Source organism: Podarcis raffonei, chromosome 12 (genome assembly GCF_027172205.1).
Source record: "Podarcis raffonei isolate rPodRaf1 chromosome 12, rPodRaf1.pri, whole genome shotgun sequence".
NCBI lineage: Eukaryota > Metazoa > Chordata > Lepidosauria > Squamata > Lacertidae > Podarcis > Podarcis raffonei.
In genome coordinates this window covers 24,967,594-25,231,285 of record NC_070613.1, presented here as the reverse complement: position 1 = coordinate 25,231,285, position 263,692 = coordinate 24,967,594, and the positions used below count along the sequence as shown (strand labels likewise).

The 263,692-nt window shown below is 43.6% G+C and overlaps 2 protein-coding genes across 4 annotated transcripts; both read right to left on the bottom strand.

Annotated features, from left to right (window-relative positions):
* Positions 1-67,078: 67,078 nt before the first annotated feature.
* On the bottom strand, positions 67,079-195,881 carry ITGA8 (integrin subunit alpha 8). 3 transcript variants are annotated; one of them, XM_053409512.1, is made up of 30 exons: positions 195,486-195,880; positions 191,810-191,934; positions 173,228-173,328; positions 168,437-168,560; positions 167,416-167,477; positions 165,816-165,861; positions 164,915-165,040; positions 163,594-163,638; positions 162,349-162,392; positions 159,834-159,890; positions 159,235-159,287; positions 153,741-153,946; positions 153,031-153,222; positions 143,382-143,427; positions 140,409-140,516; positions 132,077-132,132; positions 130,729-130,883; positions 129,662-129,799; positions 129,088-129,155; positions 127,601-127,748; positions 121,393-121,485; positions 118,109-118,188; positions 111,178-111,258; positions 107,564-107,669; positions 105,742-105,900; positions 103,094-103,216; positions 99,384-99,497; positions 90,347-90,448; positions 77,673-77,795; positions 67,079-67,354 (listed from the first exon to the last, which is right to left on the bottom strand). In XM_053409512.1, exons 1-30 carry the CDS (start codon positions 195,737-195,739, stop codon positions 67,268-67,270), a joined length of 3,222 nt encoding a protein of 1,073 aa, XP_053265487.1. In that variant the 5' UTR covers positions 195,740-195,880; the 3' UTR covers positions 67,079-67,267. The 3 variants fall into 3 exon arrangements, with proteins under 3 accessions (XP_053265487.1, XP_053265488.1, XP_053265489.1); XM_053409513.1 differs by lacking the exon at positions 77,673-77,795 and having other exon boundaries at positions 195,486-195,881; XM_053409514.1 differs by lacking the exon at positions 105,742-105,900.
* Positions 195,882-201,318: 5,437 nt separating this feature from the next.
* On the bottom strand, positions 201,319-235,026 carry MINDY3 (MINDY lysine 48 deubiquitinase 3). Its single transcript, XM_053409531.1, has 15 exons — positions 234,372-235,026; positions 227,888-227,967; positions 227,179-227,236; positions 226,112-226,285; positions 220,255-220,306; positions 219,001-219,115; positions 217,521-217,594; positions 217,065-217,144; positions 214,234-214,304; positions 212,655-212,735; positions 205,685-205,757; positions 204,934-205,006; positions 203,998-204,085; positions 203,591-203,662; positions 201,319-202,538 (listed from the first exon to the last, which is right to left on the bottom strand). Exons 1-15 carry the CDS (start codon positions 234,466-234,468, stop codon positions 202,389-202,391), a joined length of 1,338 nt encoding a protein of 445 aa, XP_053265506.1. The 5' UTR covers positions 234,469-235,026; the 3' UTR covers positions 201,319-202,388.
* Between the last annotated feature and the right edge of the window lie 28,666 nt (positions 235,027-263,692).

The following is a 263,692-nucleotide window of genomic DNA, read 5'->3' as shown; positions in this document are numbered from 1 at the left end:
AACCTGCGTGTGAATCGTTCAATGGATTCCTACTCTGAATGAACCCCCCCCACCTCACCCCAACACCTTTAACAGGTGAGGGAGGGGATTTTGACACACACACACCCGGTTACAGAAACAGCATTATTGGTTAAGGGACCAACATTAGCAATCATGTTAGGTTCCAGTTGAAAAAAAATAAATGTTCAGGCCTCTGAATGCATTTAAATTTTGAAGATCTTGCAGAAAAGTTCTCTTTTCGCAGTTGCTATCACAAGCCAGAGTTTATGCTACACTCAACTTTTGATGGGGGAATGCCATCCGAAAACCTCCCTCTTGTAAAAAATAAATAAAATCCGGAGCAGAGGTGGAAAAGCTCCGGCCCAAAAGCCCAATGCAGCCCTGCTGGTCGTTCCATTAATAATAATAATTTTATTATCTGTACCCCACCCATCTGACTGGGTTGCCATGGCATAATTGTTTCCCCTTCATTTTCCCTGGGCAGAGAAGACAAGCAGGCTTTGGGGCTCTTATTTAAGTCACCTTTTTAGTGGGTTGAGTTGGATCTGCCCTTTTATACATATGATTGTTGAGCATTTTAGGTTGTTTTTATTCTTGTTTTTAATATTTTTTGTAAGTAATTTTTTGTAAGTTTTTTGTAAGTAATTTTTGGTCACTTTCGTGAAAAAAGCAACTAAATAATTACAATAAATTAACACTGCATGTTGTTACCACGCAGCAGAAGCACCATTAAACAAACCTCTCCTCCAGTGCAGCCCTCTTCACCATCTAAAGATCCATTTGGATATTTGCTTTCTTCTTCCTCTTTGCAGTATCAGAACTGTAAGGAACAGGAAAAGTTCTGTGTCTGCACAAAGAGAAAAATGGATGACCTAAGAGCAAATGCCAACTGTGTTGCATCACAGAAAACAAAGCTGTTCAATGTGCTCATGAAATCGAAATTACAAATGTGTGTGCCAGCTCAAGCTCCCAACCCTTGTTAACACATTTTTTAAAAAACACACACAAACAACACCCACCATTAATACATTATCTGACTGTAAATGTGTCTGGTTGTTTTTGTCGAATTGGTGCAGAATGTCCTCGGTGTACCAAAAACGTATCGGATGTTTGAAGGGCAGGGTGAAATATCTTCTTTCAAAGCCTACTTTAAAACTACTGTTATTGTGCCCTGGGTCACATAAACAAGCTCAGCACTAATTGCAGTGAAACCTTCTCTCTCTCTCTCTCCCTTTGGCAAATATTTGTGGAAAAGCAGGTGCTTCTCTGGGAAGACTGCCCAGTATTTCAATTGCAGTGAGATGGCCACCACCACCACCATCATCATCATTATTTTATTATACTGCCCTTTATTAAAAGATCCCACCTAGATCTCTAGCACCTGGAGCAGGAGTATCCAACATGTTGCCCTCCAGATGTTAGATTACATATGGCAGCATCCATTATCATTGGCCCTGCTGGCCAGTGCTGATGGGAGTTGTAGTCTAAGAAAATATTGGAGGGCTCTATGTTAGTTATCTCTGATGCTCAGCTTCCTTCAGTTACAATGAGGTAAAGGGACTCCTAAGGGAGGATGTATCATAAAGAAAGAGCATTCTGTTCAGGAGAGTCATACTTTTTCATCAAGAGCACAGACAACCAACCAGAGTAGGCTTGCTCCATGGTTCTGTGAGCAAGAAATTTTATATAAAAAACTTAAAGACGCTTACATGAGAAAAGTCTATAGCCTGGTTCCGGCGTCCATATCACTGCTTACGAAGCAGGACCAACCCTATTATTAGGCAACGTGGGACAACTGATTTTGGGTGTCATGAAAAGTGATATTTAGCATCATTATATTTTTACTGTTAGGGATGGGAAGAAGCCCTTGTGGGATTTTCTTGCCTCAGGTGCCAAAATAATCGGCTAGCCTAGTGTACTACACATATTGACTTTTTAAAAAGAGGGTATATTCTGCTGCTCTGCCCTAGGCAGCAAAATGTCTTGGACTAGCCCCATTATTAAGCCAAGTTAACTCCATCTTCATGACATTCCCTCTTCCCTTCTTGGTGCATCATGAGTCAACAGATGCCATGATGATTAACCATAGTTTCCTGTTATGTCTTTTTCGTGCTTATTTCAAAAAGCCACAGATTAGTGCAGAAGTAAGGAAGAATGGACTTATGAAATGAACACACACAGAAGTGATATAAACAGGGAAAAGATGGATCTGCTCAACTGAACTTAAAGTAAGAATGTGGGATGTTGTCATCCGGCAAGTTCTGTCACTGCTGGCAAATAGAAAATATCCACCTTGGTATAGCATGATTAAATTTTAACGTAATTATAAGCTACTAGCCTGACCTTTGCATGTTCTCAGTAAGGGCGGCCTTTTTCTTATTTGATGTGCCAGCAAATCCCCTCAGCTGTTTTGGATGGTCATTGCAGAAACATCCTGTATGATCAAAGACATTGTATTTATGGCACATGTGTTGCGGAGGACCGCCATCATTATTTATTTCAACTTCTTATTTATAAAGTTGAGCAATCGACTGAGTTTTGTAAATAGAACATTGAGGGACATCCTGCATCTCACGCAAACACGATGTCTTTGATCTCACTTGATTTCCAAGGCTGCAGTCCTGTGCTAGACATACTGGGAGTGCGTTCCATTGAACTCAACAGGGCTTGTTTCTGAGTAGACATGCACTGAGCGATAACAGTGATTTCTGCCATTTCCACTTATAGTCTGATTTATCCCATTAATCTGGGCCCTGCTAGGCCTGCATACTCAGCAGTTACAGTAAGCTTAATGCACACAGTAGAGCAGCCATGATGGATTAAGATGGATGACACAAGGTCACACACCTGTGTCATTTTTGTGTAAAGTTACTTGGACCTTTGTGCAAACGTCTGCTTTGGGTGCTACCATCTGTGACATTGTTATCATGATAAAGCATCACAGCAAACGGCCATGAAGCCAAAACAAAAGTGGGAGTTTCATATGCAAGGTTGGCCCACGCTGTTGCTGCTTTCATGGTAGCAGGGATAGCTGCGGCACACTCCTTGGAGGCCACAACTGCCAGCTCCTCGGCAGCACCCCCACCAATGCCTCTTGGTGGCCTCTTGGCAAGTAGGAGACATTGCTGGTCGCCCACCCCCTAGGGAGGAAATGGTGGGGGCTGCCCTCTGCGGTTTCCTGGCCAACATGATTCAGAGTAGGCCTATTTTCCCCCATCCCACTTCTTTTTTTTTTCTTTTTTCCAACCATCTGGTAAGGTTGATTTCATTCCTACCCACCCAGATGTAGATCTTCATTCCACCCTTCTTCCTGATGTTCGTCTTCATAGAGAGCCAGTGTGGTGTAGTGGTTAAGAGCGGTAGTCTCATAATTTGGGGAATCGGGTTCGCGTTTCCGCTCCTCCATATGCAGCTGCTGGTGACCTTGGGCCAGTCACACTTCTCTGAAGTCTCTCCATCCCACTCACCTCACAGAGTGTTTGTTGTGGGGGAGGAAGGGAAAGGAGAATGTTAGCTGCTTTGAGACTCCTTCGGGTAGTGATAAAGCGGGATATCAAATCCAAACTCTTTTTCTTCTCTTCTTCATTCACCCCTTCTTTCCTGGTTGGGTGGGGGTGCCATTCTGTGCCAAAATGTTTTGGGCTGGCCTTGCTCACATGGAATGCAGGGGGCGCCATCTTGTCCTTCACCTCAGGCAGCAAAATGTCACTGTCTGGCCTTGACTTCAGTGCCAGTCCTGCCACACCCTGGCACAAGGCCCAGCTTCTCCCCCAGCCCAGCCTTTTCTCTTTCCAAACACTCCTTAGTTCCCACATCTCTGGTCTTATCTACAACATACATTTAAATCACATGTGTCAGAGCTGCCCGAGGTCCCAGCTCACAAAGGACCAACGCCACTTCGTTGTTAAGTATAAAAGTCTTTATTGAAGTTCAGTTTCACTTCCACAGCCGCAGCGTGCAGCCCTACGTCTCAAACTCTAGACCGCTGAAGCTCCGTCTGAATCTTCTCCCCCCAGACACCAGTTTAAGACTCTAGCCTTGCTCCACCTCTTCCTTTGTTCTTTCCTCCTCTGGGTCCGCCTGTCCGTTGGGGTCTCGCCCTTCCTAGACTCTTCTGACGCTGAGTCCCCTGAATCTTCCCCCTCCCTCCGGCGGGCTTTAGGACCTGGTTCCCAATCCGGGTTTCCTGCTGTCCCGCGCGCCTGTACATTTGAACTTGGCGCGCGGGCCCAGCCTGCCACCTTCCTTCTGACCGTTACACTGCTGCTGTCACTACTCCCTCCTTCGGGGAGGCTAGCTGGGACTGACCTCCCCTCCGTTTCCCCACTTTCTGATGGAGGCGTGGTCAGCCCTGACTCATCTTCTCTCCCCGCTGGAGGAGACGCTGGTCCTGACACATGTGACTCTTCCCCCCCACTACGCTCTGGTGGGGAAGCTGGTCCTGATCCCCCGCTGCTGCTTTGGGAGTCCCCGCTGGCCCCTTGCTTCTGGTGCGTCCTCCCTGGGACCCCCCTTGCCCTGACCATCGGCGCCCCCTTCTGGGAATCTTCTGATTCGCTGGAGAAGCTCATGGAATCTCTCGGGTCACTGTCATACTCCCCTACGCTGCCCTCGGATTCCTCCCCTTCGCTCTCCATTTCCTCTCTCCCCTGTGCTTCTGCTCCTGAGCCCCTGACAACATGACACTGTCCCCCAAAGAGTCCTGAGCTCTGTAGCTTAATCCTCACAAAGATATAATTCCTAGCACCTTTAACAAACTACAGTTCCCTGGATTCTTTGAGGGGAAGCTACCTGCTTTGAATGTATGGTGTGGATGTGATCTCTGTTTCTCTCTTTCCCTGCTGCATCCACTGACTCATCCATCCAGCTTCAGTTCACTTACCTGTTGGCCTTGTCCACCATCCAGTCCATTTCCCCCTGTCCTGGGTCTCCTTCCCCTGCCTCTGCCTCTAGACCCCACTTCTGGCCAACTATCTCAGCCCACAATATACTGTACAAGGATACTTTTGAATTCTTGACTTTCAAACCTACTACGAAGCCTACCAACTCAGGCAATCACTTAGTCTCATATAGGGTTGGGTACCGATGCAAGACTGTGGAACCCAGCTCCAGCCCTTGGAAGCTGTTTTGTTACCATTCTTCAAAGCATACACACCATACATTTAAAGCAGCCCCCGCAAATGAATCCTGAACACGGCTTTTACCTTTCAGTGAGCTGCAATTCCCAGCAGCCTTAACAAACGACAGCTCCCAGGACTCTTGGGAAAGACATGCTTTGAATGTGTTTTAAATGTAGAGTGTATGCAGCTGTAATTCCTAATCTTTTCAAAAGAGCAACTTTGAAAATATCAAGAACGTGGGCCAACAAACGAGCCCTTGCTCTCTCTTCTTTAATTCCCATTCTAAACCCCTTTTTCTAAGGACAAATCAGTGCAAGCAGCTGGTGGCTTGGATGAGCAAGAGATTATATAGACTCAACAATGTGTTTCTTCATAACCATCCCTTTTCTGAACAGCTGTTGACACTGTCTTGTGCAATACTTGTCTTTGATGATTTCAGACACATCAAGTGTGACATATTAGCACTAATCCCGAGACATAGTCTTCAGAATATTATGCACTCACTGATTCTGAATAATTAGTTTCCATCTGCATAGTTCACAAGGTTTTTGCTTTTTCTATATTAAATGTATTAATTAAAATCATGGGCTGGAAATGCTGAAGGACAAGGGGAAGGAAATTTCACCTGAAAAGTAGTCCACAGTATGGATTAGGGAATGGGAAATGGAGTTCACTAAATATCACCACTGCTTACCTTGACACCTGCTGGCTTTCACTAGTGATGGAGAACCCGTGGACTCCATATTGTTCGACTCCATCTTCCATCAGCCCAAGTCAGTATGAACAGCCACCAGGAATGATGTCAGCTGTAGCACAACAATATCTGGAAAGCCACAGACTTCCCACCTGTATTTTAGAACAAAGTCACAATGGAGAATGTCACATTTCAAATATGTTTATCCAAATTCTGAACACTTTTATGTGAAGTGGTACAAAAAAATGTTTTAAGGACATGCAACCACCCACTAAATATGCTGCTGCTTTTTTGGATATTGTAAAGTGTTCTTTCTCCCATTGTTTATATTGTGGATTTAATCTCTTTAAATAACCTTGTTGTCTATATTGTGAGCCAAAGGAAATACTTGGGGGGTGGGTTTCTTTTGCTTAAACTTTGGGCTGTATTCAACTAACTTTAACTCAGAGTGGACCCCTTGAAATGAATGGCCATGACTAACTTGCGTTCATTAATTTAAGTGGGTCTGATTTACTAAAAGTTGGCTGAAGATAACCCTTTTATATGCAAAAAGTTGGATACATACATACATACATACATACATACATACATATACTTTAAGCATATCTCCCATTAGTTTCAATTGGCATACTCTTCATTTACTTAACCCTTAAATACATATAGTTGATTCTCTGATGTGATGATGAGCAAAGTCTTAGTCCAACCTGGCACAAGGCAGCTTACTGTACTGTTGATTTCCACACTCCTTCTACCTATGCAATATTATTTATTGTTATTAAGAACCTTAATTACCCAACTCAGGCCACATCCTATTTTTTAATTAATGGGTTTAAATAATATGGTTATTTGATATTGGTTGTAGATGACCCCATAGTTTGAGGACTTCATTCACTTCTTGTCACAAATTTTTATGGAGTCTCCTGACACCAGACTACATAGGGACTTGCCTCTAGTATAATAGACTTTTGACTCAGCCGTGATACCCTGTGTTGGTCTTCCCATTTATTGCTTATCGTTATCTTCTCTTGCCAGTCCTTATTCAGGTTTGCTGGATTCTGTGACACCTGTAACCACTATGAATTGACACAAGGCACTTTCTCTTCAGTCCACAGATATGATGAATGGCAAGAACACAACGTCGAGATGTTCCTTTCCTGAAAAAACTTATTGTGATATTTAGGTAGTTAAAAGGTTGCGTACATCAGCTGAACTCCAACCCAACCTAAATTGGCTATTTAGACCCTACCAGTAGTTCAGCCAAGTGAGCAGTAGATGGTGATAGTGTACTTTCAACAGATTTTAAATGAAGCGGTGGTAATGATACCACTCTTTCAAATATGACTACTATCGGTCAATGCGTATGACATTATTATCATGAGAAGCAATAATTGTTGGGAAATATCAGGCATTATACTGTAGGTACTTATTACAGCAGGAGAAATCAGAAATGTATTTGCGTTGGCTGCCTTGGAAACATTTGTTTTCTGCTTCCCTTGTAAATGCTTTTTTTGAATGATCAGGAAATTTAAGTTCTTCCAAAAGTAAATGTAGCCTTTGAAACCAATGCATTACAGATGTATAGAAAAGGATGGATCAGCCTGTCGCCAGTTCATTTCAATTCACATGTGTTCATTCATAAGTTGGTTTTGTCCTGTTTCCATATTAATCCACAACTATTTATTTTTTAAGGAGCAAAAACTTTTAAAGCATCACATTGAGCATTTCATTGGTTGCCCTCAGTCTTTATGCACTGCTCTTTTTCGCAGAACATATGCATGATTACTCCAAAGTAAACCCCACTGTGCTCAGTGGGGTTTAATCCTAGTTAAGACTGCATACAATCCTATGTACACATACTTAGGTGTAAAACAGGCAAGCGAGATTATGTTTCACGTGTGTTTTTATTAATTATTATTTGAGGGCTTTATCTTTCCTTTTCAAACTAAGCATTTTATTTCATGCATTTTATTTTAAACACAGTATGGCTGCAATCCTTTATTCAATGACTTGGGAGTAAGTCTCATCAAGCTCAATAGGATTCACTTCTGGGCAGATGTGAAAAGGATTATACAGGAAGCCACTTTGATTTAATCTGAAATGATTCTGAATTTAAATCTTATAAGAGTCTGTCTTTTGAGGAAGAATTCTCATGACACACATTTTTTTATCTCTCCCCTACCTCAAAAGAGTTTTTTTGGAGGAATATTTAGCATGGTGTTATTTGTGTCAGTGCAGACTTCCACAGCCCCTTCCACGTAAGTGAGTGAGTGAGTAAATAAAATGTCACAAAATGCTGCTGTAAGGATACTACTTCTCCGGCAGATGTATTTGAGAATCAGAGCCATTTGTAACAATCTGTTACTGTACAGAGTCCTGTGTCATATCTCAGAAGCATTTCCTGAGATTAACAAATGCAAAATGTCTAGCAAACTTTTCTTTCTTTTGTCCAGATAGCGCATGCACTAACAAAGAGACTCAGCAGAAACAAGAGAACAGATCATTTTATCTCTGGGTCGGCATAAGGAATCAATTTTGTCCTATTAAGTCATGAATAAGGAAGCATTTTCATGGCTGAATAAAATTCAAGTCCTAAAGGTGGGAGTTTAAGACTCTAGGTAGAGAGTTCCTATGAAACAATGTACTTAGGTTTGTTGCATCGTCAGGGTAATACAGCCACAGCAATGTGGTTTTCTCTTAAATTAACAGGCAATCCTTTCATGAAGGTCAGTGCTTCAAGGCTGTGGTAAGGTTAGGAACATAGGAAGCTCCCTTACACTGAGTCATCCCATTGACCCATCTAGTTCAGTAGTGCCTACACTGATTTCTTTCTGAGGAGATGCCAGGGACTGAACCAGAAATCTCCTGTATGCAAAGCAGATGTTCTACTACTGAGCTACACCCCTTCCTAATGTGGGGTGTTTGAAGGATTATCTTATCTTACTATACTATATTTGTACTTGCCTGTCGTCATGCTGGCGACCCAGTTAATATGTACAGCCAAGTTTAAACAGTGTGAGGGGAGCCTGAGAAACCCCAGGTGAGTGGGACTTCTGGGTTAGCGCCATCGGCAATGGCGGAATTCCTCTGACTCAGAGGAACCCACTCCGTGAAAATTGGGTCTTGCCGCCGCGGCGAAGGCGGAGACCCCTTAAAAATCCCAGGCGGAGGAAGCCTGGGAACGTGGGATTCGGCTGACACCAGGAGCGCCTCCCCTACTCACAGGGAAACCCCTTTTTCGGGGATCTGAAGCGACGTGGGGTGAGCAGCGCGGTGTCTTGAATCGACCACTATTCTTACGGAGTGAAGCCGCACAGCCGTTGCCGGAGAGCGCTGACTTTTTCCTGTGGACAATTGGACTCTAAACAAGTACCCGTGAGTAGAACGGAAAATTGGATTAAGAAACACTTTAATTTGGTATTGAAGCGGGAAGGTCTAAACAGGAAGTCCGCCTTCCACTTTTTGTATCTAGATTGAAGCAAAAATTGTGCAAGCCAAAGTCTGGAGAGTTGTATATAAAGACCTAAATTTCCTTCATTTTTAACCATCAAAACCCCTCTTGGAAGCAGGGGAAAAGAGGGAAAATTTTTGATTGTTTAAGCCTGCGGAGAGAGAGTAAAGAAAGATAAATTTCCACCGTCTCAAACCTGGGAACGGGGTGTCAGAGACAGAAGCTTTTGGGGAAGCCCATCAACTGTGAATGGAATGTTTTTTGACAGATAGTTAAAGAAGAGAAACAAATTGATTCCAAAGTTACCTTTTGCACTTAAAAGAAACAAAATTTGAAAAATGAAAGTAACTTTCTTTTGCTGGACTTGCCTTTAAAAGATGGATACAAATGGAAATTGTTCCCTCTAGAGGGAGCTTGTTAAATTGTTGCTGGAGTCGATCTGGGGATTTCACAGCTGTGGAGATTAGGATCGTGAGACCAGACTCTGACCTTGAACAAAAATGGATATAGAAGAAGTTTTGGTGCTTGCTTTTTGCAAGACAAACGCTTTGCTGGAGCAGATGCATGAGAAGATGAATCTGATGACTGTTGCAGTTCAAAATTTTGGACAAACAGTGAATACTTATATAGAAACCACTCAGGACCCAACCCAGGAACCTGTGTTGACAGGGCAAGTGCAAATGCAGAAGACAATGGAGGAGGTTGCTGCTGAACCTCAAGTAACACAGATGGATAGAACTGAGGCCCTGCAGGAGCATAAGCCGCTATTTTTGAAGATTGAACCTGGAGTGGGCCGGGGGGGGGGTCTGGAGTTGTGGGGGTCCTTAATTTTGGAGGGACTTTGAAACATGCATTTAAATATTTTCCGGACTACCCGGTTGACTGTGGGGAATGGGACTGTGGGGAAAGGGCTGATCTGTTGAGGGGAGATGGAGATATTTTTGGGTTGGAGTTTCCCCGAGACCTACTCCTCAATGAGAAAGGAAAGAAATTAAGAAAGAGACTAACAAAAGACAAGGCAAAGTGCTGGTATAAACAAGAAGAAGAACTGCAGAAGGGACATGGGAAAGACTTAAGAGCCTCGGACATAAGGTTACCAGGTTGATGGACTAGATGGAAAGGACAGTAAGGCCTGACATAACCCGAGACCAGGAAGAAGGGACGTTGGATGAAGATTGGAAGAAAGCTTTAAAAATTTATTTTGGGAATTAGGGTAAAATTTATTTTGGGAATTAGGAAAAATGGTGGAATGAAATTATTTGGCCCTAGTAGAAATGATATTAGGAGATATGTATAAATAAGTATTAAGTTCTAGGATTTAACGTATTTTATCGTAAGATAAGGTTAAAATAAATTAAGGTAAATTGAATGACAGAATATTTTGAAAGATGAAAAGGATTTGCTGAGTTAATTGATAGGTTAGACTGTTAAGATAAATTATCCAATAAAAATTGAGAAAGATGGAAAGAATTTGCTGAAACAAATAATTAAATTAGAATACAAAAAAGGGAGGTGTGAGGAGGTCGATGAAACAAGTAAATGAAAGACAAAGAGATGGAATATTGGATGTGTGTTTTATTTTTTATTTTTTTATTGTTATTGCTGTAATTTTCTTTCTATTTTTTCTATTTTTTCTTTTTTCTATTTACTTTTTATATATTATAATGTATATGTTGTTAATTTTTTTTTGATGTTTGTTTTCTGTTTCTCTTTTTTTGTAATCTCTAAATTCTTAATAAATATTTTTTTTAAAAAAGAGAGAAACCCCAGGTGAGTGAACGAAATCAGTCCACTTGTTCTGGAAATGAAACCCAGCAACTTTTCCTGCCAGAATAGAGGATCTGGTGAGGAATGGCATCAGTGTTAAAAAAAAAAAAGGCAACTCCTGCATGCCTTCCTCACCCTGATTTCCAAAAGCCACAGGCACTGACCAAGGGTGGCCCATCCCATTTTGTCACCTGAGGTGAAATTACAATGTCCTGCCCCCTGGAAGAATGCTCTCAACAAGAGGGGCTGTTCCACCACTGGCAGAAGCACAAAAGCCAGAGTCAGCTTATGTGGACAACAACTCCTGTCATCCCTGACTGTTTGTCCATGCTGGTTTAGGCTGATGGAAGTCATAGTACAACACTGTCTGGAGGGTACCATATTGGCTATCCTAGATATAAGCATCATGACTAAGAAGGACTCTGTCAAATCCAAGATGGCTGTCATTTTGTGTTGAGAAGACACAGTAGATGTCTAGCTAGCCTATGAAGTATTTCGACTGAAGGACAGTGTAGACATTTCTACCCATAGCATCAATAACATTTCTCTCTCTTTGAGATGAGTGGGGGATTTGCTTGAATGGATTTCTGGACTTTCTTTGAAATAGTGCTAAAGTACTCAGACACTGGAAACTACTATGCAGCATTTAAAAAGTTTCTGCTTCTGACCCCCCAAAAAAACATGCCTGGAAGATTAGGGGCCCCTCCAAAACAATGTATGATGGGGCAGGGATGTATGGGTGGAGGAGAAGGTTGGGAAAATTTCTCCCCATGAACTTCCTTTACATATTTTACAATCCAAGTCCAACTCTGAGGGATTTCAGAGTCCCCTGTGCCCCAACACATTGTTCAGGAGGGCGACATGACACCACATAGATGCTTGGGGGTGGACATGGGTGGCTGCAGGGGAGAGGGAAGGTGGGGAATTTCTTTCCAAGAACTTCTTTCAATTAACTTACCTTAGTATCCAAGCCTTCATAAAGATTTATGATCTCAACGGCAAGTTATTTCTCGTGTAAACTATCTCATCTGCTGAAATACTTAGATGAATGGAAAATCTTGTGTTTGTTTGTCCCCCTCCATTCAAAGCCAGCAAACCTCAGCTTACAAAGAGTTCTAATTTCAAGGTGAAAAGTCTCTGTAATTAAAAAAAAAAGACCCTTAATTAAGTTTAGAAATTTTTACTAGACTTCCTTTCATGTGACCTTTCCAGCAGGCTTTTAGTTCATCTGGTGTGTATGTGTGTTTGTTTTGTATCGAGGAAAGGCATTAGTGATAATCCATAAAAGATTTCTCCAATGAATAGTAAACACACACAGACACACACACACACACACACACACACACACACACACACACTCCCCTCAGCACACCATAACAGGGCATGGCACAGCTGAGCCAATCTGAGGTACCATCATAATGGCTAGTACATAAAGTATTCATTCCAGAGACTGTGACCAATGGACAACTACAATGGTATGATGTAATTGGGATATGTTTTTGCATCAGATCCAAAGTTAAATGATAATTTGTGGCTGACAGCATCCAGCTCCTAATCTCTCTGCATTAGTTCCCCTGTTTTTGCATATGCAGCTGCATCGAGTTATGGGTCTGTATGTAAGGAAAAGCTGCTCTCAAAGCCCCTACTGGGGGCACAGTTGTGATTCTGGGAGTGCAGAAGTTCAACATGACAGCCCCATAGCCACATCCCCCAAGAACAGTCCAAAAATGCAGGTGGCTGCGGTGACACAACTAGCACGCTGAACAGCAGCAGCACATAGCAGAATAACCAGTTGATTAGGTTTTACATGAATTACCGTCCTGTGCATAGTTCCCCAGGAGTAAACGCCATGCAACTCAGTTGGGCTTACTTTTTACTGCACAGGGTCAACTTGTCAAACATACTGAGCTTCAACAAGTGATCTCCAGGCAGCTGAAGTGCAACTGCAATTTGGAAAGCAGACAGCATTGCAAAGAAGTAGGAACCCCATCAAAGAAAGGGGGGGGGGAGTATCTAGCCTCTGCTCAATTACTTTGCTCATTTTCTGACTTCCTCAGTGCTTACTTGCCACAAAGTTGAAAACCTTGTTATCACCCCATTCACTTGCCAGAGCAAGACATGTCAGAACCAGAGCTGCAGAGCAGTCCACATTTACTGAATAGAATACAGTTCGCCTTTGTGTCTTGGGTTGCTGTCTTGTTTGGAGGAGTGGAGACAGTAGGAAAACAGTGAGCCTGGACAAGGTAAGTTGCAACAGAAAAGCATCTGAGCACTTGAGAGATGGGACTTCACATGCTGAAAAATACATGCTGAAATTGGAATAAATCCACTAATTACATATTAAGAATGATAAAAGATTACAGCTATGGTGGATCACTGGGATTACAGGGTCAAACATTGTACAGAGATAGCCATCTGTCTCACTGTCTATCCATCCCTCCCGAACAAAAAGCAGCTGCTGGTGGCTGTTATGAGGAGTATGTTTGGGACAGAGTGCACAACCCTTTCCCTACCATCCATTTTCCCTCTAAAAAGTGCTCCCAGCTGCTTTTCCCTCCAGAGGGGGCGGCGGAATAGACCTTCTGTTGTACTGAATCATCTTTAAGTAAAGACTTGTCTTAATGGCTCCTGATATTAAGAGAGATTATGAGTGCTACTATTTGACTTACTATTAAACTTCAAAATCTTAGCCTAGGGTTTACCAGGTAGTACAGGGGTAGTCAATGTTGTCAGCTAAAACTCCCATCACCTGTAACCTTTGCCCATGGTGGCTGTGGCTGATGGGAATTGTAGTCCAAAACATCTAGAGGACATCACATTGGCTACTACTGGGATAGTGGCTCAATTTCTTGGTTATCCAAAGAATTTTTCAACAAAGTGAGGAAAGGGACAGGTATGTGTGTGTAAAAAAGCACAACAGTTAAGAGGGAATGAGATGCCTTATGCACCCTAGGTTATTGACTCATCTTATGCACAAAACAAAACACTATTCTGCATTGGGAGATTTGACATTTATTTCAACTGCTTATGCTTGTGCTTTTGGAGTGAACATCGGTATTTTATTTACAGAACAGGATATTGCTCAATTGTTCTGCTTTTTATATCTCCCAATCCTACCATCATGAGCAACCCTAAATTGTTGTTTCCAGAAGGGCATTCGGCTTGCTCCACTTAAGCCTTAGTTGGCTCAAACACTTCCATATTGGAACAGATCTGTGGTCCTCCTTTAGGGATGAGGAATAATGTGCTTCACAGAACTAGGATGTTTTGCCTTTTTTTGGCTATACTGACCCAAAGAAGTATCTAGCCAGCCTTAAAAACCAACAAATGCTTTTGAAATAAGAGTCAGAAGTAACTTTTCGAACTATCTATACATAGTTTTGTATGTTGATGAGCTTCACACAGAGTGTGTGAGGAACTTCATGCACGGATTTGCAAAAATGTTGCCTGTTCAGTTGCCCTACTTTCCTCAATACGTGAGAGTTATTACTTCAACTACTTTGCATGACCACCCAAAAGCTTACGATGTGTATTTATTATAGGCTTAACAAGGTCTCAAATGCAGAAAACATTTCCCCCTCCAGAATAAGGTTACCAGATTTTTTTCAACGAATCCAGGGACACTTTTCAACTTCCTATTAAATAGATGGATTTTCCAGGGGACTGATTTGTAAATCCAGGGACTGTCCCCGGGAAACGGGGACGTCTGGTAACCTTACTCCAGAACACTAGGGTGTGCAACTAGCAAGGCAATTTGCATCTGGAAGCCTTCATCTACCTGTGAACCATGCTTGATGAATAGGGTTTTGGAATCCGTATGAAAGTTTTAGGCATACATTTTATCTAGTTGCTTATTTAATTGCTTTTCCAGCCTGCCTTTCCTCAAAGAAAATTCATAGTATTCCCCTATTTTTATACTTTCAACAAACTGCTGGGAGAGATTGGGCTGAGAAATGGGTTGACTGGCCCAAGGTCATCCAGAGAGCTTTGTGGATGAGGAGGGAGTTGAACCTTGTAAGAAGAGCCTGGCTGGATCAGGCCCATGTCCCATCAAGTCCAGCCCCTTGTTCTTGTATTAAGAAGGATACTGCCTCCAACCATGGAGGCAGAGAGTAGCCATCCTGATTAGAAGCCATGGATAGCCTTCATGAATTTGTCTAACCCTCTTTCAAAGCTACCCAAGTTGGTGGCTATTGCTGCTTCCTGCATGAGTAGGTTTTGGGAGCTGTGTGAAGAAGTCCTTTCTTTCATCTGCCCTGAAACTTTCCACATTCAGCTTCATTGGGTATCTATGAGTGCTAGTGTTGTTGCTGTTATTCCTGCTCCTGGGATGTGGCTTTGACTGGCCAGCTAAACCAGGAGAGGTTAGCCGATGGATCTCAAATCCTTGGTGAGTTAGGGACTTCCCCCACATGCGAAGACAGGCTCTGGCAGATTGAGCAGATGAGACCAATAGTGGGTCCAATGGTCAAGAAGGCAGTTTCTGCACGTGCTGTAGAGTGAAGTGAGGGGCAGGTGGGGTTTGTCAACATTGGAAGGTAGCCCATCTAAGAGAAGGAAAACTCTGCTCCTAATAATAATAATAATAATAATAATAATAATAATTTGTATACCACCCTATATCCACAGATCCTAAATCTCCACTGCCTTGTGGGATATCTTCAGGAGAAGAAAAGGCTACAGTGCAAACCCTACTCAAATCTGGAGTAGAGTCTCTAAGATGGTTGGATGGTGCTTTGTATGCTTCCTTCTGGCAACTCCTGCAGCCAAGCTGGTGCCAAACGTATTGCTTTGCTTTGCTTTGGATCACATTAGTGAGTCCGAGAAGGCTGTCTTGTTGTCCGGGCAGCCTAGGACTTCTATACATACTGCTCAGGCTTGCACCCCAGGGAGGTCACTTTGGTGCTGCTAATGCAGACATTTGACTTCACCCTGGAGGCACACCCCATTGTCTCTTGAGACTGATGGATGCCATCACCGCCACCACCACCATTATTATATTTATATTCTGTCTTTTTCCCTGACAGAGACTCAAGGCAGCTTACAGGTAAAATGTCATAAGGGAGGGAGAGAAACTATTCTCTCTCTACTTTCTCCATGCCATACCCAATTTTATATAAACTTCTTACACACTTTTCCTCTAAATTAAAGAGTTCTACATGCTAGACTTGTATAAAATGGTTGGTTTTATGCTGAGTTCTGCACAGTTTCAGCTTTCAACCTGCCATCCATGCAGAAAAGGGGAATACTTTGCTTTGGTTGTAAATCACTTCAGAACTTTTTACTGCGAGAAGCAATGTATAAATTGAATGAACCTAACCTGCTGGCAGACAACTGAAGGAAGAGAGTGGAAGAGAATCCTATGAGCATATGGCCTAGAAAAGCCAGAAGGATACATAGGAACACAGAAATCTGCCTTATCTGTTGGTCCATTTAGCTTAGTGTTGTCCAGATGTATGGTCCATCTGGCAGTGGCTCTCAGGGTTTCACCTGGAACTTTTTGCAGGCAAAATACCATATTTTTCGCTCTACAAGATGCACCAGACCACAAGACGCACCTAATTTTTGAAGGAGGAAAACAAGAAAAAAAATATTCTGAATCTCAGAAGCCAGAACAGCAAGAGGGATTGCTGCACAGTGAAAGCAGCAATCCCTCTTGCTGTTCTGGCTTCTGTGATAGCTGCACAGCCTGCATTCGCTCCATAAGTCTTATAGGGCAAAAAATACGGTAGATGCTCTACCACTAAGCTATGGGCCTTCTTTTAAACATCCTTCTTTTGGGGAGAAGGATGCATGCTGGGGAGGAGATATTATTTCTATTGAGGCACTTGTCAGTAATAAAATATTATGTATTTGAGAGGAACCTCCATTATTAAGCCGGTTGGGTCCCATCATTTACATTATTTATCTAATTTATCCACAGAGAAAACACTTTAATTCTAATAAAAATCACAGACAACTCAAGATGGAAATAAATGGCTCAAGAAGATCAAGACTAAATACCTCGGAGAGAACAGTTAAGACAGTGGTTCTCAAACTGCCCTCCCATTTCCAGGAGACCACTTGAAAAAGGTGTCGTGCCTTCAGAGCTGGCATCATCATCTAACCAAAGACATTGGAACATAAAGGTAAAGGTAAAGGGACCCCTGACCATTAGGTCCAGTCGTGACCGACTCTAGGGTTGCGGTGCTCATCTCGCTTTATTGGCTGAGGGAGCCAGCATACAGGTTCCGGGTTATGTGGCCAGCATGACTAAGCTGCTTCTGGCGAACCAGAGCAGTGCACGGAAACGCCATTTACCTTCCTGCCAGAGCAGTACCTATTTATCTGCTTGCACTGGCGTGCTTTCGAACTGCTAGGTTGGCAGGAGCAGGGACCGAGCAACGGGAGCTCACCCCGTCACAGGGATTCAAACCGCTGACCTTCTGATCAGCAAGTCCTAGGCTCTGTGGTTTAACCCACAGCGCCACCCACGTCCCTATTGGAACATAGGAGGCTGCTTTATACAGAGACAGACCAATGGTCCATCTAGCTCAGTACTATCTACACTGACTTGCAGCAGCTCTCCATGGTTTCAGCATAGATGTCAATGTTTCCCTTTTTTAAATGCAAATTCCCTTATTCCAAATAGGATTCCTTGCAAGAAAAGGGAAAAGTTGACAGCTATGGGTTTCAGGCCCTACCTTGCAATGCCAAGGATTGAGCTTGGGACCTTCTACATGCAAAGCTGATGTTCTACCACTGAGCTGCAGCCCTCCTGTGTGGCATGTTAAGAAAACCATGGCTCCTAGGCCAGGTCACTGAGAAGGGTTCATTCATCTGGTCATGGAGAAAATTGTGGGCAAAACCTTGTTAGAATTGCTCTATAAATCCCTGGTAAAAACGGCCTTCATCCCCACTGTTAAAGAAAACAAGTCAAGTGCAGGGTCAAGGTTAATTGTCCCATGGCCTATTGGAAGAACACCTGAGCAGAACTCAAGGAGGACAGGACTCTCCCTTGTGTGTGCCTTTAAAAGCACAAGAAGAGTTCTGCTGGATCTGGCCAAAGGCTCATCTTGTCCAGCATCCTGTTGTCATAGCAGCCAACTAGGGACCAATGGGAAGCCTGAAAGCAGGACCAACACTCTTCTCACCTGTGATTCCCAGCAACTGGCCTTCAGATGTATCTTGCAAAACGTAAGATAAATACATGGTGGGGTTGTGTTCCCCCCCCTCCACATTTCTGAATTTAAGCCTGTTCACAGGCTTCCATTTCTATGGAGTTTGCACAGGAGAACTTCCCAGTGGATTGTGTCCAAACTAAGCTCTCTCTACTCAAAGACCATTCCTTACAGCCTTTGTTAGTAAAAGAAATGGAATGTAGCTACCTCTTGGTAGTACCAGCACACATACCTCTTTGTGTGATCTTGTGCTGTGCTGGAAAGAGGGAGAGGGAGGGAGGGAGGGAGGGAGGGAGGGAGAGAGAGAGAGAGAGAGAGAGAGAGAGAGAGAGAGAGAGAGCTACACATTTTGAAGCCAATCTTTTATGAAAAGTCAGTGTTAACAAAAAACCGTGCAGTAAAACTAAGTAGAAAACAAGACACCAGAAAAGGAAATAATGGTTTTGAGATTGAAATCTAATACAGAATGGAATAAATCCTGGCTTTCTTTGTGGATTCCAGGGCCTCGTGAATACACAATCATGCCAGCTTTGGCCAGAGGCTATTGTAAAGAGGTTTAAATCTCAGGAACCCAGATAGGGGGGAAAATGCAAAAATATAATCACAACTCTGATTTTAGCTTTCATCCATAGGTTGCATTTGAGAATGCAAAGAAGGAAATGATCTTTTAGGTTAGTCCTCCAAGCATTTAAAGTTTTCATGTTTATTTTGGGAGCCAGAGTCCTTTTCTGAGATCTTTATGCTCCAATAAACTAGGTGTAACTAATATAAAGAATGCAATAAACCGCATGATGCAAAGAATAAGGGTCTTGTATGTGCGCAGCAGAAATCTTCAAAAGAGCAAACCGAGAACTATTTTAAGGGACGTTGAGACAAAGTAAGTTTAACTGGGTGACATTCTCAAATTTGACACACGAGTATGTGGCTGTATCCCACGTTGTGCAGAATTACACCCCCACCCCCGATATACATACAGAGCTCCTGTGCCAGTGTTGGTCCCTTGGTCATTTCAATAGAAAGATCCAATTCTCATGCACACGAATACTCATATCCCGACAGCCGCCCCCTGTAATAAAATGGGGCAATGTGGGCTGAGGCTGTCCAGGATTCTACCCACTCCACTCCATTCCCCCTCCCTCCAAATTTTCCATTTCGCACCAATCGTAAGCCAGCATTCCATACCCACTGAACATGCTCAGTCCTCACTGAGCTGTTTCAAGTGGTGCCCATTCTCGGCAACATTCAATATCTTGGGATTTCTCCATTGGCAGAACTCACTTCCATCTCTGGGGACATTTAAAAATGGCTTCATAATGTGAATCAAGACATTAACCAGCCAGACGATGAGATGGTTCTCTACAATATGTACAGATCACGCAATGAGAACACTCTGCTCACTCCAGTTTTCATTTCCCCCATCTCACCCACACAGCAGCATTTTCTGTGGATTTTAAACTCCTTTTCCACATCTCAGGGTTTTTCTCTGAAGACTTCCTGTATGCCTGCAAACCTCTGGATTATCCAGATACCTTCTTGAGCATGGTGGACGGATGCAGGTTTGACTACAACTGATTTCACAGGTGAAGACTCGAACTGGACGCAGAGGGAACAAGTGGCGCCTGTAGTAAAAATGCTGCAGGATGGAGAACTCCTGTTAATGGCTAGCTGGCTGGAACCCTGGCCAGTTCCAGGACACTCCTTTCCATGGCACCTCTCCTCCCCTGGTTTTACGTTTTCTTTTTCTTTCCTCCAAAAGTCAGCCAGTGTCAGATATACAATGCATATGCTCTACCACTGAGCAGCAGGTAAAGGTAAAGGGATCCCTGACCATTAGGTCCAGTCGTGACTAACTCTGGGGTTGCTGCGCTCATCTCACTTTATTGGCCAAGGGAGCCGGTGTACAGCTTCCAGGTCATGTGGCCAGCATGACTAAGCCGCTTCTGGCGAACCAGAGCAGCGCACGGAAACGCCGTTTACCTTCCCGCCTGAGCGGTACCTATTTATCTACTTGCACTCTGACGTGCTTTCGAACTGCTAGGTTGGCAGGAGCAGGGACCGAGCAACGGGAGCTCACCCCATCACGGGGATTCGAACTGCCGACCTTCTGATCAGCAAGTCCTAGGCTCTGTGGTTTAACCTACAGTGCCACCCGCATTCCCAGAGGTGTAAAAAAATAATAATCATGGATGGGTCTAGAGAAAGTGAATAGGGAGACCATTTCTCCTTGCCTGATATTACTTGAACTTAGGGCCACCCAATGAAGCTGAATATGGGGGGAAAGTGGTGCTGAATGTTTTGTCAGAACAGACAAAATAAAGTGCTCTTCACACAGAGCATAGTTCCACTATAAACTCCCACAAGAGGTAATAATGGCTTTAAAAGCACATTAGTCAAATTCATGGATGCTAGGGCTACTAGCCACAATGGCTACATTCTACCCAAGGGTGGACCTTGGTAATATGGCACTCTGTGCAAGAGCAGAATTTGATGCCTCCCCCTGACCTTACGCTGCCTTCCCAAAGCCAAAGAAGAGGCCAGACTTTGGGAAGGAGGTGCAAGGGCTCTGGCATGGCCCTAGAGCACCCTCATCTCATTCCCAAAGCTGGGCAAGTGCTTATTAGGCTTTGAGAAGGAGGTGGGGTGGTGGCTCCTCGGCTCAGCACCCTGTGTGGGGGAACCAGTTATGCTGCACTAAATCTGCCTCTGTTCTACCTCCATGGTCAGAGACATTATCTCCCTGGATATCAAGTGCTGGGAATCGCAAGTGGGGAGAGTGTTGTTGTGTTCAAATGCTGCTTACGGGCTTCCCATAGGGATCTGGTCAGCCACCATGAGAACAGGAGGCCAGGCTAGCTGGGCTTCTGGGTTGATCCAACAAGGCTATTCTTATGATCTTACAATCACTCTCCAAAGTTGTCTTCTCTCAGTTAATCTTGAACCCTTGACCTAGGAGGGCTAAGTGTTCTCTTTGAAGGCCTCCTTCCATGAGAAATATTTAGATCTGGCATAGGCAAACTCGGCCCTCCAGATGTTTTGGAACTACAGCTTCCCTGATCCCTAGCTAACAGGACCAGTGGTCAGGGATGATGGGTCTGGAGTAAGATCTCAAGCTGTTCCTATTTGCCTTCCAAATAGGCAGCCCAGCCCACCATCATTTTTGAAAACCATGAATCCCACCATCATTTTAAAGGGAAAGTAATAGAATGAGGCCATCATCGTGAAATGCTTTTGGACTCACATATGTGTCGAAGCCTTAGTTTTAAGATCCCAGGATTCTTTTTAAAAGACTTCATGCACCATAATAAAGTCTGGTTTATGGCTGAGGCTCCTCTTTTCTTCACTGCTAGGCTTTGAAAATATGTCATGCCTCACTCAGTCTCCACTTCAGAGGTCAGAGGTGTGCTGTAAAATGAAATGTTAATTTTATAGATATCTGGCTTTGGAATATCCAGACCAGTCAGTTCCAATACATTTCTTTATTTCTTTGAATTTCTAGCCCACCGATTCATATATTAAAATGTTGGAGTCCTGTATGGAGGTTGGGAGCATAGGAGTGTGCCGTATAGTGAGTCCATTTAACTCAATACTGCTTACACTGACTTGCAGTAGCTCCCCAGGGTTTCAGCCAAGGGTCTCTCACAGCCTTAGCTGGAGATGGAAGCTTGTATAAGGCAGCTTCCCATGTTCCTATTGTTCCTAGATAAAGGTGGAAAGCGTAATGCTGGTGGTCAACAAAAGAGGTTTAAAGACTGTCTCAAGGCAAATCTAAAAAAATGCAGTATAAACACCAACAATTGGGAAACACTTGCCTGCGAGCGCTCCAGTTGGAGAACAGCCTTTACCAAAGGTGTCATGGACTTTGAAGACACTCGAACTCAGGACGCAAGGGAGAAACATCCTAAGAGGAAGGCGCGCTCAGCAAATCCACACCGTGATCAATTCCCACCCAGAAACCAATGTCCCCGCTGTGGAAGGACATGTGGATCCAGAATTGGCCTTCACAGTCACTTATGGACTCATTGTTAATAAGAATGTTTGTGGAAGACAATCTTACTCAGCTACAAATGATTGCCAAAGAAGAAGAAGAGATAAAGGTATTTGGAGCCTTAAGTAGTGCAGGATTTGTGTCCAGGATGGGGGAACGGGTAGCAAAAATTTCAAGAAAAACCAAGAGCCTTGTAGTTTATGCCATTATAAATATGTTAAGTCTTTAAGGTGGCCTTCCTCCAGAAATAATTTCAAGGGTGAGCTCCAAAACAATGAAAAATGCAAGTGCTTTTGATGAAAATGGGCATCTACTTGTGCTATTTAACTTTAGCAGCCAGAAGCATGAAGTTACACATATATACATGCCAAGTTCTTTGCACTGCACCTTATGCCTGCTGCTGAGCTGTAACTGAGGAGGAAGGCCATTTTTAGGTACCACATCGATAGAATGGTGGACCTGTGCTGAGGTCTTTAACAGCAGCCCACCCAGGCACAAATTAAGATTATGTGGAATCTGGTAGATGCAAACACAGCGGACACTGCGTCAATAGAGCACTGAAGTAATCTTTGAGAGCAAGATTCTCATATCTGCTGTATGCCTAAGAACTCTTAAATGAGGTCACCGCCACACTGTCAATATTTTGTGGGAGGGATTCAAACCTACACCAGAAAATAAAGTTTGTACAATTGCAGTTGGGAAAGTGATGGAGAAATGCATAGAAAAAGTGTGGCTGAACGAATGTTTAGTGGGAAATTGTATAAACACCACACAAGTACATGAGGATGAATGTTCATTCTGGCATAACCTCCCCATAAACAAATCAGAATGAATGCTTGCTGAACACCAGACATGGTCTAACCTCTGAGTTTGCAAACAAATCAGGATGGATTCTCAATAAACTGGTTGTCTGGAGGAGCCACGAGTGACACTGGTTGCTGCACAGAGACTGCATGGAATGAGTCTGCCATGTGCCAAGCACATCCAGATGCTCCAAATAACATATTTCTCTCCCCCCCAAATTTCTTCCAAAAATTTTTCTTCAAATTTTTGAACACTGGCCGACATTCTGAGTATTTGGATCTATTTTTTAATTTTATTTCTGGGATCATCTGGCTCATAATCACCAGGGAAACTCTCATAAATACATGCATATCAAAAGATGGGTAATATCACACAGATACAACTTGCTTAAAAACAGGACCACCACCACCACCATTTCATAGCAATTATAGGCAACAAGATATCGTGGTTCTTGCAGTCGTTCCTTCCTTTTCCTATAGATGGCACTAAAATGTTAAATGTTATAGCTTGCAGTTCTCAAGTACTTTCAGTTGTGGCTCCTATGTGGAGTATGAATATGTAACGAAATTGAAGTCCAACGGAAGAGGGGAAAATAGCTATGTAGAGATGGAGAGTCTTTACCTGCTTATTCCGCGAGAAAGATATTTACCCATCTAATGTTGCACATGGCTATTGTGGATGGAAGAACAATGCAATGTTCTCTATAAAGTTCAGGCGTGGAGTTAAGAATCGGCTACTCTACTTGAAAGCTATCTTTCAAATTCTGTGTTCCTTTTCTTTCTCAGCTTCCCAGAGAGATTAATTTTACAGTCTTTGGGAACAGAGACAAAGGAAATAATAGTGAAAGGTAGAGATTCATATCAGTGAACTTAGTTGTGTGTGATTTCTTTCATTAAGAACAAAGAACCTCCAAGAGAGATTTGGCGAGTCTAATATCCGCAGGCAACAAAGACTTCATAATGCGTCCTTCATTAATGCAAGGCTACGACCTCACTGCCACTTTCAGCTGACTGTCATCGAATGCTGAGAAAGAAGCAATGCAAATGCACGTGTGAACCAGCCGTTGCGTTCAAGGAATCCATTGATGCAGGTTTAATTTCTTTTTTTGGGGGGAGTACCTTTAATAGCTAGCTCTTGCCTAATATCCTATCACAGCACTGGAACACTTATCCCACACCAAAGGTGCAAAGCTGTGCCCTTGCCATGCATTGTTCCACCATTTGAGGTATTCCAAAGTTCCAGACTGACTGGTTACATTTGGACTTATATCAACATATCAGGCTTTGATGTAGCCCTTTGTTCACACACAGAACCCCTTTGCTCCCCCATTTGCTGGAGTGCACAACTAAACCAGGAAGCCTTTTTATCAACCATAGTCTCCTGTTTCATTTGAAACAAGAAACTATGGTTGCCAGTTTTAGAACAAGTCAGGATATTACAAATTGCTTGAAGTTGGTTTAATATTCTGGCTTGTTCCAATGATGATAGCCATAGTTTCTTAGTTAAGCAAAGAGGTTGCGCATGTGAGTAAGGGTTTTGTGCATATCTTGGCTTAGTAAGAGGAGATGTGATCACCTGGCTGTTGTGTGTTCTATCTGCCAGCTCTGATGTGTGCAACTGTTTAAGTACAGCCGTAAGTGGCCACAATGGCAATATTCCCACAGCCAGGCTGGTCATATTATCCATTATGTGGGGATGGGAAATTGTAGTAGAGAATTTGGTTAGTATTTTTTTATTTGAAATATTGATTGTCTGTCTATAAAAATCGACAGTTGCACAAATTAATGTACAAAAGCCGAGACCAGCAAGAAGACAAAAAATAGCAGCACTTAAAAAAACAACCCCCAAACCAAACCCAACTGCATCATTTCTGTGCTGCCCCATAAAAACCAGAGTTTTCTGAGTGGCTGACATCAAACATTAAACATCAATAAAAAAACAATAAAAGTACAGAAGCAAATGGCAGCAGGGGTACAAGTCCATAAGTAAGATGATCTAAAGAAACCCAAACAAACCTTAAAAGCATAGGATAATTTTAAACAATGCCATCAACATTCAAAATAGTGGCAGCAATAAAAGTGTACCATTACAAATTCTAAGAACTGGTAAAAGCCTCAGCGAACAAAATCACTTAAATTTGCCTCCTGATTAATTGTCAGGAAAGTGCATTCCTTAAATGGAGGTTCAGTTCCTGAGATGGCTGCCAATCACCTGATTTCATTTGCTGGGAGAATCCTGATAGGGCTTTGGAGACATTCATGCTGGGGAACGTGGTTCTTTCAAGTGTCCAGGGACCCGATGCATCTATCCGAGTGTGCTAGCGGAAGCCATCCCATTCTCCCCCTGCATGCCTCATGCCTCACCCAAATCCGGAGAGGTGAACCCCCAGAACAGTGCACTGGGGGGGGGGAGGCAGAAATGCTTGCGCTGATGGACCATCGTATGATGCTGAATTCCACCCCCAGTTCCAAGCTATTGAGGCTTTCAAAGGTTAAGGCCTTGAACTGATGCCAGAAAGACACTTGGAAAAATAAGTGCAGCTATTTGCAAAATCAATTTTGAAATAAATGTCATGGAAACATACCCTCCAACATGTTGAGTCCCAAAACTGGGACATGCGTTTTCCTGTCTGTGCTCCTGCACAAGTCATGTGACCTGTGTGAGACCACAGAGCCCAAAAGATGAATGGGGGGGGCATGCTCTCATGTCATCTAAAAATGTGTGTTTTGGGGAGCCACGTAAGATCACAACCCCAGAAAAAGCACTTGGGGGGGGGAGATATTTTGGCACAAAATCGGGCAAAAGGGCTGCCGTGTTCTTGGTGCGGGGTGGGGAATGGGATACCCTGGTTTTTCCAGGACACTTGTGGAGTATGTGAAAATACCCTGAAAGCTGTGAGTGTTCTGCATCATATGTGGCTGTCTATAACAGGAATGCAGAATCTTGGAGATCAAATGAGGCCTTCCAGGTCTGGGTGGGTGGGGCGGGGGGGGGGAGATAAGAAACTATCCTACTGAAGAAGGGAAAAATCTCATTTGCTGCTGTGTCTATGTTTGCCTCTCACCCTCCCCAGGATTTTCATGTGCCCCCCAGAACGTAATCCAGAAGGAAATGCAGCTTTCATGCTGAAAAAGGCCCTCCCCCTGCAAGTCTATAGCTGCCCCTAAATATTTGGACAATTCCTTTTACTCCATTAAAAGAGTCCTTCTGGAAATGCATTGCTGAACTAATGACAATGCAGCGATGTTTTAGTAATACTACTGTAAGTGTTTTACCAGTTTGGTTTCCGTCCTCCTGGGTAATATATTTCCATAAGAAAACGCTGTGTTTCATTCTTTCTTTGTTGGCGTCCAGCCTCCGGCATCCAGACTGGTGAAAGGCGAGAAGGATCCAGAACTCATATAGCGCTCTTTGCTCTTCCAACATGACATCCTTCAGAGACAGAGCTGCTGACTTCAGATGTTATCTGCAATGTACGGTCAGGGTCTGACCTCCCTTTGATCTTGCTCCTTTGCCCTATGGCATCCAGCCACCACCTGCTGGTGCTGAAGCCACAGGGCAGCCAGCCCTGGGCTGTGTTGGCAAAGAAGATGGAGTGAACAGCGTCAGGAGAGCCGGGGAGCCTTAATAAGGATCTGAGCAGGCTGGGGAGGGAGCCTGCGAGGATCAAGGGAGAGGAAAGCCCTGCAAGACTTAGGGGAAAATCTGAGTGAAACGGGATCTCTACCTAGACAGGCAGGAAATGTGGAGAAGAAGAAGAGAAGAAAAGTTTTTGATATCCAGCTTTATCACTACCCGAAGCGGCTAACATTCTCCTTTCCCTTCCTCCCCACAAAAAACACTCTGTGAGGTGAGTGGGGCTGAGAGACTTCAAAAAAGTGAGACTGGCCCAAGGTCACCCAGCAGCTGCATGTGGAGGAGCGGAGACGCGAACCCGGTTCACCAGATTACGAGTCTACTGCTATTAACCACTACACCACACTGGCAAATGGTGTTAGATGGAATTCACATAAATAAAAGCAAGGTACTTTGTGCCATAGAGCAATCCTCTGTTGGAAAGCCTCACAGGAGACAGGGTCCCCTGGAGTTGGCACCCCTGGGGGTGGATAGAAGTCCTTGCTCTGTCCTTCCTCAGTGATACCCCCCCCTCTCTCATGAGCCTTTCTCTATTGGTCTGAATCAGGTTTAAACAAACACAGCAGAAGGGAAAATTGTCTGTGGGTGTGCTGGCAGTGCCCTACTGCCTCTCCACGTTCAAGGCTGCCTGCTGTGGGAAGGTCCTCCTGCATTCATGGACACTCCAACCCATTTTTGAACCCTGATTCCTCAGGGTGACTACAAGAGGCTTCCCTGCTGCTAACATCACCCTTGAACCCACACTGCTGATAATGAGGTAGAGGTAGTGAGGCTGGGTACACTCTGCCCTGTTTGCCTGTTTTCTTGAGTCCCATTCAGAAGGCCTGAATACGACTAAGGAATTTGTATCATTGTGCTTGCCCTTGCTAATTTTGTTTGCCATTTCATAATCCCATAGCCTAAGGATTTCCCAATCCAATCTCAACATTCACCTTTCGCCACACATGAATACTTGTGTGTCTGCATGTGTGCGTATGCAAACCGTATTAAATCCATTGGGATATGTACCGGTATTTGTGCAGGATGTATTGATGCAAAATCTGTTCCAGAAGAAGGAATTCATAATGAATACATGCTCCTTCAGTGCTCTGTTCACTGACCAGTGAGTGAGTGTCCCAGGATTCATGTGAGCTACAGAGTACCTTTAGGCCTCATTTTTTCATACTGGATCTGCAGTCCCCTGTGTGTACAGATGGGAAGTACATTCACAAATAAACACTTCCCCTGTCACCATGGCGATGAAAACACATTTTGAACAGTTCAGCAAAGTGCACAAATTTGCATTGGGCAAAGCCTCTGCTTTCCACAATTAACTGTAGCATATCGGTATACTGTTAAGCTTTAAATGTCCAAGACAAGAATTTGCCCACAAGAGGAGAAACTTTTTTATTTTTAAAAAGAAAAACCCACAAGTTATATATATTAAACTGCTTACTCTCCAGGTGTTCTTCCTTCGGACAAACCACTTTAAATAGTTTCCAGGTTTCTTTGCAAACAATGTTACATTTGCTAGTTTATAGTTTCCTGCCTCGAGGCCCGTTAACATGTATTCGAATCAATCTTGCTGCTCTGTAATCTTTGGGACCTCTTCCCTCAAATCTAGTGCACTTTTAAAAATGCCATTAGAAGGTTCCTCACTGTCTAAGCCGTCACAGCTTCGTGGATGCACATTATCTGGGCCTCGGGCTTTGTCTACATAAACTCATTTTATGTTTTTATCGCCACTGCAGTTCTTATCTGGGTTGTCATCTGTGGGCGAGTGATCCCTGACGTACGCAGGCCACATATCCCTAGTCCTTTGTATGGACGGAGACAAATGAACTGTTTCACAGACATGCCGTTTCCTATCATGCTATATCCGCTCGTTGCTATCTTCCTGCAGTGCACCCAAAGATTATCCTTTGCCCATTGTGTATATGTCTGAAACGCAACATTTGTTATACTAATCACGCAGTGCTCGCAATGCCTGAGGAAACTCGCTGTGCTCTCCATTAAGAACGAACAACACCATTTATCTCTTGAGGCAGAAGGAATGGTGCTTTAGGGCTAGAACAGTTTCACCTGTAATCCAAGCAGATCCATTGGGCTGCTGGACTTTGATACCAGCCCAGTTCTACACTGGCTGCAGCCTCATGATCACAATGGATAAGTTTGATCTTCTTGCAGTCCATGGGACTCTCAAGAGTCTCCTCCAGCACCACAATTCAAAAGCATCAATTCTTCGGTGATCAGCCTTCTTTATGGTCTAGCTCTCACTTTCATACATCACTACTGGGAAAACCATGGCTTTAACTATACGGACCTTTGTTGGCAAGGTGATGTCTCTGCGTTTTAAGATGCTGTCTAGGTTTGCCATTGCTTTTCTCCCAAGAAAAACATTGCATGAGTAGAAGGCAAATAGCCCAACAGATCTTCCCCTTCCCCCTTCCCCCTTGCAGCCCCTGAAAAGGCTCTTTATAGGGTTAGAGGCACTCTGGGCTCTGCCACCCAGGGCTGCAATGGATGAAGTGGGGAGCACCCAAAATTTAGTGCAGGAAATTTGCACCGATATTAAATAGCCCTCCCAAACCCCTAGAGAGAGTTGTGACGTGGGGAGACTTCAAGAGAGGGGAAAACCCATTGTACAAGCTCAGCTTCTGAATCTGTAGTGTTTAATACAGCCCATCGGAACTCGCCTTATATCAAGCCAGGCCATTACTCCATCTATCTCAGTAGTGTTTACAGTAGTCTGCCCTCACTTAATGCCCTCCAGTTCCCAGCAGCCCCAGTCAGCCTGGACAGTGGTCAGGGATGATGGGAGTCGTAGTCCAATAACATATGGAGGGCGCTTGGTTAGGGAAACCTGGTCTATGCAGACTAGAGGCAGTTCCCTGGAGTTTCAGACCAGAGCCTTTCCCAGCCCTCCCAGGAGCTGCCGGGGATTAAACCTGAGATCTTTTGAATGCAAAGCATGTGCTCTCCCACTGAGCTATGGCTTTCCCCCAGTGTATACCAAAGCCACCAATGTCCTTGTTCAAAAGCAGCACAGCTGTGAGTACCAGATGATGGAAGAAACACCAGGAGGGCTGTTTTCTTGACACTCTGCTTGTCAGCATCCCAGAAGCATCTGATTGGCTACCAGTATACATACAGAATACAATATGAGATATGAAACTAAACCAGTGAGTTTCTTTTTATGGTTTTATGTAGATTAGATGTTCCTGAGAAATGTGGTGCATGAAAGAATCCATGTCTGCAAAGGAGCCTGTTTTCAATCCTCATTTTGGGTTGTTGTTTTTTTTGTTCTTTTTTGGGGGGAGGGGGGTGGACTGACCTTCCCTTGAAGAAATCTCCCTTTGATCACAATGATTTCATGTTTGACTCTTCCCTCATCCATACACATTAGTTCCGAGTCGCAGTCGTAACCCTCAGCCAAATCTGCTCAGACAGACCTGTCTCAGCTATTTGAGCCACAGAAATTATGTAGGCACCTCTAGTAGATGGCTGTCAGTAATGCTAAGCCTTTGCCGTTTTGATATAAAGGAATGGAGTACTTCAGGTTTCTTGATCATTTCCAGAGGTTCTCAAGATGAGGTGTCTGTACTGTGCAGACTGTGTGTTTATCAGCAGCTGCACTCCATTCATTTGGAATTGTATCTCAGCTGCTAAAGTAGGAACATAGGCGTCATATTATATTAAGTGTCTGCTTTGTGTCCTGTGGTACCAAGCATGGGAACTTGACATTGTCATGGTCCCAGAGAGAGGACCTTCAGGGTCAAGTCCAAGCAGAACGACAAATTCTAACCTTTGGAAGCTCCAGGAGCACTTTGGATTGTATCCAAAGCTAGTCCCACTTGAGGGAGATCCACTGAAATTAATGAACCTAAATTAGCTATATCTATAATTTCAACAGGTCTTCTCTGAGTAGGACCAGCATGGGATGCAACCCATAGCCTTAAGGGCATGCATTCTCTGTTGACTTACAGGTATCCAATATGAAAACAGGATCCATACTCAAGTTCAGTGTGTGTGTAGAAGACTATATGTAGAGGAAATCCTGATCATTTCCACTGAAGATCTCAGGGTTAACACAGTGGGTTGGATCCATAACAACAGTACAATCCTCTGCATGTTTGCCAGAAGCAATTTCCACTGTGTACAATGGGACTTCCCCCCCCCCCCGGTCTGTGTTCACAGATTGCAGCCTAAATTAAGACCTGCTTGGGTGTTTCTTTTTGTGAAGAGAGAGTAGGGTCATGGACTCTGGCCCCACCCCTGCCATTCCAGTCCCTTCTTGTCCCATCCCCATGCTGCTCCAAAGAATTATGGGAACTGTAGATTGTTAAGGGTGCTGAGAGTAATTAGTAAACTGCATGTGATAATCTTGCATTTCCATTTCTTTCCAACATATGGAAATATTTACTTTATTATTACAAGTGAGAGTTACTATTTCAGCACTACTGCGTAGCAATCTCCTCTTAACATGAAATTTAAAGAAAATCTATGCATCATGTACCATATAGTCTCCTAGATATCCATTGGGATAATTCTGCCTATATCTTGTGCATAGTTGTCCTTTATCTATTTCAGCCCTGAATCATATTCTAAAAGTGTTTTACAAATATTTGATAATAGACAGTCCCTAGTCTTTGTTATTAACCTGTCAGCTTGCTTAATCAGCACTTAATGTTTAAGTACCTGCTTAATGGTACCTAAACAATTCAAACCAAGAGGGATTTGTTTCATTTAATTCTTTCTAAATCTCAGAATACGTCGCTATCCTATCTTGATGTATTAAATTTTTATACCTATAAAAACTACACACACACCCAATATCTGAAAACAACTGGTCATATTTCTTTCCAGCTCATCACAAATAATGAAGTTAAGAGAGTTTAGCAAAAGATAGGAATTTCTGGCAGCTTGATCCTTGGAGGACTACTAAGAATTGTCTAGTTTCACAATCATTTCAGGTTCCTTTACAGGCAACGAAACTGTCCACAGATAAAATGGTTGCTAAACTGCTTAATATATTAAGTTAATGGCTTTCCCATTCTATCTTTACTTTGTGCCAGCCAATAAGATGACAGAGTAACTAGTGGTCACAGATATATTTAATTTTATATACTGGTGCAGTCTTTTAGGTTTGTGTCAAATAACTGGAATATGAAAAAGTGCTCTGTCGATTTACCAAAAATTAAAATAAACAAAATGAAAGTAATGCCACCTCTGCATTGCCTGTCACATTGATCTCAGATGCTTGGCTAGCATGTTTTTGAAAATAGAAGGTCTTGGGTCAATCCCTGGCGACTCCAAGTAGGCTTGGGAAATGCCCCAATCTAAACTAGGTTGACCAATGGTCTGTCTTAGCATGAGGCAGATCTTTAGTATGAGGCAGATTTAAACCTGGTAGACTATGGCCAGGATTGCAGTTTCCAGGTTAATATCTGAATCTTTAATGGGTAGGATAACATCTCCCACTCTTCACAGCCCAGTAAAAACATTTGGGATTTGTCCTTACCTCAGAGTTTGGTAATGTGTGCTGATTTTGTCATGCCAATTAAGCGTCTTTGAATTAGGCAAAAGACCTTTTCCTTGCAAAGGAGAATGCATATTCTTATTCTGGAGAAAAACGGGAAGCAGGCAGAGATTGTTTTGATAGCACCAACTCTTGTTTCACTTCAAAAGGTATTGAGCTATACTAGGCACCTCATCAGGCAAAAGCTTGTGCCAAACATCTAGAATTTTATTTATTTTAGGCATCTATCTATTAAAAAAATGTATAAATGGGCTTTCAGCTTGGTTTAGCTTATGAATATGTGAGGTAAAAATGTAGCTTCCTCTAGCTAATTCAAGGCATGTTAATTTACAGTGTATCCCACAACTCAGATGTCTACACAGAATGAACTTATTCCCAGCTAAGTGTGCCTAGCATGGCAGCTACAATGTTCAACAGGGTGTTTGGGGATCTGAATTAGAATAAACAATTACTTCCCGTAATGTCAAGCTTATGTACGGACATTACAGAATGAGTGGTGTAGTGGCAAATTTGGAAGTGCAGGAATTCATCCTGACAAGCCCCTCTCAGAGTAAAAAAAATGCAAGTGGCTGTGTTGATCTATAGTCACATACATCCCGCCCCACCCCCGCCCCAAGCAGCAATGCAGGACACAATTTCCAATTTATTAGGATCAAAGACTTTCACTGAATAGATGTTTACAGAATAAATTCACCGTGTAAAAGAGATTTAACAAAAGATCTCAAGCCAGCTGAAATGCAATCTTAAGCCTTTCAGTTGGTCTTTCTATGCAAGATTGTTAGCATTTCTAACAGTGAAGAGCGAAACAGTGAAGCAGGAACCCCATCTAAGAAACCGAAAGAGCTATCCAGTGTCTTCTTGTTTAATTTCCGTACTCTCCACATTCACCCAATGCTCATCTGCCACAAACTTGAAAGACTCATTATCACCTGATCCATTTACCACCAGAGCAAGGAGGTTCTGTCAATTGCCATGGTGCTCTGGCAGATGACATCACCATTTCTCTGTTCTAGAGACAGCCCTGGAGCTGAGCTCCCTGCTGTTCTCGCTTCGCTATGCCACAGTACAAAACACAGAAAGCAGAGGCTGCTCAGATTGCTTTCGGATAAGAGCATTTCAGCTCCTTTAATAGATTAAAAACGCTTTGGAAAAGCTCGAAACCCATTCGTCGCCATGTTATCTTTTTGCTCTGTAAATAACCTAGCAAAGAAAACACATCCTGTGGATTTCTTTTTTCTTATTTTAATTTAAGGAGGTGTCTTTGGGTAACATTCTCATGACTCCGCACCTCTCATCTTGACCTTCTGCCCCAAGTTCTGGTGACAGGAAGTCAGTTGGATTTTGGAGGGTGGGTTTCGATTTCAGGGATGCTGCTGCTATCCAAGAAAGCAGGCAATTGATTGAGGTCAGCAGGTCCCACACATACCTTCCTCTTTGTTTTCCTGTCCTCCGGGGCAACAGCTTTGAATAACAACTCTTCTCTTCTTGTAATTGAGGACATAAAAATCACTCTCAGAGGCTCAGATCCTGGACTTTACAAGCCATCTTCTCAGCGGGCCCTAGACTCCCAGCTATTGTGCCTGTTTCGCATTGTGCCTTTATATTCTTGACCCTGCTGCAGACTGTAATCAAGACCAAGTCCCATTGTGCTAAGAACCACGCAGAAACATAAGAAGCTGTGATCTTTGTCTCAAAGGGAATAGTGCTGAAGATAATCAGGCGGGAGAACAGGGACAAAAGGTAACCTAGAAAGCAACATTTGAGCTGCTTTTGCCGGGCCACCAGGTAGCAGCATACACATGGCTCTCACATTGTTTGTCCTGTGGTGAATCACAAGAGTTTATGCTTCAAGAGGTGCAGCCCGGGCAGCTGATGAGATAGGGCACAATCCAGCCAAATTCCCACCAGCCTCTCCTGTTTAAATCAGTGGGAGATGAAAGCTTCACTTTGGGTGAATTGCTGCAGTCAGGACTGATTGAGGGCCAAATAGAAGTTTGTAAAAATTATGCATGGCACAGAGAAAGTGTCCAGAGAAAAGTTTTTCTCCTTCCCTCATGAAACTGGATCTTGTGGACATTCACTCAGCACATAGTTCAGCTGTGGAACTCACTCCTGGAGGAAGCAGTGGCGGCCTACAAAATGGCCACTGCGCCCTTGCATGAGAAAACAGGATGTCCCATTCCCCCCCCCCCCAGGACATGTGTGGGGTATGCTCTTGTACTTGGGTCCTGTTTGCAGGTTTCCCACAGTCACTGTCAGAACAGGATGCTGGCCTAGATGGGCCACTGGCTCCTGGTTTCCATGAAGTCACTTGAAGGTTTGAATGAGTTGTATGCATGAGTACAAGTTGCCCATAAGAAGAAGAAGAAGAGAAGAGTTTGGATTTGATATCCCGCTTTATCACTCCCTTTAAGGAGTCTCAAAGCGGCTAACATTCTCCTTTCCCTTCCTCCCCCACAACAAACACTCTGTGAGGTGAGTGAGTCTCTGTGAGACTTCAGAGAAGTGTGACTGGCCCAAGGTCACCCAGCAGCTGCATGTGGAGGAGCGGAGACGCGAACCCGGTTCCCCAGATTACTAATCTACTGCTCTTAACCACCACACCACACTGGCTCTCCTAAAACTGGAAACAGGTTTTCTCTCTTCACTTGTCCCCACAGCGCTCTCCATTTGCATGCTGTTGTGCATGTGCAAGCTCTGTAAAACATCAGCTGAGCTCATGGAGGACAGGAGTGGGAGAAGCAGCAGCAACTACCCTGATTCCTCCCCCCACAAATTCACCCAACAGTGGGAGGAAAAAAGAGGCTTACATCCACTGCAAATTGAGTTTCTAGTTCACACTGGCAAATTTATCAAGACCTTTTTTCTTTTTATTTGCAAATACGTATTGGTTTCACTATGAGCGTTTCTTCCTCACTCATCTTTGAAACCAGGCATTTATGCTACAGTAAATGCAGCAACCTGATGCTCAGAAGATAAATGGGCCTGGTGAGGGCATGCCATATTTTATGAGCTATTTTTGTCCTTGGCTATGACCTAAGCTGAGGTTGTTTCAGAGCCAAAGACCACTAATAATCTGCACGGAACACATCAACATCCATCTCCTGTAAGCTCAATAGTGAGTTGTTTCTTGTGTCCCAAGTCAAAATGAAACATATATGGGTTTCTTTACACATTTATACATATTCCATATGGAAAGAGTCAACAATGCAAGCCTCAGAAATTCCTCTCTTTGTGTGTAAAGTGGACATATTTGCTGGAACTTGCAAGAGAATGTAAAACAGTTTTAATGGCATATTATATGCAACTCACATTTATATCACGAAGCTCCATCTCCCATCAAAAGGAGAATGAAGAGAATATTTCTTTTATTATTGCAATTATTTTGTTTACTAGAATTTTCCAAGGGAGAAAACATTTCTGAAAAGCTCTGAGAGGGTCTCTCTCTCTCTCTCTCAGTGTCCTTGAGTTCCCTCTAACATGTGGGAAATGTCTTTAACTCTTTATGAGTGGGTGGAAGAAAGATCAGCATTTGGGAACAATTTGGTTCAGAAACCCCATGTGGCTAAATCAATAGGTTTTGTGCTCCAGGGCTTACAATCAGTTCCCGCTTGATGTTCTCAAACATGCATCTAAGATATGCTTCCTGGAGGGCTTTGGGGGCCCCTCTGCCTTGTGAGGCAAAAGGAGCTGTTTTGCACAGCCAAATTCCTCAGTGCACTCTCATGCACATAGGTGGACAGAGGTAAGGAGGAAAGCTTGTGGGAACTCGGCTGTAAATGCAGGCGACCATCTCTGCAACTGCATCTGCAAGTTTAAGTAGGGCCACAGTGATAAAGTAGTTGCCAACTCGCCAAGGATGCAGCCTAGTGCAGCCTTCCCCCAACAACCCTGTGAGGTTGAGTGGCTGGCCCAAGGTGGAGTGGAGATTTGAACCCTGGTCTCCCAGGTCCTAGTCCACTATTCTAGCCACTACTGGCGAGTTCCACAAATCTACATTTTAAAAATACAATAAATTACAACACAATCCTATGTATAAGCTAAGTACAGTGGTACCTCAGGTTACATATGCTTTAGGTTACAGACGCTTCAGGTTACAGACTCCGCTAACCCAGAAATAGTACCTCGGGTTAAGAACTTTGCTTCAGGATGAGAACAGAAATCGTGCTCCGGCGGTGCGGCGGCAGTGGGAGGCCCCATTAGCTAAAGTGGTACCTCAGGCTAAGAACAGTTTCAGGTTAAGAACAGACCTCAGGAATGAATTAAGTTCTTAACCCGAGGTACCACTGTAAATTCAATTAGACAATAGCCAACATTAAGCAAGTGGTCTTCCGCTCATGTAATGGAACTTCCCTCTCCTCCCCACTGAAATCCATTTCCCTCAGTGGAATTGGGGTCTGGAAGCACTGGAATCCATTCCTGGAACACTAAACTACTTGAAATGAATTCAAATCTCTAGGCCTGATGAGCTGCGCCCAATTTAAGAAGGATATTGGCCAGCTGGAATGTGTGCAGTGGAGGGCGACCAAAATAATCAAGGGTGTGGAAACCAAACCTTATGAGGAACAGTTGAAGGAGCTGGGTATATTTAGCCTGGAAAGGAGGAGACTGAGAGGAGATATGATAGCCATCTTCTAATATCTAAAGGGCTGTCACACGGAGGATGGAGCAAGCTTGTTTTCTCCTGCTCCAGAGGCTAGAACCCAAACCAATGGATTCAAGTTACAATAAAAGAAATTCCAACTACAGTGGTACCTCTGGTTAAGAACATAATTCGTTCTGGAGGTCTGTTCTTAACCTGAAACTGTTCTTAACATGAAGCACCACTTTAGCTAATGGGGCCTCCCGCTGACACTGTGCCACTGCTGCGCGATTTCTGTTCTCATCCTGAAGCAAAGTTCTTAACCTGAGGTACTATTTCTGGGTTAGCGGAGTCTGTAACCTGAAGCGTATGTAATCTGAGGCGTATGTAACCTGAGGTACCACTGTAAACATCAGGAACAACTTTTTGACAGTAAGAACTGTTTGACCACAACAGACCCCCCCCCCCAGGAGAGGTGGTGGACTTTCCTTACTTGGAGGCTTTTAAGTAGAGGTTGGATGGCCATTTGTTACGAATGCTTTGAGATCCCTGCATTGCCGAGGATTGGATTAAATGACCCTCAGGGTCCCCTCCAACTCTGCAATTCTACGAGGGTATTTATAGAATGCATACAGGAAGTGCAGAAACATTTAATTGTTCATTTGCCTTTCATAATGTTAAAATGCACTTTATTTGGGTATGTGAAATTGTGTGTGATATTTTACTGTAAGCTGCTTCCAGTACAGATGCAGTCTTTTATGAAACATGTCCTAGAGAAGGAATGAATAAACATTAACCAGCAATTCTGACTTTCCTTAAGCCTTTTCTATACAGCTATCTTGCAATTTATGATTTGATTTTTGAAAAAAGAGGATTTCTTTATTAGGCAAATGTATGCATAAAAGAGTTCATCAGTCAAGAGTACCGTAAATGTTATATACATGCCTATCCTTCAACTGCCCCCCCCCAAAACACACATTTCTACTGCTATTATGACTAATCTGAGAAAACCTGCTCTGTTGGCATTTGAAGGACCTCTGCTATCTTTTCAAACTTAAATCTGCCAAGTGCTGACACAAAATCTAAGGTGGGATGAGACATCTAGATTTTTATGTCTTTCAGAGCATCTGGGATCTTTAAAACCAAGAAAGGCTTTATGATTTATTACCTTTAATTGTCTCACACGGATGTTAGACAGAATAGATTGTTGCAAGAAACCAACATAATGCAGATGTCTCACTGCTGACACTTTGCAGGAGGGAGTATTTCTCCCATCTTTTGGAAATAAATAATTAAAAAAAAAAATCTTATCTTCCCTCATTTTTCATGACACATTTTTTTCTTTTACTTTTGTCCAGGTTTGGAGAGACATTTATGGTCAAAACTAAAAGCAAAGCTGCAGAGCTAACTTCCTTGCAGGCACGTTCAGTGCCCCAACACCCTGCACAGACTATGAACTCAACAGGAAACCATCCTACAAAGTCACTCCATTCTGCTGTGAAAATAGATTCCTCCATGGGGGAGTCGGGGTCTTCCCTTGTGCATTGCTGCGGATACTAATCTGTATTGGATGTTTACTGTGCTCCTTCTAGAGATTTGCTGGCCTCACAGGAAATGAATAGGTACAAAACAAGGATGGTCAAATCAATCAATTAATGCTTTCTTGTCTTCTCATTTTTCCAACTTTTTCTTCAGATCACTCCGTTTCTGAATTAGTTTGATTTTTTTTTTAAAAAAAGCACCAGTGTACAAATATTAATATGTATTTTCAGGCACATTTATCCTAATATATGCCACTTTCATACACATTTTTTGCTTTAATATATGCATGTTGAAAGCACTTTTATTTAATGTAATGCATTTATTATTATTTATTTAATTTCTATACTGCCCTTCACCTGAGGATCACAGGGTGGTTCACAACATAAAAATGCAAAATGAGCACACAAAATACATAATAAAAAAGAACAAAAACAAACCAATACCCCCCAAGCCATTTGCATATCACATCATGATTTTTTTTATTTAAAAAGACCTCCTGAAAAATCATAAGCATTTTAGTGCACTGCTTTCCTAATACAGTGGTGCCTCGGGTTAAGTACTTAATTCATTCTGGAGATCCATTCTTAACCTGAAACTGTTCTTAACCTGAGGTACCACTTTAGCTGATGGGGCTTCCCGCTGCCACCGCACGATTTCTGTTCTCATCCTGAAGCAAAGTTCTTAACCTGAGGTACTATTTCTGGGTTAGCGGAGTCTGTAACCTGAAGCGTATGTGTCAGGGAACTGACATCGGAGCGAGAGGCGAAGGGGAGGCTCCCAGATGATGCTGGCGAAGGACCCAGCAGCAGGGGGAGAAACAGCTCATTAGAGGGGGAAGCAAATCAGCGCAACACCAGGGATAAAGGGGGGCAGATGGGGGAATCGGAGAGAGGGCTCCAGGACTCTTCACTGGACATCAGTGAGGAGAGCACAGGTCCTCCACTACCCACGCCCTCCCTGCGCAGAAGACTCCCGCGCAGTGAGAGGAGGAGGAGACTGGGTGTCAAACAGCTTTTATGTTGGAAGAGGTTTAAGAAACGCCCACTGACGGATTCTGCCAGCGACTGAGGCAGCCACGATGAGAGAGGGCTGTGCAGTCAGAAAGGTTTAACAAGGCAAATTAGCCTAGAAAGGCATCAGTTTACGCACGAGTAACTCATACCCATTACAGTATGTGACCTGAAGCGTATGTAACCCAAGGTACCACTGTATACACTTTTTTGCAAATAAATTGTCATCAGTATAATGCATATTGCATCTTATTTTCACTTACATATGCACTTATATGCATACTTTACCCCAGTACACATAGTTTTGCATATATTGGCTGGAGAACTGCATTGCAAAATTCAGATGGGTGAGTTTTGAAGGACAGCCCTCAGTGTGCATTTTTTTTCAGAAAGTGTGAGATAGGTTACGTTCTCCTTTAAATGTGACCTGGATCAAATTTCTCCCTATCCCTAAATCATACCCCATCTTGTTACCATCATACTAGTAGCAGGAATCACAGGTGGTAAGAAAAATAAATATCTGCACGTGTGTGTGTGTGTGTGTGCACGCACACACACACACACACACACAGTGCAACAATATATTCTCTGTAGCTATTCTCTTTTTACATCATCAAAGATGATTATGTATGAATTCCATCAGCGTCTACTGCCATGTTGTCATCATAGATGATATAAATAAAATGGTTAGAAAAAGCAGCTATCATACTGTCTTAAAATCATTCATTTCTCCTGCTGCGCTGTGTCCTGCTGAACTCGGAAACACTGAAGAGACAGGAGAGTTTAATTACCTGGATCACCATGCAAAGATAAAGCCAAACCCCATACAAGTTCTCCTTTCCAGACTGCTTCCTGTCTTTCCAGGCCAGGATGAATCTTTGGATATCCTAATGCAGCTTTCCAGCTACTTCAGGACATCAGTCAGGACCAGTGGCATAGCGTGGGTTGTCAGCACCCGGGGCAAGGCAAGTAATTTGTGCCCCCTAACCCGTGGATTTGCGCCCCCTAACCCTAACCCCCAGATGTTGCGCCCGGTGCGGCCGGCCCCCCCTGCACCCTCCACGCTACGCCACTGGCCAGGACCTATGGATGGTTCAGTTATGGAATAGGAATTCTGCTCAACTCTGGAAAAGGTGGATTTTGATGAACTGATGACGGAGCCAGCCTTTGCAGATTTGGGGAAGGACAATAGCCAGACTTCAACAGGCAATGGTTGAAGCCCAGTATGTTGACACAGGCGGATGAGGACTTTGGCAATCTATATCAGCATGCATGCCTTCAGGCTGAACCTGGAAAGGCACGTCTGTGCCACCCTGGTCTAGAACTCAAAGTATTGTTATTAAAAATAACTTATTTATTTATTTATTTATTTATTTATACCACACCTTTTAATGGCTGTTGGAGGAGAGCTGTTAACCCGAGACTCATCTACACTCCTCAATTATATCATTATAAAGACTCTCCTCCCTGGAAGAGAGGGGAGTGGTTGTGGGCGGGAGCCCGAGCTCCGCCCCTGGCCGGGGGCCTTAGCCTCACCTGGCTGGCGCCCTCCTCACCTGGCTGGCGCCCACGCCCACCGGAGGCAGCCAACCAGGTGTCTCCGGGGGGCGTGTTTAGCAGCTTAATGCTGCGGCTCCAGCTCTGCCTCCTCCTCAGTCGTCATCGTCCCGCAGCGAGTCATCAGCTAGGAGAGTCATCACAGAGAAGAGCCATGAGGTTTGGAGTCGGGGGGGGGTGTCTGGTTCCTTGCATGCCTTTTAACTTTAAGAGGCTTGCGTGCGCTCATTGCTTTACTGCTTTTAAAAACCCAGGCATCCAGGTTTGCCTTGCTGTGTTCTCTTTTCCGTGTAAAAACCTACATTTAACCTTCTATTTCCCCCCACTCCTGGTGCTTGATTTGTTTGTGCCCAGCACGTGCCCCCAGCGAGGTCTGAGTGTGAGTGTGGCGCCATCTTTCTTTCTCCCTCGTCTCCTCTCTTTCCTTCCATTTTGGCCAGGATGCTTGTATGTTTTCCCCTCTATTGCCCTTGCCTGTCCAATTGCATGGCTGGTCTGGGTGACTGAGTGGGTTTGCCTTACATTTAATTTGTTGGCCAGGGTGCTTATGTGTTTTCCCCCTCCATTGTCCTTGAGAGCCTGTATGGGACAGCTAAATATTTCTGCATTGCTTGGGTTGGACTAGATGATCCTCAGGGCTCCTCTCCAATTTTAAGTCGTGTGTGTGTGTTTGCAGCGTATGTTTGTGCCTGCCGTTTATTGATTATTACTCTTCTAGCGTGGGTTTAATTTACCCTGCCATCCCTTCCATTGGTACCACTTAAATCGGGAGCCCACTGTAAAATTTAAAGGCTGCTGGGGCTTGGAATACATTGTGCACTTAAACCTCACCCCTCTTGGTTTCTCTAAGCCACCCCCCCCTTCGCTTGATGTTTGGGGGAAGAAATAAGGCAGGGCTTGGGGTGGACAATTCAGGGTTTATGATCAGGGAACCATTCCTCAGCACTGCATGTTTATACGTTTAGAACCTTTGAAGGTGTGCCTTTGCCTGGTTCTTGTCATTGGCTGCATTTGCCAGTACAGGCTCCCTAAAGAAAACTGCTTTTAAACAACAACAACAAAAAAGGTTTTGGCTTATAGTACCTTACTAAAAAGTCCAGGTTAACTCACGGTTTATATTTCCACTTCATTTTGGCTCACTGTAAAGGACAGCTATTTTCCTTTTCTTCAAACTTTTTCCTTGCCCCGCATCTTCATTTTACTCCCTCCACCCCTCCTCCCTCCAAACTCCCCCCACGCTTTCCTTCTCCTCCCTCCACCCCTCCTCCCTCCCTACACCCCCCACCCTTTCAGGAAAGAGATACATCACATTAACCTAAATAAATAAATAAATAAATAAATAAGGCATCTTTGGATTTCCCTTTGCTTCTTGCCTGAGTCATCACAGTTACCAGACAGGTTTTTCAACTGCTGGGCAGGCTTGATTGCTCTTTGAGTGACCGGCAGATTGTGAGGCATTGTCTTTAAGCACCGGGCAGTTCAGCAGCTCTAGTTGCATTGTCAGTTTAACTAACCAGCAGTTTGACCAATTACAGTCTTTTGTCTATTTAAGCACCTTTATTTCCATCAACTGGTCTTGAGCCGACCTTGTGGGCAAAAAAATTACTTTCTTTGTTTGGCAAAGTTTCTTTTGTTTGGTGTAAGTTTCCCCAGATATTCCCCTTAAGAGCAACCTCACCCCTCCTTTTCAGAGGGCCGCTGGTGTGGGCCTGGAATCTTATTGATTTCCTTTTCTCTTAATTTGGCTGCAGCTTCTGAGCATCCCCTTGTAAGCAGTTATTTTCAATTCTGTTTGATTACTTGGCAATGCTTTGCACCTAGATTTGCCTATCATTTAAAAGTGGCAACTTTTTATTGTAGGCAATTATCTTCTAATTCTGTTTGACTGCAGTTGGGGTTGCTTTGTGTATGGGATTGTTCCTTGGAGCCAGGTGCTAATATGTAGCTGAGCACTGCTGCTTGAACTCTTGCTGGGTTGTGATTTAATAAATATAAATAAATACAAGCGGTGCAGTTAAGTGACGTATAGCTTGTTCATTTTGTCAGCAGTTACGTGGAGCAATTGATAATAGTAATTTCTACTCATAGCTATAAATACATTGGCTATTAATTAAGATACTATCGATTAATAATTAATTCATCAACCGTGCTCTGAACTTTATTGATGCACAAGAATTGTATACTGACATTTAATTACAGTCAAGTTATTAATTGATTGGTGATATTAATACTAATTAAAAATAACAACAACAATAATAAAATAAAATAATAAAATAAAATAAATTTGAAAAATAAATAATAATAAATAATAATAATAAATAATTATAATTATAAAAAATAAAAAAATTATAATAATAATTAATATTAAAAATATAGATAAATAAATAAATAAATGAAAATTAAATTTAAAATAAAATAAAATAAAATAATTAGTGACAAAATAAACAGTAGGCGCATTTTACTAGTGCACAGAGCAGCTCATGGTGCCCAAGAGGAAGCGCATGGGTGCAGTACCAGCACACACTGCAGATGGCAACCGTCGTAATAATAAACCCAAACCCATTTCGCAGTTCCTCAATGCCTTCAGATCATTCATTGTTGACTGTGAACAGCACTTTCTCCTAGCTATTCTTTAGTTCTATTTGCCTTGTGTTTCTTACTTCCTTGTTTTGCAAACCAGTGGCCAGCCTTTAAACTACCCAGGTGCAGGCCCAAGCCCTCAGACAGGAACGGCGGCTGTGCAAACTAGGTCTCAGGCTTGCTCGGCAACTTTCAGAAACGCATCGGGGCGCCTGCGTGGAGGCTGCCGGCCTGTATCAATAGCCTGGTTGCTTCCAGTTCTTCTAGTTCTTTGCAGAATAGGCAGCCCAGGATCCAGCTTCCAGAATCAGGCACCTCATCAGCCGGTGATGATGAGTCAGAATGGCTTACGCCCTTTCTGGGGAGGCCGCCGCTCTTAGCATCTGGCAGTTAGCCCGTATGTCGGGAAGAAGCCATCAGAGGTGTATCACACTGGTAAGCTGGACCTTAGAAAGGATTTAAAACGTAAAGTGTGCTGGTAATTCAATAAAGGGCAATACCAAAGGCAGTCTTGTAAGTACCCGCACGAGTGTGAGAGATGTGCAGGGGCTCACCCAGCCACGGCGTGTTACTAAGAGAAGCGGCCCTTTCAGGGAGGTCAGGGCTTCCACCACTCTAGTTCCAGATGAGCCCCCACAGCAGGGAACCATCGTTAAAGTCCTTCTGGGTCTAGCATTTTCTCCAATTCAGCTTTCTCCTCTCCTCAACCTCTTGTCTATCCATCCGGACAGAAGTGCAGCATCCTATCTTTGGAAGGGTTTCTCAGAGGGTTTCAGAATCCCGGTAGTGGCTCCTTAACCGCGAAGGACTCTCCTAATCAGAAGTCAGTAAGGGAAAGGATGCTTGCCTCACCCCATGGGTAGCTAGCCCCACCCCTGGGTGCACACCACGTGTGCCACTCCGGGTGCCAGAGCAGCTAGCTCTGCCTCTGGAGTCACACTATGGCATACAGCTAATTGGGATGAACCCAACAGGCCCCTGCTTGGTCTCCAGGACAGAGGCACCCCTTCCCAGACCCACCCCCCTTTGTGATAATTAGGCAACTAAATGTATCATTCCATAACACCTCATACAGGAATTATTTTTCCTGGGGAACCTGCCTTTTCCGCCCAGATCAACTACAAGAGCAAGACCACAGCTTTAACAAAATGACAGCCCAAGCAGGAAGACACATGGTAGCAATGGTACTGCTTTGAAGTGTTCCAGATCCATTTCCTGTTCTCCCAATGAGCAGGGCAGCTGTGGACAAAATTGCAAAGAAGTACAATAATGATTTAGTCCTTAGTCCTAGAATCTAGTAAGCCTTTAAGCCCAACAGTCGGAATCGCATAATTTCAATGCTTTAACCATATTAGGGAACATGTATAGTTAGTAAACAAATTGCTAGTTTTGTGAGAAATAACACTTCACTGAAGTGGATAATGCTTTGGCCAAGAGCTCATTTTTGGGAATCTTCTAGAACAGGTTGCATATGTAGCAGTTCTGTCTAGCTAGAGTGAAACTGAAACCTGACATTTACAGTATCAGATAGAATTGTTCTGGAATGTCCTGGCTGTGTCTGTTGTACAACAGTTTTGGAAATCTGTAGGAGAGTATCCCACCAATCTCTTGTCATACTAACAATCTTGTTATCAACTAACAATCAAAAATGCTAAAATTTTAGCTATATTGGCAACAGGATGTTGGCTAGAAGCAACTGGTTTTATGAAGCTAAAACGTACAATTTTGTTCTAGGAGTTACTTGATCACAATATAGAACTATTTGTTTATTCCTTATGAGTTTTACACATGATGAAAACGTATACTCAAGCAGATATTCTTATAATCACTGTACCATACTATGATACAGTGCATAATGAACATCCACATTCAGTTAGTCTGTGTGCCTCACGTACTTGGGCATAGAGCTGGACACAGTTGCCCAATCATCCCGCTTACCTAAGGAGAAGATTGACACCCTTAAGGAAATAATTCATACTACCCTTGCACTAACAAAAATCACCCTCAGACAGATACAATCCCTGTTAGGTCATTTCAATTTTGCCTGTAGAGTGGTTTCCCCCGCCTAGCCAGGCTTTCAGTGGGTCTCAAGCACCCACACCACAGGGTCCGTCTTCCAAAGACAGTTAAGGCCGACCTAGAGGTTTGGGTGACATTTTTGGAACACTACAATGGAGTATCCCTATGGCAGGATGTTCTTAACTTATCCTCAGATTTTCAGGTCCATTCAGATGCGGCAGGGTCCCTGGGCTTTGGCTTGTATTTCAGGGGCCGATGGGGCGTGCAACGTTGGCCAACGGGGTGGCAGGGCAAGGGCATCACGCGGGATCTCACTTTTCTCGAGTTTTTTCCAATAGTAGTGGCCGTGCATATCTGGATGGAGGAGTTTCAAAATCGCCGGGTGTGCTTCAAAACCGACAACCTGGCAGTGGTGAACATACTGGCGAGACAGTCATCCCGATCTGCGAGGGTCTCCTCCCTTCTGCGGTCGTTTGTTCTCCGGTGCCTTGAGTACAATATAGTTTGTTCAGCCAAATTCATACCGGGGGTCAATAATGATATAGCCGATGCCTTGTCTCGCTTTCAGATGTCTCGCTTCCGGTCGCTGGCACCTGGAGCACAGCTGTTGCCCAAACCCTTTCCGGAGCACTTGTGGAACGTTGGAGACGCAAAGTGATTAAGGGAGTATTAGCGTCTGTCGCACCCTCCACTCTCAGGTCTTACAAGAGGGCCTGGTGTGATTTCTTGGGCTTCAGGTCTGGGACATCTGGGCTTTCGCCTAACAGGCCGCGCACCACTGACTACGTTCTGCAATACCTTTCACACCTTGATGACTTAGGACGTGCGCCTAAAACCTTAAAATACATGCCATTAGCTGCCATTAGCTTCTTCGCTAGGGCCACGTTCTCCTCCGATCCATGCAGTGACTTCCTGATCCGCAGAGCTATCGAGGGCTGGGGCAGGTTACAACCCCCTAGGGCCGAGGGCCGTAAGCCAATTTCTTATGGGCTGCTCTCTCAGATACGCAAAAAGCTTAGGTCAACCTGTTGGTCCAAGTTTGAGGCCCGCCTCTTTTCCGCTGCATATGCTATCGCCTTTTTTTTGCCGCCCTGAGAGTGGGCGAGGTTGTAGTCGAAGGGGGCGCAAATGGCTTGATGCGTGGCCTCCTTATGGAAGACGTGCAGCTGTCCGAAACTAGTATGATGGTACGGATACGTCAATACAAAACTGATCAGGCCGGTAGGGGCGTTCTTCTTAAACTCACAGCGTCTGGGGAGCAGGGCCCATGCCCGGTCAAGGATACTAGGCTGTATCTTTGCCTCAGACTGCCTGGCCCAGGTCCGCTTCTGGTTCACGAAGATGGGTCACCCTTATTGAGACACCAATCCACAAGGGTACTCCGCAAAGCTATTGATGCTTGCGGTTTAGCTTCCCGGGATTATGCTGCAAACTCTTTTAGGATCGGCGCTGCCTCAACAGCCGCGCGCTTGGGCCTGCCCGTGGATAAGATTAAGGAAATGGGCCGATGGAAATCCAATGCTTATAAAGGTTATATCCATTAGTATACGCTCCGCTACGTTGCATCTACTTACCCGTTTTTCCTTTCCTTTCATTCTCAGCTGTTTTCAGGAGAAGTGTGTGGATTTGCGGCCACGGTATAGTCCATTGGGCCCGCGTTTGGGCGGCCAGCTGTGGCCTTACCCCTTATCTTCGATTGCCACCTGGGGTGCGAGTTTCCTGGTTTTCGAGACGCGGCATACGGTGGGAGGAGCTTATGCCATTGTTGATGGAGAGAGTAGCCACGTTTGGCCCTCCTGACATCCTTATCATTCACTTGGGAGAGAATGACCTTGCTAATAGGAGAAGCGTGGACTTGTTGTGGAACATAAAAAGAGACTTGGAGGCGATCGCAGCCTTGTGCCCCGGAACAATGGTGTTCTGGTCCTCCTCCTTGAAAAGAATTGTTTGGCGCGGTGCGCAGAGCTGTATGGCCATTGAAAAAACCAGGAAATGCTTGAACCAGGCGGTAGCCCGTTGGGTACGCTTTATGAATGGCCGAGTCATTTATCATGACGGTATCCGGATCGGCGACCAAGCCATGTACCAGAATGACGGAGTTCATCTAACAGACATTGGGAATGACATCTGGTTGGATAGCATCATTAGTAGCATTAGGGATTGGTTGCAGCTGTGAGGGTATTGGCGGCGAGCCCCTTTGCGGCTCGGGTGGCGGTTAGGCATTGGATTCATGTGTGTCAAGGGCTAGGTGTGGCCATCGCCTATGCTATCTACCGTGGGTTATTCCGTTAAAGGAATCTGGCGGTCGTGTATTCCGTCCGATGCCTACTTGGCGGGAGGCCATGGCACGACCCTCGGTGACATCAGGGGTGAGCCTATAGTTGGATTAGCATCAACAGGCTCCACCTACTGTTGAATAAACCCACCTCCTATAGTCATCCAATGCCTAAGCCAATACCTTTTCACTGCTGTAATCAATAAAGTTGTGGCCTTTTCTTGCCCATTAACCTTATATCACGTGTCCTTGTGTGTTTATTTCACATAGCGGGGGTCGGGCCCTCGATCCACAAAGACTCTCCTCCCTGGAAGAGAGGGGAGTGGTTGTGGGCGGGAGCCCGAGCTCCGCCCCTGGCCGGGGGCCTTAGCCCCCGCCCCTCCTCACCTGGCTGGCGCCCACGCCCACCGGAGGCAGCCAACCAGGTGTCTCCGGGGGGCGTGTTTAGCAGCTTAATGCTGCGGCTCCAGCTCTGCCTCCTCCTCAGTCGTCATCGTCCCGCAGCGAGTCACCCACCCTCCACTCCCATTTAGCTCAGGGTCTAGGTTTTTTGGCCTTGCTATGGACCTTAGGTTGGTCGCCCCGGTTGTCTGGGGGGGCCTGGTAGGAATGTTTCCATTTGGCATTAGGCTTTTTGGTTTTTTCACCTACCTCGTAGCAATCGTCACAACTTTTGTGGTATTGGTGGGTAGGTTAGGCATTGGATTCATGTGTGTCAAGGGCTAGGTGTGGCCATCGCCTATGCTATCTACCGTGGGTTATTCCGTTAAAGGAATCTGGCGGTCGTGTATTCCGTCCGATGCCTGCTTGGCGGGAGGCCATGGCACGACCCTCGGTGACATCAGGGGTGAGCCTATAGTTGGATTAGCATCAACAGGCTCCACCTACTGTTGAATAAACCCACCTCCTATAGTCATCCAATGCCTAAGCCAATACCTTTTCACTGCTGTAATCAATAAAGTTGTGGCCTTTTCTTGCCCATTAACCTTATATCACGTGTCCTTGTGTGTTTATTTCACATAGCGGGGGTCGGGCCCTCGATCCACAACTGCATTATAATCATGCGACGCCAGATGGCACTGTAGAGCCAATGGGATTTTCCATTAAGAGCTTTTATAGTGTTTTTTTCTGTAGCATTTTAAAAAAAAATCTGTATAGATCCAGCCCCAATAAAAAGTCTACATGAGACTGTGAGGCTAAAGCAGCTCCTCTTCTACCTGGTACTCCGATGGGTAATTGGTAGAAGCTGGGTCTTTCCCCCTCCTCCTGAGTAGAGCCTTCTTCCTGGGTACAGCTGTGTTCAGAGAGATGTACGGCAGACTAACAAAGAATCATAGAATTGTAGAGCTGCAAGGGAACCCTTCTCCTTGCAAGTGTTGGCTGCTTGTGTATATACTTCCGTTTCTTATACATGACTTTTTTTACATCTCAACTCGTCTGTAAGCTCCTTATGTAGCCACACGAGGGGTTTTAGGTGCTTCCCACTTTTCTTTCTTCCTGGGATTGCCTGTCTTTGTGCCTTCAATATTTCACCTTTAAGAAGCCTCCATCCCTTCTCTTTGAGTATTTCTGACCCAGTGGTTCCTTAAACTTTTTTTGAAACTGGCCTTCTTAAAGTCCAGAGAGCATGTCTGACTACACTCAGCTTCCCCTTGCCTCTGTATAACAAAATCCAGGAGAGCAAAATTCCTTCCTCCCAAGGTTCCCAGTATTTTCACTTCGTCAATCAGTTCCTCTCATTAGTGAGGACCATGTCCAAGAAAAATGACCCCCTTGTTGCATCTTCCAAATTCTGGGAAATGAAATAGTCAGCGAGGCAACTGAGGAATTTGTTGGACCTTACATTCTTGACAGAGTTTCAACAGATATCAGGGTAACAGCATCTTAAAAAGCAGAGACATCACCTTGCCGACAAAGGTCTGTATAGTTAAAGCTATGGTTTTCCCTATAGTGATGTATGGAAGTGAGAGTTGGACCATAAAGAAGGCTGATCGCCGAAGAATTGATGCTTGTGAATTATGGTTCTGGAAGAGACTCTTGAGAGTCCCATGGACTGCAAGAAGATCGAAGATCAAACTTATCCATTCTGAAGGAAATCAGCCCTGAGTGCTCACTGGAAGGACAGATCCTGAAGCTGAGGCTCCAATACTTTGGCCACCTCATGAGAAGAGAAGACTCCCTGGAAAAGACCCTGATGTTGGGAAAGATTGAGGGCACAAGGAGAAGGGGACGACAGAGGACGAGATGGTTGGACAGTGTTCTCGAAGCTACCAGCATGAGTTTGACCAAACTGCGGGAGGCAGTGGAAGACAGGAGTGCCTGGTGTGCTCTGGTCCATGGGGTCACGAAGAGTCAAACATGACTAAATGACTAAACAACAACAATCTGCTCTAGGAAGGCATCATTCAAGTTTTCAGTCTGGCTTGGGGGTCTATAGCAGACACCCACAGTCAGGTTACCGTTGTTTCCCTCTCCTATAATTTTTGCCCATATACTCTCAAACTGCCTCCCGTGCTCCAAGTCATGGATCTCTCCACAAGTGGGATTTTTGAAATTTACGAACACTGCCTCTGGGGAAAAAACAACGCACAAGGGTTTCCATCTTCCTATCTGCACCATCAGGGATAATGCCAGTAGAGCAGCAGGAAAATGCATTTCAGGCTATGGCCTTAGAGCAAGCAATCTTTTGCTTCTGGATGACGTGGCCTCCGTGGGAAGCTTCGTTTATCTCAGATAAACTCAGCTGTGCCCTGCATTGAGGATGAGGCCTCTCTGTTGACCTGCATGCACAGAATTCCACATGGAACCTGTATGCTTCTATTTCGAAAAACCTAAATAAATAAATAAATAAATTTGAGGTTCAAGGGTTTCCATATTCCCCTAGGGCAGGGATGGAGAGCTTTTTCTACAGCCCAATAGCCACATTCCCTAGTGAGCAACCTTCTGGGGGCTGCATTCCAGCAGTGGATGGGGAATGGAAGCCTAGCTTCTGAAAATTGTTTATACTTGTAGATCTGTCTCCCATCCAGACAAGCAAGAGGCTTTCTTAGAGTTCAGGGACACACCTCAGCCAGCCAAAGACCCGGGAGAGGAGACTGAGGAGAGCTGGTGAGCAGTATGGCCCAGGGGAGTCCTGAAGTCCAGACAGAGAGGCCTGGGGGGCAGCATTTGCTCCCCAGGCCTGAGGTTCCCCACTCCCACCCTATGGAATGTGGCTTGCCGGAGCCATTTGGGATTATTTAGCAAGCACAATCCCTTTCCTACAAGCATCTGGGAGGGTGAACTTTTGCCATCTTCTTGTCTCCTGATAAAATATCTGATTACCTTCTGGCCTGTTCCAACCCAACAATATTTATCCCCGAGGGCTGTTTCCCCCACTGCCTCCCTCTGGCCAAATAATATTTTCCTATGGAAATAATTGTGGGCCAGGATGTTCACATTTATTGAGCAGACCACTTAAAACACTTGCCAGGGCTTTAATGTTTTGCGAGTTTGTGTGTTCCTGAGACGATGGTTATCTCACAGGCGGCCTCTGTGCGTCCACTCTGTCTCCAAAATGTGAATTTCAATTTAGGTCACTTTTGGGGTTGCTTTTCTAGTTATTGCTAGTTTTGCTAGTTATTGATGTTTCCAGATTTCTGAGTGGTGGAGAGAGGATGGCGAGCCTGATCGAGATGCTCCTTGATGAAACAGATCAAGGGTTTATCTAGCCCATTGTCTTGTTTCCAACACCAGCCATCCAGATGTCTAAGGGTGCATATAAGCAGGGCATCACAGTTAGGAATGGAGAATACTGTCAGTTTCAGTTCTCTCAGTTTCTCATTTGCCTAATCTTTTTTTCCAGTTTTCTACATTTCTACAACTGTTTCATAAAAATCTACTAGCATTTTAGTGCAAATTTATCCTGATACACACATTTTGGTATGCAGCTTGCCCTATCCTAAGGCACTTTTGTTTGCCATTTTCACTAATATATGCATATGTGCACAAACTTGGCACTAGTATGTGCATTTCTGTACGTCCACAGTACTTTGCAGGAGAACTGCATTTGAAGAATGCTGAGAAGTGTGTATTTGTATTTCACTTTGTCTACTGCTTTGTATAGTGTGAATTAGCTACGTTTGCCTTTAAATGTGAACTTCCTCTCTCATTCCTAATCAAAGCAACCCCCTTCTCCCGTCACACATTTTCAGCATCTTATACTCAGAGATAAACATGGAAGTCCTTTTTTGTACAGGATGTTTTTGCCATTTGAGCCATGTAAAGACCCACACCCAGGGAACAAAACATTACAGTGTGGACTGTTCCCGTTCAAGGTTCTTGCCAGGCACACCCTTTTCTAGGATACTCCATTCAGTTTGCCCCATCTTTAGTTTTTTGCTCCTCTGGAACAGATGCTCAGCAGTCATTGCCCACTTTGCATGCTCAGTTCTCACTGGAACATTTTGGGATTTCCCCCTCCCCAGTTAAGATTTTTTCTCTTAGGTTTTTTTGTGTGGAGGGAGAGGAGGAGACAGTGTCATGCCTTTGACAGTGGTGCTGTGCTAATCTGAATGGGGCTGGGATATGGGGAGGCAGCAACAGTGAAGTTGGGGGAGCTTCAGGGTAGCAGCCCACAGGCATTTGCACTTATTGGGCTGCAAACACCCCACAGTCCCTCACACCATGCTGTTGCTTCATTTCCTTCCCAATGAGCACAGCACCACCACTGGCAAGACACCTCCACATGCATGTCCTCCATAGACAGCTGCTGTTCCTACGCAGTTCAGTGTAATGGTTGGACTGGTGCTTGCTTCTGCATTGCTCCTTTTTCGTAACACAGAGTTCAAAACCCCACATGAGGTGACTTTGGGCCAGTCATTGTATTTCAAAAACCTAATCTACCTCACAGGGTTGTTGTGAGGATAAAATGCAGAGAGGAGAACCCTGTATACCCTTGAGCTCCTTGGAGGAAAATGATCACACACACACACACACACACACACACACACACGATTATTGGGATTCCTTAGGTATGTAGGAAAGGTGATTGTTTTTTGGGGAGGGTAAGGAGACCATTCTAACATGGCTCCTTCAAGCAGGCTGAAGACAACTTTCTCCACGCAGCATGAGTGTATCCATCATTCTTGATTTGGAGGATGATAGTTTATTATTTCAGCCTAATTAAAATCAGTTGGATTGTTTAATTCCATATCTCCACCCCCACCTTCACATCTGTTCTTCATGGACAACGTAGCAGTGGCACGTGGCAGAACTGGAACTCAAAGAAGATGCACCGGGGGACCAAAGAAAGCAGATTTGTATTCTGCCACGCTCTCACATACTCGCCAATGGAATTTCCACGAGATCTGGCTTCACTGAAGTGAAGCAGCTCCTTTCTGCAATCTCCCCGAAGAAAACAACATCGCTGTATACAAGGAGCTTCCGTGTTGCCGGCATTCCAGCTGTCTCAAAGCCACAGCATTTAACTCTCTCCAGATGTAACCCTTCAGCCCCCCCACCCCCTTATTACAAGATCATTCTCCTTAAAAATAATAAAAGCATGGAAAAAGGTTTCGGCAGGTGCCGATCAACATCAGAGTAGAGAAGTAGATGGTTCCCCCCTTTTCTCCGCATGTATGATCCCTCCAAAAGAATGCTCCTCAAGCCATTGCCCTATTTTGCCCACAAGGCCTCCTATTTCTTGAATAGCTCCGTAATTCAGAGAGAGAGAGAGAGAGAGAGAGAGAGAGAGAGAGAGAGAGAGAGAGAAGGTCCCCTGTTTCCCATTGAAAGAAGTGTGCTGAAAAGGTTATAGCTGCAGCTGTCAATTTCCATTGATGGGAAGGAAGTAGCCATCTATCAAGAACATCACTCTTATGTAGAGAGTTCTTGTGGGTTCAGAGGCTTCCATGCACTTACATTCTTATATTAAGATGGGAACTGTGTTATTTTGTATGGACGCATTTCACTTTTTCCAACTTGGGTTCATTTATGATCCCTTTTGGTTCAGGTGTGTGTGTGTATTAGGGGGAAGCCACCATCAACAGGCTGCTACCATGTATTATGGAACTGAGTGGCCTTTTAGCAGCATTGTACTAAATCTTGTGCTTCCCACAGACATTTGGCTGGCCTCTATGAGAACAAGGATGCTGGACTAAATGAGCCGCTGGCCTGATCCAGCAGGCTCTTCTTGTGTTCTTAAAACAATTATTTGGGAGCTCCTTTTGAACAAATACCAGGAACATAAGAAGCTGCCTAGTACTGACCCAGATCATTGGTTCATCTAACTCAATGCCTGGCAGGCAGCAGATATCCAGTGTTTCATAGAGGGGTCTGTTTCAGTCCAACTTGGATGTCTTTCAAGGAGGATTAGACAAATTTGTGGAGGAGAAGCTTATCAGAGGCTACAAGCCATGAAGGCTGTGCTCTGCTCCCACGATCAGAGGAGGTATACTTCTGAAAACCAGTTGCTAGAAACTACAGGAGGGGAGGGTGTTATTGCTAACCGGCTTCTCAGGCATCTGGTTGGCCAATGTGAAAACAGGAAGCTTGGCTAAATGGGCCATTGACCTGGTCCACCAGAGTTTTCTTATATTCTCATGTACTGTAATGCCATTCACAGATCATGTAAGGTAAGCCAGAAGAGCCGCCTCCTTGCTTTACTTGCAATGTTTCATAGTCCTGATATTTACAGCAAAATACCCAAAGAAAGAAACAAAAGGTTTTCCAATGCTGATAAATAACAACATGCAAAAAAGCATGTTCAGTTTCACAGCTTTGGTGTCTGAACTACCAACCCACAGGGCTGTTGTGAAGACAAAATGGGGGAATCGAGATAACAATATACACAACCTTGAGCTCTGGGAGGAAAATCAAGAAACAAATATACAATGAGCTACGAATATGTGCAGTTTCACAACTCTCAGAAATATATATTTGAAACACTTTGTCAACCTTGATAAACAAAGAGAAATTATTGTGTTCAAACACAGTCAATAGTCATTTTAACTTGCAGCAGCTTTGAGATGTCCAGATATTTTGTGGCTGCATTTGTGGAAACATTTTGTATTTTATATTTTTGCTTTATGGTTACTGTATATTAACAAATAGCATCCCAGTTAAGAGAAACAGACCAGTAGTGGCTGGGTGGGGGACTGTAATATTCCATTTTTTTCTGAGGAAAACCCTCATTTATTTTCAAAGTGAGTTACTTTTCAGTAAAACCTACCAAACCCAGCCAGTTTCGTTTTATTCTTTAAAGGCAGCACATTGTGTAAATGAAATAATGGGGACACAAGCAAACTTACCGCCATGATCTCCTCCATTTAGCTTCTCCTGCTGCTTTGCAAAGGGCCTCTCCTGAGTCCCAGGTGGGGTGGTCAACATTCCTTCCTCTGATTGCTTAGCAACAGTGATTAAGTGACCTTAGCAACAGAGGCCTACCTAGGCTCCCTTGCACCCTTGGTATTGGTGTCCCTTGAGCCCTTGGCAAGGAGAGTGGGTGGGTGGGCTGGCTTCTAGACACCCCAAACCAGGGTCGAGAGGTGGTTGGGCAGACTCAACCAACTCCTAGGTATGTCCCTGCTTAGCAATGGTGCTGCCCACGGAGTGCCAAAGCCTTAGTGATATCTCACATATTGTTTTATAACTTTCATTAGATGTCTCTGATTCCCTTCCTTTTTAAAAATGCCAAGCGCCTGGAGCCCCTGCTAGCATTGGGCCTGGTACTTTTGAATTCCTTGTACCCCCCTCTGCCAGTGGCCCTGATGCAGTTACAACTATAGTATCCCTTGGAGATAGAAAGCTACCCAGTATGATGGCCTGGGATTCGGACTTGGATGCTGAACCTGAGGAATCCCAGCTGCACAGGATTCCCCGCCTCCAGAACCAGCTGAGCTGGGGCTGGGGCATGAGCCTGAAGGGTCCTCACCTGTGCTCAGGTGCAGGCACCAGCTGAGTCTGCTCCGGCTCCTGAAGTGATGGAGGACCCATTGCCTGCAGGTGCTCTACTCTCAGCCCCGTCAGAGGAAGCTGAGGTTGCCTCTGGGTCCAGTAACCCTCCAGCCTCTCCTGAGCTGCAGAGGCTCAGGGCAGAGAGGCGGAGGGAACTACCGGTAAGTTCCCGCAGGAGGAGTGCTCGCCTCCAGGCCAGGAGAGGCAAGTCACCAGAGGATCGGGGCTGCCCTATGCCTCGAGGCAGATAAAAGCCGGCCAGCCCCAGTCCCAAGTTGCGGGAGCAACATTGTTGGTTGCTAGTTCCTGCTGCCTGAACTCCTGACCTGGCTCCCTGCTTGCATGCCTGTTCCTGACTTCACCCGACTCCCTGCCCTGCACCCAGCTTCAGCTACTACGGACTGCCTCCATGTTGCACCTTTGACCACGGACTGGACTTGGACCTCGCCTCTCGGGTAACCCACAGGACCAGCACACCCAGCTTCGGCTTAAATACTTCCTGCCTAGCCCCCTGCCTTCATATCCAGATATTGGGCCACAACGCCTGATCTCTATTCTTCAGAAAAATGAGCAGCCGGAACTGGAACCTCTTAGAGAAGTCAGGGAGTCTTACTTGAGCCACTCTGGCCTATCAGTGCAAGGCTTGTACCTTGTAGATTTTCTCATTTGGGCAGTTGTTTAACATCCACAGCATCCAAACAACTATCAAGGCATGGTTCTTTCAATGGAGAGGACAAATCAGCATATGTAGATGAGTACACGCAGAGTATGTAGATGAGTACACACAGAGAGAACTTATACCTCAATTGATATGAATGGCGTAGACCTTGCAGCTGGCTGGGCTGATGACTGCTTGAGGACTGGGCAAATGATTCCTGCATTGCAGGGTGCTGGATTAGATGATCCTTTTTTTTTAAATTATGTTTATTAAAATTTTCAAAAAAGAATACAAAGAAAAACAGAAAAGAGAAAAAGAAAAAAGAAAAAAGAAGAGAAAAAGAAAAACAGCAGTTTAAAAAGTTTACCGTAATTACATTCCATACCCAATTTCCTTGACTTCCCCACACCTGCCCTTCTTGTATTCCAATTCCAATTTTTAGCTCAGCAGTTTTTATCCCCCCCACATTACCTTATTTCCTCTAATTCAATTATCTTAAACAAATTTTAACTTCTAAACCTCTATCTTTATATTTCAAAACTTATTCTTAACATACTTTCCCTAAATTCTTCCATCAATTTAATTAACCTATTTAAACTTAAAAATCCCAATCTTTATACACGAAACACTTATTTTTGATAATCTTTTGCTAAGGTCGGCCCCAAATCTCTCCCCAAATTCCCCATTTTCATGTTAGTGGCAAAAGCCAACTTAATTAAAACAGAATCATATTTTTACACCCTTTAAATTCCCGAAGCCCTCCCACCCCCTTTCCCGGTTTCAATCCCCAACCAAAGTCCATCAGTCCATCCAAAATCAGCCTGGCGATCTCACATCCGAGGCACTTAACCCTCTCTCAATTTCTCTCTGCCGGTTTTCTTGATAGTCCTTTATTTTAAATTCCGAATCTCGAAGAGGCTCTGTTCCAGTAAAATCCATATTTCTTCCAGCCAGACCTCCATATTTAACATTGGAGCCAAAATCTTGTTTCTTGCTTCTCATAAGTTCAAATGTCCCAAAGCCTCCAAACTCTGTACTGTCCATATTTAGAATCATAGAATCATAGAATCATAGAATCATAGAGTTGGAAGAGACCACAAGGGCCATCGAGTCCAACCCCCTGCCAAGCAGGAAACACCATCAGAGCACTCCTGACATATGGTTGTCAAGCCTCTGCTTAAAGACCTCCAAAGAAGGAGACTCCACCACACTCCTTGGCAGCAAATTCCACTGTCGAACAGCTCTTACTGTCAGAAAGTTCTTCCTAATGTTTAGGTGGAATCTTCTTTCTTGTAGTTTGGATCCATTGCTCCGTGTCCGCTTCTCTGGAGCAGCAGAAAACAACCTTTCTCCCTCCTCTATGTGACATCCTTTTATATATTTGAACATGGCTATCATATCACCCCTTAACCTCCTCTTCTCCAGGCTAAACATGCCCAGCTCCCTTAGCCGTTCCTCATAAGGCATCGTTCCCAGGCCTTTGACCATTTTGGTTGCCCTCCTCTGGACACGTTCCAGTTTGTCAATGTCCTTCTTGAACTGTGGTGCCCAGAACTGGACACAGTACTCCAGGTGAGGTCTGACCAGAGCAGAATACAGTGGCACTATTACTTCCCTTGATCTAGATGCTATACTCCTATTGATGCAGCCCAGAATTGCATTGGCTTTTTTAGCTGCCGCGTCACACTGTTGGCTCATGTCAAGTTTGTGGTCAACCAAGACTCCTAGATCCTTTTCACATGTAGTGCTCTCAAGCCATATGTCTTCAGATCCCCATAAGAGGAGATCTCTCCAGATTCCATTCTTCACTTCCAGCCAAACTTTCATTGTCATGTTCTTATTTTCAATTGTTTCCAACTTAACAGGCCTCTGGCTCTCTTTAGCCATCTGCAACATCCCAGCGCCTCCTTCTTTCTCATATTCTTTAAATGGCATCTCAAATGACTCAGACTCTTTCTCCTGTTTGGCTATAAGGATTTTTGTATCAGCAACAACACTTCCCTGTTCATCTGCAGGAGCTTGAATCATATCCTTTCCAGGTTCAGCAATTTTGTTTACTGTTCCCTTCATTGTTATTACACTCATAGTCAAAACATTTGTCTGCTTCTGTAGATTTCCCAAAAGACGGAAGGTCTTTTCCAGTTCAGCCAGTATTTTTCCACTTACAGCCATTTTTGTAATGTCCTGAACCCCCTCTAGAGGGATTCTAGTTACTTAATGACAAATTAACCTTTTCTTCTTTGTTTTTAACAATTTATTACCAAATTGTATCAGATGTAACCAGCAAAGACAGCAAAGACACAGTTCTCCTTTTTCCCCCCAACTTTGACAGCTAATTTGACAGCTGTCAAAATCTATAAACCTCTTCCACAGGCTCTCTCCCCGATCGCTCCCGGGTTTTGGGGGAGGGGTGAATTCCGTTCTCTTATCCTCCAGCACAGTCACTTAAATTGGCCCAATATAAAGTTAATTGCACTTTTCCACACACACAAAAAAAGACATTCACACAACCTTAGTAATAAAATCCTTGCTTTACGATGTTTACAAGGCGGGCAGGTTGACTTCCTTTTTAGCACCTTACCCGATCTTGCCGAATTCCCAGAAATAATTTTCCCTTTTAAGTCCAATTACCGTGTTACTCACGGGTCGTTACTTTTGATCCAAAAGTTCAAAAGAAGAAATTAGCGCTCTCCATCCATGGCATGCGGCTTCACTCAGCAGGGGAAGCAGTCGAACTCTCAGCACCACACCTCCCTCCGTCCCCCGTTCCGAAGCCTTTAAAAAGGCTTCTTTGCGGGTCGGGGGGATGCGCAAATGGTGCCCACCGAGTCACCAGGTCCACAGGCTTCAGCGCCTGTGGTTTCTAAGGGTCCCCGCGTTGCCGCCGCGGCAGAACCCGACCCCTGTTGAGCAGATTCCCTCCGGAGCTCGGAGGGAATCCGCCATTAGACGATGGCGCGAACCCGGAAGTCGGGATTAGATGATCCTTGTGGTCCCTTCCAACTCTACAATTCTATGATTCTATAGTGCCCCCCCCGCCCCCGGGGAATTGGTGGCGGCATGCCATATTGGTTGTGCAGTCTATTGCAGGACCTGATCCCACAGGTTTACTTGTATGAGGAATGGGGCACCTGTGGCCCTCTAGATAATATAAATATCAATAATAAAATTATTACTATTTTAGAAGATATCTGAAGGCAGCTCTATATAGGGAAGTTTTTTTTAAAAAAAAATGTTTGGTGTTTGATTGTGTTTTTATATTTTGCTGGAAGCCGTCCAGAGTGGCTGGGGCAACCCAGTCAATTTTATTATCTAAATAATAAAATCATTATTTAAAGTTGTTGGGTTTCCATTTCTCAAGATCCTTGACCCCTGGCTATGCTGGCAACGGTTGATGGGAGTTGTAGCCGAAAACATTATGGAGAGCCATTGGTTTCCCATTCATGACCTGTATAATGTCTGATTCTCTCCTCATGCATATACCTCCCTGTTCTTATTTGACCCCACTATATTTTCTCTAAGCCCTTTGCTGGAGCATTGCAGCCATTTATCCAACCGTAGGAAACAAGTATAACATACTGGCTAACCAAAAACAATTTCAAAAGTGCAGTTATTTCTGTTCCTGAAGAGGACTTCGTAGCGAAGCTGCATATGTGATACCAACTTCCTGAAAAAATAATGTCCTTTAATAGGAGTGCAGGGCAGGTCCCGATAGGACCCATGGATCTGAAGTGGAAAGGAGGTTTATTGAATATTAATGGCTCCCACCCACCTGGCAAGCTTTACACAACAGCTTGGAAAACAATTATCTGATGGCACTGAAATTTCTTAATGTTTGCATTGAAATATGAGTTTAGCTAGTTTCAGGCTGATGTTAATGGAATAAACAGACCTTCCAGAAGGAATGATTTCCAATTCCAGTCTTGATGCCTCTTAATAATACACCTAGTTCATTAAGTATGTTTGCTATATTACATCAGTAATAACAGTTGTTTTTTAGTGGGGCAAAAATGAACAGTTTAAAAACAAAAACAGCCACTTTTTAAATTACTTGTTACAACAGGCTGAGAAATCATCAGTAACGATCTTTTGGGGTAACAATGATGCATCCAGAAATTAAAAAGTCTGCCCCAGGCAAGTATTTGGTGCTTAAAAGTGGAAGTGATATGCAGTTACTTTGTTGTTGTTGTTGTTTGTTTAGTCGTTTAGTCGTGTCCGACTCTTCGTGACCCCATGGACCAGAGCACACCAGGCCCTTCTGTCTTCCACTGCCTCACGCAGTTTGGTCAGACTCATGCTGGTAGCTTTGAGAACACTATCCCTTCTCCTTGTGCCCTCCATCTTTCCCAACATCAGGGTCTTTTCCAGGGAGTCTTCTCATGCAGTTACTACCTTTATCTTCTTTCAGCTTCCCAGATCTTACTCTTCAAACACATCACTACCAAATATCTGTAACTCATGCCTGCCTTTTGTGCTGTTCTAAATCTTCTTTAACGTCAATGATGCCTCAGGTTCAGGGCTGCATTAAGACCTTTAGAGGCCATAAACTCTGAAAAAAGGTTATGGTGCCCTCCCCCCTGCATATATAAAATAAAAAAATAAAAAAATACTAAACAGTAAAAAAAGTTTTTCTTTAATGACACAAAACTTACACATATGCTGAAATTAAAATAGCAGCTTTCTAAATTTTTGGATTACAAAATTCTTTCAAAAACATGTTTCTTATTTTTCTGTGTGTGCCCCAACTTTGCTGGTGCCCTAAGCATGTGCTTACCTTGATTACTGGGTAAACCAGCATTGTTTAGGTTTAACTATAATTTCAATGGGGTGAAAGCTAATTAGTAAAAAAGGAAACGCTGAATTATTATAATAACCTCCAATGGATTTATCAGTTTTCTTGGTTTCGGGAGAAGAGTCTTTCTGGCTAAGAAATACTGCATTGATATATCCCTGTTTGAATGGGGGCTGGGAGACAGACTATGAGTGTGGCGCTCCCTACTCTGATAAGGTGTAGGGTAGTTATTTCCTGTGGAATACAGCGGGGTGAATTGAATGTTGAACTTGATCCCTACCTAAATTCTTTCTCTGAATCAGCTTCTCTTTTTTGCGCGCGCGCGCGCGCACACACACACACACACACACACAGAGTAGGGCAGCAACACAGAACAGCGATGTCTCTGCAATACAATATGAAGTCAGTCAAAACAAGCACCAGTCCTTAGATATTAAAAACATTCCTGCTGTGTCACATCATGGCGCCGGCATAAGCTAAAGTCAAGACTTTATATTGTCAAGAGGCACTAACTTCAGACTGCATTACAACATGGATGTTTGCCAGCAAGCATAAATAAAGAACTTGCTCATAAACAATATCTTGAGGCAGTATGTCAAGCAATTTTTCCTTTTTCTTTTTTGCAGAAAAGAAAGCTTGCTACGACCGTCTGTTTAGGACTCTCTGTTGTCCTGTTGATCGTTGAGTTTTAAGACAAGCTTTATAGCGGTTCCCAGATGCTGGTGTATCTGGCAACGGCAGTTGCAAGAAAATGAATGAGTAAACAGTTTGTAAAGCTTACGACTTGCTCGCTCTGGCGTTATACACCTTCATTTGTATGCATCCAGATCCCGAGGTGGGATAGCCTTCTCAGCAGATTCCAGTGGTGTTGGGGCACCATTTTTGTGAGAATTGGATTTGAACAAAACCTGAATCTTGAGCCTTGGAGGAATTTTTGGATTGACAGAGGTGAAACAGGATCTGTATAGGGCTGCATAAGTCAAAGAAGGGAGTCCCAAAGCGCTCTGTGGTGCCACTCAGATACAGCCTCCACTATCCTCTGACTTACACTGCTTTTAACCTTCCCCTGCTTACTCCCTTCTGCTGACCTTCACAACAGGATGAACCATGGTTGCTTCTGCTGAGAGTGGACCCATTAATTTGGCTGCTCATTTGTTTCTGTGTTCAGTTCAGGGAACCCACTTTCGTCCTAATAACTTAAGTGTCAGGGACTGGGTAGAGGAGAAATGGTGGAGAGCGCCTCCCCAGCTTGACCCTTCCAGTGAGGAGGAAGAGGAAGACGGTTTAGATTTACAACACGAGTTTGATGGAGGTCACAGCTCAGAGGCAGATGAGGGGAAAATTTGGGAAATAATGGGAGAGGAGGAGGAAGAGGAGGAGGAAGCACCAGGGGGGCAACAGCTGATGGATACAGTGTCTTTAGATAGCATTCCAGACCTTCCATCTCCCAGAACCCGGCAAGCCTTGAAAGCAGAAGAGCAAAGAGCACAAAGACAGAGGGCACTTAGCAGCATCCGTAGGAGAGACAATGAGATTGATGGATGAGAAAGTGGGGGAGACAGAGGTGGACATTCACTTGGGACAACGCCATTATCCAAGAGGCTGGATTCTATAGCCTCTCTCTGTAAATACTGAATAAAAAGTGGACAGTAAGAAACATTTCCTTGTCTTTGTCTACTCCTGGGCAACCAGCCAGGAGTCGCTGGCAGCAGCCTGACACTTTGGCCCTAACAGCTGAAAGACCAAGTCCTTCCTTACAGACCTTCCTGCAAGTTAAGATCAGCAGATGGGGCTCTCTTGGTAGGTCCACCTCTGTCAGACCTGAGGGTGGGGGTGCCTGAGATAACATTTTCTTTGGGTGCCCTTAAGTTGTGGAATACACACAGAAGTGCATTTGGCTTCTTCACCATACAGCTTTTAGCAAATGCTAAAGACACAATCCTTTACCTAGGCCTTTGATCCCCGAGATGTGTGTTTTCACCCTGTTCCAGTGATTGTAATCTGTTTTGACTGGTTTTAATTTTGTTGTAACTTGCCCTGGGACCTGATGGTGAAGGGTAGATAATAAATTTAATACTAATAATTTCAATGGGTCTGCTCTGAGTAGAACCTACTTGGTTATGACCCTTGGTAGTCACATGTGACAATGGAAACCTCAAACATGCGCAACCTCGTCAACTGATACACACGTTTCTAGGATTGCATTCTGGTATATTAACTTTGGTCTGAGAACCAACCTCAAATGAAGACCTGGTCCTACCCATACCTTCACATACACATAGCATTTCTAAGCTTTCAGTTTCTGATTTATATCAACAAATCTAAGGAAACTGCTAAAAAGCTGCAGCCCTTGACAGCAGAAAAGCTACAATGCTTCGGTGAGGGAGTGTAATATGCCAAGGACTAGGGATCTGAAAGTAAACAATGTCAGCTCATGCGCCTCTCACTTGCCTTCCTGTGACACTGTGCAGCTGCAGCCAATGGACTTCAGCCAAGCTAGTCGTGACTGATGTGCTTGTTTCCATTTCTGTAGCTTCCCATTACTGCTCTTCATTCAAATAAATGTTAATGGCTAAGAACTAGGGATGTGAGGGAAATTTTGCTTGGGTTTGCCTTTTAATGTGCATCTTCCTAACTGAGGTTTTCTAAAACACCGTTTGAACTGAAATGCAGCTCTCATTTCTGGAAATGCTCTGAATCTTGCATTGAGTTTGCCCAATTAAAAATGTCTACTACATTGCATATATCAGGGGAAAGTGTACACAAATTGGAAACAAAACTGCGTACATTTGTGAAAATAACATGGCACAATGCAATTGGGAATATTACTTGCAAAAATTTGCAACTGGGAATATCACTTGCAAAAATGTGTGAATTAGGAAAAAATGCATACTTAATCACTGACAAATATTTGTGACTCCCCCCCCCATGCAACTGATGCAGAAATGTGGTGATTTGAACTTAAGAAAAATGAGTTACTAATATATTGCTGATCCCTATTGAATCAAATACAAGTTCATTTCAATCCCAATTGCTCTGGGTGCTTCAATGAGCCCAGTTGCTTTCTTGCACTGTGTTGATTCCATTCATTTAAATAGAGGAGCAGATTTGTAAGATGTGCAAAGGACCTGCCTTCTCTGTTGAAATGAATGGGATCAGCCTATGTAAGAAATCCATAGGATAGCCCTTGTAAAATTCCCATGGTAATAGGGAAGCAATGAGCCAGGTCCATTGTGTTAGTACATCTTGTGGCATCAGAGGACCCATATTAAACTGAAAACATTTTAAACACATGCTAACAAAGCCTGAAAGTAAGGCAGGGAAGTTATTTTTTTATTTGGTTGTTAATCAATATATTCAAAAGTTTTCAGAGAATCACAAATGCCAGTGTAAACATGCGCCAGGTACATAGATAATATAAAGTATTGCACATAGAAAAAAATATATATCATCCACATTTCCTAATGATGTTTCATCCATCTGTAGTTGATGTGTAGGTGTTCAGTCAAGCCACCATTCTGGATAAACTATGGGTTTAAGTCAATAATTCAGCATTTAGAAAAGAGATACAACTCACTTCTTTTCCAAGGGTGGATATGTGAATAAGCTGGCAATGGTGCAGAAATCTGCAGCATGGTTTTGATACCTGAGGCAGTCATCCTCTGCATCTTATGAGTGCATATGAGAAGTAAAAATGGTTGTAGCAAGAGGAAGCCCCCATCTTCACTGTCCTGCCTTGTTTCAACCAAGAACTGATCCCTGCCCCTGAATGGTTCTCTGTAAAAAGATAGCTCAACAGTTAATTGGATGAGGGGTTCAGGAGCCAATTGTCCGTTTGTTCTTCCCAGTCTCTGGCAATAGTAGTTTGGGTTTTGGCAAGGCAACAATTAGGATAATGAGAATGATTGAATCTGGGTCATAGGGTGCTAAACATGAATTCAACAAGCCAGGCAGGGAGAAGGGAAGAAAGTGAGCAATGTTAGTACTTTCCAGCACATTTACATTGAACATTTTACTTGTGGATTCAAAGGATATGAGTATAGAAGGTACAGGAAGTTCAAAACCTCATGCAGATATTTTTTTAAAAAAACAATTTACCCCAATGCATTCAGTTTTAAGCAAGGTTCACCATATGAGTGGAAGCTAATCTGGTCCAGCCATTCCAAAGTCTATGGACTGGTGGCTATTAAGCTCATGTTTATAGGAACACCTTGGAAATCTTCCTGGATTAGGTCCAGTGTCTTGCTGAAATTAATGGGCCTAAACTAGTCTGAACAGGACTAATGCTAGATAAATTTGTAAGAGACAACACGAAAACAAAAGTCAACTGTGGATAATAATAATAAAAAAGATCATTGCAATTCAGAAACCAGGTGTGTACATGGTGCTCCTCCATGTCCCCATTACTCTCAGTGGCACCCTGCTAGTTTCCACACATGAAAAGGAATGCACACAGATTAGCCCTCTCCATTGAAATTAATGGGAAACCATTCCATGTGCAGGAGTTCCCTACACATGCACCGCAGCTCTCATGTTAAAAAAGAGACTTGCTGGATTGGGTTGTTAAAAGTCCAAGTGCCTGCAAATGGTTTGCTAAAAATCCAATAGTATGGAACTTCCTTAGGAAAGCTATGGGAGCAAAAAAGAAAGACATGACCCTTACGTTGGTTTCAAACTAGATCTGGATACATTTATAAAGGTAATTTTTAATCTGTTATACAGATGTGCCACACTAGGATTAGGGGAGGTTTTGTTTCACTTTACATCTTCTTCACTTTGAATCATCAGTGGTTGTTTCAATTGGAAGCAGATGCTGAATGTTGGAAGCTCACTTGCGCTAGTGAGCCCAAGCTGAACTTTCCTTAAGAAGGCTTGGTGAATGGGGTTTGTTTTGCAGCAAAGGCTTAACTGATTTTGTTTAATTTACATTGGATGTTTTCTCCCAAATCAGGTTGGCCGGCTGATTTTTCCCGCTTTGCCTCACCTTATTGTATGTGGTTTAGGATCACAGGAAGCTGCCCAGTCAGACAATTGGCCCATCGAGCCCAGTATCATCTACCGCGATAAACAGCAATTCTCCAGATTTTCAGACACGGGACACTTCCAGCCCTAACTGCAAATGTCAGGGATGAAACCTGGGACCTTCTGGGACTGCTCTGTCATTGAGCCATTGCCCTTCTTAGTTCACCTTACTAGCAGTAACTGAACTGTATTACTTGAGTATGCACAATTTACTACTGTCTTTTCTACAATTAGGCTGCAATCCTATATAGGTTTTGTTGGGAGTAAGTTCCAGACTTCCATGTGAGTAAGGACTGCACTCTGTGTGTCTAACATGGGACTCCAGACTTCTCTCTGCTTGGCAATCAGGATATAGTGGATAACCTTAATCTGCTATGTCCACAGTGTGGGGCGATTAAATAAATGGAAGATTCTATGTCATGTTCCTTAGGGTTCAGGTTGAACTATAATCTTCAGAGTCACTTCCCAGGCCTGTGATTCTGCAATTCTTTATCATACACTCCATCCTATAAAATAATATATACTTTTGCTTCCGTTCCGACTCTTATAACTGGTATATGGAATGTGCAGGATACATTCACTCTATTTACATGCAAAGTAATGTTATCATCAGTATAAAACTTCAGAGCCTATTTTGGTTAGGATGCCCAGCCTACAAAAAGATGGAAAAATAAATAATTGTGCCTCGCTTATGGAAAGTGTTTTAGAAGGCTACTTTTGCTTGTCAGAAGTACTTTCACAGTACCAACAATATTGCTTGTCTCCCTGAGCCAGAGTTTCATAGAAATTCCTATCCTTAGGGAGTCACCACAACATTATGCCATGATACAGTAGAGTTTGAACATTTTGTCTTTAAGCCATACAGCAACGCAGGCGATTCACCACCACATGGTCCAGACTACAGGAGTGCTTCTAATGCCATCCACGTGTGAATGACTCAAGTGATCCTTTGTTTAAATAAAACTCTCTCTCTCTCTGCTCATCAGCTGGTTATGTTTTTGAGGCAGTGATCATTGTTCTTGTCTTCCCTTCTAAGGTCATTTATGTAGTGAATGCGTAGAACTCTGCATAGTTTGGATTACGACCACATCTTGGCAAGGAAGTTCCTGGTAAGTGGAATCTGTTGTACTTTTCTGCTCTTGACCAGAACGACTCTCCTCTTCCTATGTGTCAGTAGTCTTGTCACTTGTCAGTTGCACCCTGTCAGCCATGTCATCTCGAGGGGGCCTTGCTCTGTCAAAGAAGCCGCACTGGAATAAAACAAAGAGTCATGTGTGGACAAGTTGGCAAAGCAACCATCTTTTCTCTCTTTTTCAGGTCCTGCCCTCAGACTCAGACATTATGGCTTGGTGTCATACACCTGTATAAACATGTAGAGGAAATACATATGCATTGGCAGTGCTTTTGCCTTAAATTTTAATCAACCATCTCTGTATTGAAAAAAAGAGCAGTTTGGTTACCTGGTTCTGAGAAGTTTTCAAGCCTTAAAAAGATCTCACAACCAAATATCCAGGGATTCCAAACATTAAACCCCTTGTTGTCCTACTGGCTGCATATAGAATTATACCATGCAGAAGCTGTTTTTAAATGCCTCCACAAATTTGTGTGATTGGCTGAGTGCAGCATGAGATTGAACAGGTCCCCAAAAAGCAGTCTGGACTGCCTGTAGGAGCAATCACTGAAACGAAATGTTTCAGGGGGGAAATCTGGTGTGGCATGAATTGCTCACAGCCACTGAGCTCAATCAAGCTATTCTGGACTAAAGACTATTGAGTTTGCACCTTGGCAACTCAATTAAAAAGCGAATTCATTTGAACAAACAGTCAAGGTGGTAACTGAAATGGAGAAGCCACTACAAGGTGATATTGTTTAAAAAAGCAGCAGCAAAGGGGCTGCTTGAATGTCCTGCAATGTCATAGTTATATGGACTCAGCCTGCTAAGTCATAAAAGGTAAAGGTAAAGGTACCCCTGCCCGTACGGGCCAGTCTTGACAGACTCTGGGGTTGTGCGCCCATCTCACTCAAGAGGCCGGGGGCCAGCGCTGTCCGCAGACACTTCCGGGTCACATGGCCAGCATGACAAGCTGCATCTGGCGAGCCAGCGCAGCACACGGAACGCCGTTTACCTTCCCGCTGGTAAGCGGTCCCTATTTATCTACTTGCACCCGGGAGTGCTTTCGAACTGCTAGGTTGGCAGGCGCTGGGACCGAGCAGCGGGAGCGCACCCTTCCGCGGGGATTCGAACCGCCAACCTTTCGATCGGCAAGCCCTAGGCGCTGAGGCTTTTACCCACAGCGCCCTGGAAATCTGCAATCTTATTCATTCTCACAGCTTGCTTTTGAGTGAAGACTGAGCTGTGTCTTTCACAACAATGAACAGCCTTCTGAGCAAAAATTAATTGATCCACCTTAGCATCATTTATAACCACCTTGGCATCATTTATAACTTCAGCTATTTATCTGAATACGCCCTAAGCCTCCCATGCTATTCCAGATGTTGCTGCAGTGATGCATTGACAATGCTGCTGGAAGATACCCTGGGACAAAGATACCCTGGGGAAATGGCAACTCTGTAGTTCTTCATCTTTGCAATGTGAACAACCTTTGGTTCTGTGATGGTGACCATGGAGCAAGTGTTGCTGGTGCTGGTGGAAACCAGGTGTTCAGCATCCGTGCTCTAGTCTGCAACCCTTCACAGCTGTGAGCCATGAATCATCTGGTGGGGTAGATCAGAACAGTTGGCAAGTGCTCTGCCGAGTCTTATCTGTGCACTTGCCATGTCATACAAACTTGCACTGTGGTTGACCTGTCCTGAAGTCGACCTCTTCTCAAACTATGGAGGCAAGATGTAAGTGTGGGGTAGATGACGAAATGACAAGAGTTAGGTGTTGGGCAAGAGCCTCTCACCTGCTTGACTTACTAGTCTAAGCGGCTGGATTTGATTATCTGCACCATCCGTTGGGGATCTTTTAAGTTCAAACAGAGATGATATAAAGGAATGGAATGCATTTTTGAAATATTAAATCTCTGCATGGCAGTCTTTGAAATTATCCTTTGGAAGGATTAATAGGAAGAAGAAGCACGCTTGCTCTGTTCTTCTGAGTTACTGTGCCAAGCTTGGTCAACTTGTGACCCTCCAAGAAGAAAACAAGCCCACCCAACATCTGTGCCAGGGGCTTGACAGAGCTCCTGTTTTTGCTATCTTCCTGCAAAAACAGAGGGGAAACCTAGCTTTGGCAGGATCTGGTCAGGTTTTATACAGGCCTATCTGCCACGTATGGAGGATTTCCTTGCTGAACTGCCAACCTGATACCTTGGAACTGACATGATTTATTTCAAAGCCAAAAGTCAATGTGAGAGTTCCTGAGCATTTTCTATATTCTTAATAGTCAAACTTAAAAAAAAAAGATGGAAGGGGGAAAAGAAGTTTGAAATGGACATGAAACAAGTGGTAAGGTGGATAAATATTTATTTTCTTTTAAATCAGATGTTTCAGATTGTTTATTTTAACTGTATTGTATCAGGGTTGTTGCTGCTTTTAAAAAACAGTTCAAAACTAAATGTATGACCCTCTGTCAAACAATTTCATTTCTGCATTAAACTTGCTATTCTATGTTAACGGGAAACCCTGGGGAACAAGATTTGACTTCTGAGGTCAAGCATTATAAATATGAGAAAATAAACCATGTACTGCATTTATTATTGTTGCAAGTTATGAATATGCACCACTCTTATCTACCAAGCAGCATGAATATTTACATTTCATCTCATTACTGTTTGACACAATACTTGTCAGCTTTGCTTCTAAAAAGTTCAGGGCACAGTCTAGCACACTTAACTCTACTGAATTATGGCCCATGTCTTCCATGAAATGATTTGCTTAGCGTCCTTGCACACGTACAAATAATAAAAAATATATCTATTAAATTCATGCTAAACAGACATCACTCTGTAGTACAAAAGGCATGTAGTGGGCTACATGACAGAAACTTTGGATTATGATCTTAGCAAGATAAAAGTCCTGTTTAGTTGTGTGATGGCTTTAGGGGTTGCTCGTGCGTAAGTTACCGCCGCTCTGGGCTTGGTTGCCTGGTTAAACCGTTTCTGTCTGGACAGCCATCCACTCCATGGCTGTTCAGTCGTTGGCAGAATCCGTCAGTGGGCGTTTCTTGAACCTCTTCCAGCAAAGAAGTTCTTTGACGCCAAGTCACCGCCTACTTTCCCTGCGCGGAAGTCTTCTGCGCAGGGTGGGTGTGGGCAGCGGAGGACCTGTGCTCTCCTCGCTGGTCTCCTGCGAAGAGTCCTGGAGCCTCCCCTCTGCTTCCCCCATCAACCCCCCTCTATCCCTGGTGTTGCGCTGATTTTCTTCCCCCGCCAGAGACCTGCCTCTCTCCCTGCTTGGCCCCTCTCCAGCATCGCTGTGGAGCCTCGCCTCCTCCTCTAGCTCCGATGGCAGTTCCCTGACATCCATCTCCCCCCCAGAACCCCCTCCACCCCCGGCCCGAACTTTCGATCCAACTTCGTCCCTGTCCTCGGCCGACGATGCAGGGAATCCCCGGAAGGAGCTGTCACCATCCTCAGAGGATTCAAAACCCACTTCCCACCCGCTCTGATCTCTCCCCGTGGGGTGGGCCTCCCAGTCTGAATCTTCCCTCTCCCACGCTTCTCCTCCCTCCTCTTCGGAGGCCGGAAACCCCTCAAAGTCCTCCTCGTCGTCTGTGGTGCCAAATTGCTCCTCCCAGAATCTCGCTGGTGGTTTTGGTTTGTGTGGGAACCGACTGTGGAACTCTTCCACTAGATACCCGTCATTGATCGCCTCCGCGGGAACCCACGTGTCTTCTGATCGGGGTTCTCCCTCCCAAGCTACCAAGTACTCCACCTTGCGCCCTCGCCATCTGGAATTGAGTATTTCTGTGGCTTGGTTGTGGTGTTCCCTCTCCTCTACCTGCGGGTGTGTGGTGACTTCTCCCTCCCGTCCCGGGAATTCCCGCCCCTCCCTGTACGGAGAGAGTAGGGACCTATGAAACACCGGGTGTAACTTCATGCTGTCAGGCAGCTTGAGCCTGAATGCCACCGGGTTCACTTGCTGTGTTACCTCAAAAGGTCCCAGCCGCCTCGGCTGCAACTTCTTGCACCCTCCCTTAAAGGGTAACCGTCGGGTTGACAACCACACCCGGTCTCCCACCCGTATGGTCTCCCCTTCCCGACGGTGCTTGTCTGCCTGCCTCTTGTAAATTTCCTTGGCCCGCTCCAAATTCATCTGGAGTTGCTGGTGCAAGGCCTCCATTTCTTCCACAAACTGCTCTGCTGCAGGTATGCTCCCCCCTTCCTCCCCCCTCCCCAGGAAGGCCCTGGGGTGACACCCATAATTGGCCATGAACGGGCTCATTCCCGTGGACACGTGTTCAGCGTTATTGTACGCAAATTCAGCCAGCGCTAGTTTCTCTACCCAATCATTCTGTCTCTCGCTGATGGAGCAGCATAGGTATTGCTGGAGTATACTGTTCGCTCGTTCCGCTTGCCCGTTGGTTTCCGGGTGTCTCGCCGTCGAGAAGCCCACCTCGACCTGCAGCAAGCTCATGAGCTTCCTCCAGAACCTCGAAGTAAATTGTTTCCCGCGATCTGAGATGACCCTCGAGGGAGCTCCATGCAACCTGAAGATGTGATCCACAAACAATCTGGCCGTTTCCTCTGCCGTCACCGCATGTGAGCAAGCTATGAAATGGCACATTTTTGTCAGTAGATCGACTACTACCATGACTGCTGTCTTCCCCCTTGATTTGGGCAAATCTGTCATAAAATCTATGGACACCACCTCCCAGGGTCTTCCCGGCGTGGGTAAAGGTTCCAGTAACCCTGCAGGGGCCGCCCTCTCCACCTTCGCCCTCTGGCAGCGGTCGCACCCCCATACGTACTCCTGTACATCTTCCCTTACCCTTGGCCACCAGAACTGCCTGGTGACAAGCAGCATGGTCTTGTGCTGACCAAAGTGCCCCGCTGTTGGGTTGTCGTGGAGTTGTTTGAGTACCCTTCCCCTCAGGGTCTCCCCCGGTACGTACAGCGCTCCCTTATAGTACAGTACCCCTTCCTTCTCCTCAAACTCTCCATGGTTTTCCCTTCCTTCCCGTAGTTCCCTGATTTTAGTTTGGGCGAACTCGTCGTCTCTGGTGAGACCGGCTAGTTCTCGTTTCCCAACCAAAACTCCCACACACACCCATCTGTCCTCGGGGAACACGTGTCGGACTTCCGGCGGTCCCTCTCCTTCCATGTACTCCGGCTTCCGGGAGAGCGCATCGGCTCTAACATTCTCCTCTCCCGGCACATACCGGATCTCGAAAGAAAACTTGGATAACTCTTGTGCCCATCGAATCTGTCTCTGGTTGAGTACTCGCGCAGTCCTCCAGTACTCCAAGTTCTTGTGATCCGTGCACACCTGGATCTTGTGCTGCGCCCCTATTAACAGATGTCTCCATCGGTGAAACGCTGCGTAGATAGCCAACAGTTCGCGGTCATACACCGTGTAGTTCTGCTCCGACTTGCTCAGCTTCCTCGAGAAAAAGGCGCACGGCCTCCAGTCTTGCTGGGTTCCTGGCTGCAAAAGTACGGCTCCTATGGCCCGGTCTGACGCGTCGGTCTCTAGCCTCATGGGCTTCTCCAGATCCACGTGCAGGAGCTGCTCTTCCGACGCGAACGCCTTCTTCAGGCTTTCAAAGGATTGCTGGGCCCCTTCTGTCCAGACGAACTTCTTTTTGCTACTGAGACAATCGGTGATGGGTGCTGTCAAATGGGCAAAGTTCTTGATGAACTTCCTGTAGAAGTTGCTGAACCCTAGGAACCTCTGCACGTCCTTCTGGGTCTTGGGGGCCTTCCATTCCAGTACCGCCTGCACCTTGCTGGGGTCCATAGCTAGGCCCTTGTCTGGCAACTTGTACCCCAGAAACTCGACCTCCCTTGCGTGAAATTGGCATTTTTCCAGCTTGACCCACAACTGGTGCTTCTGCAGTCTCTTTAGCACTTCCCTGATGTCCTTGACATGTTGCTTCTCATTGTCAGAATAGATTAAGACGTTGTCCAATAAGGCTACGCAGTTTTTGTACAGCAGGGACCCCAACACGTGGTGCATGAAAGCTTGAAAGCAGGCGGAGCCCGACTGTAATCCAAAGGGCATAACTAAGTACTCAAAGGCTCCCAGGGGGGTGAACATTGTGGTTTTCCATTCGTACCCCTCCCTCATCCTAATCAAATTGTATGCTCCCCTGAGGTCCAGCTTGGTAAAAATTTTCCCCTGCCTCACCCGTGTTAAAATGTCGTCAATCCTGGGCATTGGGAAGGTCACGGGTTCTGATACCAGGTTGACGCCCCGGTAGTCCACAACGAGCCTGGGCTTATCAGTATCCCTTTTGTCCACAAAGAACACCGGACTGCCTCCCACAGCCTTTGATTCTCTTATGAAACCTCTTTTCAGGTTCTTGTCAATAAATTCCCGCAACTCCTGCATCTCCCTGTCCAACATGGCATACAGTTTACCCACCGGCAGCTGAGCCCCTGGGAGTAAATTGATTTGGCAGTCAAAGGGCCTATGGGGGGGCAGTCTATCCACCTCCTTCTCACTGAAGACCTCCTGCAGGTCAGCATATTGGGGTGGCACCTTCCCTTTTGGCTCCACAGCCACTCCAGCCACCCTGGCCTCTGTCATCCTTGGGGTTTTCCCCCCATACAGTGTTCCAAGCAGTAAGCTGACCCAAAGGTGACTGACCGCTGATGCCATGCCACTACTGGATCATGCAGTGCCAGCCAGCTCATTCCCAGTATTATTGGGGGTCCTGACAGTGTGGCTACGTGAAAGGCAATGGTCTCTGTGTGCCTGGAAACCCTCATTCTCATTGGTGGGGTCTGGTGCGTCACCTCCCCTCCCAGAAGTTCCCTGCCGTTGATGGTTGTCACTTGCAAGGGAAAATCCAGAGGCAGCAGGTGGAGTTGGTGTTCTAGAGCAAAGTTCTTGCTGAAGAAATTGCAGGAACTGCCTGAATCCAGCAGCCCCTTCACCTTGACTGGGTGCCCATTTGGGAGTTCTAGCACCACTTCTATGGCTATAGCTGCCCTGGGAGGGTCTGGTTGGGGCACTTCTATTGGTTGTTGGCTTGGCTGCTGCCCCCGCTGATTGGCAGCCAAGCTTGTCCGTTTCCCTGGGCCTGATCCGTTTCCCCCTTCCCCTCACAGCCAGCAGTTCCCACCATCCCTTGCCAGGCCTTTCTTTGAGGGCAGACCCTGGCAAAATGTCCTGGCCGTTGGCAGAGGAAACACTTCTTGTTGGTTTTCCAATCCTTTCCCTCCCTCTTGCGCCCTTCAGCGGAGTTTGAAACCTCGCGCGTGCGCGCCATCTATTTCCATTGGCTCCGCCGGCTGGGAAGGCTGCCTCGGGATTTCAGGAATGCGGTAGTCATGGCAACGTTCCCCTCTCCCTTCGCTCTTCTCCTGAGCCCGCGCTTCCTGTCTTACGCCAATCGCAAGCACAGCCTTGGTCAGCTGATCCATCGACTGCAGGCGGGGCACGCGGGAAAGCTCGTCCTTGACCGTTGGGGACAACCCTTCCTCAAACAACATCTGAATGGGTCCAGCATCCAAATCCCACCCAAGCCGGTGTATTAACATCGCAAAGCGCGACCAGTAGTCTCTAACTGATTGGCTCCCCTGCTTGCACCCCATCAATTGCCGTCTAACCACATTTTGCTCCACTTCGCTGGAATACATTGCATTCATTGCCTGAAAAAATTTCCTGAGGTCTTTCAAGGCGGCATTTTGCGTTGCCATTAGGGGCCTGATCCATTCCCGTGCCCCATCCTCCAGATGCCCCACAATGTAGGCCACCCTCTCCCCATCATCCGCAAAGTCATCATGCTGCAGTTCCAAAGCGTACTCTATTTCCATTCGGAACGCGTTGTAGTCCTGGGGCTTCCCCCCAAACTTGTGCACCAGCCCCGGTACCTTCCTTGCGATGGGGGTGGGTCTGACCTTGGTATCCTGAGCCCTCCGTTTGTCCAGCCTCGCCATCAGCAGAGCCACATGCTGTTCTAAATCTCGGTTCCTCTCCACCAGATTTTGCACTCCAGCTGCTTGCTCTGTGGCGCCGGCTTCTCCAGTTTGACTCATGATGCTCCCCTGCCTGTCGCTGCGCACAAGCAACTTCAGGGACTGACGGATTGCTGTGATGGCTTTAGGGGCTGCTCGTGCGTAAGTTACCGCCGCTCTGGGCTTGGTTGCCTGGTTACACTGTTTCTGTCTGGACAGCCATCCACTCCGTGGCTGTTCAGTCGCTGGCAGAATCCGTCAGTGGGTGTTTCTTGAACCTCTTCCAGCAAAGAAGTTCTTTGACGCCAAGTCGCCGCCTACTCTCCCTGCGCGGAAGTCTTCTGCGCAGGGTGGGTGTGGGCAGCGGAGGACCGTGCTCTCCTCGCTGGTCTCCTGCAAAGAGTCCTGGAGCCTCTCCTCTGCTTCCTCCATCAACCCCCCTCTATCCCTGGTGTTGCGCTGATTTTCTTCCCCCGCCGGAGACCTGCCTCTCTCCCTGCTTGGCCCCTCTCCAGCATCGCTGTGGAGCCTCGCCTCCTCCTCTAGCTCCGATGGCAGTTCCCTGACAAGTTGCCAACCAATATATTTTAATATTCGTAGCATTCAATTAGCATGCACTCTTGCTCAAGAAATGCATTAGTAATAAAATGGGAAATGTGATTTTGAATCAATTACTAAGGTTTTCTTCTTCTTCTTGGGGATTTAAGTAACCATTTAAATGGCCTTGATTTAAATTACTGCACTTGATATACGGTGTTATCATAGTGTTAAAGTATGTCCAAACCAGATGGCTTTCTGGATTTTCTCACAGGATTGTTTTGGAGATAAAACAAGAAAGGGGAGAATTATGGGATCCTGCCTTGAGCGTGTTGGAGGAAAGGTGGGATATAAATGTAGCAAATAAAATGAATAAACATCTAAAGTTACTTTTAGTTACACGCAATTTTGGTATGTGGTATCTATGGTATTCTTAAAGGTAAAATAACCAAGCCTGTAGAAGAATAAGTCTTGCTAAGCAGAGCCAGCATGTATCTGCAAGGACAAGTCCTGTCTCATGAAACGATTAAGAGTTCTTTGAGAGTGTCAACAAGTATATAGATAGAGGTGATCTGGTTGACTGACACAACGTATCTGGACTTTCAAAAATCTTTAAATAAGGTAGCTCACCAAAGACTCCGGGAATAAGAGGTGAATCTTGACCCTATTGTGGATCAAGATCTGGTTAAGGAGCAGACAGCAGGAATAAATGGGCAGTTCTCTGAATGCAGAGATGTAGAAACCGGTGTCTACCATGAATTGGCACTGGGACCTGCACTTTTTAGCTAGTTCATAAAAAACGATCTAGAGTTAGGAGTGAGCAGTGAGGTGGCAAAGTTTGCTGATGATACTGAATGGTTCTAGGTTGTTTAAACAAAAACAAAAAAATGGCAAAGAGCTCCAAAAGGACCATTCGGAGAGTGAATGGGCAGTAAAATGGCAAATGCGATTCAATGTAAACAAGTGTAAAGCGATGCTCCTATGGGAGGCAGTGATGGATAGCTTCAAAAGAGGATGAGACAAATTCATGGAGGAAGAGGCTATCAATGGCTACTAGCCATGATGACTGTGTTCTACCTCCACTGTCAGAGGCAGTAAAGCATCTGAATATCAGTTGCTGGAAACCGCCGGTAGGCAGAGTGCTGTTGCAGGCTTCTTACAGGCATCTGATTGGCTACTGTGAGAACATGATGCTAGACTAGATGCGTCATCAGGCTCTTCTAAAGTTCTTACAGAGGCCTATTTCAGCAGTGCTTACCAAGGGGGAAAGACGGAAGGAAAGAGGAAGATGAAGTAACTGGGAAAACATTGGATGAGGATTCAGAACTCAACGTGGTCAGTAATAGGCATGATATAGACCACCGTGGGAAATGGCACCCATCAAGCTGGAATTAAAAACAACGTCTACACATCAGAGACATAGTTTTAAGTACTTTGAAGTCAATTGTTTCCAAGTCCCTGAAACAAAAACTTGTAAACTGCTAGTGACTCAGTGATTGCAAGACTTTAGCGATGTAGTAAAAACATCAAACAGAGCCTACCAATATTAAAATAAAATCACTTGCAGCCTTAAAAAGATAACATTTCTTTTCCTCTGAAGGGGGTGCCCGATCATGTTTCAAAAGATAATTCCTTGAGGTGCTTTGGGAGAAACAAACCTAGAGATGCTTCATTGTAGCATGCTGCCGAAATCTAAATTCCCCAGGCAAAAGAAGATCATAGGTCTTGGGAATCGCAGCCAATCTCTCACTGCTCACTTCTAACTAGCCTTCAATAATGCAAACAAGCCACCTCTTTTGAAAGGTCAGAAACACAAACATGTCAGCGATCCAAAATAAATAACACACCCATCTCGTATGTCCATGATTATTTTGCTCAGAAGATCACACATTCCACCCCCTCCCCACCTCCCCATTTTGTTTTGGTATCATCTTCTCTAGTTTAACACCAATACATTACCTACCTTCCACAATGCTAAGGTCAACATAGCCAAAACCAGCAGTCCAAGGAGTATGGCTAATATTATAACCCACAGCGGGATTATAAAGGAAATGTTTGGAGTAGCCCAAATAACAGATGTTTTGGTCTGAAATGGAAGATGAGAAGGGGGGAAAAAAGATGAAAGGGTAAATGAAGATGAGTTATAATACAACCTGAAAGTGATTATATATGCAGAATTAGAAACTAATGGTATATTCGTAAGGCCGCTGTTTTAAAAACTCAGCATACAGTATCTGCCAGAACTTCACAAAACTTAAGTTCTTGCAGTTCTAGTGAGTGGTATAGAACTAAGTTTCATATAACTAAGTAGACCCAATGAAATTAATGGACATGAGTTAGCCACGCCTATTGATTTTAATAGGCCCACTTTGAGAAAAACCTATACATTTAAAGTAGTATCATACCACTTTAAACAGTCATGGCTTCCCCCAAAGAATCCTTGGAACTGTAGTCTGTTAAGGCTCTTGAGAGTGGTTAGGAGACCTCGGTTCCCCTCACAAGCTTGCTGGAGACATCAGGTAGGATAAGAGTAAACAACCCTGTGGGGTAGGTTGAGAGATGGTGACTTGTCCGAGCCCTCCCACTAAGCTTTAATTGTTGCTAAGCAGCAGATCAACATTTTGACCACTACATCACACCGAGTCTCAATTTGGTTTTACTGCCATGGCTTCACCTCCAAACTGTAGTTTGTGTGGGGAACAGGAGCCTCAACTTATCAAGGATTGTCAGCATCATTCTGCACTTAAGGTTCTATGCTTGTATCAGCCTTTCCCAACCTACGACCATCCTGATGTTTTGATGGCCTGCATCTCCCATTATTCCTGGCCATTGGAAGCTGGGAGTCGAACAACACCTGGAAGGGGCCAGATTGGAGAGGCCTGGCTTGCCAAGCCACTTCGGAAGCAGACACATGTAGAAATACAGGTACATGTATTTTGTACTTGGGTATCTACCTGAATGCTATATGTCAGCTGAACTCAGAAAACCACAAGACCTAGGTTTGCTACAGTTAAATAGGTTTAAATTTATATTATAGCTTAAACCAAATAAATCTGAGCCTCCATAGGCAGTGGAGTAAGCAAGAATGAATGTCAACATTGCTATGATTTGTATTAGACATTGTGGTCTCTAGTCAGCTGACACAGCTACATACCTTGGGCAATATGCCACTGGACAAAACCCCTAAGACAAAAGCACTCAGTCTTCTCATTACAGGAATAACATGAAAAGGGTAACATTAGCTTTCCTCCCCCCACTTTGAAAAAGCAGTTGCTGTCATTTTTAAAGACCGTCTAGTACACTTTGTAAAATGGCAGGTAACAAGTCTTTTACAACACATCACATATAAAAATAACTTGAAGTTCAACAGAAATATAAAATGTATTAACACCATTCCCCTACATTCTGGCTTAGCCTTGACCACAAAAGCTGGACCAAATAAATAGATCTTACAAAGCTTTTGAAATATACTTAAGGTTTGGCTCTACTGGGTCTCCAGAGGAAAATTATGTGCTTTCCAGCAAAGTCAAATTATATATATTTCTAATCCTGCACATTTTCCAACATTCTAAAGCAATCTTTCGGTAGATGTATATATGAAATACCCAGTTTCCATCCATCTGAGGTTTATGGGTCTGCTGAACTCCGATGTTGCCCATTCAGATTAATGGTGTGTTAACTGGAATTTGAACACAGACTTCCTATTGTGTGTATACTATAGACGCAAGTGCCACTAGGGATTTTGAATGCATGCTTGCTATGTTGGCCTGTGGATCTTTCCTGCGGTCAGACTGGTGACCTACAATGGACTACGGAGCACGGAGCTCTGACTATAGGTGAGGTCTGCAAAGTCAGCAGTTTCTAAGCTGAGAAATCGCTTCCAAGTCAGTGCTACTCCTTGAGCTTTGTCCACTCTGTTTTCCTCATTTCCTGGTCTCCCCATTTGGAAAACCACCAACTCATCCTTTCTCTAAAGGAACCTGCATTTGCTCTTCATTAGTATGAGCCTTTTTGAATCAGCCACTTTCCCCCCATTGCCATACCTCAGCTTACCATATGGGGCAGTGGGTAGCAGTTCATGACAGTACTTAAAATCACCTATCAACAATGATTCATGCCCAAAACTCTCTACAATCTCTTGCTTCCAACAAAACAGTTCTCTGGGTTTTCCAGTACTAAAAATAAATAAAAAATAAATCTATTCTTCAGGTGTGACTAGAGGATTGAACACACTGAAGGCTGGGGGTGAATGGAAAGGCAAATGGTAGAAATCAGTGCCAGGGATCATTTAAGAGGAGCAGGTGGCATCAGAGCCTAGGACTTGCCAATCAGAAGGTTGTGGTTCAAATCCCCGCGATGGGGTGAGCTCCCGTTGCTTGGTCCCTGTTCCTGCCAACCTAGCAGTTCAAAAGCACATCAAGTGCATGTAGATAAATAGGTACTGCCCCAGCAGGAAGGTAAACGACGTTTCCGTGCGCTGCTCTGGTTCTCCAGAAGCGGCTTAGTCATGCTGGCCACATGACCCGGAAGCTGTACGCCGGCTCCCTCGGCCAATAAAGATGAGATGAGCGCAGCAACCCCAGAGTCGTCCACGACTGGACCTAATGGTCAGGGGTTCCTTTACCTTTACCTTATGAGAAAGGGGACATCAGTTTACTATTTTCCTGAGAGCAGAAGAATACTTGAGATCCACCACCCCATTACTCCTGATCAAAGACCTAGATACCGTAGGTTTAAATGCCAATACAGAGAGACACATAACTGACAGCCATTTCAAAGATTTACCCAATTGGGCCTGTTGCATTCTGATTACATAGAGACAAGAGCTTTTAAGTGCAGCCAGAAACTGTGATATGCACATTGTAAATATTGAAAATAAAGCACCCCAACTTACTGGTCAAAGGTAGTAAGCATTTCAGAGAAAGTCAAATACCCAACCCCCAAGACATCTAAATCTATAAGGGCTGACATAGGTCCGGGATTTGTCTGTTGAAAATGGTATCTGGGCAGAATTTTTGAAAAGCAGCTGAAATGCCCAGACGTATGTCAGCTCATAACAGGGGGAATAAAGCTCAACTTTTCTGTCCAGATTTTCACTTTTTGAAATATGGCAACCCTAAAATATATGGTGCAATGTGAATTTAAATAGCTCACTTTTCTAGTTGCTTTTGAGCACTGAATATTAACTACGGAGGCTTCCTAGGTCAGTAAGTTCAGTGGTCGTGGTAGAAGGGGCTCATTTTAATTAGCTAATAAATATTTTTCAATGACTTTCCTTGTGTTCCTCAATAATGCTCTCTAGCTGGCATGGAAACATAAGGGCAGGATGAGTGAGGGAAAAGGTCAATGGCTCTCATTTGCAGCAATCCTCTACACAGAACTCTCAGTCAAGGAGACAAATGAACTAGTGCGGAAGGTTGCAGGATGTGGACGCTACAGACATTACAACATCTGGGACCAACTTGGCCAGAGAACAGAAGCAAGGATTTTTCTCTCCTCCAGGACAGATCTCGTTCAGCAGATATTTATGTTCTTTGTTACAGTGCCAGACATCTTAGTAGTGCTCTTAAGCATGTAACCATTCCCCATTTCTCAAGTGGCAAGCAGTTTCAAGGGAGGCCCTAGTGGGTTTAGTTCCCGTTGGCTGAGAAAACAGTGGAGATGCAAGGATGAGGAACTGGGCTGGTGAGCCGGATCCTTATTTCTCCCAGTCTTTGTGGGTCAAGTAGGTGGGTCTGCTAACCTACCACAGTTTTGCCTGAAGCCGTAGCAACCAGGTGCAGCAAATCCCTTCTCAGCCCAGACTTAGCTGTACTGACTCCCCCCCATGTCATTTATGATGCCAGGTGCAGGACAGGCAGACATGGCTTAGCCAAAATGGTCTGTCAGGCCAAATGAGGAAGCCTGGTGGGCCTCATTTGCAATAATATAATAATAATTTATTATTTATACCCCCACCCATCTGGCTGGGTTTCCCCAGCCACTCTGAGTGGCTCCCAACAGATTAAAAACAGAATAAAACATCAAACATTAAAAACTTCCCTAAATAGGCCCCCCCTCCACTGACCTAAAAGGTCGTTGTCATGCTTGCTTTATTTACAAATACACAAGCAGAGCACAAATTGAGGTGAAGAGGCACCTTCTACAAGAGAGAATATAGTCACCATGCCTTGAAGCCATCAATAACTTCAGTTTCCATGACTTTATCCAATCCCCTTTTAAAACCACCTAGATTGGTGGCCATTACTGCATATTGTGATAGTGGCTTCCATAGTTTTAACTCTGTGCTATATGAAGAACCCTTTGTCTGTCCTGAATCTTCTCACAATCGACTCTCTGGATGACCTCAAGTTCTAGTATTCTAACAGAGAGAGAGAGAAACCTTCTATCAACTTTCTCTAAACCATTCAGGGAAATATGGTTGGCTCCAGATTTTAAAGAAAGCTTTTTTTTTTTTTAAAAAAAGCCATCTGTTTTCACTGGCTGTTAACGGAAATGTTTTATTGTATATATTGCTGTCGAAGCTTTTGTTGGTGACTCCATTGGGTTTATTTAAACTGATTGTTTTATTATAAACTTAATTGAATGTTTTCATTTTTTTGGAACTGATAAAACTGTATATTTGGTATGAAATGTAAGCCACCCTGGAAAGGCTATAGTTTAGAGATACAATGGATGCTCGGGTTGCGAACGTGATCCGTGCGGGATGCACGTTCACAACCCGCAGAGTTTGCAACCCGCGCCTGCAATTTTACCTAATATACACATTTGTGCAAATAATTCCCCCCAATACGATGCTTTTTTGTACATTATTCTCACTTATTCAGTATATGCATTTTTATGCACCCTTTACTGTAGTATAGGCATCTTCATACACGTTAAATGGCTGATGAGCTGCATTGCAAAATTCAGAGAAGTGTAAATCTCAAAGGATGCCTTTGTTTTGGTTCATATATTGTTTTGGAAAATGTGAATCAGGAAGATTTGGCTCTCAATGCAATCTGAATTGAATTTCTCCTGAGGGGATTAATGGTCATTTCATGTAACACCTAGAGTAGAATAATTATTTTTATTGTGATGGTCTGTGTGGCATTTCTACAGAATGTTGTGAGCCACAAGGCATTTTATTGTTCTGAACCAGAGCTCTGCAAGGTGGGTTAGGCCATTGTGTCTAAGGCCACCCATGCAGTGATCTTTATGAATGAGAAAAGATTTTTGCACCTGGACTTCCCATGCGTTTCTCTTGCGTAACTTGGGGCTTCCTGGCCTTCATGATTTTCTGCAGTTTTCTGCAGTTTTCAGAACATGCACATGTTCAGGTTTTTCTCCACTACCTTGAAGACTGGGAATACTTTCTTAGAGAGAGAAGCTGTTCTGATAAAATGACCTTATTTTGCATTAGAAAATCAGATTTCATCTTGTAAGGCAAGATGGCGGCCAGGCATATTTGGGTTTAAAATATGTATTAAAGAAAGGGGCAATTCCAACAGTTGTCCTCCTTGCTGCTGACTTCTTCTTTAGAAGAAGAAGAAGAAGAAGAGTTTGGACTTGATATCCCGCTTTATCACTACCCGAAGGAGTCTCAAAGCGGCTAACATTCTCCTTTCCCTTCCTCCCCCACAACAAACACTCTGTGAGGTGAGTGGGGCTGAGAGACTTCAGAGAAGTGTGACTGGCCCAAGGTCACCCAGCAGCTGCATGTGGAGGAGCGGAGACGCGAACCCGGTTCCCCAGATTACGAGTCCACCGCTCTTAACCACTACACCACACTGGCTCTCTAGTGTGGTGATAATGGAAGAAGTGATAATGGGAACCATGTCAACATAGACACTATGGAGACGCTTGAAGCCTTCTGCTATGTATAATGTTTTAATGTTGGTTTTAGATTTTCATGCTGTATTTTATGAGGTGCTGCACTTTATGGACTGTATAAACCACCCTGGGGTCTGGTTAGATAAAGGGCAATTAGAAAATAACCTATACCAGCTAAAATATTTTGTGCTTTGTCTAATAATCCTTGTCACAAGTAAACACAGGAAGTGAGGAGCCACGCCATATACCAGCAAAGTCACTGACCTGTGCACATTGCATGGAGTACGGCAGTAGAAACATAGGAAGCTGCCTTATCATAGAATCAAAGAATTGTAGAGTTAGAAAGGATCCCAAGGGTCATCTAGTCCAACCCCCTGCAATGCAGGAATCTCACCTAAAGCATCCATGGCAAATAGCCACACAACCTCTGCTTAAAAACCTTGAATGAAGGAGACTCTACAAACTCTCAAAGGAATCTGTTCCACTGTTAAACAGCTGTTACTGTCAACAAGTTCTTCCTGATGTTTAGTCGGAATCTCATTTCTTGTAGCTTGTGACAGCCCTTGAGATATTTGAAAATGCCTGTCATATCTCCTCTTTTCCAGGCTAACAAACCCAGCTCCTTCAACCGTTCCTCAAAAGGCTGGTTTCCAGTCCCTTGATCATCTTGGTTGCCCTCCTCTACACACACTCCAGCTTGCCTACATCCTTCTTAAATTGTGGTGCCCAGAACTGGACACCGTATTCCAGGTGTGTCTGACCAAGGCAGAATAGAGCAGTACTATTACTTCCCTTGATCGGGACACTATACTTCCGTTGATGCAGCCTAGAATAGCATTAGGGGTTGTTTTTTTTTGCTGCTGCATCACACTGTTGACTCATGTTAAGTTTTGGTCCACTAAGACCCCTAGATCCTTTTCACATGGCCATCCAGGTGTCCCCCATCTTATATTGGTGCAGCTGGTTCTTCCTGCTTAAGTGCAGAACTTTATACTGATGTCTTTAAACCGAGTCAGACCAGTGGTCACTCTAGTCCAGTCCTGTCAGCACTGACCTGCAGAGTCCCCCCAGGGTTTAAGACAGGAATCTTTCCCAGCCCTACCTACAGAAACTGGTGAGTGAACCTGGGTTCACCTGAATGCCAAGCATTTACTCTAGCACTGATCTATGGTCTTTCCCCACCTCTATTGGTGTTGTACACCAATCTGGAGAAATGTGTTAAAACCCCTTTTCACTTAGCACATATGTCTTTATGACTGGAAAACTACTGGCATTGGTAGAAAGATGGTTGCATTGAACTACGGGCAAAGAGACAGAAGCATCTGCCAACTGGCCAACCCGCTATTCCCAAAGAGCATTTTATTTATGACTTCATGTAGGTGTTCGTTCTTCAACTTGGATGGCTCCACTATTTTCTCATGTGGTTTTAGGTTTAAGACAAGGCTGTGAGCCTAATGCCAGTTCTGAAGTGCTTTATCTCTTTTAACAACTTTTTTTATTGCGGAGGGTGGGAGGCAATGCAAAGGACAGAGAAACTCTGAGAGATAGGAATGAAGTTGCTCAACTGATATTCCTTTGCCCATCCTTTTATCCAAGGTGGTCAGTGATGCAGCTGTGGAGCTTTTAATGCACATCATATGGTGTTTCTGGCAGAGCCCTTGTGACACAGACTGCCTGCCTCACATGGCCAAAGAGCTCCTTATGCTTAGGAGAACATTTCTCTATCGAGGCAAGAAGGGTTATTCTGAAGAGGGCACATGTTTTCCACAATATCAGTTGCATGGGAGCTAGAAGCTGCTTTGAAATGGATCAGACTATTGTCCAGCTCATCTAATATTGTCTACTCTGAACTGGTGGTGAAGGACTAGGAATGAGACTTTGGTGTCAATAGTAGATAGCTCAATGAAGACGTCACCCCAATGTGTGTACGGCTGTGAAAAAGGCAGATTCCATGTTAACGATCATTAGGAAAGGAATCAGAAACAAAACTGCCAATATCATAATGCCATTAGGTAAATCTGTGGTGCAACCACACTTGGAAGACTGTGTGTATATATTTCTGGCTGCAACCACACTGCTCCAGGTGATGCATAGATGAAGGCTAGTTTTAACAGCATTACAGTGGTACCTCTGGATGCGAACGGGATCCATTCTGGAGCCCCGTTCGCATCCTGAAATGAACGCAACCCGAGTCTGCGTGTCTGTGCATGCGCGGGTCGTGATTCACCGCTTCCGCGCATGTGCGTGACGTCATTTTGAGGGTCTGCGCATGTGCGAGTGGCAAAACCCGGAAGTAACACGCTCTTCAACTACTTCAACCTGAGGTATGACTGTACTTTTAGCAGCCTTCTGTCGCTTCCTGCAGGGGCTAAGCCAGGCACCCCCAAACTCGGCCCTCCAGCTGTTTTGGGACTACAACTCCCATCATCCCTGACCACTGGTCCTGTTAGCTAGGGATGATGGGAGTTGTAGTCCCCAAACAGCTGGAAAGCTGAGTTTGGGGATGCCTGGGCTACGTGCTATGCAGCTCAAATATATATACAGATAGCCATTGTAGAACAAACTTTGCAGCTTCAATACACTTCTCAAATCCTCACCAATTATCTTTTTTGGTAAATGGCATCTGAATGGCCAAACTTTGACTTATCTATCACAGAATTACAGTAGCTTTAGGCTTACAGTAAATGAGCTATTCTTGTAGTGCGACTGGTGCTTGTGTGTATAATAGCCCCTTTCTCTGATCTTTAATCATTTCTGCTTAGAGGGGTTGAAAGATAACAAATTACTATTTAATTGTTCTGCATGTTCCTCTCAGGCAAACATTTGCCATTTTTTTCTGTTTTGAAAAAGGGCCCAAAGTAGTAGATAAAAGCTCCCCTGAGTTTAGACTCAGAATTAATATTGACATGTGTGTTTGCATATTATAACTCCCTTGTAGAAGTATACTTTGCAGGGAGAGCAAGCATGTTTAAAAGAAATGTGCCTGAACACTGATTCTGAAGAAGCATCCCATCAGAGAGAGGGTAGAATAGAATTTAACTTTTACTTAGAGAAGACCTATTGAAATGAATGGATTTAACTTAGTCGTGTTCATCCATTTCAACGAGTCTGTTCTGAGGTAGGCCTGGTACTGAATTCTAACCAGAGGATTTAAACCTGGCTAGGGTTCAAGTGTTCACACACTATGCCAATAGCACACCAGGAGATACCAGTTACATGATTCAAGTACATTTCTCCCCCCTTTCTCCACTGTCTAAGAATTTGTTCAAGATAATATACGAAGGGCACAATCCATAGAAAGTTAACTGCGTTTTTAAAATCCTACTAAAAATCAGAGGAAATGAAATATTTTACTTTGGACTTTGCTTTTGGTTGACTATGATGATAGTATTTCAAGACCATCCTCTATCTTCTTCCCCAAATGGCAATTACTTACATCTAGTCTGATTATATTGAAAACTCTGCTTTGTATGCAGGAGGTCCCAAATTCAGTCTTTAGCATCTTCAGGTAGTGCTGGGAAAGACTTCCTACCTGAAACCCCAGAGAATCTCTGCCAGTCAGTGTGGACAATACTGAGCTAGATGGACCACTGGTCTGACTCAGTCTGAAGCAGCTCTCTATGTTCATTTGTACCAGCCACTGGGGAACAACAGTGGTAGAGGGCTATGGCCCTGATTTCCTGTTTGGATTTTTCCATAGACCATTGGTGGTGAACCTTGTCCCTCCAGAGTCCATGTCCAATGGTCAGGGATGATGGGAGATGCAGTTCAATGCCTGGAGGGCCAGAAGTTCCCTATTACTGTCACAGACAAGGGGCTGGCCACTAAGGGGAACAGGATGCAGGACTAGATTGGTCTGACAAAGCAGGTCTCTTCTGGCACATAACCGTGTGTAATCCATAATGCATGCAATGAACACATTCATGCATGAGACAGAAACATGCAGAGATATGGCAGCTAACTGAACTTCCAAGTCCACAGACAATATACCTTGGAATACCTTCCTGGAGACTACAGGGGAGGGAAATTGCCTTTCTGCCCTGTTTGGGAGCTTCCCAGAAACATCTGGAGGACCAGTGTTGGGGGGAAAATGTTGGACAAGTTGGGCCTCTGGTATGATTTAGGAAGAATCTTATTACACTTTTATCCTGGGACAACAGGCCCTGAATTAATTAATGTCAGCTTCTGATTTTATGTCGCAAGGGGTGGTCTAGGTTGAAGTGAGTTGAAAGGGAGTCAACAACCCCTGACAAGATCAGGAGTTCTCGGCTCCTGACTCATTTTCATTCATCAAGGGGTCATACAAACAATAGCAGGGCTGTTTTCTCTACAGTGTAGAATTTTTCTGCAGTAAGTGGTGCCTTGTGAATGACACAAGATAGCAAGGTTGGTTGACGGAAACACTGGAGCTTCTTGTTCGTGTATTTCAGCATAACAATCTTGTCATGGCCATCACCAGTACTCCATACACCAAAACAATAAAGCACAGCGTAAGTAGCAAATAAATAAATAAATAAATAAATAAATAAATAAATAATCAAGTATATACAGTCATCATTCTGGATGATGATAATGTTGAAGCTTTAATGAATTTCCAAAGTCAAGGCGAGTTCTTAACCATGATTCTGTAAGCACATTATAAGTAGCAAAACTTCAAACAAATATGATGATGATTATCATTCTGAATGACAATAATGTTGAAGCTTTAATGAATTGCCAAATTCAAGGCAATTTCTGAACCTTGATTCTGTAAAAACAGTGTAAGTAGCAAAACTTCACACTGATAGGTCACACTGATAGGATCATCATTCTGAATGATAACGTTGAAGTGTTAATGAATTTCCAAATTTTGTACTTACTTCGACTCTTGGCCTTCCAAATAAATCCTCCTAGACAAACACTGAATCCAGCACTCACTGACTTCAGGGGGGAAAGTATTGCTAAGAGAAACTTCAAAAGAACTTCTGCCTACAGCACATCAAGCTGCAGGGTTGGCAAACCTCCACTGCCAATGGCCAGATTTAGGAGGACATAAAAGTACTATCATTCTTCAAGAGTTTACAGTTGCTGTTTTGGGCATCTGGCAGTAAATCAGCTCTATGGAATAATAGGCTTCATTCTCAAGTAGTACTGTAAAAATGCTTATCTGATTATTCAGTATATCATCAGAGACCTGTTGAGAACAGCAGGCGATCACCTGTGGCAGAGCGCAATTGAACAGCTGGGAGACAGTACATAGCAGCCATTTTGAGTAACATGTGTTTCTGCTACAAAACACATGCAAGGTGGGTGGGTGCGGGGAAGCAGAAAGAGCCGGGATTTATCTTTGATTGTGGTATCTTTGAACCTCTTTGGATGAGCAATGAATATTAAGGATCAAAACGTTCTCCTTTTGAGCCTAAAGGTAAATCATCCCAGTACAGTAGGCATCAAAGAGAGAAGCCAGTCATGAGCTAGTCAAAAATTCCTGTCTATTGGCTGAACTCCTCCCCATCTGCATATACTTTTCTCATTATGGTGCTAATCCTGCTGTATGGGGGAAACCATTCTTGTTCAGTGTGCACAATCACTTTTATTTCTTCTTAATCGCTTTTCTTTTCTTATAGAAAAAAGACTTATACAGTAATATTTTTCTGTAACCGCTTAATAACTGAAGGAAAATGAAAATACAGTGGTACCTCAGGTTAAGTACTTAATTCGTTCCAGAGGTCCATTCTTAACCTGAAACTGCTCTTAACCTGAAACACCACTTTAGCTAATGGGGCCTCCTGCTGCTGCCGTGCCGCAGGAGCATGATTTCTGTTCTTATCCTGAAGCAAAGTTCTTAACCTGAAGCACTATTTCTGGGTTAGCGGAGTGTGTAACCTGAAGCATATGTAACCTGAAGCGTATGTAACCCGAGGTACCACTGTACCCTGAATATTTCACATAGGTCTAAGTCATATGTTTAATTTATGAATATATATGAAATATATATTATATGAAATATGTTTATTTGTGTGCGGTGCAAGAACTATATCAGAGTCCTGCGTCTTATATAGAAAGCACAAGAGAGCCCATGAGGAAACAATGCATAAAGTTAGCAGGTTGGGAGGCATGAAACTAGGAAGAGCTGAGGTTGGCTTCCTGCTCACCCCCCCACCCCCTGGCTGATTCCTTCTCCAATCAGACACAGGAAATGAGACCTCTACCTCATTATAACTGAGTAAAGATGGGTCAAACCGTATTTAGCTTGAACACATAAATCAATCATAGAAGACTAGAACTACAAGCACAACTCTGTCATTCTGGAGTAATCTTACCCTTTCCAAAGGGCCTAATCTTGTGGTAAATGGCAGCAGACAGCCACAGTTGCTTGGCCTCCCTGCTGTAGGGCTGACGGACCTGTGCCCCTTCACTTTCTGTTGGACTGCAGCTCCCATCAGGCCCAGCCACCATGGCCAATGGTCGGGGATGGTGGGAGTTGCAGTCCAGCGACATCTGGAGGGCTGCAGGTTCGCCATCCTTGCCCTAGCCCTACAGACAATCGCCGCAGGTTCCCATTCTCTAACTGCATGGACTGAGTTCTGTCTAAATTAACCCATTCTCCCTTCTGAGCATCAGTATTTCAGAAACTCAGCTGCATAGCAAACGTTACAGTTTATTTTAAACTCTCTCACACAAATAACCTTTAAATAGTTCTCAAAGGATGGACCTGTACAAGAAACACAGGAAGGACTTATCTTGGATTTCCCATCTATAAATATTTCATACAGCAGCAACCAGGATGACCAAACAATGCACGTGTTTTGCATCAGTGTGTTATTTGTTTTCTGTGCTACTCACTGCTATGCTTCCTTCAGGGAGTTTTGTTGGCTGAACTTTGTACGGCATCTTCTTCACTTCAAATGACACATTGACGGAAAGAGAGTAGTGGTCATTTTTCCTCTGGAACAAAAAAAGAAATACAGACAGAGGTTTTCAAATAATGTTTTGATTAGTCTGAGTTATCACTTGGATCTCCCTTCTCATGTTATAGAAATAGTATATACATGTGCTATACCATGTTCCCCATAACAGCTGCATTTGCACAAATTGTGGCTTCATAACAAGCCATGCTATGCATGAGTTCCATGTAAATCACGGTTTATCTCTAGGCTTGTTTGGAAGTCGTGAACAAGAGTTTCCTGGTGTCCACAGAGTGGGAAGCTATGGTTCACAGTGGCTTCCTGGTTTATTTCCTCACTTGAACTAATGTTTGCCTTATGAATCCTGGCTTGTTTGGATACCACTAACCATAGTTCTAAATTAGCACCTAACAAAAAGCTATGGTTAACTGCAGCTTCCTAGTTTGTTTTTCCGCCTTGTGCAAAGGGAGTTAGGAGAGAAGGAAATGTATGCCTGGATGATTAATCCAGCATTTGATCATGCAAACCAAGCCTATAGCCATCTTTCTTTCAATCAACACACATAGTGCACATCAGCCTTTGCCAGCCTGGAGCCAGATGTTGCTAGACTCCAACTCTCAGCAGCCCCACATGGCCAATGGTCAAGGTGGATGGGAGTTGTAGTCCAACTACATCTGGAGGGCCAGTTTCCTCAGCCCTGTTCTAAAGCGTCCAATGTTTCTTGAAACAAGATTCTTTTCAGGGATGTACTGTATGATATACTTCCCAATTTCATTCAGAAACTGAAACGAACATTTTGGTTATTTATTTAATTTATTTCCCACCCTTCCTCCTGAGCATCCAGGTAAATCCTTATGGCTTATAGAGGGAAAATCCGGAACCTCGTCCACCTGTGATGGAGACCCTGGAGTCCTCCAAATATTGTTGTACTACAACCCTCACAAACCCTGACCATTGGACATGCTGGCTGGGTCTAATGGGAGTGGGAGCCCAGCAATATCTGGACAGTAACACATCTCCCATCCCTCCTATACACACTTTCCTTGGAGTAAATTCCACTGAACTCAGTGGGGCCTATACATGCTCAGACATGTATAGGATTGGACTGCAAGGGTTTCATTCTCAAAAGCTGCTCCATAGTTTGGCAACAGCAGCTCACAGACTTGTTGAGTGGCCGAGGAATGAATTGGCACAGCATCTGAATTATCCTAACAATATCACCCAAACACAGTTTTTGGCTGAATCCACATGGAAATCTCGCTTTCATGACAATTAGAATCACAACAGGCTCATGATGAAGTTTAAGTTTACAGTGGTATCTCGGGTTACATACGCTTCAGGTTACGGACTCCGCTAACCAGAAATATTACCTCAGGTTAAGAACTTTGCTTCAGGATGAGAACAGAAATCGTGCTCCAGCGGTGCGGCAGCAGCAGCAAGCCCCATTAGCTAAAGTGGTGCTTCAGGTTAAGAACAGTTTCAGGTTAAGAACGGACCTCCGGAACGAATTAAGTACTTAACCCGAGGTACCACTGTACTTGGTAACTTTAAAAGTGGGTGGGAGAAGAAGAGAGCTCGGTTTTTAGTCTTCTGAAAGTACAGTGGTACCTCTAGTTAAGAATTTAATTCATTCTGGAGGTCCGTTCTTAACCTGAGGTACCACTTTAGCTAATGGGGCCTCCCACTGCTGCCGTGCCACTGCCGCACAATTTCTGTTCTCATCCTGAAGCAAAGTTCTTAACACGAGGTAACGAGGGTTAGCAGAGTCTGTAACCTGAAGCGTTTGTAACCCGAAGCTATGTAACCCGAGGTACCACCGTATACTTCTGATCAAAAATAAAAACACAATACTCTCTGCTTTTGGATGCATTTTAGACGATGAGAACGTAATTCAGAACACACAGCATTTCCTGTTTTGTTATCATATCATAGCTTGGTTTCAGCTTTGGCAAAACTCCAGTTCTGAGACTTCATTGCCCACCTTCCATCCCACACCTGGAAAACTCTCCTTTGTTTCGAAGGAGGATCTCCCTTCTCTGCTCCACAACCAACAGATTCAGGGGCTCGTTGTGTTATAACATTTTCAGTGAGGCCAGCATTCTCATCTCACCAGTGCAAAGTGTTTATATTCTTTGGAATTTCCGGCAGCATAAGCTTGCTCACCCCCACCCCATTATGTTAGGACTACTTTCTGCCATTGCAGCTGCTGTTCAGAGCAGGCCTCCTTAAGTTATGTTATCTCTCATCAGCGAAGAGGATTTATGAGTACACTAATCCCTGACCTTTGCACTGGAAGGCGGGCCTTACACAAACCACACTCTCATTTGAAGGGGCATGTGCTTTTGAGAAATGTGCCATTGTTCCCCAAAGCTGAGAGCTAATTCTTTGCTTTCATTTTAGTAACAAGAAGCCAGCTAAGCAACTTTCACTGAATTTAAGTGTCAGCAACTTCAGTGGTTTCCAAACATTTTGGGGCCAAAGAAATAACAAAGGGAAGCCATCTAGGCCTGGGGAAGGACAGGGTGATCCAGGAGGGGTGGCTGTGAAATACTCTGCTTCAGTGTAGCATCGTCTCCCATCCATACGACAGTATATGTCAGGAATGGACCGTAGGCAATGCTGAACCAAAACTGTCTTCTACATTGTTTTCCCTTTCACAATTGTCAAAAGGCCAAATTCCAGCTGCCTAGGTGGTGTGGCAATAGCTTCGTTGTTTGGGAGTGCACCTTGAATATCCCAGAGAGAGCTACAAAGGTCCAGTTTATATATATATATATTTCTAGGAATCAGTATATTTGGGGTTATGTATGTACCAAATTTCCAGGCTTTCTGATGGTTTGTCAGGAAGCAAAGAGCAATTTTGATAATCCCACCAGACCCCAGTGTTTTTACAAATATAATGTCAGCATTGTAACTTATAAATCAGAGACCATCCTGTGATTCCCAGGTTTGGTCCATTCTGTAACCACGAGATTTCAACCTAAAACAACAGTTCCCATTCCAATACATGACCTCCTACAATGTTTTTGTGTATCTCTTTCTTAGATCTTTCCCCTTCTCTGTTGTTTACAGCTACTGAATCCCCAGATGATCTCAAACATGTTTAATATGATTCCCCAAGTGTATGACCATAACATTTTTGCGCTGTTCAGTCTCATTCCATTTCTATTACTTGGGTTCAGGAGGTCATCCCATTTGCCCTGTATAATTTCTTGACCTCCATCTGTAGTAATAATACTGCCTCCCTACTTGGGGTTATCAGCAAATGTCATCAATGTACTCCTACTTCCCTTCTACTTCCATTCCCAAAAATAAAATGGGTCTCACACACTTGTCCTTAAGGAGCTCTATTAATTACTTGCCTTCAACTTAAACGTCTACTTTTTGGCCAAAAAGGAGAGGGTATTCCCCCCCACTTTAACAAACCCCTAATCATTTTATACACAAGTTTTCCATTCTGATTGATTACCCTCTACGTGCCATTGCATAAACAACTATATACAACTTTTAGAAGACATCTCAAGGCAGCCCTGTATCGGGAAGTTTTGACGTTTTATCATGTTTTTATATTTTGCTGGAAGCTGCACAGAGTGGCTGGGGAATATTATTATTATTAACAGAAATATAAATTTATTAGTTCTGCTGTATTTCCTTTGGGGAGCAATTTGGCTAAAACTCTTAAAACAGAAATTTTATTTGACCAAGAATTAGCTATTTGAAGAATGAAGAAAGGCTGCCTAATGAATGTATATGAATATGGCAGCCTTCAAAGAGTCTAGGGCAGCATTAAAATCTTGGCTATAAGATCCTATAAAGATTCTGCCTTTCCACTTTTTCCAAATTCTGCAGAGTGTTCATTCCAAAGCTTACATTAAGCAATTCAGCACCCCCAACCCCAGGGAGTATTATATGCTCATCTGCTCACTTCCAAACAAGCTACTAAACATACAGCACTGCATGCAATTTATAGAGAGATTTTGAACGAAGAACATATCCTGTCTTCCTCATTAATTTGACATTATCAGAACGTGAAGCGATACCCCACAGTGTCTAACTGATAGATGAGCAGTTAAGGGAATTAGCCATTTCCAAAGACCCTCTACAGTACATACGTCAACTTAAAAAATAAAAACTTTTTTCACTGGAGTGTATGTTCTCTTTCGATGATGAGTCTGCATTACTAGCAGCAACTCCACCACATGGTATTTCCTGGGGATTAACATCTGCCAGGACTTTTTTTTAAAAAAGTTGAACTGTGCCTTGGGCCACTGCATCCTCTCAGTTGCTTCTTAAGCTCCAAGACATACTCTGGAATTCAATTTCGATTACTGAATGGAATCTGAAAGTGGGAGGGGGTGGTGGTACAATGTCTCATTTCAATATCCAATTTCAGACCCTCCAAGTGTCCCTGTTTTCCAGGGACAGTCCTGGATTTACAGAAGCCGTCTCGGTTTCTGATTTGATCCCAGAATGCCCCTCTTTTCCTTAGGATGCCTTATTTTCATCGGAGAAATATTACTGGAGGGTATGGAGTGATGCGACCCCCCCAAGCCAGGGAGATAAGTAACTATACAACCTTTAGAAGACGTCTGAAGGCAGCCCTATTTAGGGAAGTTCTTTAATGTTTTTATATATGTTGGAAGTCCTCCCATCCGCTTCCCAAAGCCGGGCAAGTGCTAACTAGGCTTTGGGAAGAAGGAAGGAGGATTCTAGGACCTTGTCAGAGCCCTCATGCCTCCTCCCTGAAGTGCATACAGTGGTACCTCTGGTTAAGAACTTAATTCGTTCCGGAGGTCCGTTCTTAATCTGAAACTGTTCTTAACCTGAGGTACCACTTTAGCTAATGGGGCCTCCCGCTGCCACCGAGCGATTTCTGTACTCATCCTGAGGTAAAGTTCTTAACCCGAGGTACTACTTCCGGGTTAGTGGAGTCTGTAACCTGAAGCCTTTGTAACCTGAAGTGTTTGTAACCTCAGGTACCACTGTACTAGACTTTGGGAAGGAGGCAGCAAGGTGCCCTCTTGGCTCGGTGCCCTGTAAGGGGGGGAGGAACTGGTTGTGATGCCCTAAATCTACCTCTGTCTGTATGTATTCAGCTGAATGCAAGCAGATGCCTGATTGCAGATATTTGCACTAAATGCGCGGACATTGAGTAGGCAGGACCTAGTATCATAGAATAAAAGAATCATAGAGGTGGAATAGGCAGCTGTTCCTTACAGGAATCAAACCTGCAACCTTGGTGTTAATCAGCGTTATGCTGTAACCAACCCACCTGTAGCATAAACTGTGTTGAAGCAGGGGCAGTTGCCCTTACCCATGTATTAATGGGTAGCATGTTGCTAGAACAAATATAAAACGTGTTTCTTCCCACCCTCTTCGGCACTGTGATCACAGAGTTATGTTCCAGTGCTTCAGCGATCTAGAGAGCTTCATGGTCTCCGCTTACAGTTGCACTCGTATCTTTGTCACTCTCAGGAGGACCAACACCCTAACCTAGGTATGTTCAAACATATACCTTCTATTGAGGTGTTGAAAATTCTGACCCTTAGAGTTTTGGCAAATGAAAAACACATGGGTGCCTGGATTCAAAAGAGTTCAGCACTTTCAATGCATGCTGAGAACAGTAACTGCCTGCATACTGGCCAGACTCATGCAGAGGTAATTTGGAAAGCACATCAACCTCCTGGCCCACCTAAGTAGCGAAAAACAATTTAACGAGTTCTTGGTAGGCATGTTGATGGATGATGGTGCCTGCTTTGGTCCCAATGAGGCACAACAGCAGAAGTCAATAACCCACTCGAACAGATACAGGGGTGGAGGCCAAGCAAGGCATATAAGGACAAAAAAGAGAGAGAAAGCGAGAGAAACATGCATCTGGCTTGCAGGTGGGAATGTTGAAAGAGGAGGAAGAAAAGACGTTATTTTAGCCAGTTGGAACAGTTGACTGCATCAAGTAGGGTTCCTATTTTCCTCTCAAGAGGATCTGAATGATGTTCCAACGTTTGAAACTATATTGGCTCCTACACCAGAAGAGCCAGCCCCAGAGAACTTCATCTTGCTGAGTTATGTTTGAGGGAAAGCCGTCCCTTTCAGGAGGGAATACAAGTTGCTTAGCATTGCAAGTGGAGAGAGTGTTATTGCCCTTGGATCCTGCTTCCAAGAGGCTTCTGGTTTGGCCACAGTGAGAACAGGAAGGTGCACTAGATCCCTTGGCCTGATCCAGCAACACCATCAACCTTCTTATAAGGGACAAAAATCCATGTTCCTTAATTGAGGCCTTGTGGTAGTTTTGAACTTTGCTCCCCAAACTGAAGCACACTGTGAAACAACATTTTCTGGTCATGTTATTGTAATAATGTTAGTCCTGCTTCACTGAAAAGAGGGAGAGGTTACACCTCATTTCCTCTCATGTCTGGCATATTTAGGTGGAGGAAAGTGAGAAATGTGCTGTTGCCATTTAAACACACACTTTGGGAATTCATTAGCACTCCTTCCCAGCTTGAGATCCAACTAGTAGGAACCAAGAAAATGACCCTGAACAAATGCCATGTAATATAAGCAATACTTCACTCCAAGATTATTATTTCAAAAATTGCATTGTGAGAGATCATTGCACACAAATGTTGTTTGTAAAAGGTAGAACAGCGTCAGACAAGTTAGGGACAAACTACACCAATGATTTATGTTCAGAAAAGCAGTGTCTGGAGCTGCTCTTTTGAATGTTGAAGGAGTTGCCTTATCATGTCCTTCTCCATATCTTCTCAACTCCAAATCTCCCTGAAAGAAGCTCTGAAATGTAGGGGGTGGATAAAATATTAAATATCCCTCCTCCTGCTGCTTCCCTATTCAAAATCACAGCTTCCTCAAGTTGCTGTTCAGGGCATCGACCCATATGTTTGCATGCAAAGTACAGTTTGCCTCTTTGACTAGAGTTTATTTTATAAACACATCAGATATGTCATAAATTACATAAATGGAAAGCTAATAGAAGTCATAGTGGAAACACGATGTAGTCTTTCCAAATAAGGCTATTTCTTTTTTTGTATGAATTAGGCAATTGATGATTTGCTGGTTCAGCAAGGCTGACTACAAAATTTAACATATGTTCTTGTTTGCATTCAAGCTTTGAAGGAAAGCCAGAAACTATCCTGTCCTTTCTTGGCTCTGATTCAACTGCCTTCATTATCTTTGTTGGCTCATTGGGAGACCCTAGGCTGCTTGTTTACCCAAACATGTTTAATCATCTCGCTTCATATTACTGCAGTTTGTGATAACATTTTAGGCTTTAAGGCGGCAGACTACAACTTGCAGTGAGGCAGATGTCACTTTAATATTTCAGAAAGTTAGAAAGTTGTTCATTTTTTTAAAAAAAAATCTATATAATTTATTCACTCTTTGAAATGAAACATGTGTTCTTTATTCCAAAAAAATAAATCACAATGGATTAAATACTCGGCAGGATTACACTTTTGTATCTGGAAGGAGAAGCTGCTGTTCCATTATTTTGTTTAATGTCATACTGAACGACATAGGGTTGTTTGAAGAAGAATAAAAGTGCTTCTCTTTTTAAAATTCCACTATCAGACATTTTGCACAGATAGTTGGTTAGACAGGCAATTGTGTAAGGCAAATTTGGGGGAATCGGATATATTCATTCAAGTTAGGTGACCCCTGAAGCATTTCAGCTTATGCAGATGAGGGCAATTCCTCAAAAGGAATGTTGCTGCTGGATCTACCTGTATGACACAGGTCTCTACCAGTAGTGGATGCTGTGGTATGGCGGTACTCACCTGAACTCCCAACAGCTGAGTCACTGCTGCTTACTGAGAGGAGAAGGGGTGCACTGGTGAGATGAGCGCAGTGAAATGCACCAGCAAGGGTACCAGATTGGCACTGCTGGTGGTGTTTGCACCATGCTGACGTCCCTGCCCACTTCAGAGGCTTAGCTGTTGAGGGGGCAGGTGAGCACCACCAGACCACCACGGCATCTATTACTGGTCACTGAATCTTTCCTTAGGATCAATGAGATCCAGTGGATCACTGGAAATAAGGGTCACTTGCCTTTCCCCAATAATTTCAAGGCAGCGTCACACGTTACATTGAGTATGTCCTAGCATGCTGTTTAAGGGAAAACTCTAGTGGAGAATTCGTAAACATTTCTCTCAAAAGGTGGGGCTGAGATTGTATTCCCCAAACAGTTAAGTTGTGCCCACGCCATCTAGAAACTTCAAAGGTTTCTGAATGGTACAACCCAGAGCAGCTTGTTACTAGTTAGAAAGTTGAAATGTGGCACATACAAAAGAGGCATGCATTGTTTTACAGATAATGCTAAAAAACTGAGATAGGAAATTTAGCCCAAGCTTGAGACTTGGACCTCTGGCATGGAGCAAGCCAAGCTGCACACAGAAGGGAAGACCGGTGTTTTGAAGTTCACTTTCGCCTTTACACACTTGAATTGGGGTTTGATTGGAGGAGATGAGATTTCTAGTGTCTTTCAGGCCCAGGGCAAGGATGGGGAACCTATTGCTCTCCAGATGGTGTTGCACTACAGCTCCCATCAGCCTCAGCCATGTGGAGGGCTGCAGGTTTCCCTACTCTAATCTAGAAGCAGCCTGTAGCTATGATTTCAGAAGCCAGAAGAAGAAAAAGAGTTTGGATTTGATATCCTGCTTTATCACTACCCAAAGGAGTCTCAAAGCGGCTAACATTCTCCATTCCCTTCCTCCCCCACAACAAACACTCTGTGAGGTGAGTGGGGTTGAGAGACTTCAGAGAAGTGTGACTAGCCCAAGGTCACCCAGCAGCTGTATGTGGAGGAGCGGAGACGCGAACCTGGTTCCCCAGATTACGAGTCTACCGCTCTTAACCACTACACCACACTGGCTCTCAGGGGAAGCTTCATTTTGCAGTACATAATACACATACAATACACAAAACTGAAACATTTCCCAATATTTTAGCTTGCATTTTCTTACCTGTAGAAATGTTGAAGCCCACAAACGAGACCGTATTTTCAGTGCAGCACTTTTCCCTCTTTCTAAGAGTCCCACTGAACAAGTTATCATCAAGCACTCCACATTTGTGCAATTCTGTACAGGAAACAATACGGCATTCTAACTATCTTTTGGGATCTAGACAAAAGCATTAACAAACAGTGTGTCCTGCATGCCATGTGCATTCCCAGCAAGATGGATTTTCATTTTTGGAAAGGAAAAATAGACTGAATTTGTGTTTGTTGTTTTTTTAAAAAAAATGAATTACTTAAAATGCATATATAGTGATAAGAATTGAATCTATATTTCCTTGGAGACACTTGTGTAGAACCTAGGTTTCCACAATGGAAAATTAGCACATTTCATTCAACACAATACTCTCATGGTTTCACTTTTGTTATTTAACTAAAATCCCATGTAAACTGTAAAAATGAGGAAACAACATATTTGAATTTTACTTGGGGTTGAATTTTAGTGGGGTCTCCATTATGGTGGACTCTAATGCACCCATTGGGTGAAAACCTTGTGTGTGAAAATTATGAAACATACATGGATAGATCATCTAATTGGCTTAGTTAGGCTAAGACTACTGATGAGGTTTATGATAAGAATTATCAGTATCCAGGTTAGTTAGTGACACTGAGAGCTGATCAGCTGTAAGCGAGGATGAATTGAAGGGCACAAAGGAAGACACCTGCAACATACATACATATATTATGGCACAATAAACACCAAGTTGTAGAGCTTTTATGTTATCCCTGACTCCCCCAACACTGAAATTGACACTTTAATGTTAGAGCTCCTCCAAGCCTCTTTTTTATTGCACAGTCATGATGATTTGTGCTCATGATGCTGTAGGAGTGGTCATATGCGAATTAATTGTTTGCACATGCAAAGATTTTTTGGGGAGTCACACTGCTTCATTTCCAACCAGTGCATCTCCTGTAATGTCTTGCTGAAATCCCTTAACTTTTTATACCCCACAAATGTTCTGTTTTCGGTTTGGTCCTGCTTTATAGCCTGCCCAGACAGCAATAATGTGGTAGCACTGGAGAAGAACCGCAGAAGCAGAATAAACCCACCACTAACGCAGTATCGTTGCATCAAGAACATGTCACAGAATACACCCGCAATAAAACAACAATTTGGAGGGGCCCTGCATTTCTGTGTAATGATGCTCTTTCCGCACAACTGTATCTTAAGAGAGGAACTGGATGCTCTGGATTGTGAACTCCCTAAATGGCGGTGCGAAGTTAAATTTGTACAGAAAATTACGTGACGTTACATAAACGTTCAGTTCTCCATGAGAGCTGAATGAGAGATTGTGTTTTCTCAACTTGTGTTTTCTCAGCTCCCATCCACTTCCTCAGCAGGGCCTTGATTATACAGAATTTACCGAAAGGCAATGTTTTAGAGGACATGTTTGTTTAGTTTCTCTTATTTAATCACTCTTTAATCTAGCTTGATTTGTTTATCTCTCTGTCTTGTAGGAGCAAGCGAGGTATGTATTATTTTTTCAATTCATAATCGCACTAGATGAAAGAAAGAGTCACATAATGAAAGGCTTCAGCAGATATTCCAGGGGTTTTTTCAGATGTATGTAATTTGCATTCTAAGGGTGATTTTGTTGTTAATATTGCAGGAACTGGATGAACTTATAAGCCCAGGATCCAAAGAACCTTGCAATTACTTTTCTGCGCACACAGGGGTTTTAACACCCCCCCCCATAGAAACATAAGACCCTTCCTGCCCTCCACCTTCCATATGGTAACTCTGTTTTTGAAACTCCCCTCCATTCCAAACACTGTTTGGCACTGCGCTTGCTGTTAGAGGGGGAAATATGTCAAAAATTCTACTATGCTAAGGCAAACCCTGTGGCTTGCCAGAAGTAGATTTTCTGAATCCCAGCCATGGGCTGCAATCCATGGACTTTAATATTACACAAGATTTTGAGCAGTTCAATATGTTTGTTCTCCCTCCATGCTGGGGGATGTTCCATGATGTGCACAATGGAATTGTGTACGGGGGGCATTCCTTGCCCAAGAAACCAAAGCAGGCTGTCATGAGAGCCCCTGAGTGAGTACTGCAGGGGGATGCTGAGACCAGTGTAAGCAGCAGAGCACAAGGTAAATGGTGTGCTCTTCTCTCCCTTTAATCATCTCTCTTCTATACTATCCAAAAGATGACATGAGAAAGAGACACAGTACCAAATGCTGTCAGGCAAGCACAATAGTAGTTGGACCAAACTACTGAATAAAAGATCTGGTTCTGTTTTTTTTTACTATATAAAATGCAGATCCCACACACAGTTAACATTGGGGCTAAGCATTTGCAGTTGTTGAATCTGTACCGGCAAACAGGCAGGCCAGTCATTGTGGGAGATAACAGATAATGAGGCATTAAACAGTTTTTACGGCTGAGCGGTAATATTTTACAAAAGGTGGTCTCCATGGAATTTAGAATACATTTTAGTTTGTCTCTGGCAATTAGAATAAGAAACCAATATAACTGTAAGAAGATTTTCATACTGCCAAATTAAAACAATAACTGATTTCAGATTTTTCTCTTGAATTTCTTTCCTAAGGTTGCCATATTTCAAACAGTGAGAATCTGGATGGAAGAGTTGTTGAGCTCTCCCCCCGCCCCATGCATAATCTGAATTCTGCTCCAAATCATTCCCTCTATTTGCAAAATTCAGGGGTGAGTGACAAACTCTATGCAGCCAAAATGGCACAAGGGGGAAGGTACCAGTAGACTTGGTGCAATCTCAAGCTTTGCAGAATGAAAAAAACAAAACCTAAGGGGGAGAGAAAAAACACACCCACCCTAAAGTTTGAGGGGAGGACAACTCACTTGCCCTCCCCCACAGATGAAAGAAATTAAACTTAAAGAAAAAATAAAATGAAAACTTAAATATTAGTCTTTTTAAAAAAAATCTGGAAGAACTGGTAAACAAATAAGCAGTTTCTTGTTGGCAGCTGTCCTAGTGTTCAAAAAATAATACGTGACAGCTCAAACCGGGGAGGAGGATGGATGGATGTGCACTGGCCATGCCCATTTCACCCTGACCTTCCTGTTGCAAGTGGGAAGATCTGAAGAGGGTTCCTTAGTGTGGCCCCGTCTGCACTATACCTTTAATGCGGTATCGTACCACTTTAAACAGTCATGGCTTCCCCAAAGAATCCTGGAAGCTGTAGTTTGCTAAAGGTGCCAAGAATTCGCAGGACCCTCCTTCAAAATCCCTGAAAATGAGGGAAGCCTGGGCAATATGTGAAATTATTATATTTAGATTGTTTTGTTTTATTTAGATGATTTTGGGAAGCAACAGTATCTCTAACAGCGCATGGTGTCCACCACCTTTGGGTTACTGTCAGAAATTTCATATTCATTTGACCATTTGAAAATTGGTCATCAGGACTGCAGATCTGTGTGCTCAATTGCCAGACATTCTTTCAGACAAGCTGTAGTTATATGTGGTAGGCCATAAACTATTACATAAGTGTTTCTGCTTCTGGTTCTTTCTCCGTGTAGGAATAGGCAGTTAAAGCTCGCAGCATACTCCCCCAAACACGAAGGGAAGTGCAGTTGTCACTGGTCATACCAACACTAGAATAACAACAGCCCCCCACTCATCCTTAAGACTGCACCCAAAAGTCTTCAGTGTGCAGCACTGTAACTTTCATCCATCTCACCAGAACTTTTGCAGAGTTCTTTTGATGCTCCACCACTTTGGCTTCCCTCCGTCCAACATAGTGGGGAATGGAGGAGTTGCGTAAGAAAGCAGCGAGTTCCGGAGTGTCCTCTGGGACAGCAAACTGCAAAGGGAAAGAAGAAAGAGCTGTGAACATAACTCTGCAATTGCTCTCTAACAGAGATCTTGGGTTTGCTATTGACTTTTCTTCTTTTCGTTTAACAGCTCTACCCTGAGAGCTGATACTTTGCCCTCTTCAACTAGCAAGAGGATTAACTACAGCCAGGAAGGATACTGTAAAATATTTTGTTTTAAAGACTAGATAACAAGATTGGTTTGTTTCTTTTGCCATCTGATTAACTTTCATGATGGTATTTTGCTTTAATTAAACTCCTGAGCCTAGGGTTCCATTTATTTTCATCCAGGCGAAATTTCTGATTTCTAGAAATCTTCTGAGTAGTTGTTAGTATTTTTGGTACCAGTAAATACTTCTGGTATGATCAGGATCAGGTTGAGTGTGTGTGTGTGTGTGTGTTTACTTTCTGGGAAATGAATTATTCCAACTGAGGACTTCTGCACTGCAATGTGGGGTGGGGGACCTTTGGATGAATGGCTCCAAATATAACATTTGTAGATTAAATCTTAGAACTTACATTTGTTTTTGTTGATATGTCATTTTTTTTGTTCATAATTACAATAAAATTATTTTAGTTTCATTTTTTTTGCTTCTCTGCAACATAAGGAGGACGTCAACTTTGGAAGAAGCAGAGAGAAATCGTTTTCTGATGTGAGTCGTGCGACTAGAATAAATGTGCCATTTTTCACCAGGGCTGAACAAATTAAAGCAAAACATTATACAGCTCATATGACAATGCTGGCAATAAAAGTGATCCTGGTATTACTCCAGGAAACAAACAACTGGAAAGATCTCGTGGGAGAGCAATGAAGATAATAATACAGTTTAGAACACATCACACATGACAGAAAGAAGAAAAGCAGAAAGAAAAAGGCATAGTTGGGGGAAGTAAAGAGAGAGAGCCAAAGACCTGCTTCATGTGACAGGGAGGGGGGGCAGTTTCTCTTAGTTTCTCATTTTTTTGAATTTTAAATTCAGTTCTCCACATTTCCACATCACTTTGCAATTATTTTTGGAAGAAAAGTTCTCATGAGGCCGGAGGAACATTGCCTGGCTGTAAGGCGTGAAGGCCGCTCCCTGCAAGGCCTTTTCCACCTGGCCTAGGGAGCGGGGCCCACACTCACCCAGTCCTACTATGTTAAATATGTATTCTGTAGTTGAGCTCCTTTGTAATGTTTTATTATGAAATCTTTAAGATAATTTTTTTGTTTTCTGTTATGTTGCTTTGACTGTATACCGTATTTTTTGCCCCATAGGACGCACTTTTTCCACTCCAAAAATGAAGGGGAAATGTGTGTGCATCCTATGGGGCGAATGCAGGCTTTCGCTGAAGCCTGGAGAGTGAGAGGCATCGGTGCGCACCGACCCCTCTCGCTCTCCAGGCTTCAGGAAGCTATCTGCAAGCCTTGCAAGCCCGGCGGGAGTTCCCGCGGGCTCACAAGGCTTGCGGGCAGCAGCCTGCAGCCTGCAGCCCCTGCGAGTGTCCGCAAGCCTTGCGCGCCTGGCGGAAGGTCCCGCCGAGCGCGCGAGGCTTGGGGCGGCAGCCTGTTGCCCGAAGCACGGGGAGCCCTCCGGAGGGCTCCCCGTGCTTCGGGCAAGTGTCCACAAGCCTTGTGCGTCCGGTGGGAGGTCCCGCCGGGCGCGCGAGGCTTGGGGCAGCAGCCTGCAGCCCAAAGCACGCGGAGCCCTCCGGAGGGTGCCCCGTGCTTCGGGCAGGTGTGCACAAGGCTTCGGGCGGCAGCCGCGGCTGGGGGAGGAAATAAATTTTTTTTATTCATTTCCCCCCCCCAAAAAAAGAGGTGCGTCCTATGGACCGGTGTACCCTATAGGACGAAAAATATGGTACTCTATATTTGTCTTTCTTCAGATTGTTTTATTTATGTCTTATTGATTCAATATGCTGTAAACCGCTTTGGGATTTTTCTTGAAAATATAATGCGGTATAGAAATTAAATAAATTAAATAAACAAATAAATGAAACTTCATCAGCATTAAAGTGTGAAATTCTCCTAATATACAATTTTTTGTATGCAATTTTGCCTAATACACACATTTTTGTATGCACTTCCTCCCTAATACATTTGTGCATGTTATTTTCACCAATACATGCATTTTTATGCATATTGCTTGGCTTGAGAACTGTGTTGCAAAATTCAGAGAAGCTTTTGTATTTCAAACGATGGCTATGTTTCAGCTCACATATTGTTTTAGAAAGGCGGAATTAGGTGGATTATTTAATTAGTCAAAGGTCTGGAAAGAAGAGGAATGTTCTTGCCTGGCACCTAAAGATATGTAATGAAGGTGCCAAGTGAGCCTTCCTGGGGAGAGCATTTTACAACTGGGAGCCACTGCAGAAAAGGCCCATTCTCGTGTTGCCACCTTCCAGACCTCTTGTGGAGGAGGCACACAAAGAAGGGCCTCAGATGATGATTGCAGAGTCCTGGTTGGAAGTTTGAGAAAATAAACAGTTGCTCCATATAGGTGAACCAAGAAACTCCATGTAAGTCCCCTACCTTTATTTCCAAACTATTGATTGCAGAGCTTGTTTGACATTGCAGTGGTCCATGTGTCTGAATGTGAAGGATGTAAAGAAGGAATTCCTTTCTGCTCAGAACTGGCCATTCCACATACAAGACTGTATCATTGATGTCACTTGGCCCAATGTTCTGCAACTATGGAGTAGACACACACAAAGAGGAGAATAAATTGAACTGGAATCCTGCAGCCCAAGATACAGTTTGTTCATTCCCATCAATTCTGCCCCTTCCCTCCCAATGTTTTCTGCTGCTTGTTGCCAGGTTGTAATGGTGTGGCGACAGAAGCCAAAACCAGCTGAATTCTCTTGCCATGCACTTGATTCTACCTAGCAATCCTATGTCCTCACAGCTCTCTTCATGGCATGCCAACTTTCTCCTGGGTGCCGTATTTTTCGCACCATAGGGCGCACCTGACCATAGGGCGCACCTAGTTCTGGGAGGCGGAAAACAAGAAAAAATTATTCTGAACCCCAGAAGCCAGAACAGCAAGAGGGATCTGGCTTCTGGGATACCGTGTGGCTGTTCTGGCTTCTGGGGTAACCGCGCCAAGCCTCTTCAGGGCAGCGGGATGAAGGCTTCCCCTGCCCAAAGAGGCTGTGCAGTGCTAAAGCAGAAGCCAGGACAGATGCGTCGCTGAAGGGGCACTGCGCCTTCTCTCTCTCTGCGCAGCGCCCCTCCTTCACAGGAGAGGCGCTGCGCAGAGAGGGAGAAGGGGCAGCGCCCTTCAGCAAAGCTGGAGAAGGAACAGAAGAAGACCCTTCTGTTCCTCCTCCGGCTTCCAGCACAGGCGCATCGCTGCGAAGCGGGAGGAGGAACAGAAGGAGACCCTTCTGTTCCTCCTCTGGCTTCGCTGGACAGGCGCGTTGCTCAAGGGCTGCTGCTCCTTCTCTCTCTCTCTGCGCAGCACCTCTCCTTCACAGGAGAGGCACTGCGCAGAGAGGGAGAAGGTGCAGCGCCCTTCAGCGAAGCTGGAGAAGGAACAGAAGGAGACCCTTCTGTTCCTACTCCGGCTTCGCTGGACAGGCGCATCGCTGCGAAGCGGGAGGAGGAACAGGAGACCCTTCTGTTCCTCCTCTGGCTTCCAGGACAGGCGTGTCACGGCGAAGCCAAGGAGCCTGCATTCGCTCCATAGGACGCACACACATTTCCCCTTCATTTTTTGGAGGGGAAAAAGTGCGTCCTATAGAGCGAAAAATACGGTAATTGCTCACAGCCTATAAATTCTCTTGGCCTTTTGTGTAGCTTTTGCGCCAAACAACTTTCTTGCTGGCTCCTCCTTTCAACTCTGGCTGTGTAAACACAGCTGGGTCATTCTTTTCCCAATTGAGATCTAAGCTGGTGGTCAGGAATGATGGGAGTTGGAGTCTGGAAACATCTGAAGAGTCACAAGCTCTGTATTCCCATTCTGGAGCTCTCCTCCAGAATGGAGGTGTTCAAAGGCATGCTTTTCAAGCTTAAAAACAACCTTTATTCTAATATAATTTCCTGTTATTAGTATCGGATACCTCTTGACAAACATGTGTGTATCATCTGGTTCCACATACAGTTCTGTCAATTTCAATCTTGCCAAGGCAACTTCACTTTTTGTGGGTTTTGTGGTGGCTGTGCTTGAAACTGACAGAGGCATGTCTCACAAACATGTTCACTCAGCATTGCTGCATGCGAAGTGTTGCTGGCTGGCCAAAATCCCCATCTAGAACCCAAACACTGGCAAAGAATAATTTCATGGTTTGTCTGGGGAACATCATACCAACAAATCCTTTGGAAGTCAATGGTTCATTTGTATATGCATATTTACCTGGTATATGTGTTCCACCAAAGGTCCAATCTCATCTTCTTTAGTAGGTTCATCCTTTGGTTCCCAGTTATGAATTGGCAAAATGATTTGTGGAGGATGGGAGACTCTGAAATGGTACAAAAGCACAGCCCTATCCAATCAATTGTGTTATACAAATGAAAAACATTAAATTTGATTTAAGAAAACAATGGTTATGTATGATAGCAACTAGAAATTGACTGCAAGCATGTGGAAATTTTTCCATGAGCATATACCGACAGATGCCCATGTAGCTTTTTTAAAAGTGTGGGAGCATGGTATTGTGTTTATCGCATGGTTATTTTCCCCAAACCATGCCCGCCTGCCCCACCCTTGATGTCATATGTGATGTCAGGTGAGAGGCAAGCAAAGGCATGGCTGCCATCACTTAAAAGTCAGTTTGAAGCAGTTTGCATTGAAAACTATTTGAAACACACTTCAAAGTGATGCCTCTTAGTGCCCATTAGCTGATCAGTGAGACATTGCCTTTGAAAGTCCATTTGCAAGCAGTTTTATATTGAAATGGACTTCGAAAGGAGCCCCTTTCAAGTTGCCATATGAAGTCATAATGGTGTCAGATGAATGACAGGTGGTTGGCACTGCCCACCTCTCAAAGCTGACCCACAAGTGGTGAAGGAAGGAAGAATCTGGCCTGCTACCAGATCCAGTTCCCCACCTCAGGTTTAGGGTGTCGGCCTAGAACAGGAACGGTGAACACATATGACTAATTTTGTTAGACTGCAACTCTCATAACCCCTTGTTTTGCTGGTAGGGGCTGATGGGAGCTGTAGTCCAACAGCACCTGGAGAGCCACTGGTTCCTTATCCCTAATCTAGAACCAGGGGGACACACATTCAAATTCCTCTTGATCCTGGAAACTTGCTGGACACCCTTGTGCTGGTCACTGTCTCTCTTAGCCTGACCCTTTGTGCAGCATTGCTGTAAGGCTAAGAAGAGAGCTGTAGAGAACTACATACATTGGCAAGAGACATACTAGACTCAAAACTGATTGTAATTTGGCCTAGTAAACCAGGATTGAACAGTGGTAAACATGGTAACCTATGGTTTGCCACAAATCAGCAAGAGGGGGTGGTGGAGGAGTTTGCATAATGCAATAGGAGGAGAAAGAACCTGAAATCAAAGTTCCATTAGGTTCCATTCCTGTAGAACCAAAACCTTGGTTTGACAGTACGTCTGAATGTCAGATATGTTTATTATGGAATAATAAATAATACTGTGATTATTATGGAAAACACCTACATAACTGCAGCAAGCTCAATTGCTGTGAGAAGCAGCCTTATGCTTTGGTGGATGCTGACAGGGTTCAGCCTACCTCCTCCTCACTGCACCCCCCAAAATCCCCTTTCCTGTATGTGAGCTTCTCCACCACAGCCAAGCTTCAGCCCTAGTTACCCAGCATCCATGTTTGAGGGAATAAAGAAAGAGGGAAAGGGGTGAATGTATAGATACTGCCGAGTCGGGCTTCCTTGCGTTCTGCCTCCCCAAAATGATACAACAGCTTTCCAAGGCTCTTGGTATCGCAGAGAGGAATATTAGGAATGTTGGGTTTCGTCCTTCCAAAGAGACCACCATCTTCACACAAATGCCTGTTTGTTCAGCTTGAGGGGGGCACCTCTCAGTTTATAGAGAACATGCTTCAACAGTCTTTCTAAATAGTTAATAGGAGTGCAAAGAACCAGACTGCAAAAAATACAATATATCCATTTAAATATATCCATGAATAACGATAAGGTAACATTATGATTATTTTATTATGGTGATGTCTGTTGTTATGCTTTTCATTATGTTTTTATTATTGATGCTCTGCAATGTGTTCTTATTGTCGTATACTACCCGGGGCTCTTTTGATAAAGGGCAGTATATAAACAGAATAGATAACAGCAATAATTTTAGTAAACATTTAATTTTCAAGGGAAATTGCTTTGTAAGAAGCAAAGGAAGGAAGGAAAGTTTAAGATGTGTTTGTCTAGCCAAAGATGTATTATTTCATAAACAGCATCCATTTTAATGCACTTTGGAGATCATGAGACACTTCCATGTTATGTGATGTTCCCAAGCCCTGCAAAGGCAGGATGCACTTTTAGAAGCCGCAGAGTTATGGCTAAGACTGGCTATGTCCAGCCATAGGATTTTAACATCCTGTACAATTCTTTTTATTTCTTCTCCTGCCTCCTTCTTAGCAACAGATGTTTACATTTAGGCACTTGACTTGAAGTAGATGCATACCAATATGCACACGTTTGATAAAAGTATACTTAAGATTGCTGATATTTTATTAAGGAAACTGGCCATTCTCCAGTGAATTGCTCAATTAGTTCCATGTGCCGTGTGGACCTTTGGCCATATTTCCACGAAGAAGTGTTCTCCGTGCTGCAATGTGAACCGGTTTGGAAACTTGGAGAGGTTTCAAGAGCAATTTGTGAGACTGTGTGGGAATGTTGCTCCCAGGGAATACCGCCGAGTGCACAGAAGCCCTTGGGCAACCTGATGGAGCTCTCTGGGCTATGATCCACATCTAAACTCGATTAAGAAAACAAAGGCAGTGGGTCCGCCAGCTCCATTCTCTCTAACTTTTAAAAACATTTTCTAGAGTTCCTAGTTTAGGGATTCTGAATGCGAAGGAAGCACTAATGTCTGGTGCTAAACCAAATGTGCAGAAACAACCACAGTGGACAATGGAGAGGGGCACATTGTGCCATCTGTCATGTAGCTCAAAGTTAGACAGAGGGAAGGGGGACAAATATACAAAGCACAGCAAGTTTTTAATCCCCATAACAAAGTTAATACGCCTAGTCGCAAATATACAATCTGCCCATTTGTATGATGTGGTCGGTTCAGAACTTCAAGCTCCTGCGCATAGGACTTTTTTGTATGAGGAATTGTTCTGGCAGAATGAGAAATCAGTGGAAATTCTGAATGGCAACGTTCTATTGAGCAGGGCTAGCCTGAGACTTTTTGGTGCCTGAGGCAAAGGACAGGAGGGTGCACACGAACCCCACATTCCATGTACAGAAGATGACTAGACTGGACCAACACGAACAAAGTACGGTGGGGAGGGGCAGGTAAGCCCTGCCCTGCATAACTGATCACATGATGTGGTGCACGCACACCATTTGAATGGCAATGCTCATCAACTTGGGGGTGGGCGGGGGGCCCCCTCAAATATTTTATTGGGAGGGCCGAAGACCCCTCAGTCCCTATGAGTTGGCTCCTACGATCCACACTGGCAATGGGACAGTGTTCTTCAACACATCCCTTGGTGGCAGGTGAGCTTGAGGGGGCACAGAGCAGTCTAGGCACAGGTAGGACCAAGTGACACACACAGATCTGTCATCTAACAGATGAGAATAGCTCAGGAAGAATTGTAGGTTGTTGTCTTTCCACCTCACTCCAGCATTTGCAACTGATATATGACTCACTCTGCTTAATGGTAGGACCAGCTTGCTTTTGAGCCCAATCCCATTTTTTAACCAATCAACATTGTGCCTAACTATTGCCCACTCACAGAAAGCTAAGCAAACAGTTATGGTTAGGTTCTTTTTTTAATGTCCAGCCTGAATACAAAATGTACTTACCCTCTGACCTGTACTTGAGCTACTGCACTTATGTTGATCTGAAGGTCAACCAGATTACTGTTGGGATTAACCTTGTTGGAACTAAAAGAAATTTGTAAAAGGTTAATTATGTTTCACATATATAAACCTGAAAGCATTTTTTACTTAAGCCTATCGTGCTCGGGGCTATAGCACTTATCAAATTAACAATTCTCTATTTGAGAGTTGGAGCAGGGTAGTAGTGTCTGGGGCCATTGGAATAATAGATAAGGCCTGGATCTTCATGAATCAAGGAAACGTCACGTGTATATTGATAACTATGAAGGAATTGCTTCTTCCTCCACATCCTTCTCCCAATATCCTAATAATAACCTACCCAAAATAGGATATAGGTTATAAAACCTTCCTTCCAACATTATTGATCAATTGCTACCAGAGGTGACATGGATGAAGGGGTAGTGATTATCACTCCTCAGTGAAAAGGAAGAAATATTAGAAATAAGAAAGAAAGCATTTGTGCCATACTTTGAAGAGTATACAAATATTTCCAGAGGGTCTATGCACCACCGAGCTGGCAAACAGTATACCTGGAAAAATCACCTGTTGCATTAGCTGTTGCATTTGTAATATGCCACTGGCTTTGTAATTTTTGTAATCTACCAGTTTATTCCATAGTTTCTTTGTGTAGAGAGAAATCACAGCTCTAACCACATTACTGACTACTCACACAGGCTGATTTCACAAGTTTAAAAAATGCTAACTAAAGAGGCACACATTTAATTAAATGAAGAAATATGTCTCATTTCTACTTCATTTACCTATATATTATTATATCAACATGAAAATATATTTACTATGATAGTAATCAGATTACATGTTCCAATAATGCAACAAAACCCAGGACTTCTGAAGACTGATCTTGTGATGTGGTTAGGAAACATATCTAGAGTGATGATAGCTGCTCTTTGGAAAAGCCCCATGACATATGTCTCTTATCCAGTAATCTTTCCTTCTGTAGCAACTGCATCAAATTCATGGACATGTGGATTGAACTAGTGATAAACTGCCTTCTGCTTTGTAAACTTTGATTTGACCATTCCTTTGTTACTACTGAGAATGATGGAGTATCTCTGGAGGAAAGAAACTATCTTTTGGAGGCTTTCCTGCCCTTTCAAGGTAAGATATCTGTGATGGGATGGTGAGCTGCTTGTGCGTAAAATCCTAGTCCCTCAGAGTTTGGCTAAGTCCACAAACCTCTGTCTGTGACGGAGCTCCTTAAGCATGGCTCCATCAGTCGCTCGTTGAATCGGACAGTGGGCGTTTACGGAACTTCTTCCAGCATAAAAGCTCCTTAACGGAAACGCGTCTTCTGGACTCTCGGCGTGACAGTTTCCGGCGAGGAGTAGGTGTCCCTATGGGAGGTCCTGAAACCTCCCCACTATTTTCGCTGGAAGTGTCTCTGAGCCCTCCCTCCGACTCACTTTCCCTTGGAACTCCACCTCTCCCCCTGCTGGTTCCCTCCTCAGCTGAATACTCTCTCTCAGCCTCTGTGAGCCCTTTCACCTCCTGCGTCTCAGATGGCAGTTCCCTGACATCCACCTCCCCTCCAGGGCCCCCTTCACCCCCTTCCCTCCCCTCCTCTGCGGGAGGCGAGGGAGCAAAACCCCTGAAGGAACCTCCCTCATCTTCCGAAGTTTCGAACACTTCCCTCCACCTGTTGCTGTTTCCGGTTTCCAAGTACTCCTCCTCATCGGAGTCTGTTCCTTCTTCCAACTCCGATTCCCTGAATCCTTCCAGTTCCTCCTCATCGTCGGTGGTGCCAAAGTACTCCCTCCGGAACCTCGCTACTGGCTGAGGTTTCCTGGGGAACCTTTGGTGGAACGTTTCGATCAAGATCTCGTCACGGACCTCCTCTGCCGTCACCCAGGTGTTTTCCGACTCCGGTTCCCCTTCCCACGCGACCAAATACTCCACCTGATTACCCTTCCACCTGGAGTCGATGATTTCCGCCACATGGTTGCTGCTTTCCCTTTCTTCTATGGCTGGCCCCCGTGTGGATACCCCTTCACCTTCCCCCCTATATGGTGACAGTAATGACCTGTGGAATACTGGGTGCAGTTTCATGTGGTTCGGTAACCGGAGTCTGAAAGCCACTGGGTTGACCTGTTGGATGACCTCAAATGGTCCCAATCTTTTGGGTCTCAATTTCTTGCAACCCCCCTTGAACGGCAACCCTTGGGTTGATAGCCAGACCTGACTCCCCACCCTAATGGTTTCACCTTCCCTTCTGCTCTTGTCTGCCTGCCTCTTATATTCTTCTTTGGCCCTTTCTAAGTTGAGTTGGAGTTGACGATGGATCGCTTCCATTTCTTCTACAAAATGTTCAGCGGCCGGAACACTCCATCTCTCCCCTCCTCCCCCTGGAAACGCCCTGGGGTGGCACCCATAATTAGCCAAAAAGGGGCTCATCCCGGTGGACACATTCTCTGCATTATTGTAAGCAAATTCCGCTAGCGCCAACTTTTCGATCCAATCGTTCTCTCTGTCATTGACATAACACTTCAGGTATTGTTGGAGGATACCGTTTGCCCTCTCCGCCTGCCCATTGGTCTCAGGGTGCCTGGCAGTCGAAAAGTTGACCTCTACGTGCAACAAGCTCATAAGTTTCCTCCAGAATCTGGACGTGAACTGTTTCCCTCTGTCGGAGACCACCCTCAAGGGGGCGCCATGCAGCCTAAAAATATGTTCTACAAACAATTTCGCTGTCTCTTCCGCCGTGACTGCATGTGAGCAAGCTACAAAGTGACCCATCTTAGTTAACAGGTCTACTACGACTAGTATGGCGGTTTTCCCCTGGGATTTAGGCAGATCAGTCATAAAATCTATCGATATCGCCTCCCACGGTCGTTCTGGTGTGGGTAACGGTTCTAATAACCCCGCTGGCGCCCGCCTTTCTCCTTTGGCTCTCTGGCATTGGTCACACCTTCTCACATACTCCCGTACATCCTCCCTCACCTTGGGCCACCAAAACTCCCTGGTCACCAACCACATGGTCTTGTGTTGCCCAAAATGCCCCGCTGTGGGGTTGTCGTGCAGCTGTTTGAGTACTCTCCCCCTCAATTCCCCTTCGGGTATATATAGTGCCCCTTTGTAATACAATGCCCCGTTTCTTTCTTCAAAACCTCCGGGGTCTTCTCCCTCTCTCCTTAAACCTCTGAGCTTATCCTGGGCGTATTCATCATTTACCGTTCCCTCTACCAGTTCTCTTTGCCCCACCCAGGCCGCCCCACACACCCAGTGGTCCTCTGGGATAATATGTCTCTCTTCAGGCGCTCCCTCCCCCTCCAAATATTCAGGTTTGCGTGAGAGAGCGTCCGCTCTGATGTTTTCTGGACCTGGCACATAGCAGATTTCAAAATGGAATTTGGAGAACTCCTGGGCCCACCTCACTTGTCGTTGGTTGAGCACTCGTGCCGTTCTCCAATACTCCAAATTCTTGTGGTCCGTACACACTTGCACCTTATGCTGTGCGCCAATTAGTAAATGTCTCCATCTCCGGAACGCTTCGTGAATGGCGAGTAGTTCTCGGTCATATACGGTGTAGTTCTTCTCGGATTTGTTCAGCTTACGCGAAAAGAAGGCACACGGTCTCCATTCTGACTTATTGCTCCCTGGCTGAAGCAGCACCGCCCCCACCGCCCGGTCTGAGGCATCAGTTTCCACTCTCATGGGTTTTTGTAAATCCACATGCAGGAGCTGTTCTTCCGAAGCGAATGCCCTTTTCAATTCCTCAAATGCTTGCTCCGCCTCCGCCGTCCAAACGAATTTCTTCTTGCTGCTTAGACAGTCCGTGATGGGAGCTGTTAAGTGGGCAAAGTTCTTGATGAATTTACGGTAAAAGTTCCCAAACCCTAAGAACCTTTGCACATCCTTTTTCGTTTTCGGTGTCTTCCATTCCAGCACCGCCTGGACCTTGCCTGGATCCATGGCTAATCCCTTGTCTGATAAGCGGTACCCCAGGAATTCCACCTCCTTGGTGTGAAACTGACACTTCTCCAATTTCACCCACAGCTGGTTTGCTTGCAGCTGGCTCAGCACTTCCCTGACATCCTTTACATGCTGCTCCTCATTCTCTGAATATATCAGCACGTCATCGAGGAAGGCCACGCAATTCTTGTAGAGCAAAGGTCCCAGGACATGGTTCATGAGCGATTGAAAACAGGCGGAGCCTGATTGCAATCCGAATGGCATAACTAAATATTCAAAAGCCCCCAAAGGGGTGAACATGGTGGTTTTCCATTCATCCCCTTTCCTTATTCGTATCAGGTTGTATGCCCCTCTCAGGTCCAGTTTCGTGAATATCTTTCCCTTCCTCACCCTGGTCAAAATGTCATCAATCCTGGGCATGGGGAAAGTCACTGGTTCTGACACGGCATTTAGCCGCCGGTAGTCCACTACAAGCCTGGGTTTATCCGTGTTTTTTTTGTCCACAAAAAACACTGGGCTCCCCCCCACCGCTCTGGACTCTCTGATGAAGCCTCTCTTCAGGTTTTTATCAATAAACTCCCTTAACTCCTGCATTTCCCTGTCTGACATGGCGTACAGCTTGCCCACGGGGAGCTGGGCCCCAGGGACCAGGTTAATTTGGCAGTCAAAGTCTCTATGCGGTGGTAGTTTATCTGCTTCCCTTTCGCTGAAGACCTTGCTCAGGTCAGCGTATTGTTTGGGCACCTTCCCTTTGTCCATTACTTCCGTCCCTGCTAGAAAGGCTTTTGCCCCTTCTGGCACCTTTCCTTCTCTGCAGTGTTCCAGGCAATGTGCTGACCCAAAGGAGACCACTCTCTGATGCCAGCCCACTAGCGGGTCATGCAACGCTAGCCAGCTCATTCCCAAAATGACGGGAGCCCCTCCCAGGGTGGCCACATTGAACGCTATCCTTTCGGTGTGCCTGGCCACCCTCATAACCATTGGGACGGTCTGTAGGCTAACTTCTCCTCCCAACAGCTCCCTCCCATCAATCGTGGTCACCTGCAGGGGGTTGCTTAAAGGGAGTATCTGTATCTGGTGTTCAGCTGCAAACTCCTTACTCATAAAATTACAGGAGCTGCCTGAGTCCAACAGCGCCTTTGTCTTTAGTGGGTATCCGTTTGCCAGCTCTAGCAACACCTCTATTACTAGGGCTGGTCTTGGAGGTTCCGGAGTGGGCACTTTTACTGCTCCTTGGCCTGGCTGCAGTGCCCTGACGGTGGCAGCCAGGCGTTGGCTTTTACTGGCTCCTGGACTCCCTCCTCCTTCCCCCCAACAGCTCCCGCCATCCCTTGCCATTCCTTTCTTTGCGGGCAGACTCTGGCAAAGTGACCTGGCTGCTGGCAGAGATAACATTTCTTGGCGCTCTTTCCCTCCTTCTTCCTCCCTTCACTGGGATTTGAAACTGCGCGCGCGCGTGCTGTTCCAACTTCCATCGGCTCTCCTGGCGGGAAACTTGGCTCTGGAATCTCTGGAATGCGGAAATCCCTCCAACGCTCTCCTTTCCCCTCCCGCTTCTCCAAGGCTCTTGCCTCCTGGCGCGCTCCAATGGTCAGCGCTGATTTGGTCAGCTGGTCCATAGACTCCGCCCTGGGCGCCCGGGAAAGTTCGTCTTTCACCTCCGAAGAAAGCCCCTCTTCAAAGAGCATGTGAATGGGTTCCGCCGATAGGTCCCACCCCAATTTATGTATCAACATTGTAAACTCAGTCCAGTACTCACGAACCGATCGGCTACCCTGTTTGCAAGCCATCAATTGTCTGCGCACCAGTCCCTGTTCAATCTCGCTGGAAAACATCAAATCCATGGCGCGAAAAAACTTCCTCGTGTCCTTCAGCATTTCACTATTCCCTGCCATCAGGGGTCTAACCCAGTCTCTCGCCCCCCCTTCGAGATGGCCAATCACAAACGCCACTCGCGATGCCTCGTCGGGAAAGTCGTTAAACTGCAGTTCGAGAGCATACTGCATCTCTGTCCTAAAGGCTTGGTAGTTCCTGGGGTCCCCCCCAAACTTCTGCACCAATCCTGGCATCTTTCTTGCTAGTGTAGCGCCTTTTGCCTTTTCTGCATCCTGCGCCCTCCTTTCCTCTAGCCTCGCCGTTTGCAGTGCTAGCTGGACTTCCAACACCCTGTACCTTTCTTCCAGGCTTGGACCCTCTCCAGCTCCTCCTGCTCCCCCGGCTCCGGCTGGGTTGCTCATGATGCCTCTCTGCACAAGCTGCTTTCAGGGACTGTCCGATTGCTGTGATGGGATGGTGAGCTGCTTGTGCGTAAAATCCTAGTCCCTCAGAGTTTGGCTAAGTCCACAAACCTCTGTCTGTGACAGAGCTCCTTAAGCATGGCTCCATCAGTCGCTCGTTGAATCGGACAGTGGGCGTTTACGGAACTTCTTCCAGCATAAAAGCTCCTTAACGGAACCGCGTCTTCTGGACTCTCGGCGTGACAGTTTCCGGCGAGGAGTGGGTGTCCCTATAGGAGGTCCTGAAACCTCCCCACTGTTCTCGCTTGAAGTGTCTCTGAGCCCTCCCTCCGACTCACTTTCCCTTGGAACTCCACTTCTCCCCCTGCTGGTTCCCTCCTCAGCTGAATGGTCTCTCTCACCCTCCGTGAGCCCTTTCACCTCCTGCGTCTCAGATGGCAGTTCCCTGACAATATCCCTCTGCTAAATATACACTATAGAGCAGAAATTACCAACATGGCACCTCAACGGCTCACGGTCTTTTCTTGGTGCTCCTAAAGCCTTTAACATGTACACACACACACATCAACAACTTGGTCATGAGGTGGTGAATGCGATTACCCTTTTCTCCCTTGAAAACTATGTATGGCTAAAGGAGGAAGTCGGGAAAGTAGCACTCTTTCCTACTTCCTCTTTCAGCTCCATGTGCTTTTCAATACTCAGATTGAGTCTCCTGGATCACAGCTTACCTTCTCACTTGCAGTTCAAACTGGATGCTGAATTCAGCATTTTCAAAACGCTGAACGGTAAACCGGATGCCTGTAGAAAACTAGGAGTCAAAATTCACTAATTAGAACTGTGAGCATTTGATTGTGCTACATTTAAAGGTGATAGCTCTCAGTTGGTCGAAATTGGACACTAGGTAGTACCATTTGGAAATGCAAGGTATACCAAATGTACAGGGTTGCAAATAATTCTTCAAGCTGTGGTTGCCCACTCCCTGCTCATCTACTAACTTTCAAGAGCCAATAGGTCTTCTTTTCCATAAAGAAATAAGATTGCCAGACTTGCTGTATACGATTAGAAAATTGTCCTCATATCCTTAAAGGCTTCACTTAGGCATATGCTTGGCCACTATGAGAACAGGATACTGGACTAGACAGGCCTCTGGCCTGTTCTTCTTATATTTTTAATGCACCGGCCCCAAAGTCATAACTTAGGTAATAATAATAACTGGGCCTTGGACCAGTATACCTGAAGAAGCATCTCCACCCCCATCATCCAGCCCAGACACTTATGGTCCAGCTCTGAGGGTCTTCCAGCAGTTCCCTCAATGCGAGAAGTGTGGGAACCAGGCAGAGGGCCTTCTCAGTAGTGGTGCTTGCCCTGTGGAACGCTCTCCCATCAGATGTCAAGGAAATAAACAACTATCTGACTTTTAGAAGACTTCTGAAGGCAGCCCTGTTTAGGGAAGTTTTTAATGTTTGATGTTTTATCGTGTTTTTAATATTCTGTTGGGAGCACCCAGAGTGGCTGGGGAAACCCAGCCAGTTGGGCGACACACACACACACACACACACAATTATTTTATTTTTACTTTTTTATTTGTACCCTGCCCATCTGACTGAGTTGCCCCAGCCACTCTGGGCAGCTTCCAACATATATAAAAACACAATAAAACATTACATACTAAAAGGCTTCCCTATACAGGTAATATGCACTACAGTCCTGATGATCAACACATGAGCCTCACTTTGAGACTTTACATAGAACAAAACTACACTCCTGTTGTAAGTTACTAATGAGTAGCAGATGACACCTTTGCGTGGCGACAGTTTTTAAAGGTGGCTTTTGGTCCTTGATACTCCTGGTAATAAGAGGCAAATGAGGTTCACATATGCCACCAATAAAAGTCCACAGAGACTAACGCACAACGTTTTACTCAGTTTAGTAAGTGGGAACATAAAAAGAGCCCTTTGGGGTCAGATCAAAAGGCCCATTTAGTCCAGCATCCTGTTAACGCAGTAATCAACCGTATAATTATGGAAAGCCTGATATCAGGACCTGAGTACAACAGCACTCTCCCCCATTTAAATCTTCCTTTAAATTCCTAGGAGTTTATCTCAGTGAAGACCTAACTTGGTAAATAAATACAACCCAGGTGGTTAAGAAAGCCCAACAGAGACTCCATCTCCTCAGAGTATTGCGGAAGAAAGATGTCAATCAACAATTGATGATCTCCTTCTACCGGTCAACAATAGAAAGTGTCCTTTCATACTGCATCACGGTGTGGTACGCTGGTTTGACATATACTGATAGGAAGTGCCTAGATAGGGTGGTGAATACAGCACAAGATATTATGGGCTGTCCTGTGAATCTGCTGGATGAAATAGCGGAAGAACGTTGCCTCAGGATAGTGAGGAAAATTCTCAGGGATGATTCACACCCTGGCCGGCACTTTCTTGATCTCCTGCCCTCAGGCAGAAGATATAGAAGCATGATTAGTCGCACCAACAGGGTAAAGAACAGCTTCTATCTGTGGGCTCTTAGGCTGCTGAATGAAAAGTTAACAACAGAGCAACTGACTTTCGGGTTTGGTGGGTGTGCGTCAGTAAACGAGGGGAATTAAGACTAAGAGAGCTGAGTGGGGGGTGCTTGTGTAATCTCACTGTATACAAGTTGTACAAGTGACAATAAAGTATTTCAATTTGCAATTCCCAGCAAGCGGTATTCAGAGGCACACTGCCTACAACAGTGGATGTGGTAAACAGCCATCAGGACTAATGGCAATTAATAGCCTTTATCCTACATGAATTTTCATAATCCCCCTTTTAAAGCTGTCCAATTTGGTGGCTGTTGTTACAGCATCTGCAGTTAATTCAACAGTTTAGCTATGCCCTGTGCGGAGAAACACTTCTTTTGTCTGCCCTGAGTCTTCCAACATTCCACTTCGTAGGATAGCTGCAGGTTCCAGCACTATGAGAGAAGGCGTAAAAACATTCCACACTTCTCTCTTGTCCCCACCCCCCAGACACCTATTTTTTAATTGACAAAAACCCCATCCTCATAGGGGAGCTGTTCCAACCAACCCGATAATCACTTCTCTGGAACTTATCCATCAATACATTTTACCCCAATGCCATAAATGTAGGTAAACACACTTTCATTTTTTAACACATACAGTTAAGTTTGCTTGAATTATCTATATATTCCGTGGCATTTCAAGCAAAACAACAACAACAACAGTCATATATAATGATCTTAAAGTCCAACCCATCACAGAAAATACCAAGGGGGTACCAGCAATTGCTGCTTTTTCCACTCATATTTTTGTCTGCAAATAAATGCACTTCTAATGTTAGTTGTGATTCAAATGACTCTGACGTAAACAAAACCATGATAACAATCAAGAGTAACATATTTTAGTGTTTCCACCCATCACAAAACAAATAATATAATCAGACCGTGGAAATTCTCAAGTGAATTGTCCTTAGTGGAGACATTCCTTTCCTAATCAGATGTATGTACCTACATTCAGTAATTGTTCAGAAGTGATGTAAACCAGAGTATGTTGGAATAATCCTTGACAGTGCCATTTTTCACATGTCTTCTGAATAGACATGTAAAGGTTTGCATTGTCAAGGATTATAGAATGTATTAAGTGAGGCTTAGAGTTCAATGGGTTTATTATCAGGCAAATGGATAGGACTGGAGTCTAAATCTCAGTGAAAGCAATCAGACAAGTGTGCACTTAAGTACTCAGGTCCAATTAATTTGCCAGAATATGAGCTGATTACTTCAAATGGATTGTGGCCTGGTTCATAAATAAGTTAACCAATCAGTCTATTATCTTTTAAAAAATATAATGTAACGCTGTCTTCTATTATACGAACCATTTCCTGGCCAAATATATCTATTTTTAAAGCTGCCTCTTATTGACACAAATTCCCCTAATTGAGGCAGTTTTCCATTAACTCCCCCCCAAACAATTCAATTTGATAAAAATCAGCAAATGTTTCTGGTGTTGTCTTACATTTGTTCCAGCTGCCATGGGGTTCCCGAGGTCACAAATCACCATTCTAGTTTCATTTTCCATCTTGTAATCGCAGCTCAGCACGCGCAAGGCCTGTAACAAAAGAACACCAACAGGGAGGTCAAAGGTCAATCCAGAATGTATCCTGTTGGCAAAATGAATGGCTTTTAGATGGCAAGATTACTCCTGATCTCAAACACCTGCACAGAGGCCCAATCTTTCATTCATGCTTAAGGAAGGCTTGACACTTTGAAGAGAATTATATATCTGTCTTTTCTTTTTTTGGAAGGAAAAAATAAGATTTACATATTTATTTCTTGCATTATATCTGCTCTTTCACTACAGATACGAAGAGAAAATATCTACGGAGTGAAGCCAAGTTGCTAGCAAAGTTGCATTGTCTGTGTACAGCTATCGGAACGGAGTTGAGCTTTAGGACAAAAGAAATTGTTTGCCATGCCCAAGAGCTTTGCAGAAGTGGGCAAGAATAATTTACCTTTTCCAATGGCAGTAGGAAAAGTATCGTTTTCACTTCCATATTAATTTCAGTGGTGACATTTGTGCTTCTGATTGAAATGGAAGGTTCCCCCTTGGCGAGACTGTCAGAGCATTTTCTCCATGCAGTGGGCATAACAATTAAATAAAAGTTTCTTACCCCTGCTGAGTGCTGCTGTCTATACATGCCACACTTGCAAATCAACACAGCCACCATCCCCAGATGGTGGATACACAAGGCTAGATTGCAGAGTCTGCATGTCTCTGGGCCAGTGCAGGGAATAGGAATCTTTCAAATGTTATGTGTATCATGTGAAACAGTTAGTGGTCCCCATATTGGGGTTTTAATATTTCATAAGTCACATAGCTCAGTGGTAGAGAAACTGCTTTGCACTCAGAAGGTCACAGGTTCAACCCCTGACAATTCCATACTGTCCAACTTTTTCAAGCCCCAAATTGGGACATGTGTCTTACAGGACACGCTCTCAGGTGAGTCATGTGATCTGCGCATCGCTCTCGCCCCTCCCCCAAAAGCGCTTTTTCAGGGATGAGAGTGCAGTGTGAGAGCACGCAAGATTACAACACTCAAAATGGCTGCTAAGATCTCGCGTGAAAGAACGGGATGTCCCATTTTGAATGGGGCACTTGGAAGGTATACAATTCCAGACAAGGATCAGAAAGATGCCTGCCTCAAACCCTGGAGAGTTGCTGATAGTCAGCGTCAACAGTACTGAGTTAGATAAGACCAAACATCTGACTTGGCAGCTTCTCAGGTCCCTAGCAGCCCTCAAGAAGGGAAGATAGTGAATGGTGCCTTTCATTTAAGATGGACTTTCACAGATTCTGGTCCCACAGCCTCACTTGTTTACACACAGACAGGGAGAGTTGGGTGCTTTGAAAGTGTGAATTCAACTTGAATCTGTGTGTCGAAAAGGCATCCAAAAATGTCCCTTTTGTGGGTTTGTGTAGGTGCGCAATTGATGTGTGTGCAAATGGATGGATGGATCACGGCAGGTGTGAGAGTCAAAGAGTGTGCTGTAGTGATGATCTTAAGAGAGGAAGCATTTGTGGGGGACCAGCCCTGCCTACCATGGCTCTGCCCCCAGACAGTTCTCCTTTGAGGGTACGCAGCCCTCAGTAGCAAAAATGTCCCTCACTCCTGATGCGTACATCACCTTACAAAAGGTACTCACAAACATTTAAAGAGCAGTTGTCAAACAGTTCCTGGATTTGGAGGAGGAAAGGTATGTAACAGGTGTTAAGGAACCTCAGCCCAGGCCATCCCCCTAATCCCTGGCGCTGTTCTGTGCATTGGGCCTTGCTGTAATGTGCCCCTGAAATGTGGGAATGCTTTCTGCTTGCCTGGATGGGGGACAGAGATTTCTGTATGCATCTGGTATGTAGAAACCTCTGGCTTTTGCATGGCTATAGTGTCGCCTTCTGTGCAAAAGGCAACTGCCACATACCGTATTTTCTGAAGGCAGCCCTGTTTAGGGAAGCTTTTAATGTTTGATGTATTACAGTATTTTAATATTTTTTTTGGAAGCCGCCCAGAGTGGCTGAGGAAGCCCAGCCAGATGGGTGGGGTATAATATATTATTATTATTATTATTATTATTATTATTATTATTATTATTCCGTGCATAAGATTTTGGGGGGCTCAAATTTAAGAAAATAGGAGGAGGTGGCCGATGTTGTTGAGCTTTATTTGGGAGGGAATGCAGAAAATCACTAAGCCGTCAGATAAACACTGACAATCACTCGCGTCGTAAAAGCAAACAAGCGTCTGCCCGCTCATCACGTCCAATTGTCGCAGCAGCAGCCAATCCACAGCAGCCATTGCCACATCAACGAATCAACCACCCAATTACCGCAGCAGCAGCCAATCCAAAGCAGCCCTTCCCACAGCCACCAATCACCCACCAAATCACCGCTGACAAGCTGCAACTCATGGCTGCAACCAATCACCCGTCCCCCTATGCACTATCTATGTATAAGACAACCCCCATTTTTAAACATTAATCTAGAGTAAAAAATCCTCATCTATACATGGAAAAGTATGGTACACTGCACAGCCCAGTTCTGCCTCTGGTGATGCCCATGTTTGGCTTCAGCCCACAGGCATGCAACCCATGGAAGGCATCCTCCAACAGAATGCAACCCTTGGGCTGAAAAAAGGTTCCCAACCCCTGGCATGTGGTGACATCACAGGCACTAACCAATAGGCTACCTATAACCAACAGGTTATCCCCATTCAAATCGAAGCTCTCTGAAGATACACACAACTGTTTTAATTTTCTTACTGGAAGGGAAGCACCAATGTACCTCTTTGGCTGCTCTTAAATTGTCACATCTGTCTTCACTTTCTGAAAGGACTCAACTGATTTCTGCTCAAGAGAACAGAAGTAATTAGCACTCTACTAAAGAATTGTGTTTTTCTCAATCACCCAGAGAAATCTGCTGCTGATGGATGCTCCAAAAGTGTTGAGGGCACATCTAGCTGTAAAAATGCAATAATTTAAGTACTGTGAATGCATCCAAGGATTGTGAAGTTAGGGCCCTGCCACCCCTGTGTTCTGACTTTCGGCCCTGCATTCTATCCACCCCATAACACAGGCTACTTTTTGTTGCTTTGATGGTGCTCTTTTTACCTTTTTTCTTTTTTTAGACTAAAGACACTTCTGATCTTTCTGTGTATTATTATCTCTGGCCTCCTTTCTCTAGCCAGGTCATCTGTATAAACACAAGGGAACAGAGGGAGAAAGAACAGGGAGCTGCAAGATAGGAGAAGTTGCATAATAGGGGCTTGAACAAAAAAAAAAACCAGACTTATTTGTCTTTCTTTGCCTTAATTCGTTGGCATCGTTAGCTAGAGAAATAAAATCATATGAGGAATGTATACGGCAGAACTTCGGAAAAACATGAGGCACTGTGCATGCCCCAGTGATTGCACTTTTACATACAGTGGCTCAGAAATGTGAGGAATCCTGTGCTTTACATAACAGCCAGCTAATTTAACTTTATGTAGGAAACTAGTTCCTGGCAGGGGTCACCAATGTGGCTCCTGGGAGCACATATGTGCCCAGAGAGGCCATTCCTGGCACCCACAGGATCTCACCCACCACTGAAATTAGACTTGAAAGAAGCAGTCTGTTGTAGCCAACAGGTAGAATGGTGTACTTGGTTGTGGTCTGTGTGTGGTGCCCATGGCAGCTTCTCCAAAGTCCTTCAAGAGGGAGTAAGTTTCAAAGAACACTGGTGCCACAGCACACGAGGCCCTTTCCACCTGTGTTTTTTCTGATGTTGTTGGACTCCAATGCCCACCAGCCTCAGCCAGCATGGCCAATTGTCAGGGATGATGGGACCTGCAGTCCAGTAATATCTGGAGGACCAGAAATTGCCCATGTCAACCCTATTCATCACTCTCATTGACCATCCAAGGACCACTTACACAGAACTGACTAGGTGACCCTTATGCCTCATCCATGAATATGAAGTCTCTGTAAGACTTGGTAGCATGCATTAGTCTTTTGTGTGTTTTCTTCACAGTATTTTTCTGCTTGCCCTTTGTTCCTTACCTTTATTAATGAAAACAAAGCACACCCAAGAAGCTTCACACCACTGACCTAATGGATAAAGCTCAGTTCCTCCCCATATTTTAAACCCACTTAGCTCAAAGGACAGCAAGATTGCAGAAATTGTACTGTAGAAATTATTCTTGTATCGGAGAATAAAGACCTGGGTATTTGCAAAGGAGAACAACTGACACATGTTCTATTGGCAGTTCCCCATGTCACATTTACTAATCCATTAACACCTCCAAATATTTAGCCACACTAGCCTTTTACTACACACTAGGAATGACTTTATTTCCCCTTTTGTAGGAACACATGGCTTATTTTTACCGCTCTGAACAGTAGCAAAACCTGACCAATTAACATCAGCACCAGTGCAACCTGGATCTGGTTTCAAGTGGAAACGAGAGGAATGTGGACGAAAATGGGCAACCTAGCAGAACTCCCGGATGAATGAAGCTGTGTAGGCTTTAAAACTGGCAGAGCTGCCTGTGTGATGATGATTAATCACTGGCCACAAATGATTTCCCCAAAGGCCCGGATATTAATGGCCTGAGTGTTAGCTGTTGACATTCTAACACCCAGCTCTGGCACAGAAAGTTACATGGAATTAAGTACCGCTAGCATCAAGGACACCTGCTCTTGGTGTGAGTGTATTTAAGACATGGAATCTGGTATTTCTTTTTCTCCCCTCCCCTCCCGGGGTGGTGGCGGCAGCTCTAATTAAGCTGATTTCCGCTCCCCCCCCCCGCCAGCTAGCAGCTAAACGTTTATTCCTCAAATGAGCAAAAAAACAAAACCACACAAACAAATGAAAATCCTCTGCTGCACTGAGTTTCTGCTTTGACACACATTTGTCTAGCCGCAACAGTTGTTGTTGTTGTTACTATTTAAATATTTGTTAAATTTATAACCTGCCCTTCCTCTTAAAGATGCCCTGGGTGACAAACAACAAGTGATAAAACACTAGAAACATCTCTAAAACATCTTAAACACTTTTTGAGTGACGCCATAAAATTATGTCACCATCGGTCCTAAGAGCCATTTCTGTACTTCACGTTGTCTGGACAGTTTTATCCTAAAGTAACTCCTACTATGTTTCGTTAACTGTGTTGTGTTATGATCCATGTATACGATGTGCTTTTTCTATGCCAATAAAGGAGATTGATTGATTGATTGATTGATTGACATCTTAAACACATTTCCAATGCTGATTCTAACATACCTGCCTCAACAACTTACACCCTCATAATACAATAATAAAGCTTCATGCTGTGACCTTCACAACTGCACAAAAGACTGGACAGAACACCAAAACACATCTGGTAGCAAAAGGGTCAGGTTTTTAAATATTATTTTTAGAGATGAGTCTACAAATACAAGACAAGCTTTGTTTAATTTAAAAATATAGCCTCTAAGAATAGCACAGTTCCTTTCTTGTCAACTGTTACAGACAGATCTTTCTTACCCCCTTCAGTGAGTTTTGCATCAGTAGAACAGGCTAAAGAAGAGGAGCAGGAAGTTATTTTCAACACAAGAAAAATATTTGATTCTTGAAAGGAAATTAACTTGGCACACCTTGGTTTATTGGGGGGGGGGGCGTGTCATGCTTTGAACTATCCAAAATAAAGTTCATGTTGTATCAGCTTGCAGGCTTTGTAGTGAGATGAATTGATATATGCTGCCCTGTAGTGAGCACATGAATTGTCTGTGTATTTAGGGGATAGAATTTCATCTCGGCTCCTCCAAAAGTGCCTCTAAACTTTTCAACTAAGACAAACTACGGCCAGCTCAGTTCAAGCTCCACTGCTGAACAACAATACAATAACCAGTCTTCCCTTGCCTGGTGTCCTCCAGGTGATGTGGGACTACAATTCCTATCAGCCCCTGCCAGCATGGCCAGTGGTCAGGGTGATAGAGGGCACCATATTGGGGGAGGCTACTATACATCTTTGTGTGAATAATTAATTTAAAAATATTATTTTTCAGGGCCTGCTATCCCACTTGGTTCAAATAAATATAATTGATGTCAAATATCTATGACTGCCATTGCTTTCCTCCCGCAAAGTGCCTGTATAGGTTTCTGCTATGCAGCCTCTTGTTAGGGAAAAAGAAGATGGCAAGACAATACATGTTACCTTGCTGTTACGCTCGACACCGGTGTAATCTGCCTCTGGGGGTATCTTAATATGGAGCTCAGCCTCATAGGCACCTTCGCCTTCATTTCTTGAGTTGATCATAAGCGTGACACAGTTTTCCTCCCCAATTATGATCTGATCTCTATCCCTGTAAGAAATAAAGCTCATTTTCATAACAGGTTTTCAAAATACACAACAGTGCCAATTTTTCAGCAAACTGAGATCCCTTCAGCAGATGTGAGGAGTCATCCCTGTGTCATTATTGCCAAGCTGCACATTTCCTTTCACTTGTGACTTTCAATTAGGGTGGACATAATGACATAAGCAAAGCCTGCTGGGTCAGGCCTGTGGCCCATCTAGTCCAGTAACCTCTTCTCATAGTGGCCAACCAGATGCCTATGGGAAACCAGGGAGCAGGACATGAACACAACAGCACTCTCCCCTCCTGTGGTTCCAGCATCTGGTAATCGGAAGCATTATGGTGTCCAACTGTGGAGGTAGAGCCAAGGTAAAGGTAAAGGACCCCGGATGGTTAAGTCCAGCCAAAGGCGACTATGGGGTTGTGGCACTCATCTCGCTTTCAGGCCGAGGGAGCCAGCGTTTGTCCCCAGACAGCTTTCCGGGTCATGTGGCCAGCATGACTAAACTGCTTCTGGCACAACAGACGGAAACCAGAGCGCACGGAAATGCTGTTAACCTTCCTGCTGCAGCAGTACCTATTTATCTACTTGCACTGGTGTACTTTTGAACAGCTAGGTTGGCAGAAGCTGGGACAAAGCAACGGAAGCTCACCCCATCGCAGGGATTTGAACCACCGACCTTCTGATCAGCAAGCCCAAGAGGCTCAGTGGTTTAGACCACAGCGCCACCCACATCCCCTGGAGGTAGAGCATGGCCATCATGGCTAGTAGTCACTGATAGCCCTTTCCTCCATGAATTTGTCTAATCCTCTTTTAAAGCCGTCCAATATGCTGGCCTTTACTGCACTGCAGAGATGTACTTTGGGGGAAAAGGATGCACGATGTGAGACTAAAATTGCTTTCAAGGAATGCCCTGAGGATGCAGGGTTTTTTTCACTCCCATCCTCGATCCAGACATGCTTCTCTGTAACAGTACCCTTTCAGCACTGTTGCCAGAAGAGAAGGCTGCAGCCTTGAGCAAAACCAATTACCCATGGCTTTGCTCAGGAAGAATATCTAAAACATTTTTGCTGAAATAAGCAAAATCTGAGCAAGCAGAGCTGTTAAAGAAGTGGCTTTGTTTTGTTTTGTGTTTAGATGTGACAAACCTTTGAAGCTACACATTTGGCAGCTGTAAAAAAAAACCCCTTAAAAGCTCATATCAGCATTCAATAGATGAAATATCTGCTTCCTATCGGATGGGGCAATCTTGATGGGTTTCTCGTCCCCACCCCCTGCCCACATTTTTTTTAATGAACACCTTTATTCCATTAAGTGCAAAACACAAGTTTATTTGCTCAAACTTACGGCACAGCGGAAAGTTTCAAGTCAGGAATGCACACGTTGTCTTCTCCACAATCCACAAGAATGTAAGCCTGCATTGTTCAAAACATGCATCACTCATGTTAGGGGCTCTGCTTGAAAGGAATCCCAGCCATTTCCTTTCCCTTCCTTCATGCTTGTTTGATAGCCATTAAAAATAAGTCCCTGAAAAGGCTGGATGCTTCCAAACCCCTGATTCCAATGCAAAGAGCCAGTGGTGACTGGCTAGATATGTAAAGGCATGTTAACGTACTGCATATTAAAAGAGTGAGCACATCTTTCTTTCATTGCTGCGAGGAATATGATTTACAGGCTGTTGCAGTTAGCTAGGGCTAAGAGAATGAGAACATTCAGGGAAAAACACAGGCTGAAAGAGGTTCGAGAAATTTCAGATAGGTCTGGTTCAATTAGCTCACCATAATGAACAAATTAAGCTCTTGTTGCGCACACTGAAAGAATGCTGAAACCCTGAACAAAGCTGCTTATAAAAGATGCCACACAGCATGGAAGCTTTCGTTAGCTGTTCGGAGGCATAAGAAATACGCATGCAAGACCCTACCTGCTCCCCGATGTAGTTTTCTTGGTAATAGTTCAATATTGGGTCAACAGCTGAACCATCTGAAAAGGTGGATTCATCCAAGCTGTAGTTCAAACTAATGCTGATCGGAGACAACTTATCTCGGTATTCAGTTTCATCCTGCGGGAGAGAAATCACATAGAAACTCTTCACTTACGTTGCACTTCATTAATGCAGTGTGTGTGTGTGTGTGTGTGTGTGTGTGTGTGTGTGTAGTCTTTGTTTCAGCAATGAAGCAATTAATATCCTGATCCTATGGCTGTCTACTAAGAAGTGAGGACCACTGGATTTAGTTAAACTAGGTAAGTTTGCAGACGAATGCTGCTAAAGTCTCCAGAAAGGACAAAGAGCAAGTTACTTCACTTATAGCAAAGTTTCCAAAACACACTGCTTCTGCAACATCCGCACTTGAGAAGCAGGTTGGTAATCTGTGCAGAGCCAGAACTATTTCAAAGCAGTAGTCTGCCATGATGTTGTACTTCTAAAGAGCTCAGTTCCCACAAGTTCTTTGCTGCAATGGAAGCAGCACACATGTGACCTATGGAAGGAATAGTGTTGATGTGTTCCATAGGAAAGGAGTCACATGCATCAGCTTTGAAAAACCACCATTACCTATAACATTCCCTTGTATGTAACCCAAAGGTGCCACCCAAACCCACTTGAGCAGATTGCTTAATCATTTGAATTGTCAAAATAACTCCAACTTGTTCATAATCAATAGCGTCTCTTTTTGAGTCTTTCTGAAAAGCTGCTCTCAGAAAACCAGTGATAACCAATTGTTTCCCCAGAACAGAAAGACCAGTGAGATAAAAGCACATATATATATTTTTGGGAACTAACCTATAGAAAGCTCACAGTATAAGAGTTGCCACTGATATGGTAGTACAGCTCTTTCCACATCTGTAAAAACATCTGCCCATACAATATGGGGGTGTACTTATATTAGTTCTGTTGACAGTCCTAGTTTAATCATCCAGATAGTGACTATATTCTGAAAGAATTGCCCCCAAAGCAATAATTTTCTGGACACAGCAAAGAGCAAAACTTACTCTGAGATAAACCACAAAGTCCTTGCAAGTGAGCCGCTTCTGCCTGTCTATTGTGAAGAGGAAGACATGCTGGGACTGATGGTAATCAAACAAGAGGGCACGCTTAACAGCTCCTTTCACTTTTAACACATCTAGCTGGAGTTCAGCTCTCAGAGCTAAAGAGAACGTAAGCAAACCAAACATCATAAAAACAGTCAATTGGATGCTCCACTTCGAATTCTGATCTGCTTTTACAGAAAGCTTATTATTTTTCTTTTATCAACATCCATATTTCTGACAGAAGTTCACCATTTGTTCAGTTGAACAATGACTGTTTCCCAAAAGGAAATGGTTCAAATACTTCTTATGTCATTACAGCACAAACTGACCATTTCAAAATATTGTACAAAAATGCAAGCAATATTCTTTCAAGTAAAACGTTTTAATCAAGTACGGTAATAGCACTCAGCATGATGAGGTAAATGCCAGGGACCAGGCAACGCCCTTTCCCAAGGAACTCTGGGAATTGTAGTTCTGAGAGGGAAACAGAGGTCTCCCAACAATTCTCACCACCCTTAACAAACTACAGTTCCCTGAGTTCTTTAGGGAAAGCCGTGACTGCTTAAAGTGGTATGATACTGCTTCGATTGTATAATGCAGATGGTGCCTACATTTGTAAAACCAGGGCTTTTCTTCAAGGGGAACTCACAGTAACTCAATTCCGTCACCTCTCTGGTGGGTGCCATTGCCATTGTAAGAGAACAAGGAAGGTGTTCATGGTGAGTTCTGGCACCTCTTTTTTAAAGAAAAATAACACTGTGTAAAACCCAATCCATCTGGTTTCTTTCAGGTTCAAGAACTGTGATTAGTACAAGGAGGCCGAATGCCTAGATGGGCATTCCCAGTGACTTCTAGAACCCAACTGGGCATGAAGTTAACAATCCCAGTGTGGGCTCTGGGACTTCCCTTTAATGAAAATAGCACCTTTGGAGGGTCAATGTTTGTCAGGACTGTGGCAAGGAGAGGCAGAGTGAAATTCCCCCTTCCCACCCAGATGGTGCTCAGGCTTCCCCATGGCTGCTATTTACATAGAACTCCTATGTAACTCAGTTGGCAGGGCCGTGGGTTCAAGCCCTGCATTGGGCAAAAGATTCCCACATTTGAGGGGGTTGGGCCAGATGACCCTTATGGTCCCTCCCAACTCTGTAGTTCTATTATTCTTTGACCAACAATTGAGGTTGTGTCCAGTTCGGCCCTAACAGAGCCCTAATGGAGTTTAAAAGGGTAGCTATAGAAGGCAAGTTTAACTATGGCAACAGAAAGTCAGTTAATCTTAAACCACAATCTTACAGATGTTAAAAAGTCTTACCTATTTTTTCTGAAATGCCTGGACCTTCAAAAGCCACACAGACGGTTACAGTAAAACTACAAAGGAAATGGGAAGAATAACATTAGAACGTAAGGAGAGTATACTGGACCCTGTCAGTGTCCCATCTAGTCCAGTGTCCTGTTCTCCCAGTGGCCAAACAGATACCATGGCAGGCCCCAAAGCAGGACCTGAGCTCAAGAGCGCCCTCTCTCCCTGCAGTTTCCAGCAAATGTTCAGAAGCATACTGCCTCTGACAGTGGATGTGGAGCACAGTCATCAGGGTTAATAGCCATTGGTAGCCCAATCCTCCATGAATTTCATGGAATCTCTCTTTTAAAGCTGTCCATAATGTACTTGTTGAAACTTTGCCTAGGAATATAGCTGTATCTATATATTATGACTTTTGGGTTTTGTTTCTCTCTTTTCAAAACTGCCATAAGAAAGTAACCTGCTCAAGATCCATGACGTGGCCACCATCTTGAATTAATAACTATTCCATCTCCACAAGGATCTTAGGAGGGAACTCTAATTCTATAAAAATAACTTGGGTTTTTTGAACCTTTACTGAATGATCATGCTCATGAAACCAAATGAGTTTAAATGGAAGCCTTGGAAAAATAGAGGCCTCAAGACTTCAAGCAAGCCCTCTTGGACATAAATGCTATTGAAGAAAGTGGAAGTTTGCCCTCTCGTGCATTTCCTATGAGGAAAGAGCATTAAACTCCTTCTCTTTTACCTCACTTACAGAAGACAATGGAAGTCTTGCATGTGTAGGCCTTAGATTATTTTATTTATTACATTTATTTATCACATGGAGTTCAAAGTGGCATAAGTAGTTCTCATTACAGTTTATTCTCTTAATAACCCTGTTAGGGAGGTTGGGCTGAAAGACAGAGACTGGTCAAAGGTCACCCACTGAGCTTTAAGCCTGTTTACATGTGCTTAAATGAACTGATCTTCAGTCTATAAAGCTGGCATGAACCAGCTAAGATAAATATGGGCCTATCTTCTAAGTCCAATCACACCAGGATCATAATTTAAACTAAATATTTGATATAACACATTTCTTCTGACATACCAAGTCAGACTTTCAAACCAAGCAATTCTTTTTTTAGATAGAACATCCCAAATCATAAATTGAGAAGCAGTTGAGCTGCAAGACATTCCTCTGCATTATGAAAAGATAAATTTTTAATCAGGCTATGCTAAAAGGCAAACAACCACAGATGGATGTTAAATCATTATAACCAACTCTATCCTGCTAGAAAAATACAATTTCCTGCTAATCAGTGTTGCTGGAAATCCATCATTTGTGACTTGCTCCTGATGACAGGTCAATCTATGTGTTCAGAGGTGAAACTTGAAAAACAAAACCCCTTGTGAAAATTAAACAGGATAGCACGGGAACGTTCTCTATACAAAACCTGAAAAATCTTCTTTGGTGATTCCAATTATTTTATTTTTTTGGAAATGTTATAATTTTATCATTTTACAAAAACTACAGATTAAGTAGAAGACAGCTTCTTGGGCAAGACCTACTGTTCTTGCATTAGTCATTTTTATTTTCAGTTCCAAGTTACTAAATACATATCAACGGACACTAGAAGTTCAAAACCAGCAACATCACCTCTGGAACAACCTCTAATCTTATTAGAATTCTGTATCAGCTTCCTCTGACAGTCTTGCTGAAAAAGGACCACATCTGGGTTTCATATAACGTGCTTGACCTTATTCCACTTCTTCCTCCAGGGCAAACAATTTGCCACATATCATTAAGCAGGGCTTTCCCATAAACTCCAACGGTTGTTATGAAGGGTTATTTCAGAGCCTTGAAGAACCCCCAAATTCTAACCCATTTCTCTTGGAATTGCCAAGAGATGAATAACCTAACATTGCTTAATTTATGGAGCAGTGCAGAGTAGGAAATAAGGGGAGAACGATGGACATGGCATGCATATTGTCTAATGACTAAACCTGATCACAAATAAAAACTTTCTTATAGGGTAACAATGCAGGACGTGTTGAAAAATGATTCACCCGTATAGGTAGAATTTCCCTACTAAGAATGCTGAAGAAATCACAAGAGACACAATTTCTGTCTCTCAAGCTGTTTTACAGTTTGCTTGTTTTCCTCTTCCCTCCTCATCCATTTTACCTTTGTGTTGGGCCCTTTAAATTGTAAGCCTGTGGGCAGGGAGCAACTGCCTTATTTTTATTCTTATGAAAGCTGCTCTGGGAAAGTTTTTGTTTTAATGAAGCACCTTTACCCTTTCACCTCTATCTAGAACTCAGCTGCCAAAATCAATTACGTCTCATACTGCTCAGATCATGCAACACTCCTCTTCAAATTCCTAGAATGGCTCTCCATTCCTTCTGCACTGAGAACAAAGTTTTTGTCTTTAGTTTTAGAACACTTCATATCCTTGGCCCACTCTGGTTACTAACAATAAACTATGGTGTTTTTCAAAAAATATATGCGAAAGTACAGGAAAACCTCAGGCTTGCATACTCCTGCCCCACTCTCCTGGGATAGCAATAAGGAGATTGGAAGCTTTTGCTTCCATTTTCAATCAACTGCAATTTTGGGTTATGTTCAAACCCGGATAAACTGTTGTTAGGCTTAACTATGGTTGATGGAAAACAAGACAACCTCAAATCTTGGTTTATGGGACCTGACACCAGGGGTTACCAATTCCCTGAGGAAGACTCAGAGAATAAAGTATGCTTCATCCGGAAGATATTGCCCTACCATTGTTCTTGGACTTAGAAGATGAGTGCTCCAACTTCCTGACCAGGCAGAAGTCAACAGATACAAAATCAGGCACCACTGCTCTAAAAACCAAAGGGATGTGTGGCCAACTATAGCTTTTCTGCTCAGGCAGCAATATGAGGGAAGGCACAAACCAGAAGGACCCATTGGGAACTGTCCATGGTTCTGCCCTCCCTGCCCTTAAGACTTCTCGGAGTCTGTCTGACACAGCCTGCTCAGAAGTCACTCGGCATGACCACATCTACATCTGAAGGCAGCCCTGTTTAGGGAAGCTTTTAATGTTTGATGGATTGCTGTATTTTAATATTTTGTTGGAAGCCGCCAAGAGTGGCTGGGGGAGCCCAGCAAGATGGGCGGGCTATAAATAATAAATTTATTATTATTATTATTATTATTATTATTATTATTATTATTATTATTATTTTCCCTGCAAGCTTCAGCCCCAATAAAAGAGGATTCTGGGTTGTTTCAATAAGCCACCAGTTTAGGATATGGTTAACTGGAAAGAGACACGAGAGCTTCCAAGATGGGAGGAGGGAATGCCTTAGCCTGAGACTCATGAACATAATGATGAACCGTAGTTTATTATTATGCTTCAATGCAGCCACAAACTGTACATTTCTTTCCTTGCAAATAACCATTGTTCCTCCCACTCTGCCACCCTTGGCTACCCCTCCGGCTTCATTTCCCCATGCTGCTCTTATGCTTGGAAGTCCCATCTAGGACTCCTATGTGGTATCACTTCTTGCACTCCTTTCAAGTCCCTCTTCTTCTGTGAAGTCCTTCACTAAGTTCCCATCCCCCAGCCTAAAAAAAGTCTCTAAGTATTTGATACCACCTTTGACCATATTCATCCCTTGCTGTTTTTGACTCTCCCATTCCTCCGCTATGGAAAGGAAAATGCTGAAACTAAGATGCTGTACTTTAAGAAGCTGGCAGAGAAGTCAAACTGACTGCAGTGAACCGGGAGGGTTTATGACCATGGAGATTAATTTATAACTCTGCACAAAAACACATGCACATCCAGACCTATTCATAAATGCCAGTTTTAGAACAATTAACGGATGGAAAAAAACTCTTCCATGCAAAGTTTGCATTGTTTTGGTGGCAAAGGGTCTAACACTTCACCCTGACAGTAAGGGGCTGATAAAAGATCTGTACAATGGACAACTGTAGATGGAGACAGATCTTATAAACTAGAAATTTCCTTCCCTTGGCCTGGGGTTACTCAAGGAGGTCAGACTAAAACAACTCTTATTTCCCTTCAACCCTGCCAGTGAATTTTCACACATAGGAACATTTGCAATACATATTTGTAAGACAATATGTTTTCTCATTTGTGATCTGCCCCCAGATATTTCTGTTTTACAGTGTAATGCTGCAAATGTTTACTTGAAGCTAAGCCCTACTATATTCATTAGACCTCGCTGCCTAATAAGTGTGTGTAGGTAGGATTGCCTCTTTACGTACTGTTACAATATGCCTTCATGCCTTCAGGATGTTCAGACTGCAAAAATGTTTACAATTGCTCAGATCAATAAATGATTAAATTCCACTATGCTTTGAGTTTCTAATTCAGGATTGGGGAAACTCAGGTCTGAGGGCTAAATGGAGCTCTCCAGGCTTCTCTATCCGGTCCTTAGGACTCTCCCCAAACCACAGCCCTCCTTGAATGTTCTTGCCTCTTGGTTGTCTGGATGGAGGACAGAGAGGGGTGTGTGTGTGTAGAAACTAGCCTACTGCGCACAGATGACATCTGCATTCATTGCTCCACCCACGTTTGTCCCTGGCCCTGCCCACCAGTGTCATGTGACTCCCCAGACGGTTGCCCAGCTGAAAATGCACTCCTTGGGTCTGAAAAAGGTTCCTTGCCCTTGTCCTAATTCAATGCCTACAATGATCCCAAGAGAGAAATTGGTTGTCCGCATATCATAAAGCAGGGATGGGGAAGAAACCCAAGTGAGTTCACGTTTAGAATTGAATTAATCAGATTTGCATTTTCCGAAGCAACATGAGAAGCAAAACACAGCCACCCATCAAATTTCACAGTTGTCCAATATTTGCAATGCAGCTCTCCAACCAATGTTTTCAAAAATGCGTATGTTAGGGGGATATGTGTATATTAAAATGAATATATTAGTGAAAATGCACTAGAGAGCTTGCTTGCATAAATGTGTACCTTAGTCAAAAGTGCAGCGAAAAAATTGTTTATTAGGATGAATTTGTACAAAAAATTGCCTTTTTAAAATAAAAAGTACACATTGCTGGAGAAACCTGGGGAACTGAATTTAAAATTGGAAAAATGAGAAACGGAGAGAACCGAAATTGACTGATCCTCCCATCTCTTATCATGATGCCTGTTTGGGTATACTGCCCACATGTAAAGATTACATACAAGCGCAGCAGGGGTGAATGTGCTAAGCTCTGACTCCCTATTAGAGGGTGAAGTCTGAAGCAGGGAGCCTCATCTATGCATGGAGGTTCCTTTGTGATTTAGAACCTTACAGAAGTGGGGTTCTAAATCACACAGGGAGTTTTTGGGAATAGGAGAAGCTCCTTGCTTCAGGCTTTGCTCTCCAACTCATGGTGACTGATGGGAATAGTCACATGGGGGTGGAGCTTAGCAAGTTCATATCTGCTCACATGTAGCCTTTACCTGTGAACAGGATGTCCAGACAGGATGCTCCTGAAAATGGATGCGAAACCATCCCAAAAAATCAGTGTCTATTTGGATCCAAATCAGAGCCAGTCCTCTCAAAATCTTTTGCACTTCGGACATCTGAGTACAAAAATGGACTGAGGAAAAAAAAAGTTCAACTTGTAAGAAATCCTTAAGGTGCAATCACCTTTGCTCAGCTGTAATTTACAAGGGTGGGGGAACCCAGCTTCTCCCCCCTGTTTATAACTTCGCATTTGAACACATTTTAAGGCATGCTTGGTTTTAACTACATATTGCGGAGTTTTTCTGTCTCTGTAGGAAAACAAAGCATACACATTTTAATAACAATTTCCCACATGGTTAAAACAATATTTGCCTTATACTGGGATAGTGTACAGTAATCCAAATCTTTAGACTCCCTGAGCTTTTTCTGGTTAAGATGACCTCCTTTCATTCATTTTATTTTGAAATGTCAATCAACGGGCATTTTGCACAAGTTGCACAGCTGGCTAAGAGATACAGAAATCTATCCCATGGGGCAGAGGAAATATTTGTCTGTTGGAGTTTCCCTAATAATTGTTTGCATATGTACAACACGAGGTTATAACAACTACAGAGAAAAATTACAGCATAGAAAACTAACAGCTGCTCTTCCATCATTTCGAAGACAGGATTAAAAAGTTTTATAGCCGGAGTAAAAACCTTTAGGGAAGCATATTTTATAACAAAATGGTCAGGACCATAACCATCTATCTGTTGTGGCACCTATATAACATATACTATTATATATATCTATGAGAACATACACGTTTAAGCAGTTCCTTTCCCATGGAGTCAAGTTTCTACAGAGGTAGCAGAAATCAGAATATTATTCTGGTGCCTCCAGACCTTCAGAACAAATGCAGGTGAATAAGAGTCCTGATATGGCAGAACGGACTGTGCCATGTCAGAATTTGGCGAGGAATAAAAATTTGAATGCTCTCCCACATAATAATTCTCTGCAACGGGAAAGAACAACAATAGCACACCAGGGAAAAGAATTCTAGCCCACATCACTTCCTCTACACCAGTTTTCCTCTTGCATGGACAATTTTTGTCCCCCCCCCAATAGCGGAGCAATTAAAATTTTTTATTCCCTCATGATGGTCTGAAGTAGAACATTCCATTTTTTATGACTGCACCAGTGCTTCATGCACACCTCATTCTGATACATGTATAGATTAGGCATAAGTATAGTGTTACGATGGATCCATTTATTGATCCTAGCCAAGATTTCAGAAGACTCCAAAAGGAGGGGGTCTACTGTACTTGTAGACTTCAGTGCCTTCTGGGGATAAAAGAGGCAGGTAGCTTTGAAAAAAAATAATCTATGTCTTTCTATGGACCCAGATACAATAAAACTGTCCAATATTTGTTGTTTGCTTGAAACTTCAAGTGCTGGTGTCCATTACCACTGATGGTTCCGACAGACCCACAAATGTCAGTACCCTGGAGAATCCAATTTACATAGTTTACACCAAAGCTTGCATTTACATTCCTGCAGGGCAGACTTCCACTAACTTTGGACTGCCTATAGGTTTTCAGGAATGTTACAACTCTTTGTATATAAGAAGCTGAAAGAGCACTTCCTGGTTATGGCATTCCATGTGGTCAGTATTACACTTAAAAGCCTCTGACTTTGTGCTTCAGTCCAAGCACACACAACATCTCACTGTCAGTGACAAAAGTCACCCAGCATCTGCAGGTCTGGCAGGAACACATAGAGTCATGGTGTCTTGGACAAATGTGTAAACCAGGGGTCAGCAAATTTACCGTGCCTCGGGCCAGTGTCTCCAGCGCCAATCGCATGGCGGGCTGGAGGGCAGGGGAGCACGTGCCCATATGCGTGTGCACACGCTATTTCCGGTGCACTTCCGGGTCGGAGGAGCACTGGAAATAGCTTGTGCGCATGTGCACGGGCCTCCTCCGACCCGGATGTGCACCAGAAATAATGCTTGCGCATGTGCAAATAACGCTTGCACATGCGCACAAGCTATTTCCGGTGCTCCTCCGACCCGGAAGTGGGCAGCCTCGCAGCGCAGCACCGGTAGGAGCAGGCGGCGGCAGCGGGGGTTGCCGCAGGCCGGATAAACAAGTCCTTTGGGCCTTATCCGTCCCATGGGCCTTAGTTTGGGGATCCATGGTGTAAACTATGCCGTGACTTCATAATCCAATTCAAGATTCTGTATCATGGACAGGTGTGATTTGCTCCCCCTAAATGTTTTATCTATTTAACAGCTGCCATTGGGTTTTATTTATTGCGCAGGAACTATGGAGTTTCAAGATCATAAGGTTAAGAGGACAGTCATAAGAACATAAGAAGAGCCTGCTGGATCAGGCCAATGGCCCATCTAGTCTAGCATCCTGTTCTCATGGTGGTCAACCAGATGCCCTTGGGAAGCCTGCAAGCAGAGCCTGAATGCAACAGCTCTCTTTCCTGCTGTAGTTTCCAGCAACTGGAATTCAGAAGCTTAATGCCTCCAGCAGTGGAGCTGGAACACAGCCACCATGGCTGGTAGCCATTGTTAGCCTCATCTTCCATGGACTTGTCTAATCCTCTTTTGAAGCCAGCCAAGTTGGCGACCGTCACTGCCTCCTGTTGGAAGCGAATTCCGTAGTTTAACTATGCAGCAATAGAAAGCAGCTTAAAATGGGAGGGGAAATTCCATGGCCCTGATTTCTTGGGCTGCCAGTGCACAGATGCCCACCTGCAAGCCATCCTCACCCACTTCAGCGGAGGAGCTCTGTGAGCACACAGAGATGCACCTCTTCAAAGATACGCATACAAAGGGGCTCTGTGCACAGACTGCTGTGGATGCAAGACTCTGGTGTGAAAGACTCGTCTGTTGTTATTGCCAACTTACCAAGCCACCAAAGTCACTGAGCCGGGAAGCTGGCAGGTTTTATTTTCAGGATTTACAATCACCGGTGTAAGCAAGAGCTGTGCATCGACTGTCACCACCGGCCTCGCTCTGCAGGGGAGAAAAGCAAAAGCTGAGCATGTAGAAAAGGAACAAGAGACAAAAGAAAAGAGGAAGAAGAATATTCAGTTACTGTGGATGTTAATTACACGTGGGACCACAGAAAGCGTGAGTCACACTTCCTGTATTAGTGCATATTGTAAACAATCAAACTCCTGCTGGGAGGTGCACGCAAAGTGCCCACATGAGGAGCACACACATTTTTCCACAGGGACAGTGTGCAAGCCCACGCTTTGGAGGTTAATGACTCATTCATGTTCCCTGTGTTTGTATATCTGATTAAGATCTAGCCTAATTCTGTTAATAGTGATTTGCTAAATGCATCTATGCACAAAGAGGTAAACCCGTGCATGCGGACAAGGCTAATATTATTAGAGCAATATATACACCACTTCCCAGCCAAAGCTTTAAAGTGTTGTCTTATACAGCTCTAACATGATGCAATATAAAACAATTGTAAATCCAGTAAAATAAGCAGCACAGACATCAAAGGTACGTTGAAAATTGCTTACACACAAAGCAAGTGCACAGGAATTCTCTAAATATTTTCCTGAGCAGGATGGTCTCACATTACCTTTTGAAGGGCTGGAGGGTCAGGAAAAGGGAAGCTTCTTCTTTGGGAAATATATTCCACAAAGAATGAATTTCCACTGTTAAGACCTGTTTCAACCTGATTTCACTGTTATAGCAGAGAGGACTTTTAACAGTGGCCTTGAATTTACATTTTAATGACAGCTTTATTCACAAAACAAGAGATGGCGTTAGTGTTGATCATACTCTGAATAGGCTCACTGAAATCAATGATCTTAAGTGAATTTCAGTGCACCAACTGTGGGTATAACTTAGTTGAATGTCACCCAATGTTTATCTTAAAGCCCAGCATGTGAGTCTACCATTGACATTTCACTTGTGAATTCATGGGCTTCCTGTATGTAATGAAGTGTCCTGAATGTGTGTATAAGAGTCTGTGCATGCAGGATTAGTATGCATCAGCCTTGTAAATAAGTCCACAAAAGTTAGTAGCCTGGGGGAAAAAAAATCAACAAGCAAGCAAGCAAGCAAGCAAGCAAGAAAGCAAGCAAGCAAGCAAGCAAGCAAGCAAGCAAGCAAGCAAGCAAGCATAAATGAAGCCTTAACCTAGTCAAATTTGGTAAAGGAGGGATGGAGAGCTGTATTTCTGTGCTGGGTACAAAGGAGAGGATTGTTTCCTCCATCAGCCTGCTTGATTTCTGTGCTGGACACAGAGGACCCATGTCTGCTAGCCAGCTCAGCGACCTGCATGAAATCTTCACCACCCATGGCTACAAGACCAGCGCTTAAATTCAAGTCTGATGCCCACTAGATGTGGTTAACACTACAACTTCCATCAGTCTGAGCCAGGTCTGCCAGTGGTCAAGGATGATGAAGGCGGGAACCCAACAACATCTGGAGGGGACCACACTGCCACCCCCTGGTTCAATCAACGCATGGAGGTCATGAGTGGGGCCTATCATTGCAACCACGCTTCCCTTCCACATCTTGATCATACCAAGTTTTAGAACATCCACAAAGGACTGTTGTTGTCTCTCAACATTGTAACATTCTCCAGCGAAAAAAGAAATATTCTGTTTCAGTTCTGCCACATTTTGCATTTGTGACTCATATGATTTTTGGGAAGGAGAAAGGGAACTTTTTTTCAAACTGTTCTATGATACAAAGTAGCTGATAGATCTTAAGCCAAGTGGTCTACAAGCCAAGAAGGAGAAGAAGTCATAATAGAAAAAACAGCTGGAAACAGTCCTGGCTACAAAAATAATTACTTAGAATCTCTCCAAGTAACTTGCTTGTAATTAAATGCATAGCTTTAATTCAACTCCCTAGGAAAAAACTAAATGGGGAAAGGTGAGAAGCCAGGATAGGCTTCCTTTCAAAATCCACAGACTGCAATAGCTGCATAAATAGAGTATGAGGAAATATAGCAGAATATAGCAGAGATAAACAATGTAGTGCCCCTAGATCTTTTTGAACTACAACTCCCATCAGTCCTAGCAAACATTATGAATGATCAGGGCTAATGGGAGTTTTAGTCCAACAACATCTAGAGAGCACCACATTGGATACTCCAGGAGTCTATAATTTCTTTAGAGGGAGTACCGTGTGGATCATCTCTCAGATCAGTATATAAGAAATTAACTGTGTAAACCAAATGCATTTAGAAAATAAAATGCCAACACTACCACCATTACTTCTACTGCTCCTACAATTAATTTCTTCAGACAAACTGTATTCAGATTGTAATGGCAATTTCCCCAGCTCAGTTTTATATTATTATACTATAATCATTCTAAAATATTTATATTACTTTTTCAAAATTGATTTTTCTTTTTAATTGGGCTAAATGCTAAAATGCAGCATTTTATGCAAAAAGGAACATAAAAATGGAAGGATCTACCAACTTTGGGCCTCTTAGTTTTGTCATTTTCCCCATCTTAAATTCAATTCTCCCTCTTTCTGCAGCAAATTGTGAATTTTTTTAATGAATCCTCATAAGAAATTCCCAACATTTTAATGCAAGTTCCTCCTAATAAACACATTTTTGCATACATGTTTGAATAATGTGCACATTTTGGAAAACACTTTCTCCAAATAGAAGTGAATGTTACAATATAATGCATGTCTGAATGTTATTTGGAGAACTTCAGTTGCAAAGTTCAGTGCAAATTTCAAATGATGGCTCTGTTTTGGTTCTCATGTTGTTTCAGAGAGAGTGTATTTGGCAGATTCACATTTAAATGTAAACCGAATCAGTTTTCTCCCCTATCCCTACCTGTGAGTGACAATGGCAGAATCTTTATGTATGCATAAAGTAGTACATACCTGTAAACAACTACCTTGCCCGCTCCAAATGCACCTACAATCAAATCTGGAAAACAATGGTGAAAAGGAAACACTTAAATACAGGCAAAAATGAGAAAACATTTTCACTAGCTTAAAACTATGTGCACTGGAAAATTAATAAACTAACACATAGGCAACACTCACAGGAAAAAATGTCAATTTCATTAATTGACGTTAAATTCAGCCACCCTCCTCTTTACCCTGATATGAGTGGGCTGAGGTCCTCTGGCAAGGCAAGCAGATCTCTGTTCTTCAGTGACAGAAACACCCAGGACAAGCCCTCGACCAAGCCTTTCCTCTATAACTAGGATGGGAATCCTCTGGGACTAAATAAGCCCAGCACAGATCCCAATTTGGCCCATGAGGCTGTTTCTCCCAAACTACACCCATGTTCCCTGATACCCAACGTTATACATGACATCAGGTGTAAGGCAGGAAAAGATGCGGCTCAAGGATGGGGATGCTTAAAGTGAGCTCCCAATTATACATTTGCAATTGGCTGTCAGTGGAAACCAGGGATGGGAAACCAGCTAGGAGGGGAAATAGAATGCATCCCTACGGAGGACGACACGATGGACTGGATCCTCATCTGCATTATACAGCTAAAGCAGAATAACACTGTTCCCCTCACAAAGCTACAATTGTGTATCAAGGCCCCGAATCCATCCCCTTTGTTGGAATAAATCACTTGACACCAGTATTTTAGGTTAATGGGCTAAAAAAGGTCACAACTTTATTGGTTACAAAATGTGAGTGGCATTGGCTTAGGCATTGGAACCAAACCGACTATATCTGACTCCTGCCCACCTGCAGGAAGTCTCAGAAGGGTTAACCACCAGTAGGGGGAGCCCCGTTGATGCAAATCAACTCAAGCTCCCCCAGGGTCACTGATAGGGGTCGTGCCATGGCCCCAGCCCCCACCCGGGCTTCAGACAGGATCACACACCCCAGATTCCTTTAACGGAATAACCTTGGAATAGGAGGGGTAGGTGATGGCCTCTCCCTCCCCTCCCCTCCAATCTAATACTCCAATGCCTAACCGCATTAGAAGGGGTCTTCTAAGAACCCTCAGCCCCCTTAGCAGACTACAGCTGCCAGGAGACTTTGTGGGCAGCCATGACTGTTTAAAGTGACAAAATACTGCTTTAAATGTATGGTGCTGGTGGGGCTCAGAATAGTTACTGGAGCACTTCACACAGCAACATTTTGTCATAATTATTTCCATTGCATTCTTGTTTTACACGGTCCAGTTCAGCTCCGTGGAAAATCAATTGGAAGTTTCCCTTTCGCATCTCTAGAGAAGGGATAGCTTTTAACATTCGGAACGCCAAAATCATTAATGCGATTGATAAACATTTTTGATTCTGCAAAAGAAAACAATCAAAATCAAGCGTTTGAGCCGTCTATGTTATCTGAAGTCTGGCAGCACGGCTACCCTAAAAATAGAGAACACTTTAGTCATCTCAATCATATTTCTTCCCAGAAAATGCCACAGATAGTGTTTGCTAGCTGAAAGCAAAGTGTTTCACACAATGCAGAATATTTGCAGAAAAGAGAGGAGAGACAATAATCTTAAACTAAGTGTTCTGAATCCTTGTCAAATGAAATCTGAAGAAAACTTCATGAACTGGAAGATTAAATTATATACTGTTCCATTTACTGGGGATTTGACTTTCTTTCTTTCTTTCTTTCTTTCTTTCTTTCCTTTTTTTTATACAAAAGGGAGAACAAATCTCTGCAGCTTTGATCTCTGGAAAGAATTGCCTATAAATCATTACTAGGATATAGCCGACACTCCACAGTGTTTTTGGACTTGATATTCCAACTCTGAATTCTATGCAAGCATTTCCACTTCCTAAAGGGAGTCATCATCTGCTCTCCATATAGGTAATGAATAATGCCCAGTGGTGCCTGGGGAATATGACCGAGTACTTAGGAAGTAATGAAATAACCATGGACAACTTTTTTTAAAAAAAAAAGTTTCCATCAAACAAAATCCCAAGGTCTCTCGATTGCAGGCAAAGGAGACTTTCAGTCGTCCTCTGTGACCCCAGTTTGTTGACATAGGGCCACAGCAGACAACAGAACTACAAGGACATAGTGTACCCCAGTGTGCACTGTATTTGAGTATATTATCGATCAGGGGCGGCCTGAAGAGTTTCAGCACCTAAGGCAAAAACCCCCACTGCCACCCCCACGATGGGGACACAAACTCTATAAGGAGACTACCCCACCAGGTGGGGGGGGGGATAGATCCTCCTGCCTAGCAGTAGGGCTTTGCATTGACTCTTCCCTTCAGGAGAAGCCAGTGGAAAACTTCATCACTGCTGGGTGGGCTGGGGGAGATCTCCCCTCCCTGCCAGGTAGCAGAATGCTTGGGTGGCAGAATGCCTCCCCTCTCATTGACTCAGCAAGAGGGGAGGTGTTCCACAGAGCTTTACCACCAGTCCCTCTCCATCCCTAGAGGGTGGGGAGACCAGTGGCAAAGCTGGGTGGTGGAACGGGGTGACACCCCTTGCAGGGTGTTGCCTGAGATATTTGCTTTTGTCCTGTGACACCTTAATGACTAACAACTTCATCACAGCACAAACATACATGGACTACGGCCCACCTTATCAAATGCAAGAGGTGTTTTTATGAGTTGCAGTCACACAAACACACACACACACACACACACACACAAGTGTGGAGTAAGGTGGGTGGGAATTGTGAACAGTGAGGTCCAGAGGAAATAGCATGAAGAAAAGCACAGAGGTGACAAATGTGTTATTAACACTGGATTAATAGTCCATCATGAAGTACCAACAGTCTAAAGTTGACAGGCCGCTGAGTTGACCAAAACTAGGCATTGACTCCAAATGTCAACCTCTCTTTGGTGCTATTACTGACCACCTCCTATTGTTCTATTATAGGTTGAACCTCCTCACCCAGATCTCCAGTGTGGCTAATGGTACCTCTACCTTGTCTGGATTAAGGTTCAGATTTTCAACTCCCATCCTCTACTGAACTGACTCTAGACACTCGCTTCTCATGCCTGCCACCTCTCTGAAGTTGGCCAGTTGTTGCTATGTCATGTTCATTATACTCTCCCCAAAATGGAAGCATATCGTAATTCTATAAATCAGAGGAATAAGGCATTTGCAATGAAGTGGTGACAAGCCAATTGCCAGTTCTTGGCTTCTGTCCATTCACTTTGCAACCACAGTCATGATATGGCTCTGTATCAAAGCTGTTCCCTACTTAATTTTCTTTTTCCATTCTTTCCCTTCCAACCCACCCTTGTCTTGAATATCTCCTCTGAATAGATTCCATAATAAGATATATTCTAACTTGGATGGAAACGTGGTAGGTGGAGAATTGTTGGCACGTAGCTTACAACTCTCCAAATACTTTAAATCCTGCAAAAAATCCCTGCTACTAAGAAGCTGGAGGGTCTCTTCCTCCTGTAGAACCTGATGTGTTGAGCATATGAAATAATCATACAACAGCATTTTAGGAAGAATAAGCAAGGCAGTTCATTTTTTAGGAGTTGGTTTCCCCTTTACCACGGCTGTTACTTTCCTCAAACATTGCTTCAGCTGTTCTCGCAGCCTATAAACAACAACCTACAATTAAACCCAAACTCAAACCAAACCTAGACTATGAGCAGGCTGAGATTCAGTGCCTGCTCCAAGATTATCTGCATTGAATGCATAAGGTAGCATATTTAATCCCCGGCACCTCCAGGTAGGGCTGGTGTCAGGGATTGGTCCAGATCTGAAGATTGGGGAATGCAGTCACAGCCAGATCAACAACTCTCAGAAGAGGAGGGGGAATAATCACCCCCCACCCCCAGTGTTTTCAGAAGCAGAGAGAGAGGCAGACATAGAAAATGCACAGCTTAGAAAGGAGTTATTCAGTTATGAGGTAAAGACAAGAGAACCAGAAGGGAGGGTACAGCTAGGAGAGACGTCAATTGAGAGTGTGGGGGACCCCCCCTCACCACAGACTCGGAGGTCCAAACGTATCAGAGAACAAAGGAGGCAGGGGGAGGAAGAAACTTCCCATGGGCACCATAGCTGTCAACGTTTCCCTTTTTTAACAGGAAATTCCCTTATTCCAAATAGGATTCTCGCAAGCAAAGGGAAAAGTTGACAGCTATGGTTGGCACGCTTCTTGCTGTGGAAGTCGGAAGGAGAGTTTAGAGTAGGCAACCGCCCTCCTTGCGGAGAGCTGTATATCTGTGCTTGCAACACGATGCCATAATAAAAGGACTATAAATATATCAACTGCTCGTTAATTCTTATCTGTGAAGTTACCGAAGGAGGGGGGAGGACTTTTCATGATGGACAGCTGGGAAAGACTGGAGAGCTGCTGTCAGTCAGTGCAGACAATGCTGAGCTAGATGGACTGTTTGCCTCACTCAGCATAAGGTAGCTTCTGATGTTTGTGTGTGTGAGTCTGTGACAGAGAACAAATTCCAGGATGATGATAATTCTATCCCACCTTTCCCTCAGGCAGGCCCCTCCTTCTCCACTTTACAATAACCCTATAAGGTAGGTTAGGCTGAGAAACGGTGACTGTCACCCAGTGAGCTTCATGGTTGAGAGGGGATTTGAACTCTGGTCTCCAAGGTCCTAGCTTGACACTCTAACTACTACTCCACATTGGCTCTCACAAGACATCTTCAGCTGGATGCCATAGCTTGGAAGTAGAGGGGCATGAAAGCACTGTGTAAATGGAGAATGGAGGAGTGGCAGGGCTGAGCCTCTCCCCAATACCTAGGACCTTGGCTAATGCCAAACCATTATCATCATCTGGAACCAGCCTGCTTAGATGAACAGCTGAGGTGGTGACTAGTCACGCTGCCCTGGTTTTTTCCCTTGCCTTGAACTACGTAGATCCTTCAACAGCCACCACAGGGCGTTTTTATCAGCAAGAAGGCTTTACAAGACAAATATTCACATACATTGCAGGCAAGGTGAGGTGGTACAACCTTGCCTTTTATTTCTGTCATTAAATGGTTTAACAATCTTTAAGGAAAGAGCATGATAAATATCCCAGTAAATAAATATAAGGAATTCTGGTCAGAAATGTTTGTGTGTTTCTCCAAAGAGTGAATATTGTATATACTATCTAAGCCAACAAAGCTGACGAGCCAGATTTTTATTTTTCAAAAGGTTCATTTGCTGCTTAAATTTGCATCAGCAATGTAACAGCTACAGACACATTCCATCTCTGAAAAGTAGGAAAAAGGTCTCACAAGCAATTGGTCTATATTCAGAAATTAGCTCAACATGTTTAACTAATGCTCTACAATAGCCAAAATGGATTCTGTTATGATTAATCATTTAGGTATTTATATTCTCTGTGCCATGTTTATTATTTTAGCAGTTCACCAAAAATCTGATACAGAGCCCAGTTAGGTTTTCTAAAAATATGGATATATTCTAATTCAGCCTTCAACAACCTGGTGTCCTCTAAATGCGCTGGATGACAACTTCCATGAGCCCAGCCAACCATTCTCTCATTGGAATACTTGACCTTGGACTTCGCCTCAAGATAATTTTCATTGCGGACTTTGATGTTAAATATTAAAGTGAAGGAAAACAAATTTCCCGCTAAGCCCAGTTATCTCTGTTAATTCTGACAAATATACCCACTTACGTTTTTCAGATTCAAACACGACCTCAAATATTAGGTTTCAGAATATTTTTAAGGCTGCTGTCTTCAGCTCATGTATTTTCATTTTTGCTGGCACAAACAGGTACATTTTGAGCCAACAGCATATTTTTAACTGGGACATATTGGCAGTTTTCTTTCCCCCCACCAGTGTATCTATTAGTGTAAAACTGTTAAGACTGGAAAGGGCATTAAGGTGCTTTGGCTAAATTTTAAAATGAGGTCTGTTGCCTGCTCATTCACTTATTTATTTAAAAGACTTTATACCACCCATTAGCAAAACTTCTGAATAGTTTACAAAACCAAAATAATATACAAATAACATATAACATCATTAAAGCAACAACAACACCCTGCTTCATTAGGCGATGGCAACAGACTAATAAGTCCATGAATAAAAAAATGTATTTCCCTGGTGAAAAAAAGATAACAATGTCAGCATCAATTGGGAGGTGCTACCACTAAGAAGGCTCTTTTCCTGGCCACCTTAGCTCAGACGGTGCATTTTGACTAAAGAATCTCAGGCAACTGACATACTTTAAAAGGATGAAATCTGCATCAATTTGGAAAAACGTAAACATTTTACTAAAAAGAGAGGAAGAAAATACGTGTTTAGGTGAAAGATACATGCCATAGCACGAACCCCCCTGAGACCTATGGGTGTAGGGAGGTATAATAATAATAATAATAATAATAATAATAATAATAATAATAAGAATAATAAGAATAAGAATAAGCAGCATTCATTTGTGCTTGAGAGCAAAAGGGGAACTGCCTCTTCAAAGATGGTATTGGTCACCCACAGTTTTTGCCAGTGGCACTGAGGGAGAGGTTATTTAATATCTAACTTTTTCTACGATCAAAGTTTCTCTTCACGTTAACCACTATTAGCCTTGGTGGGAAAATAACACAGCAGCAATGCTCATCGCCACATTTGTGCTTTCAGCACTTTATTGGGATGGAATATTTCAGCTGGAGAAATATTCTCCAGCTGAATAGGAGTATAGCATCTAGATCAAGGGAAGTAATAGTGCCACTGTATTCTGCTCTGGTCAGACCTCACCTGGAGTACTGTGTCCAGTTCTGGGCACCACAGTTCAAGAAGGACACTGACAAACTGGAACGTGTCCAGAGGAGGGCAACCAAAATGGTCAAAGGCCTGGGAACGATGCCTTATGAGGAACGGCTAAGGGAGCTGGGCATGTTTAGCCTGGAGAAGAGGAGGTTAAGGGGTGATATGATAGCCATGTTCAAATATATAAAAGGATGTCACATAGAGGAGGGAGAAAGGTTGTTTTCTGCTGCTCCAGAGAAGCGGACACGGAGCAATGGATCCAAACTACAAGAAAGAAGATTCCACCTAAGCATTAGGAAGAACTTCCTGACAGTAAGAGCTGTTCGACAGTGGAATTTGCTGCCAAGGAGTGTGGTGGAGTCTCCTTCTTTGGAGGTCTTTAAGCAGAGGCTTGACAATCATATGTCAGGAGTGCTCTGATGGTGTTTCCTGCTTGGCAGGGGGTTGGACTCGATGGCCCTTGTGGTCTCTTCCAACTCTATGATTCTATGATTCTATGATTCTATGAGAAATGTTGATGCTCCAATTCAATACCTCCCCCCTCCAGAGCAGCTTAAAAAGAAGAAGTCAGGATAGCCAAAGGGTGTCAGGAGATTGGATCATATTAGACTTATACTGTGCCAGCTGGACTGTTTGCCAGTTTGACTGTTCTAGGACTGGTTTACATGAAGAACCTACTTCACCCACACCACCTCATAGACCTGCACCAGAGGCCCTGTTTCTGTGCACACCTGTGAGGGCAATGAGAGCGGTGGCCGCATAGAGCAGGGCCTTCTCAGTGATGACCCCAGTTCTATGAAATTTGCTTCCTAGTAACATCAGGCAAGCTCCATCCCAATCCTTTTTCAAGCAGGACACCTGTTCTCTGCCTCTTTTATGAGTATTTCAGGCTGCTTCATTCTGGGCTGGGCTGTGTGGGCTGCTGCTTCCACGTGCTGCCTAATTTTGAGGCTTTTGGGGTGTTTCAGAGCTTAACGTTTTATATGGTTTTAGACTGCTGTTGTGTGTGCTGCTGCTTTGTGAGGAGAATTCACCGAAAAACCGGGAGAGAAATCTACCAAATAAAGGAACATCCAACCGATCTCCCGTGTGGTTTGGCCCAAGTCTTCTCTAGTTCTGTGGAACTTGTTTCCCAAGTAAGGGGTGATGAAGATTAAGCCTTTCTAGCGCTGAAAAACCCCAAAGGGGAATAAAAACACCACACATTTTGATCCTCATTTTCTCCCTGTTTTCAAAGGCGACGCAAATGAGAACACAAAGCTACAAGCCCAGCCAGCTGGATTAAGGCAAACAAAGGGAGGGAGGGGGGGAATAATCAGTGAAACAGTCACAGAACATAAACTATCCGAAAACATTAGTACAGTAGGTTAACAGAGCACAGTGGCAGAAGATATTTCAGGATGTTCGTCCAGCATTGTCCCATTAATTACAACGGGGCTTATGCCAGCAGAACAATCCTAAGGCTTGCACTACAGCAATTCTACTGTGTGGGTTGTGTTACAAATGCAGAGGACCTTCTCAGACCCCAAGAACAAGAAATGCTGCGGTTTGCCTTATCCTTCATCCCAGAGGAGTTGGGGGGGGAGGGGTGAAATGGGAGAAAATCAAATTAAAATGATGTTGTGCATTTAGGCTACAGATGGTGTTGGAACGCTGCCCCAAACTGGATAAGCTCCACTTCAGAAATAAAGCAGGAGAGCTCCTATAGTGAAGCAGTTGTTGATAAATACCAGATGACATCAGTAAAATATTAATCGTTGAGGGAAAACATTCGAAACCAAACTAATTAAGGAAGAAAGATCCAGGCAAGTGAGCAACGAAGGAATATCTGGAACCAGGAAGACCTCTCACCTCTTCCTGTTTTGAATAACTTTTTTTAAAAAATACGTCCAATATTTAAATAATGCTTCTCCTCTAAGTGCTCAAAGCGCTTTACAAAGCCTCTTAGTAATCCTTAGAATAACCTGGCAAGGTAACCAGAGGGGCTATTGTTTTCCTTGCTTGGGCTGAAAGACAGATGTTTGCCTAAAGCCATCCTGTGAGTTTGTAGCTCAGGAAACTTTTGGCTCTTAGCTCATCCCCTTAACCCCAATCCTACGAGGGAGTTAGCAGCAAGTGAGACCCTCTTCACTCGAAACTGGACAAACCATATTTAAACAACCTCCTAACAGACAAAAGGAACCATCCCCTTCTTAGGCATCCCAAGAGGATCCAACATGAGAGGGAAAATATCATATCCGTTATTTCTGGTGCCTTTGTTCTGTTCTACAGTGACAATTACGTTATCTTGGGGATTTTCACAATTAAGATCCAGGAAGTGCTGCAGCTCAGTGGTAGAGCATCTGCTTTGCATGCAAAAGGTCCCAGGTTCAATCCCTGCCTTCTCCAGGTAGGGATGGAAGAGACACCTACCTGAAGTCCCAGACAGCTCTTGCCAGTCAGTGTAATACTGTGCAATAGGGACTGATGGTCTGGCTCCGTATAAGGCAGCTCCCTATGCTCCTGTTTTTATTTTATTTTAATAACTTTCCGAAATGAGAAGGAAGCCATCCAAAGCACAGAGAAGCAACTTTTTCATCCAGGCTTTCTGACAGGGAACTGAAGGGTTACACGCTCCCCCACCCTTCATTTCTGTCTTTTTTTAACAATTCAGGTGTTTTATGTTAATGTATCTATTTCAGTCCTTCTCGCATTTCTGGTGATTTCTCACAACAGGAAAGGGAGTATTTCTTCTGTCCAACTCCAAATTCTCAGAGAAGCAAAGCTAGATCCGCACACAAAAGCACAGCCCTGTTTGGGATTTTGACCTCGGCCTTTCCAAAAATAAAATGATGCATTTTCCAGAGGTGGAAGGGAATGAAATCCCTTCTCTCTCGTGTGGAAGAACCTTACCTGGGTAATCATTCTTGTCTATGTCGGAGTCTCCTCTTAGTGTAAAACCAAATCCCGCAGGCATCGACTGGGAGGCCCACATACCGCGGAGAACCTGGGAAGGGTTCGGATTTAACCCATTATTAGCTCCGTTGAAAATGAGGACTTTCCCCCTTCTATCTTCTCCAGCAAATGGTGCTCCTATTGCAATGTCTGAAAAAGAACAAAGAGAGGTGGGAATGCTTATGGCTTTAATTCCTCACGGGAGTGAAGATCAGAGAGGCCTTTGCTTTAACTCTTCTTATGTGCTACAGCTTTTAATGCTCTTGTTTTGTCTCCTTACTGTAATTTTAGTAATCTGTGTTTTTTTTTTTAGAATATTGTTATTAGATTGATTATGTTCCAAGCCACCTTGGAAAGGAAGATAATATCCTACAAAGGTAGCTTTTTGCTCTCTTCATTTACCCTGGCTTTTGACACTTGAAATGTCTATTTTCAGAACCCACCTGAATCAAATTTATCACACATCCCTAGTCATCACACATTTAACTTTTGGTGTAGGGGGGGTGTAGTCTCCCACTCTTAAGAACACCTGGCGCAGCACAAAGATATAAATCACATTCATTATTTTGGCCACTGCAAAGCAAACTGTCCTTGCAATTGAGCCATTCCCATCTTCAACTGCCTCGATCAATCTGTGCGTAAGCTCTAAAGAATACTTTGTGTAGTACCATTAAATCCATCCTGGTTTAGATCTCCGAGATGTGCGATGGAATTGCCGAATCTGCCGAACACCTCTGTGCCAGACAGCACCTGCGGTTCTCTGAAGTACAAGGCACTCTCTTGGAGGTAGAGATACACCTGCCCAACCTCCTTAGGGTTGCTCTCAAATTCACGCTCCATAAAGAGAGGAGCACCGACGAGGATGTCATCCAACCTGGAGAGAGGAAAACAAGGAGAATGGTCAGTGCAAAATTCAGAGGAATCCGCCTTGCTTTAAAAATTAATGACTCTTATGCTTTCAGCTGGCCTTCCCCAATCTGGTGCCCTCCAAATGTTGCTGGACTCCAACGACAATCCCAGATGGCATGTACAGCATCTAGGGGGGCCACAGGTTCCCCACCCTGGCACATGAAACACACTACTTTAGGTCAATGTCCAAGGGAACCAGGGAAGAGGACTGTGTGTTGGGCCAGAGTTTTCTCTAGAGTTCTCATCACTGCAGTCCTCATAACCAAAATTGGAAGCTACAGTTTCACTAAGAGCCAGTTGTGGAACCTACAGCCCCCCCCCCACAAGCCTGAATATTTCTAGCCCTATAGTTAAGAAGGAACACTAAACTGTGGTTTAGCATTATGTGAATCAACCTCAGGCTTATCAGTTCCCCCTGCCTTCTCCTCCTCTGAAGATGACCATAAGCTTTGGCTTTCATTTTTAAGTAGTGCAGTTCAGCATCATGTCCGAACCAGGCAAACATAGCTGGTCTTAACTACAGTTTACTGGAACAAGCCAACTTCAAACTGTATTCATGGTTGCCTTGTTTTAGTGTATCATAGTTAAAATCAAGGTTCAGATATAACGCTAAAGTTCAAATAGTTGGAAGTGGGAATGAAAGTTTCCAATCTTTTGCTTCTGGCAGTGGTGGAGAGGAGGGAACTGCCAAGGCTCATGCACACAACATTGACCTGTTGTTTACCATTTACAACCAAACCAGTCCACTGGCAGCAAATATTTGCCCTCCATGGTGCTCAGATTTGATACTGAAATCCCTGGTACATCACCAGGGCCAGCCCAAGACATTTTGGCGCCTGAGGCAAACCACAAACTCCCACCCCTTGCTAGGGAAGAAAGGTTGAGTGGAGATCTACACCAGGAACAAGGGAAGGAATAAAAATTTACATCAGGGGATGTAATTTACAAGGAGGGGAGTAGAAAGAAAACAGCAGCATTGCCAATTCACCAAGAGACTGCTGTAGAGGTGGCTTGAGAGGGGCTGCTGAGAAGGTGGCAGCTTCAGCCCCAAGGAACACGCCACAGCTGTTGCTGCCACTATGACAATAGTCGTGGGCTGGATTTGCTGCCCCCGTGACTCCTGCTGCTTGAGGGTGTCACCTCACCTTGCCTCACCTTGCCCTGCCTAGCACATCCAATAAAACACCAACAACTGCCTTGTGCTAGGTGCCACAATTGTAGGAAATCCGTAGCAGCCATTTGGATTTTGCATTAGGCCTCCTGCACAGCCCTGCCCTAACATGGCCTCTCAAAGTCCCATATGCAAAACATCTGGACTGCACAGGGGTTGAGAGGGATGCAGCGCGAATGACCCTGCAGCACCAGTATTGGGGGGTAGAACCCTGCACGGTCCCCCTCGCAAATGGACTGTCCCCTTTCATTGGCATCATCTCCTTTGGTCTGATGAGACCATGCTTCAGTGCAAGGACTCAGTATTTATCAGGCTGTTCTTGTCACCGCGCAAGATATTTCCTGTCCCATCCCTCCGTGTCCCAATTTGGAAAAACAAACAAAAACAATGATGTCAATTTCACTTCTATTTGTTCTCTCTCTCTCTCTCCTTCCTGCTTCTCCATTCCTCCTCCTCCAGCGTTCAAACAGTGTGTGGGGAGTTGTATGTTTTAAAACATCTGTTTGTTGTAGATTTTTTTTTTTTTAATGAAGAACGTTTCTGCTTGTCTTCAGTTATAAATAGTTTCATTTGTTGGGCCAAACTCAAGCTAAAGCAGCAAGAGGAATGAAGCACTAGGCTGTGATCCCGTTCAGTGGTGAGAGAATTGTCTGAGCCACAATAGTGTTTTACTGATTTCCTGGCTGCGCCACGGTGCTGGATCAAGCAATTTGTTTGCTTCCATGCCTCCCCAGAGGAGAGGCATGGCTGCTTCCTTCTTAACAGAACAGCATTCAAAAGCGCAAGCTGACCACCTGCTGAAATTTTATGCAATTCCTTTGGTGTGCCGCTGGGCAGTTAACAGCGGGAGCACGGAGTGGTGTCAAGAGGTTAGGGCCTTAGTATTTGAAGCTTTGATATAGTGCAAATAAAAGATCGCTAATGTATTTTTATTAGGCGCGCGGTTTAACCCAACGCAAATAATTCTCTCCTGTGCTACGAAATCTCATGCACCTAAATCGCTCCCCAACTGGCCCTGTTTGTTTCAGATACGGGTAAGCATCTATTTAGAGAGCACTTAGACACTGCTCAGTGGGTAAAGTAGTTGCTTCGCATGCCAAAGGTCCAATCCTTGGCACCTTCAGAGAGGGTGAGTAAAGGCTCCTATCTGAAAACCCTGAAGAGGAACTGATGGGGGTCACCAACATCTGCCCATCAGTGACCTGTGGGGGGAGAAAAGCAACGAGAACAGGAGGTTCCCACAGCAGTCTCTCATCATTCCAGATGAGCCCATGGGAATAAGAAGGTTGACTACCAGGGCTAGGGAATCAAAAGCCTGGGGACCAAATGTGACCATCTAGTCCAGCCTTTCTCAACTTGTGGGTCGCCAAATGTTGTTGAACTACAACTCCCATCACCCCTAGCTAGCAAGGCCAAAGCTCAAGGATGATGGGAGTTGTAGTCAACAACATCTGGGGACCCACAGGTTGAGAACCGCTAATCTAGTCCTCTCTGTTTGGCCCTCAGGATTCTCCTCAGACCACACACCCTCTCCTTGAGTGCTTTTACTTGACTGGAATGTGTCCTTGCGCCATGGCCATGTTTTTGTTGGCTTGGAAGGAGGGTGGAAAGAGGTGCAGGTGCAGTAATCAGCCACTTCTGCCAGGCTTCACAAAAGGCAAAAGGCACATCCGTGGCTCTGCCCACTTTCGCATCTGCTCCCATCCCCTACAGGCCTGCGGCCCCTGGTAGATTGCCTGTGAGAGAATGTGGCCCTCAGGCTGAGAATGGCTTCCCCACCCTGAGGTAGACAATGCTGAGCTAGATTACTTTATATGAGGCAGCCTCCCACACTCCCACCAACCAAAACTCAGTCCAGAACCTTCTCCAGTTTGAAGTGGGTAGACAAACACGGGTAGACAGACACAAAGGTCTGAAGCAAAATATTTTCGCCTCGTCCTTGTCTCAGACCTTTCGTTTTCCACCCACTCTCACCTCCAGCTGCGTGATAATTCCTTACAGATCTCTAAAAGTGTTCCCTTCCTTGGTTGCTCTTAGCCAAACTCGTCGAACTACCGCTCCTGAGCATTTCTACAGATTTAAAGAAGATTTGGGAAGAACTGTCTAAACCAGCAGCTGCAGTGGCAGAAGCAAAAATACCAGGTAGCTTGAGCTAAGCTGCAAGGGGAGAGCAATTGATTTTGCTGAAAAAGAAAATCTGCTAAAACTTAAAAGTTCGGCTGTGTTTCTTTACTGTTCTCTGTCCCCCAATTTTGTGGCTGAAGGCACAGCCCTGTGGTACCTAGGAGGGCGTCTCAGAGGCGATTCTCCCCCCTCTATCCATGAAGGGGGAGATCCCTTCACACACACACACACACCCTAGTAGAGAGGAAGAGCAATCATTTCCTGCAGCTGGCATACAGAATTTTCCTCCCATTGGGACCAACAGGAGGAATAATCCATAAAAGAAAATACCGGTCCAATATTAAAGCGAGGCAGTAGGGGCTGTTGCCCACTGGGACTGGTAGGGCAGAAGGCAAAGTGGCCAACAGATGGCAGGAAGAGACATTGGTTTTACAGTGGTACCTTGGGTTACAGACGCTTCAGGTTACAGACTCCTCTAACCCAGAAATAGTACCTTGGATTAAGAACTTTGCTTCAGGATGAGAACAGAAATTGTGCAGCAGCAGCGCGGCGGCAGTGGGAGGCCCCATTAGCTAAAGTGGTGCTTCAGGTTAAGAACAGTTTCAGGTTAAGAACAGACCTCCAGAACAAATTAAGTTCTTAACCTGAGGTGCCACTGTACACTCGTGGTCCTCTCTGCTGAGTTTGATGGTGACAACACTGAGACGGAGGAGAAGCTGCCAGCCTGGGCTGGATGTAAGTAAGAGAGCAAACAGGTGGGCTGGGCTGGTTGAGAGTGGGCTGAGGCAGGTGGGGCAGTGCCCCACTCACTGCAATGCACCAGCTTCCATTTCAAAAGGAGGAGCACCCAGCTTACGCATTCTGCCCTACCAGCATGAGCCTGGCAGGGCTTTGGATTTGGCAGCCCCTCTGCCCTCCATTCTCATTCATCCCACCCCCTTTTGAGCTGCTCTGCCTAGGAATTCATCTACTGGGGGGATACAATGGGAAGCACTCAAACACCTACACAGTAAATTAATACTTTTTAAAGAACAATGCATATTATAGTGCTTGAAATAGTCCAGGTGTGGCAGGAAAGGAAGTGTTTCTTGCCATCAGTGGTGCCACAGGCCTTAGCTGATAGATGCCCAGACTCTCATGCAGCCACAGTGCACGTGATACCCGTTCCAAACTGATGCAATCACAGTGTGGGGTGGAATGGGATGGTTTTCCAGCGGCAGCCTTGTAAATCTAAGCAAACAAAAATTACTAGCCTACAAAAAAATTACTAGCCTCTTGGGTGTTGGACTGAGAACTCCAACTCTCCTCTGGCAGCACATTTGGTGTCTATGCTTGGCACGCAGCAGAGACAATGTGGTCCATCCCTACTCTCCAGCCCCCTCTCTCTCCTACATAAATTCCATGGATTCACCTGCATGACATTCCTGGTCGCCTCTGGCGAGCAGGCTATGTACTTAAAAACAAGGTCGAATCATTGCAGTTTAACAGATGTGCTAGCTAGGCAAAAGACGAATGCATCCCTGCAACACTCAAGTATATGGTTGTCTACAAAAGAGCTTATTAGAAAAATACCTTTCCGCCAAAGCTGAGAAAACCATAGAACCAAGGAATGAAACCCCATGAAAGAAAGACTAAGAGATTTATTTATTTTGGCTTTTGAGCAGGTTAATATTATTTTTTAGAAGTATGAAATCATAACCTGTGATATCTACTACTGCTGGAAAGTTTAGGAGGAAGGATGAAAAGATTTAGGAGTCTAATTCTAACTGAATATAAATAGCTAAGCTACAATCTCCCTCAAGGCACTTAGTCCAGGGTGGTCCTGGAATAGTCTCATGGACTTCAGAGGGAGCGTTTTGGATTAAGTGGCTTGGACCCACTTGAAAACCCTAAATTAAACAGGACAGGAAAAGAAAATGGAGGACAGAATGAATACTTTTTTGTCTTTAGCAACTTACCCATCATTGTTAACATCTGACACTGCAACCGTGTATCCAAAGTAAGATGCCATCTGCAAATAAAGAGCATTTTTACATCAAGTATCCCTTTAAATGCTGTATTTGCAGCTGGCAAAATCCCATCATATCCCAAATCATATTGCAAAGGATCCCGCCAGACTGCCAGAGTTTTGCGGGAAAGATTTAAGCACATCCTGGGAGATTTAGGTTGGTGCAATTAAAGTGGATTAAAGTGTTCAGCTCCCTTCCTGCCAACAAATCCCCTTTAAAGAAGAGGCAGGCATTTTGCAGTTAGGAAGGTGATGAAGAAGTGCATTGAAAAGTGTGGAGTGAATGCATGATTAATGGAAATGTATATGAGCACCCCACAATCAACTCATGAGGGTGCTCATTGTCATATAACACCCCCACAAACGCTCCATAAAGACCAGGCAAAATCAGCCTCCAAGCAAACTTTGTGCAAGCAAATCTGGATGGATGCTGAACAAACAGGCCTGGATGTCCAAGTAGCGTTGCTTAAATTTGAGCTGCAACTCATTGGGCACCATTGTATTCCCCATTTGTAAATGCTGATATGCTGAATGATTGAAATTTATTACCTGTTCACCGGTGAAATTCTGAATAAAGGTCAAATCTGTGGAATTTATAATCGAAACCTAGAAACAGAAAACAAGAAGCTGTGGGTTCATGCCACAAAGGGTTATATTCTATAACTGCTGCAGTGCTACATCTCAAAACTTGTACTCCCACCATTCTAAATATACTATTCCCCAATATTTCAAATAAGTTCAGAAGACACGGAGCAATCCTCAGAAGTAAGTCTATTAGAGTAAGTCCCATGGAACTCACTTGAATTTATTTCTGAGTGGACCTCCTCAGGAAGGTTCTGTTTTTTGCCTACTTATTTGGAGGGTTAGGAGCATATAGGATTGTAGCCAAGTAACTAACAATCCAATGGTCCCTGGAAAGGAATCCCTGAAGGTATAGATTAGAGTAGGTCTCCCATGCAGTTGTCTGATTCCAGGGAGGGATAGTGAAGACTTTGAATGGTCCTGAATGGGGTAACTGTGCCCCTGAAGGACCAGGTGTGCAGCCTGGGAGTCATTCTGGACTCACAGCTGTCCATGGAGGCACAGGTCAGTTCTGTGTACAGGGAAGCTGTTTATCAGCTCCATCTGGTACACAGGCTGAGACCCTACTTGCCCGCAGACTGTCTCGCCAGAGTGGTGCATGTTCTAGTTATCTCTTGCTTGGACTACTGCAATGCGCTCTATGTGGGGCTACCTTTGAAGGTGACCCAGAAACTACAACTAATCCAAAGTGCAGCAGCTAGACTGGTGACTGGGAACGGCCGCCGAGATCACATAACACCGGTCTTGAAAGACCTACACTGGCTCCCAGTACGTTTCCGAGCACAATTCAAAGTGTTGGTGCTGACCTTTAAAACCCTAAACGGCCTCGGTCCAGTATACCTGAAGGAGCGTCTCTACCCCCATCATTCTGCCCGGACACTGAGGTCCAGTGCCAATGGCCTTCTGGCAGTTCCCTCACTGCGAGAAGCCAAGTTACAGGGAACTAGGCAGAGGGCCTTCTCTGTAGTGGCACCCGCCCTGTGGAACGCCCTCCCATCAGATGTCAAAGAGAAAAACAACTACCAGACTTTTAGACAACATCTGAAGGCAGCCCTGTTTAGGGAAGCTTTTAATGTTTAATAGACTACTGTATTTTAATATTTTGTTGGAAGCCGCCCAGAGTGGCTGGGGAAACCCAGCCAGATGGGCGGGGTATAAATAATTTATTATTATTATTATTATTATTATTATTATTATTATTATTATTATTATTATTATGCACTGGCTCCAAAGCCCCCTGGTTTCCCCAAAACGGGGCACGGGGAGTGTCAAAGAGGAGGTCGCGAGTCCTCCCTCCAAGCTGCTAATCAATCACACGCAGGCACCAAAAAGGTTATCAGGTTTTACTGGCTGCTTCTCTGGCACCATCAAACAGCGAGTCTAAAACACGATGTGTTCTCTTCCACCCCTGGCAGGTTAACTCGAGGGTTTATAGAGGCTGGGGAATACTGGCAGCCAGCTAACCCCATCACATGCTCCCACTTTGGGAACCATTTGTTACCACCTGCCTGAGGGGCCCCACCCAGCGATACTTGCTCACAGGATCATTACTTCATGACAGAGAGTATGCCAGCCCTGGAGCTGGTGTACAGCTTTCCCATCCTATTGGAAGCATGAATTTATAGGGGGGAAGATGGGAGTATAAAAGTAAGAATGAACAAATGAATGAATGGTGCTGTCCCATCATCAGGGCTGAAATAAGATTCAATTGCCAGTAGGGCCTGATTTTGTACCTCAGGGCTGGGGAACCTGTGGTTCTCCAGAGGTTGTTGGACAACTCCCATCATCCCTGACCATTGGCCCCATTGATTAGGGCTGATGATAGTTGCAGTCTAACCACATCTGGGGAGCCACAGGTTCCCCACTTCTGGAAAGAGGACACAATCTTGTCCTTTGCCTCAGGCAGCAAAATAGCTTGAGATGGCCCTGAAAATTGGGCTCACCCAAATAAGTGCTCTGAGTACCAGAGTACAATTTCTTTTGAGACCTACAGTTTAGAGAACAGCACAAGTAACTCTTTATCCCCCGCATTTTTTAAAATGTAAAGCAAAAACCATGTTTCCATAATAAAACCAACTGGAAAAGTGCAGACACAGCCTTTTTATTATTCAAACTCTAACACACATTGAGTGTGCATAAAGTTTTGGGTATATCTAAATGAGCACATTGGATCATGCCTTGCATTTAGAATGACACATAAGCTTTCCTCTTTGTAGTATCAGCAGCATCTGTGCTGAAATCCCATTTTAAAGTTCATCTCAGGGTAAGTGCTCAGCCACAGTTGACAAATGAGAGGGGTTTTTCAATGAGTAGAAGTCTGTCATGGCTGAGATTAGTTTAATTGCTATCACCATTATTATCATTATCATCATCATTACCATTATCAACATTATCATTTCTATCTTTGGGGAAAACAAACACACCTTGTTCACTTCTTATTTGTAAAAGGGGAGGAAGATAAAACATTTGGTAGATTACATACATAGCCAAAGTTCTGTGCACCTCTTGGGACTCCAGCTACCAGCTCTAAAGAGAAATTAACAAAGTCTGAAAATTAACTCAGTGCAATACCTGCTGACACAATAAATACTCAGAAACTACTAGTGGATAACCTTTATATTTGGGGGAGGAAACCAGGACTATTAAGAATATAATAAATATTAATGTATATTTGAATGGTGTGATGCCAACATTCAATAAAAAAAATCAGCTACTAGATGCAAAAAAATAGGAAATTTACTAGGGGTGCCATATTTCCAAAAGTGAAAAACTGGACGGTTGATCTTTTCTTTCCTTTTCTTTTTTCACTGCTTGATTCCCAGACATATCTGGGGAATATAGCATGTCCTGCAATATTAACACACAGTTCCTCAATTCAGCTCACCTAAAGCTGCCTATACACTGTACATGCAAAGCACATTTAAATCACATGGCTCCCCCCAAAGAATCCTGGGAATAGAGCAGTCCTTATCTTCTAAAGAAGGGGTGGGGAAGTTTTTTTCCAGCCTAAGGGGCACACTCTCTCATGCACAGCCTCCCAAAGATAACATGACAATAGTGGTTGGGCCCGAGCAAAAGTGGGTGGAGCAATTGATGAGACTCTTGTTTTTTTGCAAAGTAGGCTGCATTCCAGCCACACAAAATCCAGAGGGATCTGCACACACACATCCATCCTCCAGCCCTTAAGGAAGCACTTAAGGAAGGTGAACAGCAAGGCTGGTGAGAGGGGGGTGTGGCCTGAGGAGGAGACTTTACATGGGGAGCCTACCAAGGTCAGATGGAGAGGCTTGGAGGACCACATTTGGTTAAGGATGCTGGGAATTATAGTTCTGTGATGGATAAACTACAGTTCCCAGGAATCTTAGGTGGTTCCCAGACCTGAGATTCCCCATCCAGTTCTAAAGATGTGCTCTTATGTTTCCAACTGTGATGAGTAAACCATGGCTGAAGTCAAACATGGTTCCACTGAAAGCTGTGGCTGGATGAAGTGTTGCCACAGTCATGGGAACTGATGTGAGCCACATCCTTGTCCATCTGCTACATTTTTTCTAAACAAAAGTGTATCTCAGGCCCTGCTGTTATTTATACAAATAAATTCTTTACACAGTTGCCAGGGAGTAAATCCCATTAAACTCAATGGGGCTTACATCTATATAGGGCATATATAGGACTGCACATTAACCACAAACTGTAAACTTTTCACAGAAGGATATTATTGGCTTCTTACCTTGTTGAAAATCTCCAGTAAACTCACCAGCAGCCACTGAGTATCCTGTTGAAAAACAAACCAGCAAGCATGAAGCCCAACAAACTTATGTCTGAAGAGACTCATTTCTGGAAGGACAACCAGATCCGCCCTCTGTTTCAATAATCTCCGTTTTAGAAAAAGCTTTATAAACTAGAGTATCTAAGGCCAAGAAAGGGAAAACTATTTGTCAGGATTTTATAGCTAGCTTGGTTATATGTCTCAGAAGCTCAATAAATCTACAGAGTGAAGCAACTAGGAAAACGCACGACTGTAATTATTTCTCAAGACAAGCTCTAAGAGCATTGATGCTTTGCAATACACCTGGATGCAACAGTGATCTTGTCGCAACCAGGGGTGCAAGAAGACACCGTTTTCCATTCCACACTATATTGGTAACAAGCAGCACTGTTTCCGGTCCACCGCAGCTCATCTTCCAACAAAAACTATATGATTCATCTCGTTATCCACTGCAGCAAAATTACATAACCTATGCAATTAATTGTGTTGTTGTGACGCTATTCCACCCTGTTCATTTCAGTGCAAAGGAAAAGCCACTTCCGAGCTAGGGAGGAGGTGGGGTTGCAGGCTTCATGCCCCTCCCCACACTCGTGGGGGCTGGCTCCAGTCTCCGTGATACCAGGGAATCCTCGGACGTGTCATTCTCGGGCCGGCCAATCAGCTGGCCCGGGAGGCGTGGCCTCACAGCATTTAGGTCTGGCGCGGCCGAGGGTCTCCCTCTTTCCCGTCCCCGCAGCCAGACAGGTTCTTTCTTTCTGGTGGTTAACCCTCACCGGTCTTCAAGCCGGTTAGTGGTTAGGACCAATGCCTAAGCCAATACCGCTCAATTCCTGTAATCAATAAAGTTGTGGCCTAATTTGACCCATTAACTCGAATTCTTGTGTCTTGTGTCTTTATTTCGGAGGCGGGAGGCGGGAACTTGCCACGCAACGCAATGCAAACGAGGGGAAAGTGTAATCTATTATGTATCATTCATGGAATGAAAGCAGCAGCAGCAGCAAATGCTGATCGTATTCACTGGATTGATTTCCATTCCAGACATGGGACAAATAATAGAACATCAGCAATTTCCACTCCTGTTCCCATTTCCTGCTGGGATTTTCTGACATCTCTAGTCACTAGCAGGATGCACAACACCACTGTCTGTTCGTGTGTGCACTGAAAAGTGAAGGTATGCACATCTTTTATTTTATAGCATACATTGCACATTGGATATTTTCTGCTGGAGCAGGGTGAGCGTTATTTTAATATCCTATTTCCAAACAAGCATCATGCACCTTACCCAGATAGTTGTCGTCATATATTGACGGTGCCACTCCAGTTTGTTTTTCTCGGCTTAGCTTCTTCAGAATATTTTTGAAGGAGTAGTCTGTGATAATATCGGCTATGCTACTTGTGATAATCTGGCCTGTGGTTCAAAAATGGAATAGATTAAAGGGATCTGCAGAGCAGCCAATTCAAGAACAACAATTAAGGTTTCATTTCTAAACCATCACCGTCATCTGTTATTTATTAAGCAAGCAATATGCAGTAAATATTCTGTTGAGAGCTGCCCAGAGTGGCTGGGGAAGCCCAGCCAGATGGGCAGAGTATGCATGCATGCATGCATACATGTATGTATGTATGTATGTATGTATGTATGTATAAATAAATAAATAAACAAATAAACAAATAAATAAATATATAATAAGTTGTGTTGTTGTTGTTGTTGTTGTTGTTGTTATATTGACAGGCCCAAGATCACCCAGTGAGGTTCATGGCTGTGTGGGAATTTGAAACTGGGTTTCCACAGTCCTACTCTAGCCACTACACCATGATGTTTCTCTGGCTCCGTGGCCCTACATATAAAATGTGATATGCAAAAAGAAAAGAAAACTTGGGCAACATTTCCTTTGGGAGGGGGTGTGATCTGATTCTGACCTCTCCTTCCACTTGTAAACGGAATAGTTGCCAATTTTCAGGCATGTGAATAAGGATGGACTTAAAAGTCATTACCATTGCACAGTTTAATGCCTCCTGTATGCATTAACTCAGAAGAAAGTCACCCTGGGTTCAATGGGACTTACACCCCAGTGTGAAAGGCTAGGACCTCAGTCTCTTCATGCTTGGCTTTTAAAGGCATTCATTTCACTTCACCTTTTAATTCATTTTGGGGTGGGGGCTATATAAATAGAAGAACGTACCTTGCCAATAAAAACTTCCAGGTCCCCCTAGTATGAGGTCTCCATTCTATATACATGACAGATAACAGCAGCATTAAATTATGATTAATAATACATGAGAGATCAAAACCAAACATGTGAAAAAATGATTCAAATAATAAACCTTCATCAAAAGGCATTGTTTATCCCATCCTCATCTAACTGAGGGCCCTCAAGGTGTTTTCTCTATGTTTTTAGCAATTATTGTTTTTATCTGTAAGTTGCCTTGAGTCCCATCAGGAAAAATAGTGGGTGGGGTATAAATAAATCTATACTACTAATAATTTTTGACTACAACTCCCAACAGCCCCAGCCAGCGTGGATAGGGCTGTTGGGAGTTGTGGTCAAAGACATCTGGAGGGCACCAGGTTTCAAGAGGCTGGTTTAGCCAGAGGCTGATTTAGCCAGCCGTAAAGCAGGGAGATGGTGGGATGCGGGTGGCGCTGTGGGTTAAACCACAGAGCCTAGGTCTTGCCGATCAGAAGGTCGGCGGTTCGAATCCCCGCAACGGGGTGAGCTCCCGTTGCTTGGTCCCTGCTCCTGCCCACCTAGCAGTTTAAAAGCACGTCAAAGTGCGAGTAGATAAATAGGTACTGCTTCAGCGGGAAGGTAAACGGCATTTCTGTGCGCTGCTCTGGTTCGGCAGAAGCAGCTTAGTCATGCTGGCCACATGACCCGGAAGCTGTATGCCAGCTCCCTCGGCCAATAAAGCGAGATGAGCACCGCAACCCCAGAGTCGGTCACGACTGGACCTAATGGTCAGGGGTCCCTTTACCTTTACCTTAAAGGGGGGAGATGGGAGGAAAGCCCCAGACTGCCATTTTGAAATCTCTGGAGTATATGCATCATGCCAACTGGAGCCTAAATTTTACCACTGAACAGAAGCTTCTTCATTTTATAGGTACGTACGGAAAATCAAGTCTCACATTCTCCTTACAGAATGGTGTTTTCATTTCTTGGCACAGTACGCTAGGTAAAGTGGAGAACATCTTCCAAGCATGGTAGGGACATAAAAATTTGGATAAATTTGTCAGCCGAGAATTATGTTATTGCCAAGAGTGGCCAGTGCGGCAGGATAGTGGAGCCACCCTCCTGACACTGCCATCGCTGCCACTTATGAGGCCTTGTGGAGTCACAGCAGGGTGGTGGTGAGCGTGGATCTGCACAGGTGCACCGGCAGAATTGACTCTGCTGGTGCTTGCACACAGCCTCAGCACATTCTGAGTCCTGCCTACAGTTAGTATAAGAAAGGGGAAAATATTAGTATTAAAGAGCATTTGAATGAAACCCAATAGGTTCTAGACCAGGCATAGGCAACCTCGGCCCTCCAGATGCTTTGGGACTACAATTCCCATCATCCCTGACCACTGGTCCTGTTAGCTAGGGATGATGGGAGTTGTAGTCCCAAAACATCTGGAGGGCTGAGTTTGCCTATTCCTGTTCTAGACAATACTATGTAATACTATTTAAAAGAAAATTTTAATATGAGAATTAATGGATTGGTAGTGAGGGGCATGCATTTCAAAATGAAGAAGGACGTGATTAGACGATCCAGAGATAAGTCAACCAATGGGGTTCTCACCTTGTAAAAGTCTAAGCTGAATCCTGCTTGACAGTAACCTTGTCCCTCGGGATCCGGATTGTCTGAAGGTACCAAAATCAGTATGATTACTGAATTAGATTCAATATACGGAGTGACTCAGACATTGTCTCAGCAAATGGAGAAGGCGTTCCAGTAAGAAAGAGCTAACAGGCTGCAAATCTGATACAGGGTGGTGTGTGTGTTTTTTTGGGGGAGGTGCTGAAATTTAAGAACCAATTCCGGAGAGCAATGTTGGTTTCAAACAAAAAAGTGGGGGGAAGAATCTGACCATCCAAAGCTGACATCAAAACCAGTATGTGAATTTTGCCAGGGAAATTTGAACCCCAAACAGAAAGTTCATGCTTGGGAATCGCTTTGGCAGACCCAAAGGTGAATTTGAGATGTTCCATTTGTTTTGTCCCGAGTCAGAGATTGCACAGCCTTTATTGTAGTCCCATGAAGCTTTTCTACATTCCTGCACATACTGTTGCCTTTGGGATGTGACAGGCTCCTTCTCTTGTGCACTGAACAGTGACAGTCATCAGAAGGAGTGCAGGAATTGCACAATCCTCAGTTAGTTCCCCGCTCCATACTGCGATGTAACCCATGGCTTGCTAGCTCACCAAACAACATGGATTATCTTAGCGCAGGTTCAACCTGTAGGTCGCCAGTTCTATAAAAAGTTCCATTTGGAATAATCAGCTGCTTTTAAAAGCTGGCTTCTGCTTATCAAGATCTGTTTGCTACATTTTCAAAGCTCTTTTAAATCGAGCCAGTTCTGTCTCCGCATGTCAAGGCAGCAATACCGGCTTCATCTCTGCTCTTTTAATTAAATGTAAAAGCGTCCATGCAGAAATTTATAATTTGATGTCTCTCCTGAACTGAGATTCCCCCTTTGCAAGGAAGTGCCTCTCTCAGTAACAGCCATTTGGCTCACTGTACACCTGGCCGGACTGCGCGAGGATACGTATTGCAACCTCAGCTCTGCAATGCCCAAATCCCGAAAAATCAAGCAGCGTACCGTTGCGACAAGGAGAGTACTCAGCATAGGCGCTGAAATTCTGAATTGCTACATAGCAGGTGCCAACGGGATCCTTTTCAGGGACTGCCCTCAGGGTCCTCCAGTGATACAGGGGAGCACAGGCCTATCAAAACAATACAAAATGAAGACCTTTTAGGTGTCATGACTGTTTGGTTAGGCTCCTCCCTTCCTTGTCCACGACATGTCAGATGTGCCACCAGTGGCGTAGCGCAGGTTGTCAGCACCCGGGGCAAGGCAAGTAATTTGTGCCCCCTAACCCGTGGATTTTAGCACTCGAGTGCAAGCGCCCCCCCCTAGATGTTGCGCCCGGTGCGGCCGGCCCCCCTGCACCCCCACGCTATGCCACTGTGTGCCACTACAGTGGTACCTTGGGTTACATACGCTTCAGGTTACATACACTTCAGGTTACAGACTCCGCTAACCCAGAAATAGTACCTCGGGTTAAGAACTTTGCTTCGGATGAGAACAGAAATCGTGCTCTGGCGGCGCAGCGGCAGCAGGAGGCCCCACTAGCTAAAGTGGTGCTTCAGGTTAAGAACAGTTTCAGGTTAAGTACGGACCTCCGGAATGAATTAAGTACGTAACCTGAGGTACCACTGTACATTTGTTCTTGTAATATCAAGTGCAAGCTCGCTTTTGCTTCAAGCACACTTAGGTGGGATTTTAATGAAGCCTCTTTTATATGCATAAGATCTAACCCCAAATAACTCTGCAGTTAAAGGGATCCTAGGCAGCAGGGCAAAGGCATGCACCGTACATGCCTCCATGAAAGGATGCTCTGGCCTGCAGTAGAATGCATTCTGATACAATACAATACAATACAATACAATACAATACAATACAATACAATACAATACAATACTCTTCATTGTCATTGTCCCATACAGGACAATGAAATTGAAAAAATCTACATCAGGCATTCAAAAACCAACAAGCCTGCTATCCCAGCTATCCCAGCCTGGTTAGCCCCCTAAAAACTTTGATACCCCATAATTAAATACAATATATCCCCATAGAGACTACCATACACTGCGTTTAAACCAAAATCGCATTTGGATAGAAACTGTTTCTCAGGCGGCTAGTCCTAGTCTTTATGACCCTGTACCTTCTTCCAGAAGGCAGAAGCTGAAAGAGATCATTTCCGGGGTGCGCACTATCCTGCACTATCTCTGTACCATTCTGATGGTGAGGAAACAACCAAGAGCTGCTGCAAAAGCTTATTGCACAATGTCTGCATGGCGTAGAGGCACAAGCACCTGTAACAAACCTCAGCATTAGTGGTGGTAGTGACAGCAGTCTCCACCTTCATCTCCCCCTCTTCACTGACTTGCCTTGAGGAAGGTTCTGATTTGTTCCTCAGAAGAAAGAATTGTGTGCCATTACTGCTTTGCCAAATCAGCCAGAACACCCTTCCTCTTGTGGTCACCCAGCTCACCCCTCCAGGTGGAGTCCCCTGGAGAAGGGCTTTCTAGGATGATGTGGGCAGAGGTGGTCATTTTTCAAGTCGTTTAGCACTGTAACAGTTAACGCTATTACTCGACGTACAGCACAAGTGTGCTAGGTAGATGAAAGGATGACAAGGAACCTCCCTACCTTGCAGAGTTGCCTTGCTCCCTCTTTCTATCAAAGAAGGAATGAAATGCTAATGGAGGAATCGTGACCTCTTCAGTCCTGCTAGAAAAATCTGGCAGGTGTGGCAAAAACCACTGATTGATAGGTTTTGCAAATAAACCCATTAGCCTTCTGCAATGACCAGAAATGGATTATCTTTACGTGCACACACAAAAAAGCTTCTTCAGCAGTTCCACTGTCTCTCCCCTCCCCCCCCCCCGGCCAAACCTACAGTCTTTAAATTGTGGTCTTTGGTGAGGGGAGATGTTGCTTTAATAGCAATCACAGGGAGACAGGAGGTTCAATCAGGATCCCAACGCAGATACAATTTTTTTCAACCCTTCATCTCTTCACTGCGGTCCCCATGACCTCCTTGCAAAGCTGCAATTTATGTGTGGGAGGGAAGTTGGTTTGGCTCTAAGTGATAGCTTTCCCCCAACTCAAATAGCTTTCAGCATGGTGAATTTTGTTTGGGGATGACAGTGAGCTAGCTCCAGGAGCCCCGATGAATGACCTTTTCAGAGAACAGGGCAGGATGTGTGCAACTTTGCTCCTACTTCTAAATCTCTGTGCGACTTTTGATACTTTTGACCATGGTATCCTCCTGGACTGGCTCTCTGGGAATTGGGGACACTGTGTTACAGTGGTTTCAGTCCTAACTCTGGGACCGAGTCACGAGAGTAGCACTAGAAGAGTGCTTTTCAGCCCCTTGGCAGCTATGCTATGGGATGTCACAGGGCAATATCTTATCTCCATGCTATTTGATATCTATAGGAAGCTTCTAAGAGTGGTCATCAGGAATTTGAGGGCCAGGGGCCATCAGTATGCTTAGTTCTATTTCTCCTTAACATATGAATTGAGAGAGGCCACATAGGCTCTGCATGCAGTGGTGAGATGGGTGAGGAAAAAACTAGCTGAGCTTAAATCTTGCTAAGATGGAAGCACTGTGGGTGTGTAGTTCCCATGTCCAAGAAACTGGTTGGCTACCCTGGATGGGGTTGCACTCCCTCTAAAGGTGCAGGTTTACAGTCTGTGGGTGCTTCTGTCACTGGAGGCCCAGGTAGCCTCGCTTGGAGGTTTTATACAATTAAATAGACGACTGTCCTCTGAGAACCCCTGAAATACAGAACTGTCCCCTGTTAAGTTGGCCACATAGTCACCCTATTCTTATTCATGGTAAGAATCAAAGCTATGCTGAAGGTTGTATGTATGTGTGTTTGATCTGACACTCTAGAAGAAAATGCTCCTTGCTCATCAACTAATATGCATGCATATGTTTAGGATTTTTATTTATTTTTGCATCATATTTTTTTTAAAGCAAGAGTCAAAGGGAGAGAGAGAGTGAAGGTGCCACTTTTGGAACCTGAGAGCTGCAATGGCTCAGAGGGAGGGCTGCTGGGAATCTGGCATACATGCTAGTAAAAAAAAAGAGAGAGGTTGATGTTTTATTCATCACCTGTTTTATGTCAAAGGAAAAGAAATATTCTTTTCTGGGGTTAACCACATGAGTGACTACTGAAAGCAAGGCATTTCCTTTCGATGCACAGGCGCATTAGGAAATAATTCAAACCATTTTAAAACAAATCCCAAGACGACACTTGTTGCTTCATTAATTGTTTTGGGAAAATGAAGCATGACTGAATGCAAGGTTCACAGCGCAAGATGTTTTGATTCGTCATTTACGAAAAGTGTTTTCATTTATTTATTTATTAAATCCTACGCGTCGGCTGCTAATGCAAAATGCCTGACTGTGCAGGGAACACATCACCATCACCTTACTAGTTAATAAAACTGCCCAAGAGAAAACAGAAGTAGATCGTTATGGATTTCCACCTGGGGGTTTCTAGTGGTGCTTGTAAAAAAGGCCTATAAAATCACAGCATCTACACCGAGACTTTTAAAAGAAATATTTGGACTCAGAGCCATGACTGCATTAACCCAACTGCAGTATAGCCAGAGTTGTACAACTGTGAAGTAGGGACAGAGATGAGGTCCAGGCAGTTGCTAGGGGAAAGCCAAAGCGGTTCCAGGTCTCTCCAAGCCATTTGCACCCATGCATTGATTGGACTAGACAGCAAAGTGTCATCCTAATAGTCAACTACATGCCCATCAACTTTGGGGGAAATACCTGCTGAAGATAATCAAATATTAAGCTATTACCTCCTCTGAATACATCAGCACCAGCATCTTCTATATCGATCTATCGATCTATCGATCTGTCTGTCTGTCTGTCTGTCTGTCTGTCTGTCTGCCTGTCTGCCTGTCTATCTATCATCTATCTATTCATCTATCCATATTTGTCACCTGATATCATAGACTAGCTGGAAGCAGAGGAGTATTGGAAGGCACCAGCTGGGGAACTCCCAAGGGAACTCCCAAGGAGGTTCAGAGCCAGGGCATTGGTGGTGAGATGACAATGAGTGGTCAGAGGGAGAAGAGGGAGCAGACGGGGAGGAGAAGGAGGAGGGGTCTGAAGAAGAGGTAACAGGGTTTAGTGAGCAGAAAGAGGCTGTGGCAGAGAGCAGTCCAGACTCAGAGGCAGGAGAGGAAGGTGGTCATTATACAGAGATGAGGTAGCCTGCTGAAGAATCCAGGGAGTCTTCCCCTCCTGCTACGACCAGCTACAAAAACAATGCGCCAAGATGCTGCAGGCTGTTAAAAATGTGATTGCCTTTCTAAGAACCCCAGATTCTGCTGATCTCTTTCACATCCATGTTCAAGGTCAGCCTTCCCCAGCATGGTGCCTTCCAGATGTCAAAATTACAACTCCCATCATCCCTGATGATTGCCATGCTGGCTGCAGCTGCTGGGAGTTGTAGTTTAAAACATCTGAGTGGAGAAGGCTGTTCTAGGGTATGTTGTAGGAAGTATAAAAGTTGCTGTTTCATTATGCATTTGGTGCATCTATCTGATTCCTGTGTGCCCACCATGGATACTGTTATACTAGTGAAGACATTCAGTGAATGCTTGAATTAATTATATCCCAAATGGCTGCATCTTGTGGCATCCAGATTATTCCAAACCCAATCTGAGAAACTGCATACACTGAATAGGCTTTGAAATATCAAAATCAGCTTCATTTGTGTTTTTTGAACATATATAATTGAATCAGAAGAAATGTTCCAGCAAAACGAATGCCAAAAAAGTGTCAAAACATACCACAACTTTTCCTTTATGAGCTCTGACTGTTGCTCCAAACCACTGCTTGGATTTAAACTCAATGGGCTCCCTTGTACCATTGACCTTGATTTTTCTGTTGTCTGGAAATGAGAGAGAGAGAGAGAAAGTAGAATGCTTGCCAGGAAAGAACAGAAAAGTAAATTATTATATTCAGGATCATTTTCCTTAGCAGTTGGTATTTACAATGGGTTGGATCCAGACCAAGTTCATTGAGCTTAAAGGTAAAGGTAAAGGTACCCCTGCCCGTACGGGCCAGTCTTGACAGACTCTGGGGTTGTGCGCCCATCTCACTTAAGAGGCCAGGGGCCAGCGCTGTCTGGAGACACTTCCGGGTCACGTGGCCAGCGTGACATCGCTGCTCTGGCGAGCCAGAGCCACACACGGATACGCCGTTTACCTTCCCGCTAGAAAGCGGTCCCTATTTATCTACTTGCACCCGGAGGTGCTTTCGAACTGCTAGGTTGGCAGGTGCTGGGACCGAGCAACGGGAACGCACCCCGCCGCGGGGATTCGAACCGCTGACCTTTCGATCGGCAAGCACTAGGCGCTGAGGCTTTTACCCACAGCACCACCCGCGTCCCCCTCATTGAGCTTAGGTCACAACTAAACATGTCCCATTGATTTCAGTTAGAAATAAGTGCAAATCATTTTGTCTGGATCCAACCCAATAGCTATAAATATACATTCTTCCACTGAAATCCATGAAAATATACTTACTTCTAAGTATGATTAGCAGGAAGGTGTTGGCATAAAAACAGCATTAGTTTTTCTGTCATTCTACAGCAGGGATGGGCACCCCATGCAGCTCTGTATATTGTTAGACTCCAACTCCCATCATCCCTGATCACCAACCAGGCTGCATGGGGCTGATGGGAGTTGGAGTCCAGCAACAATTAGTTGGTCACAGGTTCATTATCCCTATTCTACAGGATGAAAGCTAAATTCACCTAGAAAGGTTACAGTTGATCAAGTCTTGGACTTAAGTCTTTCGGGTGTAATATCCTGTTGACTCACACAATTATCCTACTTCCTCATGTTTGCATGAACTCTGAGATGCACAGGGAGCTCTTGTGCAGAGCAGAACAGTCTCCCACAACAAGAAGAGGGATGCTCCAGGTGTGCTCTTCAGGCACATAATGAAGCTCCACACCAGGGTGAGCATCTGCTGTGAGAATTCACTTCTATTTGTGCACATATTCAGAACAAGAAACAACACAGCTTACTTCCAAATAACAAGCTTAGGATCAGGACAGGATATAAGCAGTTATCAAAGTTTTCCACTTTTCAGAATCATTCAAACATGCAGTTGGATGTGTTTTGGTTTTTTTAAAAGAAGATGAGATAAGCAAAACGATCTGACTATATTTAGTTTAGCTGCAAAAATAACAACAACTAGGGAATTAATGTAAAAGCAACCTTGCCCAGCAATCCAGCCAGCTAGGAGATTCTATAATTTGTCAGTATTCAGATTGTAAGTGAATCAAGTCACTAAAAAAAATGGAAAAAGATATTTTTTCAAAGAAGTCCCTTTGATTTCCCTCCCCCGCCCTTTGGGACGAGTTACAAAAGCGTGGTCCATTTCAGCCGGGCCAATGCCGTTTCTCTCCAGCTGTTATTCCACAACCAGCACTAAGGAAAGGAGAGGAACTTAGTCCTGATCAGTATTACATGTGTCCCCCCGCTGCCACAAGAGACAGCTCTTTAACACTGCTTTATATACACGTCGCAGATGTCAGCCTAAGAAAAGCCATCTGGGTAAAAACCCAGTCCAATTATAATCCATTTCAGGTTTTTAATGAAAAGCAGACCTCCCTTTCTTTCACCCTTAGCCATCTGAAGTAAACTGATTTCCCACATGTTCCTAAACTATGTTCCTCCCTCGGCAGTCACTCCTAATGAACTTCTCTATCGATACCCAGAAGGAAACACGGAGCCTCCTCCTAGCCCCTTGGATCTGGGCAGCCCCTGCGCTGGTTTCTGGTTCATATCAAGGAGCCACTCGACAGAGCCTAAACTTTTGTTATTCGAGCTAAGTAAGAATAAAAACACACATGCTGTCAAAGGAGGAATTTAAAGTATTTTTTCAACGTCAAATGATATTACATGCATTTACAGAACTGAAACACACACACAGGTCAGTACAGCAGTCAGTACTTGGACCCAATGCAGAGACAACGCCCTGGTCACCTAGCTATAGTGCCATAGGGCTTGAGGGTTCTCTTCCACCTTCTGTGATATGTCCCAGCTGTTGGATTGCATCATGGTTGTGTCAGTGCTAATGTGCTTGTGTCTACAGTGGGTGGACCACTGGTGGAGAAATTTGCCACAAACATTTTGTTTACAGCAGATCCTCTCTAACTTTTGTACTCTCCCCAGGCCATGCCCCCTCTCCCCAGGTCACACATCCCACCAGCCTTATTTCACCTGTTCCTTGAGTGTTTTTTGTCTGGCTAGAATGTCACACCACTGAACTGTCCCGATTCAAGCAAGACATCCCGGAATTACAGAAGCCATTCTGGCTTCTGATTGGATCCCAGAATGTCCCTTTTTTGGGGGGTTTGGCCTTCTGGAGAGAATCAGCTGGACCCCATGAGAGCTAGGGACTAAAAAATAATAATTTGAGCACCATAATTTGGATCACCTGGATGTTGGGTATGGAATATCCCCTTCAATTAAGATCATGCTTCTTGCTTGTAAGGATGGAGAATAAAGCAAGGGGGTGATGCGTGTGTGCACAAACTAGACTATTGTAAATTATGCATTAATTACTCTGCTCGCTTTCACCTCTGGCCCTGCCTACCAATGTCATGTGGCCCTTGAAAGGTTTCCCAAAGGTAATGAGCTGGAAAAGGTTCTCCAACCCTGACTTACAGCGTCCATGAATTTGGCACTGGAGCGAAACACTGACATTGTTGACAGCCCAAATGTCCAAAGTAGAAACATTCAACCTACCTGGGTGACCATGGGAGAAAGAGTAGCTTAAGACAGTGGATGGGATGACCAGCTCACTGTCCCTCACTATCCACTGTGCCTAACCTTGGGGGTGAGGGGCGGCTGTCACTAGTCACCTACTGATGTATGGGTCTTGAACTTTCACATGACACTGAAACCACAGCCAAATGATAAGAGTATCTGCCTTGCAGGCAGAAGTTCCCACGTTCAGTTTCCGGCGTCTCCCGTTAGGGACGGGAACAGGTTCCGTCTGAGACCCTGGAGAGCTGCTGTCAGTCAGAACAGACCATGCTGAGCTAGATGGAGCCATGGTCTGACTAAGGCAGCTTCTTATATAGCTATATCTGTCAGAATTTAGCCTCAGAATGGGTGGAGTAAAGGGCCAGAACATGACATTTTGTCATCTGAGGCAGAGCAACAAACTGTGCTTTCCCTCCAAGGTCTGTTGCAAGCATTGGTGATCTGACTGCATGAGTGAGAAGAAGCACAACAGTCTCGTGAGTCGGGTGCCAATAGGTTAAAGCCTTCCCTCTCTGCATTATACGGGGAGGTTTCAGAATGGAGGAAAGGGGGAAATAAAACCTTTTTTACCATCCCATTTTCCAGCACCTCTCCATCCCAATATATAATAATGCTGAAGGGAGATTTGGAGGGTGGAGGAAATATACATAGGAGACTCTTTCTATTTGGGGTTGGGGTTTTTTTTGGGGGGGAGACACACATTTCCTCTTAAACTTGCCCCTCCAGCTTTGTATCAACAGCACTCAGATATGGGGCTGGCAGGCAGCCCCAACCCCCTTCCCTAATATATTAAGGAAATTATGTGCCACCTCTTGGCCCTAAAAAGGTTGCCCCAAGGCAGCTCACAATAAAATCTCAACACTATTAAAAGGAGACTATTCAGAGCCACAGTAAAAACAAATATGAGTGGAATATGGCTGCAAGATTAAAATACACGAAAAGCTGGGCAGAAATTTTAAAACGTCTACAGGGCAACTGAGGAGGAGCCAGACCAACCTCCTTTGGAAGAGTTCCACAATCAAGGTGATGTCCCTCCTCCCGCAAAAAAAGGCCTCATTCTGAGTCCCACTGATGGCACCCTTGTTGGTGGTGGAACACAGAGCAAAGATGAGGGCAGTGGGTGCCTCTCTTAGTGCAACACTCTTGCATCACACCCTCACCCTGAAAAAAACTGGGGGGAGGGGCCAAGGTTGTGGCACAGGTCACATGACTTGCCCAGGAATGCAACATGGAAGACACGTGTCCTGATTTTTTTATCTGAAAAAGTTGGACAGTATGTCACCACGTTGTAGTGGGGACAAAGAAAACCAGGTATGCCAACTTGAGCAGCTTGGAGGAAAGTTGGGGTCTGAATGTAGTCAACAAACAGCAATAGCAAATAACACTGTAGTTTGCCCGGTTACGGGAGGAACCGCAGCTCAGTGGTAGAGCCAGGGCTTGCTCTGGAATAAATGGCGCCCCCTGTGGCCAGCACTGCATCACTGTCAAGTTGTGTGGCTTGTTTGGGATTGCAAAGCCTAGCAGCATACATCTCAGCCTCCTGCTCCCAGGCTTCCCCAGAGTCCAGACACACCCATGAAAAGGAACCAGAACAACCTCAATTTAATATATATATCCATAAGAAGCTAAGAAAGTCTAAAAGAAGGGGTAGGAACATCAGACAAGAGTGAAAGAGCGCAAAAGGCTAATACATATAAGACCACAGATACCAGTCTACAGAGCACTCAAATACGAGTGCTCATTATATCTAGTTTGTGGCACAGGTCATCATCCGTTGAATCTTGAGCGCTGCTGTGCAGAATCTGGCAACGTTGTGTGTTATAGTAAGATCTGAAAGCAGCAGGGAGGTACTGAATTGACCTGTGCACCTTGGGTACTTAAGCAGTGGCTGGTACGAATGTCTCTATAGTAAAGACACTGGCGAAGCACATGCTCTGTTGTTTATATTTGCCCAGAGTCACAGGGGCATTGCCTCTCCAGATAAGCAATCTTCCTGTATCGGCCTTCAAAGACAGCTGAGGGCATGACATTGAGCCAAGGTAAAGGCCCTCTGGTGCTTGGGGACTTCTAGTTTAGCTAGATATAGCCATAGGGAAGGCAGAGTACCTGGAGGATTCATTGGCAATAAAAGTTGGGGTCCTGGCTAGATCCAATTGGCGCTCAGTATCTGCAACACTGAAAGCTTTGGCCTGTTCCATGTCCCATGCTGAGTAGAAAACCTGGAGTAGAAAGCCATGATCTTAGTTTTCTGATAGTTGAGTTCTAGCTGGTTCTCCTTGCAGTATTGTGTTAATGCTGTCAGAGCTCTTTGGAGGCCAGTAGGCGTTCTTGAAAGTATTGCTGCATCGTCTACATAGAGCAGGACAGAGATGTGTCTTCCAGAGAGCTTTGGAGGGTAAAAGTTTATGTTGTGGAGATGGCCCACCATGGAATTAATGTAAAAATTAAATAAGAGTGGGGCCAGTATGCAGCCTTGCTTGACACTTTTTTCAGTTGCAATGGCATTAGTAAGATGGTCCCGGGGGTTACATCTTACTTTGAGTGAGGTCCCTTCATGTAACATACATATTAGATGAAGCAGTTGTGGGTCTATTGAGGTGGCCTCCAGTTTTCCCCAGCGTTTAGCTCTGGATATCATGAGCACACTCAGTGAATAACAAGGGTTGCGTCCAATGCTAGTCCCATTTAGAACAAACCCATTAAAATCTATACCCTTGGTCAGATAGAACCTAAGCCCAAATGCTCAGCTTGGTGGCGTCTTTGGCTTGGCACCCATAAGTTCCCCACCAGCACCATAAGTCCAGCCCTAGATAGAGCAAATAGAAGATTCCAGGTTCAGTCCTTGATATCTCCAGCCCAAACATAGCTGCTTGAGACTGGTGCCAGTCACAGTGGACAACACTGGGGAAAACAACTTAACAGTATGCCCTGGCATAGGACAGGGTCCTGTGTTCCTACGTAATACATTTTTTCCCTCTCTAAACAACGGCAATTTGGCCATGGTCCTCCCTGAATGGAAAGCCCATAAAAGCAAACTATTTTTTGATTCACTGGGCAAACGGAGCCAAACGAGCAAAGCCTTGTGCTTTAAAGGTTTTCTTTTTGATTAAGCTAGCATATTTGAACGCATAAGTTGCTCAAGTATGCAGCTTTGATTGAAAACAAAAACTTCCATAGCCCAAAACACAGACATGACCTTGGCTTAAAAGGAACAAGCACTAGTCTCCTTCTAATGAGTAAATGCGCAGAAGTGCTTCTCTCCTGGTGCTTCTCTTCAGAGCACCCTTTCCCTCTGCCATCTGCCATAGCTCAGTGGAAAAGCATCTGCTTTGCGTGCAGAAGGTTTCAAGTTCAATCCCTGGCATCTCCAGGTTGGGCCGGGACAGACCCTTGTCTGAATCCCTGGAGAGCTGCTGTCAATCAATACCAAGCTCGATGGACCACTGGTTGGACTTGTGTAGGGCAGATGCCTATGGTCCTATGCCAGCCACCCCACCATCCTGTCACAATAATAAATAATAATAATAATAATTTATTATTTGTACCCCGCCCATCTGGCTGGGTTTCCCCAGCCACTCTGGGCGGCTTCCAACAAAGATGAAAAAATACACAGCACAGCAGACCCAAGAAGGTGGTGTTGGTGAAGAGGCCTCAGAGGGTACTGTGCCCCTTCAAACCTGACTGTGCTGGTCCCATGGGTTAACCAAGAGGCGAGGTCTGAGTCCAGTCCGAGGTCATAGGTGCAATATGAAGGCAGTCCGTAAAAGCTGAAGCTGGGTGCAGGGCAGGGAGTCAGGAGCGCAGGCCAGAAAACAGGACAGGGTTCAGGCAGGAACTGGCAACCTACAAAGTTGCTCCCGCAACTTGGGACTGGGGCTGGCTGGCTTTTATCTGCCCTGAGGCATAGGGCGGCCCCGATCCTCTGGTGACTCGCCCCTCCTGGCCTGGAGGCGAGCACTCCTCCTGCGGGAACTTAGTTCCCTCCACCTCTCTGGCCTGAGCCTCTGCAGCTCAGAAGAGGCTGGAGGGTTACCGGAACCAAAGGCAACCTCAGCTTCCTCTGACGGGGCTGGGAGGGGAGCACCTGCAGGCAATGGGTCCTCCATCACCTCAGGAGCAGGAACAGACTCAGCTGGTGCCTGCACCTGAGGATCCAGCACAGGTGAGGACCCATCAGGCTCATGCCCCAGCCCCGGCTCAGCTGGTTCTGGAGGCAGGGAATCCTGTGCAGGCTGGGATTCCTCAGGTTCAGCATCTGAATCTGAATCCCAGGCCGTCACACTGACTGAGACCGGTATGGTACACTATGGTACAGAGACTTCCCTTCACAAAAGTCAACAGCTTCCTTTACACCCTAACTAGTATCAACTTTATTTGTTCCCTACAGCAGGCCTGAACCATGGCTCATTATTCCTAAAGTTGGAACTGCTGCCATGGAGAGTTGGCCAAGTCTTCCCTGCACATGTTATGTGCAACAAAACAGTTGCATGGCACCATCAAATGGTGACACGCTAACGTGTGGCTGTGCCAAATGTTCCCGACATGGAAGTGATTTCCATACATGGCAGTCTGAAATAGCCGGTGGAATCTAGGAAAACAGGGCAAGTAATTACAAACAGAGTGTCTGGGCTTCTGCAAATCTATAAAAGTACCACAAATAATGGAATACAGCTTAGAGAGCACTAAATTTAGTCTGTGCGTTTTTTAAAATAAAAAAAAGTACCACAGGAAGAAGAAATGATAAAAAGTAAAAATAAAATAGTATTCCGGTGGATTACTTTAATTCATCCAAATCTGAAAATCTAACTCAGTTGGTAGATATTTCCATTCTCCATAAAGTCAGAAATTGCTTCATCCAAGACAATACCAGCATCATGATTCTTAAGCTGTGCTTGCACTATAGTTTCAACCTGTGCAATTTCCTTGGACTGCCAGTCCAATTCTTAAATTTAGAACTTGTAGCCCTCCCATCACTCCTGACCACTGGCCATACTGGCTGGGGCTAATGTGAGCTGAAGTAAAACAGAATCCAGAGGATTCTGGATCTCTGGGCTTAAGTTGAGAGTGGAGAGTGGATTTTTCAAGCCTTAGATCCAGGTTAACTAAGCTGCGTCTCTTACTTTTAAAAAGTCACAGTCGACATCAGGAGCCACACATCCACCACAAGCACTTTCCCCATACATGGTTAGAGGTTCCTAAACGTCTTGTATCAAAAAGCAGTGAGACGGTGAGCTTTTCGCTTCTTTTCTCCAGAAATAAATCCTGTCTTGTAGTTAATGTCCCACAGCGTCACACCATCTTAACAGTGAATAGCTTCTCCGTGTAATTAAATCCCTGGCGTATCAGAATACATCCTCTCCTCTCCTTAAACAAGTACCTGGCTCTGGTTACAATCAGCTCTGTTCCTGGCCAAACTGACTCATGCTTTATCTCAGCTGCATACTTGGCCCAAGATCTCCCCTCCTGCAACTTGACAGTGAGGCAGCCTTTGGTTGAAAAGCACAACCTGTTTCGGCAAGGTGTGATTGAGCACACCCAAAGGGGAAGGAAAACCACCTAATCGTTCAAGATTAGCAAAATCTCATTCCAACAATTCTGGGCTTCAGGAAAAGAAAAGTAGCTATTTTACAGTAAATTAAGATTTTTAAATATATATTTTTAGTGTGTCACATTTTTAACAGGATAGGGATTCAGAGATCGTACTGAACAAATATTCTTAAATTTAGAATTGTGAAGACAGTGTAGGGAAGTATTTTTGCATTGCTCTCCAGCTACCCCTTCCGGCCACTTCAGAGAACTGCAACAGAATCCTTATTTTCAAAGGCAGGTTGGCTTTATTAATTAATTAAAATGCTTCTAAGTCCACCTTTTCGCTGCAACAATCTCCAAGATGGCTCATTAAGCAAAACAACAACAACAACTCTCAAAATGTAAGTTGTGCTCCAGGTGGCAAGGGCAAGTGTAGCAACACCTCCCAAGAAGTTCTGAATGTGCATGTAGATCACGTCAGCAATGAGGCTTCTCAGTGGATAGCAGTGGTACCCAGCATAGAAGCCTTCAGATGCTGTGGGCTACAACTTCCACCATATCTGGGCAGATAGAAAGGCATTTGAGCCCTGGGCCTGAGGTTCTCAGCTTCTGCAGTCCCAATGGCTCAGGGCTGCAACACCTCAATATAACCATCCTGGACTCTGCGTTCCCCCATATAAACCATCCTGGAGTCTGCGTTCATCATCTGAGTCCTTTCTTGGTATTCCTCCTCCACAAGAAGTCTGGAGGGTGGCAACAGGAGAATGGGCCTTTTCTGCAGTGGCTCCTCATTTGTGGAACGCTCTCCCCAGGGAGGTTTGTCTGGCACCTTCATTATAATCTTTAGATGAAAATGTTCCTCTTCAACCAGGCCTTTGGCAGATTAATATTCCACAGGCTGTTAAATGTGGGTTTGTGTGTGTGTGTGTGTGTGTGTGTTTTGTTTTTGTCTTGGAATTTGGTATTTGTGCATTTATCCTGTATTTTTATCTTGTGAACTGCCATGCTATCTTCGGGCAAAGGGCAGTGCATAATATTAATTAATTAATTAATTAATAATGCAGAGTCTATGTGCATACAGCAGGCTCCACAGCAGACGTTTGCCCATCAAAATGTGGAGGGCAGGAGAAACTGGCCTGAGAACATGACAGAAGGGGCAGGGCTAGCACACACACCCCTGCCTTCTGCCTTATAATACTCATGCCTTTTGACAAAACAGCTTTATTGCATGAAGGAAAGACTACATTTTGTAAACACATGGTGCACACATTGGTTGTGGGTCCCCAGCATCTCAAAAGCACCCCCTGCCCGGGCAAGTGTCCTCAGACTCTCATTTCCCCTTCAAGCACTGCAGCAGTCACCAAGAGAGAAGCACTCGATGAGCAGCCAATTTGTAAAGCCTGTACTGACCCACAGGCATCCTTTTAACCCAAATGGAACTCAACTGCAGGTTGTCATCCCCCTAGATTTACTGGCTGTGAGCAATTCCTCTACCTTCCTCCCTCTCTAATCAAACCAAAACATGCTCTTGGGTTTTCTGTTCTTTTCATTCTGCTGAAATCAGTTGGTACCTATTTGTATACACAAAACAACCAGAGGGAAGGATTTATGGACTTTCAGGAACTGAACCCAATAGCAGAGTAAGGCAATAAGGACATAGGCTTTGCTGCTGATGTTTTAAAGATGGAGACATGGAAGAAATAAAATTAACCAAGGGGGAAGCTATTTACTCTTCTTGGAACCAGAATTATAACTGAGCTGTTTGCTCCCAGTTCAGCCAGCCTAAAAACTAAAAATCTCAATTCTCAGTTAAGGAGATTCAAAAAGGGGTGGGGCTTTTTGTAGGCATAAGAGTGTTAAAAATAAAGTGGAAATTGTAAAAGGCCTAAGAAGCAACAGCTATTGAAAGAAGCGGTGTGCAATCCTAGAATAGCATTTTCCTATATATCCTTCATGATCACCACTAGGGCTTTGGGATGGACTCTCATGGACTCTCCTTCATTGGAGGGTCTTGAAGAGAGGTTTGATGTCTTTCTTTAGCTGTGATTCCTGCATTGCATTGATGACCCTTTGAGTCCCTTCTGATGCTACAGTTCTGGTAGAAAGTGGATATTGGAAACAAAGGGGTACCAAAGAAGAAAAAACAAGGCAGTTCAGAATCTCATATTAAAATATATATTGGGCTGCACAATACTATGCATGCCTAGGAAGAAGTTATTTCTTTACTGCATCTGTCTTTCCAAGAACCTTGAAATGATGGGCACCAGCCTTTCCAAACCTGATGTCCTCCATCTGTTATAGGACTCTGGTTCCCATCAGCCACAGTCCATGTACCCAGTGGCCAGCCCTGTTGCACAATCTGATGTGTTCTTATGCCCACAAGACTCACTTTTCATGTAAAGCACCCCCAAATTCCACAACATATTGCTCACCTTAGTGGATGGCCTCTTAGGATGCCAAAGCTGCCATCCATAATCCCTGTGCTTATCACACTACAGTTGGAATGGGTTGGGGGGATTTTGCATGCGCCATAGTTAAGCCATACCTTCATTTCTTGCACCTGGAGCACAGCTTTTTGCTTTTAAAATTGAACTTCTTTGCTCCCAGAGAAAACAATGGGGACCTACTGTTATGGGTTTGAGAGGGGGACAGATTCCCCTAAAAGTCCTGGGTACAATATCCCCCCCACCCCCATAATTTCTAGAGTTAGTAAATGTAGAAGATTACTAGATGCTTGAAGTCTTCACCCAGGTGTGAGGCAGCTTAGCAGTGTAGTAATTCAGACTGAATCAGTTCCCTGGAATTGCCTGGTGAGAAGAACTATCATGCAGTATAAAGCAAGGTAATGGGTAATTAGGGATGCGGGTGGCACTGTGGGTTAAACCACAGGGCCTAGGACTTGCCGATCAGAAGGTTGGCGGTTCAAATCCCTGTGACGGGGTGAGCTCCCGTTGCTCGGTCCCTGCTCCTGCCAACCTAGCAGTTCGAAAGCACCTCAAAGTGCAAGTAGATAAATAGGTACCTCTCTGGCGGGAAGGTAAACGGCATTTCCATGCGCTGCTCTGGTTCGCCAGAAGTGGCTTAGTCATGCTGGCCACATGACCCGGAAGCTGTATGCTGGCTCCCTCGGCCAAAAAAGCGAGATGAGCTCCGCAACCCCAGAGTCGGTCACAACTGGACCTAATGGTCAGGGGTCCCTTGACCTTGACCTTTTTAATGGGTAATTGACACAAACAGTTACCCTGTGCTGGGCAGTGAAGGAGAGTGTGAGCCTCTCCTTCCATGAGGGGATGGTGAGCAGAGACGAAGGGCAGGTAAGAGATCTTGGGGGTTTTGGTGGACAGCTCCATGAAAATGATGACCCAGCTGTAAAAGGTGAGTAATGGTAAAGATTTGTAAGAGTATGTATGCTGGAAAGAAAGTGGGGGGGGTCTCCTTCTGTCAAAAGAGCGGAACTCTGGGTCGTCTGGTGAAGCTGAATAGTGGAAAGCTCAGAAGATACAAATGAAGTACATCTTCACACGGTTAAACTATGGAATTGGGAGCCATAAAATGCGGCAGTGGGCACCACCTTAGGCAGCATTCAAGGGGGATTAGACAAATGCATAGAGGACAAGGCTATTAACCCATACTAATGATGGCTATTTGCTGCCTCCCGATCCAAGAACGTAAGGTGCATGCTTCTTAATAGCACTTGCTGGAGAGCAACAGTAAGGGAAGCTATTGCCCATTAGGGCAAAATAAATATTGCCCTAACGTCAGCTTGCAGGATTCCCACTGACATCTGGTTGGCCATTGAGAAAAACAGGATGCTGGGCCAGATAGGCCTTTGGTCTGATCCCACAGGGGTCTTATTATGCTCAGATCCTCAGCAACAGTCATTCATAAACTTCCAGCATAAAGCCGCCGCAAGAGAGATCGTGCCGTTGCTCCAAGTCAGCCATGCATTCTGAAGCTTTGGGTGACAATGTTGCAATAGTTTCAAAATTGGACCAAAACAGAGGAATTGCTGTTATGGCTCTTTCACAAAGGCCGCTTGTAGGAAGTGTCCTCATCCTGTGCTCCTGCTCTGTCGACTTGTGCAGCAAGTGTTGTTGGCGGAGGAAGCCAGAAACTCATCCAAGTGTGCTGTGGGGTCCCCACGCATTGAAAGGTTACAAGTCCCATAATGCTTTCTAAATGCCATCTTACTCAGAAAACATGTCTAAGGAGTCCTGTGCTCAGGGGCTAAGAACAAACTGGAAGCAGAGACTGAAATGTGGTCTTTTGAACCTCTTTCGTTAGGAGCAGAGAAACCATAGGCCTGGGGACCAAATAAGGCTCTCTGGACTTGAGGCTTTCCTCAGACCCCACCCCTTCTCCCCAGGTCATGCTCTGCCCCAGGCCTCCTTCAAGTGATTTTGCCTTTCTGAAAACTATGATAAGGTCTCTTTCTTGCCTGGATCGGGGTGGGTGTAAATAGAAGCCTGAAGCTTTTGCATTGCTGGAATGTGTTGTTGTCTAGTTGTTTAGTCGTGTCCGACTCTTCGTGACCCCATGGACCAGAGCACGCCAGGCACTCCTGTCTTCCACTGCCTCCTGCAGTTTGGTCAAACTCATGCTGGTAACTTCGAGAACACTGTCCAGCCATCTTGTCCTCTGTCGTCCCCTTCTCCTTGTGCTCTCCATCTTTCCCAACATCAGGGTCTTTTCCAGGGAGTCTTCTCTTCTCATGAGGTGGCCAAAGTATTGGAGCCTCAGCTTCACGATCTGTCCTTCCAGTGAGCACTCAGGGCTGATTTCCTTAAGAATGGATAGGTTTGATCTTCTTGCAGTCCATGGGACTCTCATGAGTCTCCTCCAGGACCATAATTCAAAAGCATCAATTCTTTGGCGATCAGCCTTTTTTATGGTCCAGCTCTCACTTCCATACATCACTACTGGGAAAACCATAGCTTTAACTATACGTACCTTTGTTGGCAAAGGTGATGTCTCTGCTTTTTAAGATGCTGGAATGTAGCCTATGGTTAAAGTCATTGCCCCAACCACTTTTGCCTCTGGCCCTGACTACCACTGGCATGTGGCCCCTGAAAGGTTGCTAATGGTAGAAAGTGGCCCTTGGACTGGACCTGCTTTAACTTCTTGCCTGTAGCTGTTGTCTAGAGTCCATGCTCATGCAACACTAAGAGTTAATCATTTATTGTCTTTTTTTTGTGCAAAAATAAATGAATTTCAAATTATGCCCAAACTAATTTTTTTTTTATGTTACACTAAGCTTTTGGATATTCAGACCTAAAATATTATGTATTAACACACCCCTGCCCACCCAACTCTCATTTTCTTTTTGAGGTCACACCCAGAACGTTGGTATTAGCAAACCCCAAGTCTATAAAATGACTGCAGTGTTTGATCCAGTCCCATTTGTCTGTAATTAACGCCAGTTGGCTTCCATTCCCATTCTTCATTAAACTGGAAAATCTCTTTTTGCGAGTGGGAAAGGACCGAGCAGTGACGTAAGACATCAGAGGTTCAGCTCGGTACCACCAAAACGTTTCCTTGTGTGGCTCTGACTAGTCATATTAAAATGACTTTTCTCTTCTTGGAAGATTTAGAGCCCAAAGTCTAGTCAAATGAACTGCAAGAAAACAGATTAAAACAACACAAGAAGCATGGCCACCGATGAAACTTGGCTCCTGGCTCATCCCTTGGTGGGGACAGCTAAGAAAGAGAAACTGGAGGGTTGTGGTCAGCATCACTCCCTAGGTCTCTGGTATCCCTTGCTGTCATTGTATGGCCAGCAGTGAGCCCAGGGGAGATGGTGTCTCATGGAGACAACACTGTTGTATTTAGATCCTGCTTCCGGGCTTTACATAGACATCTGGCTGGTCACTGTGAAGGCAGGATGCTTGACTAGATGGACCACTGGCCTGATCCAGTGGGATTCTTATGTTCTTAACACTGGGTGTCACTGTCTCCAGGAGACAGGGCTTCTCTTCGTCCAGCCAGATGAAATTTGGCACCTGGCTTGCCTCTGAATTTGGATGCTGGCGATGTGTGATGCTAGAGGCATATGATGTCAAAGTCTCCTCCCCAGGTCTGTGGTGTTCTTGGTGCTGTTGTCCTTGCACACTCACAACAGGGCCTGGTGAAATAGTCTCTCTCTTTCTCTCTCTCTCTCTCTTTCTCTCTCTCTCTCTCTCTCTCTCTCTCTCTCTCTCTCTATCTCTCTCTCTCTCACACACACACACACATGCACACACTTCCAGAAGCTGCCAAGAGGTGCTACATGTATCTCCATAGAGCATGGCTATATTAACGAGGTGAATTCTAATTACTTTCCAGTGCTACATTATCTGGATTGGTGACTTCTCATACTCTTTTTTTTTTAAAATAAAAGATACAGGTGCAAGACAAATTTGGGAAATGAGTCCATCACTACACTTTTGATGTCACTACGATACTTGAAAGTATGTGTGCTAGTCAACTAAAGCCATGATTCTAAGGAGACTTGATGGAGAAAAAATATGCTCATTGAATGGGCTTACTTCTAATGAAACATTCTAAGGACAGCATGGCATAGCCAAACTCTCTCACACATACACTCACTAACGTAGATCTTTAACATATTGTTCATCGTATTATTCCAAGACCTGAATGCTATTTCCTCTAGTTTAGTTCTGCATGAGTAACTCCAAATGTGCTTAAAGGGCCAGGATGTATTTCTGGGGTCGCAATACAGTAGTAGCCAAAGGAAGGTAGACAGAGATTATACTAATGTTAATGCAATCAGTAGATTTGTGCTGTTAGCAGTGTTTGAAACTCCCATTGTTCTAGGCGCATTTTGCAACAGGGAATTTAATTAGTGCGAGCAGTTTCTGAGCTCTGGGCACAGTACTGCGCCCAAGATTTCAGATTAAAACCATAGAGTAGAAGGAAAGGAGGACCTTTTTCTGCCTCCCCACTTCCAGCTACTCTATGAAGACTGGAGAAGAGACCCTCTTAAGAATATTAGGTGGGTGGGCTTGGGAAGGACTAGACCATGTGAAAAATGAACATAATATTTTAGTTGAAATTCATTCATTTTCAGCTTTGTATTCTCCTTATTAAAAAAGTGTGCCTATACACTCCATTGTTGCACCCATAACCTATATTCAAGGTTCCATTTAGCACCTAGCTTTTATATCTCAGTTTCTAACACTGTTTCTGCATTCCTGTGCTCGCTACTTCTGAGAGCATTGATCCACTACTGTTCTTTCCTTTCCTACAAACCTTTGCCCATAAATTCTCAGTTCTGAGAACCTGTTTTCAAGACTGCATCTGCAAATGTCAGCTGCAAGGAGATCATGTGTGCTTGCCTACAGACATAGGAATCCAGGTTCTGTTCTGCCACCACTAACTCACATTTAGGAGAGCTTACAGAAGTTTATCAAAAGACATCATTCTGTGCACATTGGTGGCACATCAGCAGGCATAAATGACCAGCTATCAGTGGGCTAGGGAAGTGTTCTTCAACCTAGAGTTCAGGGATGCTGGAAGCTGTGGTCCAGCAACATCTGAAGGGTCAAAGGCTCCCTACACCTGCTGTGGGAAAACACATACGCAAAGAATGTAAGTAAACTCAACATTCTGGTCGTACAACATGGACATTCCCTCAGTGTACCTATTTCTCAATCTGCTTTGTTTTTACTAGAGTCCCAAGGTCCATCAACTGGAACCTGCTGCAAAATAGTGACCAAGTGGTGGTGGTAGCAGCAGCAGACATAGCATGTTTAGAATTAAGGAGCAGGGCACCTCTGAACACAAGTTCAGCTCAGGAGTGTCTGTTTGGTACCAGAACTGAGTTCAGAACTCTTTAACACAGAAATATGCTCTCTTTTTTTCTCTCCTTAAGCTTCCTTAACAAGGACTTTCTTTTTCCTCTTTTAAGTGGGTTCCTGCAATAAAGAGGAAAAAGAAAGGCCTTGTTGTTGCAAATGTGAAACAACTGGGAACCAGGAATCCCTGCCGATCTACCACAGATCACCCAGAGCTCTACCAGTAGACCCTGATCCAACTTCTGCCCTGATATAGATCCCAAAGTAAATTGCTGAGAGATATGATTACAGGGGACAGCACCCTGTCACCTGGTCAAACATACCTCCCATTGGGGGAGTCTTGTTTGGTTGTCAAATAGAACTTTGACAACACACTTAAAAGTCTGGGAACTGTATAGCTACACAGGGATTCTTAAAGCTATTGTGGGGTAGGAACACCATTGTTTCTTTGTAACTGAGTCATTGCAAAGGACTGCGCCTTAAGATTTCTTTCTCTATTGTCCCACAACCATTTCATGTGCTCAGGCAGGACATAGGGCGAATTACACAATACTGTACAATGTTTGTACCCATCTGAATTTTGCTTGTTGAGCTGAGTTTCACTTCCAGCCTCCTGACATGAGTCTGAAGGAGACCTCCCCCAAAAGACACTGGTGTGTCCAAAGGTATCACCTTACTAATTTTGCCTCCCTCTCAGGGACGTTTTGAAAGGGGGCTGGGTGTACCCATGTTCTCAAGAAAGCACCACTAAAGTTAAACTAAGTTCCATGAATCATAGCCCCCATGCCTTCTAAAGATCAGATCTGACTAAATTAAAACCTTTCAGTTTTAATGTTTCAGAAGACACTAGCACTAAATGGTTTTCAAGGGCCATAAAGGGAAAACAACAGCAAACATAAACAGCCCGAATTGTCTCAAATGTGTTTTCGCTTTAATTAAATAGGAACCATCTGTCGGAGGGGGTGGGGGAGGGGTTTGAAGTGGATGCAATCCATCCATATGATGCCTACACTGGTTTCCACCCAGCCTCCATTATCCTGAAAGTTCTCCCCTCTGAAAAGAATTAAATAAGGGTACCTTTTCGCTCCACCCAGCCAGACAGAAATCTCCGCGCATATGGAGATGCAAAAGACTGGGTGCTAAACACTGAGTGCACACAGATTTCAGCTTCAGAGAGGAACACTGAACAAGGAGCTCACTATGTAAAACTCAAGGCCAGTTCTCTTAAAAAAGAAATAGGAAACAAAAACAAGGACTCCAGTGTAAATCACATTGCATGAAAACATCCGGGGTGGGGGAAGGTTCAGGACACCCAGGAAAGTTAGTGAAGGCGGAGAGCCTAAGACCACATTCACAACACCATGGTGCCACTTTAAAGACTTCTGACTTCCCCCAAAGAATTCTGGGAACTGTAGTTTGCTGAGGGTGCTGAACAGGGCTGGACCAATACACGTTGGCACCTGAGTCATATCACAGAATGCTCCATGTCCCCTGCCATGGCAAAATAGGGGTGAGTGAAGATCCATATCGGGAACAGGGCGGGAATAATGAGCTACATCAGGAACAAGGGTGGTAGGAGACCAGCAGTGCCTCCTATTTGCCAGAAGGCTGCTGTAGAGGTGGCATGGGGTGGGGCGCTGCCAAGGTAGTGTCAGATCTGGCCTCCAAGGAGTGTGCCACAGCCACTATTGCCACCACGGCGGCAGCAGGCTATTCATTTCTTGGAGACTTGATCTGGTGGCCCTGTGGATCCTGCCGCCTGAGGCAAGTTGCCTTACCTTGCCTCATGGGTGGGATAGCTCCTGTGCTGCGAGTTGTTAGGAGACCTTTATTCCCCAGAGTTACAATTTCCAGAGCAGTTGAACAATCGATCCCTCACAGGGAACTCTAGGAATTGTAGCTCTGGGCGGGGGGAATAAACTCTCAACACCCTTAACAAGCTATAGCTCCCAGAATTCTTGGAGGAAGCCATGTTCAAAATAGTGTCATGGTGCTTTAAATGTATAGAATGAATGCGGCCTAAGTTGAAGCACTGGAGGACATAGCACTGCTCTCTCTTTGGGGAACCCCATGTAATCATTCCTCACAAAGCACATACATACAAACACCCAAGAGTGGTGTTTCCTCCTGGGAAGTTGCAGAGAGTTAGGTCAGGCAAATGACCACCCTTGGAGAGAATGCCACAGGGAGTAGGCACAGCTTCATCAGAACTTGGGTTCAACTACATGTTTCCATACCAATGTTGACACAGAACCAGTTCACTTACTTGTATTATCAAATGGGATCTGTTTACAGTCAGCGGCTGGCCAAGGGCAATGGTAGACTGCTCCTCCTTCCACGATGTCTGGCTGGGTAGTGTTGGCCTTAGGAGCTCCAACTAGGACACTTACTCTGCAAAACATCCATAGGCGTTCATGAAGAAGAATGAAATAGCAAAGGTCAGCCGTTTCATTGAAACATGGCTGTTTGCTGAAGGCTAGCTCAATAGCTAATTAAAAAAAACAACAACTTATAAGCATTCAACAAGAATAAATAATGGTCAAGCACTTTTTGGAATAGGTAATTAAACAGTTGGTTGGTGAGCACTTAGAAAAGGATGCTGTGATTACTAAGACCCAGCATGAGTTTCTCAAAAACAAGTCATACCAGATGAATCTCATTTTGTTCTTCTTTGAGTTACAAGCTTGGTGCGTAAGGGAATACTGTGGACATAGTATGTCTTGATTTCAGTAAGGCTTTCGACAAAGTCCCCCATGATATTATTGTGGAGAAGCTGGTAACCAAATCCAAAGAGTGCTCACAAACAGTTCCTAATCTTCATTGGGGGAAAAAGTGCTGCAGGGTTCTGTCCTAGGCCCAGGGTTCTGTCCTAGGCCCAGATGTTCAACATCTTTATAAAGGACTTGGATGAAGGTATTGAGGGGATGCTAATCCAACATACATGCCACCTGGGAAGCTACACCATGCATTCCGCCTTCTGCCTTGTTCTTTGAACATCTAAATAGGGTTACAGGACAACTTCTCCAGCAAGCTCATCATTAACATGCCCCCATGCCCTGCTGGTGGGTTTCACAGAAGCATTTGGCTTATCTCTGTGGGACACAGGGTGTTGGGCTAAACAGGCCTTTGGCCTGATCCAGCAGGGCTCTTCTTATGTTCTCAACTTAAGGAAAATTCATTGCCACATTACATTGTGAAGTCCAGTAGAGTAGACAGCTTTCAAAGCAAAGATGAAAGGGATTCACAAGGGATAGGTCTCTCAGTGGTCATGACATTGCTACAAACAAGCTCTACGTATGTTTAGAGGCAGTGTACTACTCATCGTAAGAAGCTAGGAACAAACAAACAACTAGGGGTTGTGAACTGTTTGTGAGCCATCTGGGGGAAACTGCTGCATAAACAGACTTTTGGCTTCACCAGGCAAATTCTGTTGATCTCAGTAAGAAGGCCAAAGGGCTCATTCGGTACAGCATGAGACCCTTCATCTCAAGGTCAAGGGTTCGAGCTCCACATTGGGTGAACGATTCCTGCATTACAAAGGGTTGGACTAGATGACCCTTGTGGCCCCCTTCCAGCTCTACAATTCTATGATTCTGTGAGTCTATGAACTGGCTCTCACATCACCACCATCCATTGGAGGCTGGTGCATTAGGGGCATCAGTCACTACAGTCAGCACCACCATCATATGCTGAAGGCAGAGAGGAGGCAGGTTTGAGGGACCCCACCCTGCCACTGATGATGTTGGACTCCATCAGACCTAACCAGCATGGCCAATGGTGAGGAATGATGGGAGTTGTAGTCCAGCAACATCCGGGTTTCCCATCCCTGCTTTAAGGTAAGTCAGTATTATTATCTCCCAATTTTGGAGACAGGAGGACTAAGGGCTGAGAAAGAATGGCTTTGACTAAGGCTACCAAGTGAGTTGGTGGTGGAAGACTCCAACCAGGGGCTTTCATAGCTCTTAGACACTATGCTCCATTTGCTCAGTATAGGCATTGGCCCCAAAGCTGGCCAATAAGCCATACATCAGCATCTTCCCTGCTCCAGCAAATCCGCTTGCAGATCTCCAATGTGACACCAACATTCCATGGATTCATTTCTCAAATATCGGGATGACTCTCTCCTGTCTCTGGTCCACATACCCTCCAAATATTTGATAGACCCAGGAGCCATTCATATGTGTACATTCACCACTAGGCTACTGCAAACACCACATGTATGTGTGAATGGGACATCACAGATCAAACACTGTAAACAGAACTCATCTCAAGCACCATGCTTTTCAGTGGAGTAAATCTATGCCAGGCGTAGGCAAACTCAGCCCTCCAGATGTTTTGAGATGACAATTCCCATCATCCCTGACTACTGGTCCTGTTAGCTAGGGATGATGGGAGTTGTAGTCCCAAAACATCTGGAGGGCTGAGTTTGCCTATGCCTGATCTATGCATTCTGCTACTACATGTACAGTAATACAGGGTAGACTGATGGCATGCAAGCCTGCCTATGGCCACACCTGGTCTCATCAAAGCAATCAGCTCAGTCTATTCAACCTGGCAACAATCCACAGCTTACAAGAGAGAGGTTTTAGTGCAGCACCACTGATGTCTAAAGAGAGAGTCTACAGAACTACTATCAATAGAAAACTGCTGCGCACCTTAAATTGGACAATTACAGTTTGATTTCCTGCCCAGTTAAGGCAAAGTAATTGGCTTTAATCCTGTCAAATTCAGTAGGGCTGAATCAGCAGAAAAATGCGCTTCTATTTAAGTCGCAGAAAGCATTTCACAGTAACACACACACAACTTGTTCTTAATGGGCTTCACAGATGCTCTGTGAAATATACACAGTCTAAACCCAGGGGGTACATCTCAAGTGACTTGCCAGTGATACTGTCAGGCTGTGCCACTGAGCCTATATGTGCCCCTGACGCAGCCTCACAGAAACTCCTACTTAAATCTAGATTTCTACAATTGCATTGATTTCAGCACCATGGCTGTGTACAGTATGGGCACCATGCATTTAAAGCAAACCCCCCCCCAACAATCCTGGAAACTTTAGTTTCCCTTCACAGAGGTACAACTCTCAGCATCCTTGACAAACTGCAATTCCCAAGAATCTTTTGAGGGAGTGGGGTGGGATATGCTTTAAATGTGTTCTTCACATCAACCCACGGATCGGTAGACCTGCACATTGTGACGCTGCTCTGGAGGAAAAGGATACTGGATGCTTCGCGATCTGTCCACATGCATCAAATAGCAAGAGACGCTGCATTTGGTTCAACTTAACTGCCTTGAAATCAGTCCGGACTCTGCGGTCTGGACTAAGAAGGATACAGGATCCACTCGATTCTCTAGTCCAGATCGCAGAAGACCTATTGGTGGAACTTCCCACCAGCCCATTGCAATCTCTCGCTGTATGATAACTGTATGATTGAACTCTCTACTTGAGTTCAATGGGCTTACTCCCAGGTAAGTAGCCTTGCCTATGTACGCCTACTGGAAAGTATGTCTCGCTGGGCTCAGCAGAGCTGCTGACTTTCGAGAAAGCCAGCTGCAATCCCTTCACTGACTTGGGAGTAATTACTTCTTTGGACTTGCTTCCGAGTAGCCGCGCCTAGACGGCTACCGCTAGGAAAGAGTGCGCGCATTGCTCCTGGCCGCGGGCTCAGGAGCAGAGCATCTGCTTGGGATGTAGAAGGTCCCGGGTTCAATCCCAGGTTCAGGTAGGAGCTGGGCAGAGTCCCTTGCCTGAAACCCCGGAGAGCCTCTGCCCGTCAACGCCCCGAGCTCGATGGACCAGTGGGCCTGATCCGGCACAAGGCAGCGTCCTCCGTCCGTCCCAAGGGCAGCCGACCGACTCCCACCAGCTCGCGAGGACGGGCGGCGAGGTCTCCGCAGCCGCTGAGCCCTATATATATATAAAAGCGCCGGGCGCTACTTACGCATGGGGCGCCGGGCTGTAAAAATCCAGCGCGTAGCCGAAGTAGCTGCCGTCGGGGCCGCCGTAGACGGCGAGCTTCTCCTGGTCCAGGTTGAAGGCGCGCAGCGTCCCGGCCAGCGGCGCCAGGAGCAGCAGCAGCGAGAGCAGCGCGCCGCCGCCCGCAGCGCAGCGCCCGCACCAAGGCGCCGCCGACGACGACGACCCGAGCAGCGGCAGCAGCGGCACCAGCAGCAGCCTCCGCCGCCGCCTCCACATCCTCCCGGCAGCCGCTCCTCCCTCGCTCGCTCGCTCTCCTCAGGAGTCCCAAGCGGCGGCAGCGAGGAGCTTGAAAGGCGCCGCTGGGAGCCTCGCCGGGCTACCTCTGGCCGCCGCCGCTGCCGCCCCCGCGCCTCGCTCTGCGCGCGCCGCCCGCCCGCCTGCCTGCCAGGAGGTGGCATGGCGAGGGAGGCGCAAAGCCCGCCGCTGCCGGCCGTCGGGGCAGCGCGCGAGGAGTGCCTGACTGGGCGCCCCCTGGTGGCCTCGGCCGGGCCGCGACGGGGAGGGGAGGCGGGAGGGCCGAGCCCGCCAAACGCGGACGCCGCCGCCCCGCTGATGGCCCTTCCATTTCCCCCCCCAAATTTTTTTTATTGGTTTTCACAACATTATAAACAAACAAACACATAAAATAAACAAATATAAATCATAGCCTTATTAAAAATTACACTTATTAACATTGTTAAGTCACTTCCTCGCTTCCCCTTGGTTGAATTTCATTGCATGTCCTTTTAACTGTTTTCCAAATCACAGTTCTTTAAAAAAATTAACTTAAACATTAACATCCTTAGATCTTCACACTATGAAATTAAACATATTAATTCATCACTTAACTTAAATAAAATCCTAAGCCAATTAAGTATCTGCAAGCTGTTTTCAGTTAATCGCTGATGGCCTTTCCAGAAGAGCGTCAGGGCTGGAGCTTCTCTGGAGAGGAGAAAGCTCATTTCCCACAGAAGCAAGCGGCTGTGGTCACAAGGTCTGGCGTCTGCACGCTGCTCTTGCGAATGGTCCTCGTCTTCATTTGGCATGCTTGCGACTTCGCGGAGGGTTGTCACGGACTTGCGCCGTTTCAGGGCCACTTAACTTCTCTGTACTCCGTTTCTTCTTCCCGTCTACCCTCAGATACAGTTATTGCACTTACAGCCTCTGCATTTTTCTCCAAGGAGCCAGAGGTGTTCTCCCTGGTTCTCACGCTCCTCCTGTACTTCCCAAACAACCACCCTGTGAAGTAGGTTAGACTGGCCCAAGGTCACCCTGGTCTCCCAGGTCCCGCATCCAACCACACTGGCTACTGAGGCAGTTCTTCATCCATCTGATGAAGAGGACTATGCTCCACAAAACCTTATGGCAGGGGTCAGCAACCTAAGCAGCCCACGGAGGGTGTTTGACCGGCCCACGAGCCGCCCCCAAACTGAGCTGCCTGCTCATGTGCTGCACTAAATCAGTACAGCGCAGGGACTCACTTCTGTGGCGCCAGAAATCATGTCGTGTCTGTGCATGCGCAGACACCGGAAATCACGTCTACACAGGCGCAGACGCCGGAAATGACGTCTACACAGGTGCAGACGATGGAAATCATGGGCGCACACACGCGATCCTGCCCACGGAGGGATCTCCATGGGACCGATCTGGCCCAGGCAAGAGAAACCTTGCTGACCCCTGCCTTATGCCATAATACTCTCAAAAATGCCCCAAGCTGCTGCTGCTTTTTCTTCACCCCACCATGATTCCTCCCACCCGCTCTTCCAGGACTTCTTGCTTTTCAACAAACTAAGAAGGCTGTGCTTCTGACTTTTCCCCAAAAGTCAAGCTGGGTATTCCTTTGCCAGAAGGAAGAATGAGGAATGGCAAAAATCTTCAGAAAATGCTTATCTGTGGCCATATTTCTCAGCTTTCAGGGTTTAAGTTAGGAGGGGAACCAGTGACCTTTCAGGATTTTTCTTAGGAGAGCAGACTTTTGTTGGGAGAAGGGCAGAACATCAGATTTGTATTGGTTTTATTGCTACGCCCGTGCAGCCAGATGTTGCCAGACTCCAACCCCCATCAGACCCAGCCAGCATGGCCAATGGTCTGGGATGATGGAAGTTGTAGTCTGAAAACATCTGGATGACGACTGCTTCCCTATCCATGGTTAAGGCAAACTATTGACAACTTTCTCTCTCAAAAAACCCTCTACCTTTCCTGAGTTCTGTTTATCAGTGTTGTTAATATAGGTAGGAGTTGCCTGTATTGTAGTTTTCACTAGAACAAAGGGAAGGGGGACAGAGATACACCGTGATGGAGCCAAATTGTCTGGTGTGTTTTTTTCTGGCATGAGAAAAAGGCCCTTCCTCACACACATCTGGGTACTTCTCTAAAACCAGCTTATCTTGTAGCTTTTGGCAGGACAAACAAAAAGCCGTGGAAGGAGAGAGATGGAGGAGTCAGTTGAGAACATTCTGAACAAAGGCATTTAAAACAAAGTCAGAGACAGTGTAGGGTGAATTTATATATATATAGTAGTGGTGTGAATGCATATGAGAGCGGCAGGCAGAATAACTTGGCCACATCCAACCACTGCAAGCAAAGAGCAAAATTTATTTCCAAGGTTAAGTGCAGCGCCTTAAGCTGTCATCACCAGCTTGCCCTGCCTCATGCTATTTGACTTTTGAGACGCTCCTATCAGCTGCAGTGTTAAGTGAGATGTAACCAGAGCTGTTGTGCAGATTTTTAAGGGTGAAATGAACACATCAACTTCCCATAGCGGTGGGAATGGAGCCACGGAGGCCTCTCAAACTCAAGAGGGGGAAGGGAAACATTTGGCCCTCTTTCAGCATAACTATGACAAAACAATCACATCATATACATTACAATTAATTTTTTTCCCAACATCTGGTTGTTTTCTGAAAAAGGAATAAAATCGGCTGAAATTTTAAAAAGCAGGATAAAATAATCTGATAAAAAAGAAATTTTTAGTTGAGAAACTTATGGCAAATGTTAAAGGGACCCCTGACCATTAGGTCCAGTCGTGACCGACTCTCGGGTTGCGGCGCTCATCTCGCTTTATAGGCCGAGGGAGCTGGCGTACAGCTTCTGGGTCATGTGGCCAGCATGACTAAGTCGCTTCTGGCGAACCAGAGCAGCGCACGGAAACGGCGTTTACCTTCCCCCCTATTTATCTATTTGCACTTTGACGTGCTTTTGAACTGCTAGGTTGGCAGGAGCAGGGACTGAGCAACAGGAGCTCACCCCATCGCGGGGATTCGAACCGCCGACCTTCTGATCGGCAAGTCCGAGGCTCTGTGGTTTAACCCACAGTGCCACCAGTGTCCCATGGCAAATGTTAAACCTTATTAAATCTTTATTTCTGGTACTTCAAATAGGTGAATATGGTTTGACAGAGTTGTAGCTAATAGTGAACTGTAAGACAGGGGTGGGGGCAATTTTTCACACCAAGGGCCACAATGGGCCTTAGGGGTCACTGTTTCCCCAACCAAGGCAAGACGTAGAGGCGGCAACCATTTTCCATCCATCCAACTGATGTGTAACCACCGATGGGCAGGCCCTTTTTGATTCGGAAGAGGGCAGAATGGGGGCAGAGCAGGCTAATGTGGGTTCTGCAGATGCACACTGGGACCAGGAACAGAACCCCCATGCAAAATGCTCGCTGCCTCTATCGCCTTTCTTTTTGAACTATAGCAATTATCCCTAAATCGGCAGCAATAGACACAAATTAGCATATGCAAAGTATTATGCAAACCTATGTTATTTTTGTGGTGCATAAGTAACTACCCTACTGCCAGCAGAGGAAGGGTATGGACCTTTGGTTCCCTGTTCGAGAGAGACAGTCATTCTGACACATCAGTAAGTTTTGCAATTATGTCTGGTTCTGGAGGGGAGCATTAAAAAAATGAGAGTAAGAACAAAAGCAGCAGCAGCAGCAGCAGCAGTATCCTGTAACAGAAGGAAGTTGTTACCTCTTTTCTTTAGTCTATCTCTTGAGGAAAAGCAAGCCAGTAACTGTGAAATATGGAGAGACAGTTGACCTTGAACCTCTGCTGCTCCAGAGTATTGAGTGCATTGAAATAAAGCAGGGAAAGAAACAATGTCACCCCCTGCCCAATATAATTACCCTAACAAAAATCGTTATCTCCCAGAACAAGGGCAGGGTCTCTGAAGGGGGGCGGGCTGTTTCCAAAGGAAACTCTGATCAAGCCAAACACACTTTTCCCACAGAGGGCCTGAGTTTATTTTACAGGGCCCTTGCCCACCCAGAAGAACAAACAAATCCAAACCAAAATCCCAGGGCTCTCTCTCGCCATCTTCCCCTCAAAGTCAACATGAAAAATATGGGGCCATCTTAAAACACAAACAAGATAGCATTTGTGCTCTTCAATACCCCTTTGCTTCATTGGCTAAGGATGCTTCAAGTGCCTGATCCCTCTGCAGTCAACCCAGCTTTATTGGGGAAAACAGAGTTCAACTGCACTTGATTCTCTCTCTCCAGAAACACATTCTCTGCTGGGATTTGACAATGAAACTCTACATATCAGTTCTGGGACTGCTGCTTCATTTTTCCACGGGTGCTACTGAGGAATGCAAATGACACAGCGTTAAAACAGGGGGTTGAGTTTTGTTAGATATTTGGCAGCAAATTGCAGACATTGTCAAACATAATACAAAATAGCACAATTAGGTTAATGGTACTGATAAGTACCCAAGACAAATTTCTGCAAGGAAAATGATGTGCTCTGGATATTATAAAACAGAGCCACACACTACAGTGCCAGTTACATGATCATGAGACTGGGGTGCGGGTTACAAACCTCTAATAACGAACTGGAACAACTTGGTTTCAACAGCATTTTACTGCTACTAAAGCACATGCTAGACCTTCCTAGACATATGACTCCTGCATAATAGTACATTTGTGTGCATTTGTAACCTTCAGTAATATGCCTTCTCTCCTGCAGTCCAAGCATTTCTAGCCATCTCCAACTGTTCTTTTTGGAGAAAATAACTGCAAGCCAAGAGCAGCTGAGACTATTAGCATAACACATGCTTCTAATAGTTATTTTGTATTTGCCAGAGTACAGCAACACTGATTTTTTAAAAAAATCTGCAAGTTACCATCTCACCTTTTCAAACAGTTCTGGCCTTTTGAAAAAATACTATTTGGAAAGGTGTTTATCAGTAGTAAAGTCCCTGGTCAACGAAAGGCTCCTTTTAATAGCACTTATTTCTACAGAATAGCTGCACAGATTGGCAAGAACATTTTGTATTTGAGAAGATGCACATTTCTGCCTCTTCTGGTGGACTAAAGCAAGGACGGAGGAGAGGTTAAGAATAGTGAATCAGGTTGCATTATAGCAATAGATGTCTGAATATTTTTGCTAGGGCAAAGCAGCCCATTTATTGAAAGGAAAAACAAGAAGATTGTTTACTCCCAAATTCATTAGAATATGCCTGAAGTGTGCGTGTTTTAAAATAAAAATTCTGTGCAACATTAATGGCACATGGCCAAGGAATTTCTGTGAAGAGCTCCATGCATGTGACGCTGCCTCTACCACTGAAGTGAACAGAGAAGCCTTGAAACACAGGAACTTCAGGTGGAAGTGGGAGGAGATGAGAACATCAATGGGGATGATGTATCACTCTGAAAGCCACACAACACCTTTCCTGAACATTCTGAAAAACAGGGTAGCCTTGACTAAAGTATAATATACCATTACTCAATAGCCATAGAGTTACTCTATGACATTAAAAAATAACAAATAAACGTGACCAAATTGGGTAGGCAAGAAGGCAAAAATCACTAGTTCACTATTTGGGTAGATTTTTATTAAGCCCTGCTAGAGAATAAATAATGGACTATACTACTTGAATAACAGATGTTTTCATGCATGTAACACATACAATAGTGCTGGCTTATGTTTTTTGTTAGGACATGTTGAGAAGAGGTATTTGGCAATAATAACATGAACAGCTTCAAAAATCGCAGCACAAATTCTCTCTGCTGTTAAGGCTTTTTTATATTTCCTTTATACAATATCAAATATTATTATTATTATTCTATTCTTCTTAAATCTTGCTTTGACTTTCAGTGTGCCAAATATGTAAATTCTGGGAACAATACAACTGCCAATAAATAGCATTAATCATTTATAATTAGCCATTTTAAAAACAAAAAATACCCCACATCATTTTTTTTGCTGTTTGTGCAAAGCCATGTAGACGAGTCTTAAGATTTCTAGAAGAGAGCAGCAGAAATTTAACTCATCTATACATATTCAGTGCAAATGCCAATCTAGTCCCAAAGTTGTGATCCTGCAGTGTATGCCAAAACCCACCCAACAGCTGCCTTGAATAAGCCCTGAGAACTGGGTAAAAGCTACCATGCTCTTGCACAGCTCTCATCCATCCTTTTAAGTGGGGTGCATGTATGGAAATTTCCCGATGGGTTGTGCCCTAAGGCAGAATGATCCAAATAAAACATATGGCCAAACAAATGTGTAAACGGGTGAATACTATGATGATGTTTAAGACCAATTTCATCTAATATGCAGATACTGCACTTCTAGACCATTTCCCAGGTTATTTTTGGGCTGAACAAGGAGGCTTCTGGGTGAGAACTCACAATAACTGTACTACAATGGCCAAAGAGGAACTAGTTGGTATAATAGAAATCAATCCAATTGTTAAAAAAATTAAATAGTCTAATCAACACTGAAAAGTGTTTATTTACAGTTTCTCGGTGACACCAGTGTATAGCCACGCAATCAAAAGTATAGTTTGCTTGTGTTTTTTTTTTTTTTAAATAAAGGCAGTTGCCTACCCAACCCTCATTCAAAATGTTAGATATTTATAAGTACATGGTCTTTTCTTAGCATCAATTTAACGAAGGGGATCGATCTGTGGTCCAGAGTAGTTCTATGTATGGCCATTTAGTCTGCAAACAGCGCTTGACTGGAGTATCATCAGTTTGTAGCATTGGGTCTTCAAAGCCCATAATCACTGCTGTGCCTTCGACATACATGACCTGTGAAAATGTAATTATCTTATTTAATCTCCTGTTCCAAAGAAATACCATGTTATTTTAAAGACCAAAACCAAGCCATTCTATTTTTAAAAGATCACTTCGAGAGCAAAGGTTCAAATCAATTTAAATCTTCTGCACCTTATTAACAAGATGAAATGAAACACTCTTATGTTTTTGTGCCGTACTACACGTTCACTATTAACCAGAAGCATACATGAAGAAAGGATATAAGAGGGACTCTAGAACCAGCTTGGTCTTTAGTTTGTTAGTCTCTTCTGGGGTGACGGAACATGGGGCCTTGAGGACAGGCTGTAGGGAAGGAAGAGACACCTAAACTCTTAGCCCTTGCGTCTGACTGAGCTTGCTCTGCTGCCAACATGCAGAGGCAGCATGTGGAATTCTCCACCTCCATTAATTTTGGAACGAGCAGGTGGGGAGTCTTTAAAAAAAAAACCAACACAGTTGTGCAGATCTCAGGGATCCACCTAAATCTGCAGAAATCTCCCTGGGCCTGTTTTTTCACTCAGTGCACAGGGAACACTACATAGTTTACTATATAAGATGGGGTGGGAACCATATCTCTAGGCACCTAAACTGAAATGGGAGAGAAAACCCTACAGCGATGGACACAAAACAGATTATTCCATAAAATAAAAGCTAGTTCCGTAATAATTTATGTTTTAAATAAAGCAAAGCTGGAAAATTGTTTTAGTGATCAGTGCAACAATTGCCTAGTACTCTCCCCCCAACTCTTTTCTTGACATTTTGAAGCACAGTTATTAAAAATTTCATGATAATTCTAAATTCGCTTATTTGGTGGAGAGAACTGGTGACAAAACGCTGACATTTCCAAATGCCTCCGTAATCATTTGCATTTCCGTAGTTTTCTATTTGTTCTTTTTTTCCTAAGAACATGTGTCACCAGCCAAATGGTAAGTGGTGGTTTTATCACACTGTGGACTGCCCACTTGGAAATAGGCTGAACCCAACTTATTTCCATGGGATATCTGCAGCTGCCTAATTAGGTGTATGAGAAGTCACTGCTGCCATACCTTTTCATTGTAATTAGATTGCTTCAATCCATTGTAGTGGTATACAGTGAATGATTCTTGAACCTTGGACTCCTAAGAGAACACACAAGACAGTTACTTTCAAGTCATAGGTTCATATCATTGAAGGCATTTGTTCCCTTTCTCCACTTTGAATGAAACAAGAAACTATAGTTAATGGGAGAGTTCCTGGTTTCTTTGCTGGCTTATGAAGGGAGGACTGAAGCAGCTGCATGAAGAGGCTGCATGCGTGGATATATGGATCATTCCTAGCTTGACTTATTAAGCCAAGATACGATCATCCAAATGCAGCCATAATGTATATTAACTACAGAATGGTGAATGCATCACTGACTCCCATTTGTTTAAAAATGCCCTATTGCAAGAATAGAAAGAAGGGGTTACATTACCTGTTCAGGGAAAAATTCTTGAAGAAAGGGACCTAGTAATATGATTCCTAGTCCTTCTGGATCTAATTTCGTTTTCATGAGATTTACACTAAGATAAGATGAACAACACAAAAATATCAGTGTGGTGCATTCATATTCTTGCATGACTAAGCTCTATGGTTCTACAACACTTTTAAATGCCAAAAACAATCAGGCTGTTGTATTTAGAATCCTAATAGCAATTGCAAAAGAATGGCATCTGGTTGCCAAATAAAAGAGTTATTTTTAAACCAAAGTAATCTTATTTAAAATCAATGTAGCAACAACAATTGACACACTACGCCTTATTAGGTAAAGCTTTCAGAAAAAGTACACTGTCTTAATTCCTTGGATTTTGCAGCAGAAGAGAGTGAAGATAAGCCTTGAGCATTAACACACACATCGTCTTTCTAACTGTCCTGAGAAGACCCACCCTTGTTTTATCTATTTGACAGGCCACGATGAACAGAATTCAGCATGTAGAGATGGGGGATTTGTAGCCCTCTAGATGTTGCTAGACTACAGCTCCTGTCATCACTAACAACTGACCATTATGGCTGAGGCCAGTGAGAGTCCAACAGCACAGAGGGCTGCAAGTTCCCCATCCCTGCACTAAAATAGACTGAGGAAAGAACGCTGTATTTACATAGTACATTTTACATTTATCTTTGATACAATGTTACATTCATGCTGAGAAGGAAATAACCAAGCATTTCTCCATTCATGTGAATGAAAATCTCTCTTTCTAAAACTAGTCTTGAATTTGTATGTAAGCACCTTGCTCCTTAGACTTACAGCTGATACATATTGAATTAGTTGTGTACACTGTAGCAAAAAACAACAACCATTTAGGTGGCATTTCATCCTGGCAAAGGTTTTCTAAACAGTGTTCTAAAACAGCTGCCAATTTGTGCTTACTATTCAGGATCTGATACAAGGTCCAAAGCCTTCATTACATCTTCTAGAAGACTGTCTGGTATAAAACCATTATCTGAAAAAATAAGGAAATGTCATTAGCATGAACTAGCAGGTGTCCAAGAATTAAAAATATTTATATGGGCTGATTAATACTGCCTATTCCGAAATGGGAAGTAATGCGCATTTCTCTAAATACAGATATGAAAAAGCAGACTTTGAACATGCAATTTCTTGGAAATAACTTCTGCTCTAATGATTTTCAGGGCACTGTAACTTGCAGTTGCAATTTTAACCAAGCATAGCAATGCATTTACTTTTAGAATGAGAGAACTGCATTTTTGCAAGAGAGCATATCAAACAATGCAAAGTTTCATTTAATGAGCCACGCTATACCAGTGCCAAACACCATAAGAAATGAGAAAATGTGAATATAACTATCTATTTGATACTAAATTCATGCAATTTATATTCTCTGTGGAGTAAAAGGGATAACTGATAGTATCTGAATACTTTTAAAGCATTATTTTTACTGTCATTTGAAAACGTATTGTGAACTTGTCAGAGAGTGCTTTGTTCTATCATCATGTCACAATGCATACTCTTTTATTGGTCACTAAGAGCAAGAATTTCTCTATTTTATGCCAACTTTAAATCATCCGATTGTCCTAATTTGGCACCTTAACATTTAAGAGTGAACTCATTTGCATTTGGTTACAAGTAAGCATACATAGGATCATACTACATATCTTACCTTCAGGGTCATACGTTTGAAAGACTCGTCTGGCTTGTTCTGAGGGAGCTTCAGGAGCAACAAGAGCTAAATCCTTAAGAGAGAATTCCACAAGATTAAATACATCACTGGAAAAATGATGAAAAGCAATAAACACAAACAATGAAATGCAGAATGTCATCTTCATAAATGAAACATCTAGGAAAGTGAGGCATATGTTAGTTTGTTTGTTTTATTACTAAGAGAAATTGGTAATTAATAATCAACCCTAGTGAACAGCAGGACCAAGCGGAAGTAGTAGTAAAAGATGTTGCAGTAAGTGAAAGGCCAAAATGGTTCAGTTCAGACACAGCAGCAAACAATAGTTAAGAAAGCTCTATTACAGTTTTAAATCATGTCCAAGTTGATAAACCATTGTTTACAATATAGTGACAAACAAAAATCACAAATCATAATTTGAAATAACTTTGCAGAAACATGGTTTGGCACAGTATCAATTGACCAACCATAATTGTGGCTGTTTCTCTACCATCAGGGCTGAATGCATGTACAGACTAGTGTGCTGAGCGGATAAGCAGTTCTAAAGCATGGCTTGCCATCTAGATCAGGGGTCAGCAAACTTTCAGCAGGGGGCCGGTCCACTGTCCCTCAGACCTTGTGGAGGGCTGGACACTCTCTCTCTCTCTCTCTCTCTATATATATATATATATAAAATTAACAAATTCCTATGCCCCACAAATAACTCAGAGATGCATTTTAAATAAAAGCACACATTCTACTCATGTAAAAACACGCTGATTCCCGGACTGTCCGCAGGCCAGATTTAGAAGGCGATTGGGCTGCATCCAGCCCCCGGGCCTTAGTTTGCCTACCCATGATCTAGATTGGTATTTGTGCAAACTATGGTGTGACATTGAGCTACTGTATGCTTTCAGCACCAGAAACAGTGCATAAAGGGACTTCCTGGGTTATACAAAACAATAAAGAAAGCAATGATTACATATCTCACAAAGCAGTGCACCCACCCACACATAAACAGTACTGCTATTTCAATTTTAGGTCTAGGGGCACTCAAATTTGAGCGCTTTGGATTTTTTTCAATCAAACAGTTCTCATGAGTTGAATGGTTAGATGCTCCTTTTCTCCCAATTCCTTCCCCGTCCCCCTCCTTTCCTCTAGTCCCACTGCCAAATTTCAGTGGTTATTATAAGCATTACGATGGGCAAAGGGGGAAAGTATAATTCTTTCTTCCCAATCCTAAACTGATAATTGAGATAGAGAAAGAAGCAGCAAAGGTCTGGGGATGGTAGCTACTCCAAGAAAACACTGGGGCGCAAAAATGTTTAAAACATGTAATAAGTGTTGGAAATGTAAGGAAAAAGAAGGATCGCTTTTCCATATGTGGTGGGAATGTAAGAAGGTAAAGGGTTTCTGGGAAATGATATATAATGAGTTGAAGATGATGTTTAAATACACATTTGTAAAGAAACCAGAAGCCTTTTTGTTAGGAATAATAGGAAGAGAGATAAATAAAAGGGACCACAAACTTTTTCAATACGCAGTAACAGCGGCAAGAATATTAATGGCCCAAAAATGGAAACAAGAGGAGTTACCGACCCTTGAAGAGTGGAGAATGAAACTTATGGATTATGCAGAATTGGACAAATTGACTGGGAAGATTAGATATCAACGGGATCACAAGTTCATCGAGGACTGGGGAAAGTTTACAGTTTATCTGAAAAGCATACGTGACGAACAGACAACGCTAGTGGGTTTTAAAGAGGCTCTGTGAAGGTTAATGATGTATTGTAAAAAAGAAATAGAATTGAAAGGATAATATTAAATCGCAACACTAAATATAGCGAATGCGTAAAAATGGAAAATATGGATGATTGGTGGAGAAGCCGGTGGAAGTCCAAAAAGTTGAAATTTGTGAATAATGTTTGAAATGGCGAATTTGTAAAAGGAAAAACCTTAATAAAAATTATTATTATAAAAAAAAGAAAAGAAAACACTGGGGCAGCTCTAGGTAGGGAAGAAGCAGACCTGGCAGTGATCCTTGCTCTGTCAAAAGCAACAGCCTCAGTGATTTATGGGGTAAGCGCGGAGCTCAACAAAAAGGCTCTACCACACTTCCTTGTCTTATTATGGAGGCTCTTGCTGCAGATACAAGTGGAACAGGCTGCTTCTGCAATCCTGTCTTATGCTATGCTTAGTCTGCACCAGACATGCTCCACACCCCAATCAAAAAGTACAGCTTTAATTTTTGCAACATTTGTATTTTGTAAAAAGCAAGCAATTCATTCACTTTGGGCAGCAACACTTATTTAAAAAACAAAATATCCCAAAAATGAACTTCATCTGCCAAGCATTTACAACTTCTGCCAAACACAAGCACCCAGGCCTTGCAAAACTGTTGTCTAACAACATCCCAACCCCCAAATCTTCCATAGAAGGAAATCCTATCAGTAGTTTACCAAGCATTGTTCAAGTACACCATGTCCTAAAGGCGAAGAGGTTCATGTTTTACCCTTTGGACTTTGTAATATTCCTGCCCAAAACCATTTTGCTGTATTTTTAAATGCTATTCTGATAACACAAATTTATTTTAGAATCTCATGTTTACCCTTGGAGGCAAACACACACCGTTAGTACATTGTAAAAAAAATCTCAGCCGCTTTTGTTCTCAAAAATCAAAAACAGCACATACAATCTCTGTAATAACTGCAGAGCTGATAAACATCATTTAAAAAAATACATCACTATTTTTTTTTAAACTTTCTAAATACCATTGCTCTAAAAACAGTACATAGCTGTGGACAGATGCTGTCATTAAACTAGATAAAAGACAGGTCATATTAAGTTTAAATACCCTAAGAAGGAACAATATGGGCATAGACTAGCACAGAGGTTTTCAGCCTTTTGGGGTCCACCTCTCCCTTGACCAACTACATTCTTTCTGTGGCACACTGTGGGGCTCAGGAGCCCAGTTATGCTACCCCTTGCCTGCAGAGCAGCCTCTCACATTTTCCCAACAGCCTCCTCTCCTTGGGAGTCCTCCAGGCAGCTGCTGCCCCCCCCCCGCCCCAAAGAGAGGTGTCTCCCAGAGGCAGCATTCGCCTGTGGAGCTTATAGCCAGCACTGCTGCAACAAACGGCTGTGCAAGCCTTTGGGAGGCAGAGACATGAGAGGGCATCAGAGGAGGGAGGGACAGAGGCCTGTGTTGCCTGCCACACCCCTGACCATCATTCAAGGCCACAGCACACTGGTTGTAAACCACTGGACTAGCAGACTGCTTAAAATTCTTAAGATCCAGAACCATTTAGGACCAATGTCTGTCAGCTGCACACTCTATCCTCAACACAGAGTCTTCCACCTACATCCTAAATTTGAATTAGGCAGGGATGGTAGAACAATTGTGACAGCAACATAGAATCATAGAATTGCAGAGCTGGAAGGAACCATGAGGGTCATCTAGTCCAACCCCTTTTGCCCAGTGTGGGGCTCATACCTACAACCCTGAAATTAAGAGTCTCATGCTCTACCGACTGAGCTGTACAGAGGAACAAGATACTGCACAAGCTGTAAGACTTTCCAAATCCAGCAGAGCTAATGCTATACCAGAGGCTGAATGCCATCACGAGGCTGAAAAATTATATTTAAATTACAGCTTGCCTTCCAATAAAACTTAAGGCATGAAGATCACATCCACTGATTTTGCTTTAAGCAGGTGCTATTCCCAACAGGCGGGCTCCTAAACCATTTGATGCAGTTTTAAAGAAGCAAATATTTTCGCAAATTATAGCATGTTTTCATTTTGTAAGAATTACTATTTCTTGTTTACTGGATTTTTTGGAGGACACAGCAACACAGCATTAATTTTATTATCAATTTGCTAAGTTCTTATTCTTCTTCTGTTGGCTTAAAGTAGGTTACAAATTTAAAACAACAACATGTAAAGATATTATGTCAGTAAATGCATACTTTTGCACTATAAAAGTTACCTCGTAACAGTATTTAACAATTACATTATGCTACACTCAAGGCACAGTAGCTCAAATTGGTTATACATGTATAATATATACTTCTTCAAATACACTAGTGACTTAAGACATCTTGACTATTAATTTAAAACTCATGCATTTATTTATGGGCTTAGCTCATGGTCATAAGATATCAGTGTTAGTGGTTTGCTAGATTGCTGGAAACATTCTGGGCAATATCCAAGTTGCTCAATCCCATAGTAGACCATGGAAATTAATATTACTTAAGTCCATTGATTTCATTGGATTGGACTCTGTTTACACCAAGTTTCAGAACAAAATCAAGATATTTTTATTTGAAAGTATTTTGCCTGATGTGTAAACAGAGCTTCCAAAATTCATGACTTCCTCCTCCCAAAGTAGTGCTAAAAAACAAGAGAAAGATTCAGCAATTCTGGATGTATTGGTGTGTCTTGGCAGTAAGATTTAAAGAGGCTTTAGAATGGTCTTACACATCCTTCTTGTCAGGAACTGCTGTCTTAAGGAAAAACCAAAAGCATTCATATGTGTCTATACAAAGATCTTCATCTCCACACAAAGGAGACAATTAAGAGAATGCAAAGCAAGCTTATCACAGCTTCAAAGAGGAGTATGAAATGGATTTGCAAGGGTATTAATTGCACTTGTAAAGAATGAAACTGAATGCTGTATCCAAGGTTATATGCAGTGTAGGTGGGCAGGTAGCAGCTGTCACATGCATTACTGTTTGTGCAATAATCAAACAGCTAACAGAAGACAAACTGATTTTAGTAAAGCTTTGTCATCCATGTAATTGTATCAGTGCCGACATTACTATTAGCCGTATGTTAAGGTATTTAAACCTCAGCTGGAAAGCACGCACCAGGCAACACAAATCCAAATTAAAGTCCAAAGACTAATGCTTCATTCACACACAGGAGTACGGTGGGATCTGAACAGCTTTGTCAAGTATTTGCTACCAGTTGCTGCATCTTGTGCTGCATTAGAGGCTATACTGGACACCAACCAAGTTAATTTTTGAGATGGGTGGCAGAGCTACAGTGTGCACATGAAAAGAACACATAGTTCTTTGGATCCTAACCATATATACAGTAATGAATCTACAGAGACCAGAGAAGGACACAACCACCTCCATTTTCAAGTGGTAGAGTCTCAAAAAAAAAGAGTGTATCACAAGCCTTTTCTCTTTCTATAGATTGACCCTTATTTAAATAAGCTAAAAAATACAGGCTAGTCATAGATATGAAGTGGTATTCAGTAATTAGTTAATATACAATGCGTTGCAATGTAATTCAAGAACTATGGGATATATGCCTAAACACCACAAATAAAACCCATTTTAGAACTGTGCTTTTGTTGGTTTTTTTTTGCTCTTCAGTTAAAATGCTTCCAGGCACTGAATTATGTTAAAATAGAATGTGCCAATTTGTGTTGTTGTTGTTTTCCTGGGAGTGCCTTATGTCTCTTCTATGAAGTTGCATTTCTTACAAAAGAGAATTGGATTCTGCATAACTGATTTCAGCACTCTATTTTTTTTTTTGCTAACTAACCTTGTCAGCATAGACTTTAAATACGGTAGTCCGAAAGGTCACTGTTCATGGCTGAACGTAGACCATTAAAAGGTAATTGTATATACCTCTAGGTGGTAGAACAAATTATTTCCTTTAGGGTAGGGGAGGGGTCTATCAGCTTTTCTTCAAGATTTTAGCAGCAAAGTGTAAAATCACAGAAAAATGTTTTTTATGTTATGTAGGTATAGAACACTAAAGTGCTGAAATACAAATATTCAAAAAGTATGAGAAATCATGTTTTATAACTAAAGATATACTAATCTTTCTTCATATTACAGTCTCTTTAAAATTACAGGGTCAAGCAATGTAATCATTAACATCAAACACTGAAGTTAACCATTAGAATGTTTCTGTGCTGCCTTTGTTTTACCTCCAATTTTAACATGATATTACAGATTACTGCAACAAAGTACTATGAGCCAATAACAATGTACTTAGATCTTATTTAGTGTTGTCTGAAAACAACATGCCCATTATCAGCTTTGACTAAAAAATGTGCAACATCTCCAGTGCTAAAAAAATAATTAAAGTTTCTCTGGTCCTCTTGCAAGTTTGGGAGCACTCTGAGACAAGCGCACACACATCCTTCTTAGTCAGGCATAGGCAAACTCAGGCCCTCCAGACGTTTGGGACTACAATTCCCATCATCCCTGAACACTGGTCCTGTTAGCTAGGGATGATGGGAATTGTAGTCCCAAACATCTGGAGGGTCAGAGTTTGCCTATGTCTGTTCTTAGTATTAATAAATATTCCAACTATTATCTTGAATTCCCTAGCTTCCACCTCCCCAAATACCCCTGTTCTTGGATGCTTTCCTACATAGTCATTTTTGAAAAATCCACACAGATCCTGCAGTTTCACACTTATCCAGAAGTTAGCTGTAACACAGAATTCATGCTGAATAACTCATCTAAGTCCAGAAAGCAGGAGGAAAATGTCATCCTTTCCATTCACCAAAGATCAGTGGAATGCAGCTGCAGCACACCCCATCCCTTGTTTTGATGAAGTTTCAGGATCAGTCAGAGAAAAATGTATTACTTCCACACTTGGTAAGACATAGATTGCAATGCTCAATACATAGCTTTGCACAAATAGCCATGTATGGTAATAGTTTTAGCCAAGCAGAAGGGTCTTTGGGACTTGATTTCTAACTACTCAGAAAAACTCAAGAAGATCCTGAAGATGAGTTGTTTTCAACCATAATACTGACTGAGTAGTTTGCTTAAGACAATCTCAGAAATCCAGTATGTTTTCATGTAACATGTATGCCAATAAATTATTTTAAACCTTCGGTGCTGTGTAAGAAGAGTATACTGTAGAAAATATTTGAACTGTAGACTTAAAATAAGATGTATTTGACCTAGGGTGATGAAATGAAACAAAAGAAAGGAATCCTACCTTGGCAAAAAAGACTGTGAGATGAGTTTCACTGCCAAGTATCCAAATAGGGAACTTTGGGGACTTCAAATAGGAGCCAACCTAAAATGAAAAGAAAAAATATGTAGCAAGTTCATAACCTAACACCATACAACATTTTGTCCTCAAATATTGCAGTGTACGCTGGGCTAATAGTACCCTGCAACAGAATAGCTCTGCACCCCGAGAAAATAAAAAACAGACATGGTTTGGCTAATTAAACCATCTATGACCTTTTAAACTCTGTGTGGGGTATTGTTATTGTTTGTTACTGTTGAATGTCTTTTTCTATTTTAAACTGCCCTGTGATCCTCCAGTGAGGGGTGGTATAGGAATTTAACAAATAATAATGCTGCTGCTTATTTTCTATTCCAAAATCCAGGTCAGGTTTCCCCATATGTATGAAGGAGCTTGGTATGAAAGGACTAAAAGAGGAGACAGTTACAAAAATTGGTGAAAGCTAGCTATGTACAGTATTCATCACTGTGACCTCTGATTCCTAGATACTGTGTTTGGATCTTGCTTTACCAGACAAAACTGCATGTTGCAAGGTTCACTCTACCATTCTAATAACTATCATCATGAACACCACCATCTTTATTAATAATAACAACCAACATGAAACTGAATACTTTTTTAAAAAAGTAAAATCAGAATTGGCCACTGTGAGAAAAGGATGCTGGAATAGATGGGCCACTGACTGGATTCAGCAGACTACTCTTATGTCCTTAATTATCAGGATGAATTCTGTATTATACTGAATGCTGTACCGCAAATATGTGCAAAAACTAAATTTATTGTTTTTTTATGCACGAAATAAGAAAGTTTCAGAGCTGAACAAGTGCATGAGTGATCCTCAGAGGAACAAATCAGTGTGGATGCTTCAGTAAAGTATCAAATATATTGGGTATAATTCCTGCACCTGCAGGATTCCTATAGCTCTGTTTTCCCATCTTCCCCTGCTTACAAGGGCCCATTAAGAGTGAATGGTATGTTCGGAGCAAATTATTAATGGTTTGAAACAAAATTTATACTGAGGCAAGAGGGAAAGCTGGTATACATGAATTTCTTAACTATGTAAATAACTTTTCACAGGCAAGGGGAGGTGAAAAAACAGGCATTCATTGATCCTATGAGTATTCTGGCTTAGGTGGACTAGATTGTGCCTTTTAGATTCTTGTGACAGGAGAGGGAAGCGAAAGACAGACATAACTTGTAACTCTGAATAAGCTAAGTTTCTTCATTTCTTACTCATTAGCAAGACAGATGACTTTGCTGTTGCTAAAAAAAGGTGATTCAAAAAAAGTTTTTAAACTTGAGATTTGAAAAATTTAGATGACATATGCTTCATCTGTGATTTCTCTTCAACAGTTAAAGTTGAAATACCAAGTTTTGAAAGGAATTTCTTTCTGGAGTTAACACCAGCCATGCTTTTACATAAGGAGCGATATCCAATTAAGTCATACTGAGACAAATACCTACAGAAATAAATTGACTTCAATTATTTCAATGGGACTACTCTTAAGTCTGAATAACACCCAATGACTATAAACTATCTTACCTTACAGTATCTTAGAGATTCCATAAGTGTCAAAAAACCAACAGTTGCTTGTTTATGTATTCCAAGTAGTTCTGAAGAGAAATAGAACTCTGCATTAGACTGCAAAATTTGAGTCATGCTACAGTTTCCTTCTTAAAACATGCCATGAAACTTTGGCCTACAAACATGTAACAGAGCACATAAAAACTAGGCAGAGAAATAAGGGTGCAATCCTATTACTAAAATCCTCTGACTGAATAGACCTTGGAAGTGACAAAACTACTGAAAGACTCATGGAGAGCAAATCATGTTGATGGAATGAGATATCCACCCCCAGAATGATGGTGGAAGGCTAGAGACAGAGGCCAAAGCATAGTGGTGGCATTCTTGGCCCAAATCCCATCACAAATTTTCAAGAGTAACTTATCATGGAAATCAAGTCATAACAACAGAACAAAAAACTGATAAACACATACAATATAATAATTCTTTCTCTCTTTTGTTTACAAGAAGCTTTTTGTTTTAAACAAAGCAAATGATGCCAAATATATGATAAACTCTTAAAAGCAAACAATGCTAAGAACTAGAACATCCTTCTCAATGGGCTTTTTCTTTCCATTGCCAACTTGTCCTCTGTGCAGAAAATTTTGAAAAAAATTGGCTTGTAAAAAGGCCACTCTAAGAAAAACTGAAAACACAGTTGGTGTACTACAAATTTATCTGAACTCAAGAGCATGCTGTTAACATATCAGCAAACTCTGCCCCAAGCCTGCCTGCTTAATTTGAGGCAAACTCCTCCTCTCCCCCAGTCCTTTTTGCATTCCGTAAGGGAGAGTTATAAAACATCTCAAGAAAGGTGCAGACATGTTGCCTGGACCAGTGGTTCCCCAAACCTCCCCCCTCCCACTATGAACCACTTGAAAATCAGTACTTTTGTTTATTATTATTATTATTATTATTTCTTTAATTGATTAATTAATCAAAATTGAGTGGGCTACTTTTTATGAAATAACAAATAAAATATAACCACCAAACTGAGTTATTCTAGTTCTTAATCTGTCAAAGGAATTAATAAGGAATACCTCAGAGAAATTTGTGTGTGGTTAAGATATAAGAATATTCTTTGAACAGGGAATAGGGAATGGAAATTGGCTATAGATCTGGGGAAATTACTCATTATCTCAAAATGGGGGGGGGGGAATAAGAACGATAGAAAAGAAGAGGAAGTACCAACATTTAGTGTGTTGGCAGAAGAAATTGAGATGTTCTTGAGTAAAGAACTGAATGATGTTGAGGAATGAATGTGAACTCTTAAAAGTTATTTTCTTAGAAAATAAAAAGGAGAGTAAACATGTACCTGGAATGCTCACAGGGATATAATTTTAGAGAAGGGTCAAACAGAAGCAGAAAAACAAGTTGGCAAGGAAAGGGTTAAGAATCACCCAAGACTACTTTTTGTTTGTTTCTTTGTTTAAAAGAGTGGCCTTTGGGGCTTCATTGCAGACATTTGTGGGTAACATACAATTTGATTTTTAGCCACTTTTGCCCAAGGAATACATTAGTACCCAATCAGGTAAGTACTACAGACCCCATTTTTCAAAAGTCAAGCCATAAAAAAGGATATCTCTATGGTAGTTTTTGTTATGTTTTGTTATGTGAATGATGCCATGACACTCTGGGTGGGTTGCACAGACCTCCTGGGGTTTGCAGACCACCAGCTGGGAACCACTGCATTACTGTATTGTATCTAGGCTGTATCTGAACATTACAGAAAAAAGTCAGGATTATCAGCAACTCTATACCCATTTTCTTCATTTTAATCTTGAAATTCTGGAAAGACGAAACAAACTACAGCTTCAAGTTTCCTCATCCTTTTTCAGTGATTCATTTATAACCAAATGGCTATATATGGCAATGTACTAGGGACAAACACTCTGTGGGCAAACAGATCAGATTGGGTGGGGTGGGGGGAGTGACATGGGGATTAAATTAGTGAACATTTTACATGTATTTATTTTTCATTCTACTAAGAGCATAGTTCTAGATTCAATGAAGAATTCTATCAAGTTTCTTATAAGCACATTGCCAAAGAGCTTGATTACATGAAACCACTACCAGCCTTCCTATTTCAAGATATAAATGCTTATTAAATGGGAGACAAAGGCACTGCATAGCTATCCCACAGTAAATACCTTGTGCAATGTCTTTCATAGCAACTAGATGATTTTGGAGAAGTTTACCCACATTCTAAACTCCTATTTTTCTTCCTTAGGACCTACTGCCATCTTGTGGTAAACTAAAGAGTACAAGTTTCCTTGTGCTGTACAGACGCTTCAGGTTACAGACGCCACTAACCCAGAAATAGTACCTCGGATTAAGAACTTTGCTTCAAGATGAGAACAGACATTGCACGGCGGCGGCAGGAGGCCCCATTAGCTAAAGTGGTACCTCAGGTTAAGAACAGTTTCAGGTTAAGAACAGACCCCCAGAACGAATTAAGTTCTTAACCCGAGGTACCACTGTACACAGTACTGGCAATTAGCTAACATGGGCTAATGCGAACTCCTGACACCCTAGACTCCTTGAATAAATTTATTAAAGCCCAGCACTCAAATCTCACAGAACTTAGTGGGGAGGCAGTTTACCAAAAACGAATGACTAGAATTTTGCAGTCAAGTAGCATTTTAAAGTGGAGTAATATGTCAATATTCATAAATAGACAAAAAGAAACACAAGCATTCGTATAAAGCCGTAGCTTTAGTTTGTAAGAACTATATACAATTCAAATGCAAAACATTTAGTATATCTCTTGATGCTGCACCACAGCAATGTCATATCAAGTACAAACTTACTCATTCCTGAGCATTCCCTGTCTCCATCCCAGACGTTAGATACTGCATGCCCCGTCAACAGGAGGTTAATTAAGCTTTGGCTTAATATGAAGAAAACAAGCTTTTAGATTTGCAATTTGCATTCACATTTTTCTAAACAAATTAATTTTGATGGCACTACAACTTTTTTCTTGAAAAGCACATAGGGAGATAAAGCAAGCTACAACATGCACGTAACTTTTTTCAGAAGGTCTAGGTTCAATTTCAGTTCATCTGGTATAAAATCATACCTCTAACACAACGGGTGCTAACAATATGAGATGCTTCCAGATGAAATGATAAAAAGCCACTGTCCCACATATTCACCATCAATTCTTTGCAATTAATAATGGCTGAAACTGTGTTTCTAAAGTATGATTTGTTCAGAAAACAGGTAGTACTTTCCTTAAGGAAAGTATAGGTCTAACCAGAGCTTACCTTCCATGACCATACACTGGATCTATTAATGGCTCAGTTGAATCTTCAATTTCATTTTTTATGTTTTCAATGCCCTAGAAAACAGGAACGCTTTCTGGTATATTTACTGGCATAGTGGCCACATCTTCCTGCTAAGAAATATTTTTTTTCTTTTAACAAATAACCAACCCTTAACATTTTGTCAACAAACCTAAATATTAGTATCAGGAAAAACTGATACATATGGTTAGTTTGCACTTCATTTTGACTAACTTGTTCCAACAAGATAAATGAATTGCCATTCAGGCTGTCACTGAACAAGCAAAGGATTAAACTGGGCATAGGACAGAGGGGCACATGCAAGTCTTGGCCCCAGTGCTCCTAAGAGAAGCTAGCTGCTGTTTAGATCTTCGTAAAATGACCCCAAAAGTCTGAATGAGTTAAACACACACACCATATTTTTCCGGGTACAGTATAAGACGCCCCCATGTATAAGATGACCCCTATTTTTTTCAACCCAAAATTAAGAAATTAAGTTGTTTAGCTTTTTTGGGGGATGGGGAAAGTCACTTCCGCCAATCGCTCACCCGCCTACCCACCACTGCCAATCACTTGCCACAGCCACTGCCGATCGCACACCTCGCCGCAGCCGCCAATTGTCTACCCACTCGCTACCAACAGCCCACCTGCCCGCTTGCTGCAGCTGCCAATGGCCTGCCCGCCTCACCACGGCTGCCAATTGCTTGCCCAACTGCCACAGCCACAACCAATCGGCAGCAGGCCTTGCCGCAGCCACCAATCACCCGCCCAGTCGCCGCTGCCAATCTCCTGCTTGCTGCTGCCATTAATCGCACGTCCCCCCTTTGCATTCACTATGCCGAATTTTTTTTTAAGTGAGACACTGCTGTCATAGACCCTGTGAGGTTGGGAGAGTGGGGTAGTGATTCTTCATTCTTTTGCTTAGTGTATGTGCAAAGTTTTTGTGTCAGCGTTGCGACGATAGTTTGTTAATTTTTCTGTCCCCCCCCCCCCCATGTTCTTGATTTAATTGCTTAGAATCAGCTCCCAAAACTCAAAAACCTGATAAGCCAGGGTTCCTACTTGCAGGGAGATTTCACAGTACGTTCAGTCAAACAAGCTTAAAAATGCCCTTCAAACCTATGCACTGATCAAAACAAAGATCTAAAAAGCAGCTGGCTTGGGGACACCCCCCCACCCCATCCATGATTAACAAGTGCCTATACAAAGCTCAAGGTTCTCCCACAGTGTAAAATTAACAGTTTACAGTATTAAAACATCTAATTATAGATTATGAAACCAAAATGGGAAGATCAGGCCAAACAACAGGAGGTTAATAAATATGCCTGCCTCATGCAGGCACACACATGGTACTGAAGGTGATGGGATGGAGGAAACAAACCCCTTTAATCCCCTTCCTTCCTTCCTTTTTTTTTTTTTTGTTAGTTTAAGAAAACAAACATTTTTAAAAATAGAAACAAACCTTTGTCAGTATCACAGAATACAGAAAAAGCAACACTCCAAATTTGTTTGTCCAGACTGAATACTGATTCCAAACTGCTTCTTTGAAATCAGGGAAGCTTGTGAATGACTGCTTGCTGAAGATTAAAAAGAAAAGTCCATTAGACATGGTACTGGGCTTTGACAGAGTTCAATTTTGTATTTGTTAGCTGACTAGCAACAAAATGCAAGATAACGTAAGGTGCAACTGAATGCTTAAGGCATGCAATAGTATCTGTGACCAATACATTTGCAACACAATTAGCAGTGACTGTCTTAATGGAGAAAAAATAATGGTTATAGCATGTACACAGTACAAGTAGTGTCAATATGGCAGCACGCGTCACAATTTTAGAAGCCTGGTTTTGATTTTTCACCTGAAAAGTTCTCATACGACAGTGAAAATTGGCAGATGTTAGATTTAGGTCATCACAACTTTAATGACTACTTAAAATTTTGTTCTTGTTGGTAAGACACAATGGGCAGATAGTGGCATTTGCCCTTATAAACAAATATTCTCAAATAGCAAATGCCTAATTAAGCTAATAGCCCCATATTGAACTCAGTTCAGAAAGCTGTAAGTACAGATGACTGCATGCCTAATGCTGTGCTTACACAATGTTCCCTTCCATCACAAACCCCACACATTCAATTGGTGGTGTAAGTTCAGGTGCCCTTTCTTCACTCCTCCCTGGAGTCGAATTGTGCAGAGAGAATTCACTTAGATACCTCTCACAGCACAGGCCCATTGACATGTCCTCAAAGTGTGAATCACTGATTGGTGGGGATATGGGTCTGTCCATCTTTCATTCCCAACTTAGCTTTTGAGCATCTGGGAAGTGTAACCTGAGTTCACGTTAAGATAGATACTGCTGAATTGTGGTGACTGAGTAAGAAACTGGATTGCTTAAAACCATGCAGTATTTTCTAAATACATGTGGCTCTCAGGACAATTTTGTATTCAGGCCACTTGAAATGTTCAACCATGACTCTTCTAAGCTAATGCTGAAATTTTAAAATAAACGCCTGAATTAAAGCAGCAACAAAATCAAGTTAAAATTACAGATTTGGATAGTCACAGTTGTTTTGATCTTAAAGCAATAGCTTTCTTGAGCCTAATTATCTTTTAAACCTTGATGTTCAACTGCATTAAGTATGAGGCTTACACCTGAAAGAAGTTTTGTTTACTGGGGAACTACAAGATAGTGTATTTTAAGTGTTCCAACATGTTACTTACTGAATTAATGAATGAAATCGCTCAAAGCCAAGCTCTTCGACAGCCAAGGCAGCTATACACAAGAGACACTTTTCAGCACTACACATGGCAAAAAGTGACACAAGAAACACACAGCAAGCTAGAATACTTCCAAGTCTTTCATAATTTAACCCCAGCCCCCACCCTCTTTTGGACCAATTTCCACTTGTACAGTTACATGGCGCAAGCCAATTTAATGTAACCCAGTTAGGTCTCCACAATACAAGTACAAACAATTTAGCAATATTGAGTCTAGACTAGCAAACCATTAGTTCAATAGCCTTGAAAACTTTCAAGTTTTGCATAAATTATGACAACCACGGCAGGAAGGTCACCAAGTGCAAGCAAAATGAACACACAATTCTGCTATTTGAGTAAATTTTCCACAAGAGCAAGCGAGTAGTTATACAGATAACTTCAGAGCAGAACCGGTGTTAAGACAGCTGTATTTTCATTCCATTTCTCTCAACACATTTTGCTTCAGATTAGAAAAATATATTTTAAGCAATGCTCTTTTTAAAGATAACTATCCTCTATTATTCTACTCAAGTACGTGTTAAGTAACCCAACAGTAGGAAAAAATACAGCATTTAGTGCCTTCCTAGGTTCAGACTTTATACCACCTTTCCCTCATCCTCTGTAATTAAATTAGAAGTGGGGTTTTTCCTTTACCCAACTGATGCCTTCCCAGTTAACTAATGTGTTACCAAGTATTAGTGAAATGGGTTCAGCATAACATCATACCTGCATGGGAACCACATATATGTTGCTTTGAGTGACGTGAGACAGAATATAATATACAGTGGAACCTCAGGTTGCGGACGTAATCTGTGACAGAGGCACGTCCACAACCCGCAGCGTTCGCATCCTGAAGTGCCGCGTCTGCACAGGCGCGATTTGGCGCTTCTGCACATGCGTGAAGCGTGATTTAGCGCATGCGCAAGTGGCAAAACCTGGAAGTAACCCATTCTGGTACTTCCGGGTTTCCTGTGGTCCGCAACCCAAAAACACATAACCTGAAGTGGCCGTAACATGAGGTATGACTGTGATATAAAACTCAGCATCTAGGAAAACTAATGCAGAAACTAATGTTATCTGTATCACTGTTAAAATGGAGTCCTAAGGAAAAGGTGATAGTGGCAGCTTCTGCAATTCTTACTACATGACAAGAATGACAAGCCCTCAAAATCAGACTAGCAGGATTCATCTTCTACGGAAGAAAACTTTGAAATGTACTAATTAACAATAGTGTCACTTTGGGAAGTGAAGAACACTGAAATTGTTACATACAGCTTTAGTAACAAATGCCTATTCTGGGACATTCACCAGGCCTTACTGCAGTGGTTCCCAAACTTTCCCTTCCTCATGGAACACTTGAACGTTGCAGAGAATCTTGGCAGACCATTTAATTATTTTTCTGCCTGCTGTAGCAATTCATAATCTGCTGTGCTTAATGCTCTGATTTTAATTGTACTTTTACAGACATGCTGTAGACCACCTGAATGAAGCTCAGGGACCACCAGTGGTCTGTAGATCACTGTTTGGGAACCCCTGCCTCAGTGAAAAGTGTTCTAAAATTAATTACTGCACCAATTAATTATTGGTGCACCAATTAATTATTGCACCAATCACATCCAATAAAACCAATTAAATTATGAACACCACAACCTGAGGGACTTATGATATAAAGGTATTTCTGAACCTGTGAATTAGCACTATTACAGTCAATGAATGGCAAACAAATCATAGTTGTGCACAACATAAAGCAGATGAAACAAGTAGACTTTGCATTGGCAATCTGTGGACCAGTTACTGTTGCCAATTTCACTGACCCTGCTGAACTGAATGGAATGGTAAGAACAGCATGTCAAGAGATGGACTATGATTAGAGGAACACAAGTACTGTTGAGAGAAAAAGTCCTGTATAAAACAGGAAGGTTTGAATTAAGTTGCCTGATTCACTATTTAAGGAAGTATAAAATGGGAAGCTTTAATATAAAGTATCTGTACAAAAAACATGATTTACTAAAGTTCCAAGGGGTTGTTTTTTTGCAGCAAACAACACACTCCATAAAATGTATTAGGGCTCTATGGTTACTAGAAAAAGAATCTGTTATAGTTTAGTTTCATGAGAAGTGTGTAGACAAACAAGGGAAAGTTGCTGACTTTTCAGCTAACAGTTTTTTCCCATATCTGTTCTTTGGGGGATGAGGAAGAAACCAAAAGTCCTAAAAATTTATATAAAGATATTGCCCTGGGTCATAGTTTTTCAGCCACAGAAGACTCCAGTATGTATGCAGAGAAGCATGTGAATGGGAAGGTAAAAACTGCCAGTTTTTCCTTCCAGCAGCATCCCTTGTGCCCTTTGGGAGGCTGCCACCAGAAGGGGGAGCTGAAAAGGCCTTATGAGGAACACTTTTTGTGGTCCTTTGCATATATTCCTAAATATACATGCCTTTCTTCCTACAATAAGTTGTAGCTTCAAAATTGGTATGCACTGAGGAAAATGAAATTTGAGTAAAAGTCAAATACGAAAAACATGCCTGACGGGCAAAATGCAGGCAGGTGATCTGGTGTTAGTGTAGAGAGGAAAGAGAGGAAGCAGAAAGTTACAGGTGTTTATTTTCCTTACAAACTAGCAGAAGGTATTCTGTATAGCAAGTTTCAATATTACATCCCATTTTATGAACTCAAGGCCAATTTCTACACTGCATTTTACAGTCACTTTGTGCAACCAGGAACTCAAGTCAAATCCCTCCCTCGAATTTAATTCACTGTATGACAGGGACAGCAGTGTGAAAAAGAATACCAGGCTAAACCTTAAAAATGACAATCATCTTAAAAATACTATTCATACCTTTACAGTGTGTGTGTGTGTGTGTGTGTGTGTGTGTGTGTAAGAGTGGGTGTTGAATGTTTGTCTATATATACAGGGCTCCACAACCTAAAGGGGAAGTGGGGCCACACTCTGGCCCCAACCCCAAAGCTGCATGCCTCCTCATCCCTGCCTTTCATGCAGGGCATCTGAAGGGAGCTACAATCACAACAGGGCATTATGTTTTCTTATTACTCCAGTTTTGTAAGACTATTGAATAAATGCTGGTTATTCAGTACTAGATATTACTTGTATCCTTATTCCAATAGGTCTTTTCTGTCCTATCCTGCCCTTTGCAGTCCCTGTGTGCCCGCCAAATAACTCCAGAGGGTTGGGAGACCCTCCAGAGCAGATGTGGATGTCCCATCACACCTACTGGTGAGACACTGGAACTTTCCTAAGATTTGAAGTGGGTTTCCATTACCTAAAGTCAAGACTGAGTACCGTCTGCTAGTGTTCTGACATAGTAAGCTGCGGCTTATCAAAACGGGAAGACAAAGCTTCCAAAGTGGAAAAGCAGCATGTGAGCAGAGTGGGAGGCAAAACTCATTCACATAATGCTAAGCTATGGTGTAGCATCACATATCTGAAAAAAGAAGGAGGTACATAGAGGCATAAAAGGCCAATGTCCTGGCAACTGCTACCACTTAAAGGTCTAAAACTGATAAATGATATTATCAATCACTTCATGGTCACTTTCAGCAGCAGGCAAGCCAAAATGCATCCAAAAGAGACTTTTGGTTTTGGGTTTGGCTACCAAATGGTGGTATTCAGTACAATCCAAAGTACGGTGATGAGTCATAGTGAATAGAAATAATTTGGGACTGCCAGACAGCCTACTAGGTGGCAGAAGCAGCTTGCCATGACCACGGTACATGTTGGCAGTAGCGGTGACAACCTGCAAAGCCTCGTGGTGGCACCACAATCAGTGGCAACTTGCAAGACCTTGTAGTGGCAACGGGAGGGGGCAGCTGTAGCAGCGGCAGCCTGCAAGGCCTTGCGGTGGTGGCACGTGAGGCCTTGCAGCAGTGAGAGTAAGTGACTGCAGTAGCAGCGGCAGACTGTGAGGACTTGCGGCAGCAATGGGAGGCAGGGGTAGTAAGTGGTGGTGGCCTGCAAGAATGGGAGGTGGCAGCAGTAGCAAAAGTCCCTGTTGCGATGCGTTTTGACTTGCCTGCTGATGAAACTGTGTGTGATGAGTGATAATATTGTCATTTATCTGCTTTAGATCTCTTTAGTAGTATCAGTTACTTGGACATTGTCCTGTTTGCCTATGTATAGTTCCATCCTTATTTCAGACATTGCGGATGATTCCAATGTTTAACTAGTGATGACATTGCAGTGTTTAGCTGATGATATTGTGAGGTTTAGCTGGTGATAACATTGCAGTGTTTAACTGGTGAGTTATTGCAATGTTGAAAACCAGTTATTGCCTAGCCCTTACACACATTTTGATTCATGATATATTGCCAGCTCAAATATTATGAAACAATGATCAAACTGGTTTTGGACGATATGTTGATGTATCACCCAGCCCTACTGTAAGGAGCAAGGGCAAGTCCCACTATGTGAGCAGATGCCCACCTGTGCAATGTGAGATGTCACCAAAAGTTCCCTATATTGAATAAGTGTGGGTTTGCTTGTTGGTTTTAAATGCCAGACTCTTTGCATGTACTTAGAACCTGATAATGGATACTGAATACTTGTGTTACCGATATTTGTTAAATATGTGCCCATTCTGTTGCAATTAAATCAGGAAAGAACAGAAAAGTACAAATCATGAGCTGCTGAAACTAAGCTGGTAAATGTCACACAATTATACAAAAGTAGATACCAGTGATAGGAATGTGGTGTTCTCTTTTACTAAAAGGTACCCATAATAGCACTTTTCAGAATGTCATAGAATTATAGTGGTAGCATTCTCTTTTTTAAAGTAGCTTTTTAAATAAGAATATTTCAAAATGCAATGACATGATGATAAAGTGTATTTATGTGAGGGGGGAGGTTCAATATCTCCTTTTATTTTTATGACCCACATATGAATAAATTTACTTACTTAAGAGAAAATGTTTTGACAAGAATATCAGAACACTAATCACATGCAAGAGTCTTTAAATTATTTCTTGTCATAGCAACTCTCCTCTACTGACTGCCCATTGTGAATGACCTAATGATATCATATTAAATTGACTGCAGGTGGAACACACAAGGGTAGTAAGATAAATTTAACAGCAAAAAGTCATTTCCAAATCACTCACACTGGTCCTTCTCAATTAAATATATATTTAATAGAACTGACAATTGATCAGTCGATCAATCTTATGCTTAATAAATATTAAACTGATGAAAATTTGCATATGAATACTTCTGAAATTCTTAAGTTATGCACATGTCACATGAAGCAGATAGAGGAATGCCTCTTCAATATTATGCCTCACATCTACAGCATTTCTAAATTATTGTTTCAGAAAAATATTGCTATACAGTCTGCTGCCTGATTCATTAGCGGCACCATTTTATTAAGTCAAAATGTGTTTATATAATCCAAATATTATAAACCTAATATTCAATAGCTAAGGGTTGCCTAGCACCATAAAATGGGATGCAACACTAGGCTTGAGTGTTTGTCAATGTCCTTAGATCGGGGTGGCTAACCTGTGACTCCTCAGATGTTGTTGAACTACAGCTCCCATCAGTCTGAGCCAACATGGCCAATTATCAGGAATGATGGGAATCAAGTTCAGTGACTTCAGGAGAGGGGATGCTGCACAGGTTAGCCCGCCCTGCCTTAGATCAATGGCACTTAAATGAGTCTGTATTGAGCTTAATTTTTGAAACTGAAGAGCAGCTAGTGCCAGGATAAGAGATTTGGTATACAATAAAAAGCATTCTTAAAAACAAAATAAAGCTTGTTAACAAAACCAAAGCAGTGTTCAGAATCATATTACACAAGGCATATCTTACAAGGCTGGTCCTCTTGGTGGCTTGACTCAGCAGAACTCTCAGAAATACTAGCAGTTTCTTCAGCATTCCTTCCTCTTCGCCATGTTACCAAACAGTATGATTCTGAATTATCAGAGGAAGCCAGTTCCAAAATATCACTTAAGGTATGACAGAGGAGATTCTTCTGCTCTTCCTCTGAAATATTCAAAGTCAGAACAAACACAAATTTTGACAGTGAACTTGCATGAAAAACACCTGGCAATGTTCATACTACTCAGGGTTTTCCTTAAACCCTGGCAGCTTTAAGGAGGGCTAGGAGAAGGATTGGAACTGGTGGTTTCCAGGTCAAATCTGTATCTTGCAGCTACCTAGACACCTAATCTACCAGTCCAATTTTTCTACTTAATTCAGCAGGGACAGAAGGATAAGAGTACGAAAATGGAACAAGGGAGGCATGATGTGGAGCAGAAAAGATCTGTTTACAATTCATGTTATGATCACAATACAAATGAGTTCAACCTTAAGAACCAGTTTTTCTTTGCATTTATAATTTGACAACTTTGGCAGTTCACTGTTTTTTCTAGGGGGGAAACTAAACATACACACAATTAATTTCTACTGAGCCTTAGAAAATCAAGGGTAATGGGCAAAGGTTCTTTATTCATCAGAGTTCAAAGTGCCTCCACTTATCCTAATTGAATACAATGATCAATGAGGATAAGTCCACCTTCTCCAGTCCTAAGATAAGAGAAACAAGTTCAGCAGAAACAGTAAGACAAACTGTGTAGTAAGAATAAAGAATATACAGTGACATTTCTGCCACTTGCCTAATTTACATGACAATTCCATTTGAAGGATTTGGACTTTCTTGAGCCCCACTTAAATTTTGTAATGCTGAATTCTATATCCTCTATTTCAAAATCATCAGCAAATAATGCATTTGTACACTAATTGTAACATCAAATTACTGCAGAAGAATATTGCTAATAGCTCATGAATAATAGTGAACTATAATTTAGCTTAGCACTGTGTAATTTGCTGGCAAGTACTATATCAAAACCCTCTTGTGGAGGTAGGTTTATGGTTACCTTGACATTGTCTCCAAGTAGATTTCTCACAAGTAAAAAGCTTCTTCAGAAGGAATGCCTTATATTAAAGATAACATTGACATATCAGATATGTATGATTTGTTCTTCAGTGGTGCAAAGTGTTCCATTTTCAATATCAGTTTAACTTCTTTTAAAAAAAATAAAATACATTCCTAGTTACAGAAGGCCTTTTCCCCTATGCAAATGTACAATTTACTTTTTTGCTCACTATCACTAAATTATTTACATAGCTACGGGATTAGAAATTGCTTAACTATAACAGCATGATAAATTTTCTCATGCAATTATATCATTCTCTCGAATCTTACAAATGTTTGAAGCATTTGATGGCCAATTTAGAGGACTAGATATCTGCCCCTACCTAAAACATATCAGAGTTTATCAAGAGTTAAGTGCTGCAGGAACTCACGGAACAGGTTAGTTCTCAGATCTATATCTGCAACTGATTTAAGTAGGCATGTTGATTTTATATATTATATTAATGCTGCAGACAACAGTGGCTCAAAACAGCAGCACTGGTAGTGCTCAAGCTGTACTACTTCAACAGAGAATAATCAACTAAAGTAAACCCAACCAATATATATTTGTCATAGTGTTTACTTTAGGTTTTCACATAAGCCAAAGGACAGAAGGCAAAAATAGGTATGTTTCAAATTTACATAGTTTCCACAAGCTTCTATAGTATTACCTGAATGGGAGCAATCACAGCGCAAGGGCCTCCTTCAAATTGTTCTAATGCAGTTGATTCTGATTCACTAAATACAAACCCTAATAGGAGGAACCAAAATAATGGGTTAGTTGTTTCCAAAGAAAAATGTCCATTAATAGAACAGTCTTTCATACTTATTCCTTATCAGAGTCAAACTACTGAGTTTTACTTTCAATATTCTGTCTCTGCCTAATAAAACTCAAACAACCCTGCTCAGTTCTTTTAACGTTATCATTCATTGTACTGATGTTTTCAAGAAGCTGCATCAACCCCAGCCTAATTTTCGGAGTGGTAGTAGGTAATTATCATTTCCTAGTGTTTATATCCTTACTTATCCTACCTTCTGTTAGAAATGTGCAAATGTTATTCAGTCTGGCTTGGCAAAGGCCATCAAATCCTCATTCCAATACAAGTGCTGCAGTGACAGGCATACCTTTATTGTATCTATCTATCTATCTATCTATCTATCTATCTATCTATCTATCTATATCTATCTATCTATATACATACACACACATATACATATATTCATATATGTATCACTACATTTCTTCTTAAACCAGAACCTAAGCAGGTTCCAACATTGTAAAAGAAATCTTTTTCTTAATGTTTTAAGAAAAAGTCCTGGGGACAAAGTATAAATAAATGACTGGGGGTGGGGGAGTGGAAACCTACATGGTAATGTCCATATATTGGTGGGCGGGTGAGAGGGCACAGTCATGGTCTCATCAAATGACTACCTTCAACTGGGTTCAACAAATAATAAATTCCATCTGAACACAGATATCCTAACTCCCTAATAGTACATTCCAGCCACACACAAAAACTGTGCTCTGCAGTTTTGCTCAATTTTGTATTGAACTCCATGCACTTTCTAGGTCATATTCAATCTAGAGCAGTGTATTGCTTTGACACAAACGAGGTATTGGAGTGAACAGAGTGTACAAATATGTCGCTTTTGCTTAGCTTTTCCAGTAGCTAAATGGAACCATGAAACAAACCAAAAACAATGGATACAAGTTTCATCTGCCATTTCAATATAAGGGGTGAAGGGGGTATTTTTACAAGACACAAACATTTACAAGGATACTGTAGGAAATGGTAAACAAGTACAGTGGTGCCTCGCAAGACGAAAAGAATCCGTTCTGAGAGTCTTTTCGTCTAGCGGTTTTTTTGTCTTGCGAAGCAAGCCCATTGACGGATTAGCGGATTAGCGCTATTAGCGGCTTTTAGCAGCTTAGTGGATAAGCGGCTTAGAAAAAGGGGGGGAAAGGGAAAAAAACCCGCAGGACATTGTCTTGCGAAGCAAGCCCATAGAAGATTCGTTTTGCGAAGCACCTCCAAAACGGAAAACTCTTTCGTCTAGCGAGTTTTCCGTCTTGCGAGTTTTCCGTCTTGCGGGGCACCACTGTACAGTCCATCCCTGAAGCAGGTCAACATAAAAAGCAAGACTTGCATGTAATTCCAAGGACTCTGTGAACTTTTTAAAAAGCATATTTAGGGGGAATATTTTGAATGTGAGTACTGAAGATTATAGTCACAATACGATGTTAGAACAAACTTGCATTGAGCTCAGCAGCAGCTCTAAAATTGTTATATGATAGGACAGCAAAACAAGGCCAGGTTTTCTGACTTGACAATAACTGAAGCTTATATTAACACAAAGGCACTGTAAAGCTTGAAAGCTTCTATTCCAGTCCAAGCGAGTTGCTAGGGTGAAAGGGGGTGGGAAAAAGCTGCAATAGAACCAAAACCAGAAAAATCCAACTTAGAGGAGAAGGAAGTGAAGAATAAAATATATTAACCAAGTCAACAGAACAGATGGCAGCAGTCATCTATTTAACAGACACTGCAGCACATACTGTATCTGTGACAGAGGTGTTTATCCTGTCTTACCAGAAATCTTCTAGCAGGTCACACAACTTTCTCATATATCACAAAACAATTTTTCCATCCTGTGCAAACACAGAAATTGCAGCTGACTATACCCCCAGTCACTCAAGTTCACACACTGTCTACATGAGTGAGTACACGAGAATGTGATTTATTATGTACAAAAAAGGACCAGGGTGGTGATCGAAATGTTTTTTATCCAACCTTTGCAAAAACAAAATTCTTCTTCAAATTAATTACTTAGCTGGGATTTCTTCAACTTACGTTTCTTTCTTATTGATCCTTCAATTATAGGCACAAATATTTTAAATTATAACCAAACAAGCTTGCACTTCTGACCAAATTATTTCAGTACAGCCAGTAATTACTAATTTAATAGCCTGAAATACTGCCAGTCAAAGTGAACCTTTTTTAAAAAAGAAGAAGAAAAGAGAAGGCCAAGACAACTTTTTGATTCATCCCTTTTTTTTGGTCAACACATTTCAGAGATTTAGGATTGTTCATCCATGAGATTTCCTGTCCACTGTTGCCAGTATTTTTCTGAAGGCAACATGGAGCCCTAACATAACCCTAATCTGCTCATGAAAACAAATTCATTGATTAGCTCCTTAAAACTGACAACTGCCAGAACATACTACTTGCCCTTCCCTTTCTTATCAACATATCCAGCTGCCAGGTCGCTCAATCAAACAGACTTTAATATAAAAGCACTGACAGCAGCAGCCAAACTACAGAACCTAAGATAATAGCTTAACAATAACAAGTAACATAGTTACAAGCACATATAAGCTCCAAAATGTTAACTGAGCATGCACACACACAGAGAAATGCAATCAATGCAATACCCATTTATAGCACTCCTCTCTATGTAAAACAGGAAAATAAATTTAAAAAGCTTTCGTGTGCATGCACACTTCTTCAGATATCTGGTATCTGAAGAAGTATGCATGCACACAAAAGCTTATACCCAGAAGAAACTTAGTTGCTCTCTAAGGTGCTACTGGACATTTAAAAAAAAAAAAAAATTATTTCGACTGCATCAGACCAACACGGCTGCCTACCTGAATGTAAAACAGGAAATAAAAGGAAAATAGCCGTTCCCAAGAGGGGACAACATAATGCGTGATTATTGTTTCAGCAGTCAACACACAAAGGAGAACAGTTGTAGAAAAATAAAGGACAAATCACATTGGTCTAGAATGCATATCACATTAAACCATAGTTTAAACAGGCTGTAGTGCTACTGCACACTGCTCAAAGTTCCTGTGGTGTTCTTTTCCTGCTCCTACTATTGCTCCACAGACAAAACAAGTCAGAGTCTGGCCTGTTATCTGAACCCAGGCTCATTGCTTGTTTCTTTCAAACCAACCATGAACAGAAATCAAGGTTTGTTCTTGGTTTATCCCTCGTGGTGTGGCTTGAGAAGAACAAACCACAAGCCCAGGTTTGAACAATATGACAAGCCAAATTTTGGCTTGTTTTGTTTGTGGTGCAGCAGGAAGATTGAAGGAGGACCACCTTAGGAACCTATCAGCAGCATATACCACCTCACTGCTCATTCACATTGAACCACAATCTATTTTTAATGTGATGTATGAAGTAGGCCACTGGAACCAAAGAGGAGCATTTCTATAGCACCAACACATTTTGAACATGGTCATAACCACAAATGCATATTTTATTGATGATGAAACATCAACTGTGGCCAGAACTGAACTGAGGAGAGCAATTAGCAGCAGCATTCTGCTGCAAGAAGCCAAACTTCCAACTAATTGTTCTTGTTCTCTTCCCTCAGTTACCTTTTATTGCAAAACAAATTATTTCATTAGAGTGGTTTGCCATGCATCTGAGATTCAAGTTGATGGAAATGATGGAATGGGCTAAGACAGGCTTCCTCAACCTCGACCCTCCAGATGTTTTAAGACTACAATTCCCATCATCCCTGGCCACTGGTCCTGCTAGCTAGGGGTCATGGGAGTTGTAAGCCAAAAACATCTGGAGGGCTAAGGGTGAGGAAGCCGTGGCTAAGATATTGTCAACCCAGAATCAATAACTTTAGGGGGTGCCTTTTTTTGTAGATCTACCAAGGAGTTAGTTACCTGGGTACAACATTTGGAATGGCGGAGACAATGTATACTGCAAAGACAAGAGTAACTACACATGTTACTGCCCAATTAATTCATTTAACATGTTTACATTTCCATTTAACTTATCGGTGCTACATGAGCATATACTGGCTAGGACGCACCAGTAGCTATTTTAAATGGGCTATAGGGCTGAATCATCTTGTGTTGTCCACAAAAATTAGCAATTTCCAATTACAGGATGGCACTTCTAAAAAGACATTATAAAATATTGTCAAATGAAAAATACAGAGAAATTAAAATGAGGACCATATTAACTTTCTAGAAAGATTACATGGATGATTCCTAAATGCTGTTTGTTAGAGGGAGCTTTCGGTGCCATGCCAAAACACAGTAATTATTATTGGATAAATATTTGCACTTCATTGTTTCTATTGCCAGTGCTGTAATAGGCAATTCAAAGCTTTTATTAACCTCTTGGGAATCAGTAGTATGGACACAATCCATAATTTTTTTCTACCAAGATCACAGCACATCAACTTTTAGGTTACAAAAAAAAAATCTCCCAAAGCAAAACAGAAAGAACAGAATAACTTGTAAGGTTTTTATATTCATTATTCATGGACAAGCTGTTGATAGCAGTGTTTGCTATCAATGCAATCAATGCTGCATCATTATATGCATAGAGTAAGCCAAGCCAAGCTTAGAGGAGAGGAAATGTTGAAACCTTTTTCTACATATTCCACAGCAATCTAGACTATAAATGTGAAATTATACTAAAAGGATATCACATCCCAAGTCCATGCAGTACTTAGAAGAAAGCCTTGCTAACAAATCAAAAAGTATTTCAGATTCTTGGGCATGAGCACCAATTTTCCAGCTCTGTGAAACCAGACCAAAAGCATAACATGCAGTACAACATGGCAGAAATTTATCAGAACTACTAATGGTTAGAATGACCATCTTAAAGAAACCCAGGACCCTTAACTTATACACATGACGGAATAGCACCAATGTTACCCAACCATGTAGGATAGTTATTACAAACAGCAATAAAACTGTGCTGAACATAGTAGCACTGTTTACAACACGGAGCTGGGAGAAAATTACTAGTTTGTCCTTGACCACAGGCAAAGGAGCAGCAGATGTATCTTGTTACCTACTGGGTTTAGAGTTGGGTGACATCAGCTTTTCAACATCATGGTGTATCGCCAGCCAAACATCGCAGTTTGGCGATATACCGTGATGTTGAAAAAACAAGATGCATTGGCTTCTACCCACGAGACACCAGGTGAAACTGCCCCAGCTTTCACCTTGAGAGCTGAGGCAGTTTCACCCAGGCTCGCAGGCTAGGACAATCCAATTGTTTGTGCTGCTCAGCTGAGGGGAAGTCCCCCCCCCCAGCTGAGACAGCCCCGGTGCTCTCACCACTCATGTGCCTCATGTACAAAGCATTGGGGCTCCTGTAAATGCCCGCTGTGGGGAGTGGCAAGAGAGCTCCCCTGAGCTGACCAGTTTCACAGAGCCCCCACCACGCTTGCAGAAGCCAATGCCGGGCTGGGGGTTCTTTTAACTGCTCAGCTGAGGCAAGGGCAGTTGCACACTCCTCAGTTGAGCAGTTTAAAGATGCAGAGGGAGGAACAAGCTGTACTGGTGCCTCACCGATACAGCTTGTTTCTCCCCCTCTATCGTATGAGGGCAGACTGGGATGGCGGTTTCACTCAGAGATATAGGAACTCTTGACTCTCTCTAGCGGACGCTGCTAGCAGAGGGACTCAGGAGCAAAGGCGGTTTCACCAGCGATATACCGCTGAGTGAAACCGACATCACGGTCTGCTCCTCGTACCGGTCCTGGGCGATATATCACCCAGGCCTAACTGAGTGGCAAATACACCCTTTCCCAACAGTAAATATACCGAAGACTTTTACAGACAAAGAGAAAGGGTTTGCCAACCTTATGGTGCAAAAGATATCCCCAGCTCATACATAGATAGGGTGGGGGTGGGGAGGCAAATGACACATCTTAACAGCTATCATGATGACTGTGCCACCACTATATTTGGGTCCCTTCCTGCCCATTTCAAAACAGGGGAATAACAGGCAAAGGAAGATGTATCAAGGGGAGAGAATATAACTCGGCTCACTAGTTACAGTGCAAAAAAAGGGGGGGGGGATACAGAAGAGCAAGAAGGGTGGAGATCCCTTATTCTCCCAAGTCACAAACCACCCACCTCTCTGCCATGATGCAGTTCAAGGCTGCGCCAGCTGGGAGCGCTTGTCATGCCAGACACTACCGACGGCATCACGCTTCCCACCAGCGCCTGACGAGGAAAGGGGGAGAAGGCAAGAGCACAGGGGTCCAAAGGCAAGAAGACGTGTGTGCAGGAGGCGGAGGGAGGGTGTGTGAAAGGGGAATGTGAAAGTGAATGAAGGTGCGAAGAGGGAAGGAGGGAGGATGGCGGGGGGGAGAGGAGGCCGGGACGTACCTTGTGCCCACCGGCAGAAGATGGTGTCGGCGAGGCCCTGCGTGCCGGGCTTCTTGCCCCACACCAGGTGGACGACCTCCTGCCCCAAGTCAGCCATGGCGGCGGCTCCCGGCGGCGGCGGAAAGGCGGCGGCGGCGGCGGCACAGGCGACGGAGGGGCGGCGGCCAACCTGCGTTCGCTGAACATGGGCAGGAGGCGGAGGAAGCGGCGGCGAAGCGGACTCCTCACGAGGCGGCGGCTGCCGGGCCTGAAGGGGGAGAAGCGAGGGATGCTGAGAAAGGGGGACAGGGGCAGACGGAGGCCCAGCGCCGCCCGTTGAGGCGCTTCTCCCTCGACAGAGGGCCGCGCCGCCCTCCCCCGGCTTCCCCTCAGAGGCCACGCCTGAGGAGGCCGCGCTTCCCCGCGAGGGGCCGCCTGGACCGACTCCCCCGTCGGGCGTCGCGGATGGTTATACTGACCGGCCTTTCTGCTCTTCCTCCTTCACTGCTGCGCGCGCGCGCCCGCCTGCCTCACCCGCTCCCTTCCTCAGGGCTCAGTAGTAATACTGAATAGCGGGGTTGGGCACTACGGGCAACCCCCATTGGAGCAGCTCCTTGACAAGCAAGCACCTCGTCGAATGGGAGGCGTCGATGCGGGGCTCACTTTCTCCCCCGCCTATCCTGACTCGGGGAGTTAACAACACGGTCAGAAGCGGGGCGGGGAAGGGAAGGGAAGGGATGCACACAAACACGCTCGGCCGCACGCCAATCAACAACAGAACTGGCTGTGATTCGACTGAGCTGCGCGACAGGCATGTAGGCGGGCCAATCCACGGCGGGCGGGCGGAGCTGGAGGAAGGGCGAGATGCTCATTCATAGGGTGGGTACAAAGAAGGGTTCGTTTCAAAGTGGGAGAGTCCCGCCCGGCTCTCGCTTCTTGTATGAATGCTCTGTGCGCGAGTGTCTAGGTAAAAATGGGAGGAGTCGTCGTGCACGCGGGTTGGATTTCTATTTTTTTAGTTTTGGAGGTTTTAAAATATTGCAGAATAGAATTTAGAAAAGGAGGATGAAGAGCATATTAAGTCAACACAACCCATAATATACCAATTACGAAACAAAATTTTAAAGAATTCCTTCCAGTAGCACCTTAGAGACCAACTAAATTTGTTATTGGTATAAGCTTTCGTGTGCATGCACGAAAAAAGCTCGTTCAGTGCATGCACACGAAAGCTCGTACCAATAACATACTTAGTTGGTCTCTAAGGTGCTACTGGAAGGAATTTTTAAATTTTGTTTCGACTATGGCAGACCAACACGGCTACCTACCTGTAACTATACCAATTACGATCCAATAATGTAAAGAAAGAAAAAGCAATTGGGTGCACAAGTTCAATGCCGGTAGATCAGCTTTGGGGCCAAGTTCCCCACAGGAAGTTCTGAGCAAAGGAGTTTTTGACAGGTGGGTGGTACATAATGCATACCCTCCAACATTTCTTAGGTGAAAATAGGGACATCCTATTTATCATCATCAAGAGCAATTTTTATTATTTATACCCCATCCATCTGACTGGGTTGCCCTGGCCACTTTTGGTTGCTTCCAACCTATATGAAAACATAATAAAACATTAAAAATTAAAAAGCGTCCCTATACAGGGCTGCCTTCAGATGTCTTCTAAAAGTTGCATACAGGTTGCGAACGTGATCCATGCGGGAAGCATGTTCACAACCCGCAGCATTCGCAGCTTGAAGTGCTGCGCATGCGTGTGACGCGATTCAGTACTTCTGTGCATGCGTGTGATGTCATTTTGTGTTTCTGCACATGCGTGAGCGCCGAAACCCAGAAGTAACCCGTTCTGGTACTTCCGGGTTCGGCACGGTCCACTACTCGAAAACACGCAACCCGCGGCGTTCATAACCTGAGGTACTTACTTAGCTCCTTGCCTCGGGGCTGTGGGTGGGTCGCATGATAGTCTAAATTGCTGTAAGTGAGCCATCAGGAGTCTCATTGTGCATTTCTCAGCATCTAATCCAGTTCAGCCCTAAGAATGAGGCCTTTCTTGAGCTTATGTAACATCCCTTTTTCTGCTTGATCGCCATTTGAGCACCAAAGTACAGTACTTGAAAGGGTATCACATGTGTGTGTGTTTGTAAAATAGTAGCGGAAAAGTGCCAGCAGTAGAAAACTGGGCTTGATGGAAAGAAAGAGAAATAGGAAACAATTTCCAGTGGGGTAACCATTTTCATCTGTAGCAACAAAAACACAGTTTGTGGCCCTTTTAAAAGACTAGCAAATTTATAATGGGAGAAGCTGTTATGAACTGGAGCCCACTTCATCAGATATATGACATGTTATCCAAGGTAGAGCAGTATACTTTTGACAGCAGAGGATTCTTAGCACTGACGCTGGAGGAAAATGAAATGCATAATAATAATACAGACTCTGATGATTATACGAAAAATCAAATCAATAGAGAGACCATTCACTAAGCAGCATTGAAGACAACACAAACATCCTGGTGTTGGCAACCTAATTAATACCTGCAGAGGTTGGGAGGGGGCTGTTCTTTTATCTCAGTTCAGGTCACAGGTGAAAAAACTGAACTTCTTGAGAAGTATAATTCAGCAGTTCCACACTGGAATTTCTCTTCAGTCATCGATAGTTCAAGTGTGACTACTGTAAGCTCAGTGGACCATATTTTCCCATTTATTGATAACTCAAGATATAGATACTGCTATTTCTTTTCTCAGCTGCCCTGAGGGGAATCATAGATAGAAATTATGAAAATTCACAAACTGTAGTAGACTACACACACGTAAATGGAGATGATGGAAAGTTCTACCAACGCAATCCATTCTTTCCCTTTAAAAAAAAAATCTGGCATGGAATTGGACAGGGGTAGGGAACCTCTGCCCATCTAGGCCTCCTCATTTGGCCCACAAGACCATTACCCCCACCTGCCCCACACCTGATGGCATATGTGGCATCAGGTGTGGGGCAGGTAGAGGTATACCTGATCCCTGCAAAAAAGCAGAATTAGCTTGTGGCAAATACTTGCACTCCTGTGCAACCTGCCTATGTTGTGGTAATGGATCAGACCCCATATTTGATACTCCTATTAATAATTTCCCTCAACCTAATGTAGCCCAGCTGAGCCTATTGCATGGGGCATGAAGGCATCATGTTTTCTATGAGATTCCCTCATCATGAGAGGCAACACAGGCCAGATTCACACACTGATCTTCTGATTCCCTCACCTTCTATCTTAAAACAGCATGACTTTGTCTCCCATCATAAACCATAACACTTTTAAGCTTATTGTAAAGCCATAAAACCTTGAATGGACTACATCTATTGCAAGCAATAAGCCACACTTACAACAAATCCATAAACTACATGTGTTTAAAAAATGCTAATTGCTCCCAATTAGGCAGGAAGGTTTGTTTTCATGGAGACAGCAATCTGCATCAGAATCTTTAACTGACAACTTTTAGCATGCCCAGTTGCACACCAGACATGTTTCCATGTCCAAAAGATTGAACGAATGTTATTCTAATAGTGGAATTTATTATTTTTCTTTTATGCATCCAGACATCCTGTAGAAAAACCATCCTGCTATAATTTACTGTAAGTTTGTTTTCCACTCGGAATTGTGGTAGTTAGCAATTAAGTTTAGGAATGGATTGTGGATTTATATTCTTCAAAGGAAAATTTAGTATAAATATTCCTTCTTTGGGGCATCTCTCCAGTCTTCTCTTGGAATGACTCACAACTAGCAACCAGGTACAGGTAATTATGGATTAAGAATGCATACTTCAATACAGTGTCCCCTTACTTGCCCAACTCCACCGCCACAATCTAAAAAGCCCCACAGGCGGTAACTTTTTCCCATAGGGTAGTTGTTCCCCCCAATGATCATTCTGGTTGGCCTTTTCTGACAATATAGCTTCAAGAATGAGGACTGCTTGAGGTATGTGAGAGTAGCAACAGTGTTTTCCACTTAGTGCTTGGAACAGGGCCAACCCTACAACACCCTTCCATGAGGCAAGATGAGGGGACTGCCTCAGGTGGCAGAATCCACAGGGGCAGCAGATCCCAGTGTAGATCTTTATTCCCCCTGTGTTCCTGATGTAGATCATCGCTTATCCCTTTTCCCTGATTGAGAGGGGGTGCCATAATGTCTCAAGCCATCCCTGGCTTGGAACTAGCCAGTGTCCTTTTTAAAAGCCCTTTAATTTTCAAAGCAATACTGCTTATCTAACACCAGGTGTCAATGCTGCTCTTCCAACTATTGGAGTTCCTGTGTAGGACCTATTTCATGAATATTCTCTGCACTTCCTCTGGCCTTTGATTTTGGTTTGGGTCCATTAGCTGCTGCTTTATATCAATCAATATCTTATATGGCTGGTGCATCAAATACTCTACTGCATTTGCTCACGGTAGCTCTTCACTGCAGTCTTGCAGAACCCGGATAAGATTTTAAAATCAAGATTAACTCTGAGTTAATTAAATTGAAGCCACTTGAAGGAGAAGTGGGTTTCTACCTAGAATAGCTTGTCCTTAAAATGATGGCTTCTGTTTTCTCAAGTTTTGCTTCCTTTTTTTGAAATAAGGGACACAGTCTATAAATTGCTGGCATAGCTCACTAGACTTTGAGTAACTCACTATCAGCGTAATCTATTTCAGAAGCTTACTGCTGAATCACCACTGTGAGTTCCTTAGAGGTAGTGTTGGGGTAGCAGCTAGATTGTTGGACTAGCACCTGAGATTGTTGTTGTTTAGTCGTTTAGTCGTGTCCGACTCTTTGTGATCCCATGGACCAGAGCACACCAGGCACTCCTGTCTTCCACTGCCTCCCGCAGTTTGGTCAAACTCGGGCTGGTAGCTTCGAGAACACTGTCCAACCATCTCGTCCTCTGTCGTCCCCTTCTCCTTGTGCCCTTCATCTTTCCCAACATCAGGATCTTTTCCAGGGAGTCTTCTCTTCTCATGAGGTGGCCAAAGTATTGGAGCCTCAGCTTCACGATCTGTCCTTCCAGTGAGCACTCAGGGCTGATTTCCTTCAGAATGGAGAGGTTTGATCTTCTTGCAGTCCATGGGACTCTCAAGAGTCTCCTCCAGCACCATAATTCAAAAGCATCAATTCTTCAGTGATCAGCCTTCTTTATGGTCCAGCTCTCACTTCCATATATCACTACTGGGATACTATGGTTCTATAGGACCTGAGATACTATGGTTCAAATCTCTTCTCAGCCATGAAGCATACTTGAGTGACCTTGGACCAGTCACTTACACTCAGCCTACCCTACGTCACAGGGTGGTTGTAAGGATAAAATGGAAGAGGAAGAGAAGTATGTATGCCACCTTAAGCTCCTTGAAGGAGAGGTGGGATATAACTACAATCAATCAATCAATCAATCAATCAGTAACATTGTATAAAAGCTACATAAACATCAGGTAGGACTTTCTGACAATTAGAGTCTGTTTGACAGTGGAACAGGCTCCCACAACCGGTGGAGGACTCTCCTTCCTTGGAGGTTGGATGGCCACCTATCATGTATGATCTGGTTGAGATTCCTGCCTTGCAGGGGGTTGGACTAGATGACCCAATGCAGTTGCTTCCAACTCTACAATTCTATGTTTCTATGATTTGCATTTAATAATGACTTGCTCAGCCTGAGGTTCACATTCCCTCCTTGGCATATTTCTGGTTGTAGGCATGACCTATGGAAGAAGCAAGGCCTTCTTCGGGTGTTAATACTTTGAACGCTTCCAGGTTGTATATATGCACAAATAAACCTATATCATAAAGACACCACAGTATCTGCTGTCTCTCATTCCGAAGGAAACACAAACTCTGGAATCTCTCACTGCTCAGTGACTGGGCTGGCATGCAACAATATGTACATAAGCAGGGGTTCTTGTAAACAGACGGGGGTGGCTTCGTGGAGGGATGCAGAGGGCCCAATCCATATATATAGTACACCAAGCCCAGGGTATTCTCTTGACAGCCCTGCTAGTTGTGAACATGTGTTTATGATTTGATTCAGCTCCAAAGTAGTTTCATGGTTGAGCCACCCTGATATTAATGGTTTGCAAACAGATTTAAAACAGCAACAACTTGCAGGCAATCTTAAATATGGATGTTGAGACAATAATGGGGTGGGGGGGGGGAGAGGAATATAATAAGCTTTCATAAAGCTTTTTTTCCCTTTCATGTAGATAGCTTGTATACGGCAAGTCGAGTTCAGTATAGACAAAGAGGAAATAATTAATCTGGGAGCAAGAGACCAGCCCAGGAAATGTGTGCCAAATGGAGCAATCAGCCCATATATTGGCTAGGGAGAGCAGCGGGGAATTTATTGTGGAAAGATCTCAAGACTGATCAGGTCAGTGCATAGCTTCAGTGACAACCGAGGGTGAGCAATTTACTAAGTTGAATAACGGACCCACGCAGAATGCAAAAGCAAAAGAAATGGAACTTTGGTTAGAATGCAGAGGAATAACAGTCAGAAGTGTGTCCTGAGCTGTCCAAGGCTTTGTGCAGATATCCACAATTTTAGCTGGGAGCTGGAAATGCACTACCTAATATTTTGTGCCCAGAAATAAGAATCCTGCATTTACCCCCTCTGCCATTCCCCATCGCATAACAAGAAAGGAAATTGCATTTGAAAATGATAAAAGGGAAGAGAAATTATCATGGGTGGGGAAGTAAGGTTTGTGCTGTCTTCAGCTTACTTTTGAAGTGGCTAAGAGGTGCTTGTGAGTCTCTCCTCATTCATCCTACAAATATTACTCAGTTGTTTGCACTCCGCAAACTTCCCAGGTTCCCATTCTTCCTGCAAACTGCATTATGTCCTTGACAAACCATTCCTGTAAATGCCGAAAGCGCGATTCTGCCTACCAGGTGCCTGGGTTGGGCATTGATTGTAAAACAACAACAACAACAACAACCCTTCCCCCATTTAGAAGAAATAATTGCAGAAAGAGGTAAGGAGTAAATGGAAGATCTTCCCTTAAAAACAAAATCAGCCAGTGCACTGATCTCAGGCAATAGGTAGTCACCCTCCCCGGATTCCCACACTTTGATTAAAAGACAGGAGAAGATATGAAGCAAAAGTAAGTCTTCGCATAGAAGTTCTTCAGATCAGGAAGCTCAGGCATCTTGGGGAGCTAGAGAGCTATGGAGAAATGTTAAAATGGGAAGGGGAGGGGGGAAAGCACCACACACAGTGATTAAGTAAACTCAGTCCTGTTGTTGTTGTTTAGTCGTTTAGTCGTGTCCGACTCTTCGTGACCCCATGGACTAGAGCACGCCAGGCACTCCTGTCTTCCATTGCTTCCCACAGTTTGGTCAAACTCATGCTGGTAGCTTCGAGAACACTGTCCAACCATCTCGTCCTCTCTCGTCCCCTTCTCCTTGTGCCCTCCATCTTTCCCAACATCAGGGTCTTTTCCAGGGAGTCTTCTCTTCTCATGAGGTGGCCAAAGTACTGGAGCCTCAGCTTCAGGATCTGTCCTTCCAGTGAGCACTCAGGGCTGATTTCCTTCAGAATGGATAGTTTGATCCTACACCCACCAAAATCCCCGATAATTTATAAAGTATCTTGTGAAAGATCTCACATTTTTCCTGTAATCTTGGCAGCCTCCCACTTTCTTGTCTGATGGCTTGTCTCACCTTGTGTCAGGGTGATGGCTCAGCCATCACGTGTCTCTGTTCATATTTACTAACTTCAGGAATTATAGGGAGAACCCAGGAATTTTAAGGGATCCTTGCCCCCTGCAAACCCATAACACTATGAATAGCTGGGAGGACAGGAAGATGCAAAGAGCTAACCCATACACCATTCTTAATTATAGTAAGTTTATGACCTACTGGGGATATAAAACATCCTATTGATTTCTCCTGCAGCTTGTATTAGTGGTAATCATCTTTTATCTAGAGGGAATGGAAAGTAAAATGATTTATAGTTCTGTTTCTATGGAAGCTCCTAATTCTAATTGCCAACAGGCTTTTTCAAAAAATTGCTGTTACGCTAAATTCTGACAATGTATTTTTAGCCGAAAGGCACATTTTGATGTTTGTACTCATCCTGAACTAGGCATTAAAATGCTGTCAGTGGATGGATATGCACCACAGATTGAAAACTACTTGATCTAGCACAGAAAGGTAGCCGTGTTGGTCTGCCATAGTCAAAACAAAAAATTTTTTTCCTTCCAGTGCTACTGGAAGGAATTTTTTTTTGTTTTGATCTAGCACAATACTCATAATTTAGTAGGATCATGCAATCCTGTGTGCGGTTTCCTTGGAGGAAGTCCCATTGAGCTCAGCGATGCTCATTTTTGACTGCTGAGGTTCAGCTTGCAAAACACAGCGTGCTTTAGCAAAAGACCTTCAGCCGGCTGAAATTCAATCATTAGCTTCCAATCAGGAACATTCTCAAAGAAGTGCTGCCATTTAAGCTTCCAGCATGAAACTCAACAAGAAAAAATATCCAGCCTCATTTCCTGAATTGTTCCATAGTCATTCTGACACAATCAAACAGTAAAACTTGAAAGCTTTGTTATTACCTCATCCACTTGCTAGAGACAAGAGGGTCTGTCAATTGCCCTGGCAATGCAGCAGATGATGTCATTGCTCTAGCTTGGCAGGTGGTGGGATCCTAGAACTTCCCTCTTCTTCATTCTTCTATTACGTCAATGCACACAAGGGTGAGGAATAAGAGAAACACAGTTTCCTTAATGATGGGTATTCAACCACCTACCTTTTCATCAGTAGTGGATGAAGTCGTGGGGCAGATGCATTTACCTGGCCTCTTGGCAGGTGAGTCACCGCTGGTTACTGAGAGGGGCAAGGTGGGTATGGTGCAAACACACCAGCAGAGCCAATCCAGTATTCCTGCCTATGCGTTTGCAGCATGCTGCCCTCTCTGCTGCCTCACCCTTCCCTTCCCTTGTAAGCAGTAGTGACTCATCTGCTGGGAGGTTAGGTAAGTGTCTCTCAGCCACCCCACTGTCCACTACTGCTTCTCATTATTCATTGTGGTGGGCATATCTGGTGTTATACAAGTGATAGTTACATTCTAATTCTATACCTCTGTGACAACAGGATGCTGGATTTGATGTGCCACTGGCCTGATTCAGCAGGATCTTTTCATCTTCTTAAATGTTATTTTTTTAAAAAAGGGGGGGAGAGAGAAATAAAGAAATGCAGTCGTACCTTGGTTTTCGAACAGCTTAGTTCCCAAATGTTTTGGCTCCTGAACGTCGCAAACCTGGTAGTGACTGTTCCGGTTTGCAAACAATTTTTGGAAGCCAAACGTCCGACGGGGCTTCCGCAGCTTCTGATCGCCTGGAGGAGCTTCCTGCACCCAATCAGAAGCCGCAATTTGGTTTTCAAACATTTTGGAAGTCAAACAGACTTCTGGAACGGATTCCGTTCAACTTCCAAGGTAAGACTGTCGTGACCCGCAGTGGAAAATCAGAGAATATACGTTCTCACAAGTAACAGAGAAATATAAAACTTTTAAGTTGCCAAGTATGTCAAGAATTGTTGTGTGCAATCCTGACCTCATAGAATCAATTGGAACGTTGCCATTGATTTTGGTGGGAGGGAAAGCACTGTGTGTTCTGCCTCATCAGCATAATGACTGTGACAAAATCCATATTTATTTACATAGCCAATAACCGATAGTCAGTGGCAATAGGAAACAGTTTTGAAAGATACAAACTTATTAATGTTGCCAGGAAGTGAGAATCAACTGGTGCATGTTTCGTTTGTTCATTTATCTTCAGCTCTTTAAAAGAATCAAGTCATGTATGATATGGTTTACTTAACAAATACTGCATGAGCATTGTTAGAATTTGCTGACAAAACCCCCAGGTTATGTAACATGTGTGTAAGAACTATCACATGCCTGCTTTCTCTAACCTCTGGATACTGTCAGATTCTAGCTTCCATCAGTCCAGGACCAACATAGTCAATGGTCAGAGACGATGGGAGACAGCAGATCAGGACTGCTGCCTACATTTTGGACTGTCCTTGGCAATGGAAGCTGTCACTGTGAGCTTCTGCACTTCAGAATTTGCCAGTGCACCAGCACAAAACAGTCCTGACCCCAGCACAATAAGTGTTCATTTGTCCTCTTGCGCTGATCTCACTGAAGAGCTGGTTCACACATGCAGCTGAATTTCTTACCCAGGAATGACCAGAATTTCAAGCCTGGATTCACATGGAGAAAGTAGGGTGTGGCACAAATCTTTCCCAGCTTTACTCAGCAATTGAAGCTAGGATCTTTTAAAAAATGCCATGCAGGTGCTGTACCCCTGAGAGCATGGGCCTCCCTTAATGTCACTGCCTGTATTTATTAGAATATATGCAATCAAAATGGAATAACGTGAAGCTGTCATATGTGATCATGTAGCTGATTGGGATATTTGGTCTTGGAGGACTTTCAGCAAAGTGGGAGCAGATTGACAAAAGCTTTGTAGGTCAATATATAACTACTATGTACCCCAAGTTAACTTGCTTTTGGCCAAAGTATGTAACAGCAATGGTTTTGCCAGCTGTATCTATAATATATGCCATACAGAGGTTGCACGAGTGCAGTGGAACTTAGGAACATAGGAACCTGCCGTATGCTTAGTCAGATCATTGGTCCATTGAGCTCAGCATTGTCCAACATTGACAGGCAGCAAATCTCCAGAATTTGAGGCAGGGGTTTCCCAGCCCTACCTGGGAAGTTTCATTACAACCCAAATGGTACATAAATCTTGTGAAATAAAAATAACTGAGTTGTGGCCATTCCCTTAGCAAGTGTGGTTACCCTCCAAAATTATGGGAGTGCCCAAGAGGTTGCTGCTGTGATTGTGTAGCATTGGAAGAGTTTGTTCATTACGTTGCCTCAAAAGGAGTCAGGCCCAATCCTGGATTCTTTGCAGGTGCTTAGTGGTAGATTTTATTTATTTATTTTCTTGAATTTCTGTCCTGCCTTTCTTCTGTGGTGGAGCCCAAGGTGACACACACACACACACACACACACACACACACACACACAAACAGTTCCCAGTCACTGAAGAGACACAGATCTGCTTAGTTGCAGCAAGGTGGCCACCTCTTTTACCTTCACACCCTGAGATTTCTGAACCCAGCCTCTGCAATGCATTGTCAGGTGCAGTAGTGACCTTGAGCACTCCCATTGTTTTAAAAACGGTAATTTGGAAATGGGCTTTTGTTCGCTTAAGAATCATTCCATCACATGTTTCTGCCCACAAGAGGGCACTGTAGTTCTTAACATAGTGTGAGCATCAGAGCTGTTTAATTTGCTAAACCGGAGCAAGATTCTATGGTGGAACAAGGGAACAAACAAGAATTTAAGTACCAGTGTGAGACGCTAGCTTACGCTAGTTGAACATGGTGATGTGCCAGAATTTGTCCTCTGATTTCTCAAAAGTTTTCTTCTGCAGCGAAAGAGGGTTCCATTATTCTGCTCCTTGCTTGGGGCTAGGCATGTACAAAAGCACAGTTTCCTATTCCTCCCTGAATTCAGTGCATATGGCCCTGTTTCTGTTCGACTGCAGGTCACCTTCTGCCACAAACTATGCTATTCATTTTGCTGTCCACCATGGGGAAATCATGTAACTTATTTAATTAATCACTGTCATTATGTTATTCCATCCCATTCATTTCAATGCAAAGGAAACACAACATAAATTTTTTTGGGGGGGGGGAGAGAGACATAATCATTACATATCATTTGCAAACTGAAAGCAACAGCAGTAACAAATATTGATTTCTGGATTCATTTGCTTTCTGGACATGGGATGAATAAGAAAACATTGGCAATTTCTGCTCCCATTTTCATTAAAATTATCCATACCCAGGGCACTTTAAAAATTCATATCATTTGGGGTGGGGTGAGCTTACCTTATCATTGTGAGGTGGCTGTAGCTCATGTGCACATTTCTTTCAATTAAGCATCTCTGCAGCCTCCTTAGCTGCCTCAACTTCCTGACCTGAAAAAGCTCCATGGGAGAAGTTAACTATTGACATCATCCCATGAGCTTTAACTGAAGCATGAGAATCAAAGGAGGTCCCTTACTGAGCCCCTACTGTGCAGTCACTGATTTTGTTTTTAATGAAAGTCCTAGTTTTTATCTTTCAAAAACCAAAAAAACCCTCTCTCACTGATTTATTTAAAGAGGGGCATCCCAACCTTCCTGTTCTTACAGAAAGCCAAGGTAAGGGTGTCACTGAGGCTTTTTGAAGGAAACATCAGCATCCAGGGAGGCTGCACAGTGCAGAGCACTGGAGAGTCGATTTGCAGAATAAAGGAAAGGGAACCCACAAAGAGCCTTTGGCCACCTTGAAAGTAAGGTGAGCAGAACAGGAACCCTGAACCTTGTCCGTGAGAATTTCCCTGAAATGTTCTTTCCTCTTTCACCATTTTTGAATGTAATTTCCCATAAATTTACAGTGTGTGTGTGTGTGTGTGTGTGTGTGAGAGAGAGAGAGAGAGAGAGAGAGAGAGAGAGAGAGAGAGAGAGAGAGGAGGGAGAGAGAGAGAGAAGGAGAAATATTCAGCACAGCATTTCTGGAAGACCTGGCTTTGAAAGTTTCAAACACTCAGCAGCTCAGCTTTGCTTTTCCACAGCATCCCTGACTTTGAAAGAAGAGTCTTGCCAGGATTGAAAGTTTAGAATTCAAAAGCTTATATCTTATTAAAGATGACAAACCACAGAGCCCAATTTTAGTGTCTAGTGGACATGCCCAAATAAGTGCCGATTGAAAAGTCGCTGGTTGTGTTGGGATAAAGAACAAAAACAATTGGGGTCCCTAGAAGCCAATGCAAGAGCAATTAGAAAATATAAAAATGGCATGGTATTATGCTCAATAAATATGTATAAACCATAAACTACAGAAATAAAAAATGAATAATACAAATCAGAAGATGACACACCAGTAGAAAAAAAAATCATTTTGACTGCTCAGTCTTCTTCAATTTAGTCTGTTTCCTCAGTAGTCCTTGGAGAGAGTGATAACCTTAAACTCTGGAAGAGGCATTCCAGTTCTTGTGCTTTTCTGGCAAATAAAGCTCGTCCCCCCATGCAGCTGCTTTTACCTTGACAAATTATTTAACTGTAAGTACAACTTATTATTATATATCCAACACAGTATCTATCTATCTATCTATCTATCTATCTATCTATCTATCTATCTATCTGTTGCACTTTCCCAGTATGAACCATCCAGTATTTCACTCAACTTCTGCACATAAACTTCTCCCAGAAAAAAAAGACGGAATAAACACAACTTTCTGAAAACCTAATTTATAATGGCTATGATAATGCCTTCGAAGGTGATTAATTACCAGCAGATGTTACAGGTATGAAATTAACTCAAACTTGACATTGAATCCATTAGGACTTACAGAATTTAAAGGGAACATTCAATGAACTTCATGCTTATTGAATGTGGGTCTTGCCCTTTGAAATGAGACATCAAGAGACCACAAGGCTGTTTACAACACAAAGTACAAAATACATAATACTGTATAACAGAAGTTGTTGGTTTTTGTTTTTTTAAAGACAACACCCCCACCATACTTTAAAAGGCCATAGACTGGTTAACATCTGAAGATACAGTGGTACCTTGGATTAAGAACTTAATTCATTCTGGAGGTCCATTCTTAACCTGAAACTGTTTTTAACCTGAGGTACCACTTTAGCTAATGGGGCCTCCAGCTGCCTCCGCCGCACAATTTCTGTTCTCATCCTGAGGTAAAGTTCTTAACCCAAGGTACTATTTCTGGGTTAGCAGAATCTGTAACCTGAAGTGTCTGTTACCTGAGGTACTACTGTATGTTACAAAGGTACCAAGAGAGCCTCCTTTGGAAAAGCATTCCACAAACAGGGAGCCACCACATATGAATCTGCTCTATGACAACAAAAGCATACAATTCTGCTGGAGTATGTTGATGTTCTAAAAAAATATGTAGCTAATGGGGCCTCCATGGAATTAGTGTGAATCTTACTCTTGCACTTGCTAATATTCATTCTTCAAGTTCTGCTGCTCTGCTCCATTTGTAAAACTACTGAGGACAAATATCCTACCATCCTTAGGATGAATAAGAATGGGAGGGAACTTACAGTTTAGGAAACCTATACTGAATAGTTTTACTAACTGTCAATCTATTAATGTAATATGTGGTATTTTGTATCCTTGCTTATTAATCTCTGTGGGACAAACTAGTAGAGCTTCAAGAAGTCATATAGTGAGTATATGAGTAAGATCCGCAGTAATACCACAACAAAAGCAGCTGCGTGGGAAAAAACACCCCTTTATTTGCCAGAAAAGCACAGGAAGAACCAGCAGTTGAATGTTACTACTCTCTCCAAGGACAATGGAAAAAAACCAGACTGAATTCTGGTTTATAAATATAAATTCTGTAGTTTATAAATATTGAGTCTAATGCTGTGCCATTTTTTATTTTCTGGGTCTCATAATTGTTTTTGCACTGGCTGTGTTGGGCTTACTGTGGAAACCGGGTTATGTGATAGGCAATATTGGAAAAAAACAAAAACTTGGGAGTTAGTGGCAATTAATACATATTCTGTTGTTTTTCTTGGGCTTTTGTTTCCTTTAAACCTATAATCTGTGAACTAGAAGGACCTCACCTAGTGTGGCCACAAATAAATTGGTGAGCCACAAGTGGGAGCTGCAATAAAATGTTGCAGAATGAAGTGCTGCTGCTCCAGGATTCCACTTCATTCCATGTCCCCACCCTGACTGGTTTTATTTCTCCCTCACCTCCAAGAGCTTAGTCCTCATCGAGCTATTTTTAAAATCCTGTCCACCTTGAGGTTTCCCCAGGCTTCCGATACCTCCATCATGTCCAGTTTTGGCTTCATACAGGGCTAGTACCAGATTCCAGGGGCCCCTCAGCACAGTGCCATTGATGCCCCCTATCTCTAACACACACACACACACACACACACACACACACACACTGCAGACCTCAGCCTCACCTCAGCAGGGAGTGGTGGCACAGCCAGTTTGGGTCAATAAAGGTTCACTCTGAGGCCCTGGGACACTAGGCCCGTATCTGACCTGGCCGGCTGCTGGCACCAGGCCTGGCTACATACACAATGGCACTGACAGACTGAACCTCATAAACAGAAGGAATGATGTCAGGATTCAGCTTGTGAAAGCCACCTGGGACTGTAACCTGCAATCCATCCGCTGCGATACATTTTAATCTTATGAACGTTTCAGTGACTCAAATGCTTTCTGATCTTTCAAGGACCAGTTGATCCAATAAAAGATACGGCGGCACCAATTCCACTTCGAAAAGGAGATTGGTTTGAGGACAGCCGAGAGAAATTTCATCCTAATATATATATTTTTCCCTCGAGAAAATTGTCGGCAAGTGAGATATAAGGTATATAGCAAAAGGGCCGGTATGCGCCACCCTGCGCTCCCAACTGCCAGAAGAGCTCTGCAAGTCTGTTATTATGACGGTACAAAAGGAAGAGAGTGAATAGGTGATGCAGAGACATTATGGCAAAGCTTGTCCTGAGATGTCCTAGCCATTCTTTGGAGACTTGATGAGAAAGAGCCTGACATTCACATACTCCATTGGGTGACAGGAAATAGCTGGAGCTGAAATGCATTCTATTGAATAGCATGAGGCTCAATGGCAGTGAAGTGTATAGCAGCAGATATTGTTATTTTGACCTAAGGAGTCATACTATTCCGCCTTGAGTATAAAATAGAGAGGATGGGTCTGAACTGCAAACTCCTCTTCCTCTCTGAAATTAGAGGCAACCAAAGGAACACAAGTGAACAACACAAGCAACGCTGACACCAAACTCTACATACATTAAACATAATAGAAACACCGCCACCCGACCCCACCCCCATCCATCTTCCCTCTCTCCACCCCCCCTTTCTTTTTTCTTTCTTTTTTCTTCTCCCCCTAATGCCTCAACAAATGAAACGGATTTGTAAAAATGTTACATGGAAGAAAAAAAAATACGAGGCACTACACTTTTGTAAAACAAGAAAATCCTTAATAAAAAATATTTTTTAAAAAAGTGTATTAGCATACTCTGAACATAGATTTTAATGCTACTTCCCTGTAAACTCCAATTAAGATCTGGGCTGGGGGTGGGGAAACCTCCACATCTATCCTGTCTCTTCTAGCACAAAAATGTTCTTGCTAATACTGAGCATTGGTAGTGAGCGTCAACAGGAGTAGAACCCAAATGGGGCCACTGAGAAGAGGAGCCACCATGCTTGGATGATACCTGAGCATTCCAGAATGAGAGAGAGAGAGAGAGAGAGAGAGAGAGAGAGAGAGAGGACAAACATTCAGGGGGGCAGCCCTCTCCCCAGCAGCCCAACAGGGGTTGAGCATGCTCGCCACAGAACACTGACAATTAGTTGGAAAAGAAGACCAGGAGTTAGCCAGTGTGGTGTAGTGGTTAAGAGGAGTGGACTTGTAATCTGGTGAACTGGGTTCGTGTCTCCGCTCCTCCACATGCAGCTGCTGGGTGACCTTGGGCCAGTCACACTTCTCTGGAGTCTCTCAGCCCCACTCACCTCACAGAGTGTTTGTTGTGGGGGAGGAAGGGAAAGGAGAAAGTTAACCGCTTTGAGACTCCTTCGGGTAGTGATAAAGCGGGATATCAAATCCAAACTCTTCTTCTTCTTCTTAGTGGGGAAATAGGATATTCTGCTTGGGGAGAAGGACTGGTTGGAATCCTAAACAGGAGGAGGAAGGGATGTCAGAGAATTCCAATGAAATGGGAGTGGAAATTGTCAATGTTTGCTTATTCATCCCATGTCTTGGATGAAAATCAATCCAGGGAATACGATCTGTATTCGCTGTGGCTGCTGCTTTCAGTCTGCAAATGATATGTAACTGATAACGTCTCTCTCTCCCCCCCGCATTTGCATTTAATTTCCTTCGCATTCAAATGAATGGGGCGGAATAACATAATAGCAATGCATTCCATAATTAATTACATAAACTTTGTAAACTATGCCATTTTGCCACAGATTGAACAGTGTCCTTTTTTTTTTTGGTGGCAGATTAGCGCCAGCAAAATGGAAGCAGTGGTACATGCAATGAACACAGAGTGGAAAGGAAAACTATGGCTCCTTACAACCCTTAGGATGGAGTACAGGATACGCTGCAATATTTTATTGCGGTTTTCATTTGTGCCATTCTAACAGTCCAATCCCAAAGATGGATTCATATGCCAAAGTGACTGACCAGGTCAAATACTTTGCTAAATGATGGGGGTGGAGACATTCCTTCAGGTATACAGGGCCAAGGCAAAACAAGCAGTATACCATGCTGCTTGTTTTTAGGTCATGCCATGATGAAATTTGGACATTGTGCATGCATGCTAAGCAGCTCCAGAGCAGCTCAGACATAGCACTTAGACGTACTTTACCAACATATTACAGGGTTACGTTCTGCCTCCAGGGCTGGAGTCAGTATGCATTTGTAAACCCATTCCTGGGAATCACAAGCAGAGAGAGTGCTGTTGCACTGAGCTGCTTCTTGTGGGCTGTCTGTAGGCATCTGGTTGGCCACTGTGAGAACAAGCTCCTCAACTAGATAGGCTCTGGCCTGATCCTGCAGGACTCTTGCTACATTATTAGCTTAGATTAGAGTTATCCAATGTGGTGTCCTTCAGATATCTGTGCTCCCACCTTTCTAGCTGGCTGGGGCTGATGGGAATTGCCATCCACAGCATTGAGAGGGTACCACATTAGTACATTTCTTTCGTCATATCAATTAGCCTTGGTCCAAATCCAAGAAGCTACTATATAATGTTTGGGGCAGGATGCTAAACCTCTTTCATTTTAGATGTGATCAAAACAGTTTAACTTTCAAATTTATTGTTTGGGTAAGTTATCCCACTCCCACCCCATGCTTATACTTCTATATTTAATTTTATTCAGAAGTAAACGGTAGTTATAAAACATTATCGTCTCACTTGGGAACTAAGAAAACCAACAAAGCACAGGGCAAAGGCATTTAAATCACGACCCAGACACTCCATCATCGCCCAACTTTATATCCATTTAAAAGGGCATTATGTGCCATTTTCACCCTATAAACAGAGAAAGGATAAAAGATAAGAATTTATTGTTGCTAATAAAGAAAAGAGACAGTGGGGTGGAAAAAAAGGGGTTGAAATAATTTAACAACTTTTTGCAGTTCAGCAGATATCACAAACATGGAACACCCCAAACAGTCCATTATACATTTTAATTCACAGTATAATATCTCTTCACTTTGTATAGAAAGTCAAAACAATGTCATTAATTACGCTGTGATTTTTAGGATTTGCCTAAAATGCAAATCTTGAGTTTGCTAGAATGGTTTCTGTTTATGTAGAAACAAGGGTAGCATGTGTTGCTGTTGTTTTAAAGAAACCCCTAAACTTTAAGAAACACAGCATATGTTTCTTGAATTTCAATCGAACTTGAAAGTTTCAAATGGCTTTTAGTTCATTACTTTTTCCTGCCATTTCTTGCTATACGTGACAATAAAAACAACAATCACATAGGTGAGGATGGAGGAGGAATTCAATTCAGTTATCAGTTAAAGGCAAACCCACCTAATCTGTACTTCCCCAAACAATATGAGAACCAAAACACAGTTGTCCTGTGAAATATCATACTTCTCCGAATTTTGCAATGCAGTTCTCCAGCCTATGTGTACAAAAATAAAAATACTGGGGGCAAAGTTTCCATTAAAAGAACATTATTAGTGAAAACAATATACAGCAATGTAATTTTTTAAAGGAGAAATAGCTTTGCAAATATGTGTATGTTAGGCAAAATTGCATACGAACATGTATTTATTAGATGATATTTGCATTAAAATGTGTGAATCTTCATGGATACTATTTTTATAGTCACAACTTGATATGGAAATGTAGATTTGAAAACGAGGAACAGAAAGTTCACCCATCTAGATACAAAGGTTAAGATAGCCTTCCCCAACATGGTGCCCTCCAGATGTTTAGGACTACAACTCCCATCACATATTGGCTGAGGTTGATGGAAGTTGTAGTCCAGAACATCTGGTTGCTGAAAGTTAGGTTACAAAAAATGCATCAAAACACAAAATAAAATTCTGAACAGCCAGTACCTATGAGAGCCTATTGCATACCCAGAGGGGCATATAACCATCAACCCTCTTGCCATGCTTGTTTAAAGTGGCATGGTACTGCTTTAAATGGATGGTGCCGATGTGAACAAAGTGCCAATTCAATTTAAAACAAATAGCAGAACAGCAACACCTCAGAAATAAAAGGGTTTGTGATATGGAGCAGCCACATGTGCCATCTTTTGTCCTCAAGAAACTGACCCCGAAAAGAAGTTTTTCGCTGCTTGGTGAGAGGGGTGCAAAACTCTATGCAGAGAGTTTCTGGTTTAGTTCCCTTCTGATGAAACCTGTCATTGATAAAAGAGAGTTCAAGCTTCACTAAACCAATTAAAATGTTTTTTGGCCTCAGGAGGTAAATAAAAACACATGATAGAACTAAAGCAGAGTGGAGAGTGGTAATCAGTACAGTAGTTCGGTATTGAACAATATTGAACACTGTAACAATAACACATAATAAATCACTTTGAAAGCTGCATTCGATATATTTTTTCCAAGGACGAACGAAGTATACTCGCGAGGATTGAAAGGAGGCCCTCTGTTGGCTTCATGATATGTATTAGGAAGAAATGGCAATTTCTTTTTAAAAGGAAAACTTTCCCCTCTTGCACTGTACAACGTTCCTGCTATAGCAAGGGGAAGTGGGTAGATTGAGTTAAAAGCTTGTGCTTGACGTAGTACCTTTGAGCAACTGCACACATTACATGCCTAGGAGAACACCAAAACACTGTGATTGTGATAAACACATGAATTTATGAGCAGATACATAAGGGATATGTGACCAAACCTCTTGGCTGCAATTGTAGCTCCTTTGCTCTTGCCTTTGTGGCATAAGCAATCAAATGAGGAAGCTTCTAATTCAAGGATGATCCCCCTTGTGCTGGAGAAGGTGTTTGGAATATATATTTTTTTCAAGCGTGGTGGGAATGCAGAATAGTAAATGTGGCTTGGTCTTAGTATTTGACACAATTTCATCAATAATGGGTCAACTCCTGTTGCTTGACCCTTCCCTTTCACTGTTATCACTGGAAAGTGACCTTAATTCCAAGAGGTAAGCATAAAAATATTGTCTTATTTTTGCTGGTGGCTCATATGGTCATTGCTCAACAAAGGAAATGATGTACAGCACTACCTAAAGAGCCATGGTTCAATAATGTTTAGGATATAGCCCTGTCTGAACATCTTACACAACACAGATTAGTGGGGAGAGGTGAAGCACAGAAAGAACAGCTTGAGGAGATGTGGTTTTTATTTTTATTTTCCTTTATTAACAAGGACTCAGAATTCTCAGGCCCATGCAATACCCAAGTCCCACTTTGCAGGGGCTATGCTGATGCGTAATAGTCACACAAAACTAGTAATGATTCTGCTAAGATAATGCAATAAATTTGCTGTGCTCTGGTCTGACTCTGTGCTAAGTATTCTATAACCTGTATCTGTAACTAAATTCAACTGTGTATGGTTTCTTGAAGTTCTTTCATTTTGTTGTCTTGAAATCAATACAAAATTATTAAAGGGTAGGGAATGGCTTACTCTTTTTATGCAGAGAGCTGCATCGCTCTGTTGTAACACCTCCGAGCGCCACATGCTGGGGTGGGCCTGGGCAAAATGTAGGTGTGGCCATACACAGTCTTAGGCATGTGTGTAGACACCGTCAGTTTATCCTGATTTGCTTACTCAAAGCTTACATGGTGGTTAGACTAAGTTCAGTCTTCGTTGTGCATAGTCAAGATTTGTTTGTGTGCTGGTTTTATGACAATGAACATTCATCCTGGATTGTTTACATGTCTTCCCATGAATTGCTCATTCATCCCACACTTTTCAGTACATTGCCCCACCACCTTCCTAATTTCATTTTTAAAAAAAATATATTTATTAAGATTTTCAAATTTAATACAATAAAAAAAGAATCAAAAAGGAAAAAGCAAAAAAGATTAAAAACACATAAATTTCACAATACCTATTTTTCAATAACATATTTCCCTGACCTCCTCATACCTCCCTTTCTTGTATTCCAGTTCAAATTGTTATTTCAGCAAATCCTTATCCATAATTTTTAACCTATTTCTATACTTAGTTTAACATATTATTATTTTACTTTTTCTCTTTCATCCATTTCCTCAATTTATTTTTGCTAACCTTATTTTCATTTAATTTAGTTCATTTTAAAAAACCAATTTTGCCTTATCCAAACTTAAACATCAATACTTATACATCAATACACATTCTTAAAACATTCTTTCTAAAGTCGACCCAAATTCTCTTCCACGAATTTCCCAATTTTCATACACATTACAAAAACAAAATAAAAACAGAACACATTATAATTATGTACCCTTTGGATTCCCAAACCCCACCCCCCCTTTCCCGTTTTCAGTCCCCAACAAATGTCCATCAGTCTTAATCTAGTATTAGCCTGGAGATCTCACATCCGAGGCTCTTAATTCTCTCTCAATTCCTCTCTGCCGGTTTTTTTGATAGTCCTTAAAATTGAACACCAAATCTCGGAGAAGCTCTGGCCCTACGGCATCCATGTTTCTTCCAACCAGTCCTCCATACTTAAAAGTGGAGCCCAAATCTTGTTTCTTACTCCTTTCAAGTCCAAATGTCCCCAAGGCTCCAACCTCCACCTTAAGCAAATTTGTAATCCTTAGGTCTTCAGATCTCCACATAAGGAGATCTCTCCTTTTTTCAATCTCCAATTCAGGCCAGATTTTCCACATCAAGTTCTTATTTTCCTACATTACCATCATGTCAGGCCTCAAGTCCTCCTTCATCATCTGCAGAATTACAGCTCCTCCTTCCTTTTCTTCAGGGACAACATATGTCTCCTTCTCCAAATTCTCAAAGTTGTCAAGTTTCTCTTTTTGTTCAGTTAAATAAACTTCCTGATTCAAATCCTTATCAGATTCAATAATATTGTTTACAGTTGAGCCCAGAGTTGTAACATTTGTAGCCAAAACATCAATTTGGCCTTGTAACTTTCCCAAGAGAACAAAGACTCTGTCCAATTCAGCCTGAATTTTCCCTCTTCCTGCCATTCTTGTAATGTCCCAAAACCCCGTCTAGAGGGATTTTGGTTTCTTAATATTCATTCCAGTTCAAATCCAAAAATCCAGTTAGTTTGTATCAGTTCTTCCTTGTTTTCAACCAATTGTAACAAAATTGTAACAGATATAACCAGCAGAAGCAGCAGAAACAAAGTTCTCTTTTTCCATCTTGACAGCTAATTTGACAGCTGTCAAACTCTTTAGTACCTCATCAACAGGCTCTCTCACGGAACACTCCCGGGTCCAGGAGGGTTGCACTTCAGCTCCTAAAATTAGCTCTTTATCCTCCAGCAAGATTTCTTATACTGCCAAACCGTGAAATTAAAGTCTTTTACCAAAGAAGGAAAAAAGAGGTTCTCTCGACCTTAGTTAGCAGGTCCTTGCTTTAACTTGTTTACAAGACGGGGAGGCAGACTTCCTTTTTACACCTTCCCCGATCGTGCCTAATTCATAAAAAAAATTTCTTTACAATTCCAATTTCCGTAGTACTCACGGGTTGTTACTTTTAGAATCCAATTGTTCGCAAGAAGAAGTCAGCGCTCTCCGACCATGGCAATGCGGCTTCACTCCGCAGGAGAAGCAGTCGACTCTCAGCACCGTGCCGCTCACCCCGTCCCCCGTTCCGAAGCCTTTAAAAAGGCTCCTTCGCAGGTCGGGGGGGCGCAAATGGTGCCCGCCGAGTCACCAGGTTCACAGGCTTCACCGCCTGTGATTTTTGAGGGTCCCCGCGTCGCCGCAGCGGCAAGACCCGATCCTGCGGAGCCGATTCCCTCCGGAGCTCAGAGGGAATCCGCCATTAGTCGATGGCGCTAACCCGGAAGTCCCACCTTCCTAACTTCAAAATGTGAGTGTGTTTAAGTGAATTTGTTGCGCTAGGGCAACAGAATACTTTAATCCAGCATTTCCCAATCTGATGGTCCCAAACCACAAGTGGGCTGCAAAGCCTGTGTAGGTAGGTTGCAGACTTTATAAATGAACTCAAAATATCCTGTGATCAGATGAAGCAAAACTGAATAATTTTGTAAGTACTATAAATATTTCAACAATTCCACATTAGATAAACCTTTGCTTGGGGGCCTCAAGTAAACGTTATAAAATAAGCAAATGCAGTTGAAATGTGCTAAATCGATGGCTGTATTTACAGTATTTATGGCCAAAATTCATGTGGGAATAAATTGATGGGTCACCATGCCAAATAAATTTGAACTTTTGGGTTGCCATACCCAAAAGGTTGGGAACCACGGCTTTAATCCACTTTAATTGCAGAAACCTAAATCTCCTGTGTGCGCTTATTCCTTCCTGCAAAATAGTGACAGTCTGGAGACATCCCATGATGATTTGAAGAGCAGAAAGGGCAATTTCCCCACCCAGCTCAACACTGTGATGTGCTGCCTGGTGCTGCCTTTGATTTGTTTGTGGGGTCAAAAGAAAATGTGCCAGGCCGCAACTTGTGGCTTGCCACACTATGCGCCAATTAACCATTTCATCCTTACTGGGAAACTATAGTTACCAGCTTTGAAACAAGTCATGATCTTAAGTCAACTTAAGTGAAAAAGAATTAGGAGAATTGCCTGAGAATTCCCAGTTCCACACATTCAGATCACAAATACCTTAGTGCCAGAGAGCAGAAACCACAGGGAAATTATGGGGCTAGGAGGATGTAGCATGAGAACAAATCTTCATGGATTTAATATCACGCCAAGCTCTTTATAGTAAAACTTGTTCAGGTTACTCTCTCTGAGATTTGGGAGGATGCAGGTCAGCTAAACTGTTATATAGCTTGCTCTTGAGCTGGACTTTGGATTGTGTGGAAAACTCCTATGGGAAATATGCTTGATTTGGTTTTAACTCCCAGAGGACAACAGTCTTCATCATGAGAAGAATCACAAGGCTCTATTAGCCTTTGCTGCTCAGCGCAAAAGCCCCAACACAACATTTTCTCACCTTCCTAGAGGACTGTCAGAGGTCAAATGCAGGGAGTCCAATCTGGCAAGGTGTTGTGTGATGCTGTTTGCCACAGCGCCTTCATTTGGGGAGATGATTCTGAGTAGCACGTTCTGTTTCTGCTTTGCCCATCTTGCAACTCCATTGGAAATAAATAATTACACTGACACTTGAGGGGAAAATAACTTGAAAATGACCCAGTGTTTGTGGCTGGGAGAAGCTTTTCACACTATAGTACACGAGGAACTGGAATTCACTCTGATTATAGGCCAAGAAAGGCTTGGTTGGTGTAACAGACCCTCAACCAAGGGGTTTCAGGTCTCCCTGAAAAAGAGTATGGGCAGTTTTAACTCTACCATTAGGCAGATTGGGGTGACCACCTCAGACAGCTACTTTTGGGTGTCATGAAAGGGCAGCAAATGGTTAAGGTATTATTGCTGCATTTTCACTGCCACACAACTTTAGATGTTAAGATGTTGCGTCCAATGCTAGTCCTACACTGAGGAGACACACTGAATTTAATGAACCAAAGTTAGTCACATCCATCAGCTTCTAAAGGCCTACTTTGAGTAGAACTAGCATTGGATGCAACTCATTAGTATTATTTTATATGCCACTTAAAGCTAAAATAGGAGTCAAAGTGGTTTACAAGTATGAAACATATACAAACATCACTAAGCACCGCGATGGTAGGGAGGAGCTGTTTGCTGCTCTGCTTTAGCGATAGGAAGTCTTGGGCCATCCCTGGAGATGTCTGGACTTCTTCTGCCAACCAAGTTTGAGGGCATAACCAAGCTGCAGAATTAAACTTTGTCTAAGGTAATTCCCCCTTCCCAGAAGATCCCTGGCAATCTGTGGTCATGAGAATGGGGTGCTGACTGGGAATCTTTAGTGGAGATTAGACGCTGTTAAGTTCCCATAATTCTTTGGTGAAAGCCATGACAGCCAAGGTAGCGTAAAAGTCAATCTATGTTATTGCAGGGATAAGGGATTGGTTGCTGGAATGCTGCTCCCATCATCCTTCACCATTGGTTAGCCTGGCTAGGACTGATGGGAGTTGGAGTTCCACAGTATCTGGAGGACCACAGGTTTTCCATGCCTGTGTTATAGTATAGGTCTTGAGCATTGTTTTTTTGTGTGCGTGCGCGCTTTAACTAAAGATGCTACTGCTTAATTTTACCTCTAAATATAATATAATTTAATGTAAAACAAATCATCTCTATTTTGTCAGTGATCTCCAAACCCCAGCTGGCCAAAAGTTTGCTTTTGAGAACTTTTCATCCCATCACCAGTATCAACAGCCCGGAACCAAAATAAAACCTACCTGTAGAACTTTACAAAAAAAGAAGAAGAAGAAGACGAAGAAGACGACAGGTTACAAAAGAATGAAATGTTGAAGTACCCACTCAAGGATAAATTTGCTGTTTTTTTCTGTTTTTGTTTTCAAAGCACATTGTGGTAGAAGCTTTGGATGGCAGAAATGTAAAACATCCAATACTTAATATTATCTGCTTTAAACATGATGTGAATGGCTGTGCAACGCAGCTTTACTATTCCCAATTAATTGTGGAAAAATACTGCTTCCATTAGTAGCACAGTAAAAGGTAGCCCAGCACTAATGATAATAAATTGCAGCATTTTTAACAGAAATGGAACAGTTCTTTAAATTGCTTTTTGCCTTGCAGTATGAGTGTGGTTGAAAAATAATTTAACCCTCCATTCCTTTTTTGTGTGTCTTTATTTTACATGATGCCATTATACCTAGCCCATACAATGTCAGGTTAATAATAATGATATTGTAATATTAATGCAAGTAGGGGGGGAACTATACGTTTTGATGAATAATGGCCCTGTGTTTTTGGATCCCCTTGCCAAGTCATATTAAAATGACAAATAATTGCAATTGCTTTGCAGAGGAATGAAACAGGCTCTGTAGTCAAAAAGCGCATTAGGGACCAGGGGTGTCCATTTGTTATCCTTTGTCAGGAAAACATGGTCCTTAATGAAAGGGAATGAAGGGACACTGATTGAGGACAGTGACACTAAGCCTCTTTCTCAGCAAGAGCTCTGACGTGGGTATTAAGAAGCAGATTGAAAGGTTAAGGCACAACTTTGGAAACTCGAGAATCTGAAATAATACACCTCTTGTCGCTTGCCAAAACTGCCATTAAAAAAACAAAATAAAACCACAAGTTTGGGTGCCCTGATCATCAGAGGTCACAACGGACCAGAAAGCAGATGGCAGGTGCTGCAGAGAAATGCCCCTTGAAAAACAGAAACAAAATAGAGGTTGTTGTTTTTGTTTTTTTAAGAAGCCTTGTTTCCATTTCCCTGCTTGTCTTCCTAAGTGCTTTTCCTCCCTTCGACTCATTCTCTCCCTCACCACTGTTCCTGCAGCCTCAGCTGGGGCATTTTCCTGAGTATTAATAAGTATACTGGAGAGAGTTGATGGTCTGAGGTCCACTCCAGCCTTACGGAACGGAATCAGTCATTTGAAGAGCAGATCTTCAGCTGGTGCTGATTGCCGGTTGGTTGACTGGAGTCGACAGACACATGCCAATTTCTCAGCCCCCCAGGTGCTGGCTGGCCCCGCTGCTCCCCTCAGCCACTGCAGCTGAGCTCTCATTTGCTTTCACCTGGCAATAAGGACTCGGATCCTGGCTGCCCCGGGCAGCAACAAAGCTCCTCTCTCTCAAAGCTTTGCTTTTCCCTCTGCAGGGAACCATCTGAAACCAAAACTCCATGACCTGTGCAAAAGAGCTTTTTAAAAATGGCAGCAGATTCTGGGAGCACGTGGAAAAGATGGTGGGTCTCTATCTCCCTCTCTTCTCTAGTGTGACCTCTCTCTCCTGTGCCACCTGAGGCCATAGCTGCACATCTACCTGGCTTTGTAACCCCTCCATTTCCCAGAGAGTCAGCAGATGAGCAATGTGCTCTGCCATCTCTGCTTCTGGTAGATATAGGAGCATGGGAAGTTGCCACATACCAGCTTGGACTTTTTTTTAACTGCTAGCCCACTGTTGTCTGCTCTGAATGGTAGGATCTCAGGCCATCATCTGCTACTGAACCCTTTTAACTGAATATGCCAGGGATTGAATGTGGGACTTTCTGCCGCAGGGGTAGGGAATTTTAGTCCTGGGGATCCAAATCCAGCCCTCCAGGCTTCTCTGCCTGGCCCCTGGAGCTCTCCTCAGGCCACACTCTTCACCGACCTTGCTTCATTTCCATTTCACATGGGCCAATGCTATGTGAAGGAATTATGGGAAATGATCATGGTGGCTGTCTCTGCAGCCCACCTGGCACCCTTCAGATGTTTTGGACTACAATTCCCATCATCCCCAAGTAGCACAGCCATGTTGGCTGGGGAAGATTGAAGTTGTAGTCCAAAACACCTGGATGGTGCCATGTTGGAGAAGGCTGATATAGGGAATTGCAATGGATTGGGAAAACTGCTGGTTTAGTTAATATCTTAGAGAGACTTAAATCCCACCTCCCTCCACACACACCTTCTGCTGAGGTTTTCTTGACAATGACAAGAGGGACAAATTGTTCATAGATCTTATGTGGCATCTCAGATACAGTATATTTTCAGTTCTGTAATTTTCATGTGCAGTGCTTGGACTGGTAGGAGGAAGAGACAGAATGCCAATATATTGGTGAATAATGGGCTTATTTTTCTTGTTCACAGTCTGATCTTTCTGGACTTTCATCCTCAGAACTCCTCATTCTCGTGAGACTGGAGTAGATGACCCAGTGATGTGGACTGGAGTCTGTCTAAATTTGAAGGAATTCAGTGTGGGGGGAATGTAACATTTAAAAGATAAAGAGGGGGGGGTGTTCTTGAAAAATACTACTGTCTTGTGTAACCCATGATTATATGTTAATGAATATGTGTCACATTTACGCTGTTTTCCAGTTGGGCAAAAACTCTGAACTGAAGGAAGACTTTGTATTATTATTATTATTATTATTATTATTATTATTATTATTATTACAGTCATACCTCATGTTATGTTTGCTTCAGGTTGTGCTTTGTCAGGTTGCGTCCTGCGGCGACCCGGAATTACCGGAAAGGATTACTTCCGGGTTTCGCCGCTCGCGCATGCGCAGACGCGCAAAATAATGTCACACGCATGTGCACAAGCAGCGAATCGTGACCTGCGCGTGTGCAGACGCGGGGTGCGTTCCTTTCAGGTTGCGAACGGGGCTCCAGAACGGATCCTGTTTGCAACCAGAGGTACCACTGTATATGTGAAGACCCCAGCTGGATCATGCTCATGACCCGTCTAGTCCAGCATCCTGTTCTCACAGTGGCTACTCCAATGCCTATGGGAAATACCCACGCAGGACCTGAGTGCATGAATTCTAGCAACTGGCGTTCTTATCTCCAGCTTTGGAGGTATATCACATAGCCATTGTGGCTTTGGACCCCCAGCCATGGCTAAGGGCGAGGAACAGTAGTCAGACACCAACAGGGCAGCTTCAAGGGGAGCAGGGCTCCCACGTGATTGAGGACATCATAAAAGCAGCAGGTGACAGATTAAAAGCAAGCCTAATTTATTTATTTTTAAAAAATGTAAACCCCAAAGACGCCACAGCACTCTTTGAGGGTTTATCTACAGCAAATTTACACAGCTATCTCGGGCATTTTGAGCAGTAGCAAGTTTTCATTACACACACATCAGGTGATAATCTAGCAAGTCATGGAATCGTGGAATTGTTGAGTTGGAAAGGGTCCCGGGGTCAACTAGTCCAGCCCCCTGCAATGCCAGAATCTCCACTTTGTTCCCTTCCCGGCAATTCTTTTACACAAAACAGATACAGAGACTGGAATGTGAAGAGTTTCACTTTGCCATCTGTCTCTACTTTTCCCTTCTTCTTTCCCCCTCCCCCCCTCTTTCCTTTCTGCCCTTTCCTCTGCCTTAATTTAATAGGAAAACCAGTCACACAAGATGCCAGGCAGACAAATGTACTGAAGCCCTGTTAACATTTAATCTCTTTTTAGATAGATGCAAATATTGCTGTCAATGGTATTGGAGCCGGGTCCAGCAATCATTCAAGAAGCCTGCTCATCCATTTTCCAAGCCCGTACTCATTACAATCAGTCACTGAAAATTGCGATCCAGAATATTCGTTCTTGACGAAAACAATGGAATTAAGC

Bases quoted from the DNA above. Each gene is read 5' to 3' on its own strand.
- ITGA8 (XM_053409512.1), bottom strand. From the start codon at position 195,739: ATGTGGAGGCGGCGGCGGAGGCTGCTGCTGGTGCCGCTGCTGCCGCTG. The intron at 159,891-162,348 runs GTATGTAATCTA...TTCTGTTTCTAG, and splicing joins GTGCACAGAACTTTGGCTAT to GTTTCGATTATAAATTCCAC. The intron at 143,428-153,030 runs GTAAGGTTCTTC...ATTGTTTTCCAG, and splicing joins AGACAAGAATGATTACCCAG to ATTTGATTGTAGGTGCATTT.
- MINDY3 (XM_053409531.1), bottom strand. From the start codon at position 234,468: ATGGCTGACTTGGGGCAGGAGGTCGTCCACCTGGTGTGGGGCAAGAAG. The intron at 227,968-234,371 runs GTACGTCCCGGC...TCCTCCTATTAG, and splicing joins CTTCTGCCGGTGGGCACAAG to GGTTTGTATTTAGTGAATCA. The intron at 202,539-203,590 runs GTATGGCAGCAG...ACATTTTCACAG, and splicing joins AATCTAATTACAATGAAAAG to GTCATGTATGTCGAAGGCAC.